The following is a 288,358-nucleotide window of genomic DNA, read 5'->3' as shown; positions in this document are numbered from 1 at the left end:
GAAATTCCCCAGCACATCTCCTCCTGCTTGGGCACAGGCTCTGGTCTACAGCCTCACTCCTGGGCGCGTGGGCTGGCATGGAAGTGTGAGCAGAAAGACCGTGCAGCTTTGTTAGTGCTGCACAGCCCAAATGGTTTTTCTCTTGGTCTTTGAGATCGGTGGTGGCATGGAGAATACAACAGACTGAGCGAAAAAGCTCTGACAGACAAAGGAGGCAAAGGGATAAAAACTCAGCCACTGTCTTCGTCTTGATGGCTTTTTGCCATTGTACCAAATTAAATGTACAGGCTGTCTCCACAAGTGTGATTAGCATAACAGCGCAGCAATAGGCACTGGAGGAAGAAGGAAGAAATGCTGATGTCCCTGAGATGTCTAACTGCAGTGGGAGGGTTTTTCTCTCTCTTCCATGAAACCTCAGTCTTTGAGCACCACACTGGGTATTTCTGCCCTTTGAAAGACTGCTTTGAAGAGCTGTACCTGAATAAAGATGCAAGGTATGTACCACAGATAACTTGCTACAAATACATGTTCTAAAGAGTCCAGTGTACACTTCCAATTAAATAAATGTATTTTTTCCACAAATGCATTTCCAGAGATGCACATCAGGAGTATTCAGACACATGAAATCCCAAGCACAGAAAATCAGCAAGTAAGTAGGGAGTTCTGACACTGAGCAACAAGCCCTATACTCTGCTCCCCAGCAGTGGCACCAAGGGAGCTCTGTATACTTTAGGGAAAAGAGGAGAAAAGGGTGAGCAAAACTCTGCTTGTTGTCATGGAGGCAAAACAGTGACAGACAAATTCATCCATCTCACAGGATTGCTGTCACCATCTTCTCTACAGCTTTTATCTTTTTCCCCTTTCCAGTACGTGTGTATAGAGAACGGCAGAATGATGAAAGATGAAATAACAATGAGTTGAATGACAAATTCAGTAGATATTATATAATGAACACACTCTTCAGAATTGTTTAGGAACAAGATTTTTCTTGTATAAATAAGACAGAGGATTTCAGCATGGCATGGGACCATTTCTGTCCATCTGGCTTTGCAAAGGAATTATGCGGGGAAAGTAGAATTACACTACAAGCAGCAAAAAAAGAACTGAAATTATATCGGTAAAACAAACAAACAGAAAAGAATCCTGCCTAATGCTGGTTAAAAATGTGGAGCTGTTCTAGAAAATTTAAGAAGAAGTGGGAACTGATGGAAATGAAAGAACTAAGCTTTGAATTTAGTAAACGATGCTTACTTGATTACACCCATATGCAGTCACTGATGAGCTCTTGAGCAGAACTGATGAAAAATTGGATTGTTTACATGTATTAAACCAAGCAAATGGGAATCTGAGCTCAATGTGCCAAAAAAACCTTGAGAATAAAATGCTAGCAATAATTGCTACATTTTATGTGTCAATGGCATGCCAGCAAGGATTCTGCATCAAATTCTGACCAATGGAAAAAGATTGGGTATGTGAAACTGTAATATCACTTATCTACCAGGCAGGACACCTGATGACTGACAACTTTAATTTTAGCGTGAAATTGGCTGACTAGCTGTTGAAACATCTATCCCTTTTGACAGGGATAGTAGACTCCGGATGTTTACCACTAGAAACTTCCAAAGTCAGCCTCATGCTCTACTCATCTTCATTTCAAGCAGCAAAGAGAGCAGCTTTAACTGAAATTACAGCTCTCCATCAATGAGCTAGGCAGTGATTTTCTCATGATCTCGTTGGCACATACCATGCTTGCCTCTACGGAAAGGTCCATATGCTCATGAGAATACTGTGGCCTTGCGCACCCAGAGGACAAAGTGTGATCTTTGAGGCAAGGGTGTGAGTTAAAATCAGAGAGACTTTATTTTATATGGAATAACATGGGAATCAGAAAGGCAGATTTTTAATCAGAGCCCTTTTTGTGTTCTTCACAGTCAAAAGTAGTCTCACCAAAAGAGCATGAATTTATTCTTGGGTTGTATGTATGTGATGTGGCATGAGAAAACTATGAATATGATCTAGTAATGGGACTATAGCACACATTACCTTTTGGCAATTGCACAGAAAGCTATGATCTGGCTTTTCACAATAAATACTAATTGGGAGAGAGAATAGTCAAAATAAACATAACTATTGTACATTTGTTATGTTACTAAATACCCTGAATATTACAGCTCTCTCTTGCCTGGACAGAAGAGATATTTTAGTCTGAAAACAGCTGTGCTTTGGTAAGCTAGGAGAAAAGCATCTCTTATTTTTAAGCTGAAATCTCATAGATGTAAAGACCTGACATGGTTCTAAGGCCTATTGCATTAGAATATCTTTGGTTATTTAGGAACTTCATTAGTACTTACAATCATTTAATTATTCTGAATTTGATAATTGCCATCCACTCTGGGTTGAGGGAGTGTTTACAGCTAAACAACAATTAAATCAGGAGCCAAACAGCAAATTCCCAAACCCTTCCAAATCATCCTTGAATTGTGAACTGCCTTCCTCCAGGGCTGTTTTCTACCAGAGAAATCACCATCAATTCCAAGACTTTGCCACAGCACCATGTGAAGATTTTGCGTTCCCTCTGATTTGTCATTTAACCACAGTAAGAGTTCTCCAGATCAGTCCAGGCACTTCTAAAATATTTAGTTTCACAGTGAAAAAGGTCCACAGAGGACATTCTTTTATTCACAACAATAAGGGACCGTCCATCAGCCTATGACTGAGAGACCAGGACAGCCACTCCATAGGGGAAGAGATGACATTAAAAAAACACCCAAACCAAAAAAAGTATCTGCCAAAGAAAACATTTCCCTAGGAATTTGTGGCTATTAGGATCCTATTTGCCATTGCCTTCTGCTGTTTCGGCTGCCTGGTGTCCCAAAGTAGTTGTAAACCTTTCCCATAGCAGCTCTGGAGTGACTTTGCCATGCCAAAGCAAAACAGGATACTAATGGTGTTTAACTTTCCTAAAACTGCCATCTAAACAATGGCCTAAGGGAATGGTAGAGTACATATGAAGCCTGAATGCTGCACTGACTTTTGGATTGCAACAGAAGGCTTCCACAGAACTGAAGGATTACTGCTAATTTTTATTCAAAAAGGAAAACTAGAACTGAGCATAACTTGTACACACAGAGTATGTTGAATGCTGCATCAGCCCAGAGACTATTAGCACATAATTAATTAAAATGGCTTGGCACTTAGGCTTATGCTACTGACACTATGAGAGCTGATGCTGGCCTGCTTTCTGTTCTCATTACAATCCATGTCAGTAGAATGGACACATTTGATACCATTTCCTGCTCTTTGTTACAGTATTTGCCAATAGCAGGAGAAATTGATTCTGTGAAAGTGAGAAAGCATTGCCAGCATTGGAATGGAGGAATAAATTATTCTCTGGTGCAGATTATAATTGTAATGTAGTTTGGTGAGAAAAAATTAACTCCTTCTTCTGATATGGTCAAGGGAATTGTTCTGTGGTGCTATGAAATAATGCTTCGATTTGTGGCATTAAGTAATGAAGGATTCACATGAACAGCCTTAGCTATAATGAAGACACGCTTGGGAAAGTGCGAGGTGCTCTCTCACCCCAAGCTTACGAGTTTACTAGCTTACCTGTCCTAGGGCATGCACTCAGTGAAGTCACCTCTCAGCAAGAAATGTTTTTTATTATCTAGAATCAAACCTTCAGAGCAGAACTTGCATTAGTCTTCTTAAGGATCCATTCCTGAAAAGAACAAAAAGAAGAAGAAAAGGTGTGCAGTCTGCCCTCGGTGCCTCTTTGATAGCAAAGGGTAACGCAGTCTTGCAGGTGAGTGCCCCAGACAACTGCCAGAACTTCTTGCCACAGCATCCCACCAAGATCAGCCCTGTACAAAGCTGAGGGTGTCCTGCTTTGGAAAACAAAGCAGGAAAAGTAGACGTGCGTAATAATGAACAGGAAATGAACAAAATATTGGATTTTATAAACTTGAAGAGAAAATGTTTCAGCTTTTATTTATTTTGGGGTGATAACTTAGCTCCTTCAAAAATCCACTGAATCAGAAGAGGTTGCTTTGCCAGAAAAATATTTTCTTCCTAACTGTTGTAGTCAAAGACTGCATGAAACCCAAAGGGCTCTTGTTTTCTCAGATTTTAAGGGTAAGGACTTGCTCTGACATTGCAAGCAAAGGCAGAATGTAAGTGCGGTTAAATCCTCGGAACTCCTTTGACCTCAGTGGGGCTATGCTGTTACCCCAGCTCAGACTCAATCTGCAGCACAACCCTCTTGCCAATACTGAGGTCTGTGTATCTGCACAGCACATTTAATGCAACTCTCGAGGATTTATTAATGTTGCAGTGTCACCAAGAGCTGATTAATTATCAAGGATTTCTGCACAGCAGCTAAAAGGAGAGAAATGCACTTTGAAGAACAGCATCATCCATGCCAGTTGTGTAGCAGAAAGCTAATTATTTCTGCCTATGTCATTGTTGTTGCCATCAGAGGGGAGAACTGGCATTTCTCCAGCTTCTAATACTTTAAGGTAATAACGAAGAGTGCCTCAGCATGCCACATGTTAGAAGGAGATTTAATGTGCTTGCTGAATATTGTATTGAGCTCCTGATTTGTGTCAGCAAGACCTGCTAATTCATAAGGAAAAGTGTCATCGGGACTTATTTTACGTACGTTTAGACACGGGTAAATTACGCTGGAGAAAGCCTGACTGTAGCTGTTAGCACTTGCCACAGATCTTGTCTGACTTGAAAGGTTGCTAAGGGATCCACCGAGGCACAGATGGACCTTGGTGCACAGCAGCCGGCACAACATACCCCTCTGGGATACCTTCAGGTCATCCTCCAGAACGGCTCATGTATTTTAGTCCTGCTGCTCTTCTCTTTGCAGAGAAACCTCCCGAGACTCTGCCCCTACCAGACTGTGCATCCCATTTCTGTGGTCTCTGCAAAGGCTCCTGCTTCTCCAGCATCCCCTGTACTCTGGAGCAGCTGATCCAATAGCGCTGCCGGGAACAGTATCAAATGGCTTTTGTGAGTTCCCTCACCTCTCCCTTTGTATATATAAAACAAGACCCACTTGTTTCATATATCACTCTCGAATCACTCTCAAAGTGTGCAGGAACTCCACTGATACAAAATAGTGTTTTTCTATTTACTACCAAAAAAGGAAACTACTGGAACGTGATGGAAGGTGGATCATCCGTTGGGATCCTTGGGCAACACAGGGCTCTCTCCTGCACTGGGGGACACAGGGACCCCTCTGCTCTCCTCTGTGGCTGCTATGGGCACTGCAGGTCAGACAGAAGGGAGCGAATGGCTCATGTGGCTCTGCACTGGAGTCTCCAAGGCTGCAACATGTATTTTGATACCATGAAATCCCAGAACCCTTCATAAAATATTCATAGCTTTTTTTTTTTTTTTTTTAATGCTACATCTTCTAATTTTAAAATTCAGCCCCTAAATAATTTAGCAGACTTATGGAAAAAAAATAAATTAAAAAAAACCAAACCAAGTTTCTAACATGCAAAACCCCCATCGAGGTTGTGGCACAGTTACCAAGTTAAACTTGTCAAAGATTCCCAACAAGTTACTTATTTCTAGTGAGAGATGCATAGCTGTGCCCAGTACCTCTAGGCATTGAGTCTTTTCACCATCCAAAAGCCATGTTAATACTGATGGCCTGATCCTGTAAAGGCAAGGTTATGCTTATGCCATCACGCTTTGAATCAGATCCCACCTTCTCAAGCTGCTACGAAGTATAGCTTTGCACCATAGAACTTAAAATACTATTCCTCCCTGGATGCCCCACATCCCTCCCATCCCACACATGTCCAGGTCACATACTAGGGGGGTTTGATCACCCAGTCTGGTGTTACAGACATGAAGACACAGAGATGGAGAATCTGGACCTTTCCTCAGCACTCGGTTGCATAATTAAAGCATCTATTTTGGTCTGAATTTGTGTGCTTTCAGCTTCCAGTTCTTGAGCCTTGTTACAGTTTTTCTATGCTAAAAAACCCTCCTACTATACCTCAAACTTTCTCTTTTTCTTTGTACAGGAAGTGCTGTCCCACAGAAACAATCCCAAGAGGGCTTCTCCTCGCTATTTATCAGTATACAAAAAGACTGAGCAGTCTTAAAGATGAAATTAAAATATGAACCTTTCCAGCCATCCACCTATTTTTTAATAACCAAATTTTGCCCCTCTGGTTTGCTGCTATTCAGGACTGACTTTGTGCAGGTTATTCTTCTGAATGCAAACTCAATTCACCTCTCACTGCAAAAATACAGTATGTCCCCTGAAATGGTAAATATGTCAGCTAACTTTCCCACTTTAATTAACTTTTCCCCAGTGTCCTTGCTTAAATAGAATTCAAAGTTCAAAAGACAAAAAACATGAAGAATTGCATTTTAATAATGCACTCAACCAAAATGAGGGAAAAAGGAGTTTTCATTATTCGGTACTGAAGTCATGGAAACTCCTGTGCCTAGAGGCTGTTTTGCCTTTTATAACATCAATAATTTAAAACTTAATTGTTGTGCATTATTTGGTTAAAGAAGATTATGACTCTAACATTTGCATTTATTTATCAGTAATGGTGAGATAGCTCGTCCTCAGTGAAAATATATTTGGAAATTCATTCACCCTGCAAACAAAAATCACAGAGTAGCTCATCTCTAATGTTACTATTTAACCACCGAGAAATTAAGCCTCTCTGTTCTGGTGGATGATGAGAAATGTCTGTTTATTACCAAGCCATTTTGGTGACTTTCTGCAGTGCACTTTCAAGCCATTTAAAAGGCATATTTTGAGGGTAATCTTTGGGAATAACAACCCCATTATATTGTGCTTAAGCTAAGTGAAATTTCCTGGTTGTATCTTCAAAGGGCAGGAGACGTTTCTTAATGCCTTTCATTTATCAGAAGAAATTAAACCTCCCTGGAGCAGTCTGGGTGCAAAGGACAGCACTGTCAACCTTCAGGACAGCAATGCACGCAGTCGCATGCTGTCAGTTGTCACATCATAAAGGACTTTACAGGCTGCAAGTCTGAGGTATCGCTTTCCCTTTGAATTAAAAGACCACACAGAAGCCACAGGCTTCATCTGAGCCTGCTGGAGAGCAGGGTAAAAAATGACTATCTCAAGACTGTCCCAGTACTAAGAGAACCGCCATCACAAACCTGCAAACCCCAGAGGAAACTGCCTCTTGCTTCTCAATTGCCCTGTTACAGGCAGTTTACTCAGGGACTTCTGCTTTCTCCTCTGCCCTTCACACAGGCGTGCTTCCTGTAAGAAAGGCAGCGTGCAGCTGATGGGCAGTCATGCAACAGGAGGGCCCACCCTGATCCTCTCCGCTTTTAAGATTAGAGCTGAAAATCCCATCCACCATTAATTATGGGGAATTTGGATGCATTCATCTCAGAAGAATGAAGGCTTGACTTAACTTTCCAAAAATACCACCTGCAGTCCTGCAAAGTCCCAGTAGTTCCCACCCAATGCTTAGATCGCCATCACAGCAGCAGGGACAACAGCAGAGAATTGGGAGGGAGAAAGGGTCTTTCAGGATTAGAAAGCAAAATGTGAACTCTGATGGGATTAAGTGGCACAGAAAATTCATCTGCTGTTTTAAACCCAGCAATCTTGTAACACAGAGCACTCTTGTGAGCCTAATCAGAGCAAATCACGTTCAACTGTTGATTTGAAAAAAAAAAAAGATAGGAGGAAAAAAGGACTGTTACAGCTTCTTTCTTTTACCAAGATTTACAAAAAAAAAAAAAACAACCCACAAAAAAAAAAAAAGAGAAGGTGGGAGGTAAAGATTTCAAAGGAACTAATTTTGGTGCTCAAATCCTATGGCCCATTTCTGTACTTACGCCCTTTTGAATGTACCCCCGATGCAGAAAGGCGAGCACTAGGGAACATGACCTTGGTGTACGGATATGTAAAACAGAAAAAAATTAATAGCTTTGAAAAGTTTACAGGTTCAAGAGGACCACCAATTCCGTGACACATTTGATGAGACTTGAATCTGCAGGCGTTTGCACACAGAGCATAGCATTTTCCGCTGCCACAGTACACGCAAATCTCTGTTTTTGCAGAACTCCCATGAATTCAGCTCTGACAGCAATTAGTCTCACAACCTTATCGTATGCCACAAAAAAGTCAAGTCACACAGAGAACAAAAGTAAAGGTTGGATTTTCTCAGGTTCCTAATGCCTCTTCAGGCATCTGTGCAGAGTTTCGAAATGTGCATTAATGAGGCGCCACGGAACACTGAAGTTACTGCAGAAAAAATGACTCCCCAAGCTGCAGGTTGTGATCCTGCTGGGAACAAGTTTGTTTGTGTGTTTTGGGTGCTAGATTCTGCCTGTTCTCCCAAAATAGGCAGCCTGAGCAAACTCTGCTAGTTACTGAGCTAGCAGAGAGCATGCAGGTTGATTACGAGCATCCATAATAAAAACTAGAAATCCTAAGAAACAATAAATGCCCATAATAAAACTTTAATTCCCTTTAGGGAAAAGAATAACCAATGACCTTCTGAACACCTCATGTTAGAAGTATGTGAAGAGTGGCAATCTATCTGCATGCAGACGGGTGAACTGTGATTAATAACAGGGACTATGTGTCAGGCTGCAAACTGCATTTTGGATGTGAATCTTTCCTGCTGTCTTTTACCTCCACAGAGTGATAATACCCGCAGAGGTGTCAGGAGACGGTCTTGCCCGTGGCACACAGCTAACAAGCATCATTAAACTCTGATGAACATCCATTTAAATTGATCTTTCTTAGTCAAAAAGTTGGCTCCTATCCAAGGCAATGGCTTATGAATGCCTGACCTCCTGCACTGGTCAGAGGAAGCTGGGCAGACAGAGTGAGACAAGCTAAAAGCAGACAGGAGGCAAAAACAAAGAAGGAACTCGTGTCTGAGAGGTACTCCAGGTAAAAGGCAGCGCCAAGGTCATTGCAAGCAAAACGGGCACACTGGTCCCCAGACATGGCATGGCAGAACCAAACCACAACCATCTGCATGCTCCTCTCCATGAAAAAGGCTGCTGCTCTGAAACACTCGGAAGGAGTGAACTGGTAAGTAGAGAGATACAGACTATTAGCAGAAGCTGTTGCATTAGAAACAGAGGAATTGGCAGACATCCATAGCCTTGACCTCAGACTAATGCAGAAGCACAGAAAGTGTGATTCCATCTGTAAAAGTCCATAGAAGGTGCTGCTGAGGGCCTTGTGGAGTGCAAAACCACATTTTGCTCAACCCTTGCTATGCTTTTCATGTGCCTGCTTGGTAGCAACGCTGTGGTCCATGAACGTTAGCATTCAACAGAGCTCAAGAAAGTGCAACAAAGCAGCTCTGTTCACACACTTCAGCTCAGAAAACAGGAAATACTAAATAAAAATCCAGTCAGTTGGCATTTCCCTGAATATTTAGTGTCTATAAAAGTACTTGCATGTGTTTAGCAAAGCATTTAATTAAGTGGAGCTGGGTGGTGATATGTACTCAGCTAATACCTCTTTATTGGCAATTGCTTTCACTTGTGCAACATGTCTGTCTTTTGTGTTTAAAGGCCTGTGTTTTTATCACCACACCTTGCTCCTAGGAAGGATCCAAAGTCATCTGAAAGTGACTGGTATTCCAAAACCTATGGAAAAATTATCCACTTCCTGGATAAACAGAGCTATTTTCCTTGTTGCAAAGAATACAGACTGCCCTAGAATCATACCCAGTCTATAATCTGCGGTATTTTATTTTATATTTAAATGCCATATTTTCACTTCAGCAGATACTATTATCAGCCTCACCTGGTCATTCACAGAAGAGCACTTCTCCATTCATTATCTGCCAGCACAAATTACAAGTGGAGTATTATCTAATTATTGTTTTAGGGAGAGTCAACCAGTAGAAAACCCCTTGAAATCCCAAAAGGTAATTTGAAGGCAGACCTAAAGGGAGAGAATGCTTCAAGGCCATCTATTATTCATGCTCAGCTATGCTGACCTTTGAAAAATAATCTTAAATTACACACAAAGAGCACAGAAAGACCTGACCCAAATGTCACTGAAAAGGCTTACACTGGGTTTTAGTGGGATCTAGATCAGGCTCAACACTAAATTAATTTCAGGGTTGTTATAATCTTTATCCTTGACTATCTTTCATGTTGCACCATATGGTTATCAAAACATATTGTATTTCCATCTGGGTGCATGCATGAGCTGTACATTAACTCTCAAAATTGAACCTTCACTATGAGGAGAAAGAGGCTGTTTTTAACGGCTAAGAAGGCCTAAAGGTACATATCCACCATGCAGCTGTGTTACAAGCATGTGTTTACCCTGGTATGTGTTGTAAATGGGTATGTTCCTTGATTTTTATTCTTGTTCTATTTCTTGTCTAATACTACTGGATAATATTTACTCTGTGCCTCTTCATAGCCTGTGAAATGGGAGGATAGTTTAGCTGACAGAGAAAATACCCCAAATCACGAAAACATGCCCATCAACCCAAACCACCTTCATGTCCGTATCACACACACTTTGTAAGTTTGGCTGGAGGCTGCAGAGCTAATGGAGAGGATTAGCATTTCTTCCTCCACAGGTACTAATTTGGGAGACCTCATTTTCTTTTTGCTGAGTTTCCTGCACAAACAACATGCTCTTTTGAGAGGGAGGATCTAAGCTACAAGAAAGATCTTGTTATGCTCTGGCTTCATAAACGGGAGCTTCAAAAGTCAACAGAGCCTTATTATACATGGAATAAACAGAAATGCCATGAAGGAACTCACTGTCTGTTGCAGATTCATGAAGTGAGAATGGACATGATTTTCCAGCAGATAGGAAGTCATTCACTGCCTTCAAAGTTTCTGTCTCCACAAAGACCAGAGATCCAGATGCCCAGTACTATTGCCTGCAAATACAAATTGGGAATTGTGGAAACGCAAGAAATCTTTTCACACAGGAGTCAAGATTCCTCCTCTATCAAACCCTGGAGCACACAGTCCTCAGTGTTCTAGAATTTTTTGACTAAGGGTTGGAAGGGAAGAGAGAAAGCGGAAGATGTGCAATAAATTACATTTATTTATACTTCTGTTTTAGTTTAGAACCCACTCAATTTATACCAAAAGCCTTTGGCTCAGAAACACTGTGTATTTTGCGTAATACACAAGTACTCAGAGAAGAACGTAGTATAAAAAAAGTAGCCAAGATTTTTTAAAGTGACTAATGATTTTTGAGTGTTTAAAGAGCTTTAAATGGAACATAACTTTCATAACCCTTGAATAAACCTTTTCAGCTGTTCTTAAGGTAGATATTACACTGCAGTGTGGAGGTACTGTAAGAAATCTGGGCCAGCATCTCATTTTTGAATTCCATATTTTAAGATGAAGAGGTTTTTTCTCCTCCATAAGGACTGTCCTATACAATGTAAGTCCCTTTGAGATTTCTCCAAATACCCTTACAAGGGCATGGTATTTTCTTAACATAAAGTTTCTTCTTTCATCCATATTCTATCCTTTTTTTTTTTCTCACAAATACTCCTCTTCTGTTTGTCTGCCTGTGCTGCTTCCATATCTCTGATACCTTCCTCTTATTCCACCTCCTTCCAACTCTTACTTTGACTGCTTGGTGGATTCTGACATTTAGCATCTTCCACCCCAATTCCTCCTCTTTTACAACCCCCTCTAAACAATTATCTTCCCACAGTCTGTCATCTTCCCTCACAATTTCCCAAAATAATGCATTGACTGACAAATATTTCCATGATCTAACCATCTTGTGTTTGTGACAACTCCAAAATGAACTGCCTTGTCCAGCCATGAATCCAGTCTTTCAGTGGTCTTCTGTTATGAATTCTCCCCATGCCATCCTCTTTGCTGTCAATCAGCTTTTCTGGGTATGAACAGCCTGAATTTCCTCTTTGGTTTTCTTTGCACCACCATCTGCACTCCCAGTTACTTCTCATCATGCTGCTTCTCACAGTTCCCCCCCCCCATTCCCCCAACCAAGTTCCTAACCCTCTTTCACCCCTTTCAAGATTCCCAACATATATTCCAGCTCACACTGTTATCACTGAGTTTCAATATTCATATCAGGGATATGAAGCAACCAGCCCAGGATTAAAAAAATAGAGCAGAAATTCAGGGGATGGCTTGTGAAGCATGCAGCTTTTAGCAATCATGGGCAATGACATTTTGAGGCTGCTCTGCTCAACCAAAAGGCTGGAGGCATCTCCCTTGGGACGGTAATTGAGGAACCAATGCTCTCTTGCCAACAGACTCTCTTTCCTAGTCTCTGCCAAAGAGACATGACTTGGATGTTATCCTTCCTCAATGCCTTGAAATCCAGGCATACTGAGGATTCATTTTCCCTCTTGTTCAGGTTTTAATTCAACCTCTCTGACCACAACAGGTGGTGATTTTGGAATCGTGTACTGAAGAGGTGCTCATTGCTGTTCTCACAGGACGTTGTATTTGTAGTCCAGCAGCAGATGTTTAGTACTATATATATTTTCCCCATTCATTTTAAGTGCATATTTAGCACAAGGCATTGTTCTCCTTTCAGTGTCTTCTACATTTGCTCATTTTTTAATTTGCTTAATACTGCACTGCTGAATTGACCATTCCCCTGTGTCCTACCAAACTCATACCTAAATTTGCACATGCTTGTGCCTGATTCCTCCTCTAAACACTGTCACTTGCATAGAACAATGCTGCCATGAAAGGAGCATATAGAGAGTATAGGGACAAGGAAAATGATGAGAAAGTTTCTGTCTCATTTATTTTTTCCTTCTAAGCATGCAAATAATGATGGGTCATGGGTCAGTTGCATTGCTGAAGTTGCTGGCTAGGTTCACAGAGTGTCAAAGGGCAGAAGAATAGAAGAAATGAGAATGGCAGCTGATGACAAATCTGTGTAATGGGAAATCTTTCCAAACCAATTTCTATAGGCACATTTGAGTACTTACACATTCCAGGAATAATCAGTTTATCTCTCTGTGGAAAGGTTGGAGTCCTCCCCTCCATGTCCGTCTCCAAAGCAGCTTCTTCAGGCTGTAGCCCTGCTGAGAAACCAAAACATTTTTCCTGAGCACTGGAAGAGCTCCCCATGCAAATCCCCTGCATTGTAGGAATCATATGAAGAGCTGGATTCGGATTTGAATGCCTGCACAGGCCAGAAGAGCTGATACAGCCAATAGTGTGAACATTCAAACCTGTCCTGTGGTTGTGCTTAAGCGGGATATCCATGTCACAATCCCAGTTGTAAGAGAAAGGCATCCTTTAAAGAACACAGCAAAGGGAATAGCAACAGCCTTTCCTAAAGCATGATTAAAGCCAGGAAAAGTGTAACAGCGGCCCTCACTTACTCTGTAAACCTGTTCCTTGAGTATCTTTTAGATGTTGGCTTATCTATTCAAACATTGAGAACTGAGCTATTTTGTTTGTTGTTTTTCTTGTATTTTTCTTATGTATTTATATACAATTAATTTCCCAGACTGGTTTTGCAGGGAGCAGAGAAACAACATGAGTCAAGTCAATAAATTGTTCCAGAGTAAGTAACCTGCTATGCCATGGAAAGCTGGATCTGTTCTTTCTTTACTGATGTGGAAGTCTGAAGTCTTGAGTATATATACATAGGCTGTGCACTTCCAGAGTGCAAAACTGGAACAGAATTATCTGATATTCCTGGCAGGAGGAAGATTTTATGCTTTTTACCTCTACCAAGCCAACCCAGGAGAAAGAGAGGGATTTTGCAGTGCCTTTCTCGAGCCATGAGAACCAATGTCAGGTCCATTAGCCTGATTTTCATATTCCCCAATTTGATTAGAAGTGCTAGCAGTTGGGAAAAAATGTCCTTGGGCTAATAACCACAGCAAATTTGATAAGGGAGCAACAGAAAGGCACTTGCTGCACAGCCTCACAAGTACCACTCTCAGAGACAATGATATTGCTTGTTTCAGTCTTCATAATAGTACATGGAATATGATTAATATTTAGTTCTTCGTGATGATGCTACTAACCTGGACTGCAGTTTGGAATAGCTGAGTCTCTGAAGTGAGCACATGAGGGGTTTTTTCAGGTTGTTCAGTTTTGATGATTTTTTTTGGGGGGGGGGACACACTGGGGTTTGGTTTGCCTTTTTTCTTTCTTTTTTTTTTTTTAAGAAAAAAAAAAAAAACAAATAAAAAAGATTGATGTGATGTGAACACAGCCTTAGGGACAGCAATATAGATTGTGCATCTTGGCTCAATAACTCCTGTGCCAGGAGAGAGACAGTGAAATCAGTTGGAGACCTGAGCATGGTATGAGGGCATTATATAGCCCATGGATATTTTTTTCTTGACCTCTTCTTTACTTCTTCTCTGCCTGCATGAGTGTGCTTGAAATGAGAAGTGAAACTGGCCCAAAGTACAAACCTTACATTTCCATTCTTTGAAAAAGTTCTAGCTCTCGGTTCCATCTGTGCAAGTCAAAACCCATGGCTGGATAATACTCAAGACCTTATTAAAAAAAAATAAGCTGAATTATATGCAAATTAGGGTTTCATTGTCTTTCATCTCATAAAGCCTAATAACATTACAGATGACAACCTTCTTACCAAAAATAGTTTCTAATACAAATTGCCTTTGACTATATTTACAATGTCACTTTTAATCAAGTAAATTGTCAGGCTATTGCACTTCTGTGATCTACATTACACAAAAAGTATAATGAAGGGGGAAGTGGGTGCAAGTGCTTTCAGCTTTAACTGGCTGCCCATTTCATGCCAATTACTGCCTATTCAGTAAGCTTACCCTTCTGTTCTTTGAAAACTCCTAGATATAAATATATGGATTCCTCTGAAGGAGACACAGTGCAGAAAAAGCTTATTCCATTTACCAAGAACATTTGTCTTCATAATTACAATTGCTTTTTGTACTCCTATGCAATTAGTAAATACAAGCTAAAAATAGTTACTTGAATGCAATGTGGTCCCTGACTGTTTCTTTATTATGTCATTTTTAGGATAGTTCACTGTTCCATTTATTTGTAAGTTAACAGCTTTATTCAGATGGTTTTATCCCTGCAGCTGCATTTTGACTCAGTGCACTCACTCTCATCTACTACATCTACATGTGCATCTCCTACAGGACACAGGTAATACCTGCCATGCTGCGCCCTGTTCTCAGGATTCAGATAACACACTACAGCTCAGGCACACACACTGGCATGCTTGCTATGGTTTCTCCCTGGGCATGTTGAGACAGAGGTTTTCAAGGAAAGGTCCAAGTGTTTCCACAGTCTGTGCTTTTTTTTGTTGGTGGTACTGTTTTTTCTTTTGTGCTCTATACAGAAGCAGCAAGCATTTGAAAGCATAATACTAGCCCTGAGACTGAGGCTATCAAAAGCAGATGATTCCCATCATCTTGCACAGCTGCCTGCTCTTGCTTACAATGCTTTTAGGAGCTTGCACTATCCAAACTCTCTGTCTGCAGGTACTGCTGTTGCAGGTTTGCACAGTGCCTCAAGTACATAAGCTCTCTGCAAAGCCAAAACTGAAAGAGTTACACTACCATTCAAAAGGAGAAAGCACCAATGCAAAAGCTGCTGGGAAATCTGCATCACTATATAGCCTATCACTATATCACTATAGGCCCCAAATGGGGAGAGAGTCCCAATGTTTTCCCTCAATGCTGGCTGGGTGGAAGCAGAAGGGAAACTATATTTGCTGACCACCACAATAGTAGGGCTGGATCCTCAGCTGGTGGACATCATTGTAGTTTTACTAGAAGCAAAGGACATGGCTGATTTACACAAGCTGTGGAAGATCAAAATCAGGAATAATGAGTCCAGGCATCCAGTCTCATTCACTATATGAAGTAGTTCTGAGAGCAATGAAGCTAAAGTCCTCCAGTTTCAATGTGTGGGTCCTCTGATAGCTGGAAAAAGTGAATTTATTAACCATTTCCTCTCTTGGTTATTAATCAAATTTCTTCCCTAAAGCCAGCTGCCTATTTCCACAAAAGCTGTAGGAACTTCTCATAGTTCTATTGCCAAACGCAGCTGAAATCAGCTATTGGGTTTAAATTACTGAAGGACTGACACATAGATACAGAGACATGTGTACATCTTAGAAGGTGGTCTAAAAAACGGTATAAGCACTAAATGTTTCAGGTCATAAAAAAGCATTATTCTTTCATCTTTGTTGATTCTTCTTTACTCAAAAGAGTAAAGAAGACTCAAAAGGAACTCAAAGGAACTCAAAAGAGTTCCTGCCACCAGAACAGAATTATTTCAGCTAGAGAATGTATATGTTCAATTTTAAGCTTGTGCTTGAAATGACTCAAAGCCTGGTGAAATACTGGCCTGTGGAAAAGAACACAACATAAATGCAAAGAACAAGAGCCTTAATCTGAGGAAATCAGGGATAAATCCCAGCTGGTTCAAATGGATCAGAGATCTTCTTCCCAGGTTTTGAATCTTGAGCTTGGTTTTCAGATATCTATAAAAGGCCTAGTCCCTTCTGACTTCTCAAATCCAAGTATGGTGGAGCAGTTGGCCTTGACCTGGAATTTTGCCTTTGAGATTTGGACAGCTTCAGGTAACGCTGTGCTTCTTGACTTCCATGGTTTTTTGCTAATGGAAGTGAGCAGAAGGCAAGCGGCCAAAGGTTACAAACAGCCCTCGGAGCATGAAGAAAAGACCTAGCATTTATATGCAAGTGTCATGAAGGCTCTTGCAAAATGCCTATTTATGGTCCTTTGAAGCAAGCCTGAATGTCTGTTTGAAATAGCTATCTTTAGGTATTTTTTGCACGTGAACAAGTGGACTTGACAGTAACTAGTAGAGGGATTTCTACTTCATGTTGATGTCGTTAGCTGGTTTCTTAATGCAGTGGCTAGATCAAGACAATGGGGGAGGATCACTGTAGATTTTGGGCTGACCTGAAGCAAATCGTACCTTTTCACAAGATCTTAAAAATACTTTCACATTGAACCCAAAATGAAACCTCTATTTCTAATGTGATTTTTTATTTGATCTCATTTTACTTTACTGTCAGTATTTCCTCAAAAGGAAAGTTCAAAGTGCTTCAGTTTGAAATGAGCCATCATGCTTTCATTCACATTTTCTTCTAGCTGTTGCTTTCCACTTATTTCAGCACAAATCTGAGTATAATTTCTGCCCACTCAGAACTTGTGTTTTGGGGGAAATAACTGAGCTTTGAAGTAAGTTTAGCTTTGAATCATGTGTGGCTTTACCTCAACAGAAAGAAGCAACTCAAATCTGCAGGAAACTAAACCCCTGCAAGTATAGTAGGCAGTTATCAGAGGACCTGCAACAGTCCTGCTCTTGTTGACCAAGGGGTGCCAGCCCCACTCTTTGGTCCCTCTCCTGCCCAGCCACTTCTGCTGCCCTGTGGTAAGACAGGCCAGAGAACCAAATTGCTGAATACTAATATCACACTAAGGAAAGGAGCTCCTTGATGAAGCAGCATCAATCAGAGAGTTCCAAGGAGTAAAAAAAGGGAATTTCTTCTGTACCCTCTGAAGGCAAACTTTCAAAGCCAGGTTTGAAAAGGTTACTTCATGTGCAGAGCTTCTGTCATCCTCCTGGCAGTTCTGATCATAAATTGAGAGCTCCAAAATGAGGAAATAAAAGGTTTGATTATATGCACTAAATTTCTATGATACTTTTCATCTCTTTCCAACCACTGGACTCTGCTTCCTGAAAACTGCCTCGTAAAAATGTCTTGCGCATTATCTCCAAGATGTGTTAATTTGGCACATACCTTCCTGTGATAGGACCTGCAGCAGCACCCAGCTCAATGTCCTGACCCCATTCTGCCTCAAACCACCATGTTGCCATATCAAAGAGCCAAGTTCTTCTCCAGCAGGTCATGTCCTTTTTATTTAGTGCCCAGTTCTCCTCCAGTAATGTCCCCTCTGTTGCTGGGGGTACTAGCAGCCACTATCATCTCCTTCAGCAGTCATAATGTAGAGGTCACCCACAAAAAGTTGTTAGAGGCTGGCTACGGGACCACTAAGACAGACATTTCACCATCTTTGTGTTCTTTCTATTGTTTTATTAAGGTCGTTAATTCTCCCAGCCCCCTTAACATCTCTACCAATGGCTGATGCAACTGCTGAACTGCCCTTCCTCACTCCTCACCTTCCAAAAATCCCAGCATAAAAAATACAAAGCACATTTGAGTATCTGGGGAGGAAGGTCTCTCCTTCCCCAGGTCCAGTTCACTGAGGAAGTAAATACCAAGAATTATTCACACATCACACTAGTCCCTAAGAGTCACCGACAGTCCCTGTGGCAGACACATCAGTTCTGGCCTCAGGAAAACTGACTTCTAGCTTCAGTTTTCCTACAGATTTCTTTTAGGCAAGCCATTAAATTTGTCAGTGTCTCAGTTTGCTGATAGCTGAGTAGGGATAACAGTTGCTTTTCCCACCCCCTTGTACATGCAGTTTTGGCTTCTTAGGATCATTGCACACAGAGGTGCCTGAGCCAGGGGCAGCAGCAGCCCTGATGCCTCAGGAGCACTAGCATCGCACTCTTGCAAAGCCAAATGTTGCATTCCCATATTGTCTGTATAACAAACAATAAAAGTTGTCTGAATTAATGAGTTAGGAAACATACAAGGGAGAGGAATAACAAATTTAAAACCCCACAGTTCTAAAATTTTCTTGTGTGCTTAACCGCCGAACACTCAGAAATCTCAATTTTCACACTTTTTAGGGATTCATTTGCAATTTTTATCAGCCAACAACATTTGAAAAACGTTTGCAGCTACAACCATTAAGCACTGGCTTAACTAGAATGTTAAAATGTAGCTCATGGATGAAAACATACACACATGCATTCGCCCCCTTGTCACTCACGTGAAGTTTTTTCACACAGGTTAGTTGTGTGTTACTTCTGTTGCTTTTTATAGAACAACTATTTTTATTTATAATAGTCCTGCTTTTCTTATTGAGAATAATATTCTGCAGAGCAAATGAAATATGCATTAAAATACTATAAAAGCTACAGAATAAGAAATACAGTATCAGATTAATAGTTGGATAGCACCTATTTTTTCCTACATGCAAAGAATTTAGAACATTAAAGAGGAAAGAACAAAAGAATGAAGTTACGATATCTAATATTCCTTTTCTTCAGGAAAAAATAATGCAGGACTAATTTTCTCAAATCCCAAAAGAGTGAAAAAAGCGTCCTCTCTGCTCTTTCTCAATGTAATTTTTATTCTTTCGATAAATTAAAAAGAATTTCATATCCTTTTTCATTATAGTTTGAATAATAAACACAGGCAGAAGCTTCTGGGGATTACATGCTAAACAGAAAGGCACACAAATGATATGTGGCAATTCCCAACTTGTGAATGCACAAAGACTGGGGACAGTGCCGCTGGAGCAGAGATCAGCCAGCAGCCCCAAAACAGCCAGTCACTTCCTCTCCTGCTCCTCAGCTCACTGGACTCTGCAAATCCTTCAGTTACCATTTCTCCAACTGGAAAACAAGTGACTTTGTCTCCTTTCAGATAACGCTGCTGCTGCCATTCCTCTGTGGAGTTCTGCCTTTGTGAGCTATCTGATGTTTATCCAGTGCCTCAAACCCTGAAAGCTGGAAACCTGCCCATGCAACTCTCTGGTTTCTGTCATTGCACTGAGTTCACGGTCCTGGTGCTTGTGCAGCGGAAAAGTTCCTCCTTCTTGAGGAGATTAAATTAGACCTTTTCACCCCCAAATGTTTCTAAGGGCTTGAAACTGGGCCCTGAACTACTGCACTATAGGGCTTTCTTTTTGCCAAATTATAGCTGCTGGCTATAATGCTGAGCCTGACCTGCATCATGTCAAAGCTCTCATTATTTTACCATGAGAAAACATTAGGAGTAACAGTAGAAATGCACTGGCTTCTTCAGGGGCAAAGCCACTAGCTTTCTAATGAGCTAGGTTTTTGTCTTAAGGCCAAATCCTCAGTATTGAGTTGTGGGTCATTTCAGCAAAGGAGAGATCTCAAGGGACTCAGCAGTACAATATGAACCCTTATCAAAGAGCACAGAGATGATCTTGAAGAACTGATAGTTTGGGAAAAAAGGAACAGCAACAGAGACTCCCCAGCATGACGAGTTCTGCCTGCCATCAAGAGGAAACTGGGCTGGCTTGCATGAGAGTGGAGGAGAGCTTCTCAAGCATCTTCATTGACACACAACACTGGCCAAACGTGCACTAAGAGATCCTAGACTCCTTTTCACTCACATCACGTATTTGCAAATAGGGCTAAGCAAGAAACCACTCTTTTCAGTCCCAGAACATGGCAAGCTTTCCAATATGCTTTCCATATTTGCAAGCAAATAGATCAATTTGTTTCACAAGCCTTCTCCTGTCTCCATTCAGCTGCCAGAAGGATGATCTCAAGATAAAGTGTGCCAGACAACAGAGAATATTTTTTCAGGGAAAAAGCAATGCAGTTATAGAAACAGCTTATAACAGTCAAGAGGTGCCATCGTCCCCTTAAGCCTTTTAATTTACAAAAGTCTAATTAGGAAGACTTAATGTATAGCATGCATAAGAAAGCTGAAACTTCTAACAAAACACTCTCAGTACCATTTTCTTCATGCTTCATTAATAAAGAACAAGATGTCTCTAGACTTTCTGTAACATATGCACAGAGCTATTTCAAACCAGACTGAGATTCTTTTGAAATGAGGGTTATAATATACTCAAGCAATAACAATGCATTTTTTTTTATTGCTTTGCTTGTAAAGTTGTTTCCATGTTGTGCTAGGACAAAGTTATTTGTCATTTTTGCAAAGTATAGCTTGTTACTTTAATGGTTTTTAGGACCTTTCTATTTCAGCTATCGATTCAAGGTTGAGTGTAGCCTACAGCAGAGCTGAGCTTGGGGAATCAGAGTGCAAGATGAAGACTTGTATTTTTCTATAGAAATTATAAGTTTTCATAAAAATTAGAGACACAGAAAAACAAAGTTTTGATTTATCTTCTAAATCATATATAACAAACAGGGATCTGTGCCATCAGGTCACAGAATACCAAATGGGATTTCAAGCTCTTCCAAATTTGCTTGTCTTGTTCAGACTACAAACAAAATAGTTAATTCATTGGATAGGTCTGAAACAAAGAATCTCCATGGAAAATGCAACCTTTATAATTTCTACCACAGACTCGATCAGCAAACTAATGATGTGTCCTGTTTCGTCTTCAGATGCAAAAATGCCGTTCTTACCACTGCATTGAAGAGTAGGGCTGTAGCAGTCTGGGAAAAAGAAATGTCTGCCCTGATACTGCTACATGAGGGAAGAGTATCTGCAGAACTGAAGAATTTCATTTTTCATATCCATTTCCAGAAGGAATCAGACAGAGGCAATTCCCTAGGTGATCTTTTCACTGAACAGAGTGCTTCTTTGTGTGGGCAAAGGGGAATCAAAATGATCTCATGAGTATGAAATATTTGATAATGAGGCAATCTGGGGGGACAACATACGCCCAGGAGATTAAAAAAAAATAAATCTACTAGCTTTCAAAATGCATGCATGCTTCTACTGTGGGGTGTTAAATCGCATTACAACTATTGAGACATCAATGTTCACCAATGTTTGCAATTCAAATATAAGCATAGAGTGGAAAATGGTGAAACTATTTAAAGGTGTCAGTGTATGGATCTGTAAGCAGAGGTTTGTGTATAATTTGATAGCTATTTCTTTCTTGTTAATGCTTATGATGGCCTGTGATGTTCCATGTGATACGAGTCGTATCTGATGGGTAAATGGAACCAAATCAGTGTTTTGCAAATACAGGATATTTTCATATTTGGCCAGTGGAACAAAAAGACTTCCTAGAGTGAGCATGCTATTAAAATGCTAATAGACTGTATTTGAGAAAGCTTACTCAAGTCTCAGCAGGAAACATATGTGCCATTTATATATGAAAGATCTAGATATGGTTTTTAACATAAAAGGGTTTCCCTTTCCATGGAATTGCAAGAACCTTTAGAAAAGACCCAGAATAATGGGATAAGCCCCATGCAAATGAAGAAAAATATGTGGAGGGCTAATGAACTTCATTATGTTGAAATACAGATATAATTGTGAGCATGAAGTATGTGCATATAATGTGCTAGCAACCTTTTACGTTTCACGTTCTAAGAGGAAATCAGCCTAGTGAACTACTGGTGAAAAACACTATAAATACTGTCACAATATGCTTCATCCCATCAGAGATTTTAACCTAAAGACGTCAGAGTTTGATTTGTGTGTGTTTGTTTCATTTGCTTCTGGATAGTTCTGCAGCTCAGTCCTCCAAATTACTCAATACTGAAGGACTGATCAGGTGGTGGTAGGGATTTTGCCCATGACAGGAGAGGCAAACAGCAAGAAAAGAAATGGGAGCACAGCTATGATTGAAATGGAGAGGATCTGTATATGGATACCTGCCACCACTGTACAGGGGAGCAGGCAGGGCACTGAGCAGAGCTGACATCAGATAAGGTCACAAGCGAGGCACTTACTGTATATTGCATGGCATTCAGTGATGAGCACCACCTTCCGGACATCAGGATGTGTGTCTGAGAACTGCTGTGAGCTGTAACGCAAAGTTCAGAATGAGAAAATAAAGATCTTGATGTACCACTCAGTCCCTGGTGAATTCATGAGCAAAGTGGCACTGGCTTCAGCGGGATTTGTTCTATATCCAATAATTGAACTGAACTGAAGATGGCAGGGTCAAAGAAAGCAGAGAATTCAAGAAGCCTATAAAAACAAGGTCCACATTTGCTGGAGTGCTGCAACCTTCCAGAAATGTAATTAAACAAACAGGCAAGGAGTGTTTGGGATTGAAATCTCTGTTTAAACATCCGTTGTTACTTTATTTGAATATCAGAGTGGAAAATAGAGTTCACATGTTGAAAAAGGCCAGAAAACTCCTTTTGTCTTCTTTTTTGTCCTTTCTTTGTTTGTTTTGTTCACTCATTCTGAACACTGAATAAACATAACATGAATTGGATTGGTCAGTAGGGTGACAGGATTTGAACTCTTCCATTTGGAAACAAATTCTTTGCCGAAACCAAATTCTTTTACTCTGGCTTATACATTCCCAGCTCAATAGAAATAAAATACACAAGCTCAACTCACTGACAAATGGCTTGGATATTCAAAAGTATCTGTGTCTCAGAAACATTTAATAAGCAGTTTGGATTATTCTATGTTTTGGCTCCTTTTACCCTGAAGTGTATGTACATCAATTATTTTATGCAAATGTCAGTACAATCCATTGCCATCAGCTTAACACATTTCCTCCAAATGGTTGGACCCCCACTGTAGGGAGAGCAGAAGGCTTAAGACTTCTCCCAGTGACTGAAAAAATAGCAAAACAAAAAAATGGAGGAGAAGATGAGAAATTATTTAGCTCATGGATTTGTTTTGCTTTCCTGAAACAAAATAATTCTAGATTCTGCTTACTGGAAATCTACTTGGTTAAGAAACATTTAAATGAAAACTGCATAAGGCTGTTTTGCTTTGTTGGCTTTTTGTTGCTTAGGCTTTTTGGAAAGGTTTACAGTGGAATTACAAAATCAAAATAAGCAATAGTTTAGCATTTTGCAGAATCACATGGAAAAACAAGACATTCTGATTAAGAAGGCTAAATCCCACAGAGTTTATTGGGAACTTTTGGATGAACATTTTTTTGCTAGAAAATGACATAAAAATCTCTTTCTCTAGATACATATTGGTAGTGAGCAATTTTTATGTGAAATGTCCCCCCATATACCCATCCTAACCACTGCCTCCATGGCTTCTGGGTCCAAAGGACTTCCAAGACTGATGGTTGCAGACCTGTGATACCAGCTCAGTGCTACGCAATCACAGATGAATGGCCCAATTTACTTCTTGACCTGGCAGCATTCCTCGTAAGACCTTGTCAAACCTCAACACACCCTCACTGAAACTGCAGCTATTGGAGCTAACAGGGTCTTTCTGGGAGCCCACAAAGACAGGGCTCAGCTATTGTATTTGCAAAAGGGAAACAGCAACTGTGTGAATCTTAAGTGGAGTTAAGGATGTGGGAAAGTCTCAATCTGCTAACAGTACTGGCTCAGAGGAGAGCTCCAGATTATCTTCCCTGGTGCAGAGCAGAGGATCTGGCAGGAGCTGCTAACCAAGCCCAGTTTGGCCATGTTCAGAAGCTTCCCTGCTCTTACTGTTGTGACAGCTTTGGTGTGCTGGTGGCCAAGAGTATCCGTCCCATGACCTTCATTCCTGATCCTGCTACTGTCCCCATAGGAAGGGTTTCCCTTGTCTATATATCGTTTTTCCCTCCTGCCATTCTGGTGTGATATTTACCTTGGGAGTGTGTGTGTGTATAACATATTAAAACTATGCCTGTTTCTCTTGTGTGGGTACCTGCAGAGACAAGCACTATGGAGCCCTGACCTCATCTGAGGCCTGAAGACATACACTCCTTTAATGTAACTGTCTCTTAGAAAATACACAACAAACAGACCAGAGGAAACTAATTTTCTGCTTTCTATTTAAATACACTGCCATTCAAAAGGCAGGATCCTTTCATCATCTGTCTTTCCCATGTACAATGTTCAAGCAATTACAAGTAGAAAAAAAGCTGAAGTTGTGCAGTAGTTTCAGCAACTTAAGTTCATGTTCCCAGAGCCAGTGTCCCTGGCAGCTGGCTGAAGTCAAAGCCAATGGCTAGAAAATCTTCCCAGAGAATCACTGGAAATCACCATTTCCAGGATGAGGTGTACGTGCTGCCAGTCATGAGGTTAAGCTCTTACACGAGCCATGGAAGTTTGAATGACAATGAAAGTACAGAAGTATTTCCCCAACTTGTGCTATAGGTTTATGTATTAAATTAATGCACATGTGTACCCTAGAAGCCTTGACTGGGAAAAGCCACACAGTGGCATATTGATCTGAATTACTATTTTGCAATAGGTTTGTATTTTTTTTGCCAGTAGGCTTTAATTATACTGATATAACAGCACTGTCAAGGTGCCCATTTCACTTGTATCAGCATCCTATCATCTTGAACATATTTTTTCAGTAACAGCAATACTGAACACAGAAAACATTAAGTACATCTTACTAACCAGAAGGCATTCCTCTAATCCAGATATTCCTTCTATAATGAAAACCACTTAAGAAATAGCTTTAATTTTGTTGCTAAGTCAGTACAATCTGCCGCGTACACAGAGCAAACATGAGTCAGTCTCAGTTTACACTTTCTAGGCTTTTTTGGAATGTGTAGAAGTACAGCACTTAATTGCTGCTGTTTAAAGAAAATGTGAAAATCTATTTTGACATATATGCTGGGTAGCTGTGAGTTAAACACAGAGAATATAATATGTAGTGGGTGGGAGTTTCAGATGACTAGTAAATAACAGAAGTGTAGTGATTTGCCCTTTTAAAAAACAGAGGATATGTTATTAAATTGCATGAGAGATGACAAGAGAAAAAGAGAAAATGCAATTAGCTTTTATTAGAATCCAGATGGTGCCTAGATGATGTCGTGGCCACAAGTAGCACACATACAACCTTGCACTTGGTGCCGCTGAGGGTGTAAAAACCGAATGGTCTGTTATTCTCATGTTCCTCATTAAAAGTCTAAGGTAACCTGGCTCTTACCCCTGCACAGAAATGAGGGAAAAAACAGTGCATAATCTGAGTGCTCTCAGTGTAATAGTACCTCACCAACAACTTTAAAATCACTATTTTGAAAACAACTTGGGTTTGGTTTTTGGCTTAGGTGCTATTTTTGGGTTTTGTTTGTTTTTTTTAGTTTTCAGTAGACATTATCCTTTAGAAGAGAATTTGCTTTTTACAGTTTGTTTTACACTTTCCTCATTCAAGAAACTACATAGTTTAAGAAAGCACGTGGTTTTGTCTCACTCGGTTATAACTGACCCCAGTATACCTGAAACAGCATTTTAAGTATCACTGTTAAGTATTGTATAGGTCACAGAAGAAGCCATTTTCTAACACAGTTCAAGCTTTAATCCTCATTTTATAAAGGGGGGCAGAGAAGAGTTTCAGAGACTACTTAAAATAGCACTAGACAAATACTCGAGACAAGAGCTGTGTGATTTCTCTCTCATGTTAAAAGCAGTCCTTGTCTGGCCTGTTCCTTTCCAGTAGGGTCCAGATGTCTTCAGCCCCTTTCAAAACAGGAATAAAACAAAACCACTGATCCCAGCAAATTAATTTTCCAGGCAGTAACTGGTGACCTGCTCGGTTGTCTCACAGAGTGGCCTGGCAGCATCTCTCTGCCAGGCTCAGCCATGGTAACATGCCCTAGATGACCCAACCAGCTGAGGATTGTACACACATATTCCTATGCATGCACATACACACCTTTATGTGGGTATATAGAGGACAGTTTCAGAGTTGCAGAAGAGCTGTGCTACCTTTAAGAAATTAGTTTTGTTAACATACCTTACCTTATATGATTTTAATACCTTTTTTTTAACTGCAGTTAGTGTCTTTAAACAAAATCATAACAACCGCTAATCACTGGCAACCAGGTTATGTACACAAAGGAAAATAAAAGCCTCAGAATACATATTAGCTTCTGGACTACAATGTTTACAGAACCTCCAGTATTTTGATCTGTGCACATCCCTAATATACCAAATGCTAAAATTCCAAAACAACTGCCAAAGCTTACATTTGGCTTGATTATTTCCTTGTTTATCATGGTTAGCATTCCCAAGATAAGAGATAATGTTGCAAGCTCAATAACCACAGAGAGTTTTGAAGACACACTTAAAGAGAAACACAGCTATTTTCCTAAAACATGGTTCAAAAGGAAACTGGCGTGAAACTTGGTAGATTTTAATGGAGTAACGCACAGCAATGCTCTGGTCTCACTCACAAAAAATTCTACCTGATTTATATCCCAAGTAGATAGATGAAAAACTGAAATGGTTCCTTCACATTGGCATTTGTCTTTTACCTACTAAAACTGTATTTCAGCTGTCTTTTTATATATCATTGTAAAATCATTCCTGAAATTCCACCAGTAACTAATTTTTTGCATGCAGTCACAAAGATCTCAACAGAATTGGAAACATCTTGTCCATTTTCTCATAAATCTGGATTAGTGACATAGAAATAGCGATTATTGTATTGCTGTTACAAGCTACCCATAAAGGTATCAATGAGTTGATAGGACTTACTGCCACAAGCCCCGGCTAGACTGAAAAGCTTAGCAGTATTCAAACAGGTTAGTGCTTTGTTCACTGAACAAGAATTTGCAGATATAAACACATACCAAAAGGTTTTTGCTGGAGACAAAAAAGGCCACACTTCACATCAAGACAGCACCACATGGTTGGGACTTAGAAAGAAACAACAGAGTCAAAAGGGTCCATTGCAAGCTTTTTCCTCTTTCAAAGCATTCCCCTCAAGCTTTTGCTAGCTCTGGGATGGATTAGATGGTTGATTGCTCTTCATGAACATAGCAATCTCCAGATTCGTAGAGAGCCTTATTGTTCACCATCACTCTTGGCACAGTGCATCTGGCATGTCTGCAGTTGGATAGCACTCTATAAACAGGTGAACCAGACATGTGAAAAGTTAATATTCTGCTGTTGTGACAGCATAATTATCTCTAATAATAAAGGAAAACAGCTGGTTCAAATAGTCTTTCACTTAGAAAGTGTTTGCATCATTATATTTTGACTTTTATCATCTGTTTTCTGGATAAACTCCCAATGTGGTTTATGGTTCTGCAAAATGGTAACATCTTATTTTATGAATGACAGACAGATGGGCTTTGCTGCAAGGCTTATTGATAGTAAAGCACGTAAGACTGTTCAAGATGCTTAACTGCAAGAAATACTGGAGATAACAAAATATTGCCTTCTCCCACTTTCCAAGACTCCTGTTACTTATTGTCACTAGTTTCAAGTTTTCTCTTTTTAAGTATTCAGTATTATCACCTGAAAACCCTAAAACTTTCTGATTTTTGTTCCAGCGCACAGAGAGGAAGGGACAGCTGTTTTACAATCAATTGAAAGCCAGTGGAGATGTAGTCCAGATTTCAGAGTAAGGTCTGTTTGTAGGAGATTTGTATGTCATTCATCTCTTTCTCTCCCTGCCTCCCTCCCACCCCCAGCAATCATCTAATTGGATTTTCATGTCCAAATCCTGTTCTCTTAATCAAAAGGCAAACAAAATCAATCTTATGGGTTCCCAGAATCCAAGGGAAGCTTTTAGTCCTAAAGCACTGAGAGACTTACTCTGCAAAGCTCCTCTGTCAGACCCAGCTTACTAAATTAGTTAACCCTTGTCTCTAAAAGCCAAAGTAATCATTCATGAGATCTGCTGCAGTAATGTTACTTTTTATGGTATTAGGAAAGGTTTTATTTTCTCAAACATTTACAAAATCCATGCATTTGACTCAGGGCAAATGGTTGGGGAATTCTTCAGTTGTTTTTTTTAACTGTTATCAAAACTTAAGCATTTGGAAGCAGATACTTCAAATACATGGTGATAGCATGTAACATTCAACCAGGAAAGCATCAAAAATGCATTTTTGTAATTGCCAGATATTTAGTCTGACAGACCAGATCCTTGAAACTGGAAATTCAGCTCTGCTTCTGTCTTCCTTTAAAACCATCTATGTCTTAGGACATAAAGCAAGGGCTGGGTGCTTCCCCACATTGCTTTCACTTGGTTGCACTCTTCCAGCAGTGCAGAGCTGCTTCACCTCTAAAACCCTCCAGAGTGATGCAGCAGAGGTGGAGCATAGCTGTGCTCCATGATTTCCAGATAGAAAAGTGTGCAACAATAACTGAAACCCCAACTCCCAGCTGCTACACCAGCTTTCCAAGGTGCTAGGGAGCTGGGAGTCAGTCTGCATGGTCCCCAGATCCATCAGCCACAAAGAAAAGACACAGAAAGTGAATTAATCTTGCTCAGATTTTGTACTGACAAGTCTATATGGAGTCTTGTGAGAGACACAACTGCAGTACTCCGTGAGCAAAGGTGATTTTAAAGGCTGCACAGTTTCCCACAGAACACAACAATTTGAAATCATCTGTATATGGACTGCAGTAAACGGCTGGAAACCATTTCTCATGTAGGAAATTGAGACTTCTGGTAGTTAATAAAGTGGTGAATGTTTGCACAAAGCTATGTGGTAAAGGTATTAAATGATGATTCATTGGGAAAATTTACAGCTTCCAGTTGTGTCCAGTTGTTCAGTGTTCTCTATGCGCAGTGCTGCTCCCCAGGACAGCCTGCACATTCACCTGCAGCATCAACAACGGTGAGTTGCAGAACAGTGTGGGCATCTGTTTGTTTCTTCCCTTTTCTGTATCTTCACTGAAAAAAGAAAACATTTTTAGCAACAAAATTAATTCCTTGTAAAAGTCCCTGGGAGTTTCTGGCATCCCAAGTGAAGTGCCAACACTAGATGTGAGGGAGCACAAACACTAGCAGCAGCCTGGATGGACGTAGCCCATGGTGTTCTCTGCCTCCAACTTATAGTCAGCATCCCTTAGCATTTGGAAATGGCCTAAACCACAAGTTTTTGACTGGGATGTACCATACACGCATGGTTCATACTGGGGAGGACAGCAAACAGCATTTTGCTCTCCTTCAGCCCTCTCCTCAGCAAGTGATAAACACAGTTGAGCAGATCTCATTTTCGATCCTTCACAAATTACAGTTAGGAAGCTCACAGAAGGAAACAGACCAGGTAGAATGCAAGAGCACAGTCAGACAGTGCTGCACATCACCTGCTGCAGCAGCCCAGGGACTACTCTGGATTGTGCAGGTGGATCCAGACCAACTGCTGCAGGGGCTACAGGCCCCTCTGTATTGGGTAGTGCATACGATGCTTCATGCCCTTGTATTGCTACGTAGTGCATATGATGCATAGTGTTTGTGCACCTTAGCTGAGGTGGCTTTAAAGATGAAACTGGCAAAGCAAAGCCTTAGGCTGGTGGACACGTTTTTTCATGGGAATGCTTCTCTAGGTCTTGTGTTTGACATAAGAAATATGAGCTGGCACAGTTCAGGCCTTTAAAAAAATAGTGAGAAAAAGTGGCTATGAGATATAATTCATTGGGGCTGCTGAATTCTGTGATAGCTGAAAAACAGCTCAATTATACAATCCCACTGCTGCAATAAAAATCTGAATATCCATACTATGAGCTACGTCTATGCTGAAAAGGGAATAATGAGAGACTGTGCTATCCCAAGTGATGCTTAGTCAAAACCATATATTAAATTCTAGTATCAAGAATTCAGTGAAAATTATTCCATGGGAAAGTAATCAGGCATATATACCATTGATGTGTTACTGACATGTATACTAGCAGTGTGGAAAGTATGTTTTAGCTACCCCTTTCATTTGCCTGTGAAAAGAAGCAAGTTTCTTTTTTGTTCATCCAAATCCTTGAATATTCAAGTTGCTTAACTGAAAATGCTTCGAAGGAACAGACAGCAAAGAAAATGACAATGCATAACAGAAGGAGCTTCAAAGAATGCAAAGTTAAATTTTCAACATACTGCCAGTACCTCTTATAGAGAGAAGTCTTTGTCTGCAATAATATCAGTGCTTCTATTCTCCTCAAAAAGGACCTTACAAACACTGGCAGGAGCACAACCAATGAAAGCTACAATCTCACTTGTTTACTGCCACCAATGCGCAGCACTAACCCTGTCCCACACTATCCCTGTTATTATGCAGGGAAGAACTTGAAAACTGCACACTTCAAAGAATATAGCTGAAGTGGACACAGAAACAATACAACACAGGCACTGACATTAACCTCAGGTAACAAACCTTTATTTAAAACCAGATATTTACTTAAAACCTTTATAGTGACTGTTTTCTTACCATGCTCCAACATAGACCCCCAGTAACAAAGATGTAAAAAAATAAAAAGATGAAATTATACCTTTGTATGATTATGTTACTACAGGATCACCTTGCAACTGAGATTCGCCTGTGTCACAGATCCTAGAATCTCACTAGTTAGGGTGTGAGGAGCTCTGCTTTCCTTTGAATGTCTCTGACTCATCCTGGGGCTCTACTGCCATCTGAGCAATGAAGAAAATAATCTTTTTGCACATATTTTTGGTTGCTTTTCAACAGTGGTTGCCAACATGCTGTCTTTCTCAGCTTTCTCACTGAGAATCACCAGAAAGGAAGGCCCCTCTGTTATTCACTCCATCTCGATGAAGTGGCCCCCTGATGCTCAGCTTCTCTCAGACCAATGCTCAAATGAGAGCTCCGCTACCCTTTACTAGGCTGAAGTTACCCTTTCATATCTACAGGTTAGATTCAGCTCCAGACACCCTAACCAGGAATCTCAGAGTCATATTCATCTTTAGCTGTCTCATGAGAGAGCTCTTAAAGCATCACAATGATCACTGCATGGGGATCCAGTTGGGGTTAATCCCTGCTCACAACAACGACACACAGGAGACCTCTGGTCTTGGAGAGAAGACTCTAACCAGGACCCACCCAAGTAATTTAGGCCATCCTGTCCCAAATTTTTCAGTGGGTTGGAGGAAGTCTGCTTGAGCAAAAGCAAAGAAAATGACCTTTAAAAAGGAACAAAAGGAATTGTACAGATTGCTTATGGCTCGCGACAGACTCAAAGTGGCTGTATTGAGTGTCAGTATTGACTGCTGGCTGCAGTTCAACATTACAAGACAGACTGCCAGCTGAAAAAACACAACTTGATCCCAACAAAAATTCTTAACAATAATCTTTGCTGGAAAGTCACTGCGTAACTTTGGGAACCCTATAAAATTCCTCTAGGGAAGAATTTTGCTCATGCTGCAGCAAAGCCAGTGTTTCTTCTAGTACTGAGCACATACTTAGCAGCTTTATAACTTTTTGAAATGTGTTATATCAGGGCTTGTGACAAACTTCCTGATCTCTCTTTTACAGGATACATCTAATGTTTCAAGTCCATTACACAGATTCAGACTGCAAAATAGTTTCTCCAGGAATTGCCTGAATAAATCCAGCGAGACAAGTTCAGAAGCACTTAAAGCCAACAGACTGGGTCAGTAAGGACTGGGGTAGCCTAATCTGTGAGACTGCCTTTGTGATTCAAGGCAAACATGTAATTAAAGACATAAGTAGAAGATTTACGCACCCATTTATATAGTTACGTTATGAATTCCTCAGTGGGGTATGCGGAGTTGTACCTGAAAAAGCAGAAATCATCAGAGGCACAAAATGTTTGGTGTGTTTTATTGCATCTCATAGACTATTTCTATTGAAGGATAGCAGACAGGTTTGCAGCTTGTCTCTTCTGTTTGCCACCTGCATGCAGCAAGCATACGATTGCATGGGGCGGCTCCTGCTCTCCTGGGCAGGGGTACTGCTAGTGCAGGCTAGCAAGGGCAGAGCTAACACACATGGGAGCATAGGTGGAGCAGCTACTGAAAATGTTTTAGTTGAGAAGCAAAGGAGGCAGAACATGCAATAACATGTAGTACTGGAAAACACAGAGGCTTACTATAAAAAGCAACAGAAATTGAAAAGCCACACCTGAACAGGAGCCAGTAGCTCATGGATCTTCCTCTTTGGCAACTCCTTTGCATACATTAGAGTGGGAAAGCATTAATTATACTACAACAATCCATGCCTTCAAAAAAAAAAAAAACAAAGTCTATGCTATTTTCCCATGCTGTTGTCAGCCTTCATCCTAGTTCTGCAGTCATTATTATATTCAAAAACACACCCAGCATTTCAGCTGTAGCTGATGGAAACACCAACCTCACACTGAACACAGCCCACCTAAGTAAAAGAAACAGCTCCAGGCCTCTATCTTATTCCCACCAGGTCCTCTGCACTTCTAACCTCTCACCCCAGATGAAATAAGCAGATACCATATCCCAGGTTTGCAACAGACTCTGTATGAGCCTTATGGCTCATGCAATACGAATTGAGCATTTAATAGTCTGAAGAAGTGAAACCAAGTCCTATTCCAAATATTATTCACAGTACAGTAATCCATATCGTCCTAAGAGGAGCCATCAGCTCCATCATTCTGGTCATGCCATCATGTGCCCTGATAATGTCGCAATACAAAAAAATCCAAGTAAAATAGGAATATTAAAATCCACCATGTAAACTGCTGATGAACTTTATGACCTAAACTAGAGACAGTGCATAAGAGTAGGACAGGAAGAGGTAAGTTCAAAAGGGCATAGATAGAAGAAGATTTTAGCAAACTTATAATAGTTAGTTATTCAGATCCTAACTGAAACACATTTATGGGACTCCTGGAGACTATGTATTTTTAAAACGCAATATGCAACAGAAAATATAAAGTGCTGGGAACTTGAAAGCATATGTGGAGTGTGAAAGATGAAAGACTCAAGGGCATCCGTTCAACTGTTCAACGATTTCAGGGGCTGCTGTCTACAGAATGAGCCCTGATATAAGCCAGACACAAATGAGATTCGAAAATCAACAACTACGCATAAGTCTTCTATTAAAATAAAAATTTGCAGGTTACCCTGTGTTCAAAACTCAGCATCTCTTGTTGGCTCTGCCCTCAAAACACATCCGGTTATATTTATGTTTAGTGTGAATATTTGTGCCCATTTTTCATTTTAAATAAACAATATCTGCCTGATGATAAGGTGCACTGGAACACGTGTTCTTGAATGTTTATGTCCACTAACTTCTATATGAACTTAATATATCAGTCTTTGTTTTCATCAGTCTTGACCTGGTTTACAGGGATATAAATCAGAACAAATCAGGTTTAGGTGGCAGTAAAACCAGAACAATTTCAGTGGACATTAACTTTTAAAGCCTTTGCAGCTGACAACAGAGAAGAGTGCATATGAACAATTCTAGCTCCTGGACACCTGATACAACACTGTGAAAACATTAGTGGATCTTTAAACTGCGACACAAGCACAAAAAGAATAAATGAAATGAGAGGGATATTTCCATTCCACATGAGCTCACATTCTGTTTCAAATGCAGCTTAAATACCTCTGTGTACAAACAGGCCAATATCAAGCCATTCCTCAGATGAAGACATGTATTTGCAGCTTTCAGCAAGAAGTTCTGAGATTCTTTGTTCTCAGTCACACATTTGAGTGGTTTTAAAAGGTTGGCTTATTATCATGGTTGAGCATACTCCTGTGTTATAAATACAGCATTTGCTCCAGTAAAAAATTTTCAATTTACAAAAAATCAGATGAATTCAAAAGAGGGAGAACAAAAATTTGATTAACAGAGTTGATGAAAGCTATAAAAGCAATTATTCGTGTTAGTTACTCCTGAGGAAAGAAGTACTGAAATTTTATTCTAATACTCATTTATAGGAGTCAAAGATCCTTCTAATAAATTGTACCAACTGTCAAACAATGGATTGATAGTTCTGCCTCAGCATTCCCAACCTTAAGCATTTGCTGATGCCTTCCCACCCAGTCCTTGAGTACATTCACAGTATTATCTTTGGGGTACATTGTACAACAGTTCCTAAACCTGCACTGCTGCTGAAATCCCCATAATAAGCAAGCATGACATCACAATATTTGATGAAGTCAGTGATGATCTAAAATATTCTTCTCATGGTATCATGGTGGAAACAGGTAACAGACACGAAAATTAATGATTGAAAAAATTTAAGTGGTGTTCCCAAGGTCACACATTAAATTGTTTGCTACAGAGCTAGTCCAGCACCTTAGGAAATCCCAAGATGAGAAGAAATCAGCCAGTGTCTACATGTCCCAAAGATGTGATGAAGTGATGACTCCCCACAAAATACTATTTTCCTTGATTTCACTTTTCATTACAAAGACATGTAGCAGGGCTGAGATCTGGTTTGATTTACTTCAATCAAATCAAAGCAGTGCCCTGTACACCCAGCTGCAAGGGCAATAAATAAACAGAAATCACCTGTGGACTGGAAAACAGAGAGCAAAATGGGCAGAAATAGGGTGAAAGAATCTATTTTTAGAGCTTTGTGTGTACCTTCGGAGCAAGTTTTAAAAGCTGCAGAGGCTGAATGAAGAGACCAATACGATAGAGGCCTTTCAAAATGTCAGAATGTAGGATTAGAGACTTAGAGGAACACATCACAGTTTCGTGATAGTAAAATCACTTACGACATGAGGGAGGAGTAATGTTGAAACATAGAGCAATATTTCCTACAGTTTATTTATTAAAAGTACTTTGTTTTAGAAATAATCATCTGCGTTCACAGAAACTGCTCTTCTCCAGAGAACAAATGTAGTCTATTAGCTTCCCTGTATATATCCTGCATTGTTATATTGAGCAATACTTGAATCTAATTCTTCTGACACACAGTTATGAAAAAAGTAATTTTAAAACCTTAAAATATTTACAGAGCTAGTGAAACTTACACAATTAAAGTCTGAATCAAATTGTCATTTATATGTGGTATACAACAACAGATTGGTTAAATTCAAACAGTTAAAATAAAAGCAACAATAAAGTATCACCAGACAAGAGGAACCCGTTTTGTCTGCATCCAGCTGCTTATTTATGTATTCATCTGCTTAATAAATTTCTACCAGCTTTGCAGATGTGCACATTTTAACAATGATTTTGGACAAGCAACACATGGGATTGAGGCAGAGCAGACACAAGCTGTCTTCTCAGCCAGGAGCATGGTGTACTAAAGTTTCCAGCTACGGTAAATTCATTTATTTCTATTATAGCCTTAGTTATAGTAATATTTGGCTGCTACAGTACCCTTTTTGGACTTGTACACCCAGGTTAGAGTCTTGAAACCCACTACAAGAAGCACTATATCACCACACAAACTGGCTCAATGAAAGCCGGTTGCATCAACATTCACTACAGAAACAGTGACTGTGAAGCTTGTATATGTGCTCAGGATGTTAAACTTTTTTCTTGCCTAACAGGTTAGAACCTGTTAGGTCCAGTAACTGCGTTTATACAATGACTTAAGTGATCAAATTCTGTCCCAGGAATGAAGCTCATAGAAAGTATGGGATCAATAATATTAAGAATAATACTACTTATTAGCAGTAATAGTTTGCCAAACTGATTAGCTTTTCTCACTTTTATTTATCTTTTCTGCCTGCATGAACCCTTATTACACACGAAACACGGAAATAGACTTGAGTGCCTACTGGCACCTAATCTTTTTCAGCAATTTTGTTCATTAGTGGGATAAAAGCACCCTGCTGCATTCAGTGCTCCACTATATGTTCTTTGAGCCTTTAGCTTAAACCTTTCAATATTAAGCCAAACAAAGATCAATGTGTCCAGCATTCCTTAGAATGACAGAGACAAGTCTGCTTACTATTGAAACCTCACAAAGGAAAAAAAAAAAAAGAAAAGGTAAAGCTTTTTTCCTTTTTTTTTCTTTTTTAAACTTAGGAGGGGAAAAAAAGTCTTAATTGATTGTGATTAGTAAAGCAAATACTTCGAGATGTTGTCTAGGTTACAAGATTTATTGTCCCTTTCCAGCAGTCTTGGCTATTACTTAGCTATTGGATTAATTGTATGCAGAGTAAATCATCTGCTATTTTATTTTATGACTCATTAAGCAAGTACAGCAGATAACCATTACTGCTTTTTGGCATAAGAAGATTTCAAAATTTAGGCACTGCTAATGATGCTAGAATTAGGAAAAGCAAATACCTTGGCTGTGTGCAAAGGTCAGAGTAAGCACTAATGGAATACTTATCTGCCCCAAAAGTAAATTAAATCAATTTCCTGAGCTTTGTAAGAGGTATAAAGCTGAGACAGGAAGCTGCAAATGAAGAAATTGCAGTGACACTCTGATGTAGAGCACTGCTAACTGTACAACCCAGCAAGATTTGCCAAGAGACTTCACCACTGTAAGGAGGGATGTGCTTTAGACACTTAGCGCCAGCTAGGAACATGTCTGGATTTTGGGGAAACTTACGTTTAATGAAAGAAAAAAGGTTTTACTGAGACACACATGGCACACTTTGGAAGGACAAAAAGGAGAGAAAGAGGTTTCTTTTGCCAGGATGGGAAGAGTACCTGTCTATGCTATTATGTTTTTTCTGGAGTTGTCTCATGATCTCTCACCCTCAGCCTGTGCTCTCCCTCAATCCCCATTGCTCTCTGTAAGATATAACTGCTCCTCTGGCACATGAGAGCTTTGCCATTTGCCTGTGAAGCATCACATACACTTCTGATCTTAATACTGTAATGCCTCATGCAGATATGAAGAGAAAAAAGAGGAAAAAAGCAGAGCACGGAGTGAAAAAGGTAGAAAATAATTGTTTATGAATAAAACTTGTTTCTTTGGAAGTAGGGTGTGCATTTGTGCATGTCTGGATGCAGAGCAGAAGACCAATTAAATTACACTGCAGATGTGCCTTCTCTCTTTTCTGGATCTCTTGATCTTATTCTCTTTCCATTTCTCTTCAATGTTTTAATAACTGTTCTCAATATTGATCACATCTAGGCATATTTTACACTTATTCTATTAAAAATAGAAATTTTCTTTCATTCTTAAAATATTAAAAACATGGGAACTTAAAGGGGACTATCCTAGTGAAAACTTAGGTCAGGATAAAATGCTTTTAGGAGATGGGAAGAGGCAGGTAAAACATTTAAAATGTCAGCACAGAGCTCTCTAAGTCTCACTAGGTTAGGAAAAGCCTATGTATGTGGGGTTATTTCCTCCAGGTTTAAAACTGGAAAAGGGCATTCACTAAGAAAAAACCAAAGTGCCCCTATGGAGCCTGTAAATGGTGGCCTATATCAAGGAAACCCACATTACAAAGGCATGACAAATTTTTGGGAGCACGGGAGGAACTCTTTGGGATTAGGTGTTAGAAGAAGTAAGGAAGGAACTTGCACGCAATTCCTTTGTGACTGTGTTTCCACCACAGCGATCCACAGCATCAGAGCAAGAGGAAAGTTAAAACACTGCAATACCCTTCTTTTAAATTAATTTCATTTCTTATCTTCTCCTTCATTTGCGTTGTCATTTCTGATGTAAAACTTCAGTGATTAAACAGCAGGGAGGCATCCGGCTTGTGTGGCATCAGGTAACCCTAGGACTAGATGAAGTCTTTGAAATGACTTACTGTTGGTCGTTGCAGCATGTTCTAAGGACTTGCATAATGTTTGTGACCTGTTTGGCTTAATCCTCTCTGATAAATGAGTTTTCATAGATCCAGGACAACTTCCTCATTTTTCTTTTCCTTTTCATAGAACTCCACAGCACAGCTCCTCTGGAGCTGGCACCTTGTAGGGCTGTTTTATTGTTACCCAAGTTGCTGTAACGCTCTCCTTTGAGTGAATGCTAACGCTGGTTTCCCCCTGCCCCCCTCAATTTACTTTTCTCCCATCATTCTGTGCAACTGCATTAGGTAAGAAAGATGTCTCAGCTGTTTACCAAGAGAAAGGATTGCTTTATTGTGCTTGGAAATACGAACGTTTCCTTGTTCCGCCAGCTTTCCTCACCTAAAACTAGGAAAACACATAACCTGAAAGTGGCCTATGTTTTGGAGATTGAACATATTTTGGGGCTATCAAATACAGGTCAGGTAAACAGATCATTGTTGCTTTCTTATTTCTATTGCTGGAGGAGAGAGATAAAAAAAGCCCTATAGACTGCCTGAAGGTCTCAGAGGAAGTCTTCCTCACTGCACAGCAGTCCTTTATGGCCTCATTGGTTACTGTTTACAAAATGTTCTATACTGAAAAAATCTCTAAAATTATTATCAGTAGTATTATTAATATTATAGGTATATTTGTTCATAAAGTACACTTCTTTGCCTTAATGCCACAGAAAAAAAAAGCTCATACATCATATCACAGCTTCTCACCCTTCCTTTGTTTAATACTACCCAAAGGGTACCATGGAAGGTACTGTTATTTCCTCAGGTATCTTCCCCCCATCTTCTTTTCTATTTCACCTCATTTAACATACCAAGTACATGCTAGGATTGCAAAAAGAATTGCCGTACATTACCATCTGAATGCAATAGGAACCCATTTTATACTGCCTTAACTTTGGATTTCTAGTGCTTTGAATGCAACTGGAGTAAGCATTTTGTTTAACAATGGCGTGCTATTATTAAGAAAATAGCAGTCAGTGGCCATATCTTCTTGCTCTGAGAACTCTCAACTGCACTGAAACAAGGCAAATCCAGTATTTTGCTGCTCCCAATGAAAGCACCACTGTAGGTGAGATGTTTTGATTGTGCTGCCAAGAACTGTCCTTTATTCAGGATTTAACCTGCTCAAGTAATTTAGCTGATACATAACATTATTTTAGACATTTTTATTATTACTATTTGCAGGCAATTGCAGTTTATTATCTTACGTGTCTGCTAAACCTTCTATTTAACTCCCCTAGTGTTGCAGGTCATTCTAATTGGCCTCAGGAACATCTCGGGTTCCCAGTGACATGTTTTCTGGAATTACAGCCTCACAGAGCCTAACTAGAGGCTGGCAATCAAATGAAGCAGCTTCAAGTGGAATGGTCTGGCTGTAACAGGCAATGCTGACTGGCAAGGGCTCTGTCTGCAGGTGAGTGAGCGCAAGGTGCCAATCACTGCATGCTGATAACAAGCGGCAGGGGAGCAGCACGCTGTCATAACCCCAGCTTTGGATTTCTACCATTATAATGAACCTGTGACAACTGCAAAATCTCTCAGGTGGCCAGAGGCTTACAATAGCACATGAGCATTCATAAATATGTGAGAGCTTGTGCCTTGCTTGCTGAATTCATCGACCCTGGCATTTCCACAAGACAGGGATATATACACTGAGTTAGTAATCGGTGAAGCAGGGCAAAGTGCTCCCAGTGCTCACCCTAAAAAGATCTGGCATTAAGCAGGCCAAATGAGGCTTCTCAGCAGGAAATGAACATGGATTGTCTATCAATCTGTCATGGTAAAATCAAGCTCCAAGCAAAGGTATTATTGCTGTTATGGACAAGGATACACTGAGGTGCATGAAAAGTGGGCTGCCAGAAATGTGTTGAATAAAATGACCTGGAAGCAGAAAGAGAAAGCAGAGATGGAAATGAGAGCAGAGATGTTATTAAGGCGGACAACTGAGATAGCCTTGGAGCTACCAGCATATGTGTCAAATAGCTGGTTGGTCAGAGTTTTAGTCAGTGTTCTCAGTTCCTCATCAGCAGACCCTGACTAGAGTCACTGAATTAATTCCTTTCAATATCCTCATGAGTTACTTTTAGAAATGCAATTTTGGTACCTTTTCTTGTACCCACTTTACCAGCAAAGTTTAGAACACTCCACAGAAGTTTCCAAGGGGTTAAAATATATGGCCCTTGTGTTTTAATTGTAAACACGAGGGATAAAATCTTATATTCCTAAGATAAAGTGAAAATAAGTATTATGTATTTTGTATTACTTCCAATGCCATCTGCAGCATTTTAACACTAGATGACTTGCTAGCAACCACTATAAAAACCAAAGTGTTTATAAGAAAGATACATGGTACGAGTTGGCCTATTAGTCTTCAATGGTTTATTTTATAACTTTTAAAGATACCAGGCTCTGATCTGCACTCAACTCCAATTAATGTTAATGGAAATTATGCGAACATTCAGAGTAGTTATATGGCCCTTAAACTCTTGGTACAACAACTCTCATTGTCTACTAGTCTAAATTTACATAACCAATTAATGTCTCATTAATGTCTCATTAGGAACTCATATGGTGTGAGGGAGGAAAGAGCATTAGTGCCTCTATGGAAACTGAATTAAACCATACATGAAAATTACTTTACTGGTTTCATCTTGTTTTGCATTTGTACATGCAGGATAAAAGAGACAGAATTGCAGACACACACAGTTCGGCGGAGATCAGCACAACTGCTCTGGAGTAAGGCAGACCTGCAACTGCAGAAAATGTTTCCAGTTAGATACAAGACATTTTGGCAGGGACCAAAGAAAGCCCACTGAGCTCCTCTGACAGCAGAGCAAGCTCAAACCATGTGCGTTAAGGTCTGCAGTTAGGAAATCCCATACTGAACTTCAAACAATTGAGTAGTCCCATTGAAGTCAGTTAAAGACTTATCCTTTGCTGGGCTGCAGCCATATTCCCTTCACACTTGCAGAAATCAAAACCACTTAGATTTGAGTTTGTTCTGTTATAATCACTGAACCGACAGGCTAAAACAATAAGTTTTAGAATCATAGAATAGTTAGGGTTGGAAAGGACCTTAAGATCATCCAGTTCCAACCCCCCTGCCATGGGCAGGGACACCTCACACTAAACCATGTCACCCAAGGCTCTGTCCAACCTGGCCTTGAACACTGCCAGGGATGGAGCATTCACAACTTCCCTGGGCAACCCATTCCAGTGCCTCACCACCCTCACAGTAAAGAACTTCTTCCTTATATCCAATCTAAACTTCCCCTGGGATTGCTCCGACCCAGGTGTAGGACCTTGCACTTGGCATGATTAAACTTCATGAGGTTGGCATCAGCCCACCTCACAAGCGTGTCAAGGTCCCTCTGGATGGCATTCCTTCCCTCCAGGGCATCAACCGAACCACACAGCTTGGTGTCATCGGCAAACTTGCTGAGGGTGCACTCAATCCCACTGTCCATGTCAGCGATGAAGATGATGAACAAGACCGGTCCCAACACCCATCCCTGAGGAACACCACTCGTTACTGGTCTTCATCCCATAGCCCAAAAGGTTGTTCAGGTTACTCTGCAAGGCTGGAAGCATCTTCAGCCTCTGTAACTCCTAGTTCACTGTTGAGGTGTTCATCCACTAAAGACCTCGCTGAAAAAGAGGTGGCAGCATAGGGAGCAGTATTTTGATACTGTATATTTCTAGATGTATGCCCTGGATTTACAACAAATTCTGAGACAAAGTAATTATATTTGCAGGTACAGCAGAGTACCAAAGCTGATATCAGACCTGTCTCAAACATCTGATTTTTAAAATCTCTGTACAAGCTACACCTTCCTGGTAGGAAGTCTGGTCATTGCTGGAAGAGCTGGGGTTTTCACTGTGCTCTGTATTTAGATGAGACCAAAAAATTTGGGTCAGAACAATCTGAACCAGAGCACTGGCATATAAACACTGGCATCTGAAGATCAGATTCTTCGTTCTGTCCTAATAAAGCTTCCTGTGAAAAGCCCAAAATTTCTGCAGTACTTCATGATGCTGAGAAGCCTTGATGCAGTTGCTATGTGGAGTGTTTTAAGGACCAGCAGGTGAAGGAGCATGTGAATGACTGATATATTCAAGTGGACCCTCTTGAAACAACAGTCAGGAGCTGGATGGAGCCTCCTTAACTAAACTGAAAAAGCTTTATGCTGCCTGAGAGAACCCATTTCTTTCTCAAGGAAATCTAATGGGGATTCATTCTCTGAAGTCAAAGAACTATTAACTGAAAATATAACTAAATGTTCTTGGTGTGTTCATAAACCCTAAGAGAGCTCATCCAGCACTCTCAGCCCCTGTTAGCTGTTACTCATACCTTCAGCATCCTTTTGGGCTGCTTCAGCAAGAACAGCTGTAAAGACCAGCACGTTTATTCTGAAAAGTCCCAAAGGGATTCAGTGGCTCTAACCAGGCTGTGCTTTCATACGTGCAGTGCTGTTTCTTACATTACTGAAATTCCTCCTGCTTCAGCTGGAATATTGTGGTATCTTCAGTTCAGTGGGGTTAGACAGCCCCTCTGAGTGTCAGCTCGTCAGCCACAGTGCCCTGGGCCAAAGCTTACAGCTGGTGTGCCAAAGAAAAATAGCACAAAGTGCTCTAATTTTCAGTGGAAAAAGGAGATGAAAGAATTAAACCAAGCACAGTGCAGTCCAAAATGGAGAGACAAGAGCAGTTAATCAGAAGAGCAGGCACAATGCTTAAATGTACCCATGGTAATTTATAGAGAGAGTAATTTTTCTGGATAAGCTGTTTGCTATGCAAGTACATGGAATTAATCCAACACTGATTTGTCAGGCTATGGACCACAGCACCTGAAGAATACTCCTGGCAAATATTTCAGATCCAGCTACTCTGAACTGTACCTCTGATACCTCTGAAAGCTGCTGGAACTGGTGTTAGCTGGATTGAATGAACACATGGGAGAGACCTTTGCCTGGGAAATGGTGAAGATTGCAAAAAACAGAAGACTGTTCCAGAGCAACAAATGGGAATGCTGTAGGACAGTGGGGATGAGACACATGCAAGTGGGAAAAGTGCAAGTTTTCTGATGCATTCTTTGAAAGAGTAATTTCTACGTTTCTGTGCAACTTAGAAATCCTAAAAGGCATGAAGGTTTCTAAGAGAAATTTATGCATTCAGTCCTGAGAGCAGATGCAGTAATGCTGCCCACAAACCAAACAAGAGTCCAAAGGAAGAAAAATGCTGCTCCTTCTTTTATCACCTTATCCCTGTCCCTGGAAGGCAGCTTACACATCACCTTTAAAAGAAAAATCACTAAGACAGAAGGTAATAGCTGGTAATGAGCGACACAACCACATGTTCTGTCTGCGGTCTCACAGGCATGTGGTTTTTCTTTGGTTCTGCAATTCGTTTATTGCTGATTTCTGCATTTTAGGGTCATTCAGATAACTGCAAAGAATTAGTAACCACAGTGATGCAAAATGTCCCCCGTTTCTCTAAAATACTTTTATTTAATATTCTTTCTGGTTTCTGTAAGTAAAATCTGTATCTCTGAGATGAGAATGGATTGTTACCCAGTGGAAAAATTAATACTTCTAGATCTTGCTTTGAAACCATTTGAATTAGAGGCTTCTGAGTTTGACCCATTTGCACCTGCTAAAAGTAGGGGTAGCTACTCAAATAGCTGGAGGTTGAAGCTGGTGGCAATATATTTTTTCCTCTTCAGATAATCACCAATGCAGAGGGCACCAGAAGTGAATTAAAATACTGCAAATAGAATAAAGTCCCCTCCTTAACTGTGCTGAAGACTGAATTATGACAATCTCTAAATTAATAGAGATCTTACTATGCCACACACTATCTCCTGTCCAACAAAGGTCCCTCTGTAGAGCTGGTTTAGTAACTAGAATTTCAAGACTTGTATGTAGAGAAAACTGAAAACCAGGGTAAGCTGGGCAACCCCTGAAATTCATGCAGTTATACTAGCATGAAGGGACTGACCTCATTGTGTAGCATGATGCAGGTCAGACAGTCAGTTCTGTGTTTTGAAGACAAAATGGCCCAAGCTCACTGGTAACCATCAGCACACAGAGGGTTTGAGTTTCACTTAGCATGTGTAGGGTGATTCAGTGAATTTAAGGAACTGACCCAGCAATAGCCAGCCTCAGAGAAAGACAAGAGAGCTTTTATTATTTAATATTAAAAGGCAGTATGCAATTAGTTGAGAACTGTGGCTATTTGCAAGTCTCTACCTACCTCCTTGATACCACAGATGTTTTGCTGTTTTGCTGAGTGCATCTGTATTGCTCATTGAATCTGAACAAACCCAGCCATTCTGATTGAAATAGAACTTAACTCATGCACATTGGAGATAGCTGTCAAAGGAGAGTTCTCCTGCGTATTTGCACATTATTGTAAAATAACCAGTGTTTTCTGGACAGTGTTTTGCAGTGTTCCATAAGCCTTTTGGTAAATGTGTGAAGGACAGCTTTTCTAGTAAATCAGAACAGATCCGATGTATTTTCTCTCCATATCAGAATAACAGTATACTCAGTCTTAATTGTCTTTAAGGGACAGGGAAAGAAAGAGCAACAACACAGATGTTACTGAAATAGTCACCTCCTATGATTAAATGCACTGGCTTCAGTAGGGCTAAGCCTCTCTTGCGTGAGCAATGTCAGCATTCACACCAGTCTGCTAACCACCAGCCTCATGTTTTGCGTGTATCTGTGGATAAAGGAGATGAAACGTTAACTGTGTTTATCTCTACTTTTCCATTCTGCCCTTTTGTAAGAATTGATTTACTAATCAATATTTCCAGAAATGAACGGTGCTTAAAAAAATACTTTTCCTTAAACAGTTGTACTGCTAGTGGGTTTTAAACCACACGTTTAAATGTTAGAGACAGTCTGTTAAATTTTCGTAGCAAGTATGCTTTATTATGCTATAGGACTTACTTTGGACTTTGCAAGTAAAGTTTTCTGTCAGCTTTTAATTAAGAGTCTTTCTGTAAAAGTATAATTTATTTCCAGTGGAGTCAACAGACTATGTGAATAAAGCATGCCTCCGTCTCAATCGAGCAGCCCAAAGTTCCAGATGTCTTCTCTGAGGAAGAAAAGCATTTTGGGTTGGATTTTTTTCAGTTCTTAGTTGCAGTCCCCAGGCCAACATAAACCACCATGTTGGCATCCAATAGGACAGTCAAATGGATGGTTAATGATAATGATTTCATTGGGTTTTGGTTTAATCAAGTGAATGATGAGAAAAACATTTGCAAAATGGGTGCTAACAAGTATATTCTCCAGTGTGGTTCTAAAAAGGAAACTAAAGTTAAGACAAACAGGCACAGCACTGAGATACTGATGAACAGGGTTGTATACAGCCCTAATCATAAGAAAAACTGGTTGGTCTACATGCTCTGCAAACAGAGCACAAGCCAGCTCCAAAGTTGACACCGTTGGCTCCTTGCTGGGCTTGGGTTTCTAATTCCAGGCTCTCAGCAAGGCTCGGTCACAACAACTGCATCAAGACAACATGATTATGTGGCTCCTGGGCCAGACCTGCATTGTGGCAGGCAACCCCAGGTCCAGTGGCTGTAGCACCATCTTTGCCTGCCCTTCTGAAGTACCTATGTTGTGACACCCATCACTAACTCTCACAGCTAGAGAGCTGGCTCCCAGCCCTCCTGGAGGCAGCAGTGGTGGCTGCATGGGGCATCAGCTCTGAAGATAACTGCTTTCTTTACAGGAGCAGGAAAAACGGCACCACATCTGCTTTCCAGGCTCGGCACTTCCATTGCCAACATGACTCAAAAGCAGTGATAGTTTAATTCAACGGTGACACCCAGCACAGAGGCATCAAATGAAAGAGGGAGCACAAGTCAGAGCCCTCAGTCTTCTTGCATCCCTAATTGTTTTCAGACTAAAATCTCAGTCCAAAATCTCAGTCCAGTAACTATCTCACCCTCTGCGTTTTCTAAAGTGGCACAACCATAAAACAAGCACACATGCTGCTTGTGCTGACAAGCTTGGCTCTGGTGGTTCAACAGTTCACCTTAAAATATGAAAACTTCTTCTGCCAAGAGGGAAAAGACTGTCTGCATAAGCAAGCTTATTGGCAAGAGTTTTCTCCCACATTCTTTCTCCCTCTTCTGCTTTAAATATTATTACCAGTAGCCCCTAATACAGCTTCAGCCTACAGATCCTTGAGTACTAAAATGCCATAAGAAAGCATGCCGCTGTGTCCTGAGATATGCTGAGGTTCATAGAAATTGTACAAATTTGTAACATCCTGTTTGTTTTCCTCGCATTATGGAAAGTGTGTGTGTAACCCAGCTTTCGGTGTTTCACTTCTTGATGCCTTGTTAGCAACAATTGCAGCTCCCAGGAGGACGTAACCGTGTAGAGTCTCATACTAACTCTATACAGAATGATTCTTTGGGGAATTTCATACTTCACAGTACAAGCTATCAATACAAAAAATCATAATTGCTGCTGGCCACACAAATCTTAATGCAGTTACTGTACAGGCAGGAATGTTAACTCTTTAAAGCCTCTTTATCTGATGTTCTCATTTCAAACCACACTTATCTCCCAGTATCTCTGAGGTTCAGCAAGTCTTGTCTGAAATGGCATATTGTAATTACCTTCCTTCCGCCCTCCTCCCTCCCCAAAACAAATACAGGCTTTTATATCTTACCTCCCAAGCTACTATGAAATGCCTTTGTTTTTGAACACAGTAGAACAAAAATAATATTGCATTATTCAGTAGCCGTGGGAAATAGTTCTTTATTTGGATGCAATTAAACTTAAATGGTTAGTTCTGCTTTTTATCAAAAGCCTCTATGAAATATGTATAAACACAGCAATCTTTGCCTGCTCATTTATTCACTTTGAATAAACTATGCAGAATTAAATTGAGCTTTATTTCATTCTTGCTGTTAATAAGGTGGATAACTAGCTAGTAAGTTCTCAGGACATGTTACATGCTGTATTGATCTTGTTTCTTTAATCTACTTCCAGAAAAAAAGGGACAGGATTCTTCAGCTGCCAGTATATTCCCCTACTAAAAGTGTAGCACTGTGGACCAGCTGAAACTGGTGGATTTTGGCCCATCTAGTTCTCATGAAATCAAAGGGCATTTTCTCATTGATGGCAACATCTGAGAGCCTGTGGCTAATTCTCATGGCATAAATCCACAGTGCTTTGGAAATCACAGTTTAATCTGCAATGTTCCTTAAGCTTGCTTTCTGCCCAAGTTTTTGGAGTGGGAGCAGATCTACCTGAGGTTTTCCGAGAAGTACTACTGCAAGGAAGCTTTAGAGGAAGCAGAGGAGGCTCCTGTAAGAGACAGCGTGAGAAATCACCACCAGTTTGCTAGTGAAATCAGCATCCCTGGTGCAAACCCCTCAGGCTGCTCCAAGGTAGAGGCAGAACTTGCACAGTCCAGCTTCATGACTACAAATGCTTTAGGGCTCCCCTGTGCACTGAATGAAACTCCAATCCCCCCATCCAGTTAAAGATCACTTCCATTTTGTTTTAGAAAGAACCAGCAACATTTGAATTTTGTCATTCCCACCAAAAACAAAAGTTACTATTTTTTCCTTAAAGGAAAATCAGGTTCATTTTCATCATATTTCTGAATGAAAACTCGTTCACAATGAGGGGAGTTCCTGTAGGATGGAAATGTTGAAGATTTTACAGTTTTACCTATTGGAACCATCAGACGGCTGAAGCCACAAAATTATGAAAAAGATCAGGTTGCCCGGGCAACAATTTTTTCGCAGTCAGCAGATCAGTCTCACAACTTATTTTTAGCTTTTCTCAAGAAGAGAAATACCATTGCAGAGGGATGCTGGCAACAAACAGAAAAATGTACTGTTCCTGGAAGTAGTAAAAACACTAGTTTCATTACACTGCTATAAAAGAAAATACCATCTATGCTCCTGAAAAAAAGGCAAAACCCCAGGCTTTTAGAGTGAGAATTCACAAAACAGATCTGAAACACTCTGATTTTGAACCTGATTTGCATGAGCACAAAGTCAGCTACTTACACATATAAATGGCTAGTTAAACATCTAAGAGATAAACATGTTTTCCCTGTGCAGAACCCAAAATCTGCTGCTAAATCCTACAAAGCAGCCATAATCTTTTATTTAGCAAGACCCTGAAATTTATATTTATGTTATATGCATTTCAACATTTGTGTAAATATATTTGAGAATTTGCCACACTTCTCAGCTGTCATGTATTTTATTTTAGTGCTTGTTTATGTGGAGTGACATTAGAAATGAAATTAAATAGGAAAGAAATGTATACAATTAGTTATGATGTTCGAAGATAGCTTTTATTACCATTTATCCTTGTGGGCAGGAAAATGTGCTCAGCAACTCAAGACTCAAATAAATTGGCTCTAACAATGCATTTTACGCACTGACATAACATTATCTCTAAGGAAACAGTTCAAATATTTCAAGGGGGAGCAATAGGCAAAAAGCATGCTCTGAAGACCCTGGATTGCCATCCCTTGTTGAAGAGGTGTTATTTCTATCTCCGTTGTAGTGAAACTCCCCAGTGATCAATAAGCCTGGTCTACAGACACTCTGGAAACAGTACTTGTCCCAGTTTTATGAATTATGCCTTATTTCGAAGTATACCTGAAACTCTTTTTTAAGAAGAGATTCTGAGAACCACTTTCCAATTAGATGTAACTGTTGTCTCTCTAACCAGCAGAAGTTTTATTTTTCAGCTCGGCACAAACTTCTACTTGGAGTTTAAATGTGGAGAGGATACTCTGGTAGATGTTTTATTCCCTGTTAAGCTACTAAGGCTTAAAAAGTTTTAGAAAGATTTCTTGTAAATGCAGTTCCAGGTGCACTCTGAAACAAGCATGAGTGCTTTACACAGTTAAACAGCCTTGCTCTTTCTAGGCAGCTGCCAAAGCCCTCTGTCTTTCTGGACCTGTTTTGACTTGCTTATACTCAGGTTCCGCAGAGGAGGGATGCAGGAGGACAACTGAAATTGCTTTTCAATTGCAATTCCCTGGGTGAAGAATTTTCTGTCTTTGGAGGCGTCGAGCCAGGATGCTCTGGATTGTGTGGGTACCAGCGACACTACAGCTCTGGACCATGTATGCTGGCCTCTGCCTATCAGAAAGGTCTTAAGAGGCTACAGAAAGCCCATGAGAGAAAGTGCTGCCTGGAGGGAAAGGAAAAGTTATCATCAGGAGCTGGGTCCCTTCGTTTTTCAGCTGTGTGCAAAATGAGGGTAACACATGGCCCACCATGTACCTCCTATTCCTGTACAATACATGCATCTAAGATAAGCGGATAGATGAGAGGAGAAGGAAAGAAAGATCAAGTATCAAATGGCCAGCCCTCGGCCAAAACACATTATGTCACTAGTAGCATCTGTGCATACTGCCCCACTTTGTGAACCTTTCTCAGTTCTGTTGCATAACTCTACTGCATCATTAATTAATAACATGCACTAATCTGCACTTACACTTCCTTTGTACCCAGATGTTGATATGACCCCTAGCTAGTAACTCATGACTAGGTCGATATATCATCTGATAAACTCAGGCAGCTTTCCTCCTCTCAAACTGAAAATCTCAGGAGCATAAAGCATCTAGTATCTCAAATAATGAATCTCTGGGTATTTTTTACATCCAGCTCCTATCTGTTATTTCTCCATAACTGGGACACGCTATGACTTATACCCCCTTACCTGTCACCCTTAATTCTGGTCTGAATGTATGAGATTCAGCTGTGTATTTCAGATGCTACCAGCATTTCAAAACCTAGTGCAATATGAAGGTTTCCTTAGCAACAGTCACTGTAGGAAGCTCTTTAAAGATGACTTTCCTGACTCGTCTAATTCTGCTTTTCAGGGATTTATACAGGTAAATCAGATATAAAGTTTTGATGTAAACTTACAAAACAGCAGCAGAAAAATAAGTGTATTGAGTTTGAATGCAAATAACTTATTTGTGAATATGCTCTCAAAACATATCTCTCGTATAAGCTCATAGTAGTATATATCCGTCCAGCAATTTGCACAAAAGAAAGCAGAGGGGATAACTTTTATAAAAAGAATAGCCAAAAAAACTCCTCTCTTCCAAGAAAGCCCATTTGTGTGATCACATTTGATAGGAATGAGCCACACTATGTATTTATTATCTGCCATGTTAAGATAATTAAACAGCTGGTTTATGAACCATTGAACTAGCGTGTTGGTTGATTATGCTGTAGGCTTAGTTGCAGTTCATACTCAAGTCCATCTTTCATAATAATTTAACAATGAGGTATCAATTATCATCTTTGAAAGTGTGGAAAATGCCGGTGCTTCAGTAATGTGTTCAGTAATGTTTTATTTTCTCTTTAATTATATCCCAAAAGCAAATCCAGCCAATATAGCTGCAGCAAAGTCACCAGTTGTTTATGGCACAGTAGCAGACCATTAATCAATAGGCTCTGTGTAAGGAGATACCTCTTCTATGCCGATCAAAACAGGAGTTTGATTTTACAGGAGGCATAAGCAATAAAATACCTACCAGTAATATCTAATGTGATGATTCCCTTTTACTTGTGTATCTGCCACTGTGAAATATTACTGAAATAAGCCGTTTTCAAGCATGATGCTTTCAGTAAATCAGCGTTTCACTGGCAAGTCAAAAAACCATCTTATTTATGCAAGACCCCTTGCAGAAACGTACTGTTTCTGGAAAAGGCAGCCATCATAAAATGTTTCTCTCAGGAAACACAGCTGTCATCCATGACAAAGAATTATCTAGATCTCAAAGCAAGACAGAAGCATGGAGAGTGAAGTGAAGAAGATGAAGCTTTGTTAATGGAAGGACGTCATTTTAATTCTGCTCTCTTTGCTCGGGAGGCTGTCAAGCCTTTCCTGCTACTGCTAAGGTTTCTTCTCCCTAGCAGCCTATGGACAGTGCCCTCTGCCAGCCCTTCTCTTAGCACACATTTGCATACAAACCATTTAACAAACAAGAAGTTTCTAGTTGATGAAACTCTAAAAAAAGTAGTAAAAAAATCTGTCCCCTCTTACAGATCCTGATGTCTGCTCTGCCTTTCCAAGACCTCCACTTCTGGAGAAAGGGATTGCATCCAGCCAAGGCTGCCACTGGGACTATGTGCCCTGAAGCAGGTCAGCCTAGGCATGTATTCCACTCTCTACAGACTCTGTGAGGCACCAATTGCCTGGATAAAAGAAAATGCTTAATACCCCCTAACACCATGAAGAAGTCTTCAGGTATAATCAAACCAGAATATTCCAGGAACAGTCAGAAATCTGTTCAAAACCACATAGCAAAGTTAGATTTCAAAATAAAGCATTGTTTGGGACAGGAGCAGGGTTTTGACACGCTTTCATCATCTGTGCTAATGGACATCAGCTTCTGCATAGGACAAGCATGTTACTCTGAAACAAAACCTGCCCATTTGATACAAGGGGGTCTGCCAAAGGGCCAGGTCTCTGCTGCTGTTCATATACTCTTTTTAAAGCCTACTTACCAAGAAACACAAGTAGATTATATAGATTCACTTTTTCAAAGTGGCTGGAGTAAAGGCTTGTGAGTTTTGAAAGGTCAGTCATGGTTATTGACTGCTTCATAACAGTACTAAAAGCCTTTTCATAGCAAAAGCACTTGATCACTGACAAAATATCGATTCAGGCACCAGAAAATACCACTATGTAGGACATGAAGCATATTGCAGAGCAGGAGAACTTAAACATACAAAGAACAATTCATAAAAGCTTTTCACAGTTAGCTTTAAAGAAAAAACATTAGCTATTTATTATTTTTAATTGCTACCTGAACAAACCACTGCTGCATTATGTTGATTTTAAGGAGCAATATAAACACATATGCTTTTTTTTTTGCCCTCTATGTGGTTTGCCCTCTTTGACTTTCCCTTCTTAGAGAATCTGTTGCCTGGCTTGTGGCAACTGTGGTATTCACGCCCAAGGGGTTGACTTCTCTCCATTCCTAAACAAAATCTCATTTCTTCACCTTTTGCATCATATCCAAGGCATTTGGGTATACAATGGGATTAACTTGGAAAAATGGGACAGCACCTTTCAGCTGAACATTTTCTGTTGTTCCAGGTCATTGTTGCAATAGGTATTTTATTAAAAAGAGTACAAGTGCCTATACTTGGGAATAAGTGGATAAACGCCAATCCCACAGTCTACACCGTGAATGCACAAAACTTTGCAAGCCACAGATGTCAGGAGATTTTTTGAGTCTGCCAACACATATGCAAGGTTGCTTCCAGAAGGGACATTTGAATGCAGTTTTAGACAACTGCATGAATAGACAAAAGTGCCAAGCTGTCCCTCGGGAGTAAGTTCATGGCTGCAATGTTAACATGGAATGTCATTCTAGAGATACAGAAGTTGCTTAATCCAGGATTAAGATGTTACGGTTCCTTCTCTTAGGTTTCTAAAGCTCAGGTGGCAAACAAGGACAATTGAAGTCATGCATCCTCTGAGTCTATGCCATAAGAGGAACATACTATAAATAACTTGCCCAATATCCTGTGGCATTTTCTGGGGTTAAATCCTAGAAGAGGGGGTTAGTTGGCCTCAAATAACATCACAGTCAAAACCAGGGAATTTCCTGAAAACAGGAAAACAGAAATGAGCTATGGTGACCTGGAGTCAGCTTCTTCTACAGCTTCAGTGGTAGAAAAACCATAAGAAACATAATTATGACTTTGAAAAACTTAACTTGTGACACTGAATAAAGCATTAACTTATCTGGCATTTGCTTTGAAGCTTCAATAGCACCTTCTGTTTTAGTATTTGCTATAGAAGATATACCTTGATCAATATCAAAATAAGATGTATTCCCCAACATAGTACCATCCCCACATGTGACGCTGACGTCCATCAACATATATTGTTCCAAAGCTTCCTAAATAATCAAACAACATGAATTTGGGAATGGCTTTTGCATCAGAGTTCAGAATTCAAATATACTTGCTGGAATAGAATCTTGGTTTTCTTCCCTAAGCAAAGCAACTTCAGTGGCAGTGGAATAGTTGTTTGCTACCCATTGAAAATTCACAAAGTTTTTCTAAAAAATAATCTCCAGTAATGCAGCTCAGTTGATTACTATCACACATTCTCTTCCTTACATTGCTGCAAGAGACCATTCAGGTTTCAGTCATAGGAGCCATGATTCACCAAGAGGCTACCCTCACTTCCATTAACATATTCTGGAGCAACTCTGTTTTCCAAGCCACAATTATATCTATAAGGTCTGGATGGTTTTGCAAATACACACACATACTTTATCAGTGCATCACTACAAGAGAGACAGATGTGTTACTGATGGTAATAGGAGCAAAAGAATCTCATGTTATCATCAGTCCATCCTGGAACAAAAAAAATCCGTTAAATCAATACCTAAATCCCAATGCATTTGGTCTATACTAGAGTATACATTAGCACAGTCTTTAAGACATGACAATCTAGGTTGTTTTTTTTTTCTTTATGTATTCTGTCTGCTATTCTACTTCTTCCATTACTGCATTTTCCTTTTTGCCTTTTCTCTACTCAGCTTCACAAACGCGGATAATAAAACCAAAGAAAAATGTTTTTTCTGCTGTGAGAGTCTCATTTTTTTAAGCAAATATCTTGCATTTAATACACTTAGGGAAAGTTCAATTTCTCTTCTTCACCACTGAAGAAGGAGAAAGATGCATCTGAAATTATTTACCTCTGGATAAAATGCTCTTGCTATGCAAGCAGGAACTGAAAACTGCTTTTTCCCTTCTGTAGGTAGGTCACCTACCTAGCACATGTGCTTCCAGATGCTATTTAGTCATAAGCACATAATGTAGATGTTTTACCCCAAGCCTGTAAGTAAAGAGGTACTCAAAGAGAACCACTTTAGAGGGATTTTGGAGAAGAATGAAATCTTCCACAGACATCCTTAACAATTATCCCCATGCATGTAAGAAGAGATAAAGATTTAAACCACAGCAAAGAGGCTTTTCACTATAAAAACAGGACAACTTTTCATTTGCTGACTTGTGCACAGAGATCATTTTTGAACTGCTTATGTATGGAGAATGCATTTTTCACACCAGATAGCAAATATGTTCTTCTGAAAGCTAAAACCATACTCTGTGGCAGTGTTTGCTATATGTTCATTAGAGAAAGATTAATCATATAGGGCTAGTTTTTGAAGATGAGCTGCGTAGCACTTTGTTTGCATACTATTGTACTGAGCATATGTTTTCTGCTACAGTTGACAGGTGGTACTTTTTTATTGAAAACAATTAACATCAGGGTCAAAATGGTTGGATATTTCATTTTCCTGTTCCAGGTCTGGTAAAACCTAATTAAAAATAATAGACAGGTGCTTATATTAATCTTTAACCATGCTCATGCCCACTTGGCTGCATAAACAGCAGTTAAACCATAAACATGTTACACTGTTCATACCTCAAAAGGCAAATGAACATGTTAGACTTGAAAAGCTTATTTCCCTCTGAAGTGACACAAACCAACATACACGGAAATTTAGTAGTATCTTTTAGTAGCAGGGAAGTGAGGGGCTCAGTTGGCTTATAGGCAGATAAACCTCATTTATGAGGTCTAGCAAAAGCTTCCCCTTTGATAGATCCTGCATTTACACAGCTGGTGTTCACTTGGTCAGTTACAGGGTAATAAGGAAAATTGTAATTCCAACTCCTAATTTGGAGGTTTTATTCCTTCCCCAGCAAATATTTAAAGTAAGCGCAGAATTGCATATTTATTTTTTCCTATTTTAAAGACTTCCCAAATTTTCAGTAGCTTTGAAAATCCTAGGAAATATTTCCTTTGAAAATCTTGCCCTGATTTTCCCCAAATGACTAGTAAGCTCTGCCGACAGTGCACGGATCACCTGCCCTTTAGCTCTGTCTTCCGCTGCCCTCAACCGCCTGTTGCTTGTATAAATGAATAAATGCATATAACCTGCTTTTAAAATTTCAAATTGTAGGAGATTTAAGAAGTTGTAAGGTCCGTTCTTTAAAAAAAACCAACATTGGTCTACTTTTTGCTTAAAGTCTGGATTTTTTGTGATTTATTTTTTATTTCTGCTGAAATAAAAAGAAAAAAGCTCAAAGCAAGCAGTTGTGAGAACAAGATTAATACAGGAAGAATATTACAACTGGATTTTTATTTACAAGGATCCTTACATCTTTTGGTTTACCAAAATTAAGACTTTAAATTAATGACTAAGTAGAAAGTTAGTAAAATGCTCCTTTAATTACAGATTGTCCTCTAGTCTGAAGCAATTGTAGACAAAATACAGACTAAACTGAACCAGTATTTTAAGTGAACTTGTATCATTTAGTGCAGACAGAAATGAGATTACAAACCCCATCAAACTAAAAAACCACCCAGTTTGTTCAAGCTTATTCACATCATTGTGGGGGGAAAAATGTACTAAACTATACTCAAATCAATAAATGAAATTTAGAATTTCAGAATAAATCTCTGAATAAAGCTGATCACCGACCTGCCATATTATAATCATTCCAACTAAGATGAATTTTAGAAGTTGTTCCAACTTATGTATTGGACCACTTAAGAATAAAGGATTGTACCTTGATAAAGTACATTGCCAGAGATGTGAGAAAATAAACACGTGTAATGTTTAGCATGAAGCCAGTATTAATGTAGCTGTTAAAACTATTAATTCTGTCCACAGCTCTGTGATTTCTTAACCAGTTTCAATACAGTATTACTGTTACCATTGTTAAGATTTATTTCCTGGCTTAATGTCCTATTTGAACTTTTAATTTCAAGCCATTTTAAACTCAGCATATAAACTGTCAGTTCAGAAAGCATGTTCATTAAATTATAGAAACAGGCAGAAATTTTGTAATTATCTCTGAGCTAGAATCCAGCTTCTAAACCACACATCCCGATTTTCCCATTATTTAAGAAAAACACTTACATGGGGGAAAAAGCTTCTGAAGTTTATTTAAAGGGAATTTTTATCATAGGGATTATGCCTTATCTAAGTTGATGTTATTTAATTTGGCCATCACAAGCACTAAGGTGTCCTCTGTAGATGAATACCAAGTCTCTGCAGCAGTTCTGGGATCAGTGTACATGTATCTGGCTGGCTGAGTTGCTAACTGCTGCGTATGACTCGGCTGAGGACTCAAAGAAAAGCAGGCAGTATGTCTAATACTCATAGATAGCATCCCCTATTCATACCTCAAACTCCAGTAGTGTTACTTACTGCTGTACCCAAATTAAAATTACTCCCTGATTGGTATGTGAGGTAGCAGTCTTCAGGACCTGTCACCTCAAGTACAAATTCACAACTTAGCCTAACATCTAACATGAATTTCTATCATGTGGAGCACCTCTCTGGCTATAAGAAGCTAACGTGGCAATGAGGAGAAACACTATCCCAGTGTGACCTATTCCTTCTGCTTTCAGCGGCCAGGACCACCCTTCGCATCACCATGCACAGTGCTCGGTCTCTGCCAGTTTACAGTACCTAAAACACCTTGATCTTTTTCCAATTTCCAGTGCATGTTGTGGCAGATTATTTTTAAGAATCCATAAAATAAAGCCAAACATTTTACATCAAGTAAAACACAGTACTTATTTTGCAGCCAAAATAAAGTCTTTCTCTTTTGTGGGAACTCAATTCAGCATCATCACATCAGCATACTAAAGTGGAAATGACACTGTGGGAACACAAATCTCAACATAAATCACTGTGAGCTGTCCCCTACCAGCACCTACCCCTCTCCTAGCAAGCAATAACATAGCTGACATTTCTTTTTTTCCCCCCAGGATATCCTGAAGCCAATTAATCTGTTGCATGGATTAATGAGATGAAAGAACACCCTGACAGGTAAAAAACCTGGAAGAACCATTTTGCCATATCTTTGTATTTTAAATGTTAAGAAGTGAGCATAAAATAGAGAAAACTTTTATTGGTAGAAACAAAGTTGTAGATCATGATGAATGGATCCGGAAGATCTGGTGCGACAGCGCATTGCTTTTAAACATGTATAGTTAAAATGCACTCCTACTAATAAGACTCTCAGAAGTCAAGTTTTTATCACTCAACTCCCATTTGCAAAACTGGTGCACTGTTTTGCACTACCACCTCTGCTGGCAGGACCCAAGGAGTTTATGATGCTAAATACATCATATTTTATAAAGGGAAGTGGCAGATGACTACCATAATCAATTATTCTTATGCTGTAACACCCACCCACAGCAGGAACTCTGCCTCAGACATAACAATCTCAATGACTTGATGCATTTTATCTGTTTGAATTTACAGATCATATAGTAGTATCCGAGATGCTCTTACAGACTCTGCTGGTGCTCACTGAAACTGAGTGCTAGTTTCAGTGCTTGTCTTTGGGGATTCAGAAAGACAAATTGGAGTCATTTTCTTTTAAACAGACAGTTGAAAACTTCATTTGCCACCCCTTATATAACAAAAGAACACAATCTAGCCAAAAAGAGATAAGAAACCTCAAAAAATAATAATTCCTCCATCCAACAACTCAGAAAAGCCTTTTATATTTATATCAATTTATAAATGTACACATTTGTATAATTTATAAATGCACTTTATATTTCATTTTGTGGCCTTTTATTTACAGGATGAGCCTTCTCCATGAAGTCATCAAGCTCGCTGTAGGGACAGCAAGTTTCACTTCCAGAACTCGTCACCCACCAAACTGATGATTCATGGAAATAAATGGCTTAACCATGCTTTAAAAAAATTACTCTCTTGAATAATACTTTCATTTTAATGCAGAAGCATCTCCATTATTGTTCCTGTGTTTAAAACCTGATTTGTCTCTTGCCAAGTACTTCAGAGATCCTTATTGAAAAATACTGGGAATTGCAGAAAAGATTTCATAGAAACTTACACTGCCTATCCAAAACAGCTCAAGTAATTGAAATATTTCCTCCCTAGAATCTGACAAGTCAAGTAGTGTGTATATAAGGTAATGATCCACATCTCCAACTAGAACAAAACAGAGATAAGAGCAAAAAGAGAGAAAATGGATGTACTCCAACTACTGTAGCTCTAAAGCAGGGGAACAGATAACCATAATATTATGTTCACATCGTTAAATATGCTTTAATGTAGACAATCATGTTTTAAGAGGATCCTCCGGTCAGACCTATGTGACATGGCCCAGACTACACTTTGAATTCCTATTCATGAGCCTAGTGAAGTGCTCTGGCTTAAGGGCACAACCTATGCTAGGATAAAATCTTTTTGGCTGTGTCTTGACTAGAAGCCACAGAAGCCTATTGTTTCACCTGAAAAGCTCTTCACCAGGGATATTATGTCTCACATTAAAAGTGTGCTTTACTTCTTAGCGTTTGCCTGACTCCATCTTTTAGCTACTGCCTCCTGCAAGACCGCACTGCTTAGATCTAGCATGGAATAAAATGCACAAAGAAAATCCTCAGTTTATGAACCCTCTTGCAGGAAATGTGAATCCAGTCAACTGCAGAAGCAGCCCTCACTCAGGACATGTCTTCCAACCTGAAAACCTGAAAACCACTGCTCCAACCTTCAATGCTCTCAACAGCTAAATATCAGCCATTTAACTCTCCAGCAGACAAGACAGGCTTGTTACTCCTGCATAGTTGTCAGCCCCTGCAAAGCAGCACCATGACGATGCTCATTTTCTCCACACAGAAGTGCATAGTACAGCCCTTGGTTAAGTGCATCATTATTTAAGTAGTAGAGTAAGTGCCCTGAAGAAAACATACACCTCTCTGAGCAGAGGACTACTGGAAATTCAGCCATGCTAATGGGGTTGCCTGAAGGGTGGTCTGGGCTCAAAACACAGTTTTCTGTACAACCTGAAGCTCAAAGACTCACAGCCACAGACCCAGCATTGGGGCAGGGTTCAAAGCTTTCTGCAGCTGATGCACCACTTCACCTCAGGCCAGCAGGAATGCAAGCACAGCTCCCCAAAAGCTCCAGGCTTTGAGAGGAGAATTCAGCTTCTTTGCTGCCCTTCCTCACAGAAGAAAGCAAAACACTTGGGCTTTCTGCAAGCAGACACCGTATCTCTTGCTCCTTGCCAACTTTAATTCTGTTTAAACATAGGCACTGTAGGCTTCCTCCCTGTGCTGCCCTGCACTGCCTGTCTCCTTTGACCATCCTGACCAGAGCACAAAGACTGCCAACATCATTGTGAAAGTGGCCTGTTTCACTCAAGCACAAACAAGCCTTCTTTTGCCCTCCCTCCTGTTTTCCCCAATAATCTTCCCTCTTCTTGCCACACACTGCAAGTGTTGTTGTAAATAAAAATTCAAACAAAATCACCCCCCAAAACACCAGCTTCCTTAAATCCTCATTCTAACATCTTACACAAAAGATGCTGTTTAGTCCAAAGCGGTCTCAAATCAATATGCAGTTCTTGAGCTGAGTATCTGTAGTGTTCTGTGTAGGCTATAACAACTTGAAACTGTAAAGAATGAGCTAGGGCTGTTTTGTCACCATTTATTATGTTGATTGTGTATTTATTCCTTGAAGCGGGATTCTGCTTAATGTTCTGTGCTCTGAAAAAGCCTGGCAGCTGGTGTAAATGAGTTATAGACCCATTTGCCACCAAATCAAAGCCCAGAGCCAGATCAAAGCCAGATCAAAAAAATCATTTTTCTGTCACAGACTCGATGGCTTCTTCTTTGCCCTGTAAATAAAATTGATATTATTTCATCCAACTTCTATTTTCTCCTGATCAAAATATGATTATGTCTAATACTATCCTGTCCAGGGCACTGAAGTTATACGAGATGTGAAAGCTTATTGATGTATTCAATTACTGGATGCAGCTCCATTGTCTGCTGAGCAGAGATGCTCAGTTATCAGTCCTTTAGAGCTGTACATTTCTGCCTAACAAAGTCATAACTCCCACAATTACCTGCCTGATGGATGGAAAACAGAAATATCTCACGAGTCCAATGCCATTATCAGCTCTTCTCCATCTCTAAAATTGTTTTATATTAATGAGATTAGGACTGTGAAAAAGGTATCACAAAATTTAATTATTTATATTTTTCCTCCTGTGGTAGCAACACTCATGTTTCTTGATCTGCATAATGATTTTTCTAAAGTACAGCATTTCCACAGTAAGAACTGGATGAAATATGAAAAGCAATGAAATGTAACCTTTCTAAAGGCTTAGGAGATTAGGACTTGCATATCTATTTTCCCACCATTTAGACGTGTAACCCATACACCACAGTAGTTGTCACAAGAGTCTTTAGCAGAACCTGCACTGAAAACATAAGAAACAACCTTGTGTTTAATTAGGCTGAACACACAGTGTAAGCCCTCAGTAGCTAAGTGAATCTACTGCAGGCATCCTTACTATTTATAAATGTACTGAATATCAGTGACATTTTTCTCCCTATAGCTTTCCAGCAACAACTGTCCATGCGCTATAACTGTACCAAGTAATGAGCTGGCAAATGCAGAATCCTGCTTGCCAAATGCCAATATATTTTCACCTATACTGTTTTCCTAGCAAATTTAGTTGGAGGTTATATGACCGCTGCTGGTGTATTTTACCCCTGCCTTAGGCTTGTACAAGTTTGGGGGCTTTTTTCATCAAATTGAAACACCTTCTCCTACTACAATTTACTCTGACGAGGCAGACAAAGAGAGATATTTTCCACACAGTTGTTGTGGGATAGCCTTGCAGTAAATGTTGAGATTTTAATATAAACAATATAGCTGTGATACAACACAACTGCCCTAAAGGCTGTTGAGGCTAGTTCTATGTTTATTAGTGTTTGTGTTACACAAAAAGGCATTTCAGCTTTGTCATCATTAAACAGAGCAAGTTTCAATCCCACAAGGAAGAAGTTATTGTGGGAGTGAAGCACATGGAGATGACCCTGTAAGTATAGCAAATGGAAAAAAATCCTGGTCCAAACTAGGCTTTTTTAAAATGCTGCTGCTCCCTGAAGTGTGCAAGTAAAATATTTAACCAACTAAGAGATTAAATTCGCTTTCCTTAACACTTGGTAATAGATGATTTTGGTTCGTTCCAGCACAGGGTGTAGTTTAATGCTGAGGCTCCCTTGACCTCCTGGGAGTGATTAGATCATTTAGCAGCACTTTCTGGCACTCCTGACTGCGTATTGCATGCAGTTGGTGACATTTAATTCATCATCCTCAGCTCCCAGGAGGTGGAATTATGGAGCTCTTGAGAAGTGACCGTACAGCCCCACATCCTGCTACTCCTCCCACCTACTTGTCTCTGCTTCTGACTGACGGTCTTTCAAACAAAAAGGGTTAAAGTGTCACTGCCACACAGATGATTTTAAGCGGTATTTCTCTTGCGCAGCTCATCATTCTGCAGCAGCCTGAGTGCTGCCACCCTCCTTTACTATATACAGCAGATGACAGGAGTAATCTTTAGTTCAGGGATGACTGTTTTATCAAAACCTTAGCATGGTGTACACAGTATTACTTGGTATCACTGGCACATAGCTTGAGGTACTCACACCAGTGACAGAAATAACATCTTTCCTTTAGGCCCCAAATTCACTTTGGATGCAGTAACATAGCATTTTTGCCAGAGTTCATCTGTTGTAATATTTAAGGAGGGAGACATTACACTTAAGGTCGATACTGCATTTCATTCAGAAAAGCAAAATAGGCATTTTTCGGACCAGAGTAATTAAAGCAGTATAGATAAAATCCTGGGACAGCAGCTTTGAAGGCTAAACATCTGCATTTATTTAATGATCTCTTTGGACTTGCACTTTTCACCATTTATCATGGTTTTCCTTCTTCACTCAAGAGCCTGTAGCTCTACTATAAGAAACTGCGAATCAAGATAGTTCATTGGTATTTGTTTAGAAAGCATATGTTATCATGTGAAGTGGAACTACTCATGACATTTTCAGAAAGCTATGAATAATCACACATCATTAAAACTGTTGATTGAAACAGTGCTTTGCCATGACATTTTTAATCCATGGCGTAAGAAATGTAAAATCTCCCTTGCAAAAGGAAAAACCCACCCAAAACTCAGAATATTATGCCCCAAAGCATTCCATCTACTGTATTCTAGATGTAAAATAAAGAAAAGGAATGAGTTACTGGCAAAGACAATAGTAAAACTTCCATTGATTTCAGTGGGATCAGGTTTACTCCAGTTGTGGTATTTCGTAGGGAATAAAGAGTATATGTTGCCTTTGGAAAGAAGCTCAAGGCTCTGTTCCCTCACACACTGAATCTTTCAATAGCTCTACATTCTTCACATTAAAAAGCTGCTTTATTTCACTGAATTCAGAATAACAGCCTACTCTGTTAAAACCCAAACCAGTAGTTTCTTGTAATGTACATGCTGGGAATAAATCCTCTTGTTTATAGAAATTGTTAAGACCCAGGAGAGTGAGAAATTGAAAGTATAAAATTTAGCCAGCACAGAGCATAGGAGAACTGGTTTACCAGAATATGGAGCAAGTTCTCCTCGTACCCCATGTGGTGGGAGTTGATAGATTTATCACCTACTGCATATGAACTCAGTACGTCTGAAACAGGCTGCCATTTCAAACCGCCCAGGAAACAGTCCTCACGAACATCAAGATACTACTTTTTGCCAAACATGTCTATTCTAAACAAGAAACAACCACCTAGGAAGAGACATTCGTTTCAAACCTGGTTTCTTAGTGGCCAACGGGAAGAAAACAAAGTACGTGATGCAGAACAGTCTTTCCTATCCTCCGTGGCAGACAATAGTATTTTAAGAATATTTCATTCCTGTAAAGCTAAACTGGAATTTTATATATATATATATTAAAAACTACTAACAAGGATGCTGTGTGTGGCTGACATTTCAGAAAAAAAAAAGAAGTCATTAAAAAGAAAATTAATCAGTAAAGAACATGATCCAATTTCCAGCAGAAAAATATCTTCATATAGAAGCTATGCACAGGAGAGCATTCCCCACCTTGTCTGCAAAGTCTCTACCCTCTGCTATGAACATTTTCAGGCAGCATCCAACTCTGCAATCTAAAGAGAACACCACCAGCCAGGTAGGTTTTCCCTTGTGTCCTAAACCTATTTCTTTAGTAGAACTAGGGGCACTTTCCCATGTGGCTCCACTTCCATTCAAGATTAGTAAGGAACAGGAGGTTGTGAGAGTGCAGCAGACAGCTTGTCTGACTGAAAATCTGAACCTTGCAGCAAGTGCAAGCATCATCCTGGACCTACCCACCTCCCTGTACCCCAGCTCCTTGTTTTATTTTCAGCCTCAATAGCTCTTTCCATATCTCTTAGTTCTACTAATCTCTCTGCAATACCATGAGTTGGGCACAGCTTTAGACAGAGGTGACTGTCAGCACATGCACATACCCGATGTGAGCTTGCCAAAGACAGAATTTAAGTTCCTAAACCTCTGTCCGAAAAAACCAAACCCAAGTATTTCTTTAAACAGAAAAACAAAGACAAACCCTGTTCAACCCTGAACTAAAGCATACTCAGCCAGATCACAATCAAGTTGGACTATTTTAGGCTGGATGGTATTGCTGAAGCTCATTTGCTCTACCACCATGGTCAGGCATTGTCAGAAAGGCCTGTCCTATCCTCTTAAGCCTGTGAATATTTATAGTATTTATCAATAACACACCTATTCTCTGCGAGATGAGTACATCACTGGAATGCGGACACAATATCTGCAAAACTCCAAAGGGCTACACTAGACCTTCACAGAAGCATTCCATTTTGAGCTTAACTAAAAACCATCAGTTCTCACTAGACTTTCTGGCTAGTTTTCCACAGGAAACCGTGGTCCAAGACAGATAACTAATTAACTTCCTCTCAAACTGGTGAAAGTTTGCCAAAATTACAAGCAACTGAAAATGGGTGCATATTACTCCTTAAGGGTAACTAATGTTTCCCAATGTCACTGCTTTCATCTTGCATAAGAGACTAATATACAGATTTTAAGAACCCCGCTCTAAATATTTCTCAATATTATGCATTTACCCACCTTAGAGAATTGCCCCAAACCAGGCACTGCTATTAAGCAGCAGGCTTTTCAGTTGAATCATATTCTACATCATTGAGACTCATTCCATTTCTCAGTTGTTTCTAAAATCCAGAATCCAGTAGCAAAGTTACAGTTGTGTCTGGTCCCTGTATCTAAGCAGGTGTAAGATATGACAATATCTTGAAAAAAGAAGAAAAAAAAGAAAAAAGAAAAAAAAAAAGAAATGCACACACTGAAATAAATCCTCACTGCTGTTTTCCATATGCTTTTTATTTCGGACCTAATCCAAAATCCACTGAATTCAGAAGAATGATATTCACTATATTTCGATAAAGCCATTTATGAAAAATACTGCTTCCAAGCATGCTCCGATTAAACATAATAATGTACCCACATCTCTCAAGCAGCAGATAGTCAAAGCAAACAATTTACAGGCTTTATTTACAAGATCTATGCAGCAAATACCTAGGAATAAATAATGTGTTTGCTGAAATCAGGGTCAACTCACACATCAGAGGGACAGAAAACCAAGACTAAATGAGGAATGAATTCATTTTCATTGCATGGGTTAGCCAGCTCTCACTATATGCAAACTGGACAGAGTTGAGCTGGCTTTGAGTTAATTTGATTGGGATTATTTTACTGCACTGCAGGAAAACTGTAGGTTTGGGACAAGGGAATCTGAGCTTTTTTAAAAACATACCACTCCACTCCCCCCACCAGAACATCACTAAAAAGCACACATGGCAAAGCTTCCACTTTGACACTTGGAAGCAGACAGTCAATAGGAAGAAACATAAACCCCAAATAAACAGCCACGTTATACAAAACATCATCCATCAGGAATGGCTGCACTGCCCTCCACAAAAACTCAGCCTGGCTTCATGCCTGCCAACGCGAGGATGGCAGGCAGCAAGCCATCAGCACTAAGCACTGGCAGCAAAACACCACACTGGCTTGCCCAAAATGACTGATAATTGCCTTGCACAAAAGCATATGAATTCCACAGAAATGTTGTCCAAGATGCCATAGAGATGTAGGGTGTGCGGCTGCTGGGGACCATCAGCTGAAATCCCACACACTGATGCTCTCCTTCCTTTATGCACTTTATGGTGTCATTCTGTGCTGGCAGTTGCTTTTCAGAGCTTCTGGCTCCAGTGAATTTTTAGCATATTCATTAAAAAACTTGGACTAAAGTTACTGCCTTTCTGCCAAGCAGATCTGTTTGTGAAGGTAATGTCACTGGTGGAGATATTTATCTTGAAACATCAACCTTTCAAGCTTATATTGTCCAGTGAATGGTTCAAACAACCTCAGATATCAAATAGTTCAACAGAATATACGTGAAACTTTATTCCCATTTACATTAGTATTACTCCTCTTACAGTTTAAACCAGAGGTGAAGTCTGAGACATATGGATCTGTTTACTGGCTGGAAGGAAAGTTTAGCTGCTCATTTTGTCCCTAGAAAATAGTCTGATAAAATAGTCAAATACACATCTCACTTATAAGTACAGCTTCCAGAAAGCAGTGTGAATACTTGCCTTATTCAGATTAATTTTTCAAGTGTGCAATTTTATTTCTGCACTAGCATGCAATGTAATATTGTTTAATGCTGTAAAATAGGATCCCTGGGATACCAAATTACCATCAACTACACCTTTTGCAAATGTAACCTAACTTGCTCTAGAAATGTTAGTGAGAGGCAAAACTTACTAGGAATTAAATATTGTCCCAAAAGTAATTAAAAATATTAATGATACTAAACAAAAATACAATTATGCCCTCTGGATGCCCAGTCTGAAGCAGTAAAAATAAGCTGTAGAAACAGAATATGGCAAATAGCTGGATTTCAGAAAGGGCCAAAGAGATTTTCTTGACACAATAACATTTATATCAACTTCTTCAATATCAAATGAAAGCTGTAGCGCTTTCTGAAAACACAGTGCTCAACAGCAGCACCTGCTTGTGCACTTCATTCCGCATGCCAAATGCATAGGCAGGAAATCTTTAAACTCATTTAACTTCACAATTTTAACAAAATAAGAGCTGAACACATGCCAGATCTGAAAAACCTCTAAATATGGTTCAAGTTCAATGAAATAATCACATTTGATTTGTTTGCATTGAAATACTGCCTTTGACTCTTTTGTGGTAGAGATGGTCATAAATTTCAAGCCTCAAGAGGTTTTTATAGTGTCATCTTTTTTAAACTCTGATATTTTGCTCCCCAGAATCTTACAAGCCATAATACTCTTAACCGCACAGTCAGTTCAAGGGGATGCAGTTCTCAAAATGAGCCGCTATTAAAATTCCTTGCAACTGGATCACATTTTTTGGCAGTATTAGCAATAATTATTACATCCAAGCAAAAAACTTTTGACAGAAATCTGGGGGTTTGACCAAAGAGAATATTTATGAAAAGTATGTGGTTTTATTTTAAAGGAACTTTCCTTGGAGAAAGAACTTATTCTGATTGCTTTTGGTTTACAAAAACATGAAGTTGACATTTTCTGCAGGAAGTACAGCATTTTCTGATTAGCTCTAATAGCCACTTTTGGAAGATGCTGCAATTTATCCCAGCATTTGAAGTAGTTGAGTGTCATTAATTGCTATTCACTAGGGTATTGAAGGCACTTAGTACCTGGTAAAGATGGGAGCTAGAAATCAGACTGCAGGCCAGGACTGAACAAAACACTTCAACACACGAATGACGACTGAGCTTAACACAAAACTCATGCACTTTGCTGACCTGGAATTGCGCTTTATAAACCCCTGCAGATGTGTCAGATCAAGTGCTAGGTTAAGTATCCGATAGCAAAATGTGTGTCCCTTATTTGTTTTTCTAGTTTCAAAACCTAAGCATCTTTTTTCATATATAAAGTGCTGCTAGAAAGTTTTCCAGATTTTCTCCCCCTACATCACTCTCTCCTCATTCTTCATGTTTCTCAAAAACACTCCCTGCAAACTAAATATCCTTCAGCTCAATATTAGAAACACAACTTTGTCACCCTGATAAACCACATCTTGATAATGACGAAGCTACAGTAATACGTAATTCTTGTCAAAAGAGTCACTTACTTCATTTCCCGTCCTCGGAGATTGGTTTCTGATGGAAACAAATGAAGGCAATGGTTTGTCTTGAATAATAAAGCACCTGCAGCTGTTTGCAGCATTTAGAATGATGGCTTATCATTAGCAGAAATGCTTATATATTCCAAACACCCTACATGCCTTGCAGGTAGGATGCCAGGGTCTGTGTCATTTACCTTAGTTTCTCATAATTTTCCAATAACAAGATCATCAAGGATGCAGCATATACATCACCTGCCTACGAGCCTGGATTCACTCTCGACAGCAACCTTTGAATAAGTTCCCTCTGCCCCTCACCAAATGTCAATAGGAAAGATTTCCTTAGACTTGAATCTATAGAGCAGAACTTCCTTCAGGAAGGGTTCAGGAGTCAGTGAGCATAATGGGAGCCTGGCCTGTGGCTGGGCAGTGATAAATGCTAAAAAACTTCAGAAAGGATTTTAAGGGCAGTTGTACATGCAGGTATTCCCCAAGCTGGCAAAGCTTTGAAGACCAACTGCCAAGTTTGTCTGTCTTTGTTCTTAACAATCCCAATGAGGTAGGACCCATGCACACAATCCTGTGCAGACTTGAGCATGAAGCAGCAATACTGCTGGGGAACTGGAAGCAGGGCTGTGCCAGCCAGCTGATTTGGGGAACTGGAAGCAGCTTTTACAGTGAGTAACTCAACTTCATTCAAAATAGATTAACTTATTACAGAAAACAGGAGAATAAATTGCACAGAAATAACTGAAGGATTTTCAAGGGAGTTAATGCACTCTAAACCACCATGAAGATCCTGTATGACTAGAAAGGATGAATTTGTAGCAGCGTAATTTACAATTTAGAAAGTTCAAATAATTACACATGAATTGCTAAAATATTAATTAAGAGAACATGTCAGATCCCTTTACTCAATAGAATAGCTTTAGTTTTTTAACAATTCCATAAACACAGCCAGGTGAATCAGTTACTTGTCACTATCATTCAAATCTTTGGCGACCTATTAAGAAATAACAACTCCATGCAGCTACTGTTTCACGATTACATCTTTGAGTCAGCATTATCTCTAGCTGCAAACTGACAAGTTACAGCTCCAGTGCAGAGTTAATACTAGATCAATTACTATAATTAACAAGATCAATAATAGGTTAACAATAATGTATTTTTCCTCTTAGGATAAACTGTACTGCCTTCACTAAGCTAAAACAGATCCACAGCTGAACACAGAAGCATTAACATCAAGCACAGAACCTTCCTGCCAGTACTTGCATGAATCCCTTCCCAAACTCAGTCTGACATCTGGTTTTGCTTACAACAGACCATAATCAAAGCACAAAAATTAACTGGGCCAATTTTCACTGCCTTCCATGTAGTCTCATGCAGCCACACCATGGTCTTTGAAACACCACTGACCCAACCCAGCAACACATGTCCAGAAGGAGCTGTACCTGCTGTTTTCAGCATGATGGTAACCACATTTGGTTGCTGTGTCTCTGAGCATCCTGTACAGCTTTTGCTTGTCCTATTTTCAGTTTATTTCAGTTTAGACACTGCTGCCTTCAATTTCCTCCTACCCGTGAAAGGATATTCCCAATTCCTCTGCTCCCACTCTCTGCCTTCCCAAGTATGCTCCTTCCAAGAAGCAATACTCTCACAGACATTAGAGAAGACATCTTACAGCTCTACCAGTCCAACAGACCCATCTCCACCCATCTGAAGGCATACTGCAGCATGCTCCACAAGCCAATTTTTATATTTGCTGCATGCCATACACTATGCATCATCAACCTAGCCCACAACTGCTCTGTCCCAGAAGGAGAAATGAAGGAGGGCAGCTGCCTAACCTCCTCTTTGGCAGTATGAGGCTCAGTGCTACAGAGGAGTGGAGTAGTTTTGGACAAACACAACCAGTTTTCCCAGACAGCTCAGGGAGATTGTGGAAGTGGCACCAGACAAAAAAGAGCAGCAATCCGCAGCCAGCAAGATACAGTTCTCCTTTTGCTGAAAGGTTGATTTTAGCAGCCAGGAGACTGCTTAGTTGTATTTGCACTTTCAGTCAGGGCATGGGAGAGAAGCTGGGAGCTAATGTTGAATAGTCTGGCAGTGCTTCTAGATCAATTCCTGGCCTCCTACTGGCTTTCTGGCCAAAGCACCCTGTCCCACTTGATACAAGCCATGGTGTCTGATCTTCTTTCTGTCCCCACAGAGACTATGTGACCACTGGCTCCATCACCCCACACAAATGGGCACAGAGCAGGCAGGAGAGTGGAGGACAGGCTTGTGCCACACATAGAAGATGAGGGGATGGCTCCTTTCCCATGCATGATGCTTGTGAACAGCTGCACTCACACATGGAGTTAAGAGAAACCTATTTACAACACTGCCAACAAATGAAACTCTCCTTCCTTTGCTCCCCTCAGAAGAAACACGAAATCTTAGAAAAGTAGCACTTGAAAAGTCACATAATGTATGCCCTCAAACCCAAATCACCATCAAATGTATTCCTAGCAGACTTTGTCTAATCTAGCCTTTAAAAAGCTCTGGAGATGGAGGGGTTTTTTACTGTGCTTGGTTAGGCTATGCATAAATGTTAAGAGATTTAGGTAATAGCATGCAAGCTACTACAGCAAATTTTGCAAGCTTGTGCACAAGGCTATTATCATATTCCAATATTATTGGCCTTTACTTTTGCTGTGGGTTGCTGAACTAATATGAAATTCTGATTGAATTTGCACTGCCAGTGGAAAAGCTGGAAATCAGTAAACACACCAAGAGCAGACAGTGTCTGCAAGAGCACCCAGCAAAAGATTGTCATGGGAAGGAGGTAAAAGCCTTGAAGAAATGCTTCAGAGTGAACAAGCCCTGCTAAGCCCTCCAGAATTGCTGTGGGAAGTCCGCCCTTTGTTGCGGGGATGCCTGCAGTGGTTTGAAGCCAGTGGGTAACACATTATCTAATGGCAGTTGAAACAAGAGCAGAAAGAAGAAAAGCAGAGAGGAAGAGATTATTTCAGAAGCTTTGCTCACACCACAAAGAGGTTTCTGCTTTACAGAAAACATCATGTTACCTCGGATTTCTTATACAGCTGGATCTTATGCAATCTGTCAGAGATTACAGTTTGGGTTTATTTCCATGCATTTTCACATCTCTTTGGCGTGACCTTGAGAGCTGCCATTCTGCAGCAGCTGAGTTTCAGGGAATCAGCTTAGCTGAAGCATATCATCTGCAAGGCATTTCCCCTTTTCCTTCCACAAGCTTGTGCATTGATGTTAGTTACCAAACACTTGCAAGTCTGATAGAGCTCACATAGTCGCTTTGGCCCCCAAAAAGCCTTTTCTCTTGCATTAAGGCTCTGCCAGGCATGTTTTCCACAGTTCAAGATGAACAAGCATCACTTCCTTCTGAAAAAAGAAAAGGTGAACTCATGGGTAATGCCCAGAGGCCATGCTACTCCATCCCTGGACAGGCACATAAACTCACTGTGCCAAGTGAATCAACACTAAATATTACAGAGCTCCACTCTGGCTCTCAACCACCGCAAGGGACTTTAATATGTATTAATTTTATCCTGAACAAGTGCGTGCTTCAAAGTGGTGTTGCAGGCAGACATGGTTGCATACATCTCTTTTCAGTCCTTAATAAACATCTTCAAATGGATGTTTCATCTAAGCATAGACATATCCTATAGGACTGCTGTTAAAAAACCTAATTTTTCTGAACCAATGTAACAACGCTAATCATCACCCTCACTATTCTTTTTAGCTGTTCCCAAGTGATGACTGCACATGAGCAACACAGAAGTAAAATTCAGAATTATTCATGGTACCCAAAACACATTGACAACAATGCTACTCCTTCTTGTGTTCACTCTGGCTCTTGGTTTAGGAACAGAGAGCATAAATTAGGATTAGGAACAGAGTGGAAAGAGCCAGGACAAAGATTAGGATCCAATTGTTTATGTAGCAACCCGTTTTGCCTTGAATCATGGTTTATTTTTCATGTCAAGCCACACACAAAAGGTTTCAGGAGATCTACACTTCATTCCCAACACTTGTACAGATCTAATACACCTGTGACCAGGCCATTTTATTTCTCTATGACTCAGTTTCCCACACATGAAAAAGCAGCTAATTTTCAAAATAGGTCATTAAGATAAAATGAATAATGTTTGAATGGCTTAGCTATTATTGTGGTGGTCTATGTGACCCAAAATATAGCTGAAAGCAGTGCTCATTTAAAAGAACGTCTAGGGCAAACCAGCTTTCTAGATCAAAATGAGAAAATCTAATTTCAAATCAGAAAGGTAGTTACGCATTTATTTAATTATCTTGCAATTAATGCTTTTACTTCCCCCCCCCCCCCCTTCCAACAGAGGATGTTCGGTTTCCTGAAGTGATTCTACAGACGCCTCTTTCAAACCTTAATTTCTCTGAATGAACCAGCCAGATTCAGGACTAACTAATGATTGAAACTGCCATTCATTCAGAAAAGCAATTTAATTTTGATCAGGACCTACCTCTCAGCTTTGAATTCAAATTAGGATAGACCACAATGTTTGAATGTAGTTACTTTTAAAATGGAAGAGATTTTGCTGCCTGCAAGAGACAGACTCCTACCATACCAAAAATTTGTGTTAGACAGTTGGTACTTGAAACACAATTCTCATTAGACTGGTTTGTAACATTCATGTCCTGAAAACATGAAGAATAGAGACTAATGGATTAATCCATGGAGAGTGCTACAATAATCTTTACCTTCTCCTTGCTAGAATAGCCCTCCTACAATCCCCTTTCCTTTATTCAACTTCTAACAAACAAGGAAGCCAAGCTGAAAACAATTCATTGAAATTAAAGTGGCCAAGAATCTTAAGCATGCCTCTAGTCGTATGGTGCGACATAGGTAATGGCACATCTGACTGCTCCATTAAGTCCAAAACTACCTTATAATATCTGCATGTAAGAGAATGTACATCCGAAAAACGTTTCCAATATTTACATTAGATACATTTTAATGAAAATGCACTATAAAAATAAAACAGCCTGTACCCACAAACCCCTCACTTGCATAATACCAAACAGCTGAGATTGGGTGGAATCAAATTTCATCCTTTCCAGCTGCAGTGATTTTTTAAAAATTAATTTCAAGTGATAGCATTTATCATCATGTACTTTTCTAAAAGGAGAATACATTGACTAGTTCACTGTATTTTAAAGCTCCTGTGATAAAGCCAGGAATTAGACATTTGCATGTGAAAAGTTCTGCAGAGGACTGCTCTTAGGCCAGTAATTCTGCCAGCTTCAGCATAGTGACCAGTGAATAGAAGACTTGACATTATACACATTTCATTTCTACTACTTCACCAATAATCTGACTGAAATATATCCATTGTAGATGCTAACTGTATTTAGAGATTAACTCTATAAAGATCACAGAAGTGATTAAATAACTCAGTAGGTGACTAGACTCATTGATGTAGGGGATCACTTTTGGTCCAGTGTTCCCAATTTCATTGCCTATGACCTTGGAGGAGAAAGTCAATATCTGTGCTGCTCTAAAACTGGCATTTCATTACACTTCTGCTTTGCTGCTAAAACAGTCAGTACAGCCTGCACAAGCCACCATCCTTTCAGCTGTCCAGCTACACCGTTTGTAACTCATAATGAAAAGCTGCATACACTGATCTATGAACACATATATCAGCATATCCATCTAAAACAGCTCTGCTCAAACATCATGCAGGTTTATAAATTAGTGGGAAGGGGCAAGATGTGTCAGGCACAATTCTGATACAAGATCTGCCCAGTAGTTCAAAGCTTCTTAAACTTTGCAGTGTAGGGTGCTTTCACACTGGTGAACAACCTCATTTTAGAGAGTCTGTAGCATAGGCCCAGCATGATTATTTATGAGACTTGGATAAAAAAAGCTGCCCAAGACCAGGAAGTGAACTGCAATGGTATGAATTTTTCTTGGGTACAGGTGAGCTAGCTCAGCTGTAGTGGGTGTTTGAGCCTTACCTGTGCATGAGAGCTACAGAGGTTTCTATCAATCAAGAACATCTGGAAGGTATTAAGCAAGTGAGCAAGTGCTTAAAATCACCTTCCTCCATTAACATCCATAACAGCCCTGGAATATTACATATAATTGTATGAATAATGTCAAAATGGCCATTCTTTCAATCCTGACTGGACTGCAATGTCACATAGAGGAAACACAACTATGACTATTCAGTGTCTGACAATGGGGTTATCCAGAGAATGCCTTCCTTCCTGTACCAGTTGAGTGGCATGATGTGTTGTTGGTCTCCAAATCATACTAAGCAAGCTGTATTAACAGACAGAATTAACCAAGTGCACATCAAAAGAGATTAGTTAAAACTTGACTTAAAATTTGGTATCCAGCAGGTAGGATTTCAATTAGAGAGCCACTGCATAAAGAAGATGCACCTCTAAAAGTGAATATTCGAGTGTGAGCTTAGTTCAACTGAGAACTTAATTTTAACAGATTTTTGCCCTGCAGCAAAAGGTTTGCTGGGCTGAAAAAAAAAAAAAAAAAAAATCAGATATATAGTTAAAGTAGTCTGTTTTCAAAGTATTAAGAGCAGTGAATTGGTGTTTAAAGACTGCAACACTACAAAGCAATGGAGCCTTCCAGTGCCTTGCCTGGCAGGAAGAGTACAGAATTGAACTGAGCATACACAGCTTCAAAAGTAAGTCTGCAAAGTCCCCTTGACTTTTCTATAGAGGTGGAATTAATATAATTGCATCAAAAGAAGCCAGAGTTCCCACCCCACTTTCCTTACCAGCAGTGACTTTTCAGAAGGAGCAGAAAGGAGGAGAGGAATTGTAGAATGTGTATAGAAACAGAGTCCTGTAACGCCAGAAAGGGCAGGTGACAGGAGTGGCAGATTCAATCTGGTTTGCTTTTATAGTTCCTCTGTTGCAGCAGCGTTGGCATCAGGGTGGTTTCATCTCTACACATCAGCAGCTCTTCTCCTCCAGTTTCACTTCTTGCTCTCCCCAAGGGGAACGCTGGTCTCACCCTCACCAACATAAGTCCACATTTGGTATTTTTAAAGCTAGTAATACAAGCGAGTTTGAAACCATAAAGCCAAGAGACTGGGAGTGGTTGGTGGAACACTACTCCACACAAATGGCAGCGCATGAGTACAGGGCACTGCTCCCACCTTACTAAAAAGGCGCAATCTAGTGGAGGCCTGGGTACAGCCAGGCGTGAGTAGGGTCAGCCAGGTGTAATACTACACAAATCCTTCCAACCTTTTCATCATTTCTGCTGACACCAGAAACTAGTATAATCCTGGAATACACTAATGCTTAGAATTAAGGGCATAGATGTGGGGAAGTGAGAATCTTATTTCTTAGCATTAAGCTTGAAGATCCATCCAAACTACCCAAGAAGAATTTTCCAGTAGACTTTTATTACTCTGTTCATAACTTTCTATATAGATGATAATTAAGCTGTTACCATGTGAGGCAGTTAACTTTACATCACTGCTCAAAAGCAAACACTGCTTTTAAAGGAAATATTCTGGTCCATCATCTTTTATTTATTTTTGAGAGAGTGAATTTTAGTTGAAGACACTTCTGTCTGCAGCACAAGACAAAGAATCAAAGTCCAAAATAGGGATTTTATAATTCAGAGTAGTTCCACATGGCTGCCTATTCAACACATATAATTCATAACCAATCCCAACCCTGCTTACTCATTGTCATGTACCACTTATGGATTGGATTTTATCTGAAATGGTATTTAAATGGTCGCTAGCAGCATTTTAATATGAATCTACAGAAGTTTGATCACACAAAGTCCAATTAATAGCCCACATGTCTATGTAATCGAAAGACCTAACTCCAACACCTGTTTTGTATTTAACAGCAGGTCACAGCAACAAAGGTTGATAGAATACCAGAATAAACCAAAACTCTGTGTGAATATTCTCCCTCCATTGAACTACTAGCAGATGAACTATTAACCCCATGATGAAATTAACAGGGCACTTGAATTACTTTAAGAAAAAAAGATGGCCTTTACTTTACGTTCATTACTTGCTTTCTTTTACATTTAATTTACAGTGCAGATTTAGTGTGTACCTTGGCTAGATCTGATACTATTCAATCCCCAAAACAACTCTTTAATGTCTGGATCAAATAGACTCCCAAAAGTGTATTTTTCTGAAACAAGTTTCCAGTAGAGTTTTACAGATCTCATAGAAAGTGCTTTATAAACTTGGAGAGCTAGCACCAGAAAAAAGTGAAAATGGTTAAAACCATTTAGGTTTCTGGTTATTTTAGACAATAATTAACTCAAAGACAGGAGAATGATTTAGCCTTGACTGCACTAACCCTCCACAGAGGGTGCTCCTCATGTGCAATGCTGAGACATGATGACAAGAGGAGCAGACATGGCCCTCCTGAATGATGCTGCCATTGCCAATGGGAAATCTATGTCTTTGTCCTGGGTTCAGCAGTAGCAGTCATTTTTATCCTTCTTAGTAGCTGGCGCAGAGCTGTGGTTTTTGACTTTCAGCCTGAGAACAAAGCTGATGACACCGATGTTTTTAGTTGTTGCTAAGTAATGTTTATTCTGACCAAGGACTTTGAGTCTCATGCTTTACCAGGAAGGAGTGGAAGCCTGAAGGAAGCAGAGACAGGACACCTGACACAAACTAACCAAAGGCGTATTCCATACCACAGCACGTCATGCCCACTATATGAACTGAGTGGAGTTACCCAGAAGGCCCAGACTGCTGCTTAGGTCAGGCTTAGTTTCAGTCAGCAGGTGGTGCGCAGTTGTATTCTCTTTCCTTGTTGTTCCTCTTATCATTATTATTCTTGGTGGTAGCAGCAGTGGTTTGTGTTATACCTTAGTTACTGGACTGTTCTTATCTCAAACAGTGGGAATTAAATTCTTTTGGTTCTCCTCCCCATCCCTCCGGGAGTGGTGGGAGGAAGAAGGGAGGGAGGGAGTGAGCAGCTTCATGGCTCTGAGGTACTGCCTGGGCTTAAACCATGACAATCTTTGACATCAGTTCCTCATCTGGAGCAATTGTTCTGCCTGACACAATGCTCCTGATCCCCAAGCTGGGGAAAAAGGCCCAAAAGTGAAAAGCAGATGCTGTGTCCATTGCTCTTGGCTACATCTCACTATTATGGGACCTGCTGTTAAACTAAAGATGTGTGCAGGATAGTCGAGCGGTGAAAAGCCACACATTTCAAGCTAAAGAGTTATGTGAGCACACAGACACATATACTTGACACACATCAAGTCAGGGAAAGCTCCAAATACTAAGATGGTGATGGTGATATTGCCAGCCTGCTCCAGAGCAACATGCACCACTACATACCAGTTGATCTGGTAAAAAGAATTAATTTCCTTAGTACGGCTAGGCACAGTCAATGCCTAGAGACTAACATGACCTTAGATAGCTTGCATTTCTCGAAGTATGTTGTTACTTTTCCATCTGAGCCTACTTCATTAGAAAGGAAAACTGAAATACAATGCATGTCTTCTCCTTCCTCCATCTTCCAATGGAGGAATCATACCACAATTTGGTGTCCTAGGATGAACTGGAGCCTAAAGAATCAGTCTAACCTTGAGACTTCAATATAAGTCGCAGCCTTCGCTCACATGATAGTCTGAGAAACGCTGAATGCAGGTGATTGAAAACAAACATGTTCTCAAATTATAAAACCATAATGAACATTATGTGTTTATAAATGTTTAATGTATTTGTATGTAAGCATACACATGAAATGATAACCCTCTAGAAGAACATCTAGATTGAAAACCTAGTGTCATTCTTCCTGAACTTCTCTCCCTCTTAGTTACCGTTACGTACACTGAGGCCGAGACAATGTTCGTCCACACTTACACATACACCACAATTGTTATCTTAATCAACACAGCAAGAAGTAGATAGATGCTTTGTTGAGAATAAGTTTTAATCAAAATAGTGTATTTTGATCTAAACTGAAATAGTCATTCCACCTAAAATAAATACCAAGTGTGAAGTACCATGCAAATACAGTACCTGTAAAGACTGTAAATAGCTATATGTAAGGCAAAGTCAGAAATAGTAAAACCAGGATTCTGCTGAAACGAGAATTTGGAAAATTGGTGTAAATCGGGGGCAAGTTCTTGCCTATTTCTGTTCATCTGTGGAATTCATTACAGGCAAAAATGTGTGAGTTATTCCATGAGCGATTGTGTCATAATATGAGAAAGATATTCTTGTACCAACAGCTCCTTAACATGCCTGCATCACTGAGCAATATTGTGAAGGCAGTTTAGATTTAAGACCTCTTATTTTTGGAAAATATACCTGGAAACACAAATCACCAGACAAAACCCCCACATATTTCCACCTATTGAAATAAAGTTTCAGCATCACATATCTAAAAGAGCAGAGCAGGAGGCAGTGTTGTCGTCAGAGATGTAACGCATCAGAGTAACAGAAACTCGGGCTGACAACTGGCTGGATTTGTTCAGTGTTTGGAACAATCTAGTGGAAACAAAAGGAATTTAGAGCTTAGAATTGTTTTCGATTGTTATTTTCCAACTAGAGCATGAAAAATTAAAAAAAAAAAACAACACAAAAGAGAAGAATCTATTGGAAAAGATGCAACACTATCGGCTTTGGATCAAAACCATTGTCTTGTTAAAACTGAAGATATTTCAAAATCACGGTCGATGAAAAGAGTTCAGACACCCTATTTATTGTAGGTGCTCCACCCAGTTTTTTATTCAGTAATATTTTACTCCTTCAGTGAAGGTTTTCAAATGATCTTATTGAGGATTTTTGCAAAAGTTACGTCAAAGTGGTAACCTGACATCTAAATAAGACTGAAATATGGAGAAATGAAAGCTTTTTCTACAGCTTCTGTGCATTCTGACAGACAAAACCAAGTCAAAATACCACATATCACTCATGCCCTGCAATCTGCAGTTGAAGGCTTAAACTTCAGCCCTCATCCTGCGATGCTCATACAGTCAGATGCATAGAAGTAATTCCCTTTGAGTTCAGCAAGGCTCAGCCTCATGGTTTGGGGTTTACTGTACATCCTGGCTCATTCTAGCACAGCAGATGCCAGTATATCATGGCAGTCAGAACCAGAGTTTTTACAGCAGGTTTTTAACTATTCTTTTTAATTCTACTGCAGCTGGGAAACTGTTTGCACTTTCCATTAGACATCTTGGACTAGCAACAGCCTTGTTGCTAAGCCCTCATCCCTCCCATCCTGCCATACACTCAAGCCCAACATTCACAGTGGCTGTTGGCCAGTGAAACTCAAGTGTTCATGGTCTTCCTCTCCCTACCACCCACCATGATGACACCGTAACGCACCTAGACTGGGGGAAAAACTATTTGGAAAGCAAGAGCTCCAAGGTTGTTTAGACATTGATCATGCTCTTCTTACTTTAGACATTGTTCATTTAACTTCTCTAAGTGGAGAGCTTGGAGGGCACCTGCAATGCAAATCCTGAATCATCAAAACCAAAAAGTGTTAGTCCCTGACTGTTTTGGAGAGCAGACGGACACTGTTACTGAGGCCCCAGGGCAGATTGCAAGTATATAAAGGCACTTTTCATGGTCTGGCACACACTTCACTAACTCATTTTTGCAAAATGGTGTTCATGCCTTCAAATGTTATCACACACTTCCATCATCCTAATTTTTCTCAAGCCTGGTTACAAGGGACACATCTGTTCTGGAGGATCTAGAATCCCCCAAATCCTACTTTCATACTAACTCCCTGCTGCAGAATCTGTGGTGCCATGAGAAGAGATTAACCTAAAATGTCAACATATTCCTCATAGGACATAACTGAGGCCTAACACAACTGCTGACTCAAAACCACTACCTAGCTCTTCATAGAATCATACAGTAGTCTGGGTTAGAAAGACCTCAAAGCTCATCTAGTTCCAAACCTCCTGCCACGGGCAGGGATACCTAGTGACAAGGAGACAGGGTCTCTCATAGGAACACAGAAGATAAGCTTCTAGTTACAGCCTGGCTTGGCAAAGAGAAATCATCTCTAGAGGAAAATGAAAGAAGCAAACACAAGATTTCTCTCAAGTACACAAGTTGCCTTATAAAAGGCAACTGACCTTTCTATTCCTTCATAAATAGTATCAACAAATATTTAATCTTAAAAAATTGGCTGGTACCTAGCAGGAAAACAAAAAAGCAATATCATAACTGATGATTTAGAGCTGATATAGCTGCCCGTCTTCATTATCTGTTGCTGTCTATTTACTGCAAACTTCTCAGACCACATTGGTCATCATCACACATGCATGGGGTGGCAGGGTAAGTTCCTTAGTCCACTTAGCTAAACTTAGATTTCAGATATTAATACACAAGGCAGTGAAAGCATTTCCAAAGATCAGGAAAACATCGTTTGTTTTTAAAGTGGTAAAACTATATGACAGCCAATCTGAACCTTCACAGATTTGTAAGTAGGTAGCTATAAATCGCAGTATATTCTGACATTCTTTACCAACTATAACATTAAGCTGACAAATTATACTAATACAGTATGATTTCAAGGTGTATCCACATTTGCAGCATGTGTAAATTTCTCAAATAGAATCCGATGTTTGCTAATATGGTATGATCTAAGTTAATAAGATCAAATTATGTCTGATCATACTACATTAGTAAATGTCACATCAAATTAGTCATTTTCAGAATTATAATGAAGCACAGAAAGCAACCAAAAATAACTTTTCCAACACAAGTAAGCAGTGCTGAAACTGAAAACTGAGCTAAATACCAAGCCCCTAGAGAATGCTTTTTGAATTCAAGGTTAGCTGAATTTTCAGTCTTATTTCAGAGAGCTGTCACACATTACTTAAATAATGGTTCAAGTCACAGTAGAGTCTTGTCCAAAGGTCACTAATAGGGGCTGAAGATAAGGTCAAGAACTAGGAGAAGCTGATAAAATCTCTACTGAAAGGCTGTTAGCTCAGGGGTAGTCATCCGTCTGCATGGTTGTGCTCATTGTAAGGGCTCCAAGTAGGAAAATTCATTAAAATCCACTGAAAGGGAATTTTGAAAGAGAAAGCACTTTAAATAGGAAGTTGCATAAACACTTATTAAACTTTCCTCCTTTCAAGTGTTTTACCTGGAAGGTTGTAATTAGGCTTTGTAAGATTTATTTTTCTTTTGTGTTACTGAAACCAAATACCTGTCAGGTGTGCATTTAATATCATCTCATTTATTTGAAAACAGAGTGGGTTTGGTTTCTTTGAACACAGTAGGAAAACACTAACAGCTTCTTAGCTCAGGAAGTCCAGAGTCTGCCCTCACCAAGCTCCTCAGCCTGACATCCCTGGCCATATGCTGGATCTCTGACCCACAGGCTATTTTTTCCCATGTTCTCCTGCCAACGTGGGAAGCTTCCTACACATTTCCTCCATGTTCCAGTATGTAAAGGTAGAAAATATGTCTCAAATACCCACATTTAAACTGACCTGTCATGCAGCAGAGGCTTCCCAAATAGGGTGCCCACAATCTTAAAGCCTACCCTAAAAATAGAAGGCTGAAGTCAGTCCTGTCAGGCCTCAAGGATGTCTCACGCATAACCTTTCCCAGAACCTTTAACAAGGATAAAAACCCCTGGCATACGGCAGAAGCATAATGAGCAGAAATCTGAAGAAACATTTAGCTGCCCCACGTTCACTGGGAACATGAGGAATGTCAACCTCTCCAAAGCTCCCCTTCGTCTACTTCATTGAGAGACTGCAACAAGAGGAAGAAAAATCAACCCAAGACAGCCCAGTAAAGGCAGTATAGGACAAGAGAGATTTCTTCTGCAAAGCTGAGCAGCCTCCCTGTTGGAGAAGGAATTTTGCCCCTATGCCACCAGGTAAACCAGTGTCTAGGATTTCCCCAAGCCATTGCATCAACTCCAAGAGACACAGTTTTTGTCCCTTTTGATGAGCTAAGAGACACTGGAAGGCAACAGATACTTGAGTGATTTCATTTCTATGCCGAGTTAAAATATACCTATACAGCTACAGCTTTCTAAGTCTTCTGGATAAATCACCTTTATTCCCAGCTGAATAAATTAGTACCAGTGAAAACACTGCAAGCTCCAAGCTAAAAGCACTTTTCTGTAAAGTGTTTAAGAAAGTGAAGGCCAAGGTGGTGTTGGATACCTAAGTGAGCAGTTCAGTGGGTTTTTAAAAAGGCAGATTAAAAAACACACTAAAGATGTCCACTGTTAAAAGGAGAATTTCTAGCTATTTTCTCAGAAGGTGGAACATATGTTTATTATTGTGACCTATAGCGTTTAATATTAATTTTCTTGATTTAGTAGACACTGGCGTATGCTTCAGAGTATATTTTCCCCCACAATGGCTTTACCAGTTCCTATTGCTCATGAGCTTTGTTTATTTGCTTGATATTTGTTTCTTTTTAATCCAAGCTGTCTGCATGAATTTTAACTGAATTATGGGTGTTTATATAAGGCTGTCTGTTCAGGGACAAAGTTGTTGATCCCTAGAGAAAGCATTGTTCCTATCCTGCCTGTATTTCAGCAGATTAGGTTTAAACCAGACCTATCATCAAAATACACTCACTAGCACACAAGCTTTACATGTGTTTTAGTTTTAATGGAGTTGTTGTAATAGTCCAGCCTTTTGTTATTAGCAATTATGAATACTTCTGTTGATTCTGGTATGCCAGTGGACTAGGAACCCTTTGTAGTCTTTAAGCTAATGTCTACATTATTCTGCATTTTTTGCTGCTTCTAATCCTTCCCCTATCCTGAAGGATTTTAGCAACATCTTACTGACATTCTGTTATGAAACTTATTTTCCCTTGAGCATGTGGCAATTTCATTAGGTACCTGAGGATCGCATAAAAATCAAATGACAACATAAGCTCAGCAAAAAAAAAAAAAAAAAAAACAAACCAAAAAAAACATTTCTACTTAGCTCAAGACAAAAATAAAAGCACATGGGAGGAGGAGGGGAAAGAAAGAGAAAAATAAGTGAAGCATTATTAGCTGCATTTTGTTTAACTCTTTACTGGCTCTGTTTTGTGGTGGATCTCAAATGGTGGCTGTGCAGGAAAGCCTGTAGGCAGATCACTCGTGACTCCTGTGGTTGTCCACAAGCCTTTCTCCAGCCTGTGGCCTAGGACAGGGCACTGTGAGGCCAGGAGTATCCCCTCTCCACCAACTCTGCTGTGGAACTGGCAGCAATAAGTGTAACTTGAAGGTGGCAGCATTCGCTATTTTTGTATGGGTGCCTTTCCCTCTTTCATAAGGAAACACAAACTATATGCTGTAGTGATGTCCTTCCTCCACCTTGCTCTCCCCATGCCTCCCACCTACTCCTTTTGGCTGAACACATCTTGAAATTAAAGTGTTGGAGGAAGTCAAGTGAAATTACACAGGATTGGACCTGATGACCCAGAAGACACTTCTGGTCTTTTCCCAGGGAAATTGTTTCAGCTAATCCCAGAAAAACACAGTCACATGTCACAGACTGCTCTACAAACTTCTACGATTCTGTCTCTGGCCAGATTAGACTGCTTTGGACTGCCTAGCTATTTTAATGGGACAAGGAAGAATTTCCACCATTTTAGCAGGGCAAAACCCTATCCTTCTCATTACATCAAGTTAGACAAGAGGTTCCTTCTCCTTGGGACTATTAATTATATGCTTGAGCATTTTCTGAAACATTATTTGGCTATACATAGACACAACTGATGAGGGTTGTCCTATTGACCTCTGCTTGTAGAATCCAAGAGCCGCTCTTCTTACAACCTCATTCACATTCATTTGAAGTAGCCAGTCAGAAACTCAAGAGCTTGGACATGTAGTGTTTGCATTTACCAGATAAGGAATCTGGATATAGCTAACATCATCTAAAAATGGGTATAAATCAGGAGTAAACCACTCAAGCCAGTTTTCTGTGTAGCATCACTGTACAAAAGTTTGAATATACGTACATGTTCCAGCTAATTAAGCACAGTTCAACGACACCAATACAGTAAGCAGCATCGAAAAGCTGGCAACAAAGAAAACTACTTGGCAGAGAAGGCACTGTGTGCTGCTAATGCTGTATGAATAACATTTTAATTAAAGCCAGGTTTCCACAAGTCACAAGCCCCAATCTCTTGGCTTTGGCTTAAATCCTGGGTAATATTTCTGTTACACCCAAGCCCCCCTCTTAGGATATAGTATTGCTATGTTTTTACATACACATACACCCTGGAGAAAAGTAACATCAGTAAACAGCAACATCAATAAAATAAGCTTTTCATACATTAATTTATGGCCACAATGCATGGATGGTACCACACAGGCCTTTGCCAGGCACAGAAAAATGGAACGTAAGCTGGCCTTGTAGTGTGTCAGTACAGCAGCTGTGATGGATCACATTTTTCCAAAAAGGAGATTTTTAAATTTGAAAGTGGCTTATATAAAATTGGCTTAAAATGAATTGGTGCCAAACTAAACTGAATGCTTTCTAAATTCTTTCTTAGAATAGGGCTAAAAGACAGCAGAAACAGCTTTTGCTTGTGTTTCAGTATCTTGAACGGGATTTTCAAAGCAAAGCATTTAACTGGCCAATGCTCATTAGGCTGAGGTGAGAACTGGGCAAACCTGAATTGGCTTTGATAAATGCAGTTTAATATTAGGAGTAGAAATAAAAATTCTCCTTTTGTTTTTAAAAGCAAGTCATGTTTACGAGCAAGAAAATTAGAACAGGTCTTTGTTCATCGCAGGAGAATTAAGATGTATTTGAAACATGCAAAACCTTTGCTTTTAATTTGTCCAGAGTTACCCACCCTGAGTGCTTGCCCTGCCTGACCTTTCCAAGAAGCAGTCCTTCCCTCTAAAACTGTTACACCCTTTGGACACAAGAGGTGCCTACATCAAGACAGCCATCTAGGAACAGACCAGCATCCAGGCAACAGGAAGACTTAACCAAAGAGAGGTTTTAGTGAACAGAAGAGTTTCTTTCACTGCAAGCACAGCAAAGCTCTGTGTGTCCTGGCTAGCCCAGGCAGATGCTACAATATCTCAGTTTTATTATCTTCAGCATTACTAAACAATCGATTCCGGCCTCATCTAGTGCCCTTGAATTAAGCAGTGTAACAGCATTTTCATCTTTGCTTCCTAATGAGCAGCTCTCAATGACCTTTATGAACCGAGGTTGGCCAAGTCTATTATTCTTTGTTCAAGCACATTACGCAGCCCAACAGGACAGAGAAGACTAGTTCTACTGCTCCACTTACTCTAGCAGCAACCTAGTGCTTATTCTGTGACAGGCTGCTCATTTTAAAACTTTTCAGCCACTTGCAGCATTAGATGAAATGCAGACCTGTGTTTAAGGCAGTGGAAGACAAGGGTGGCCTAGGATTTAAGAGACCATCCAAACCGTAATTTTTCTTCTGTTTCTTTGCCAAAGCTAATCCACAGCTGGCCTGTGCCTACAGCACAACAGACAGACAGACACAAGGTTCAGCCCATTCTTTGGGCATTCACCCCAGGGTGGGATTAGACAGACACATTCAGCATCTATTTTCTTCTGTAGAGCTGTTTGAAAAGAGACAAAGAATCTCCCTATTTCCCTCTTACACGTGTGCATTGATAATTAATGAGCCCTATACAGTCAAAGTTCCAAGAGACAAAAACCCCATGATTACTCACTCTTTTCTCATACTGTACAGACTGTTTCCCATACCCAGACCACATCTAGCTAGAAGAATTAAAATAAAGCCCTTCTCCCAGTCTCTCAGCAATTCTGAGGATTTATCCATATCTTATAAAGCTCCATGTTACCAGAATACTCCTGAAAGTCTGCTTGCTACTTGCAGAAATGAGTAGTAAGGTGGACACCAGCCTCTTCCCATGCAGGATGCATGAAGCACAGAAGGGTTGCAGTGAGGTGTTGTTACCAGGACTGAGTCCTGCTCTGGAGAAGCTACCTCTTTGCTTGAAGACCTAGACATCAACAAAGACCACCTATTAAAAAACAGAAGTCTGAGGTCTGCAGACTTTTGTGTATAAAGCTTTCTACTAAGATACCTTATGTTATCTCAGACCTATTGGTCTGTTTCATCAGTATTTGTTTCTTTTCCTCCCATTCCCTTCTCTGGTTTAATCTCCTGAGAGGTCTTCTGCCCATTTAATTTTTTCTTTTGTGGGAAAAAAAAAAAGCACAGAAGCAGGAAGCAAACAGAGCTTCCTAGAACCAGCATCCAAATAGTCCCCGCAAAACCCACAGCAACCAGGCTTAGAGCACAGCAAAAAAGGCAATTCTGCTACTTTACCTAACTACACTCATAAGAGAAAGAAAAGGAAAACAAGTTAAAAAGCACAATTTTCTCCTTACCTCAAACCCTCACCAAGTCCTCCACCCACCTCAGCTTCAGTCAAACAAGCTTGCTGGAGCAAAGGGAATGTACAAGGGAATCCCCTAATTCAGGACAGCTGTCCCTGCCCTGACACCCCACCATGTACTTAGGGCATGCAGCTGGGGTCCCTCTTCTGCTAGGAAGAAAGACTTAATCCCTTTCCTGCTAATCCCAAATGAAGGCTACAGACACGAGAGCAGACAAAGTGAATGAGGCCAATGACTTTTTATGAAACCTTGTGCATGTGATTGCTATCAACTTTACAGCTGAAACAGATTCGATGTCCAAACAGAAACAATTGCCAGACATTGCTCTTCACCTGTGGAGTGACCACACCACATGCTATTCCAGTTCCCCCTTTTTATTCCAGTTTTCTTCTTTTCTGGGATTTCAGCACCTGGCAATGAAACATGGTCTCCAGAGGTTCCTGAATGATGCTGAGTTCAGTAGATCCACAGCATACAGAATAGAGATAACAGACGGTGAGTTTGCATTAGTGTGATAGTTCAAGACAGATAGACACTTCAAAGACAATTTCCCAAAGGCCCCCAAATTCAGTTCATCCTGCAGAGAGGTGCAGAACATGTGAAGTGGATTGCTTAGGTAACTTCAGAAGTATTACTCCATGTGCCAGAGGAAAATATCTCCCTGATAGCAAAGGTACCACCAGTAATTGCAAAAACCAGGTGGCAGAGAAAGATGAGGTAGGTGTTGCTATGGAATAGACCGTGTCCTTCATTCGGGTTAATGTGCTAGCTGAAGACGGAAGGGAGATTGTGCAAATCTCCCATCTTCTGTGAAGGCATTTTGCTCCCTCAGCCTCAATATTTCCCACACATATGCCCAATTCTAAGCCTTTGGACTTCGATCTTCTGTAAGGACCAGATCTCATTCTCCACTACACTACTGTACATGGGGGAAATTTAGTGGTTTACAGTGGTTTTACTGGAAGGACAAAAAGTCCCATGTGGAATTATAGAAAAAGGATTCTGTAAAGAAAAAAAAAAAAAACACAAACAACAATTTACAAAAACACAGGGCCCAGCCTGAAGCTTACTGTAGCCTATGTGAATCAGGAGTAACACGGAAAGCTGATGAATTTAAACGGACAGAAGTCAGAGCAGAAGAAGAAAACGGATCTTTTAGCCTTGTAAAAACCAGTATGTGTATTTATCCAAAGGCATTAAGAAGGGGGTTTAGTTCCCACTAGTGCCACCAGCTGCCCCACACTCTCACTTTTCACATGATACCAATCATACGGCCTCAAGACACCTTCATTTTCCCATCAAGAGAGAGCTACATCTGCTGTTAGCACATTTCAGATCTTATTTTGGATTCTGATTTGCCCTGTAAGCTGCTGCATGCCATTTGGCAAGGGTTTACGTCATTACACGCAATTAATCTGTGGCCTTTTCTCTTTGGATTGGGAAGAACAAGCTACAACTGTACTCAGCACACACCCTCAGTGGGCTGCAGCTTTTTATCCTGCATCTGGATCTGCTCACTGAGGAAACCAAGCGCTGTAAATATATTTTAAAAACACCAAGACTTGTAAACACTGCAAGAAATATTACTGTCTCTAAGGGATTGAGGAGAAATATGCCCTTTCACAAATGTGAACCGTCTGACCCCAGCAAAGATAAAAAATAAAGAACAAATGAGGGCAAGAAACTGCTATTGCTTGCAGTTGGCTTAATCCTAACTGCAGTACATCGACCTGACGCCGTTACTATTACATCTAATGTCACTGCGTGTTGACCCCTCTTATAGATGTCAGAGGTAGATAATCCCTTCATATTTCCCAGTAGCTGGAACTTGTGTGGCCTTCAATACTGTAATCAGATGGACAACAATACTAGAGGCTTTCTGGTACATGGCTACATGGGAATGATCAGTTTAATTAATTTCTGGGTCATTATAGGAATCAATGCTGGTGTTGTGGCCCATTAAACTACTTTGGTTTGCCCCAGAGCACTTGGTCATTATTAGGTCAGAGTCAATAAGCCACATTGCACCACCGTTATTAATAGATGAAAGAGATTTTGTAGGAAAAGGAGAAAAAAAAAAAGGATGGATTTTGATCTCACTTAGATCAATAATTTCCCAGAAATTGGTGGAATTCCCTGATGCAAAATCAATGTGAGCAAGCTCAAAATTGAGTTGTTTTGCTTTGTCAAGAAGATAAAACTGAGAACTCAGGCTGTGCCTTTAAAGAGAGATGTTTATAGATTAAATATTATTTGCAATATCGGCTCCCCAGAGATTTTCTCCCCATTTATAACATTGAAATATCCGTGTTCAAGGGAGGAGAGGATAGAGGGATTTTGCACATCTGCCTGAACAGAAACTTTGATAGTGCTTTAGGTCAATCATTATTCACAAAAATATTTATTTTATCCTCTATCCTTACTTAAGATAGAGTAACTGTTGCTCCATTTAAAACCAGTATTTTCATTTAGGGCACAGCATTGGAGACATCTGATGTTTATTCCCCATGGTTTTAGCATTAGCCTAACATCCCTACCATGTAGTCTGGTCCAAATGTCACCCATGGGGATGTATCTTTAAGTGAGCAGCCCCATTACCCCATCCATTTTGTGTAAATGCATTATGATTGCAGGTGCACTTTTGAGTGCTGTTAGCATCAGACTATCTCACCCTGGGCTATAACATTCTATGGGATAAATCCCAGTGTGACAGAGATGGTGGCAGCCTTTAGGGACCCCTGGAGAGAAAAGCTGCTGAAGGATATATAGATGGGCCAATTCCATACAGTAGGTGTTTCCAAATCTTAGACTGAAATATGTACATAGGTAAAATAAGCTTTTTTTTTTTTGCTAGTGATCTTCTTAAAAAGTTCCAAAATGCTTTTAGATTCCTAACCGGCAAATACCAAAGCATATTTCACACAGGACTAGAAGATGTGTGTAAAACCACACATAGTAGGCAAGTGCATGCTCTTCTAAGTTCAGACAGAATTTGTATGGCACCACTCAGTAAAATAGCAGGTTGTAAAATCATAGTTTTATGCATTAACTTGCTATGCACAAGCAAAAGAGGATCCCCTTATGCCTGCAAATTAACAAGTTATAGAAAGCTCTTCCTTCAAGTCCAAGCAGGACAAGGGATTAGTGAAACTGGTTTTCACCTCCGAAGTTTGAACTTGTGTTTGGCCACTCATCCGAGGAAGGTGTGAGTCAGTCGCATAGTCTTACACTTGTGAACATAATAAAAACCATGAATGCTACAAGACAGTGAAGCACACCTTCATGTAACAATCTGCCACTGCTTAAAATTTCAAAGGAAGCTTTTGGTGAAAGAATAAGGTGGTGTGCTGACTACAGTCCCTGAGAGCTCAGCATACCTCCAAGTCCGTGGTATCTGTGCAGCAAGTCAGAGGCTGTGATCTTCAAAGGGTACAGGCAGGGACTGCTGCAGCATTACCCTCAGTACGAACCTGTGGGCACTTGGTTATTTTATAGTAATTGCCTGTTTCTTGCTGCTGTAGCATTTTCTGCATATAAGAAAGTTCCCTTCTTAACTGAGGTACTGCTCATCTACTGGGTAGCTGATAGCAGTTCTTAGGGGTAGTCAAAAAGCTGCAACTTCAACACCTCTTTTTCACTGTAGTGATTTGTTAAGCTCCTTGTTCTGTAAGAAAGTTACAGCCCCAACAGCACTTTATAATCACTGATAACTGGTAATGGTGCTCCCCCGAGCTTCTTTGAAAACCCTAGCCAAAACTGTCATCTCCTTTAGTTATCAACTATCTCACTGACTTACAATGTAAGCCTATAAGATGGAAACACTAAGAAAAGTCATTCTACTACAGTTTTCAGGTTTGGGTTGTTTTTTTTTTTTTCCTTTCTCTTGCTTTTGGGGATCTTTTTTCTTTCTGCAAAATAGTACATCTGTGCCTGCTGTAGTTCATTTTAGAGTTTTGACATTTGGCAAGCCCCCAGAAGCCCCAAGTGTTCACTAACAGTATGAGCCAATATGCAGCAAGGGGTCTGACAGCGTGACACTGAACCCACCTCTTTAGGCTGAATCTTTGCAAAGAGGGAAAAAATGCAAATAGCTGAGAAAAGATGCAGATAGAAACTTCACACCCATTCTGCCCACCCAACTGAACATCAGCTCCTGTCCCTATTTCAACTCTTCTGCGGTTAATGGTTGCTTTGTAATGAATGTTGACTGTTAGGATGAGAAGCACTGTCAGCATGGAGTAAAAGTTGTGATTCAGAACACAGATTAGTTTCCAAATTATCTGTAAAAAATACTGGAGCATCATTATAAACCTGAAAGGGCTTTTGGCAATTCAATCTCCAACACCATTTATAAACTGTTTTGCTACAGCTACCTAAATGATGGTAGTGACAGCAAGATGTGATGACAAATTTTGCTCTGTGGACTCAGAGTGGAATTCTTTGCCTCTACCTTTCACCATCTAAGGAAAGTAAAATTATCACTGCTGTGAATTTTATGTGAGGGTGCACCAGAGGGTTGAATGAGTCCAGCTTTGAAGGTTAAGACAGTTCAGGCCTGAGCACAGTAAGTACTGTTTATCAGACTTTTCAGAGTGCCAATCAGTGCATGAAGCTAAACTCCATGAGACAGAGCAGCAGCTCTGCTGCCTTACAGGTGTATCTGTTTCTGATGTAACACATATCTGTGTTTCCAAAAAGCCACATGAATTGGTATTGTGTGCATTTTAATGTTTTGTTTGTTCTCCTTCCTTCTAGAAGAGTAATTATGGTCTTAACTCCTCTCATTCATTAAATCAAACCTTGCTCCCAGCACAATGATGAGCATTCACCACTAGATATACTTGCTCCTGCGCTGAGACTTTGTCGGCTCAGTTTCAGCCCAAAGCAAATTTTTCTGGCTGGGTTTATAAGCTCTTCAATATAAAGGTATTACAATGGAAATTGTAATTTTGCTTCAACTCTGAGAGCCTGCCTGCCCTGCAGTGTGACATTCAGAACCCTGCTAGACTACTGCACATGCCCTTGTGCAGTGTGAAATGACCACTTTCTTGTGCGACAGCCAAACCTCATGACTCAATACAACTGTGTGGTTCATTGCTCCACTGATTTGCTTTTGTAGGAGAATAATTAATTCGCAGTGACTGACATCGCTTTATTTCCACCCCATCACTGACATCTTGTCTGAGTTACATCATATCCCACAAGTTGCCTACCTTTTCTGGCTGCTGATGCTCTTTATTCCCTCTATTCCTTAGTATGATACTCATCATAATCTGCTCTCTTATACTAAGGCCAAGACTCCTGCTGTGTTTCCAGGTAAAGTATTATTTTACTGAGTGATTCACTGGGGAGGAGAGAGGGAAGAGAGAAGGAAAAGCCTTAAGAGGAAAAATATCCAAGTTCCATGATTTCAGAAACTCTGAAACAGCTCCAAAATTCCTTGGTGTTCTGGAGGTCTTTCCCTGCATGATGAAAGCATAGGTCTTTTGTGCTGTTTGCTTTCTTCTGCAGTATTTTATGGTTCTCATATATTCTGAGTTGTGTTGATTTGTGGCTAGTTTTTCATTATTAACCCAGGAGGAATTTTCCTTGGAAACGTAGGAAAGAAACAACGCCCTGAAGTAAGACACTGCAAATGAGCAACTGCCATCAGACGACGGATTCTGTTATTTACCCAGTTCTTGTAGAATACTGCAGTATTTGATCACCTCCTAAAATGATAAAGTGGAAATAAAAGCATCTTTCTTCTCCCCCCCCCCCCCCCCCCCCCCCCTTCCCATTTGCTTGCTGCATCAGCTCTGTAGGCTATTACATAGTGAAGAAGAAACATAGTCTTCCCCAGCCAGGGAAGTAGGCTCTGTGATTAAAGAGGTAAAAGTGGATACAAAACATGTCAGCTCAATTCCATCCTCCAACACATTTTCTGGAGCAAGCTACCTATTACAGAGCATTGAAGTCCCTTGATTTGTAATGAAACCAATAGAAATTATAGATCTAAATCTTGTTAGGAAGCAAGACTCCAGTCTCTGTCTCAGATGCAGTCTGTGAAATGAGGATATTAGCATCTCCCAGCTCACAGGCAATAATTAATCCACATAGAGACAGAAAGCACTCACATTCTGATGCGATGGGAGCTGTTGAAGTATCTACAAATGATGACTCCATCTCCCCTGCTCTTGGGTTATTCCTGATTTACAGAAATATGAATGAGACCAATTTCTCACCATTCCTATGTGAAAACACCTCCACAAAAACAGTGATTCCTTGAACACTAGAATTCAGGATCCTAATTTCCTGTGGATTTGCATCTCTATGCTAGGAGTCCCTCTGGATCCTCTAATAAGCACTGAATTCATGACACAGCCATTCTTTTAACTGGGCACCAATAGGATTTCTCCTCTTCAGGCAGCCACCTACATTCATGAAATGTGTTGAGATTATTCTCCCTACCTGTCTAACTGGCCACCAAGGCTTGTTTCCACTAAGAATCTGCCTTCACTAATTTAAAACATTCATACCTCAGCTGCTGTAGCAGAAAAGATATAAAGCCTAATACAATTAGTATCAAGCCAGCTTTACTTACATTGGAAAAAAACTATGCTTTCAGTGCTGATCTCCCAGGAGACTTCCAGCATTTCAAATTCTGTTGGTATATCCCTGGAACTACACTGACATCAAATCAGCATAAGTTAAGTGAGAATCAGTTAATGGAAATTTAATCTATATCACTTAAAATTTTGTTTATCAAGATCTTGGTGTCATTATACAGTGTAAGAGGTAGATAGAGTGTATTCTCACTATAGCTTGTAGAACTACTCCCAGTGTGCTACTATAACTAAAAGCAAATCTGCAAATATATCTGTATCTAGGGAAAGCAGGTAAAATCACAGAATAGAATGCTAGAATCAACTAGGTTGGAAAAGACCTTTAAGATCATCAAGTCCAACCATTACCCTAGGACTGCCAAGACCACCACTAAACAATATCACTGAGGGCCTCATCTATACGGGTTTTGAAAACTTGCAGGGACAGTGACTCCACCACTGCTCTCATGACCCTGTCTGTGAAGAAAGTGTTCCCAGTATCCAATCTAAACCTCCCCTGGCACAGCTTGAGGCTGTTACCTCTTGTCCTATCAATTGTTACTTGGGGAAGAGACTGACCCCCACCTCACTACAACCTCTTTTCAGACAGTTGTAGAGAGCGATAATCATAGAATTATAGAATCACAGAATAGCTAGGGTTGGAAAGGACCTTAAGATCATCCAGTTCCAACCACCCTGCCATGGGCAGGGACACCTCACACTAAACCATGTCACCCAAGGCTCTGTCCAACCTGGCCTTGAACACCACCAGGGATGGAGCATTCACAACCTCCCTGGGCAACCCATTCCAGTGCCTCACCACCCTAACAGGAAAGAATTTCCTCCTTATATCCAATCTAAACTTCCCATTTAAGTTAACCCCTTACCCCTTGTCCTATCACTACATTCCCTAATGAAGAGTCCCTCCCCAGCATCCCTATAGGTCCCCTTCAGATACTGGAAGGCTGCTGTGAGGTCTCCATGCAGCCTTCTCTTCTCCAGGCTGAACAGCCCCAACTTCCTCAGCCTGTCTTCATATGGGAGGTGCTCCAGTCCCCTGATCATCCTCGTGGCCCTCCTCTGGACTTGTTCCAACAGTTCCATGTCCTTTTTATGTTGAGGACACCAGAACTGCACGCAATACTCCAAGTGGGGTCACATGAGAGCAGAGTAGAGGGGCAGGATCACCTCCTTCGACCTGCTGGTCACGCTCCTTTTGATGCAGCCCAGGATACGGTTGGCTTTCTGGGCTGCGAGCGCACACTGAAGCTGGCTCATGTTCATTTTCTCATCAGCCAGCACCCCCAAGTCCTTCTTGGCAGGGCTGCTCTGAACCTGTTCTCTGCCTGACCTGTAGCTGTGCCTGGGATTGCCCCAACCCAAGTGTAGGACTCTGCACTTGGCTTGGTTAAGCTTCATAAGGTTGGCATCAGCCCATGTCAACAAGCATATCAAGGTCCCTCTGAATGGCATAAGGATGGATAATGTCCCGTTTGATCCTTCTCCACAGTAAAGCCCCCCAGTTCCCTCAGCTGCTCCCCATCACACTTTTGCTCCAGACCCTTCACCAGCTTCATTGCCAATTTCTTGACTCCCTCCAGCACCTCAATGTCTCTCTTGTAGTGAAGGGCCTAGAACTGAGCACAGGATTCAAGGTGCAGCCTCACCAGTGCTGAATACAGGGGATGATCATTGCCCTGGTCCTGTTGGGCCACACTATTACTGATATAGGCCAGGATGCCACTGGCCTTGGCCACCTGGGCACAAGCTAGCTCATGTTCAGCCACTGTTGACCAACATCCACAGGTCCTTTCCCACCAGGCACCTTTCCAGCCGCTCTTCTTCCAGCCTGTAGTGTTGCAGGCTGTTGTTGTGGCCCAAATGCAGGACCCAGCCCTCTGCCTTGTTGAACCTCATCCCCCTGAACACAACCCATCAATCCAGCATGTCCGGATCCCTCTGCAGAGCCTTCCTATTCTTCAGCAGATCAACATTCCCAGCCAACTTGGTGCTGTCTGCAAATTTACTGAAGGTGCACTCAATCCCCTCATCCAGATCATCAGTTAAGGTATTAAACAACAGTGGCTCTAACAATGGTCCATATTGAGTTCCTCCTGTTTGCTGCCCATGCTGCAGGCATTGTCATAAATGCATGTAAGTTGCCTGTGGATCCAGACTCCAACAGCAGCATGCTACCCCATGGCTCATTTCTAGTGAGCCTGATGTTATCCACTTTCCGCTTCAAAATCCTGCTTTCAGCTTTGTAGTTGAATGTATAGGGTAGCAATTTCAACCTGAGTTTTCTTGGGAGCAAGGAGGAGTGATTTCAGCAGCTTAGAAGGGTGTTTTCATGTCCCACATTGTTCCATAAAGGAAAATTAAAGCAGCAAAAGCTAATTTTCTTTGGAACTGGCTCTTGACTGAGTTTATAAAGACTTGTAATAAAGAAGCACCATCTTTGAAGCATGTATACATGCCCAGTTTTGAATGACAAGCTTCTGATGCAGTCCATATTTTTTACCCATAATTTTGCTTCAAAAGCAAATGGGTCTTTTTTTGGATAACATATAGAACAATGTCTTTTGGATAGCTTTCACATTACGTGTCATTTTATGAAGCTGAGTTTCTTATTCTTGGCTACTCACACTAAAGCTGCAGCTCTTATGAGCACATTTTAATGTATCAATTTATATTCAGAACAAAGAACCTAGGGTTATCCCACCATCAGAAATCCTTATGAGCTTGATTTTTTACTGTTTCCATTATGTAGGGTTATGGTTTCCATAGAAAAAATAAAACAAGGTTTTCCTTTATTTTCCTTTTTTTTTTCCCCTCCTTTAGTTCCACAGTTTATTTTCAGAGTAGCAAATCTTGTGGGGGTTTTTGTTTTGCTTTGATTTTTCCCTGTGCTGTTTTTGGTTTTGTTTTGGTTTTTAACCAACAAGCATTTGTTGTGCATTATAAATCGGAATGGAATTTGCTTTTTCCCACAAACGCATTAACCTGCTAGCCAGATGTGTAGCTTGGCACACTGACTTAATGTTGTTTCTGTCATGTAAAGACCCACAAGACAGTTTTGGGCATGACCCATGTTATCTAGTAGGGCAAAATTCTTACAGTATCAACCAGTATCAAAGAGGGGTTCCTTTCCTCCACGTTTTTTCAAAGCATTGAGGAAGCCTTATAAACTCAAACAATTCATGTGAAAGCATTTAAGTGCCTATTAAAGACGCTCAAGTAGGGAAATTTTCACTAGCATAAAGAAGCCAAAAAAAGAATAATCTGTTTCTTGCTGATACTCAGAGATCTGCTACTTATTCACAAGACAATGAGATGACATGTCAGTGTTGTACCATTTGCCAGAACGTATGTGTGTGTTTATCAAGGCAGCATGAGTCTACAATTCTCAAGGCAATCTTTTTTTCCAATTCAAAACTGCAAAAAGGCATCAATTCCTCCACCTTCAGAAATTGTATTTTCTTTTGAAAAGCATTTTGATTGAAAATTCCTACTCAGCTCTTCTTTGCATAAATTCTTATAGGTGTAGAAAGAGTAGTGTGAATTCTCCCATGCTCCTCAGTGGGCAACAACGTCCCTTGAGGGCAGAATCTCTTTGCAACTCTTCTTGTACAGAGCACCATCAGCCTCCAAGGACTGTGCACAGACATGTGTCAGACATGTGTCCTTGCAGGACCAAGCTCTTGCCTGGTATTTTTGAATGTTCATTTGCATAATCATCTGTGAAGAAACATGCTCTAAGTATTTTGCTCTTTTTAGGCCCATAATCTCAACTGAGGAAAGGGGAACAGAGACAGAATTAACACCAAGACAGAAAGGAGCTATGCTTCAGAAAAGTCTCTGTCCATCAGCTTAAATTTGTCTTTTTGTTGCCTTCTATACTATAAGCACTTCACACAGCAAACTCCTTAGGCAATACCTTCAGGCTTTACACTATTTGGGTGTAGTGAACAATCTGCATTTTTACAGGGTGCTCCACCCCTTTCCTGGAGTCTTGACATGGCTTTGGAAGTCAAAAGAGCTGAGAATGAACCTGGGAATCAATCCAGCTGCGTATTTAAATCAGATAGTGCTGGAAAGATTTCTTCCTGAGACTGTACTCCTCAATCGCTATGCTCACAGAAAAGAATATATGCTGCATCCATGGAGAGAAAATGTGTTATAAAGAAAGCTGGAGTGCAGGAAAAGATCCCTAAACCTCACCCATAACACATCTTAAGAGAAATAGCACCCCACTAAACTACTGAAAGGTATCAAAGATCCTCAGGTTCATTTTGCAGAAGACTTTTGCTTTGGTTGCTTTCAAATCCTAGGGCTTGCTTTCTTTCCTATCTCTCACTCTGTTATTCCTTTAGTTACTTGAACTGAGATAGAGTTTGAAGGAGCTTCTTGAATGATACCACCTAGAAAAGTCCATGGACTGGAATTTATCCATCACTGATAGTAGAAATAGATACTTAGCATTCAATCCAAACATGTGACACTGCAGGAGAGAGCAATGGATGTCAAGAATATGTATTTATAAGGAAAAGATAATGGAGAAGAGCTGGGCTTTGGGTTTCTGTCCACTACTTTTCTCCACTTTAAATGTTTGCCCAGGCTTTGCTATATCTCTGCATAGTGTATTAGCCCTAGAGTTACATAGCTCTGCTTTCATTATTAACCTACAGAGGAATTACTGGATGTAATTTTGGTTAAATCACATAAACCCTCATAGGGCTGCTATGGCAGCATTCCCTTTTTAATTCCCTGGGGAATGGACTGATACTTCAGAGAAGCAAAATAAGTTGCCCAAACGTAAGTTACTTAGAGCTCAATATTATTACATTTTTCCCTGGAGAGGTGGTAACAAGAGACTAAACTGTATTTGGGGCTTCACTTTCTGTAACATCCACTTTTCTGCAAAAAACAAAGTCAACTTCATTGTTTATCCTCACTTAGGATTGCAAGAGATGTTCGGGATCCTGTGCAAGATGATTAATGTCTTCAGCTGCCAGTGAGGCAAATGGGAGTTAAAGATGCTCAGGTTCTCACTTTAGTTAAATAGATTTCTGCTTGGACCCAGCAACTGGACTGCAATGTCTGCTCCTATGGGAATGCCAGTGTCTATGGTTGCTTTGCAGTTAAGGAAGAGCTCCTGAAAACAGCCAGGCTGCACCAGAACAACACGCCAGGACTAACTGTTTCCAGGTGTGCTCATCAGAAGATGCTCGGGAAAAGTGGCTAAAAATGAGGATCTGTGTAAACCCACCTTTACCAGGTACAGCCAGTTGTCACCCGGAGCTTTATTTCTGCTTTGTGAAGGTGATGCTATTCTTCAATGTTTCCAGATTGTTCCCTGTTCATGGGACAATGGCATCTCTCTGCAAACAAAGGGCAACATTCTCCATTTTGACTTGTCTCTCTAACCTGCACTGCACATTTGAACCTTGTCCCTACCACCAGCAGCACAGATAAATAATTCTTCCAGCCCACCAAGAAGAGAAAGGGAATGAAGGACAAAAATGTCCTTTTATTTGTCTTTACATCCTGGGTTTTACTGCAGATTTATTAATGTCTGGGCAAAATCATTAGTATTCTTGAAAAAGTCTAACTCTCCAGCCAAAACTAAAATTAATTTGATAGATTGTCCTTGACTCCCAATTATTAGGTGAGTGCAGAAAATGTTCATAAACATGAGGGACCTTGACACTGCAATCTGAAAATTGCCCTCATAATAAATTAAAGATTTTTAATATCAATTCTCATTGTACTTTTTGCCCTGCTCCTTCTTCCAAAGAAGGCTTTTGTATGTATTTCAAGCTCCCTCACTTTCTCACAGTTGCAAGAACTTTTATGGGACTGAGCTGTGTATTTTGAAATATTACCTTTGACAAATGGTTCTAACAGCAAACACGAAATGAAAATGTAAGCTGTACTCAGCATCACTTCAAGATTTCAGAGTGTTAGTTTGGTTCAGATGTTCACAAAGACATTCTAATTAAAATCCCAGTGGATTTGCTTTCTAAGAAAACTATCATTTACATGATAATGTTTTATGTCTCAGAGAGAATCTGCAAATAGGCACTGAAAAGAGAAAGAAAGGAAAAAAATGCCTGTGCTGCAAGGACATTTTTATATGAAAACTGGGTCAGAAATCACTTAAAGATTACAGCTATGAGAAATACTGCGTTTTCAGCTTGAAATTTGGTTTATCAAGCCGCTATATAACCTTGATGATCTGATTTGAAATCTGACATTGTAACCTGTGTACGATATCCTTCAGTCCTCCCACTTCCATGTAAAGGAGAACTTACCTAATGAGTTTGATGGCAGTCCACTTTAATAAGCAATGAGAGTTTGGGTCCAATATGAGACACAGATCTGAGGGGGGAGAAGCAGCATTGTGCTAGGCACAGGTATGACATTTTGTCACTGATATAATCCTGAAACATATTTTCCTGAATTTAAAACTCCAGAACCAAAGTACTGTGTAGCCACATATATTTTATTACATTATTCCTAAATCCCTATAAGCAAAATTTATTTCTTTTTCCCCTCTCTCTCTTTATATTATTCTTGGTGATAGTATCCGTGTCTCAAATGTTAGATAATTTTACAGACTCTATTTTGTCTTTTTTATAAATATTTACATTTTCTCATAGCACTGTTTCTTTCATCTAAGTCACACTGTCTCTGTCTCACCGCTGGTCACACACTTCCATTGCTTGTAAAACTGTACAACATTTTCATGCATGGTGAAAGTGACAAAATTCCCCTTTTGCTGGTGTCAGGAGCACTTCAAATTAATTTACTTCAAGATTCTCCTTGTTTTTTTTTCATATTTTAACAGCTAATAAATTGCTACTTTCTTTGGAGAAACTAAACATTTTACTTTCTCTGACAGTGTCAGAGGCTCGGTGCCAACCCTAATCACCACAAACCGCTGGAGACCTATTGATTTAGACAGAGCTAGATCACTCTAACTACTGAAGATCTGGTCGCTAATGTGCTGTGAAAATGAAGTTTTCCTGGAAATGCAGTGCAATGAACTTACAAGCTGAATAAAGAAAATGTGATCCTTCACTGCCTTTTTTACTGCTGGCCATTCATAAGGCACCCAGCATTATGGCCATCCTCAACCTCTATGTAGCTGGTTTGGAAGATGAAAAGGACACTCCAAGCAGTAGGCTTTAACTTTCAGCTTGGTCATATCCCAACCAGTTTCTCTACATTTTCAGGTGTTTTTTTTCCACAGTGAGGACTCAGACTACAGTGCTTTTGTCTCATGGCATTTTAGCACAACCGCTCTAAAATAAAATTGAAAAACCTATATAGAGAGGAGTTCAATGCACACACACACAGAGATATATATATGTATGTACGGGAAAGTTATTCTTTCTCCAGTCTTTGCATTCTTCAAAGCAGCTGAACTAGTTTAGTTCAGGCTGCCAGAAATAGCCTTTTCAGGCACACAGACAGCTTGTAAAATGATAGGTGAAGTTTTGAGTGACGGCAGCAGGGGACAGGGACAAAAGCTGCTAAGCCACCTTGGGTGTTTTCTGTGCTTGTGCTCCCACTGTGATTAACCAGTCAGCTGTATTGAGCTGGGATCCTAAACCCCACATCACCTCCTTTGCTCCAATGGTTCTTTTAAATCTGCAGAAGAACTTGGAAACAAATAGAAAAATGAGTCTGGTGACTTACTGTCGGTGGATGATTAATTGTTCTGAGATTGCAGTCATGATTACAGAGCTTTCATCTCAGATGACACTAATTAGGTTTTTCATTCTTCTGCACACATATGTTGCATCAGAGCAAATTCACTGTGATAGCGCTGGGGAGGATGTATGCAAACCTCTCTGTTTATCGTCCCCAATCAAACAGCCTTAAAAACTACCAGTCAAATAGACGGTTTATTGAAATAACGAACTGTCCAGTTTATGCAGTGCCTAAATCCCAAGGCCTCTGCTCAGGACAGTTTGCCAGTTGGGTTTAGGAATATAGTTTTACCACTCATGGTGAAGCTGTGCCAACGTATACCAGTCCACCCTGCAGCTACACTTCCTGCTGCAGAGCAGACAGACAGGAGATAAATCTGGTGTCTACGCAGCCAAGACAAAGTAAAACACAAGCACTTTTCTCATCAGTGTGTGGGTGAAGTTCAGGGAAACCCAGAAGCCATAGGAGACATCCACTTCTCCCTGGTCCCACTGAAGTGAAAGAGGACATGGGGATCCAGAAGAGCAGGAAATTAGCTTGCCATGCAGGCTGAGATCCACCAGCCTCAAAATGCCTGACAGTGGGTGAGAGCGCAGTCCCTGCTTCAGCTTGCAAATTCAAGTACAGTCAGAGGGAGCTGCAGAGAAGCCACACGCCCTAATGGGGACTGGGATGGGGCTGCTCACCTCCTGCACACCCAGAGGTCTGGAGAGCACAGGGAACTAAGCTGGTTACGCCAGCGACGCTGCTAACGCAGGAAAACGAGGAGGAGAGAGGAGGTCAAAGCAAAGCATGGGAAAGCACATGGGAAATTTGAGAGTTAAAAAAAAAAATAAAACAGACTATAACTGCTTAGTAAACATAATTTTTTCTCACTCTGGGACAACCCTGCTTTTCTGAATGTATCCTACATCATAATGGCACATGGAACATATTAACTTGCAGCCATGACCTACATTAGGATCAGAAAAGGACTGTTTTAGCTAAAACAAAGTTGTGAGCTGATGTTGTCAAAATACTGAGCTGTTGTTTTTCTTACAGACTTTAGGATGATCCCCTGCAGCAAAAGGCTTCAATGGATTCAACAGCAAAGCCTGTCTGCTAATAGCTTTCAAGCATTTAAATCCTCAAATCCCTGGGAAGCAAGGCTATTCCTCAGTCATCAGGCTCATTTGATCTAATAGCACAAACATAAACAAGAGCAAAACCAGGGGACTGAGGGAGTAGAAACAACATTTCCCAGAAACATCCAGTAGGTGTGAAGTTATCTGGAGTCCCCAGCATAACCACATCAAACTAGTGAGATATATATGTACTTGGCACATCCGTGCTGCTTTAGCCCTTTTGGAGTATAACCAAAGTAGGAAAAAGCCAGGACAATCTCCTTTTCTGCAGAAGAGGCAAAGCAATATTTGTTTGTTCAAGAGGCTGATGCACACAAATGAGCAATGCACCCAGAGCTTACTGACAGAATGGCTGGATCCTATTTTTGAAGCCGTATTTTTCACAACCTAAAGACGCAAACCTAAGAAGGCAGAGATGGGCCTTGAGTTCCCTCTGGTTTTACTTTTGGTGCATTTCCAGCAGCCTGGCTCCTGTGTTCACTCACATTACCCATGTTGCAAATTCATCCTATACCCTGTGTGTGGAAACCAGCCTCTTGTGAAAGGATTTGCAGCACTCTCCCATAACAAAAAGCTCCGCTGTGCTCTCCTTGTCACTCTATTCTCTGAGGCTCTTGAAGTGGATATACTAACCCATGAGCAAACAAGCTTTGCCAATGAACTTAGATACCCAGTTGCAATTAGGAGGCTGTGGCTGATGATGCATAACACAGAAAAGACTGACAAGACTGAAGGAGTGCCACAAAATGTCATCAGGCATTATCAACTGCCATTGGGCCTGGAGCTTTCCTGGGGAAGCCTGCCAAGGAGGCAAGTGAGTACAATGACTGCGACTCAATGGCAAGTAGTCTCAGACAGTGTAAGAGGCCCAGAGTTGTCACATATAAATCTCCAAAGACTGGTGAAAACAGCTAGTGAAAGCAAGTGAAGCAGCAGGAAGAGAACTCAGGAGGCAAATGTTAGAGCATCACCGAACCATATGCAACCCTACAAAGATAATGGCCCTAAATTACCTCTCACTTGCATTGGTTCATTAAGAATTTGATAGAGCTGTACTGGTGCCACTGAAAGCCTATTCAGAGAGCTAAGTGGACTCTGGATCAGGCCCTAGGACTGGAAAATATATTAGCTCATGAAGTACACTATTACATATTTTATAAGGGAACAGCTATCAATGTCTGCTCCACCCAGAGAACATACAAAAAACAGCTGGAAATAAGAACAGCTGTGTATATCCCAGCCACTCTTTAGCTGCAGTTTCTTCCAGCTACTCCTGTGCTAATGTTAGACATTTCTATGGCTCCCTATTTGTAGAAGGAATCTTTAAACACTGAGTAAACAATTAGGTTCAGTGACATATGAGTAAAATAATTATAGCGTAAATAAGATATGCTTGACACTATTGTTAATTATTTGAGCTAACCTCTGGGTATGCAAATGTGGATGATGAGAGATGTGTTTGCAGGCATCTCTGGTAAGTGCTTCTTACACCACAACTTTTCAACCAAGATTTTGGTCTTTGCTAGCCAGATTTAAAACTAGTCTATGAATACACTGCAAAGGAGAGCATCCGTTGCTGATACAGAAGGTTTTTCTATAAAGGTCTTCCGAGAACAATGGTCAGCGGAGATACATAGTGGCTGGAGGTGTTGCTAGTGAGACTACTACTTATTCCTAAAACAGAAACTTTCAGACCTGTACCAAATGACTTGCCTCTTGGGCAAAATATTTCACTCTTACTCAACAGAGCTAATTTTGATCACACGGTGTGCGCAAGACCCATTCGCAAGTCTAACATAATGTCATCTACACTTACAAGAGGGAAAAAGAGATGTATTAATCTGCAGATAGATGGATTCTGTATCTGGAAGTTGGACACCAATGGTGTTCTTTCACCATGATTTTCCTTCTCCTTTAGCCATATAAACTACAGTATGTGTTGCATTATGGCTGCTTGAGCATTGAATCTGAATATCCAACAATTGAGAAAGACATTTTATGGCATATAACCCTGGCTCCCTGGGAATAACAGACAGGTATTTAATTAATAGGAACTTGCATTTTTTTTCTCCTAAAGATAAATGATAAAAAATACAAAATGCTGTATTTTGCAGAGTGCCCTTGTGAAAGAAAATGTATCTGAGTGGAAAACTTGGCCAGAGTTTTCCATAACACACCAAATTAAACATGAGCTCCATTTGGAAAAGACTTCGAGTGTGCCTAAGGCTGTTTTTAGTACTGCTTATATGGAAACGTCACACCGTGCATGTCTCCATTGTAACCCACACAAAACTGATATTGCTCCCCAGGAATGCAGTCTCATGGCCTGTGCTGGTGAAGTAATGTGTGTCAGTCTTCATGGATAATTGGGAGATTCCTGAGGTTTTAGCTCTCTCGATCAATGCTAGCCTGAAGTTGCATATAGGACAGATTCTAGTAATTCACTGTCTCTTTCACTACAGCAGAGCTACAGAAGTCTATTCACAAGAGATGACTTTTGGAGTCTAGTGTTTCTAATGCATACATATATCACATATCTGTCCTGAAGTCTTATGTGAAATCCTTCTACCATCTGATATTATCTATATGATAAGAAATAGAATTTGTTCAATCATAACAGAAAAGCCCAAAGCTTATAATATCTGCCAATTTAATGTGAAAGTTGTCATGACAGAGGAATTCCTGGGTGTCACAATGCTGTAATGGCAGCTCCCCTTCCCAACACTTAATAAGAAAGCTATTGCCAATGAAGAGGAAGGGCACAGAGAATACCAGTGATGTTAAGTGTCCGGGCCACAAAGACCTAGCCTGTTGAAATTAGTTTTTAATAAATATGCTAAAACAAAAGAAATTCCTGAACACTGGACAACAGCAAGTGTGGTGCCAAAAGTCAAAAATGGAGCTGAAGTGTGAGCCAGCTGGCCAGCAACAATGGGAGGTGAGGCAAGGCAATGAAAAACTGATAAAAAAGAAAATTAATTGAAATAATAAAGCATAAAAATATAATTTAAACCGGCAATCCTGGTTTTACGGAAAACAGGCCTCATCATATATATCTGATGTTATTCTTCGATGAGATTACAAGTTTGGTTGATAAAGATAACTGCGTAGATGCAACACAGAGTTTGGTGAGTCAGAGAACTCCGCAGAACACAACATGCTGGCTATAAAAACATTACGAAACTTCTGTAGAAGAGAGGTTGTTTGTAGCAAGTTATGGTTGCAGGCCAACCACAGTCAATGGTTGGAAAGCTTCAGCAATCTGACATGCAGGAATTAACACCAGAAAATAAGAGGTTAATCATGGAGATCAATGTGCATTATTTAGCAATTCTGGGCACTTAAAATCATTTTAATCCAGCCAAATGCAAATTTTCACAGCTGTCAATGAAGAATGTAGGCTGTACTTGCAGCAAGGAAGACTACTTGGAAATCAGTGAGAAGGGAAAGAGTTAATCAGCTGAATACAAGGCCTTGTTCTAGGAAAAGAAAAGAAAAAAGAAGAGGAGAGGAGAGGAGAGGAGAGGAGAGGAGAGGAGAGGAGAGGAGAGGAGAGGAGAGGAGAGGAGAGGAGAGGAGAGGAGAGGAGAGGAGAGGAGAGGAGAGGAGAGGAGAGGAGAGGAGAGGAGAGGAGAGGAGAGTAGAGGAGAAAAGAAAAGAAAAGAAAGAAAAGAAAAGAAAAGAGAAAAGAAAAGAAAAGAAAAGAAAAGAAAAGAAAAGAAAAGAAAAGAAAAGAAAAGAAAAGAAAAGAAAAGAAAAGAAAAGAAAAGAAAAGAAAAGAAAAGAGAGAACAGAAAAGAGAGAAGAGAAAAGAAAAGAAAAGAAAAGAAAAGAAAAGAAAAGAAAAGAAAAGAAAAGAAAAGAAAAGAAAAGAAAAGAAAAGAAAAGAAAAGAAAAGAAAAGAAAAGAAAAGAAAAGAAAAGAAAAGAAAAGAAAAGAAAAGAAAAGAAAAGAAAAGAAAAGAAAAGAAAAGAAAAACAAATTTGACCTTTGATTACACTAAAAGAAGAAGAGAATTGGAGAATGGATTTTTACCTCTGCATGCAGCACCAGCAAAACTATCCTGGTTTAGCACTTAATTTTTAAGGCTGCTAAATTTTGGAGTAGAAAAGTCTAAAATACTTTAGCAAAATGTTTTACATATTATGTATGGAATTCAATCAGTTTAATTAACCAGCAAGACAATGGAAAGGTGGCTTGATTGCAGTGTGTTTATACATACAAAAGAAGAAAATAGTGGGTATCAAAGGACCCTTTCATCTAAAGGAGCATAGCATAACAAGAAGCAAGGTCTGAGATGTGAAGCCATACTACTTGAAGTAAACAATTAAGAACACACTTTAATAGGGAAAGTAGAAAATTGTAGAAATTACTGAGGAAATGACAGTTTACAAATGAAAACTAAATGCTAGTTGCTTTTCTGGAAAAAAAATCAACTAAGTATAAGTTTTCAGGATAAATGCAGGGGTGACTGGCCTTCATTAAATAAAATGTCAAACTAAATGATCTAATGGTCCTTCCTGGTCATAAAGAAAATGAATCTCTGAAGGAACAGACACTGCTTTTTCTTTAAAAAATTGCATGATGACTTTTGGTTTTCAGCCAGTTGAAAACATGCTTTAAATTTTCCAGAGTTTTGACTGTTTTTTCCATTCTGCCTTGGGTATTTCAAGTATATCAGTATAAATGTTGATAAATGTATTTCCCACCAAAAAGGAGATTGTTCAGTCAATAGTTTCTACTGCCATCCATATATTTTTGTATGTTTATGACTAGCTTTACAAAGAGCTGGACTCCTCTGCATTTCCTGGTGAGAACCAGAACGCTTTGTCATTGAAATGTCCATAAAACTTTGTTTTGTGTTTTTTTCTTACCTGAATTTAATATTTTGTGAGTAATCAATGAAGTGAATGAACTTGACATACAAAGTCATCGTTTATTCCTATCTTTGAAGCCAAAAAGAGCTACATCAGTGCCATCTGCTAAAGTTTTTCATTTCTGTAGCACATGATGGGATCACATGAATGTGGAGCAGTTTCTCACTGCAGCACCATATGTGGTGTCACATTTTCTGCATACCTTCATTGCTACATGATACATCAGCTTAAAAGACAACTACGTGGATTTGTGCAAATTTTGGATCCCAAGCATATTAAAAAAAAAAAAAGATAAATGGAGAAATCTAATGGGACGGGACCTCCAGGACCAGTTTTTCCCAGCATTGCTTACAGCACGTCCTAGTTCTTCCCATCATTTTCCCCTCATGATGGGAAGGCGTTGTGCAGCTGGACCACGCGGCACTGATTCACGTGGTCTGCGCTGCTTGACACGGTTCACACCCACGTAGTGAAAACTGAAAGAAACAACATCCTTTTGTTTCACCAGCAAGATCAAGGCTGGTTTTTTTTTTTTCTTTCTTAGTGATATAGCCAAATACGGGTTGGTTTATCACACTGGGGAATTCCACTTTGGGAAAACAAAGGATGAAGTGGTGTTTCCTAATGAAAAGCATACACTGCTGCAACCTACAGGCCACAGCCGGTATGAGCCTGCCAAGAAATGCTTTTTTTTTTTCCCCCCCCTTGTATAAGAGATTTTTTACTCTGTTTTCCTCTCAGTGCTCTACTGATTGTAATGGAATTATTTCTGAATTGTTCGCTATCAATGAAAGGAGAATTAGCTGCACTCTGTTTCCAAACTCTTCCTTAACAAGTACCAACATGTTGTCCTCCATCTATCTTCCTCCCACTCTGGGCATTTAGTTTCTTCTAGCAGTACATTCAGAATTTAAAAAGGAAAAATCCTGCCACACACATTTGCTTAAGGTATATTTAAACAAGTACAAGGCAGAGTTGCAGTCGGAGCTGCACACTTCATAGCAAACCTTCCTCCAAATGAAGCGAAGGTCTCAGGGTAGGCAAATTACATAGAGGTATCAGTCTGGAGTAACCTTAGGCACCTTCACTAGGTTTTCCCCCATCTACCAAGTTTGAGAAGACAATTTGTCAAATAGCCTAGCTTGTATTTCAACTCCTTTACTACAGACATGCTTATAATGCTTGGAAACACTACCTCCTCCTTGAACAGGGTGCTCACAGCCCCTTAGTTTTTCTGATGACAGTCAAAACTCATTTCACATTTCTGCTCAAAGCATCAGTTGTAATTATGAGAAAGATCAACCTGGGACCCCATGGAGCAAGCCATAGGTTTTGCCCAGCAGGCAATGGTCTGACTTGCCATCTGTTCTTCCCTTTGCATTATTTTCCTGTTGGAGGACGGCTGCAACCATCAAATTACAAACTAAAAAAATAACGTGGCTGGTTACACTCCACAAATAATAAATAACCAGATCACCTAGAAGGCAGTACACACAGGACATGGAAACTGCTTTTCTGGTCTTTCAACGCTCATTTGCCACTCACATATCCTTTGTGCTTTTGAATACCTCCCTTTGTACATGAACACTTCATGTGCCGTCAATGATTTGCTTGAATCATACACATTTCCAAATAACTACATGGTCCAGCACCTAACAGTAAGCTCTGAAACCAGAAGCAGTTTGTAAATCATTCACAGAATCAAACAGAGAACAGAGCCTAGGAAAAGTACTATTTGAACAGCTATAATATACTTAAAATATTGCAATAAAACATTGATAGTTGGAAATCAATAGGGTCTGACAGACTAAGTATAACTCAGAGGTCACAAATATGAGTTTAACTAACTTCAGAAATATTACCTAGGCTGGATGAAGATGAAAATTGGCCTTTTCCTTTACTGAGTGAAGAAAGTGATTTCCTGCACTGTGATCATGTAGAGGTTTCACCTCTGCGCTGCTGTGCTGCTCTCCTGATAAGAAACTCTTTAATCTCCCTGACCCAGGGAACACTGATTTTCCTGATTTTCCAAAGGAAGTCATAACATGCAACATGCCTTCATCTCAGACATGTCCAGAGCCCTGAACAAAGCAGCATGACGGGACGTGCAACAGAGCTGCAGTGAGGCATGAGTCAGCCTCCTTTGGCCATAAATCTAAGTCATTGCAAAACTCCCTTCCATTTGTTCCATCTGATCCTCTCCTCTGATTAATTTTGCAATGGTGTAATTTTCACAGCACAGTTATACTCTCTGAAGGAGGTGCGGGATCTCTCGGGGAGTTTTGGAACAGTGTTGCCAACTCACATGATTTTTATCTCGAATCTTATGATTTTTCAGCTTTCTTCTGCTTTGGCTGCCAGAAGCATGCAATGACATGAGAAACCCAGCTACCTTCCCTCTTAATTTTTATTAATAGCAATTTTCTAGTCGTTATGGCTGTACCCTAAAGACCCAGAAATCAAAACGCAAAAGAAAAAGAAGCCAATTTCATCATTTTAACTGTGATTTTTAAGATTACTTGGTAATTCATGAAACCCTGACTCAAGATATTTTTCTATTGAAGTTGGCAGCACTGTTTGTTTTTCATTCTCACTAAACTGCCCCTTAATATATTCCGTCTCGGTTATTAATGAAATGGGGAGTACAAACTCTGTAACTGGAGGCAGAACAGCAACCCAAGTCATTTTTTTGAGGTGCCTGCAAAGGGCTTGTTGGTACTGGATGAGGAACAGGGCCATCAGGACTCTGGGAAGGTGAAGGGATGGAGCTGTCCTAACTGGAAAGACAAAGAAGAGAAAGAGAATATAAACTTGGTCTCCTTAAGGAAATTCCCCTCCATAGAGATTCCTGGAGGAAGGATAGCCTCTTTGAGCTTTTTCCTCCACGAAGAGAAGAGATGGGCTGGCAAAAATCAAAGGCACCCACCATCTGCAAAGCAGGTCCCCATACACATGGCTGAGTCTGCTTTTCCTTCGGTTTTCACAGGGCTGCAACTAGAACCAGAACCAAGGAAATACTGTTCTTGGGGCAAAGAGGAGTCTGTATTTAGCCTCCTTTGAACCCAGAAAGGAAAACGATACATATTCGGCAGTTACCCAGCTTGCAAGCTGGGATTCTCCTTAGCCTTTCCAGGTGCCAGGGGCTGTGCACACAATACCCACAGTGTCACTGCTCTTCAAAAACATAAGGGCTTGCAAATAAACCGCAGGGGTTTAATTCTCTTCTCAGGCATTCAGTAAGGGTTTTGCTGAAGTCTAGTGTGACCAAGCCATGCTACTCACAGGCCAAAATCCCTATGTTGCTAATATAGCAGACAAGCACTTATAAAGGGCAGCTTTGCTATGGACAACCAGTTTTGACCCTGAAGAGACATATGACCATCAAAGCTGCTGTTCCTCAAAGGTTGGCAGGAGGTTGTGCACAAGATGCTTTTTCCTCTCTAAGAAGACCTGCTTTAACATCAGTTAGGCAATAAAGGAAGTGCTTCTGCCCAAGAAAACTGTGGCAAAATATTCTCTGGGTGTATGTTCCCTTGCTGAGCTGTAGCACGGTCATGAGCTGGTGGCCACAACATGAGTACTGTCATGCTTGGCATCTTTCTGACAGTGTTACCTACTGAAAGCATTTAATTAACTGATAATTTAAAACCTTCAGAACAAACAAAACACAACACAACACATTTAGCTCTGATGACTTTGGAGAAAACCTCAAAACCATAACCTGGGCATCCCTTGTAGGCAATAAAAGCAAGTGGTTTTGCCAGGTTTTGTGTTTTGCTTTCAGATACTGTGGTTATAAAGTCAAGCTCATGCTTTTAGAGGACCTGACATGATTTTTGCACGGCAGGAGGCATTAACAACTTATCTGGGCAGTATATTTGAGAGAAAAATCATTTAGTAGATATTAGCTATCTCTGGATAGTAATGGGCCAGTGAAGAAAAATGTGTTTTGCTGAAGAGTTCATTACCATTGCAAGTTTCACTTGCTTTAAAACAACTTGCATATTAAGTAGCAATAATGTAAGCCTCATTAGGAGCTGCTCATATGTCTGGCAGGGAAGGGATATATAGTTCTGTGACGTGTAAGCTCTTCCCAACCTTTTCTGCTGGCAATCTCACCCTACCAAGCTCCTCATCCAGGTGAAGGCTCCCACTTCAGCTACTGACCTGCAGTCATTCCTCTTCTCCTTTATGAATAGCTACTCACATATCTTTCCATCTGTCAAGTGGTGTATTACTCTGTAAGTGCAAAATGGATTACTGGTATGTCCATTACTAGATTGGAGTCACAGTGAAACAAAGTGATATTCAAGGAGGATGAGTAAATGTATCAAAATGCAGTACCCGGGAAGGATTCAGCCCACTACAAATGGAGAATTATGCTCAGCTGTACTGAGCTTTGCCCCAGAGAGGAGAAAAGAGACCTGGAGAGCTAAGTCCTATAGCCTGATATTATATACAATATTATTGGAAGAAGGTTTTTTGACAAATGGAACATGTAAATGTGCAGATTTGCATTTGTAAATTTGCAAACGTAAACTTGCACACAGAGATAGAGATTTCTAAGTGTACTGAATATTCTGGGAATATGGAATGCACCCCTTTGAGTGAAAAAAAAAAAAATCAAGATTTGGTGTATTAATAGCCAGACACAACTAATAATGAAAGAATTTCACCCAAAACTGTAAGATATGTTGTATTTTTCATGCCTCTAAGCAATGAATAATGGCATTTCCTGTAATCTATAATAAAAAACCCTTTAATTTCTGCCAAGTATGAAGTTCTTATGAAGTTAAAGGAATAAAAATTCTGACCTTCAAACGCAGTCATACCAATAGTAATAAACTACAAAATATGGACAATCTGGTTTACCATTATCCCTCAGTTAGATGAGATTAGCTAATCATGCAGTTTAGTTTCCAAACATCTATATAGTGCTATTATGTTTGCTTGTTTGTAGTTCTGGCAGACAAGCCTCAAAAGGATGAAAAACATGATTAAGGATTTATTTACATTTTCTTTAAATACCAGCAGCATTATATTACGAATGATGCTTTTAATCACCTACCCAATTCTGTGCTTATAATGCTGCCTATAAATTCTGAGCACTGATTTATTTTTTGACAAAGCATTGCTGGTTTTATGTGCAAACCTACAGAGCCTGATCTAACCCTCATTAGAGTCAAGAATCAATGGCTTTTACAGACATCTGAGCATTCAACCAGGTCCCACTGGTATCTTTTTAAATCAGTAGCAATCACACAAGAGCAACAGAGAACTTGCAGCTTCATTTCAAAATTTCAAGTCATGTTAAATCTACTGTTTTAAAGCCAGACCTTGAGAGGCAGAGGTGAATGCTCCCTTTTACAAGGAGCAGACCCTCTCCTGTGGGTGGCTTTTAGCAGTAGTTCTAAAATCAATGTACAGAAGAAGCATCTTGATCCCTAAATTTCAGATGAAACATGAAGTTACATGGCACACCTGAGCAGACCCATCGGTTTAACACTGCTAAATGTGGGAATTCCACTCCCTTTGCCAGGGCTGCTCCTTTCCCTTCCTTCCCTCACCCCTTGCTCCTGCCAGCACAGCTCCAGCCCCCACTTTGCACAGCCTGTCCCTTGTGAGACACTGAGTCAGCTCAGACCACTAATCTGGCAGAAAACTATCCACTTTTTCCACCTGGTTAGCCAGCTTACAGCACTTCCCTTAAACCCACTTTTGCAGTTGCAAAGCCAATTTACCCGAGAACTGCCATATTATCACAACATTATGTAAAATTAGCAGCATCAAAAGCCTTGACCCTGACTTTACCCCCACTCACACAAACCAAGAGGAACTACACTAGCACATAAAAGAGCTGTAAGTGAGGGGAAACTCAAGGTTTCAAGATCTCTGAGTGTCCCAAACTACTCCTGCCTTTGTGGGCTGCACTCTGGCTGCCCACTCATCACCTTGGATGCTGCCTCTGAAAGGAAGGGGAAAAAAAATCAAAGGCTGAGAACAAAGAAGGTCATTCAGCAGCTGTTTCAATCCTATCTTTATTTAACCATAGGCCCCAAGAGCTGGAAAGACTTACTAGGTCATCCTAAGTCAACTGCATGCTAAAGCAGGAATGCACTGTGTAGTATTTTCTTTAGAGTTTTTATCAGTTTATATTTAAATGATTCAAGTAATGGGGATTCCACCATCAGCCAAACTTTGCTGTTTGGAAAAACACACAGACAGCTTACATTTCCTTCCGCTCCTTTTCATGCCATTCCTACTCACTGTGTCTCTTTCTACCAACACAACTTTCCCCGTGCTTCTAAAGCAGCTTCCCCATCCCTGCCATGGGGTCATGTTCCACTGGGACAGGGTGGAGTAAGAGGAAAGGTTTACTCATGTGAAATACAGCTTTAAGCACAAATTCATTTTCAAGCCCTTGGGAATATTTGCACCTTGGTCACTGACATAAAACACAGCAATCTTGGGAATGTCCTGAGAGGTTTTAAAGTGCAAGCTGGTGATCCTGACAAACTAGACCCTGCCCTGTTGGGTGACTCCAATGTCACTATGACAGCTGAATTACTCTGCTTCTTTCAGCTTTTATTTAAGCCATTCAGGCTTCTTTTAAACATCCCTCCATTTACAGCCCTCCCGCCCTAACTGACATCCTTCCAATCTGTGCAAAGGAGCCTTTGTTTCCCCGACCCACTCTAGAGAAACAAGGCCCTTTGCAAATTGCAGACCATCCTTTCAATTATACTTCTATAGTAATGCTGGCACATTAGTTCCACTTATCCTTGGTTAATAGTTCAGCTTATATTCAAACAGCCATTAACATAAAATCAACACAGCAATTTTGTATGAGTTCTCATATCATTAATCCATTTAAAGTGGATACACAGTTCACACTCCAAATTCACTTAATTATTAACTTCATAACATTTAAAGAGGCCATGGTCTTTGGATCCATTGGAATGCTTTGTTTTGTTATTATTTTTTCCCTTCTCCCTACTTCTATAGGTTTTCTGAAGAAGTTAATTTTGCAAGGTTTGGGTAATGCTTGGAGATAGGTCACCTCTGTGGGAAACCCCCACCTAATTACGGGTTCAGCCTCATGAGGAATAGCCTTAAAGAGCCCATTGGCTGGCTGGTTGGCTCAATTGAAGGAGAGAGGGGAAATGTCCATGATGGGCTGCATAAAATGAACCCCATTTTTCCAAGCCCCTCTGCAGAAGGCAGCCCTGAGCATCCCAACCTGAAGCATCCCCCTGCAGGCTCCTTTTGGCCTCCTCCACTGCCATGAGATTCAGGAAGCCCTCATGTTGTCCTGCTCTGGTGGCAGCCACAAGCCCTGCTGAGGAAGGGGAGATAATTACATCTTCCTCTGTATCCAATATAATTAGCTCTCTAGCTCTGGCACAGACAGTGGATATATCATGATAATTTCTAAGTACTACACACAAAATTAATAGATTCATCAAAATTGTCTATGGAGAAGCTTGTTTGCCTCCATAATTTAATTCAATACTTCATTTTTCTCACTCCTTCCCCATCCCTCTCCTTTCTCTCCTTGTCGTCATCCATGGCAAATGATGTTCGCGCTTCAGCTGCTGTTACAGGGCAAAAGCAATCAGCAAGCAGCGGGTCTTGCATTTCACTTTGAAAAATGGCAGGTTAGGGCTTGTCTGAATCCTTGCACAATTTGTGCCGCTGTTGGAGGCCTTTCCCAGAGACTGGTCTTCCTCCAGTGGCTCCAGTGGGGTTTGGGAGCATGAACGAAGATCTGGGAAGGATCAGAAAGACATTCAGGTGCCATGGAGAAACGTGTGCATGGCTGATGGGTCTGGGCACTACCCCGAGGGTCCCAGTGACAGCAGAGAAGGGTGCCCAGCACCACGCAGTGACCCAGCCTGGATTCTACCTTGCTGTCATGCAAGGCAAGGCTATCAGACTCAAGCAATAGGTAGGTCCATGCTGGACATGCTGTTTGCCAAAGTCCTTGAAAAGTACTTTGTGCCACCCCTGTGATTATCATGGTTCATTTCATTACCTTAAAGCCATTTCTGCTTGCCCTGACTACATAGCAAGCTGCATCTTGCAGTACAGACATATCCTGAACACCCTTTCTCTTCTCCAAGACATCAGGACATGTCCATTTGTAGTACGATATTGGCAGGAAAATGTACTATAATAGACACAAGTAGATACTAATTACATTAGGCTTTCTGCTGGAGAAGGTTCATTTTAGCCTATGAGGTTACCCTGCTTTTCCCTGTCTTTCAGAGAGAAGTGAATGCTTGGAAGATGATATCAGTGGAGAGGAGCCAAAGTTTATTAATGCAGTCCTACCACAGACATCAGCAAAAGCACAATCATATATGCACAGTGCTGCAGGTTATAAGCAAAGGTTTTAATTTGGATACTGTAGTAAAGAAAAGAGCAGAACATCCCAGGACAGATAACTGCAGTGTGTGGTTTATTCTTCTCAACTGGGCCTTAGGATGTTTCCCACGTCTTCACCACACTTAACACTGTTACCTCTTAATTCAGGCACATGGGAATTCCCAGTTAGTGTTTCCTTCAGACTGCTTTTAAAAGAATGGGTAAGTACTTGATAAAACTAGGTGCAACTTTGCGCCTGTTTTATTGCTTGCTTGGTTATTGCTCTGAGAATAAATGTTGTTTCCTATTTGAGATTTGAGTGTTATCCATGCCTCTTACTGGTCCTTTTCTGTTTGTTGTATGCATCTACTTATAAGGTAATCCTGCTTTTACTATAAAACACAATAAAAACATTGAAAGGAGTTGTAAAACTGCCCTAGAACATTGTGACATTTCACAAATATTGGCAAACATCTCCATGTTCTTCCTAAATTTGCCAAAGGTTTTCTAAATATTGTGTTCAGAAAACACAGTCCTCATGAAGAACAGCTTCTCTAAACAAGATCCAGAGGCTGGTTTCAGGCATCATGCAGATGAGCGCTCTCACTGCAGGCACTTATGTGTTCCTTGGGACTATGGTCCCTCTAGCAGTTGCTGGGGAGTTGAAGTAATTGAGAACTTGTCTGTCCCTACCTGAGCATGAAGCAGTGATTGTGGCTCTTGGCAATTTGAAGAGTATCACAGGACAGGAGAAAGCCTACTGAAAAACACAGACTGCTCCTAAACAGCCAGATTCACATCAGGAGATTCATTATATCATCCAGGTAGTGCATGGTGCTCAGCACTCTGGAGAGTGTGACTACAGTAAGGACTGGACCTTGTGGTGGCATTACAGCACAGCCCAGCAGCTGAGCTTACTGCCCTATGGCACAGCCACCACATCGGAGGCTCGAGAGCACGAGAGGCTTTGTAACTGGAACAGCTATATTTCTACCTAGCATTTTTAAGAGGAAAAAAACGTTAAAACCAAACTCAAGCCGTGGAGGTACAGCACATGAACAGGCCAAGGTGCAGAGCACACCCACAGTCTGCCCAAGCAATTTGCATCAGACAAATCCCCATGCAGTGACTCAGACAGCGCATCCCCCAAGCCACGGGTTGGTGCATGCACTGCTGCCACAGGCAAGCTTTGCAGGCAGGCAGCCCTGCCAGCACTAATGGTCTCACTGTGCTGCTGCTCATCCTCAAACACCCAATCGAGGACGTGTCCAGACAAACAAGGCTACTGAGCTCTAGCCTCGAGCCAGAACGGACTCAGCAGCAGTAGTGGAAAAATACCTCTTTCCCATGTGTATCCATTCACTCCTATGGGCAGCTGCTCTTACCTCCCCATTCCTCTCCATACTACACATGAGTTAATATAAACTAACTTGGAGGGCTGCCCTGCTTTCGGGATTCACGTCATGTTGGGCCCCTCGCCATCCTCGTAAATATGTACTAAAGTTATGGTCTGTGTTCCCAGAATAGATCATGTTGTAATCAAATCTGGAATAATGTGGTTAAATATTTTCTCCATTTTACTGGGTCCAGCTATTTGCTGTGAAGAAACATCACTGGAGGAAACGATTTAAGGTTGAATGATCCCAAATTTACACCTTCCTTTTGATGAAGATACTTAAAAGGAAGAAAGGAATTGAGACAACGATGGGCTCTTTTGCAGTAACTGTCAGTGATACTCCGTTGGGGGGGATATAATGGATGCCCCAGATGTAACCAACTCCTGTACATATCTTCCCCTTTCCAAGGTGCTGCCTGAAAGGAGCACTGAGACGCTCAGAAATGCAATCTCAGAGATAAAGGTAATTTCCAGCAAGCCAGCAGTCTACATTCTCATTGACTTCAGTAGGATAAAGTTTCAGAGTGTAGCTGTAGGCCTGGAGACCATAAGAAGGTCCAGTAATGCCCAGTTGTAAATCAGAACAAACTCTGAGAACTGTCTGTCTCTGGAAGATGGAAGTTCCACAGATCCATTCATACACACCCCACGGCGTTGGCACATAGCAGGTATTACAAAAAGGATACTACAGCAGAGTCTGCTTTTCCTTTCTTGCAGAAACAGAAAAAGAAGAGAAACATTTAATTCCCATGTTTGTATGAAAACATAATCCTGATTATTGTATATGCTTCTTGAATGGTAGAAGGACACATCTATGCTTACATCATTTTATTAATGGAAATGAAAGAGGAAAATGAGAACACATGTTCATACCAATGAACAAGACAGGCTTTTCTGGTGTATGTTTTAGACAGATAGGCCTTTCTTAATGCCTTGGATTTTCGCTCTCCCCACTTTCTGCAGTGAAGATGCCCAGCCAACTGTTGAGTCTTTTTTCCTCTCTGTGCTGAAACAAGCCTACCCACAGAAAAAAAAAAACACCCAAACCCCTGTGTCCAGCCTTGTTTCACAGAACTGAGAATTCACCCTATTTTTTATAGAACGCTATCTCTGAATATAGAATTGAGCTCTACCTAAACTCCTTAGATCCTCTCATGATTTTCATTTAGAGCTCTATGATCTTACATAGGCCTGATCATTTCCACATAGATAAATGAGGTGCAGAAAGACTGAACTACTTGAATATAACATAAGAAAGTCTGTGTTAAGGAAAGGACTTAAAGCCAAATCCACCAAAGCCTTGCTGCTGCCCAGACCACTGGAGCTTTATCTGTAAGAGCATCTTATTGGAGCCCTGGGTCACAACTGGACATCTTGTTCCACGAAGTGTATGTTCAGATGCAGTTCTCCTCCACATCAGAAAACACCAATGTCCTGGGTTCAGCAGTAGCAGTCATTTTTCTCCTTCTTGGTAGCTGGTGCAGTGCAGTGTTTTGACTTTCAGCCTGGGAACAGTGCTGATAACACCGATGTTTACACTGACCAAGGACTTTGTGAGGCTCATGCTCTGACAGGAAGGAGGGGAGGCTGGGAGGAAGCAGAGACAGGACACCTGACCCAAACTAGCCAAAGAGGTATTCCATACCACAGCACATCATGCCCAGGATGTAACTGGGAGTTACCCAGAAGGGCACACTCTTCTTGATCGGGCTCATTTCAGCAGGTCGTATCGTATTCTCTTCCCTTGTTATTTCTCTTCTCATTATTATTACTGGTGGTAGCAACAGTGGTTTGTGTTATACCTTAGTTACTGGACTGTTCTTATCTCAACCCATGGGAGTTACATTCTTTTGATTCTCCTCCCCATCCACCCGGGAGCAGGGAAGGGGGAGTGAGGGGGGAAGGAAAGAAAGAGGAGAGTAGAAACTGTGTGGCTGTCTGGGTTTAAACCACACCGACCAACATTCAAAAATTCCTTGGAATAGAAATTCTGAAGTAAATAGCTGCTTTTGATGTAAAGACATTTGGGTTCTGCATGAATTATTTTCAATTTTTGACAGTTTGACAGTTGTAGAAATATAATTTGAAATTCCCCAAAGGGGAAGTGAAGTTTTCTGTTTTTCTACTGCAGATAGAGACCATCCCAATACTGTGTAATTTTCTGGTCTGTCTTTTTCTCTTTTCCCTTAACAACACCACCAACAAAAGACTAAACAGCATGATTTTACAATTTTGATTCTTGTGGAATTCAGTCCTTGACAGAAGGATACTCAATGAATATCCCTGCAAGCAGTCCTATCCTGTTGTCAGGGGTATGATCAACTGAACATCTGTAGCTGAACAAGCAGATTTTGCTCTTTTTTGTTTTCAGATGTGCATGTACTGCCCAAGCACAGGGTTGCTGTAGTACCACTGCCTCTGCCCTGCTTTATTTTCCTCCTTCCTTTCCTTTCTCAATGCAAGTCTTCTGCAGCAGACCGGGGCGTAAGGCTTGCGTTGGTCAAGCTGTAGCTCGCAGCATGATCCTATAAGTGCTAGGGTTCTCATTGTGAACAAGGATACTAAGAAGTATCTGCTGTAACATGAAGCAGATAGCTTACATTGACTTTTAGAGACGAGTAGGAATCTCAGATGCTCTTTAGGAAGAAAGGCCCATCTACAATTGTTACATCAGTTCTGCACTGGAGTTTCACAGTACTCCTGAACTACCTTGGGGGTTTGGGTAGATGTTTTTCACTGTGCCTCAAGTATGCACTGCTGTCCATGTGGGATTTTGCTGTAGGCTGCCACATATTTTGCTATTGTCTTTTCCTTCCCCCAAAGCCATTGAAAATGCCTCAGGCTTATGTTTTATTTACAAGTTTTTGTGGGATTGTGTTTTATCAGTGTGGCTGGGTGGGGGAAACTCAGTTTTATGGATTTTTTGCAGAAAATTGAAGAATAGCTTCTCTCAATCTCAGTCATGGTCTGCAATTTGTCAGGGACTAGGCTGCTCTGTATAACACAGAACATACATTTCTCTAATTTGGGTCCTGAACTGAAATAAGCTTTCCTCTGAGCAGGCTGCAGTACCAAGTGCTCAAGTCTTAACACTAGACCGAAACAAAACCAGTGTTGAAGTTCTGGTCACAAAGTAATCTGTGGCTGACAGCTTGTTTTCACTGTACTCACTGGATCAGGATAAAGCTCCTCCTACGTTACTCAGGAGTCAAAGATGGAAAACAGATTTCTGCCTTCAGAGTATCAGAATTCAAGGAAAAATGGAAGAAAGACAACATGCAAGTAAAAAAAAAACCTGTATATAAAGAGCTTAGAAAAAATGTTTGTGTGCAGCACTGTGTCCTTCTTGGGTAAAGATCATACAACTATTATTTCCTTTGCTGTCCAATCTATCTAGCAGAGCCTATAGCTCCACCTCAGCATGTGGCACATCAGGCAGCAGGTTGTACCAATCCATCCGAGTGATTCTTCCGGGAATCCATGCGCTGAACAGTCTTCCCCAGCCAACACACAGGAAAGAAACAGCTGTTTGACCCCTTGGGAACTGGGAACAAATGGGACTGAGGACCAGAAACATTTGTCTCTTGGAGCTAGCAAGAGGAAGAGATCTGCATGAAGTGTTCTGTTTGTGCAGAAGAAGAAAAGCCTCACTCTACCCGAGAAGCCACCCACATTTTTTCAGCTGCATTCAGTACAATTTTATATTTGCATTTAAATCAGTACCCTTGGAACAGGGTGGAGTCCAGGTTTGAAAGCCAAGAGTCATTTGAAAACATCTTTCTGACTGAGCCAAACTTTTCTTATTTGATATGGCTAGAAAGATGGGAAATGCTTTAATGGGACCTTTGAGAGATGCTCGCTGTGAGGCATCCTTTGAGCCTCCATCCACACAATAGCTACACATTGCTCACAACACTCACTGCCTGGTATGGGTGCCCTTAAACTAGCAGAAGAATGTCTGTCCCAGTGTAGCGCATTCCTCCAAGCCTAGGACTGGCTTGCATTAGGAAGGATGTGCTGGTACAACTTGACCCCACAACACCCCTGAGGGAAATACAGCTCACACCCATAAAAATTCATTTGTCAGGATAGCTTCAGCTAGTTCTCTGAGCAACCAAGCTATTACAGCAAAAGGAGTTTGTTGCTGTATAAGTCTATCTCCATTACGACTTTTCTCAAGCTATGAACAAAACACATGTAGAAACATCATACTTCTGTGAAGCATGAAAGTGAAGATCAGCATTTGAGAAAAGATTATATTTTTAGAAGGAAATATTTATAATCCTGATCATTTTCCACTTCACTGAAAGAAATCATGGGTAGATACTGTTATGAAACAGTTTTGAAGGGAATTCACAAAGTGGTGGTGGAAATTGGCTATTTAGAATTAGAGAGAAAAGCTCCTGTTCATGTACGGTACAATTTTACTCAAGTAACTAAGATGGGTGATAAATAACTCATCATACTGTTATTGTATTATTTATAATGCTTACTGCAAATGCAGGACAGATTTGAAATAGGAAGTCAAGCCAGGTTTTTAATTGCTAATGATAAAATGCTTTAAACTCTGCATTAGCTGCAACCAATACAGTGCCTTTGACTCCTCTAATTGACCTTAATTGATTAAATGAATGCACTTCATCTTTGGATTTTACTGCCAGCATATTCTGACACGTTCTATTACAATCCATTTTGGAAGATACCTGGTGATCATATCTGAATACCCTTCTATTTCCTTCTCACTTTCATCCTCTGATTAATTACCTGGTTTCAGCAAACCCAGAGCATGTGTGTCCCATTTCTCATGAAGAGATGGCCCCATTGGCTGCTAGCCAGCTGCTGACAACCCAGCTTTCTTACAGCAAGGGATTCCAGAAGAAACATCTAAAGCATGGCACATCCAACCTGACTAAGAGCAAAAACCTATTCTGCTCGAGGCTCCACCTCAGTCAAACGTTGCACTGCATAAAAGACCCTTTCGGCTCCTTTCCATTAAAGAATCTTTGGGCATTTTTTAATATCTCAACATTTGTTTCAATATTCAGCTCAAACCTAGTTAACATTAAGATTTGACATTTACTCTGGGTTTCAGGGTGCAATTCTTGTTCACCAGAGAACCTGCAGAGTGCCTATACAAAGGGGAGGGTAGTGGAGAAAACATTACGTTTGGATAATGTAAAAACTGCAACTGCATTATTCAAGCTAGAGACAAAAGAATATATTCACCTAGAAAGGAAATACTCCCTGAGACAGCAACCAGTAGCACATCTAAATTATATTTTGCATAACGTTTAACATGAAAGTGTAGGTGCTCAAGTACTCACATAATGAGCAGTGTATTACAGAGTTACTAGAGGAATACAGGCCTGTATTTGGGTTATTTGTCCCTAGGGACTTCAGTCAGAGCTCATCATGCAAACTCAGAATACAGTCTGACCCATATATGCTATCAGAGAATTGCATAGAACACTGACTGGATTTCTAAATGCAAGGGGAAAAAAATGTGTTGGCACAATCCCTATAATCTATATTCATGAGAGCAAGTAATAGCTAGTGGGAAAGACAAACACCATCATTCCAAACATCCCCTTCTTCCTTCTTTCTCCAGCTTTATATGCTGAGCATGACATCATAGGGTAAGGAATATCCCTAGGATCAGTTGAGAGCAGCTGTCCTGGCTATTTTCCCTCCCAGCTTCTTGTGCATCCCCAGCCTCCTCGCTGGTGAGATGAGGAGCAGAAAAGGCCTTGACTCTGTGTAAGCACTGCTCTAGAATGACAAAAACATCTGTGTTATCAACAGTGTTTCAGCACAAATCCAAAATGTAGCCCCACACCAGCTAGTGTGAAGAAAATTAACTATCCCAGCCAAAACCAGCACATACAAAGATAAGACGAAACAGCAAATAAGTTCTGCAAGAGAAAAATGGACAATTTCTCTTGCTCTGTCATTGCTTCGAAGAGGTAGTGTTCCAAGGAAAGAGAACCCTCCTGCTTCATTTTGAGATATCCTAATGACTGGGGATGCTGTCATTACAGCGATTAGGTAAGGCTGATGAATGATAAACTTGTAAAAGGTCTGTGACTTCACCACAAAACAGAAATTCAAGAAATACTCATCTACATAAGCCTTGCAGCCTGCTAAGGTCAGCAATTTCTGCAAATGATTGCCATGTACGCTAACATGGCATGAAGGATACCTCAGAGCAAACAACTGAACTTCCCCAGCCTCCAAAAGCTCCAGAGGGGAGAATTACAACCTGCAGATGATGCCTTTGTTACAATCCAGTCTTCAACAGGAAGTACATCTGGAGCCAACAACTGGGATTTGCTTTTACTACCAGAACCGTAATTCCCCTATAACACGGGATAAATCAATGTCTATTTTCTTTTACAAACTGACGCCTGCTAAGTTTTGTCTCCTAGAAGATGCCTCTTCCAAGTTCCTGCTGCACTTAAAATTTATCTTATGCATAGATCTCTATCTTATCTACTGTATGAGTCAAGTAGGGGAAGAGGCTTTATCTTTCTTAGCCAACAGGGAAGAGCTTAATGAAAAAAATCCTATTGTTCTTCTGTAACAACTGCTTGCAGCTCCCAGTGAGGCTCTGATATCCAACGGAGATACACTGATATCCATCACACCACTACAAACATTTCTGTAGATCCAAATCACATGAGAGTTATTCCACAAGAGCCCAGGCAGTACTTTAGTTTTTAACTCCATGTTCTGGCCTTCTGAGCACGCAGATATTGCAATCCTTACTATTAATGAAGAAACTTCCCAGCTAAAGATCATTAAGTGTGATAAAGTTAATTATGTTTGCACACAAAAGGTGTTTCAGAGTAAGACAGCAGACTTTATCCTGTCACGGCTCTTTCTCAATAACTCCTTGTGCAGACAGCTGTAATTCCATAACATCCTCTCCAGAGCAGACCTTTATTTAGGGCATTCCTTGAATTCAGAAGTTAATACCTTTGCTGCCACAGTTTCAGGAAAGCTGGAAGACAATTTAGTCTTTCTAAAGAAATGCATTAACAAGTTTAACACCTAAAGGAGAGGCACCAAAAGACTATTCCTGCTGAAGTGCTAGGAAGTATTTTGACTTTGCTAATTTATTCCTGCAAGGAAAGGCAAATAAGATACCCCAGCATATGTTAGCTTTTATGTTTTTAAAAGATTCACACAGGAATTCATGCAGATGTAGTTTTTTCTTAGCCTTTCTGAATCACGGACACTAGAGACTCAATTCATCAGGTGTACCAAGGGCCACAGCCCTGACTGACTTTGTTTTCCTTTATCAAAAGGCAATTAATATACAAATTCCATCTTCTTGCATCAAATTTGTGAAAAGGAGCAATTTTCTTGCAATAAATTCATAAAGATTTCATGACTTGAGCAGCAGAGCATAGAAGTGCATAATAAATCAGTCCAAATTCTAGCTGTGTCTAAAGGGTTTATGGAAAGCTCTCTATCCATTTTTTCACACTCCAAAATCTGAATTATAATTAATTTCAGGAATCAGCCAACCTACCCTTACTTTAAAAATGTCAAGCTGAGGAGTGCATTATGTGAGATTACAATTAATCAGAAGTGCAGGCGCGCACACACACACACACACACACACACACATCTTCCCACTTAAATTCTTCGGCCCAAAAAAGTATTACAGCAGCCTTGACAGGTACTAAATGATCTTTTCAAATAATACTCACTGGTAATAGATGTTACAGTTTTGCAGCCTCGTGCTAATACAGAGCTTTTCGGCAGCAAACAGGAAACATTTGACAACTCCTGCGTTAACTCTAATGACATGCTGATGGCCATGATAGCTTTCCTTCTCCCTCTCCCATCTGGAAAGAGCTCCAAGGATGGAAGAACACAGCATGCTAAATTATACAGAAAGAATTATCAACATTCACAAAACAGTAATGAAACATTAAAGATAACTGTTTCTTAGGACAATGCTGTTGCTTACTCATTTTCCTGCAGATTATAAGTTGCTATCTTCAGCCCCAGTGGTGCTTTCTAGTCTTATACTGCTCTGATGAAAGGCAATGGGGCTTTCTCTGCCTCTTTAACCTATATGACTGCAACCCAGGCTACTCAAATATCCTCACAAAAAGCAGTTTCATATTTAAGGAAGAGCATGATATGTGTTTACCTATATGGCAGGAGTGAAGGGTCAGGGCTCTGTGGGCACCCAGCAGGCACTGCCTTCTCTGGACAGTGTCTTTTCCATGCTCTGTTTGCTCCGCATCTCTGCCTGTTCTTCAGTGGCCCACCAGCCCTACAGATAGGAAGGGAGATCCAAATCACGGACACCTCCCATGGTTAAAGCAAACCAAAATATGAGTGATGAGCTTTCCCTCCCCTCCTCTGCAGCAATAGCAGACCTTCCCTCTCCTCCCACCCAGGCACTTTTCCCAGATCTTTCTGCCTGGTAATCGCACCAAGGACAGGATTTTACTCGGCCTCAGTTCCTGAGGCGATAATGGAAAAATCGGACAGTCTGTATAAAACAATGGCCCTAGAAATATCATTTTGCTTCACTGTCACCTGCAAGGAGTGAGCAACAAAAATAACTGCTCCCTAATTTAATATGGACTTCAAACACAAACACTTCCTCTCCCGTTTATCTACCCATGGAGCTATTTTTGTCCAGTTCACTGGGAGAATTGTTACATTCCCTTGTGCCTAAAATATTCTGCTTCTTTAATCACTGCACAGGGCTTCTACCTGGAGTAAATGAACTGAGCTGACAAGAGAAATTTATTACAGCCACCAGCCAGAGATCAAATTCTTCTCCCATCAATTATTTGGGCCACTATTGTTTCTAGCAGCTTCTACTCTTAATAAAACTGATCACAGCTGGGTATTTGGCTGCTTCTGTAGGAAGTGCCAAGACCTGTTATTTCATTATACATGTGTTCTCTTTCCTTGCATATTTTCTGGAAGGGTTTTACACATAAGTGATGAGCATTGTCTGGCTGACTAAAGTACAAGCCAAAGAGCTGGAAGATAAATTAATCCTCTCTGCTGCCACTGATTTTCTATGCAACAGTTAATAAAAAGCACTTTCCTTTTACCCCTCTATCAGAGGCAGAGCTGGAAGTTTCCTTTTAAGGGGAGAGGAAAAAGAATAAAGGAGGGAGTCTGAGAAAAGTCCATCCATCCAGTCCAGCATTGAGAAGAGGACACAGCTTCTGTACAACTGTCCATGGAAGGTTTAATAGAGCACTGGATGGTATTTTCCAAAAGAAAGCTCTTCCATACACTGGGAAACAAATGCAGTGATCAAGGGATATGGACCTAGAACATACATTACTTTACCTCATGAAGAGTCACATCTCTGCAGTGACATGACTCCTGTGAGCTGAGGATCAGGAAGCTGGAAACAAATGCATCCCAGGCCCCTGTATAGGGGGCTCTGGCACAGGACATGATGCAGAAAAGGACTTTGTCATCTCAGGAGCTAGCCAGCTTATTTCTAAGACCTGCCAGTTGCTGGAAGGTGAAGCTGGATCACAGGGTTTATCACTGGAAGCACAGATGATTTGCTGGAGGAGCTATCCTGACAACTTCACAGAAACAAGTGATCACAGCGGCATGCAGGGAGACAAGCAAGGTTTGCCTGCCACCGTGAGCTTGGCACTGGTGGAAAGGCAGCAGTGAGGGAGCTGCTAGGATCAGGCCTATTTCCATATGTTTGTTTTTGAGCATGGCATTGCCTTGGGAGGGATTAATGTGATCAGGGCTCTTCCGTAGGCTAACAGGAACTCAACATTCCAGAAAAGATAAACTGGCAGCTTTGGGGACCCTATGTACACAGGTCTGAAGCAACATGCTACAGGAAAAGCACTTCCTTACTCTTGAATGAAGGGCTTTAGCATATTGCATACTGCTGTGTACACACACAGGGTGCTCCTGTTGGAGGACTAAGAACCATGCTCTCGCCTCCACAGAATGAAAAGAGAAACCAAAGAGAAGGAGCTAAGAGCCCATAAAAAGCACTGAAACACAGAGCATGTTCCTATGGTTATAAGCCTTCACTTTGGCAAAGGTGCCATGAGTAATTCTTGCCAGGGATGGGCACTAAGCAAGCTAAAGCAGCACAGACACAGAGAGGCCTGATTGTATCTCAAGGACTTTCCTCATTCATCCTAAAAGCAGCTATTACAGCAGCTTTCCTAATGGCATTAAGGCAAACATCTTACAGCTACTCTAGTTCAAACTTGCTTCATGGATTTTCCCTGAACTCTAGTTCAACAGCCTTAACCAAAGATCACTTAAAAAGTCTTTAAAAGAACATGTTTCCAGAATTCTTTTTTTTTTCCAGCTCTTTCTACTGTCTCTACAACATTTACTCAAAGGCAACTGAGAAATAACAGCAAAAAAAAAAAGCAGGTGCTATAAAACTTTTTACCCTGTGCTTGCAAGCCTCATCACCCAAGCAGCCAGGAGTAAAGACTTCTGCTGTGAGAGACAAAGCAGACAAGGTGCTGAAGGCAATTACTCCAGCATCAACAGGAAGATCCAGGGCTAACCCATTAGGGCACCTCTGAGCTACATTGCTCTGTCAGGGCATGTAAGCTCTCAGAAACACAGGATTCAAAAGCTGGGAGGTTTAACATCTCTCCCACTTAATGAACTGAAATTTTATTCCCTTAAGATGACTTCTGGGTGCCGTTCATGTTTCTGAAGATATTTCCTGGCTGGAAGTGAAGCTCCCTTAACAGTGTAGATGCAACTATGATAGTAAACGCCATTGACTTAATCTGCCAGCAAATCCATCCACTACCTAGTGGTACAGCACAAAATACTCTTAATTTTTGTTTCACGGATTGTAGGGCTTCACGCAACAGAGAAAATATCTTCGTTTAGGCTTTTTGTAGAACTGGATTGCACATTTTCCTTGTGACATGAAGTGGAAAGAAATTACAGTCAGTGCATGTCTTATTCCTGACCGACCATTTCTATATGTTTTTTGAAAATACATCATTCTGCAGCCCCAATCTGGGATTTCACTGAAGTCAGTGAAGACTCTGCTTTGAAGACTTTTGAATCACTTGACCACTTGAATTTTCCTCCCATGTTTCTCAAAACTTGCCCTCTTATTTTCAGCTATGGTTCATTGAATGAGAAGTTTCAGAGGTCAAAACCCAAAACACCTCAAAGCTCCAGGTTTATTTTCATTCTTCTAGTTCTAACCAACTAGGAAAGTAAGAAAGTAAAGGTAAGACTCAGACCGCATTCACCCAGAACATAGAGGTTGGGTCACCCCTTTAAGAAAGCTCACCTAGCCTGGCTGAGCACCTACATGCACATAAGCAGTGTGAAGAGCAAAATTAAACGAGAGAGAAAGGTTTGTATGCATCCTCTGCTGGCTCTGAAGATATCTGCACCGAGTCTCATTTGCCCCAATTCAGAAGACGAGCACCAAAACCACTGCAATGAATGGGGTCTTGCCATTCACAATGAGGACTTCCGGATTACCTCTTTGATCATGCACATTTCACCTCTCTTTTGTACACTTTATCACTTTGGAAAGTGAGAATAAAAGTATTCTTCTACGTGACTGAATTACCTTTGAAATCTCCCAGTTTACCTTTGAGGTCTCCCAGTGGAAATTGCCAGTCTGTATTATTACAGTTAGATCAGTTTAAGACCAGCACTGGCAAAGCACATCAGGAGACCTCAACCTTGGAGGGCTAATCAGAGCTCCAGATTCTAGTGGGAACAGAGTGCTTAATCTAGAATATGAAGAAATTGTCTTGAATCTACTCTATAAATTGATTTAAGAGATAGATGAAAAATTAAATGGTATAATTACAAAGGTTAACAAACTCAAGGGAGTCATTAGACAAACTGTGAAAAGATCATCAGTTTTTAAAAAAGAGCAGAATTAAAGATAATGGAATTCAACCCTTTAAACTCAGCCTTCCTCGTTTTCCTCAGTTGAGAAAACATTGTAAGCCCATGTCAAACAAAAGTGTTAAATGGTAATTTCTACATCGTTTATCTTTGACTATTAGGTTTAAGAGAGGCTTTATATGGTAAATGCTGGTGACTATTTAACCTGCATCAGTGGAAAAGTATTTAAGATATTAAACATGACCTAAAACTATTGCTCTAGCCCATCATTTCCTAATCCCTTAAATCTTAGGGAGGATTTAAATTATATAAACTTTAGTAAACAAATAAATATACCATATAGGAAACTAAAACCAAAACAGACTACCTGAGAAGGAAACATGCATATTTCAAGTAAGGTTTAAGGGAGAATTTTATGAAGTACCTCAATGAATGAAGAACCTAATTCTCATTTACAGAAACACTTAAGAGCTATGATAAGGAAAGATTTTCTCTAGGAAAATTTTTAACTAGAATTATGTGACAGAAGTACTTATTTTATGATTTTTATGACAACAAAAATACACAGTGCAAAAAGGCTCCTGATCACTTTCATTTCATTTCTCACCACAAAAGTGAAACATGAGAATGAAGGGAAGATTATATTGCCAGGTTTCTCATTATTAATGGTGAAGGAAATAGCTGCCTTGATGCATTTGATTATATCTTAATAATCACAGCCACTCAGTTCCTTTTTAAACATGCCAAATTCTGTAACAGAAAAATATCTTTACACCGACCACAAACTTTTTAGCCCTGACCACTGACAAGTTGTGACAACTGCACCAAGCCTTCTGGGAGAGTGTAAATATAACTGGCTTTGCACCCGCGTGAGTATCATCTGTCAGGATGAGAGCATTATCAAAGCTGCAAGGCAGGGCTGTGCACTGCAGAAGTTTCCTGAGGTGCTTCGGGAATAATAAAGAGAGCAGTGCACGTGTATATATAGGAAAAGGTTGCTCAGTAGAAGCGTGCAATGTAAGAGCTGCTCTCTGAACTCCTGATGTTCCCAGGGTATTCCTGGGGAAAATAAAAAAATAGGGTTTTTTTTATACTGTAGAGCCAGTTGAGGAAAGTTCTCCATCTAAAGTACACCCAAATGCTCAGATAGGACTACCAAGTGTGCCAAGCTGTCAAAAACTCCTGATCTTTAATAGAAAGATAAATCACTGGAATGTAACTGAAACGTCACAACCTAGAAATGGGCTTTCTTGGATTTGAGCTAAAGCAGTGCAGAGGACTTTTAGGAGCTGCTTCCCTTCTCTTTTTTTGGTTTTATATCTATCTCAAGCTTTTAGGTATCTCCTGAAAGGCCGACCAAGCAAGGCTTGTAGAAATTGCAGCATGGCTTGTAAACTGCACCAGACTTAGCCTTTTGTTTGCTGCCCAACAGAACCAAAATTCAGCATCAGAACTGAGACTCCTTTGTGAGGAGCGAGTCAGCGGTCACACGGAAAGAACAAGAATGCCAATCTACCACCCAGCTTCCTGGGAAAACAGAGACCTTTGAGCAGCAGCTGTGTTTGACCACTGCTTTGCCTTCTTTCTCACTGTTAAGTAAAAGAAATTAGAAGCTTGAGAATTAAATGTTAAAAAGCACCACTATCTCAAAGTCAAACGCAGAGGCTTGCATACTGGCACTTGGCATTCTGATACTCTCTGATGAGATAAATCAAGGCAGAGATGAAGAATTTCTTCTACATACTAGACTATCTTGTTGCCTAAAACCCTAGGAACATAGTCTCAGCTCCCTTCTTGGTCCCTTACAGGTGGTTGTCCTGAGCAAGATCCTAGAGAGATGGAAATGAGAGGTGTGAAAATTTGCAGTAAGGGACACACACACGTGGAGTAACAGTAGCTCAGCACTGCCCTGAGACTGCTGTAAAACGATGCTGCAGATGGGAAGGGAATAATCTATTCTTCATGTGCGTGGTAGGTTAGATGAGAAACAGAGAGATAAAATTACAGCTAGGGAAATTCAATTCAGACATCAGGAAATACTTTCTAATAGTAAAGACTGTTATGCCCTGGAACAGATAGCTTGGGGAGCCTGGGGAATATATGGTGCTGGTGGTTTAAAGAGACAGATGAACTAAATGATCTCCTGAGGCCCCTTCTAAGACCACTTTCTTTAATTTAGGGTAAATAATTTCAAGTTTCTCCATAGACCCTTGTACCTGAATGACCTCTAACTTTCCAGACTTGGTGGATGTGCTTACTTGGGAATTAACAGTGCCTTTGGGTTATCTGAGAACAGTATATAAAACAAGTAATAATTACAGTATTTTATGATAATTTTACCACAATTATACACAGACTGTAGCTCCACTTAATCCAAGAATGGCTTTAGGCATCTGGCTATGCAGCCTTCATTCAGTCGAGAACATCAGTCGTTTCAGATCATATTCTTCAGCTGCTCCCAAACAACATTCACAGGTTACAAGGCATCAGACTGTATTTAACTGCCTCAGACACTTCAGTGTTGTTAACCGGCATGGCTCAGTTTGTCATTACTGAACAGCCTGATATTGTGCATTGTAAAAATTCTGTGAGAGAAGAACTTTTGGGGGGTGATTTATTTAGTGTTGCCACTTAATTTTATCAAAATCTCAACTTGAAGAGCAGACCTTAGGAGTCAATAAATGAATCCATACAGATCTCCTGCATGCAAAAACCAAAGCAAGACTCTGGTGATCACTACAAATCCAATCTTGCCACCCATTGCACACACACTGGCATCAACCCAGCAAAGCACTTCAGTGCATGCTTCGTTTTAAGCATACAGGTAGTGCCATTTAAGCTAATGGAATCACGTAAGTGCTTTGTTGGATGAGGGCCAGTCTCCTCAGCATCTTGCAGTGTCAAGTACATGAAGCAAGGGCTTCATTTAAGTGCATCAGACTTTAATTGACAAAAATCAAACTAATGCAGCATTCAGACTGAGCCCATCTCTCTAAGGCAGCTATTACAATCACAGGTAGCAGGACGTGGTTTGTTTGTGCTGCCCCAGTGCCTGAAGTGTCCTGTTGGACTTGATCCACCATGCCTCATCTCTGGTATAAGTCCTTTCTCAGCAAGTCTTGTCTAAGTCTTCCATCCAGTATGCTCTTATCGAAACAACTGACTTGTCCACCCACCAGAGATGATTACATTAACTTCTCCTGTAACATCTTTCATACCAAGTATGTTCTACCGTTTGCTGTTATCTGCTCTTGATGTATGCTCAATGCTTAGGCTGTGGACCCTTTTCCAAAAGAGTTTTCACTTGTGCTTTGAAACTTTTCATGCATCTGTGGAACTACAAAAAAAAAAAAAAGATAAATCAGGAGAAATGCTATTGATGCTGCAGCAACTGAAGACAGCTCATCACATAGTGGACTAACATGTAGTTACAGAGATGTTAGGCACACAGGCCTAACATCCCCATAACCTGAAGAACAAAACTCTCTAGATATCTCATTATTCAACTTCCAAGCAAAGGAATAGTGCGCATGTGACCCGTTAGCTTAGATAGGCTCACCTCTACATAATGCTCTAGAACAGCAACACTGCAGTTCTGAAACAGTTGATTTCAGTAAAAACACCCCAAACCTAAGGCAACCAATAGAGCACAGATGTAGAATTAACTTCTCACCACAGTGCATTCTTGTAAACAATTATGAAAAAGGAATAACACGTCTGGGAATTTGTCAGGCTATCAAATTTAATGTAATTACTGAAAAAAGGAGGGTTGAGAGCTTTGTTAGTAGTGTGGCTAGAGCACGGTGACAGCAAAGTGCAAGTGCTCCTGCACCTGCACAACCCTGCCCACATAAGCAAGCCCCGTGCTTTAATTGCTTTTACCTAAGCATGCATGATGCAAGTGTAAGGCTAAGCCACAGGAAACATTCAAGATACAGCAACTGAAAGAGTAACTGGGAATGGAGGGCTTCCAGAAACACAATGGGTATTTGTAGCATGTTTTGTCACTGCATTTTTCCATGATCATACTTAGAAAATAATCATCTTTCATCTACAGCTGCTGAATAGACCTCTGACTGAAAGGCACATTTCCCTATCAAACAGGGAAATACCAAGAAGGAGATGGGGAGGATCATGTAGTTGGACCTTGCAATAGCAGTGTTTCTGTAGTAGCTCTCTGAAATGTAACCATGCCTTCAGAAACACAACCACATTTTCCTGTGCCTTCTGCAGGAAGTGGATTTATGCAGTTACGAGCTCAGGAAGCAGCTTTTCACAACACCTAGAAACAACATGCCATTGAACATTGCCCATCTTTGCAGCAGCTGAAGGAAGTGAAGTCCCTTAGATCTACAGCATCTCTACTCTTTGTGCTCTGGTAGAACCTGTGCTGCAAACATGTCGTGACACAGGGATGGAGGCAAGAATAATTCAAATATAGAGGTAACGTTTAACATGAACACATTTAAGTTAGCATGTTCGCAAACAGGATTTATCTTTCTGCACACTCCTCTGTATTGAAGAAGTTGTGTTGAATTTTAAAGTTCTTTGCCATTCCAGACTTCTGTCTGTCGAAAGTAAGTCATGTGCAGCAGCTTGGAATACATGAAATTTCAAAGGCAACTTTAAACAGGTTTTTTTCGGGGAAAAAAGACCTCGCTTGTTAGCAACCTCATAAAGAACGTCTTTTGTAATAACCTTTTAGAGTTTGAGCCCTTGTATGCACTTATAAACCAGGTAAAAATTAGTGATCCTCAATGAACACAGTTATATGCATGTGAATTTGGATACAGTGGCAATTTTGAAACGCTAAGTGTACCTTCACATTTCACTGGTAATACAGTGAGTCATTGGGACTCTTCTAAGATTACATTATTCCAGACCCTGGACGAATGCATGAACTCTCCAATTGCCCTTTGCAGCTACCTCATGTGTAAGAATAACTTTCTAAAACACATGTGCAAGACAAATTTACAGTATAAAGATCAATTCGAGGAAAAACTATTTTTAAAATGTCAACAAGGCTCTCTCAGCATTTACTAAGATCTCATATCAAGCCTTACAACTCTAAAGTGGCTGCTTCTACCAGAGCTTTTTCTCCTAAAAACCACATGCTAGCTGCAAAAATAATCTGAACATGTTTTTCTCTTTTGTGCCTGTCCCCCAGAAAATGACTTTCAGTTATTAACTGAAAATTTAGCTTTTAATCATATCTGCTCAGAACAGAGCTGAAGCTGTGATGCAATTGCACAGCCTTCCTGCAAAGCATATGGTACTTGAAAAGCAAGTAGAAGGGAAAAACAGCAGACAGGAAAAGGTTCAGACTCCTATAGCCTGGGTTTTGCACTGCGGGGTAATTACACTGAAGAATTCATGACTCACTTTGGTGCACTACTGTGCACTGCTAAATTAGAAGTCTGGCAAGGACACCAGACAAATAATGAAATATATAATATTGGTTTCCCCAGCATAACTCATCACTATAGTCTCATGGTGTTTCAAAGGTCTTTTTTTAGTGCTCTAAGAAAACAAGTTCTTTTTTAAATGAGAGCAACATATTGAATCAAAAATGTACTGTACAAAAGTTGACAGAAATAGGTAAAATCCTCTTCAAAAATCAGCCTTGCAGGTAGCTTTGTTAACTGTTCCCTAAAGCCTTCTGAGTCTACACGGAGTATCTTACATGGAGACTATTTAACACTGTTGTGTATTAAAGCATAAATGTGATGTGGAGATGAAGCTCTTCCACTATATAACATTCATAAAGGAAGAAAATGTTTTCTTTACAACAGCTTACAAATGTGTATAGGCAAAACGACTTAGATAAAAGCTCCCTAGTCATTTGACAGCTACAATGAGGCCAAGCACACTGAAAGACGTACACATTGGGACAGCACTTAAATTAACTCTTAAAGACAAATCCTTTTTCTCACAAGGACTGCAGTAAGTCTGGAGTTATGCAGCACACTGAATTAATACAGTTTTTCCAGATGCAACCAATCCTCTATGTAATGCTGAACTAGTTATTCTGATTTGTGATGAGAAAGAATTGATACCAGTCATAAGAGGCACCAGCGTTAAAAGCTTGCTGTGTGAGCCAGAATTAACTTATCCGGCTAAAAACCAAAACAAAACGCCCAACTCTCCAGTAGGTTGGGGATGAGAACTTCTAGTAAGCATTTGCACATCTTTTCACAAAAGTTACTGTAACATGCAAGGGGTCATAAAGATTTTCGCAGCTCATAGCAGTCAGAGGGTTTGAACATAGAGATAGTGCTTAAAATGTTAGCAGAAATCCTGCCTATGAAATTTGTCATTAACTTCAAGCCCCCCCTGCATAAGCCTGGCAAACTTTCAGAAATAGTGGAGGCAATTAATGTTAAAGCCTCCATATGCTAAACAACCACTGCTCTGCATATTACGTATTTTGTTTAAAGCACAGAGATTGAAAACAGTTATTTTTAACTCTTTTCAGTATACAGTACATCTGTTGTGGTTTTGATTTCCATTAAAAATCAGAGTCATTTACCGATCTGGATGTCATCCAGATTTCTACACAAAACACATGAACTAAGCCCAAATAATGTTGTTTTATGCGCATGGGTGCATGTATTGTATTTATTATCTGCTTCAATAATTAGAAACACAGCTAAAAATGATGGGGAGGCTTTGAAGGAACAGACTATCATACTTAAATTCTCATTTCCTCAAAGTCCCTGGGCTTAAAAACATTAAGAACAAGACCATGAAAACTTTATGTTTACATGCTGCTGCTGGGACATACAATCCCATTGACTCTACTTACTTGAGAAGGGGATGCTGAGGCTGGCTCTAAAAGGGACACAGATCAGGGTGTGCCAGATACCTTGAACATAGCTTTAAAGAACAGGCATCAAGAAAAAATCTCCAACAGTAACGAGCTACCAAATTATCTGCCAACATGGACCTCAGCCAGTAAGTCAAGCAAATTAAAAGCTGCAATCACTTCTCTGACAATTCTCCAGCAAAACTTGTCCCGAGATTTTGTTCCCTGGTGAAAACCAGAAGATAATCAGCATGCACCAGAGGTCAGTAGGTTCAGACTATCAAAGACCAGCAAAAGGAGGTTCTGCAAGGGCACTGCGGAGTGCCTTGCCAGCAGCCTTTTACAAGCTTGCTCCAAAGCCTGTTGAAGTCAGCTTGACTCTTTCTATAGATGCCACCAGCTTCAGGTCACATCCTAGCTTGTTGCAGGGCTCCAGCACCATCCTCTCTGCTGATTATAGAGGTGGCAATGCAGCATTAGAGAAAAGGACTCTTTCAAATAAGAGCTGAATTAGGGCTAGAGAGGTCAACACACCACAACACTGCTCTTAACAGCAACTCTGAGCTGAGGAGAGAAAATATAAAGACCCTTAAATTTGAAAATGAATTCCAAGGTCATTGTCTTGGCAACCTTTCAGCATTTGCTTCCTATGCCTGCATGCAGAGACCCATTTCTAAACACGACCCTTATGAAATCAGCAGGCCTAAAACATGAACAGCCAGATGTTCAGAAAAAGGTGAAATCCAAATTGTGTATTTGATTTCTGATGTGATTGCATAACTGTCCTGGAGAAGATGAGCCTATACCCTGTGGCTTATGCAAGCAACCCAGATGGAGCTTTGCTCATAAGGCAATTCCTGTTATTATTAGCAAAGGCACATCTGGCTGGCCAGGCCAATCACAGCCACAACCAATCCCTAGAACATGTAGGTCCCAGCCCATTACCATTACAAGACAGTCCTCAGCAGGGTGAGTTGCAAAGCTTGTCTACCTTCTATGGAAGATCATAACGCAGAGATGCTACTGGGTTCCTTCACCCCAAGCAGAACAAGCACTCACCATGTGCCCACTCATCCCCTGGACAAATGAGAAAGTACAGTTGTTCCAGATGTGCACAGTTTCAAATATTCCCCCCCTCTGTAAAGGACAAAGTGATCTTCTCTCCTTATGATTTATCTCCCTGGCCTTTATAAGCCTGCTGCATATGGTACTAATTTCACACCCTTTTTCAGATGATGCAATGAAATTAAATGACACGGCCGCAGTCACACAGGGATGGCAGCACTAACACTGACTCTGGGAAGAGCTCCTTGTTCTTTTGCTCTAAGTATGGGTGTACCATTTCTTTCATATTGTGTTACCACTCTACAGCTGTCAAGCTGACAATACCATCTTATGTTACAAAACCTGCAGTTCAATTTAACTTCCCTTCAGAAGTTAAACTTCCATGGGAAATTATTGTTGGAGAAATGTGGCTTGCATCTGTTTGTGCCAGAAAGCCATTTCTGCCGCTTTTCTCCACAACTGTGATTCCTGCATTTTTATTTTTATTTTAATCATGACTCAGAAAGACTAAATAAAAGTTAGCTTGAGTTTCAAGAATGCAAATGTGCATATTCAGCACTCAGGATAAGCTTTCCCACCACTGGCATTAGCCTGCCCAATGAAAAGGGTAGCACTTCCAGAGGATGGGGCTGGCAGTGATTGGAGTCTCTGCCTGCCCTTTGGACACTGGGGTCTGGAGAGCAACGAGAAGAAAATTCTCTACAGACCTTCCACTAGAAGGCTTCAGAACCAATTGCCACTGCTATCTCTCTCCCCTCTTTGAGACTCCTTGTGTGCTGTTTCTCAGCCCTTCTGGCTGTCAGGTACTAATATGCAAAGAACTAAATTACTTTAGATGGCACTTACTGTGGGGTACAAACAAGAATGCATTTGCAGTCTTTGCCCGTTTCTTGCTGCCACTGCAATGGAGAAGCAGGTGAATTGCTGCATGAGAACACAGCCTCTATAAATTTAACAGCAGGAAGAGGCTACAGGGGCATACAAACTGCCAATATTTTCCTCTGGGGTAAGGCTATGTGTTGGGTTTGCAAGGCAAGGTTTTGGTAGCAGGGAGCTACAGGAGTGACTTCTGCAAGAAGCTGCTAGAAGCTTCCCCCATGTCCAACAAAGCCAATGCCAGCTGGCTCCAACACAGACCCACTGCTGGCCAAGGCCATCAGCAATAGCAGCAGTCCCTCTGGGATAATGTATTTAAGAAGTGGGGGCAGGGAAGTGCACAATCACAGTCAGAGAAAGAACTCAAAATAGACGAGAATCTGCTCTGCATACATCAAGGAGAGTGAAGGAGGATGGAGGAGGTGTCCCCGGTGCTGGAGCAGAGATGCCCCCTCAGCCCGAGGTGCATACGATGCTGTGGCCGGCTGTGCCTCACAGCCAGTGAAGGACCACAGTGGAGCAGATACCTATCTGCAGCCCAGGGAGGACCCCATGCCAGGCCAGGGGGATGCCCAAAGGAAGTGGTGACCCCATGGAAAGCCCATGCTGGAGCAGGCTCCTAGCAGGACCTGGGGCCCCATGGAGAGAGGGGCCCATGCTGGAGAAGGTGTGATGCAGGACTTGAACTACAGCCCATGGGAAGGACTCACATTGGAGAAGTTCATGGAGGACTGCCTCCTGTGGGATGGACCCCATGTTAGAACAGGGAACTGTGTGAGAAGTCCTCCCATGAAGAGGAAGGAGCAGCAGACACAACATTTGATGAACTGACTGCAAACCCCATTCATCATCTCCCATGCCACTGGGAAGGGAGGAGATAGAAAAGAAATGGGAGTGAAGTTGAGCCTGGGAAAAGGAGAGGGGTGGGGGGAAGGTGTTCCTAAGATTTGGGTTTATTTCTCATTATACTAGTCTGATTTGGCGATAGGTTAAACTAATTTTCCCAAGTCAAATCTGTTTTGCCCATGACGGTAACTGGTGAGTCATCTCCGCATCCTTACCTCAACCCATGAGCCTTTTGTTCCATTTTCTCTCCCCTATCCAGCTGAGGAAAGAAGTGATAAAGCAGCTTTGGTGGGCACCCAGCATCCAGCCACAGTCAACTCATCACAGGTTATTCATACTTCTGTGTCTTCCAGCATCCTTACCTCTCCTGACCTGTTTTACAGCAATGCCGATGTCACGCTTCCGAGAATAAACCAAAACACCAAACAAAGTATGGAGGGGGAGGTTCAACTATTTTCTACGCAGTCGTTTACAAGGAAAACAGTTTGGGTCTGGATGGAGTCATGAGATCCATTGGCCATTTCAGTCCCATTTTGCCACAGGTTTATAACACTGAAACAGGTGGAAAATACAGTGATTAAGCTCCGCGGCTTTTGTGCTGCCTCTGTAACAGGTTCACCCTGGAGTGTGCTTGGGCATCTGTTACACACTGTGCATCCACAGCAAGCCTTGTCCTTACGCCAGTGCTGCTGTCACCGTGCTCTCAGCATCAGGGCAGGGGGAGCACATTTGGAGCAGCTGCACAGCAGAACCTTTTGGCCCCAATTTATATGCTGATCTCCATGAGCTTTCAAGTAACAGCTACATGGTAAGAATCTAGGAAATAGCATCTTCCTTAGTGCATAAAGTAGCCCTGTGGACTTTATTGGCAGTGGTACTTCCTATGTTCTTCTGCACCTCTCTGCATCTGGCAGATGGGACAAGTCACACATTGTCAGACCTTCATCAAAGACTTCCTAGGGAAAGCAACCTCCTTCCTATCCCCACACAACCTTCACCCTGCCATTAAGCACGCTCCCAAATCCTGCCCAAACTTAAATACATACTAGTCCTGTGCCCTTTGCCATCTCTAAGCTCCCTGACCACATCTGCCACTATTAGTGGTACAAAGCAAAGCACCCAAACAGCTCTTGACTACTCACAGTGCTATTTGTGTTATCCCTAGGGACTAGAGGTAGAAGTCACAGCTTACCTGTATTTATTAATAGAAGGTACCTATAATTATCTTCTCTGGGTTAAGGAACAATAAGATATATGAAAGCAAAAACAGGAAAAATAAAGCAAGTTTTCACATAGGAATGCAATCACCTACAAATATAGCTCAAACCACCCTCATAACCCAAACTGCCCCCATAGCCCTTGATATTCCCTTGTTTCATTATTCCTCATGTACTTCATTTTCAGTCCTTCTGAACAAGACATTTTGTTCTCTTACTCCATAATTTTGTTCTTTAATTTATTTGTCCCTATTTCCTTTTGTTCTTCTTTTGATGTTTATCCTTTTAATGTTTCTTTCCAAAAGCTGCTTTTTTTTTTCCTCAAACCCTCCCAGTTTCAGTGTGCTGCCTTTGAAGCAATTTTTTTGGATTTGCTGCTACTTTGCTCTTCATGCAATTTTTACTTTTCTTGCTGGCTTATTTGTTATCTGTGGCACAGAAGCAATCAGATACCACGAACCTTACTGCATCACTCCACATCTTAAAGCAAAAGTTAAACTTAGTATTTGCATTTAGTTGTTACCTCTCGCACTTGACTAACCTATCGCATTTCCATTTGTAGACTGGAATTCCAAAGTGGACCTTAGTAATAATAAGCAAAAAATCTGTGGCTTTAAATTCCATGAAGGTCTCCACTATTATGAACGTGCATCTTGCAAAACTTAGTCCAGCAAACTGTTGACCATTTGAGAGTTGACTGGGACCTCTACTCACATCAATGGTGTTACGCAATGAGGTCTCCACCATGAGCTGAGCTGGACCTCTACTCCTGGTGAGTGCATTATGTGCAAAGGCTTCAATAGCCTTTCAACTCAACCTGTTCAGTCATCGAACATCAAACTGCTGAGATGAAGATCCATGATCAGAGCTTCTGTTGACTTCAGTGAGGAAACAAAGAGGCCAGCCAGGTCTTGCTGCCATCTCAAGCTGAGGGAAACCGACTCAACTGCAACAGCCTCTTCCCCGCCGCATCAAGGCAAGGAGCTACAGGGATCCATGGCACTACCCCTTTGGGGACCTCAAGCATAAGTCCTTTTTCAGAGTTTTCTGGCTACAACAGTGCTGAAAGGAGTAACACCTAAGAGGCACAGAGATGCCCTGTTCCTGTGCACTGACTAAGGCATGATCTATATTTGAAGACAGCTGGAGAGGAAAGAGGGAGCTGTATACCTTCACGCAGCAAAATGAGAGCATAGCAGAGCTTTGCATTCACTGTTACTACAAAACCCTTGTGCTCTTGAAACTATTAGCTCCATTAGAAACAGCAGATACACCATTTGAAGGGTTCATATTTCTATGCATCACCATATCAGCATTTGTATGTATGGCAGTCATGTTTAAAGGGTCCCAGCTGAGATCTGGGCCGCATGAGCCCTGCTCTAGTTAGCTTTGAGTCTCTGAAATATTTTGAGACAACAGCTACTATACTGGCTTGTACCTACTCTGCATGTTTTTCCATGAGAAAGGGCAGAAATCAGAGCAGACAGCCATGTACAGAATGCTAATCTAAAAGATAATAGGAAAAGCCTTGCAAGGAGAGAACTCAATTCACTTTATAACAAGAAAATGTTCATTTTCCACAGTGACACCCAGAATGGTCAAAGCTTGATTCCTGCAGGCTCAAGTCTGTATACAAAGGTCATGATATTTTGTCAGCAAAGAAAACAAAGGCGCTGAGGTGGACTAGTCAATAATTGACTGAGCCTTGTTACTCTCTGCAATCTCTATCTTGTCACGATGTTCCTGTCTCAAGGTTTCAGCTACAACTAGTGAATCGCTTCACTGAAAGAGACTTCTTACCTTGAAGAAAAGAAATCACCACCATTGACAACAACAACAAAGACTTCCTATCTGGTTTTGTCAAAGGTCACTCAGCAGTTAGGTCTATTTACACTGTGACTTCTATCAGATGTGAAGAACACAGAACAAAGCACCCACTAATATTCACTCCTTTGGCTTCAAAAATTTCCATGGAAACCTTCTTTTTAAGTTACCTCCATCTTCAAAGAGCCAGAGAAGGAAAAAGGCTGCACTCAAAACCACTTCCACTTTGCAGGTCTGACATTCCTGTTTGCAGCCCACCTGAGAGGTATAACCTTGACATATTTCTTGGCAACTGCCCAAAGTTTTATCTTCCAGCAGAGAAGGTAAGTGAGCAACTGCTTTCACTACTGGATTACAGGCATATTATCCCCATCCTTCTTCTAACCTGTATTCCACCTGAGGACACTGCTCTCCTCCTGTAGGCACTGTATAAACAGAAAAAAAGGATGGGCCCCATCTCAAAGCATTTCCATTCTGAAGAAATAGAGCAGATAAATCAAGTCTTATTACTCCAGCCTATATATGGAACACTGTTGGTGTCACCCAACTAAATGACAACCCTAAAGGCAATTAGGTCTGACTTACAAGGGAGTATGTAGCAATCATGCTTCTAGCTCAGGCACCTGAGCTGTCTCAAGTATTTGAACACATCCCTTGGAGAAGCCCAAGACCTGACAGAAAGTAAGAGAGCCAGAAAACAAACCTGCTCCTAGCACCCTGACACATTCCCATACTCGTAGATCATCCCTCTCTCGTAACAGCACAGCTGTTTTACCATGAGGTCTACACACATCCTCCCACCTTCAACAGCAAATGCAAAATAACCATATTTCATGACTAGAGTTTACTATTGCAGCATATCAATAGGACAAGGCAAGGAAGTGAGACAGCATGAAAAAGCCCTTAGGGAAGCAGACAAACTTAGGACTCAAGAAGTGCAAATCACTGACAACAAAATTCTTCCAGGAAACCCCATCCTGCTGATGGAAGGTGAGGGAGAGAAACACCAGAGATGCTCATCACCTCCCTTGGCAAGCCAACAGCAGACTCCCCACTTCATTAAGGGAACAGAAAGCCAGCTCTGGCCCACCTAACTCAGGCTAGAGCAGTTTAATTCAGATCAAGGGTGTATAGCAGGAATTGTCACCATTAGAATTGCTGCCTTGGCAGGGTAGCAGCAGCATCAGGATGCCCCGGCAGAATTGGGGAATTGAACAAGGAGAAGCCTGAGACACAGGGTAAGGGGCAATTCATTAGAAAGGAATATAGCACCTAGCTAATAAATTAAGAAAAAATTATTAGGGACTAGGAATACAGAAAGTAGATTTTTTTTAATATTTACAAAACTATGCTTCCACTACAAAACCTACTAAGTAACAATTCATAAGGTGGGAAAGAAAAAGGGCTGCTGTAAACTCAAGTACCCCTTGCAAGCACCTGCCTTTTGCATGTGTTTCTCTAACCTTACAGCGGATTGTGTAGCAAGGTTTGATCAGACAAATATCATCAACTGGTGGGAAAAGAGGAACCATTCCTTAATTTTTTAATTTTTAACTATTACACAGGAATCTTCCATGGTCAAAGTTTTCAGTGTCTTTAATATAAAAATCACCAAAAGCAGATTTGTGATTGTGTTTGAACAGTGCTCAGGAAAACACTGTAAGGACAGGATGCAAACAAAACATGAGGTAGCAGAAAACCAGAAGGGACTGGGGGAAAGAGGAGGTGCAAGGGGGCTCTCATGAGGCCCTGTATCACTGGAGAGACTCGCTGTGCTCTGCACTTCCAGTCATGTCACACTGTTCTTCAGGATACATGATTGGTTATATATACATAAGGTCACTACTAAGTTTAAGGGGTTTCATGACTCAAGGACTCACCAGAAGTCCCAGTGTTTCAGGCCTTCCTATGTAGAATATTCTTAAGAGTTTCAGTTCCTTCTGGGTTAAAGTCAGGAGTATGAATCATTTTCCAAATAAGTGAGACTTCAAATATCATCATTTTCTCTCTTATAGTGGCTTTTATTAATAGATCTCAAAATGCTCCATGGTATCCTTCCTATCACATGAGGAAACAGAACTGAAGCATCTTTTCAGCATCACATATAGCCAAGGAGCATCCAAGCTAGATAACAGTCCTGGTGTCTCCTGGGGGCAGAGGAATTCACAGCCTGTTAGGTTACACTGCCTAGTTGTAAGACTCTCCCATGAGGGTATTTTATTAGTATTTTAATTTCTATTTCAGGCTGTGGCATGCTTAAAATTTTTTTGTGGTTTGCTCTCTTACTTCAAGTTTTAAAGATATCTGGTTGAAAATTTATCCAACAAAGAGGGGGGAAAAAAAGCTCAATTTAAGAAGTCAAAACATCCATACAAATAAAAATTAGACAGCAACAAAAAAAATGAATCCCCAGAACAGCTTCCTAAATATACTATTAAACTGTTCATGTGTGCATGCATTTATATATTCACATGCACTCAAATGGGGCTGTGTGTGACTGCACACTGCAGCATGCAGAAGCTCCCTCTGTTCATGTGCAACTACATCTTGTTTTACCATCAGGACACATTTTCTCCGGGCATAAATCATGCAGCTCCATCAATTTCTATGAATTTGCAAAATAATTGTGTAATTTAGCAAGCCATGTTTTATACACTTTGAGAAGATTCATCCACTATTACTTGAACTCAGAAAGTCCACAAGGAATACAGTTATTGAAAACAGCAAACAGTTGTTATAGAAAGATGAAGTTATGGTAACTCAAGTAGAGCATGCTCTTATGTCATGCACATCAAGATAATTTGTTTTGACTTAATTTAAATAGTAATGTAGATAAGAACACAACAGCTGATTTTCTTTACAACATCTTAGCACTTCAGAATGAGATTTATCAGCCCCTCCATAATGTAGCTATATGCTAGCTTACTACTCCACTTAATGACTAGAGCAAATGTGATCCCTCCAAAGGCCAATCACATTGCTTTAGCAACAACAATAACAGGTTTTGTTCTTGCATTGCCAGGCAGCTTTTTGTTCCAGCCAATAGAATAATTAAGCATTGTGGACCAGATCCTCAGCTGATATAATTAGATGGCATTTCATTGAAATCAAGGCCAGCTGACACCAGCTGAGGAGCTAACCCTTGATCTACAGCAGCAACAGCTGAGGCCTTGCAAAACAGGCAGGGGAAAGCCTTCTGTTTCACTGCCTTAATGTAATAATGAGTCCTCTGCTTTCAACAGATTTATCAAGCAACCAGTGGGGTTTTGGATCATTTAGAATACCGGATCCCAAATTAAAGAACTGGAACACTCAAAGCAAAAGGTTGAATCTGGAAGCTTTGGCTTTCTGAAATCAGTTGGGAGTGGTGATGCATTTCCAGGATGAGCTACCCAGCTCTGATGATCTGACAGCACCAGCCAGCTCTGCTGGCAACATGGGAAGCCAATCACATGTCCCTCCTTTCATCACTATTTAGCTCAAGCCTGCAGCTTAATGCCCCTCCAGTCAACCTTAGCAAACCATTGCAGGAAGGAATGCTGGCCATACCACCTGGTTGATCTGGGGGAAGTGATTTGGTCAAGACTTATTAAAAAACATCATATAGCTAACAAAATCCTGGTGCTGGAAGGCAACCAAGGCAACATTAGTTTGACTTCTTTTTTTTTTCCCCTCCTCATAATACATTAACACACCACTTCAAAGAGGTCTCACTGATCCTTCATGCACCAACAAGAAGTTTACTATGAAATAATCAAGCTTATGGAATTTCCTTCTGTTCAGTACCAAGCATATTCCTTAGCAATAAAGGTGATTTCACAGTGTGGGAGCTTAATATGCAGTACCCACTAGATTGCCAGAGTGATTTGTGTTTACAAGGCAAAGCACCAATAAATTGGATCAGCACATGAATCTTCAGAGGGAGGAAAGAGAGTGAGAGCAGGAAGAGCACCCTAGGCAGCATCACCACAGGGGCCAAGAAAAGCACATGATGCCCTTGGGACTTCCAGAATCATGGATAGATGTTTTCAGAAAGGAAAATCCATTTTTCCATTAGGACTAACAATAGAAATATTACCTTGATTGAAAATGTGCAATCAGGCCTGACTTACAGTTAGCCCTGCTGCATTCAGGCTTTACATCAGAAGGCTGTAAACCATTGTAACAGAAAATAGCTGGTATGTTTACTCACCCAAAACCATGCTTCATTTATTTACCTGTGTACATTATCACATACACTCACCATTGTTGCTGCTCAGCGAGGCAAGCAGACAAAAATGGGGAAAATAAACATCTACACAGATTTCATCAGCAGATAAGCTATTAATTCTTGCACAAAAACAATGAAGAAATGGCAGGATATACTACAGTAACCACTCCTGAATTCTTGATTAAATAAAAGCAATGGTACAACATGCAAAAAAAAAGCGCTTAGTGTTAATTTGTAATATCAAATTAAAAAGTGTGTTGAGATCCAAAGCAATCTTGGCTTGTGATTGTAGTAATGCAGTGTGAAATTTCCACTAACATTCAAATACTTCCAAGAAAATAGAGGAAAGACATTTTAATTCAATGGCCAAAACAAGAAAATGAGGAGTTGATGTAAAGGACTTGATTTCATTGAAGCTATTGAGATGTATGTAATAACTTATTAATGTCAAAATATTCCATTAAGAACTTATTATGTCCTTGTTTACATCATGCTAGCAATTAAAGGGGTAATGTTGGTCCAACACACAGCACAGCAGAAATGAAAAGCTGTTTGCCATGTACTGGAATTCAATATGAAAGCACAGTTTAGATAAGGAGAAATATTTACATTTTTCTTACTGAGCCCAAGACCTCAGAAAGTAAAATAATAAACAACTAACTTCTGAAACTACCCAAATCAGGCTTTATTACATAGACCCCATGGCTCTACATACACAAGCTCTGTGGTTAAAAGCTTGTTTGAAGAAAAGGCTGAACAACAGTCAGCAGTTACCAAGAATTTTTGTTTTCCCATCAACTCCAAGTCTTGAAGGCAAATGTCTGAAGCAGGAGGAGGTAACCTGCCTGTGAACACTGCACTTGCACTGAAAGGGGATGGGCCAGAGCATCAAGGTACATAAGCAGTGAGGTAGAGCTGAAATTCAACCAGCTGGACACAAATCCCCATTTCTTCCCTTGCAGCGGAAAAATGGCACCATTCTTTATTAGGAGCAGCTCACACATAACCCAGACAACAGCAAAGCACAAAAGCTCTCCTGCACCAAACTCACATAAGCCCACAGTCGGCAATAAGGTTGTCCTGGGAAGGACAGCCTTGGTAGCCCTTGGACTTGGTCCCTGAGCCTTCCTGCCCTGCCTGCTCCTTATCTTGTACCTGCTGCCCAATTTCCAGGCTATCCTGACCTTCAACCCAGCTCCTGACTTGTCTCAGTAGCTTCCTGACCACAAGTCATCTCAGCCCTCCCAACCCAGTAGATATTCAGGTTCTCATCTCCAGCCTGACCCTAACATCAGGCTCCCTGACAGCCCCATGGAGCTACCAACAGGAACGCAAACACGAGATTGTCACTTACTCTGTGTACCCAGACAGATTATTAGAGAGGCAGGGGGATCCCCTTTACTTACACGGCTCCAAATCAAGATCAGGATTGCATTCTTGAACTTCTTAATGGGAAAGAACAACGGGAAAGTATGGAGGCTGGTATCCTCCTCATGTTAAGATGTGCTGGAGATGTTTTCCCCATTCCAGTATGCGCTGCTAGGTATCTCTTGGCTTCACGCCCTTGCTTTACCAATCAGCAGATCTTAGAGGTACAGTGGGCTATAATACACTAGTGGTGCTGATCATTAGCAGACTGACTCCAGAATGGAGGAAGAAAGGCTTGGGACTCACATGTTGCCCCACAGTCCCAAGCAAAGCCACAAACTTGCTCTCTGATAGTGTTGGTCAACTAGCCAGTACCTCTCATTTAGCAGATGACCACATCAGTGGATAAAGGCATTAAGAAGCAAAGAATTACCTGGTGTTATTTTACTTTAAAGCTTGCTTTATTGCACTAAATGAAGAGAAAAAAAGAAAGAAAAATCTGATTAAGGTAACAGCACCTGCTAATGCCAGCTGGGAAAGACTGAAGCCTGAAAGATAGCAGGCAATTTAAGGAAAAATATGCCTGCAGACCATCAACAGGAACACAAAGCTTCACACTGACGGCAGCCTCAGTTAGCCACTTTGTGAGATAATTCCCAAGACCACTCACCCATCCTGAAGCACTGGCTTTAACTGCTCCCTCCATCACTCCACTCACCAAGGCACAGACACTTGCTTCCACCTGCCTCCTTTTGTCTCCTTGGGCTTGATTGGTAATCCAGCTCAGCTGAGTTCCCTAAAAGACAGCACCAGAAGCTCAGCAGGAGATAGGCTGCAGCCGCAGGCAGGCAAAAAGAAAACAAACAACAAAACAAAACACAAAACCAGATGTTTTTCTACATGCTATTCATGCTGGGCCCTCATCAGATATCATATCCCCTTCCAGCAGCGGTGCGCTCCCCAGTTGAACCAAAGCTGACAGACTCTGCCTGATGCACCTAAAATGTCAATTTGCTAAACTAGATTAAAATAAGCTGAACTTTAGCATACTACATAGAGAGGTAGTTAGCTTATGAACAGACCTTGATTTCCCAGGAAGAACCATACAGACTTGCTTTTGAGCAGTGGTGGGAGGCAATGACGCACAAGGAACCAGTGTTACTGTCCTCTTGGTCAATTGATCAGATGCCCTTTGACTGAACTGATCTTGGTGGAAAAGCTGATGAAAGATGGGAAGCCTTGCCTTTGGCTTCATAGCAGAATGGTTTGCTATGATTAATATACCAGTTCTTGAAGGATCCAGGGTGAAAGAATGGCTTCTAAGAGAATCAAAGTGCTGTACCTACACTGAGCTGTACCTCTGAACTAAAGTATTACGAGGTCCCCGTAGGAGAGCAAATCTTGTCCCTCCATAAAGGTACAGCGCAGTCCATGGGACCATGGCCCTGTCAGCTCTTTTTGTTCATAAATTTTCTTTTTCTGTGGGAAAAGCATTACTTCCATTGTGCAAAACATGATGACACTGTAACAGTGCATGGATGTGCTTCAGGGGAGTGCATAGCACAAGGCTCTACATAAGCACCCAGTGCAGGAACAGTGCTTGATGGAGTCTGGCAGGGGAGGGATACTTTTTTGGGGGAAAGAAATACTTTAATATTGTTTAATCCAGGGAAAAATGGGCCAGCATGATCAGTGTTGAGACGACTCTGTGGATAGGTGGTGGTGGGTATGCAGAAGCGCTTTGCCACTCTCATTCCTACTGAAGCCATTCTGTTTGAGCCCTGCTAAGGACCATAAAATCCGGGGGACCCCCTGCCCAAAGTCAGAATCAGCAGCACAGAGCATCCCTGCCTCATCACCTGAAGACCATTGGAGTGGCTTGTCCCTTCCTCCAGATTTAGACAACCACCAAGAGCACCCCTTGGGGTCCAGAGGCTGCCCTGGTCCCAGGACCACCAGCTCTACTAGCCATTAGGCCACCCAGCCACAGAGCCAACTGCACAGCTAACAGCAGCAGGAAAGAGGGCAGATTACCCTGCAGTGTGCTCACGGATTATGACAGCCCACAGGATCTCAGATTAAAACTAAGGGCTGCTCCTCCAGAGGAAGCAAAGCACACGGCTTTCCTTGATGACCTTGCTCCGGCGAGGGGCTGGGAGGGAGGGGGAGCTGGACAATGACAGAGCAGAATCGCAGCTCCCAGCCTGGGCACAGACCACGCTGACACTTTGCAATGCCATCCGTGCAGATTCCTCTCTCTGCTACCACTTTTTTCCCTTCCTTTTTTATTTTTTTGCAAACCTTTGTGGAACAGACGCCCTCTCCTTGCCCCAGTTGGAGCTGCAGTAGAATGAAAAGGGGGGTGGGAAGGAGGGAGGAGAGAAAAAAAAACGCTTTTGGTTGAGGTTTTCCTGTTACTATCACTGTAGCGTTTATTTAGCCAATCTCCTAACTATGACGTGAGGAAGGCAGGAATCATGGCTCGCTCATAATATTTAACACACCCACTGAAAGCTGGAGCTGCAGAGCTACTAGTCCAACCAGTCTCCAGAATTCAGTGTAGCTGAAAGAGGTTTTCACTCTGCACCTGCCAAAGATCTCTCCCCCCTCTTCCCTTCTCTCTCCCCCTTCTCTCTTCCTTTCTCTCTCTCTCTCTAAAAGGCAGATCTGTAAGACCCAGCAGAGATCAAAGACGGGAACTCTTTGCTTAAAAGAACCTCTACTGATTTATATTAGTTTCTTTCCTCTAGTCCTTCCTCTCTCCCCCCCCCCTTTTTTTTTCTGTGCCATATTTAACCTTTATGTTGCTGTTGTGCCACCAGACAGTTTTGCTGCCAAAAAAACCCAACCCAAGCCAAAGCAAAAGCCCAGCTTGGATACAGCAGCCACCCAGACTTGATCTCAGTTGAACATACTAATCTCTCCCAAGCACTGGACGCGATGGATGAAGAAACTGGAACCGCTCAAAGAAAATGATTTTCCAGCCAATGTTCTTAAACAGTCTCAGAGAAGAGAGGGAGCGAGCGGGAGAGCGCTTCTGCTGCATCACTGGGCACATTCAAAGGAAGGGAGTCAGCGTTTCCAGCACAGCCAAATATTATGGATGATTTTTTATCTTCTGTCGCCTTTCCGTACAGGTTTTCTTAATATTATTCTCCTCCCCTCCTCCACCCCGTCTTTTTTTTTCTTTTTCTCCTTAGTTTTTTACATTTTATTTAATTAGAGCTAGTGTCTGATGCCGGTTTCTCTTCAAGAATCAGTTTTCCCTATTTGTTGTGATCCCTGTAATAAAAAGAGAGAGAAATCGTGAGCAGATGGCTTTATACATTGCAATGCCGCTGGCATTGTTTTCCTCTTCATTTTAAAAGCCCGGTCCGGTGCTCCTTTATTTTTTATTTTTCCTTTTATTTTTTTTTTTTTCTTTCTTCCCCCTCCTAAGTTCTTGATGATACTGAGACATGAGGACCTATTGTTTTTAGCCTGTTTATTTCTCGGCGCCTATGGAGGTAACTTTATTGACTTGATCGCTCGCTTCCCGATCCGAAGGGAGACAGCCAAAGTCCCGGGGGGGGAGCTGGAAGACCCACTCCTGCCCGGGCTTTCTCCGCCAAAGCGCTCCCGACCGACCCGGCCGCCTCCCCTCCCTTCCCCGGTAATTTATTAGCCGCCCCGGCCATGAAAATGCTCCTGGTCCGCAAGTTCCGGGTGCTGATCCTCATGGTGTTCCTCGTTGCCTGCACCATGCACATCATGATCGACCTGCTGCCGCGGCTGGAGCGGCGGGGGACCGAGGGCCGCCCCGGCTGCTCCTGCCCGCCGCCCGCCGCCGCGCCGCCCCGCGCCGCCCCGCGCTGGCCCAGCAAGCACACGCTGCGGATCCTGCAGGACTTCAGCGCCGAGCCGGGCTCCAACCTCTCCTCGCAGTCGCGGGAAGCGGCAGAGCGGGCAGCGGGCGGCGGCGGCGGTGGCGGCGCGGGAGGCGGGGGGGGCACGGCGGCGGCGCGGACACGGAGACTGATCGGCCCCGGGGCGCCGCGCCCGCCGCCCCCCGCCGCCGCCGCCGCCGCCGCCCCGCTGGCCGCCCTCTTCCAGCACCCGCTGTACCGCGCCGCCCTGCCCCCGCTCGCCGACGGCGACCTCCTCTTCAATGTCAACAGCGACATCAGGTTCAACCCGCGGGCGGCCGAGCACACCGAGTGGTGAGTACGGCGGGGCACGGGGCTCAGGGACCGGTTTGCCGGGGTAGGGGTATCCCCCGGGTTTGGGGTGGGGGGGTGAAGTGAAGAGGAAGGCAAAGGGTCTCTGGGTGGACGGTGTGGAAACGTGGCGCGGCGCTTCCCCGGGTCGCTGCCTTCCCGCTTATAACGTAGGGTTTCACCGGGCGGTCAGGAGAATGGATGTAATAGCTGGTTTGGAGCGAGCAGAGGGTTGAACTGGACGATTCGGTGTCACCGGCTAAAAAGGGGGCTTGTACACAGGCGTGACCAGTTGTGCTTCTCGGAAAAAGAAATAAAACAAAGCCCAAAAGCCATGAAATACAGAATAATCACAGGAACAGGCTGGGGTGACGAGGCTGAAGGGTCTGTGTGCCCCAGCTGTAGCCAGAGGCAGATGTTAGCAGTAAAAAGTAGAAGGAGGAGTGAGCCTCCTCTCCAGCACCTTCCTGGTCTCCCAGCAGTGGGACCAGGCAGTAACACATGAACTTCCTTCAAAATCAAGGTCTGGTATCACAAAGGCATTTATCCTGGCAGGTATTTCTGCCTTCGGGGTCTGATCCGTGCTCCATTTTTCATTCTCAATTAATTCCCAGTCCTAGCACCTCTTCTGCTTTCCAGCCTTCAAAGCAGTTGGTTGCCTCTGTGAATACTATGCCCTGTTGGCTAGTAAGAAATGCTGAGAAATTTCAGTGACTGAAAAATCAAAAGGGTTGTCTAATACAACAGCACCCTCTTCCAAACACACTGACACTGTGATGTTTAAACAGCTGCATTGTACCGTGCAAAAGCTCTGTCAAGCCGCAGAGCAGCCAATGTGAGAGGAGAAGTATTTCTGATTTCTGCCCCATGAGCATGTGAATTGTCCAGGCCCCTTCCATCTAATAAAAAAAAAAACAACTTGGCTGTGAAGTGGAATAGCCTGAAAAGTTCTGGTTTATCTGAGAGGGAAAATAAAAAGTCGTAATTATATGAACATATGGAGATGACTAAAACCATGCAGGACTTACGGATTGAAGATATGTGATGGTTTATGCGGTAGGTGGAGAGTGAAACTATCACTGATGTCCACAATGCAGCTGCCTCTTGTACATATTTTCCTTGGTGGCTGCAGCCAAAGTTCACAGAACTAACATGAAGTTTAGGAGTTAAAAGCCACTTTAACAGTCATTTTCTGTAACAGTATCCTACTGCTAGGGAAGGGGCAAAACCATCCAGAGTTATTCTTTAGTAAGCAGTTTGGAATGATCCAGTTTCTTCTCATTCTTTCTATTTAGAAAAAGAGGAGAGAGTGGGAGCATTTGGTACAACAGGTCAGCTTACTGCTGCGCTCTCCGTTTCGACCCAGGTCCCTGTTAAACAAAGGTTCAGGGTGATGCTGTCCTTTGAGTCAAAGTTGTAAAAGATACGTGCAATGTAATAAAACCTAAAGATGATACAAATCTTGCAGCTCTGTGTTTCTGCTATATAAGGGCCTCTGCTAACGCTCAGTGATGTCACTCTGAGTTTAGCTCGTGACTTTCATGGGCTTTAAATCAGGCATGATGAGTGGAAGTGAAAACCCATCTCCCATTTAGCCCCAGGTGGGAACAGGCTCCTGGTGTGCTGCCGGCACAGGGACAACCTGGGGGCTTCTCGCCTCACTGTAGTGCTTTGCCTTTCCAGGTTGTCACATTTTGAAGCCCTGTTTCTTGATGCCTGTTACAAACTGTAACATTATTTCTTTCTCCTCATTTTTATTGTGTTGTTCTTTATGATTTTTTTATTTATTTTTTTTGGTGGTAGGCAAAATGAAGATCATGAAGAATTTTTGCCAACTGGAGAAACCTCCATAGACTCCTACCCAAACTGGTTAAAATTCCACATTGGCATTAATCGGTACGAGTTGTATTCCAGACATAATCCTGCAATTGAGGCTTTACTGCAAGACCTGGTCTCCCAAAAGATAACCAGTGTTGGTATGTTCATATATACATATATATATATAATTTTTTTTTACCATTATTTGCTCATTGTTCAGGATCTCATTGCTGTTTGAATATTAATATTTTGCATGGCTTCTCTCCGGCATGCCTACAGCATTGCTTCCCGACTTCCGTGCTCATTTTCCCTGTTGAACATAAAGAGATATTGCCATCTCTATATTACCTGAATAATTGCAAAGTCTGCCAGCGAGGCAAACCCCATTCATTTTGGAGATATTTTAGACACGATCACACTGAAAGTGCCCAATTTGGTTATTTAAAATAAATAGGGTCATAAAAAAAAGATGGCAAAAAGCAGGTAGCATCGTGCAGGAGCTAGGCCGGTATTATTGGCTGATTTTTATTTAAAAGGCTGTGTCTGGCAGCACTCCTCTTCCCAAGGAAGGAGCAAGGCAGCTGACCTGCAGCCCTGCAGCGATGGCTGCAGGAGCATCCAGGACCGCGGGGCTCTGCGGCTCAGCAGAGCTGCAGCTTCCCCAGGCATCGTGCAGGGAGCTCCAGCCTCCCGCTGAGCAGAGTTCAGCTCTGTTTATTCTGCTTGTAGATCCACAACAGGGAAGTGCCCATGTCAACCTTTGGCTCTGGTTAAACAAGGTGACACAGTTCGGGGCTTTTCTCCAGGGCTGGTTAATGACAATGTGTCTTTCCTTGAATTTAGCTGCGTAGATGCGCAGGGAAAAAATAAACTCAACCCCAAATGAAAGCTCTGGGACACTAAACAAATGCACAGCCAGTGGTTTCCAGAGGTGGAGAGCTGTAGCACATGCAGTGGTTTCCGTTGACCGTGCAGAAAATGAAGTTACTTGTGCTGACCACAAAGTCTGTTTCGGAGGGATGAAATAGCATGAGCTCTGGAAAAGTGCTGGTGGTGTGTTGGCACCAGGGGATGAGGTCAGCAGGTCTTTAACCCTGCAAGGCAAAAATTCCCCTGGCTTCAGCAGGAAATGGCTTGGGCAAGAATAGGACGAGCAGCCCTAAGGTTTACATTTTTCTTTGTGTGAATCACAGCAGCTGCTGAGCAGGGAGCTCCTGGGTCATCAAGAGTGGGCTTATTTAGCTGATGTGGATGGAGTAGGTATGAAACACAGGATGCCACAGGAGAGCTTTGCCTCCGTGAATTGAGCTGCCCGGTGGCTGTACTCAGCACACAGCTCTGCTCTGAGCTCTGCTGGGACAGGATTTGGAGTAGAGCAGTTTGTGGTACACAGGTGCTATCTCTCATGTTGGATTCAAGGGACACCTAGTTTATGAAAGATGACAAACACAGGCTCAATTATTAACCTGTGATGGGTTTTCTGTCCCCAAAACTCTGGATTGGAGTGATTCATTAAGGAGCTCAGGTTTGACAAGCCAGGTATTTCCCCTCTTGTAGCTCAGATCTGACACTGTAGGTAGCAGCAGACTTTGCCCATGCTTCTCTGGCCTGTGCTGGAGGGTAACAAGGGCACTGGTGATTTTCTCCTTGACATGAGCCCTTTCTTGACCTCTTCCCTCAATACAACTGATTTCTGGAATATTAGTGACATGTGAGAATGGAGATTGAGCCAGTGCTTGGTAATACATGAGTTAACATTGATCTTCAAGCGCATCCATGGAGGAAGAAAAGATGCAGGCTGTACCCTTACCCATCCCCTGAAGGCAGCAGCAGTGTCCCAGGCAGTGACCAGCCTGTCCCCAGCTCTGGGCAGAGGTGATGCTCAGCCAAACCATCTCCTGTCTAATCTATTGAGGTTTACACAAAATGCATTAACCACAGTAATGTTTTGTACTGCATGGGTGCTAAGAGTATAGATCTCTATTTACCTCTTCAACACTTCAGTGTTCAGCCGTGTTGTCTATGCAGGAGGAGAGCAGTGTTTGCAGCACACTTGGCAGCGTTTGAGCCATGAAGTCTGTCACTTCTGCAGAGCAGTGGGATGCTAAGGTTATGTAGGGACATAGGAGGTGGTGGCAGAAAAAGGGAGGTAGGAATGAAAAATAATAGTTTAGTACTCACTCTTCACTTGATCTTCACTTATGCTTTCGGGCATGTTGCTTAACCTCTGTATGCTTCAGTTAACCTAGCAGAAAATGGTTATCAAAAAAATAGGAGTGAAGTCGTGACCCTGGTGACGTAAGTGGAAGCTTTGCCATTTGCTTCCCTGGGGCCATGACTTCACTAATGTGTCGTATAGATGTGTCATGAGGTTTCCATTAATTATGATTTTGATAGAGCTTTCAGATCAGCGGGGAGAAAGGGCTATGGGACCACAGAGGAAGATTTATGGTTGGCTTTTAGTGATTTCCTGTGGGATTGTCTCTCTGTTAATGTTTGAAGAAGGCTCTTCAGAACATGATAGGGCCTCTTATGCTCATAAGAAAAGCACAGAGAAATGGTTTCTATCAATGATTCAGTATAATTTCCATAAACTAAAACATGAGGCACATTTGTTATTGGTATTGGTCATTGTGGGAACTGACAGGGAATTATTTCTACACATCAATCCCAGTCTAAAATCAAGTATATGGAAATGAAAGGGGACTTTTGCCAATGTAGAATACCAGTATCTGAATTTTGCTGGTAGGTAGCATCTGCTTCTTGCCCCTGTGGGGATTTAGGAGCTTTGTCAGGTTTCAAAGCAAGAAAGAGCATTTTGTGAATACACTATCCTTTTTTTTTGTTTGTTTTTATTACACAGTGCAGCATCTTTTATGTGGCAAATTCTTTGGGTGTTTAAAAGTACATGTTTTAAAATAATACTTGCCAGTTTTCAGCTTTACTGCAGAGCAGCAGCAGGGATTCAAAAGTGTGTAAGCTGATTAATGGAGAGTAATATATCTGACCAAAGGACATTTATAGAGTTGTTCCATTCTTTTGCATATTCCTGCATATCTTTTAATTTTTTTCCTTTTTTTTTTGTTATAGTCAATTTTTATTGTTTTGCAGTTTTTATTTTTTTAAGGCAGCTGTGAAGATGCCAGGTTAGAAGTATAAAATAAATGGAAACCTTCATAAATGCCCAATCTTCAGGCTTCTTTTTTCAAGCAGGGCAATTAAATATAGAGGCTTACATGTATTAGATGAGGTAGGATATTGCTATATCCAGTTTCTTTCCAGTGTCCAGATTTGCCTTGGCTCTAATAAAATTAGGTGATTTGCTGTGTGAGTTCTTGATACCTATAGTAATTAGATCCAATCTGCCGCTAAACAGCTTTCTTAGCCATGTTGTCATTTCTCTGGTCAGCTTACATTATTTATGGAGGAGAGTGGTGACCAGATTGATCCCCTGCCATCTATTAGAACTGCTCACATAACTCTGTAACATGCAGTGTTATTTTAAAATGAAAACGGTGACAGAAGCAATTCCCAAGAGCAGGGAGCGCCAAGGTGACATTTTCTTGATGTTAAAGTTTAAATGGAACAAATCCGTGGATGGGAAGGAGCATCACATTCAGCTCCCACAGTGACACCTACAGCTGGCCTTGAAAAGGACAGGGTTACCCAGAGCTTTGAAGCTGAGGATGTGTTCTGTGCCCTGCATCGATATATATATTTCGTATTCATTTTATTCAGCATAAAAGGGATAGCTCTTAATTTGATTTAATTCACTGAAAATTTCCTCTTGCCAGAAATAGGAGCCTAGAGAGAATTGGTTTTTCGTTGAGCACTGAAACACAGTTTTCAGAAGAAGCACACGGACAGGCAATTACATACTTCCTTTGCCTTTCATAACTGTTTATTGCATGCATAAATAACCACAGTTAGCTATTTTCTTGCATATTTACAAGACGTCCATGCATAATTGTGGTAGCACTGTCAGCAGTTTAACAACAAATATGGCATGGTGCATTGTAGAGACAGTGTGGTCTTGATCTTGATTGTACTGATGTCCAGAGGAGCTGTGTTGTGGGATTGCCTGTGAGCAGAATAGATTTTTGTAATTCCTGTGTTTAGTTGGGTTTGGGTTTTTTTTGATTCTTTAAATTCCCTGGTTGGTAGGGTTTGGAAACATTACCTGACTGAGTTAATTTCTGAACCTGCAATGCCTTCAGTTTGTACAAGCAGTGATTAGAAAGCAAGCATGCAAAATTACTCACACAGTGAATAAATGCTGCAATTAACTGAGGTGGACTCTGCTTCAAGTCAGGGGAAAAAAAAAAAGACAAGATGCTTAACATTGAATGTAAATTCTGGTGCTAAACGAAATTATTAAAATCTCAGCCAAAGGAAGAGAAAAAATGCTGTTGAGAACATGTGAAAAACATAATTAAATGTAGCGCCATTGATTTACTTTATAAGAAAACAACGAATCTGCCAAGAGTCAACAGATTGATTTAATGTACAATTCCAGATGAAAGGAGGGACTTAACATGTACATCAAAGCCTCTGAATGATTTCACAGATCTCTTCCCCTCTACAAGTCTTTTACTGTCTTGACTAAACCAAGAAAGGCCTTTAAAAACAAGTTAGCAGAATTGGCTCAGCAAGAACAAATTAAGAGATGATGAGGGATTGAATTTGTTCTGAGATCTGTTTTTTACGGTGTGTACAGGGCCATGTCTCTAGCCTGGGGCAGAATATTACTTTTTAAAGCCAACCAGCACATTTACATTAAATTTAAGCTTGGGCTATAAATAGGAATCCAAAATGGATCTGTATGTCCTCTGTTTCAGATGTTAACTGCATCCCAGGCTTCAACTGGATCTCCCTTCTCAGGCATTAGTGTTGGATAATTAAATACATTTTAAGAAGTCTGTGGATCCTGACTAGGGTCAGAAGTCCTGTTGGGACTCTTGCTCTCCATCAGAAGACCATAAGGTCTGGACAAGCCAGTATCATGAAGCAAAGGAGGAGCTCGAAAGCCAGATCAGTTTAAATTACAGATCCTTTTGGGTCAAATCCATTTGGGCAACATTGTGCCTCTGCTAGGAGTTAGTATCAGATGCTAGCTAGAACCACTAGCATACAGTTATAAGAAGATGATTTGGAAATGATATACTGTGCATGTTTTATACTGGATGGTATCTGTGGATCAGGAAGGGAATTTGGGTTTTGTATGGGTGGGGAGACAAGGTGGGGAAGCAGCAGACATGGCATGTGGCTGTGAGAACTGCCACATGATTTACAGATGTAAATGGAGTGGGGATTTTTGGAGGCTTGATTCAAAGTCCGTCAGAGAAAGCAGAAGTAATATCACCAGTTTCACTAGTCTTGTACAAGACTCTAATCCCACAGATACTCAAGCTAAAAAGCTATCTTGGAATATTTTGCAAAGCCTCCTAAAATTAGGAAGATTTCTCATCATATCTGGAAGCTCTTGCCCTGGGTTAACAGGAAGGGTTAATGCTGCTTTCCATTTCCTTCTACCTTGGGAGGCAAAAGAGAGACTTGAGATAACCTGAAGATAAAAAGCAATGATGGTATTGGGATTTGTTTTTAACACTGTGCCAGTATGTCCAGCAGCGGTATGAGACTTGATTTGAGGTACCTGCTGTGAGCTACTAGGTTTATAAAGTCTTTTACAGAGCTATTCATGACCTGTGATGTTAAAGTGTATTCAGAAACCTTAAAGTGAATTCAGAGTGTGACTAGCAGTTCCCTTGGAGTCAGTACAGCTTCACATTGCAAGGCCTCCTTAAAAATACCTCAGCCTGCCAATCATAGTTGTGGCATTTCTTGGATGATTGTATATGCTGCTTCTGGGTTTTATGAATTCTTCAGAAGTGTTCCTGTGGGCAGTAGGGGAAGGCACAAGAGCATCTCCACGTGAGCAAACAGTGTTTGGGAATAAGCTCCTGGAGGACAACGGGGCTTCCGCTGTTCAGCCATAATGGTTTAACTGAGGTCTGAGAAGGAAAGGGAGTTACTGAAGGAATAATACAGCTTAGAAAATGAGAGGGAAGCCAACATGCAGATGTAACACTAAATTAGGACAAGGGAAATAATCTGACCTAGAGGTCTGAGCAAATCATCTTCAATGAGATCTGCTCTTTTCTGACACTGCCACCCCCAAGATTTAGGCAACTCCCAAAGTCAGTTTAGTTTAGAGGTGCATGAAGGGTTGTGTTGAGCTCAGAAGGACTGTCTTAGATGAGGAGATTGCAGGGATTACAATGTTAGGCTTTAACTGGTCTGGACTTGGAGGGTGGCTTTGAATCATCTGCAGCCTGGCCAGCAGTTCTGCGACACTGAGTGAGCAGCCAGAGTGGGAATATCTGTGTGCGAATCCAGATGATGTGGGGAGAAGCCAACATGGACCTCTGGCACGGGTTGTTGCTCACGATGCCTGCCGTAAGGTGTGATGGAACACCATTCCCACCAATGTCATCCTCTGTTTCGGGGAGGTCCAAAGTTTACCCCTAGCAGCAGCAGAGGGACAACTTGCCAGCAAAACTTGTGTTTGGTCAAGGCTACTATTGCAACCAATTAAGGCAATAATACAGTAAGATGAATCTAAAAAGACCATGCTTTTTAGATGCTTTTGTCTTACTTCAGCATAATTCCTTCTGTCAGGAAACCAGGCTTTTGTGAAGAACTATTCTGAATTGTTAATCTTCACACATTTCCCTGCTTGGTGATGACACACTGGTGGTTGAGTTCATCTGCTAATGAAATCCTCTGTTGAATGGCTTCAGTTTTCTGAGAAACAAGTCTCTTAGTGTATCTGAAACTTTGTGCTTACAAAAGGGCATGCTGGAACATCCTTTCTTCTTGGCATTGCTGTGATTTCCCAAAAGCTTGGCTTCACAGGCATGCCCCAAAATAGGCTCTATCTTTGCATTTTCTCTCACGGGTTTACAGGATCTTTGGTGTATTTTGGACATACATGTCTCTCAGAGGAGATGGGGCCAGTCTCCAAGCCCCAAGCTCCTCAAAATTGAGTGAAAAAGGATAAATTGCATCATTTTTAGAGAAAAAACAGTCTTCAGTTGGTGTGAGCAATTGTCCTGGGTTCAGCAGCTGTGTTGAGGTCGATGGGATGGAGAGAGTTGTATCTGACAGACAGGAGGCAATTCTGCCCTTTGATTCTGAGGCTGATATTACTGACCTATTTGGAGATAGCCCATGCAAACAGCAGTGCATGGTTGTGCCTTAAAAGAGTTGGGCAAGTTGTACCTTCAGCAGAGGCTGGGCCAGGAAGGTGGTGGGGGATCTCCTAGGCAGGACCATGTGTCCCTGCAGGCATGAGGCAAGGGCAGCTCCAGCTCCTTGGTTGCTGTCCAGACTAACCAGGAGTGTTTCCAGGGTGCATAGCTGGGCTGTGATGGTCCACATGTACATTTGTGGGGGGAGGATTGCTGCTTCTCAAAGCCTGGGCTGAAGGCCTATGCTCCTTCTTCCCTCAGGTGCATATCAACTGACCTGCTCTGCACAAGAGAGGGAGTTTAATATGTGAAAGCCATGTTCTGCTTTACCTGTTCAGTGCAAACTATTTAATGCCCTTTAATTTCTAATTATTTATTTGTTCCTTTGGGATAAAGTGGAAATGCAAGAGAAGGCTGGGATCAGCAAAACAGCAAGGCAGGAGGGATTTTATTCTAGGAAAAGTATAATTACACTCACCAGATTTACATAGCATTTTCTTGCAGAAATATAGATTACAAGTGCTGAAAGGGAGATGATGACCTATCAGTAATAAGGCACAGAGATGAGTAATTAAAAAGATGTGCAGCTAATAGCATTGGTTAGAGACAAAAATGTACAAGCTATATAGGTACAACAAGGGCAGCTTTAACATAAAACTTGCAGAGCAAGGTAACTTGACATTTATGTTATTCTCCAGTTGACATGGGTTTTGTCAGAACTGTAGAGAAAGGGCTTAATTATCTGATAATTCTTAGGAAGCATTTTTAAAGGACTAACTCATCCACACAGACACAACTGCCGTGGCCTGCCTATCTGAACACAGAAGTGAATAAAGGAGACAGGGTATAGGTCATTTCATTTATTCAGAGCAGTTTTGATTGAGTAGAAAAGCAGCTAGTTTGCCAAAGTATATATTTATCTTTTTAAAGTAGCCTTAGAATTAAGTAAAATGCATTTTTATGAGTTCTTACATTAAAAAAAAACCCTCTCTCCGACTTTAGAAACACCATGATCTGTCTGTTAACATGATACTGTCCAAATAGTTCAAACTGATTTGAATAAATGTCAGTCTTAAATTCCCATTAGCTGTCAGCTGGGAAGTGAGCGTATTTAATGTTTGAGCAAAGATGGCCCTTGGTGTGCAGTGTGGACCTCAGTCCTTGCTACCTCCACATGTCCTGTCCTACCCTCCCAGCAGAGCCAGCAACCTGCTCTGCACAGCTCTGCTTTCAAGTATGAACTACCCTGGGATCCCATGAAGCTACCGGATGGGCTTGGATACATACCCATTGTGCATAGAGGAGATGAATTTACACACCTCTACTACTCAGCAGCAGTTATTAAAATCGCAGCAGAGATCAGAGATTGTTGTAGTATCTGCTCGTACTGTTAAGGAAGGAGGTGTCTGCTGAGCATTGGACTGTACATCCCAGCTGCAGTTGTCTTCAGTAGCATCCTATCGCCTTTCCCAATGTGGGTCCCTTGTTGAAAGGAATTCCAAAAGCGATTGAACATGGAGAAAACAAGACTCCCATGGCTGTTCCTATACGTGCTGTTCAGTTAAGGTGCTTACAGAGCCCAGAGTGGCCAACTGAAGAAGACAAAGACATGTCGGGAAGTACAATCCATTTTTAGTCCTGGTTGGCAGCTCAAAGCCCTCCCCTGTACTCTGCCCCTGCTGAATAATCTGTTGCCCAGTTAGGATTACTCTGTTTGGTGCTCAGATACTGCAGTGCTGAATCTAATACAGAGAAAAAGAGACATGGTTTTATTTCAAGGAAGCTGAATGTAAGTAGATCCACATGTAGCATTTTAAAGGGGTTTTGTTTTTTTCCCACAGCAATGAAATCAGGAGGCACCCAGCTGAAGCTGATCATGACGTTCCAGAACTATGGACAAGCATTGTTCAAACCAATGAAGTAAGTAAAAAAAGTCTGTGTTGTAAAGTGAAATGGTGTTGGAATAGTCTGTTGCTGTTTTCTAAGTCATTGAAAGTTTGTTGTAGTATCTCTCGAGGTTAATGTGTTGAGTTCCCTAGGCTTGCTGCTAAGTGCAGAGCTTCAGGGTCTATTGAAACCTTGCCCTGCTAGACTGGTCTTTGGAAGAGATACTGAGAAAGCTTCAGATACATTACAGTCTTCTCAGGAATGTTATTCACTCTGATCTCTGTCAAATCTTCCATCATAAATACAGGATGTTTTCAGCATTTCTATTTTATATAAACTTACTCTGCAGATCTGAGCTTTATCTAGTGTCAGTGCTCCTCTGGAATATGGCCAGATGAGAGAGATGGCTCAGAGCAGCTTTGAGAGAGCTAAATAGTATTTGTCTGATAAATTATAGTTTAATCCGTTGATTTATTGTTGTTTGTATTAAAGGATTGTATTAGTCATTTGGCTGTGGCTCTGCTGACTCTGCGAAAATGAGTTTATCTGAGAGTGGTACTGCAAGGTAATGAATCTAGAAAGAAAGGGAAGGACTAGGATGATACAGCCTTGATTTGTGCCTGCCCAGATCCCATTGAGATGAGAGAAGTTATTGAGATACAAAGCAGATGTAAATGAGTTCTGAATCCTGACCTGTGTGTTTGTGTTGTAATAAGGAAAATGACTCTCTGCTTATTGTAGAGGGTTTAGTAAAGACACTTGGGGCTGCAAGATGTTTAATGAAGCTACTCAGTATCTGTGTCGAGGGTAGCACTGGAGTAATAAATTAATTTCCTTCCTTTGTTCCCACTGTAGGGAAGTTCAGTTAATTTCCTCTAAGGTGGTCCATGAAAGACTAAAGTAACTGAGAACGAGTGATTTGGAATATGTGTTGGCACTGTGTTGTAGCTATTGAGGGGATACAGCTGCTGGTTGGAGACTGAGAAATTCCGTGTTTCACTATAGATTTTGCTATAGACTGACCTCAGACAAATACAGACTTGACTTGATCTTATTTGACTGCCAGAACAGTCAAAGAATTGGTCTCACTTTCCTTCAACCCAAGTTTGAGTAGGACCCCTCCCTATGTGCATTCATCCTGGGAATAGCAAGGAAATCCCATGAACTTCCAGGCATTGCAAGACGTTGTTGCAAAGGCCAAATGCCTTTGTGCTATTTCCCAAATTGCACACAAATTTCTCCATGTTTCCAGTGGATCGGTGATTGCCTGGGAGAGGTCAGAGGAAGCACAGATAATACTGATGAGTCAGGAAGGAGGTATCAGAGCACCTACTCCAACATCTCTCTCTGCCCTCTCCTCAAATGTTGAGATCATCAGATCACCAATGAATGGGTCCATCCCCTATGTCTGCAAATTTGATGTGTATAGGCACAATTCTTAATTGTGTCTTATCCCACGTGCAGAATAAAGAACCATGTGGGTTAAAACAGCCTTTAAGTATTCAGCAGAATTGTGGTTGTGCTGTTGGCTTTTTACGTAGTGTGTGATTTGTTTTTTGCTCAGATGCAGATAACCTCAGTCTTTGTCACTGGTATGACACTGTAATTCTGCAAATGCTAATGAGGTCAAATAAAAAGTTTACCGTTTCTACTGTGCTATACACAGCCTCAGCAAGATGATGGATGATTATAGAGGTACAGCCACGTTCCTGAGTAGAAGCAGTTACTACCATCCACTAGAACAATAACAGAAATTGATGATGTCTTAATCATTCCCTTTAGTTGATTTGAAGGGCAGCAACACCCTGTTTTCTCACTGCTCTTTGCATTAGATATACCACTGGAAAAAGCAGCGTTAGAGCACTCAGCAGCTGTGTTGCCAGTCACCACACCTTACAGTATCAATGGTGCTGCATTTGTGTGGAGCATCCCTGAACACATTAGTGATTTTGAATAAGGATGTTTGCAAGCACTTGTCTTCGTTCTGATTAACAGTGAAAAAGGAGCCAGATGCTTGGCTAGCATAAATCTTTCTAGGTCCTTTGGCATATGCTCCCATTGGCTTCATTCTCCAGCTTATGGACTGTTGTTGATGAAGTTCTTCGAGAGGTTTGCAGCATCATTTCTTTGTACAGAAATAAGCAGCCTAGAAATAAAATAAAAAAATAAAATCAGGTTTTAAAGCTATGAGACTTCTTATTACAGGACCTTCTTCAGGCCTAGATACCTTTCAGGCTGTTTCTGGTGATCCCTCTTTACTGCAGGGTATCCTTCTGATCCAAGCTTAAAGCTGGGTGTGTCTTCCCAGGACAGGGGGCTATTGGGAGCTCACAGAGCAGGGACAGCCATTTCTGGTAGTGTGAAGGGCATTTCTACATAGCTTAGCTTGAGGACCATAAAATACAATGCTGGCAGCTTGCTTCAGGTAAGCTCATTGAAGGAAGCTCTTGGTGGATAGTCAGGATGTTTCCATTTGATGTATCCTATGTATTCCATATGTGTTACTGTGTTATCAGATCTGTGGCTTTTCAAAGCAGCAGAAATAATGCTTTTTTTTTCTCCCGAGATGATAAATCTCATCATACAAGCACCCTTCTTCATGAACCCCAGATAATGCAACCATTAAATAGTACTGGGTGTCCATCTGCAAATAAAAAGTGGGGCCTCAGTTTACCTTGTAGTGCTGGAGGGAGCAATATGAGTTGCATCTATGTTAAACTGAGCCACTGTTGCTTTTAGAAAGTATTGTTAGCATCAGTAGGATTTCAGGCCTGATCCCAAGGAAAATTGGTAATCGGGAGATTCCCTCCCACCTGGGATGTGAAATTCTGAAAGCTGAATGGTGTGAGGTGCATGTAGAATAGTGCGTAGACATGAGGCCAGTCTCTGCTTGGTTGTGATTCATTTGCACTACCTGGAAAGCTGGTTTTGTTATAGATAACTGTACTCAGCATTTTCCAAACTGAATTAATACCAGTTCGAACAGGATTGTGGCAAATAGGGGAGACAATGAAAACCCTTCCCTGATACAGCTGGGCATCTGCTAGTGGAAGGGCAGGTTTCCATACCTTTGGCAGTGACTTCTGCAGGGCAGTCACAGCAAAATGTACTCTCTGGCAAATAGCTTGAAACCCTGCAGAACTCATCTTACTTGCTCTGCCCTTTCCCAGCCTCCCAATTCCACACTGAATTTATCCAGGAAGTAAGCCAGCTCCACAAAGGCCCAGGCAGGATTTGGAAATGGGGAAACCAGAATCTGCCTTTGGCACATTTTGTGCTCAGTGTTTGACATTAACTGACAACTCTTCATCTGGTCATTGATTCAGGCTGGTGGAGTAACGGGAGGAGGGATACTTAACAGTCAGGGAAATGCGATAGTGGTAAATAAAGCCTGATCAGCTGCAATTATTTTATTTATTCGTGGCTCTGCATCTTCATTCCTGAAATAATTGCCCAGAAAGTATTGCAGAGGAAGCCAAATCTATTTATAAAGCCTATGGCCCAGCGTAGATTCCTTTGCTAATTCTAAATGCATCATAGAAAAAGCGTGTATTTGCTAAAACTCCAGGGAAGATTTAATGTACTTGCAATGTATCTTACAGTTAATGTGTAGTTTTATTTAGCTCATAACAGTTCAATCATACAAAATTATTACCATATGGGACAGGAAAAAAATAGCAACCTCCCCTTCTCCCATGATTAGTGTGTCTAACTGTACTAATATTATACAGCATAATAAAATTTATTTACATGATCACTGATATCTGCAGCTGCAGCTTTGTATATGATTTATCAGGTAGGGATAGTGTAGAGCCATAAATTCCAAAGGGTTTTGGCTTATTTGTCTAAAAGGAACATGTGCTTTATATTTTTATTTGGTTTCCCTTTGTTTCTGCTAGCTGGTGGAGTTAAACAGCTGGCTCAGCAACAAAACCAACACACTGTTTTTTAACTCCCAAGGCTTTATTCTTGAAGGGACAAACTCTGCTCCAGCAGAGTCAGTGTTAGGATTCCTATTGTATATGCTGGTGCCAGGATTTTGAGAGAGGTTTTTTACAGTTCCTTATGGAAAAGCCAAATAGGATCAAATAGAAAATGATACCTTGCTATTGGGGTTGTGAGAAAAGTGTCCTGTGGTCTGTGTTTAAGAATGACATCTCTCATTCCCAGTTTCATAGACTGCCTTGTAGAAATGTGTAGGAAGGATATTGAGGTTTATTTGTTCAATTCAAAGAAATAATACTGTATCCAGTGAACTCACTTTGGACTGAAACAGGTAAAAGCCAGTTCTGTTCCAGCTTTAGATTTTGCTTGGTATTTTTAACATCACTTTTCTTTTCTTCTGCTTCTACAAGTCACACTGCAGGATTGCTAAAAGCCACATGGCTGTTTCTTTCAGTAGCTGAAGTTTGTGGTCTTAATTAGCAGCAGAGTGGTATCAGGACAGAAGAGGCTTTTGGGGTCATGGAATCTAGCCTCCTTGAATCACAGCCAATCATCCCATGAAACCCCAGTGCCAGCCACAAAATAAGCTGGAAGTCATGGTCTAGTGGAAAGCTAGTGCTCTACAGAAGTGAACCAAGCACACTCACTGTTCAGCTTCTGTAACATTCCTATAGCATATCTGTTGGCTGAAGGCAAAGGTGCTCTTAGCTGGGCTGAAATCTAGCAGTCAAGGTCATGGGGAAGATAATATTTTTGTTTGCATTGGCAAAGCACAGCTCTTTATTGGCTTTTAAATGTCATAGCGACAAAGGATTAGCAACGTTCTTTGAGTTTCTCTTTGATTTCCTTTTAGGATTGCTCAACAAATAATGCATTTTTTGATTGGGACATTAAAAGGCCAAACAATCCCTGTAATACAAACAGCTGTTAATCGCTTTCATTTCCTACAGTTATATTCCCTTTCCAAAGCTGCAGTGTGACTGTTGTACCTGTGAAATGCAGCCTCCAGGCCTGATTATCATATCAATTAGGTTGATGTAATTCTTCCGAATCGGTACCAAAGCTTCCAAATCAGAGGGCTTGGAATGAACTTCAGAATCAGGGCCACTGGAAGATTGCTTTCCTTATTACATTGCATATCATGCTGTTTTGAGGAAATACATTTTTTCAAACCTGTTGCATTTCAGCTGGCAGGCATCCAGTATAAACACACTGTTATAAGTCAACATAGCAATTAAATCAAATTGCAATGTTTTCTCTGAGCAGCTAGAGAACTGATATGCATCCAGTAGCTGCTATGCTAGAAGCCTTCCAGGATTAACACTTCAGCATGCTGGAATGTGCCATGCAAGACCTTACTGAGTAGTGGCTGGTCAAAGTACAAACCCAGCCGCTACGTTTTGTCACTTGGCTTAAGCCATGTTACTGTACCAGTCACTGGAGAACGCTGGTTATGTGCAAGGTGTGTTACTGGAGACCTAATGTTGAGACCTCATAGCAGCATTCCAGTATCTGAAGGGGGCCTACAAGGATGCTGGAGAGGGACTCTTCATTAGGGACTGTAGTGATAGGGGAGAGGATAGCAGGTTCCAATTTATACAGAGGAAGTTCAGATTAGATATAAGGAAGAAGTTCTTTACTGTGAGGGCGGTGAGGCACTGGAATGGATCGCCCAAAGAAGTAGTAAATGCTCCATTCCTGGCAGTGTTCAAGACCAGGTTGGATAGAGTCTTGGGTGACATGGTCTAGGGTGAGGCATCCCTGCCCATGGCAGGGGATTGGAACTAGATGATCTTAAGGTCCTTTCCAACCCCAACTATTCTATGATTCTCTGATTCTATGAATAAACTGGTAGGAAAGGTTAAAGCTGCTAATCCCAGCATTCAGTTTATATAGATGTATTTTAAAATTACAAGGAGTGCTGTCTCATTACATCATGAAGAAGAGATCATGTTTTTTTGCTGCTGGAAGTAATAATCAGTAATCAGATATTCTGTGGACCTCAACCCTGAGAATTCGGGCTTTTTAAGGGCATTCAAATCCTTACCTACCAAATCCCTGCTGAAATGTTTACCTGAGTGAGACTGACAGGCAGATTTGATTGTACTTACATCAGGAATAAGTCTGGAGTAAACTGGACGAATTATATCACTTGATATTTAAAGTACATGAGACCTGAATGTGCTCCTAAATAAGGACAGTAGAGGTTGCCATGTAGTATTTTAGCTCTTTAATTTTTGGTATATTATGCATGAACTGTGTTTCTCTTGCAACTAATCCTGTTCATCACATCAGTCTTCTTCAGTATTTCAATGCCAATTGTGTTTTAAGAGTCAGCAGTGCCTCTGGTCCAAATCTCATTTATGCAGATTGGAAAATTTGCAGTGACTTCAAGGAGAGCTGGATCAGGATTGAGGCTGACTGATGGCTCTGGACAGCAATGAAATCCAGTCTGTCTGTCACTGTGCACTGTGTTTTCCTTTGCCACAGCTCAGCAACTGCTGCCTAAAATAAATGATCAATCCCATCCAGCCCAGGAGCAATTTGTTCTCAAATTCTGAGAGCATGTTTATGAAATGTCCTGAGAGTCAAAGTCTGCAAAGTCCAGGTAGCTCAAAGGTTGTCCATTCCGATTAGGATTTGTAGGGATCTGTGGTAGCAGTGTTTCATCATGCTAGCAGCCAGGACAGGCAAAACAAACCTCTGTCCCTCTCTTTTAGTACCAGCTCAGTTGTGCAGTCTCAGGCCTGGGTTATCCCTGGAGCTGCAAAGAAACTGCTTGGAGCCAGGATGGAACAAAATGAGTCCCAGAGGTGAGGGGGAGCAGACCTTCTTTCGGCAAACCTGGGCTGTTTTGCTGGATATCACCATGTCCATGGGGTTCAGCCCGATCCCCCTTCCTGTCACTGGGAAGCTGCTATCCACCACTGCTGGTGGATTCTCCCCAAAGTCCTTCTCCCATGGCATCTTCAGCTCCTGACAGGGGAAGACTTCACTCTGCAGCTTACAGAAATGTCAGCCCCATGGTCTCTGTGAATAAGCCTTTTGCAAAAATAATTCAAGCCTTGCATTTGTTTTCAACTGATTTGGGGTTTCTCCAGCAGATGGTAATGCAATGCTCAACATGTGCTTTTGTTCTTGTCTTACACAGACACAAGTGGCCACAGATACTGACTGTACCTGCCCCTTATCACCATTTTAAGGGAGAGCTGAGTGGACAGTCGTATTTTACAGTAGTGAAGTGTCTCTGCTTGATTAGCTGCCTTTTATCTAAGTGCTTATATACTCTTGCTAATTAGTCTTTAGGAATAAAGACATGCTGCTGCTTATTCTTTTTTCTTTAAACTAGTTATTGCAGCAGCTAACAGGTTTTTTTACATGTTACCACAATGTGATAGGAAAGAAGCATCTTCAGTGTCTGATTTTAATGAAGCTACTTCTTCATTTTAATTGTCTGTGTACCAAGAAATGCAGTCCTGTGGCTTCATCTTTTACTCAGAGACCCAATTTCAGTTCCTCAGTTTCTTATTTAAAACATTTTACCCTGCATTGGCAGTGCAGAAAAGCAGCAAACGTTATCAAGGGAAGAGCTGGCCTGAAATGCATAACCTGTAATTTACTGCTAAGTAACAGGGCTTGGTACATGGGGGACTCGGTGTAGCAGTGAGGTTAGATGTCCTTAGTAAATCTAACCAAAAAAATATGCCCAAAATGTTTTCAGTGGGATATGCAGGCAACACTACCCTGAAATATTTCATGGCAATTTGCCTCCATTTCTCTACAATTTATAATCCTTAAACTAGGCTCAAGAGACTGAAATTCAGGGAGGGAAAACAATTTGTGCAAGACTCGTGGCGTAAACCAGAGGCTGAAGCTGTTTTCTCTCTGGAGCAGCACGTATGGCTTTATCCTGGAGATGAGTTGGGCTGTGCTCATATTCCCCCTTGGAAGCAGTTATTTTTAGATGTTTTATGGAGCTAAATTGCTCCCTCTCTGCTCCTGGTCTTATCTGACACAGGGATAGCTCTGGGGATCCCCACCGCTTTGGAGGAGGCAGACGGGGATTTGGCCACTTGCGCTGAGATTTGTTTGAAGTTTGTGCTCTTGTTACAAGAGCTCTCAACATTTCTGCAGGTTTCTTGAGTTAGGGCAGCTGGCAGTGGGAAAGGGCAGGAGCTAAGCAGCAGTCAGATGGATCTGATGAAATAAATAGCTAGGACCCACGTCCAGCTCTGCTGGAGGTCACTGGTTCAGGCGATGCAGCCCCATGGTCAGTGATGACGTGAAAGCAGGGTGGCTTTGGGAGAAACTCACAACTGGAGTAAGAGCATCTTGCAGGTTGAGACTGGAAGGTTTTGACAAAGCTGAGAGGCTTAAGAGTGCACACAGCGCACGTCCAAATTATGCTCTTGGCACAGTGCTGTTGGTGACTCACTCCTGTAAACAAACAAAACTGTGTGTTTGAAATAGGCGTAATACCTGTTAATAATATGGCTGTAGGACACACTGGGTATCTCTGGCTTTTTGTTTCTTCATTTACAGTGTCTGGCTCAATAGTGTTAGTACCTTTCTTGTTAACATTTTTCCACCCTCCTGCATGTGGGTAAATACAAGTGAGAAAGCCTGGAAGACTCATTTGCATGTGAAGAAGTAGCAGAAACCCAGAGTAAATAGCATCTGCAAATGTGTGGGAGCTGGAGAGTAGGGGGGGGACAGCAAAACTGTTGTAAATAGAAGCAGTTGAAAGTGCTGGATTATGTGCTGTGGATAATAAAACACCCCAAGGCAGCACGTAAGCCAGATACTGTTCTCAGCAGCAGAATCCAACTGATCCTGTTAGCACTTCAAGCTCCTTTTGCTAATTGGGGGTCCAAATTCTTCATGTAGGGGTGGTCAACCAGCCAGAGAGTAAGTAATGCCATGGCTGTACATGGAGACCTGTAACAGCAGAAATACTGCATGCAGACTTCAGATACACACAGTCTGTATATGGATTTTAAATTACTTTGATTAGCTGGCATGAAGCAGCAAAATAAATGAAGATATTACATTAATCTGTAGATTTAGGCAGAAATCTAGCAATGACTGGTGTATTTCCTTTGCTTTTCAGTACGACTGGCTTGTATTTTGATTCTACCTCTTGAAACAGAAGATTTTGACCCAGCATATTTGCGTTTCCTTCTCTTTTGTGCCTGTTTGAATCACCACAGTATGATAAACCATCCAGAATTTTCAAGCCAACCTCTTTTGCATCTGATTCTTTAGGGGTTTATTAAGCAGAAAATCTGATTCCTGGGGCATAAACCCCAGAGGTTTTTCAGCCTTTCATGTTGCAAGTCCAGGTTTTGTGTCAGGGCCCTGAGTGAGCCTCAGCCAGGAGGAGGGGAGAGCGATGCTGTGATTCGATCACCAGCTCTGCCTCCTGGGGCTGAAGATGGCAGAGGCAACTTAAAGCATAATCCTGCTTTTCTCCATCAGATTGAAATGTGGGGCTGGGGATGGCTGCCAGCAGAAGGACAGGGTGCAGTAAGGAGGGTTTGTGCCAGCCCTGTGCAAAGCAGGGACAGCATCTGTCCCCTTCAGCGTGGACCCAGTGCCACCACAAGCCTCCAGGTCTCCCCCCATTCACAGTAGCAGCCAACATGACATCTCAGGGCTCTGACACCAGCGAAACAGGGTACACAAAGAGGGGGACAGCCTGGGGTCACCGTTGCCTGCTTGATCTTCCTATTCCCAGAGCCAGCTTCAAGTTGAAATCATCTTTTTCTGCAGCCTCCTGACCCTGGGTACAAGAGCTGGGTAACTGGGAGTTTAGCCCAAAACATGCCCTTTTTTGCTTTGCCTGACCTACTTGTCACTGCCCACAGGGAGCCATGGGGTTTGTGATCCTCTCATGCCTTTGCTTTGGAGTCAAGCTTTTGTGCTGCTGATTATATCACTGTACCTTGAAGTTATCTTGGTGTGCACTGGGTATTTCGGTACAGAAGCTGCTTTTTATGAGCTTCTGTAGCACTCAGGGGCACTGAAGCATCAACGAAGCCTCCTCTTTGGTGCTGCGGTACCACGGGGCAGTGCCAGTTGAAGCAAGTCCATGGCTCCAGGAGGCATGAGGTATAGCTAGGTCCTGCTCTGTTAGCAGTCGGCAAGGCCATGTAGAAGAGATGGGTTTTGCAGCATATCCAGGCCACCTATTCAAGTCCAGGCTCTTCTGAAACCCGTGAAATTGTCTGACAACTTGTGAGCAGGCACCGTGCCATGCCAGCAGATGGGCATGAATGTCCTGGCTGCCAAGAGCCTGGGATGTTCATCTGACAGAGGAGCGAGAGCAGAGCTCCTCAGTGCTCGTGTCCAAATGCCTGTCCCTCCTGAAGTTACCATGGAAAGACTGGGCACAGCAATGGGGTGTCTGGTTTGGGCATGGGGTGTTTCACAGCAGAGATGGTACCCCCACATTTTCCCTCTGGTTGCTGCTACTCCATCGCTGAGGACAAGCTAGTTTCTGAGCTGCTGTCAGCCCAAGCTCCTCAGTCCATTGGGGACAGCCAGTTCCTGGCACTTTCCTGTGTCCTCCAGAGACTCACCTTGAAGACAGCAGCACAGCAATTCTTTTTTTACTACCTCTGCTAGGTGGCTTTTCAATGAGAGCCTGGCTCTTGCCAAAAGTGAATCCTGAGATAAAAGGATTAAAAAAGGCTTCACAGAAATTGTCACAAGAGCTTTCTTTAAAACAGAACTCCAGAGAAGGCCTTAATGCTTCTTGGCCTGAGGGGCAGCTTTTCTCACACAGGCATACTTCTCATGATGATTGACACATCATTAATTAACTGTTATTAATTAACCCCATAATCTGAAGGGATGGGGGTGGAATTCCTTGCAGGCCTGGATCCCGTCATTTCTTTGAACGCAAGTCCTCTGTTCTGCTGCACTTCCAAACCCATCTGTCTTTGGGACCGAAGAAGCTCATAAAGAAGACAGAATTAATGAACAACCTTTTATAGCCCCCCTTCAACCGCCTTCATTTCCTGACAGCCGCAGTTTGAACATGATTTGTAGGAGCGAGACTATTTTATCTGTTACTCTGAGTTTAGAGGAAGGGAAACGTGGAAACAAAATCAGTTGTTGCCTTTCAGCCTCCCCTTGTTCCCTGCTGTGTGGGATATGATGCTGTGAAGGATATGGGATCCATCTGTAACATAACGCTGGGTCCGTGTGTGGATGGTCACACGCCTCCTTGTAGGCTTGTGGTGCTATGAAAGCTCAAAATTAAAGCAGAAAAGCACTCTTGCCTCTCTGTTTTAGCCATGCTAAAGTGCTGAGCTGCACCCCCAACAGCAGCAGAAGGGACAAATTCTTCCTGTGCTGACTTCAGTTGGCTTTGCCAGTGTCCTTGAAGACTTTATTTTGCTCGAATCGTTTTGAGCCAGCCCATATCTTCTGCCAGTTCTGCCTGGTGGCCTCTAATAATCTCATATGTCAGGCAGCAGAGTGATTATAGCTTTATTTAACTTACTTTGTCTGCATTTGCCTTTCAAGGAGCAACAATGCAGCAATTCTGTAAGCTAAATGTGGCCTTAGAAAAGAAATTTCCTGTTTATCCACAAATACCAGATTCTTGGGAGGATGCCAATCTTGATAAGACATCAGTGGTGCTGATAAGCCAATAGTCATAATCATTGATAAGCGTTTTGCTGATGTTTTGGCAAGGTTTTGTGTCCAATATTGTTGACCCTATGCTTTTCCTATTATGTACTGTATCCTTTGGCAAGAGAATGACCTTCTCAGGGATCATAATGGTACCTATATTGCAGGAGGTGCCTAAACCCCATTATGTTTGGCATGGCTTGTTCTTTTTATTCAGAGTTGCGTATCAGGGTTCATCTCTCCCGTGCAATCTCAGCCACAGCAATACTAATCCTGCCATTTCGCATCGCTGCAATTGGGAGCAGCCTTGCATTGCTGACATCTGAATTACATTTTTAACAACAATTTCCTTTGTTATATAAAATGAAGCCAAAACAAACACTGGAGTTGGAGGCTCACTTTCTGGTTTAAACAACACGGACCTTTAAATGGATGAGGGTTATGAATCATTTTTGTGTAGGTTTTGGGTTGTTTACTTGCTTGTTTGTGAAGGAGTTTGTTGCCTTTTTGTTGTTTCATTGTTTTCCCCTGGCAATGTAAGTCTGTCACTCTTGGAGCAGTAGACAGTTTGGAAAAGCTCCCTGGTCCCTCTTATCTAATGGTACTGTTATTAGATTATTGGATACTCGCTTCTCTCTCTTCCCCTAAAAATTCCCTCACTAAAAGAGTGAAATTGCAGTGTACTGAATTGCCTGATATTGCACTGATTCTTTATTGCAGCATCTTCTAGATTTTAATAGCTACAGGCTTTGAAACTATTTTGGTGTTACCAGACACATTTAATATCTGTGAACTTACAGCAGGTATTTTCTGACAGTCAGCAATGACTCCAAAGCCCCAAAGAATTTCACTGAACAACCCTGAATTTCAAAGCCTGACATCACTTCAAGCAAGGAATACAAATCCATCAACAGGAGCGGGATTTTAATTGTTTTGTGAATGATTCTATAGAAATCTAAAATTGCTTTGTGGAATGGAAAAAAAAATCCCCACTTTTATCTGTGAAGAGGTTTTAATTCTGGTGAATAAAATAAGTGACTGCTGTAATAATACAAGATTTTTTTCCCTCTGACTGTGTAGCTGTTCCTTCAGCCCCTGCCTGCTGGGATTTTATCCTTAAGCAGTGAGACATCGGAGTTCATCAGATATTATACATGGCAACTGCCAAACCAGGAGATGCTCTTCAGTGGCTAGAAGATTTGTGTTTCTATTATGTTAGCTGTTAAAAAATGAGACCACCTGCATTCTTCCGCAATGTGACCTTCTCTAGCTGGTCATATGCTACGTTTTCTCTGTGATCTGGTCTGATTTTAAGGGTAATCAAAAGGCCAACATTGCTTTAAAACCCAGTAATACATTGACTGTTGCTTTACAGTTTTCTTTTCCTTTCCCCCCCCCCCTTTTTTTTATGAAAGAAACTGAAACCTCTGCAAACATTTCTACATCTGGCTTAGCTTCTGCTTAAACACATCCTCAGGGAATGCTGGAAAATATTACTTCTGTTTAGAAGAGAAGTAAATGAGTCATATTTTCCAAAATAGTTTTCAAGGAAAAGGATATCAGATCTTGTTTGTATTTTCCTGTTTAATGGCTCTGGTGAATACTTAAAAATGATCTGCATCACAGGAGAAACACCACCAGAGTGTGACTATTTCTATTGCCTTGGCAAATGGCAAATGCCTTTACAGCTGGCATGGATCAAGAAAGTGTATATCCTTATATCCCAGGGACAGTGCAGGTTGTAATGGTCCCTTCCCTGTCTCACCTATCTGTCCTGTGTGCAGTCAAATAATGTGGCTGCACCTTGGACTGATATGGGGACAGAGTCATATCAGTGAAGGGTGGAGGAGGGCAGCATGTCTCCTACCCTAGGCAGGTTTGCAGGTGTAGCAGAAGCCCTTTTCCTGCTCCTTCACCCCTTTGGTGGACTCCAAGGGGGGTCATGTCGATCTTCAGGGGTTTGGGGCTCTCATGTCTCTGCAGGTGCAGTGGAAGGACTCTCCTGAGTTTCTTGTCTTACCTCAGCATTTCTGTTTGTGAATCAGCTGGAGGAATCCCCTTTCCCTCACCTAAAATATTCAGGATGCCTGAGGGGGGAATCACAGAAGGGGAGATATTCAGGGACCCCAAACTGGAGACCATAGTGGAGGTGGGGGCTCATATCCCACCTCCCCACTTGGCTTCTTTGCTAGAGAAACCATTTCTGAAACCCTGAACAAGCCTCATCCCAGGCCAGAGCATGAAAAAGGCATCGTATCCCCCATCTCCACTCCAACCAGCATCACCAATATAGCTAAACCTTTGCAAAGGCTCTCAAGGACGTGAGCAAGCAGCTCTCAAGTGGAGCCATAATAGCATCTAATACTGCTCAGCAATAACATTTTCTTATCCAGGCATTAAAATTATTATTGAGCTGGCTTTAGAGAAAAAATAAAAGATGAACTAGTATTTTGTATTTTAATTAGAATTAAACCTACAAAAACATGATTGGTTGCAGAATCTGAAATTCTGCACTGATATTTTCCCTGTCATTTGAAGCATGTTGATATTGACATGGATTAAAGTACGTAAAACCTTCCTATTGAGGGCTTTAAAAGATCTTTAGTTGTTTTCAGAAATAAACCTAGCCATTACTGTATCTTTGAAGGGCAATTATTTTGTCCTTTCTTGCATAACTACACATTTAAAAATACATTTTAAAATAATTATTTTTAATTTTTGTTTTTTTCTTCAAATTGACCATAACAAACCAGAGCTATCTCTTCAGGATTAATTTTCCACCTAGCTGAAGAAATTAGCTACTGCATTCTCCCTCCCACCTTGAAGCCTTGCTACAATGGTTACCTGGATACCCTGCCTGTAAAGGATGTATGTGCTGAAGCAATTTAAATAGCCTGATTTGTCATCTAACTGCAGACATCATTAGCAAAGCATTATTTGGCTGGAACATTGTAGGCTGAACATGGATAACTCCTCTCTGTTGAGGAGAGATTCAATTTAACCACCTTGTGACCACGTATTGCCTCCTGAGTGTGGAGTTGCAGTAAGTCTAGTGTGAAGAATATGAGCAGTATCTGGGTGGGAAATCGTTTTCCTGTGGTGTATAGCTATTGGAAATGTATTCTGCAGCAGAATGAAAAGAGGGTCTTTTAAATATGTTGTTTCAGAATCTACTGATTTATTTGGGGGTAAGGAGGTAATTTCATATGATGGAGAAGAGGGAAGGGAAGCCTGGCTTTTGCTTTTTTCCCTATGGCTTTTCTCGTCGTCACATTCCCACTTTCAGTTTATTCCTCTGGTTATCATCTCTCGTTTCAAAATGGCACATCTGTCGGGATGGAAGGACCCCTACAAGCAGGATTTTAAAAACAAGACAGTGAAATTACAATGATGACTTAAAATTAATTTTACCATATATGAGAGTGTGTAAAGTAGAAAACAGTGGCCTCCGCTGATAAATCAGAAGGCAAAAATAGTAATTTCCCTGGCATTTGACTATTGGGCATGGTCAAGGAGGCAGTCAGTGCATAACAATAAAGGAACATGTAAAAACAAAACTAAGCTTTAAAAAGAGCATTTTGTTAGTTACCAGATCACTTTTTAGGTCTGGAATGACCCAAACATACTATTTTAAGGCTTTAAGTCAGATCAGGTTATTTATTAATGATTCCAATATGATTTGGATAACTCAGCTGGAGTCTGGAGATTTGTCAGTTAGGTTCAATAGACCTGCATCCTCCCATCTAAACTAAATCTGCAGCTATAGCTGAATTGTAGGAGCACCACAATTGCATTGCTGCCAGTTACATATTCCTGAACATCCTTCTTGGCAAATCAACTCGCAAATCATGTTCAGGAGTCATAGTCTTAAATGAAGCACGGCTGCAAAATATTCTTGCTGATCTGTGGTGCAAGTCCTTTTCCTTTAGTCATAATTGATGTTGCAAAATATTTTATGGCTTCTGTCATTAGTATTCCCAATTGGCTCAATCTGCAATTTATTTCATGCTGTAAAAATGCTAAGAATTTTCTACTGATGAGCAGCAACAGCAGGGCATGTTTCTAGATTTATAGGCATGGGATATTTTTGGGTGGGTGAGGAGTCTTTTGTCTTTGAATTAAAATGTGTCTAGACGCTCTTTTTTGTTACAAATCTAGCAAAACGAAGACACTTTTGAAGCAGGAATTAAATTCCTTCAGTGACATTCAGTATACTGTGCACAAGGCTTCAGTATAATTTCCAGGAAATCTACAGTATTTTCCTTGCCATTTGTAGGACTCAGCATATAAATAATGCAGTCCATGCTGTGCTGCTTTTCAGTTCATCCCAGGAAATTATGCCATTAAAAATGCCACGCTTCTTTCAGGCACACACAGACACAGCAGGTAAAGAGAATATTCATGAGATGAACAGTGGCAGAAGCAGCATCAGCTAAAACCTAACCCTGCAAAGCACACCTCAGACCATGAAATTGTTTGCGGTAATTATAGTGTAGAGCGAGACTGTTGATTAACTTAACATTGTGGCAGTCAAACTATGATCCATCAAAGTGGGCTCTGGATTTGGGACCCAGGGTTAGGACTTGGTGCAAAATAAGGTGAAGAGAAATGATGAGCACTGGAGCCTCTCCTGCCACCCCAAACACGCAAGGCCAATAACTGTAGTGAAAATGAAACTTCATTTGAGCAGTTTTTGAAATAAAAGGTCCCCATAAATTCCTGATAGACTTGCTTTTGTACGTGAGCACATGTTGCTATTTGAAATCTTCAATTCAGACATTAAAAAATCCCCTCTGCAAAAATAGTGGTCGCTCCTGCAGTGTTTAGATAGCAAAGATCACCCAGTGTGTAAAACCAAAGATGTGCCCCTTTGCTCAGGAAAGTAAGAATGTTCTGTATGTTTAAGATGGAGAATTTGCAATCTATCATTTCATATGCATTACTTATGCATAAGCAGAGCTTTAGTACATGTTGCAAATGGAAATGAAGTACATGATGTGCCTGGAAGGAGTTTATCTAACTATTTATGGGCTGATCACATTTTGAGGTAGAACTGACTTGGTTATTTTTAGTTAAATAACGTTACAGTTGTAGTTGCTTTTATAAAGAACCAAGAAAATTCTCCTGCAGTTCACAGACCTTTCTTGCTGGGTCTCATTTCAAACCTTAATGGCCCCATGCTCAGCTGCTCCCTGGAGGAGAAGCTGAAAATCTAATAGCAAGGGGCTGCCAGTCTAATTGCAGATCAAGGAGTTGCAGCTCAGAGACAGACTTTAAACAACCACGAAGCAGCTTTATATGTCTTTGTGCCTTTCTTTCTTCCCTCCAAGATGCACACAGAGCACTCAAATGGGTTTTGCCAACTTGGAGCCACCTGCTCTGGTTTGGAAGTGGACCATGTCTGCTCTCTGGCAATCCACGTTAGGCTCTCCCAGCCTTCAAAGGTGGTACCCACGTGGAGTGCATGTTTGCCTGGTGCTTTTGGCAGAGATTAGTTTTCAGAGTTGGAGTTAGGTGTAACTGGTACAAAGGGACTTTGTACAGGAGTGGATTCAGCTGAGCATGAGGCTCATGTGTGAGAAGTTTTTGCTGGATCTCTCAGAACAGTTCAAAAAGCCCCAAATTCTCACTGTCTCCAAAAAAAAAAGCCTCAGTCTGCTCTCTCATCTTTATTTTCATGATAAAAATCAACAATTTCAGGCAGTTGCTCTTTGATAAGCCTTTAGAAAGGCATTCCAGTAACTTTAAAGTTGAAGATGTAAAACATAGCTACAGCACATCATTAGCATGAGTGACTATTCCTTTTCTCTAATAAAAAAGGAACAGAAAACCATTAAAACTCACAAAATAATAAGGCAGAAGCATCTAATTTAATATGGTCATCTATTTAAAAATGTGCATTGTGCATAAATAATCAGATGCATCAGCAGGGGATCCATAGCCGTCTAACAAGTAAGTTGTTTTGCAATTGCCATCTGACCTGTGGATAAGTGGAAACAATGTCTTCATTAAACTTGCAGAACTGAATATTAATCATTAGCAAAACCAGCACTGCAATATGCAAGGGAAGTCTTGCTATGTCCCCAGGAGCTGTGTGCGTGTACCTAATGGCGGGATTTAACTATTAAGGTCATATCAAAAATAGATCTGCTGTTTGTCTACAGTGCTTACTGGCCTCCTACAAAGGCAATCAATCGGATTTAGGAGGTAGTTTAAAGACTTACTGTATGCTGGGGGAGGAAAAGTTGTATCTAGAAGTATGTCCTAGAAGGCTTGACTTCACAGGTGGTGTCCAATGAAGAGTCTTTACTGGGGATGAACTGGGTTTTTAGTGGGGATGAATGTTGTACTGAATGTTCTTTCTTAGGGACAGAGTCGCTCCACTGCTCCAGCAAGCTACGAAGCAACCTGTACTAGTGCAGAGCTTTTGGAAAGCACGTTCTGCAACCCTGCCTCAGACTGCTTTAGCCTGGTCTAGTCTGTGTAGGTTTCTCCAGTGACATCCAATAGCACTGAGCTGGGAGACTAATATTTTTGAGGTGTGGTTTGTTCTCTTTTCCTCTTATTTTCTCCTCTGGGTGTAAAAGATTAAGAACAATTGAGTGGTTAATTTTCATAGGACTTTACAGAAGGTGTAGTTTTGTTTTCATTGTTTGCACTGCACTGTCTTCTGCTCCCTGTTGGCAGAGGTGGCCCAGAGGAGGGTGGTGGGAGCAGGAGGTGGCAATGCCTGAGATTTCAGGGGCAGTCCATATCTCACTTTCAGACTGCATAGTGGTTATGTAGGTGATATCCCTAGTTTAAAGAATATGATTGATGTGATAGTGTGGCACCAGTATAGGCAGTGCTGGAAAATCAGAGGATGAAGCTAATATTTTTAAAGATCTATGCATGTGTAGAAAATGGAATGGCAAATTTAATCCTGCTTTACACTTTCGTGTCATTTTGCAGGTATTTCTGTAGGTGAGAAATGAACCCCCTTTAATTTGTTTCCTTTGTCTTCCTCTTCTACCTGTTTCAACCAATAAACCAATTCAGTCAGAACGTAGACTGTCTGTAAGTAATCCCATAATACTTCCTTGACATTCATATTGCTGTGGAGCATTTATGTCAAAACAGTCGTTGCCTGTGAGCTGCATGGAAAACAGTGCACAAGGAAAAAAATAATGCAGGTTTCATTCTTACCAATATTTGTGATAAAATGAAGATCTCCACTCAACTTTACTGGAATTTACTCAGGCATTTAGTAATAGCAGCCGAATGGAGACTGCTAAGGAGGGAACTCAAGAGACCTGATAAAACACAAGAAGGTGGCTTGCGTATTCTTTTTATCCAAGATCTCAGCCCTGAAAGTATCAGACACGCGGTGTGCTTTGGGCAGAGCTGAAACTCCAAGATTAATTTAAGACTCTTCCACTCCTGCACTTGCTTAATCCTGCAATATCCGCCTTGATATTAGCAGGAGCTGTGAAATGTGTCTTGGGTGTGCTTAAACTAAACACTAAAAACAGAGGTTGTATCTTCTGTCCTTCACATACAGGCATGGACAAGAACAGGGTGTTTGCTGTCACAGACAGCATGTTTAGTTATTCACTTTAATCTGCATCTGTTCCACCCTGCACTGAAGTCAACAGGAGGCTTTTCCCATGGCTTGGCTGGCCTTTAAATTTGAGTACAGGCAAGTTGGGTCCCAGTTTATGAACTGGCGTTGTCCTTCTTTATCCGGTTCACCTTGAAAGCAGTGGGAGACCTTGCACTGAGTAGAAGGAAAGTTGGATTAGACTCAGAGAAAAACAGTAAGTGCTGAAGGAATGAGATGGTGAAGTCCAGTGATTAAATCATGCAATCGCTTTGCTCCTCCATACACTTATCCTCACAGTTAATATTAAAAGGTAGGATATATATATATATAATACAATCATCGTTGGCTTTAAGAAAAACATAGTCCTCTCATTGAAACCAGTCTCCTACAAAACTCCCGTGGGCTATGCACGCACATATTTATTGCATTGTACAGTAGATAAGCTTCATATTTTATAGACATTTAAATGCAGCTAAAAATTCAAGGAGAGGTAACCAGACATGCACTGTTAAATAAAAGCAGCTGCATGTCATAAATCAGCTCCATCTAAAAAAAAATTTGGCAACAATGTCATTTCACTAAAGGTTTTACTGCACATCTTTGGCAGATTTTTCTTCCCTTCTCCTGTCCTCTATTCTTGACTCTTTCTCCTTGTGCTGTTTCTTCTAAGCTCTGCTTTTACTGTCAACCCTTACGTACTATATTGTAATCTCCCGTTATCTTACCAAGCGACTTCAGCATAGGTAGGCTTTTAAGTTTAAACTGATTTCTAACTATTGTGAATGGGAGCACACCAGATTCGCACTGAACAACAACTCAGCTGGGTCTGGCCAACAAAAAGTGTTTCCCTCTGCCTGTATGCACACACATACACATGCGTGTATCCTTCTTTATCTTCACTCCAGGTTTGAGTGGATGTGTTTTTGTGATCCACCAAGCGTGAACATTTCTCTGCACCTTAAGCGCGGGAGTTCACTGAACGCATTGCACTTGATGGGAGATGTTTATATACAACAGCAATTGCCCTGAGCAGCCGAGCCAGTGAGAGTGTTTCTTCCCTTGTAGTGCCATGGAGCAGTTCCCCTAACATCCTTCTGGTGTTAATTTTTTCATATGGGATATTTTTCAGAGATTTCAGTAGGTCTTTATTTTCACTTAAAAGGAGCAGTTTCGGCCAATATTGAGCCCTTTTGAAGTCCTGTCTCTACTGACTTTTTAAGTGATGCTCCTCAAAACCTCCTCCTGTATTATTTTTTCCTGAAATGCTGTGACTATAACTAGGATTAAAGGAGGAGAGAGATAATGCTCTATGGAGAGTGGGGACTGCACTTGCAGCTCCCAGCAGTGGGGCCCATGTGGAGGCCGGGAGGTGAAAATCCTCCTTCTCCGTGGAGATGCAGAATTGGGAAGAGATGCTAATACGGCTTGATTTTCCCCTGGAGTAACACAGTGACTCCCTGTGGGCTGTGGAGCGTTAACCCACCCTTTATCCAGACGTTTGCAAGCTAAAAGGACCCTGATGTGTAATTTCCAATGTAATTTGTGACTGTGTGGTGTCCTTAAAATAAAGCACGGATTAGCACTGGGGGTTTCCAGCCTGGAAGAGGAGAAGTTTAGAGGGAAAGTAAAATTTTTTATAGTTTTGTAAAGCAGCACGATTAATCTGTGAAACGGCTACAAAAAAGGGCTCCCAACCCAGTATATTCTTATGTATTCTGAAATGAGCATGCAAGGTTGACAAAGATGCAGTTAGTTATTTCAAATGTAGCCAGGGATTAGAACGTTTGGATTGATACTAGAGTGGTCCTTGGATTCTTTCTTCTTGAAAAGTTATGGTGTCCTCTGAGGCTGAGAAACACTATTCTCAAGTGATGGAGAGGTTTAAGAGCACCCTGGAGTATTTGCACTTGTAAATCACATTGGCAGCCCCTGGACAGAAAGTAGCTACCTGAGAAATGCTCAAAATGGCAAAGTGGTGATGCCAGCACATTCCCAATGATGCAGATGGACATAACCCAGATGGGATATGTTGGTCAGGGGAAATTGGCTTCAGAGGTGTGTTGCCAGCCACTGGTGTTGGCAGCAGGATGGGGCCAGTGCCCATGCCAGTGCCAGCTGGGAAATGGTGAGCAACAAATGTTCTGTATTCCCTGTTCAGGCAGAATTCTGGTTGGGAAGAAAACACATGAAAAAAGGGAGGTTTGCCTGTGGACTACAGAACCAGCTTCAGGCAAAGAATAAGCTAGACAACCTTCATGGAGGTTGTGTTTGCTGACAGGAGTAGTAATGACACGTGAGTAAAAATAAAAGAAGAGGGAGGTTACACGGTTTGCTTTATTAGAGCAATGAAATACCACACCATATCAAAGCAATTCCTGTTTCTTTTGTAACCACAAAGTAGTCTGAAACAGGCAATTACACCTCCTTTCCAGCTCAGAGAGGCACATCACCCTTTGCTACACATTAAGGAATGTTAATAGCAGCGGTAAGGCGAGTTCAGGGGTGGGTGTGCTTTATTGGGAAATCACACCTCCGAGGAACTAGAAACACTCAGCCCTGGGGAGTGATTATCATGCAGTAACCAAATGACTGCTGTCCTCACTGGAATAATTATGGAAGATTCTCAGGATTTGGGATTAAAGCAAGCTTGAAAAGCAGAACTTCCCCTCTGGCCAGCCGAAGGGCTGGGCACCAGCACATCCTTGTGTGGCACCCATAGTGGAGAACTGATGTGTAGTGGCTTTGGCTGAACTGCCTGCTGGCACTCAGAAGACCTGGGGTTTGCAGGAGGAAATTGCGCAAGAAGCTTTGTTGTTCTGATCCCCTGTTTCTCATTTTGCACTGGATGTGAGAACAGTATCCAGGCTTCGCGATCCATAGCTGCTAAAAGCAGCTCACTGTACAAATGAGGATTTCATGTTTTTTTATGTATTGGTCTGCTCACACACCCCATGTAGGCTCTGTCCTAGTAATGATTTTGACGGTAATTATTTATCTGCAAAATCTTGGGCACTTGGTTAACTCCAGTGCAATTCATTATCCAGCAGCTCTCGCATGGTGAATTATAAACAAAATTCCAAAGTGTTTGACTTCCACATAGGTAGGCAGGAAGGGAGGAGGGAGCATGCTGTAAGTTAGCATGGTTACTCCTTTGGGGTCCTTGGGAAAGTGGAGCTCCTCTCTACAAGTGCAGACATACAGGTCACCCGTGACAGAAAACAGTGAAATTTTAACGGAGTTTTCATTTTCATAGCTGGAACCTCAGCATCTTTTTATTTATTCTTCCAAGCTACAATAAAATGACAGCCTCATTGTATGGGTGATAGAGAGGTGTGATTATATTAGATTTTATCCTTATTATATGATCTTAAGGACTGCAAACATTTCATCTGAGGGAGAGAGAGAAGAAAACTACAAACTGGAAGAGGTAGCGGTACCAAATGGGCTGAATACAGAGTGCAGACACTGTGGTGCTTGGAACTGTCAGTATTCAATCCAAGCAACTTCTTCCCCTTGGGCTGGAGAGGAAAGTGTGTTGCTCATATATTCTGCCTGTGGCCCTTCAACCCATTCCTGTACCTGGTACAGCTCACATGGTGTTTCTGGAACACAAGAAGCCATAAGATTTGCCTGAGCTTTACTGGATCTATTTTTATTTCCCTGTGTGTTGGGCAGAAGACACGTTGAAAGCCAGGATTTGAGTCTTATTTCTGGTTAATCTGACAATAGAAGTAAGAAAAGTTATTTTTTGTTCAGAGGTGGTGCAGTGCTTTTTGTGGTGCAGATATTCAGGTACAAGGAGTCTTGAGCACACCTAGGACCTGCAGACCTCAGAGTCAACCTGAAACATGACATCTGGGATCTAATGAAGCCCATAGCCAAACCAACAGTTACTGTTGGCAGAGTGACACTTTTCTTCCCTGAAGTAGTTGCTGTCGTGGAAGAAGAAGAAGAAATAAAAAACAAGTGTTGAGTCTGGAAGTGGATGGGGTGAGCAGCTAGAGCTGCTGCAGGGATCTGGTACTTATCACTGGCTTGTTCTTGCAAAGTGCTGAGCACAAAAGAGCTCCAAGGAAGTATTAAGTCTATGCTTCACTGTCAAGGACACACATAGTTCACTGGCTATATGTGTGCCCAAAGTTAAGCATGTGCTTAATGAGGCTAGAGCGCTTCGCTTAGGGCAGAGCTGAATCCTTAATAGCTCTTTTGCTGAAAAAAAGGGGCTAATATTTTCCTGCTTCTTGGGAGATTCTGAGGACAAGCTTACTTGCGTTCATGGTTCTCATAATGATGGCAAGGAAACTTATGAATAAAAAGGAAGAAGTAATGTATCAGATTCACAGTAATTACTTTTTCCAACCTATTTTGAACTGGACCGTATTGTGAACTCTGGAATTTCAGTGGCACATATATCACGTTCAGCGGGAAGAAAAAATCCAGCAAGCTGAAAGAAATTTGAGCTCCGCTATGCTTCTAATATGTTTAATGTTATTGTTCCGTTAAATCCCTGCCCTTAATGACCCCAGACATATTAAATAACATTCTCAGGGCTGAAGAAATGCTTCAGACTTCTAATTTTACACATATTTTTCCACTTGCACTCTCCAAGCTCTACAAGTATTGTATCTTGAAAAACCTCTGTAGAAAGTATTAATGCAGTCTTTTTCCTGAGGAAAGGCTGAAGGTACCTGGGAACTCTGTCTGCCCTGCCTGTTTTTCAAAAATAGGCTTTTCAGTTGTATCATTTTTCATGCTTGCAATATATGGCTAGCAGACGATGTACAACAGAGCCTCAAAGGGATACATCAAGGGGAAAGATGACAGATATCATGGGCTTGGCATGGCGAAAATACTCATGCCACTTGTTTAAGAGCACAAAAGGAATGCTAGCCGTACAGGGGCAGAAAATACTGATAGCGCTACAGTTTCTTAATATAACTTACAGAAAGATATAAAATATCATCGTAATACCTCATTAATGAGGCCTCCTGCTTATTTAATTGCTGTGAGGCTTTTTTCTCTTTGCTGTGGCAACATCATTAACTGTGTTAACATCGGCACTGGGAACTCTTTTGCTGTGATGTTAAATACCTCTTAAATTTTTCAATTCCTGTATGCCAAGCCGGGTTTCTATCTCAAAGATGAGCCAAACCTTATTTCTGGGTTAAGAATTCTTTTGTCTGCAAACTGAATTTGTGACAGGAGCTTCCCAGAGCTTGCCTTTCTCTTCGTACCGTGACTCATTTGTCTTTCTGTACAAGCCTGCTTTTTTGGATCATAGAAAAACATTTCTAGCCAACAGGTACTGCCACTTAGCCAACCATGGCATCAATGTTTATCTGTTCTTCGTGCCACATCCCCTCTTCCCACCAGCATCCCAAAAAAGAGAGACAATGAATTTGTAGCAAGACCCACACCTTTGCGCACCTGCAGTTTCTGCATGCGTGTGCTGCCTCTTGCTCAATCAGCATACACAAGTACGGATAATATACCTCCCACCAAGCTCCCTGTGCAGAGCGTAGGCTTCTTTAAATCAAGGTATGAAGACCTGAGCTTCTAATTTTGGAAATACATACTTCAATCCCCACTGCTGGCCAAAAAGCAGCCGTGCGTGCCATTACTTACAACAGAAGCACCCCGTACATGGCTTACGAAAGCAGCTATGAAAAGCATCCTTATTGCACTTACCCCAACATTTTGGTAATAACCAAGATCAGCCCCTATTCTGTAGTATTGGAAAACCTCATCTTAACTGAAATATGTTAAACTTGCATGCTTTCTAACAGTGTGCCTGCCTCTTAAATTTGAGATGTCTGTGGGGTGCGGGAGAAATACAGGCAAATGTTATAAAGAACGATCCTACTTGTCTGCTCACATCATGTCCAGTACCACAGCAGCAGTATGAGATATTGTTGTAAGTGTTGGATGATACGTTAGGTGCACCTGCATACATCAGTCTAGAGTTTGGTAGCACTGGAGCTTATCTCTCTGGTTTTGTTTGGCTTACCTGCTTTGTAAGAGCATTTCATTGTGCTTTCTTTTCAGCCAGCTTGTAAATAATAATAATAATCCCCATAAACAACTGTGAATCTGAGATGTGACCAGGCTGAGAGTGCAGTCCCTAGCACAGGGACCCTCTCTCTTTAGCTGTGTTCCCTGGGAGCAGGAAGGGGACCTCTGGCTGTCACGCTGAAAAGCAGGGCTGAGGAAGACATCCTGACAAATGTGCTTACACTGGTATTTTTTTTCCCATTTGTTTTTCCTGTGGTGACAGGCAGCTACTTACTGGGCAGGGCTGGAAGTAATATTCTGAACTGCTGAAGGAAATTTTCCCAGTTGATCAAATTCGTTATGTGGTTTGTGCTGATCAGAGATTCTCTTCATGTCTTCTGTATCTGAAAGCACCAAAGAGTGAACGGAAAAAAGAGCTATTCTGTGCTGATAGACAATGAAATGATGATTGGTGAGATTACGCCTTGACTTTACTGTCAGCACAATGTCAGGGAAGGCAACGGTATAGAGAGGGTACATTTTACAATATTAATACCAAATTCAGATCACTAGAAGGAACAGAAAAGCCCCAGAGAGGAGGAAAACATCTGGTTTTATTATTATTTTTATAGTTTAGTGCAGAATAAAATAAATATTTCATATTCTTGGGGCATATTAGTTACCCCGGATATTCATCCCTTCATATTGTATCTGCTTGCGTAGTCAGGAGTGGCAACTCATGTTTTGCTCAGGTGAAAATCTGGTTTTAAATATGTATATATACGCATACATATACACACACATGCACACGCACGTACCTCTGTGTGAGATGTCAGGAACCTTTCTCTGGTGCTCCTCCGAACAAGGGACTGGTTTTGCACAGCCTTTTCACAAATGCCATAATCTACATACAGAAATCAGAGGTTCCTTCCTTGTCTTCTCAAAACAGTGCTGGTTTTAAGGGGAAAGCCTAAAGCAGGCTTTCAAAGTTTTAATTGCTTGGGGTTTTAATAAATTAAAAATAAATGAATTGTCCATAGTAAGGAAAGGGCCTCTGAGCTGAAGAATATGCAGTCTAAAGGTATTAAGGCTTAATCCCCAGGTCTTGGCTAGGAGATGTTTGTTTCAGGAATGGGAGTCAGTTGTTCTGGCATGTCTATTGCATATATTCCTCCCTCAGAAAGGCACTCACATCAACTGCAGCAAGTCTTATGGTCGTGGTTTTGCCTTGATCATGGAGTGAGGAGGTAAACTGAGGCTGGAAATTAACAGAAGAGTAAAGCCAGCCCATGGGGACAAAGAGGAGAAGTCTGTAGCTACGGGATTGTGAAGGGCATTTTGAAGATCGTGTTGTAACAACATCTGTCAAGAATGGTTTAGGTCTAGCTGATCTTGCCCTGGGACCAGGGATTGGTTTAGGTGACCTCCTGTGTGATTTTTGTCTCCTAAATGGAAAGAAAACCACCTTAATAAACTGCTTCCCTGTAGATTTTCTTTCCCTCTTCCCCTCACTGTCCTCCTGTGCCAGGTAACAAGATACTTATATATAAAAATGCTTTTTTTGGAAGCTTATTGTCGTTCTCTTCATCAGAAGTTTATGATTTATATTAAGCTAACTGGTCCTTGAGCATGTGCTGTTGTCAAGCTCTCTTCGTCTGATCAGCAGAAGAGCACTCCGGGGCTGGCATGCAACAGCATGATCTTGGTATTTATCCTTTTGGCGGTTTGCTAATTATTCCTATTGCTATCACATCCCCGTGCGAATTTCTGTCTTTGTGCCACTGTAAATATTTTCTCTTTTTTTTTCTAGCTGCAGAACTGCTGCTTTAATGGGAGAAGCCGGAATATCCTGCAGAGGCACATATTGTCATTTCAGTGATAGCGATTAAATGGGCCAAACATCCTTTCTGTACCACTTCAATTGCATGTCTTTGCATTCATGGATTGGCCGCTCATTTGCTGGCCTGTATTCTGCTCTTGTAAACAGCTCGTATGGGAGTGCTCTTTGTAGCAGAATGCTTTGATAAAGCCAAAACCATCAGCTGCCAAGACTCCTTATGGAGTCAGAAATAGGCACCAGATATCCTTGCTACTGTAGTTGTAGCTGCATTAGCAATATCATTTATCTTCCTAAGGACTTACTAAGCCACTGAAACATACTGTAAAATTAAATGGCATTTTTTTCCACCTGCTCCAACTGGTGGCAAACTCATAGAAAGCCTTCCTGGATGATACAACTCTGCATGCAAAATCTAAGCACCCTCCTAAGGTCTGCAGCTGCCTCAGAGACATTGTTTTATTTTCCACGGGCTGCCTCTTTCACTTAGAATAATAAGCTTTAGATTATCTCAGGGCACTCTAGATCCCTCTGCCGCACAATCCAACTTGACATAAGTGTTGGGGCAGGGGGAGCAGAAAATCTTGCAAGCAGACGCTGGACTTTCAGTCTGAGCTTTTGACTAGTACGAAGAACAAGTTCACAGGCGAGGGCTGGGGTGGTTTCATGCCTGTCTGTGTTGGAAGAAAAGCTCTCCAGACTTGATAGAACATCTGTGCTTCAGTTGTTTGCCAGAGCAAGGGGCTGCCTACAAAGCTCTACCATGGTGCTTCCAAATGCGAGAAATCCCCAGGTTCCCACAAAGTAATTGAAACAGCAGCCCACTGCCTTTTAGTCTTGTTTTAACTATACTTTAGCATTTAGGTAACACTGTATATAAACTGTTGAGCCTGCAATTCAGCTCCAGGACAGATATTTAAACACCTTAAATACTCCATGGAAAGAGAGGAAAGCTGCTTTCCAAAGAAGAATAGCAACCTACAGCTGTGGGTAGACTCAGGTAATCCCCAGTTACCTGTTCGGATAGGCACATTACTCTGTTAACCAACGTCGGTCCTGTCCCTGCCAGTGCGATTACCATTCCTTATTGGCCTGTTATGTCTCTGAGTGGTTTTTCTGCTGCCAAATTTCCCTGGCCAGAGGGGTCACGGTCGCCGCCTGCGAAATTATCCAACCCAAGCAAACCTGCTTCCTGCTGCAGAAAAAGCTTGTTGTTGTGATCCATAATCATCCCTAATCCCTGTGGCTGATTCCCCTGATTACGTGTCGGAACAGGAGCACAACCTATTTAAAAGGAGCTGTTTTCAAATCAGCAGCACGTCTATTCATTAGTTAAGATACCCGCATTTGACACAAAACGTGTCTCTGAACTATCTCTGGACTGCGGCATAGGAAGACAGCATGTGTCTGTCAGGATAACACTTAACTCAGATTGGGCTGTTTGCCCTGTTTTCTAGCTTTTTGGCTGCTGTACAGATAAGAGGACCCCTCTGGAGCAGAGGAAGTCTGGCAGTGAGGCAGGATTCTTTCAAGTCATACATGGCCCTGGTGGGTATTAATCCTGGTAATTTAGGCAGGTGTAAGCAAGTGATCCTGGAAACTAAATATGTTAAAGGTTTAGTTTCTATAACAGTGTTTTCTGATATGCCAGAGAGCTTGCAGAGCTCATCCTGGTGATAAGGTTTATAAATGGCAGAACAAAAAACCCAAACCAAACTAAACCCCAGTAAATTATTAACGTTGCCTTTGGCAGAATCAAGTAATTGGCAAAAAAAAATGTTTACAGAAGCATTTAAGAAAAGCTTGAGGCTTTGCAATTATTTCTGCACGCAAATCACCACGTTGGTTTATCCGAATACTACTGAATACCAAAACATGTCCCGACCATAGCTAGAATGGAGCTGACTCACCAGATTTATTCATGACTGTTCATTTATCAGAGGAGCTTTATTTCTTCTACCTGTAAGCATGAGTTGCTTTTGTAGCCACAACATGAGATCACAGTTGCACCTCGTCTTGTGTCAATGCAAGCGTGTCTATGTCCTGCTTAAAGTCATTCCTTACTTCCTGTGTTTTCTCTGAGTTGTGCCATGGTGGGGAATTTTTTTAAGGGTTTGATTTCCCCATAGCTCTTATTTCTCCTCTACTAGTGTTACCATGCTGATTTGTCTTTTCCTCGTGCTGTAATTGGTCTGGTGCCACTGTGTAATTTTTAACTGTGTGCAGTATCAACAGACCTCCATCTGTCTCTCCTCCAGAGCTTCCCAGCCTGCCATTGTATCTGCCAAATCCTTCTCCAGAGAAAGGATCACCAGATTCCAACTGTTTGCAAAATAAGAGCCACTGCCAGCCTCTCCCACCGTTTGCAACCTGTGCAGAACCCGTGTCCTGCATGTTGTGAGATGTTACTGCTGGCACTGGGGACCTCTGACCCTTGCTTTCATTTATTGTCCTTCAGGAGCATACACTTCTGCAGAGGGTTCAGTATATTGGTCTCTTTGTTCAAATACCTCGTTATTCATGGCTTTTTATTATTAACCTTCAATAGCCATCAGGTAGTAAAACCAAAGTAACTTGAGGGCTGGGGGGGGCAGGTGGTTCCCCTGTAAAATGCAATGCTGATTGAAAACATGCTGGGTGGGTGTTTTATAAGATACTTTACTTGATCTGGAAGGGACACAGAGTGCATGAGAGAGACTAAGGGCCAGTTACCATGATCAGAGTAACTGACAGGATTTGCTGATTGTACATCGACGTTGCTGAAAGTAGAATTTGGTCTTCCACCTGTCTATACATATGCATCAGAATAAATCACTGGAAGAATTAGCACCAAACCAGGCAATGCATTGATTAGATTGCACACATGAAGAAATAGCAACTATTTAACATGGATGAAATAACATTATGTATAAACATATTTGGATAAAGTGAAAAATATAGATGATGATGTAGGTGCTCTTTTAACACTGTTAAAGGCATTTTCATAACAGTCCATGAATTCCATTGAGTCAAAGCTGTGTTAGGCTCATGTGGCTTTTTAAATTCAGTGTGCACCTTAGGCTGTAAGTGTTTGCTGGTGGTATAGCAGCTTACTGTGGCTGAGGTGCTGTTGCAGACATCAATTAACAATAAATGTATGTTTAGATAAAACTTATCAGCTAAAGTCAGATGCAAGCAACAAGGTTCCTGTTCCATGCATGTGGAATAAGTCATCAGAAAGGGTTTTTCAAGATTATTTTGGAGAAGGTTTCATGTTTGGATCTGCTACGTCTCAGAACTTTGCAGAGGAACATAAAATGTAAAGCAGTTTGGGAGTTTGATAAATCTTCTTTCCTAACTACATGCAGAATAAACCAATATTTCCAAGACACAAAAAAGTGGGTACCATATTGGTTTGCCGTGGGTATTGACCAAGCACCTGAAGCACCAAAGAATCTCAGGAATCTGTTTCATGATGTATAGTCAGCTTCAAAAAATACTGCTATTTCCATTGTCTGGATAGCACTGTGTATCTGGTGTTCATTTCTGAAGGTTTTAGGACAATCAAGTTCATGATTTTCTAGGAGGGTGTGCTATGACTTAATAATACATTATGACAGGAGAGAAATAAGTACAAACAAGTCTAAGCCTGCAGGACAGCTGTACTTGCTCACAAATGAATAAAATATTCGGCCATTGCCGGGGGTGGCAGGGACCAAATAGAAAAGTGAAATTAGAGAGACCGGACTATCCCGGAGGTGATGTACTGACTGCCCAGCCTGTCAAGTTTGCAGCTCAGAGGAGCTGGGCTGGGGGTATAGCTGTGCTTGCAAGACTGAGATCTAGCCCTTATTTAAGTCTGATTTTCTGGAGCAAGACTTTCTTGTAAAGGAACAGCATGATTTGTTTAAAGTCTTTGGGAAATAAAAAGCGGATGGCATTGATTAACTAATTGTTAATATTTTCTGCAACTTACTGGCTGTGCTGGTATGCGTAAAGTTTGCAAAAGCTTCGGATGAATCTTTCTCTCTTTGACTTGTTCAAGTAATTGAATATTTTAAAATCTGGAGGGGAGGGAAAGTTACATACAAATGTGTAATTTTCTGCCCAACAGAAATATGTTAATATCTTCCTTTGAATTTATATTTAGGGCTTGTTTCTTCATTTTTGAAGGGTATATTCATAACAAGGTTGCAGCTCTCCTAGCTCTTGTCTTGGTTGCATGGTGTGTTGTGTAACGTGCCATAGGTTTCTGGCTCTGCCCTGTTTCTTTTTATAGGTGAGCTCCTTCCATTTTTGCATTTATTAGGAAGACAAAGCAGAATATTTTTTATTTTATGCCAGGCTCACTTTTAGCTTGTCTCCTTGTGAACCCTTTGCAGCCGCAGCAGAATCCTAGTGGGGCTTCTGCCAACTGTTGGCCACCTCTGTGAACACTTCTATGACAGTGATCAGTGCTACTTTGGCTAGAGCATCACTGGGGTGTTGGAGGCTCCCCTGACCTTGAATTACATTGGGTGCAAGTCAAGTACCTTGATGTTTTTTCTGTGATGGCACTTGTTCATCATTTAGGGTGAGACAGAATACCTTGTCAAGATACTAATATAAAGAAGAATGTCTGAGAAAGGATGTCAGCCTTTCAAACCCTGGTGGTTGCATAGCAAAGTCTTCATATAGCCAAAACACACAAGACTTATCCAGTTACTTCAGCAAGGTGGATACAGGGGTCTCCTGGGCGGATACCAGTCCTGGTAGTCATGGTGGTGGGTGATCACAGCTTTGGGTTCCCAACAACCCCCATAATTAGGACTTACTGCAAATTCTTTGAAGGTTTGGGCTCTGAACCAGCAAATTCTGAACAAGCCCAAAGCCTTCCAGGCAACAAGGTTCTAGTGCAGAAGCTCTTTTAATTGGTGTATTTTAAGTGTATAGCACGGGTGACGCACAAGCTGTCAGCTGGCCACCTGTGACAGTGGGGAATGAGAAAGAGCTTCGTTTTCCTCTTCTGCGGAACTGTCCTCCCTTGCAGATGCTCTGCAGAATAGCTTTGCAGTGCTTGTCTCCCATTTAAGATTTCCAAATAGGGCACGATGCAGGTTGAGGTGGGGCACAGACATTGTACTGGTCAACTTCATGAGTTGTGCTCCGTTCAAAAGCCATCAGAACTGAAAATTGCCTAAAGTGAGACAGGTTTGCTCGTCTGTTATGCAGAGCTTTCTGTTTTCCATGGCATTCAGTACTGTATCCTTAGCCTTCCTATTTCCATCAGAATGACATATTTTATTGGTTCTCAAACTGAAGAAACAACAAATTCTTCACCGTCTCTGGAGCATGGTCTTGTTAATGTTCTTTGAAACATGACATGTGTCGTGGCCGTCAAACTGCAATGATCCCATTTCTTCTGAAATAAGAAAAACATGTCACTTTTGGCTCTCCTAATACAAAGGGAGAGTCATATTTTAGATAAGAGCTGCATGGCTGCCAAAGATGAAAGAAAAAATGTTATTACTTTTGGAAATTTCATAATTACAGTTAATGATAATTTAATGAAATGACATTGTCTTCACCACTATCACTAATGAAATGTTTGAGAGTGATAAAGCAGATCTTGTTAAATAGAGCGAAGAGTCTTGAGTGGAATAGCTTTGTGACAGCGGCCTGCGTGTACAAGTCTTGAATTCCTATTTTTTGTTGCAGTAGTTTAAAAAAAGTAGATAAAACGAAGGCTACGTGGCAAATAATGCACATATGGTGTATTTAAAGGCCTTCCACTAAGCAAACAATACTGAACTCCTGAATAACATGCTAATGACTGAGTACTGCTCCTTAGAAATGCTAACCCTTCATTAAACACTTTCCTTGTTTTTCTTTGCAGACAAACCAGAGAACAAGAAACCCCACCAGACTTTTTTTATTTCTCAGACTATGAAAGACATAATGCAGAAATAGCAGCATTTCATTTGGACAGGCAAGTAAAACGGGTTTGCATTAAAAGAAAAGTGGAAATATTGTGATATGTTTCTGCACTTGGCCAGCCCTGTGACTGAATTACTTTTAAAAGAGGGGAAAATGAAACAAATGTGGGCAAATGCCATGAATAAATGAAATGGCAGTTGATGAAAGGGTAGATTAATTATTAGGAAGTGTGACTTGCTTTGGGAATGAGAAACCTGGCAATAAGTACTTCTCAAAAAGAACGAGAAATTATATTGAAGGGAAGATGAGAAATGAATTTCCCCTGGCATCTTGAAGTGCATATGGAGGGGACCCATCTCCCAGGGAATATGTCACGTAAGTGTAACAGGAGTCTGGCTCACCCCAATTAGCTCCAGGGCATCCAAATCCAAGCAAGACATGGGGAATGGTGTAAGTATTCAAAGAGGAATAATTGAGATAGGGAGGGAGGTCTGGTTTCACAGCAAAAAGCTGGGGCTCTCCCATATCAGGAGCAGGCCACAAGACAGTGGGAAGGAGAGGGCAATGGTAGTCATCCTGTACTCCTGTTAGCTGAAAATGTCCCCTTGGGCAGAGGTAGTGCAGGGTATAGTGAATACCCCAAGACTGGCGAGAGACTGCAGTCCCCTCAGCCTGCCTGGATTAGGAGTGGGAATTAATGATGAAGTATGAACACTATGGGTAGAAACCATGCCATTTCACAGGCTGTTAGAACTGAAGCATCTTTCACACCCTGGAGTACCAAGAAATATCCTTCCAAAAGCTTGAAGCTTCAGGGCCACAGATTATTTGGGGGGTAGTATTGCTGCCTTCTGGGTTGATGGTTAGGATGAGGAAAACTATCAGCAGCTGACTCAGGGTAGGTTTGCCATTAAGAGCCATGCTGGTCTGATTCTTCAAGGATCTTCCATATTTTACTGTTGTTGACCTTGGTGTTGATCCCTTCTGCTTTACATTTTATATTGCCATTTTAAGCAGATGGTGCTGTAGGAAAAAAAAACATTCATGGAGTTCCTACAGGAAGAAATGTTAAATATCCACACACTAAGCAGAAAAAGCAGTTGCTACCCAACGTATAAAATCTTACCAGCAGACAGCGGACATAGAAACACCACCTGTGGCGAGGCTTTGTATGGGGACTTTGCTCATTTACTGTATCTAATAGCAATGCTTTGTAGGGAATTTTTAATCTACTAAGGCAGGGAAGTTTGGAGTAGAAAAAGGCTCTTCGCTCAGCCTTTGACAGCAGGAAAATCTTTGGTCTCAGGAAGATTGTTTAGGTTGGTATAAGGGTATTAAAAGAGAGAGGAGCAGAAGCAAATAAATCAAACAATTACTAAGACTGTCAGAAAAGAAAAAAAATAGATGGAGTTTATGGAAGAAAGAGGCTGAAATCCCATTCCTCAAGTCACTTGTGGTGAGCAAAGTGCATATTATAACAATCCTGAAGTAGCACAAAGTCAAAAATAAGTTTCTACTATCTGGAATTTTACGTACCTTCACCTTTTTCATGGAACAGTGTGTCCTCATGCTCTTCTGTATTTTGCATCTTCTCCATACTATGTAGGCAAGGCAGAGCTAATCATATTCAGGACATAATTTGTAATATATTATACAAAGGATTATCTAGTTTAAAGCTGATGGGCTTTTTACTCCATGAAGACCACAGATAAATGTCCCTTCAGAGTGTAATGAGCCTTCCTAAAAACTATCACTATTATAGTTTAATCCTTTACATAAACTCTCTCTTTTCCTTCTCTTCCAGGATCCTGGATTTCCGTCGTGTGCCACCAGTTGCAGGTAGACTGGTTAACATGACGAGGGAAATACGAGATGTTACTCGTGACAAGAAGCTGTGGAGAACATTTTTCATCTCACCAGGTAGTCTTCAAAATAACACTATATTCTTTCTATCCTGCTGAACACGTACTTAAGGGAACGATGTGTAGACTGCTTAATTGCTCAGATATTTCTAATAGAACTGTCTTCTAGACCTTTGAATAAAAATAAATGTGGAGACACAGCCTACAAAGAAGACTTTATTGTTTTGAATTGAATGCCTTTTCCCCTTGACAAATTATCCACAGAGACAGGCTTTTATGTTCACAAAAGCAATGTATTCAACAAATGTTTTATGTAGAGCAATTTCTAAAGCAATTTCTTCTGTTACTCTCAGTTTACCCCAAATCTTATTACTTACCCCATTAGTTATTTGAACTTTTTTCTACTGCAATGTGATCTGTCACTTCTGTTGGCCAGATGCATTTATTTCTTGGTTTTGACTGGAGGACCAAAACCTAATTTTCTCAGAGTCATGTACTTAAGGTTTTTTTACAACAGGAGTTTGAAAAAAAAAACCCCAAGCAAATAGATGTGTAAGATATCCTGCTTCCAGCTCAAATTCTCCACTGAGTAGAGGTCAGGGTAGGAATGACCTGAATTGTTCCCAGTCCTTGTTCTTGTTTTTCAGGCTGACCCCAGGAACCAACACCACTCTCTATTATTCTTCATTCTTTCACAACATCTCGTGGCCCTAGCCAAGGCTGTAGCTCCACATGGCGGGGATTTTACAAACACAGGGTAAAACCCTGCCCAGCTCACCAGAATATACAACTGGAATAGATAAAGATGGGCAAAGGGTGGGAGAAAGTGGTGTCATCTCTGTTGAGCAGCTGGGATGCAGAGGTGGAGAAATTAAGGGTCTGAGTTAAGGCACAAAAATACATGCTTAAGTATCTTCTTAGAGAAAGCATATATAGGGAAACGTTCAATTTAAAGCATGCAGCTATGTTCCAGTGGGTTCAAATGATATTATTTCAGCTGTGTGCCCATGTGCTTTGCTGAACTCAGGCTGTGACTTGTGTAACTGGCAATCTGGAGCAGAAATCTCAGGAGATCTCTCCCTCGCACTGTGTGTGATTGGCCAGAAGCTATTTATCCCTAAGTCAAGGTCCAAAGACTTAATTACAGTTTCTCCTGATGTAACTGTAATTTGTTGCTGTTAGCCAGAAACCAGAGCCCTGTCATTGCAGAGCTTTCACTTTTAAAATGTTTATCACACTTGTGTGATCACCAATAAAGTCATTATTATGGCTGTTACTTGTAGCTTCATATTGATGTTCAGCTGTGCAGGACACAGTTGAGCAGGCAGTTATTTATTCCAGTAACTTCACTTGTAAAATACATTACATAATTGCAAAAGGCTTCATCTTACCCTGCGTTATGAGTGCTCCAATTTTACATGTACACTCGTGGTGACAGTACATGATGAAGGCGTTCTCTTGGGGTTTTGTAGTCAAACAATCACACACAAAACAAGGGAAAAAAACCTCTTGTAACTTTATGCACCCAAGGTACTTTGGCTCATTTGAAATATAAGCCATTTTACTCCTGTTTTAGCTAGTAAGACATGGATTAGTAGGTTTGCTTGCTTTTTAGCCTTCCCAGCTTATATATCAAGACTTGGGGTGAAGTTGAATGATATCTGAGAAGTACAAAACTGTGCTCAAGTATTGAGCAGCTTACAGCAGCCAGAGCAATGCAGAGTTAAGGCTGTTGGTTTGGATGAAGATCTTTATCTTGTAATTATGAAATTCCAGACATCCAGGGGATGATCCAAGCGTAATCCTTTATTCAGATTTATTTAGAGGCCTCAGATAAATTTAATTAAAATATTTGATTAGCTAATCAGGCTTTTTTGGAGAACAAAACACTTAAGCAATTAATTTTTCTTTCAATTTTACATTTCCTAAATCAATATACTTTGTTTAAATCATGTTGGTTACTTGTCAGAGTTCTTCTTTACAAGTCCCTAATATAATTAGTCGGATTCTCATTAATATATGCCAAACCTCTGTCTTGTATTTCGTACTGACCTTAAAAGGCAGGCATTAATTAATGCTTAATGAAGAAGTAATAAAGTTCCTAAATTAAGCATTTAGAAACAAATGCTAGCAGGCAGCCCAAGCAGCAGATTGAGGGTAGAAAAGGAAGAGGAGGGTGCTAGGGTGAGCCGCATGGCCTGGGAAGATAAAGATGGAGCAAGGGGAAGACTGGAACAGGCTGACTTGGTCCCTTTGGTAGATGAGGGACAGCAAATTCAGTTGGTTTTGGGGGAGAACTGGTTACAAAGCTGAGAAATCAAGGTATGACATAGAGATACTTGCAAGTCTGTGCACCTGCATTAAGCTGTTGAGGCCACTCTGGGACTCCCTTTCAGTTGGCTGTGTCTGTGTATCTGCATCCTCAGAGGCGCTCAGTGACAATGGTCATGGGGGCACATGGGGCCTGCTGGCAATGTATGCATGCCTCCCTGCACCCAAGGAGCACCAAAGGTAATGGATTTTACAGAAAGCTTCTCCCATTGGGCTGGGAGACCACTGCTTGCAGTGGAAACCCTCAAAAGGTAAATATTGATGATGCTCATCAGTATACTGTGTTACTCCCTGGACCAGCATGGACCTGCATTTCGACGCCTGGGCCGTCTCACTTGTCCCATCTGGAATGGAAATCAGGGCCAGGAAGCTGCAGGCAGTTGTAGCTTCAAAGCATGCTGTAGAGGAGCATCCTTTCTTCCGCTGGAAAGTGGAAATGGCTGTGAAGGGGCAGGTCAGTTGATGCATTAGGCTGCAATCAGAGAGAAAGCAGATTGCAGAAAAGTGCACTTCCAGGCAGTTTGGACTAAACATGAGAAATGGAATTAGGTCAGTAATTATTTAAATTAATTTTACATCCTTTGCAGCAGGGCAGACTGCAGTAGCCCTGCTACTCCTACAAATGAATGGTAATTTGCTGGGAAAAAAAGAGACGTATTAATCATGTCAGCCTTCGTTTTGGAAGTAATTGAGGCAGCAGCTTAAAGAAATCAATGTTACACAGCTAGTAAGCACTATGTTTTTGTTCATATTAACCAGTTCCAAGGGATTATGGATTTTTTTCTCTCAGCAAACAATAGCAATTCTGCATTACCTATTATTTTGAGCAGGTAAGAGAAAGATCTTTTCATGCATTGCTTTAGTAAATATTCAGGATTCTTTCCAGTACTCCAATTGCACAAGCTTGCTGAATGTCCTCTGTTAACAGTCATGCAAATCTCAATAGAAGAATTGCTCTGCCAAGCGGTTTGCTTTAAGGTTATCTCCACTTGTTCCTTTTCTTCCTGAGAAGAATTATTGTTCAGCTATCAGGATGGCACACAGAAAATGTGCAGATGAGTACACAGACACTCTGTTTTTTAATTGTTGCGATTAGCTGGAGTTTCAATCACCAGACCATGATTTTTGCATGGATTTCATTACGAATTGCATCCATTCATCTTCAAATAATGAAAATCAGACATTTAAAACACTGCTTGGGATTCTCTGGCCTCTCTAGCGCTTAGGAGAAACGGTTTCATTTTGTAATGAAGCAGGAGTTTGCATGCTGCAGATTTGCACATTTCAGCATGCATGAGCATCCCTCCTTTCTGGTTTGCCAGCACTGCTGCTGTTGCTGTTTCTACCCACTCTGCAGGAACATAGATTTCTGGCGGTTGCTTCTTTTGCAGGTGTTCTTAGGGAGAGGGATATGTATGGAAACACCTCCACTGGATGAAAGAAGACCATAGGGGCTGGGCAATTTTAATGGGAGGAGAAAGACCACACTCCAATAGAACTCATTTCCCCTTTCCCTCTTATTTTTGCCTTCAAAAGGCCAAGCCCTGCTCTCAGCGTGGATTTGCTGGTGCAGCACTGGGTTTGTGTCTGTAGCTGTAATTTCACCCTCAGCCTGCTGTGCAGAATGTGGGTCACCTACTTAGGGTTTCGAAGAGTCTTGCTACTGCACCTTGAAGTCTTAAATGAGAACTGTGCTTTTCTATATTTGGTACTTTTTTTTTCTTCCTTTTTTTTTTTTTGAGAAACCTTAAAAATGAATGTTTCCCCAGAGAATTCAGGCTACTTCATCTCACTGCCTGTAGAGAAGAACTAGGATAGACATATCAAGATGCCTGTTCCGTATCAATCAAAGCAATTAATTTCTTTAATAGAAATTTGAGATGCATCATCCTTTCACCTCCACTACCCCAAGAAATCGGATGGGAGCAGTGGAGAGTAAGTACCACGGGTCTGGGACCACAGGAAGAGTAACAGCTGGCAGAAAAAGCTTTGCCATTGAAAGTAACTTCTTGCTAAGAAATGCATTTGTGTGTTTACAGCAAGTTTGCTGTCTTAATGACAAGACACATTTTACCGTAGCTTGGAGGACTGGGCTCCCGTTGCAGGCAATGGGGGGCTCTGTGGGAAAATCAATAGCTAGAGGAGCCCAGCAGGAGTAGGGATGAACGGCCCGGCATGGTACAGGCAGCACACATGCTGGCTGTGTCGCTGCAGCAGCGAATGCCATCGCTGCCATAGCCCCAGAGCCTTCCTGGAGATTCATCTGGGTACAAATGTGTGATTACTGTCAAATGATTAGTCCCAGTTGCTTTTGTTGACAGTATGGAGCAGGGCTTCATTCTTCCTAATGCTAAAGTCAGAAGCAAACTATTAAACACAGTATTTATCTTCCCACTGTGCAAAATGCTGTTTAATATAATTCCTTTTTTGAAAGGTCAGATTTACATAGTGAGCAGCAGAGGCTGTGATAGCGTGCAAGGGGCATTGCTGGTTACGGTGGCAGATAACCCAGCATTGGCTTCCAGCTGCCAGGTGGAAGCCAGGTCATAGAAACCTGGGAAGAGAAATTGTCTCAGGTGATCAAGATAAATCTGCGTGGGTTCCCTCCCTGCACAGCTGAGCGGGTGATGCTGACACAGCTGAGCTGAAGCACAAGCAGCTTCAATTCAGTGAAAGCATAAACCCTCACTGAAGCGCAAGGGAGGGCCCTTCCCACCACCTGAGAAATAAGGGAGCTCTATATTTCCTAACTCTTCTGTGCTAACCTGCAGCAGGCATCATTTGTATGTGTTTTCTTATAAATCATCCCTTATGGGAGCCTGGCACCCCTTGAAATACTTTGACTGCAATCATTTCTTCTAAGAGTATAAATCACAGATGGTTTTCCCCAGTTTTTACTGGCTGAGAATATCCCAACCTTCTTGAAGGTCCAGTATGATCCTCCCATTTGCAGGCCACCTGTAGCTGGCAGTGCTGTCCACAGTGCTTGGACAACTCTTTGCTTTCATCCTGAATTATGGAAGAGGTTCAGAGGAGTCTTGAAGCCCTCCTGGTTTTTGCCAGGATGATCAAAGGCAGAGTTGAGGCACCTGTGTTAGCCTTGCAAAAGCTATGCCAAGTCCATGCTGTGATAGCATTTTTGAAAAGGAAACCCATGAGAGGTTATAAAGTGCAGGGCAGAGTGCCCAGAGCTTGCGTTAGGTTGGGTTTGCCTAGATGTTGACTTTACACTTGATTTTAAAATGAGCAAGTCTGAAGGAGAGCCACTGAGATGGTCCTGGAGCTCGTGCATCTAATGAACAAGTTAAAACTGAGGGCTTCAGGTGGTTTTTAGCCTGGAAAAGTTGTCCTGAAGCTGTAGCTTGGAGCAGAGGCCTCCAGAGTCTCTTCCAGCCCAAGTTTCCCTAACTGTGATTGTTTTTTTTCCGCATGCAATTCGTAAAAAGTTCTCAAAACTTCACTTTCAGAGATATGTATCACTGAGTTACTTAAAATGAAAAATGAGTGGGGTTTCTGTTCAGACATTATTAGGTGTATTAGCAGCAACAAGACTTGTGTTGGGGTTCATAGGAAATAGCCAAGTGGCTTATTGACCAAGGACATGGTCACTTCTTAGCTCATGGGAAGTCTCAAACTACTGTTCTTTTAATTAAAATGTTAAGGGACTAAGTATGCCTTGTATGTAATGAAAAGCTTTTGAAAGAATTTTTAAGGGTATTCTGCATGCTAAAACACTTTTAATTACAAAATTAGAAGTACAGTCATGCTGAGTGCTCCCTTCCTTCCTTTTGTAATTTCTGTTCCTCATTTTCTTTCCTGAAACGCTTTTCTTTTAGTAATTGTCAACAAGGTTTTTGACCACAGGGTAAGTATTTCTGGACTGAGTCAGGATATATTTAGCTGGTATGAGCCAACCCTGTGAATGTAAATATACAGTTTGGGTTGGAGTTGTTCCTGAGCACAGATAGATGGGTGGTCCTTATGAGTCAGTCACAGCAAAGGGATTTGAAAAGGCTGTCTCCACAGTAAAGTAATCACAGTTTAATGGACAAATCCAATAGCCATCAATAGAGGCCTGGAAATGAAAAGCTGAGACAAACTGTCTAGAAGTAACACATCAGTCTTATAGTCCAATTATAGTAATTCTATGCTCAGCAGTCAGTCCCAGATAATGCACCTAATTAATATAATCAAAAACATCAAAAGACCTTATAGTTTTTCCATGTTCTCCTGCTCCTCCTTCCCCGATTGCAGCTCTTTGCTGTGCTTCTCCTTCCCTTCTGTGATCTCCAGAGCACTGGGGTCCAGGCTTGCTCCCTGTCCTCTTGACTCATTGTCTCCCTTGCGTTGCCCACCAGCAATGTACCATCTCCACCAGGCACTTTACTGGCCACAGGTCAGGTCTGGGCAGGAGAGGGACATCACAGTGATGTACAGGGTGATGTGATGCGGGGCATCACTGCGATGAAACCCCACCAGCTTACGTCTCCAAGCCATGGATGGCAGGCAGAAAATTCACCAGCCCTTCCTGCCTCATTTATGCTGAGCCTGCCCAAAGGGAGGCCAGCTCAGAAGCAGTATTTGAATTTAGAGGCCTTGTGGGGAATTAGGAAGCAATGTGACTTCTCAGCTTCATGCATAACCATAAAGAAAGGGCACAGTCTTCCTCTAATGACATTTTATGTGCATAAAGCAATGCCAAAAGAGTTGTAGCACACTGAAAAGAAGATCAGTGGTGTGCTCCTATTCTTGTTCTTATCCCAGTGTTGGGACTGGGGGATGAGCTGATCTCTCCCACCACCAGTGAATTCACATGGGAAGTGTGTTCTTGTAAAGAAGTGGCTGTTCCTGTTGGTACAGAAATATGTGGTGGCAACTTTGGGGAGGTTTTAAAGTAACGCATGCTCCAGAACCTGCTGCAAGTTCTTTTTGTGTGGTTGTTGGAGTAACATGATGTGTGGAGGAAGAAATTTGTGTTTGGGATGCATGCTGACAGAATTACATCTGTGCTGTTTCCACCTTCCACACATACCCCCACATGAGCCTTCATGGTAAATAATTCTCCTTAGTAAAACTGCCAGTTCTTCTCATACCAGCAAGTAAATGAATGAAACATTGTTGTCTGTCCTAAACGAGCCAAGATTTTGAAAGGTGACTTAATTTTGGGCACGTGCCACTTGTTCAGCTGTGGGATTTGGGGTTCCAGCCTGGCATAAGAAATATTCCCGAAGGATGTATCAGTCTGGGAAAATGAAGGGAGAAGGGAAAGGATAAAAATAACCTCAAACCCTTACATTTGTTTTTTTGGAATATAAATAGACTGGAAATAGTCAGAGAGAGCTCAGCATACGGTATGATCCCAGCCACTGAAATGAATGTCTTTCTAGTGGTTTCAGTGGAAGAAAACTATGTGTGGTAGCAGGGTTTTGGGTCTGAGATTTATTTCTGCTCATGCAAACACCAGTGCTTTTATGAATTCTTGAACACTAATTTAAGCACAGGTTTTAAAACTCTTCTCTTTTATTTTCCAGCCAACAACATCTGCTTCTATGGGGAATGCTCCTACTACTGCTCAACAGAGCATGCCCTGTGTGGAAAACCAGATCAGATCGAAGGGTCCCTGGCTGCTTTCCTACCCGACTTGTCTTTAGCTAAAAGGAAAACCTGGAGAAACCCTTGGAGACGTTCCTACCACAAGCGCAAGAAAGCAGAGTGAGTAGTGGTGAGCAAAGGGTTTGCCAGCTGCGAAGGGCAATAGGGAAATACAACAGTGCAGCAGTTCCTGACCTTGCCTGATCTAAAGCATTGAGGCTTAGGAGAGTATCTGCATTTCTTCACCTGGTCCAGCTTCTGGGAAGTAACAGAGTACTTACACTTGCAAGGAGCTCCAGCTTATGGTCCTGAACCTGAAAGGACCTTCAGTGGCATAATCTCCAGTGGCTTTGACAGGATGCAACGGGACCTGCCTAAGAAGTCCTATAAGAGGGAGAAAGATTCACTGCTATCAGCAGCCCTAAACAAAAGTCTCAGATGTTTTCATCATATGACTGATGGTGCAGCTGGTTTCCTAAATCTTGAAGCTATTAGCCAGATAGTTTTGAGTCTTGTGATTTTCTTCCTTTTTCATCAGTCAGGCTTTGTCAGTTGCCTGCATTACTGGAAGCAGCCTTCAAAATTTGCTGCTGCTACTTGACCCTGTCCTCAATCGAACATGATACAACTAGATGTTTGCAAAATAACTTTTTTTTTAATACTCAGTAAGCTTTGTATGTCACATAAAATATCAAAACATTGGCTTTTCCAGATGGGAAGTTGATCCAGATTACTGTGAAGAGGTTAAACAAACACCCCCGTATGACAGTGGGACCAGAATTCTGGATATAATGGATATGACAGTTTTTGATTTCCTAATGGGTATGTTTCATCTCTTTCAAAAATTAAATGCAATACTTGATTAGGATAAGAACTATTTCTTTCTACAGCACTCTGCATAGTTCAGCATTTTGCTAAAGCATGGTTGAAGCTGAATTTACTGTATGTGCTGTTCTAGGTGATTATGAGAAAATGCAGATTTACATGGTTATGTATTCCCATCAGTGCAGATTAAAGGAACAGAGATGTTCAGAAATGCAGAGTGATGACGAGGCCAGGTCAGGCTAGTCTCCTTCACAACAATTAAGGGCTTCATAGTTGGCTTTAGTGAGTGCTTTACCATTGTAGTGTATAGCTGCTGGATGTATATGGAAAGTCTACTCATTATTGGCATATTGTTTTCAGCCTGCAGTAGTATTCACTGCTGTTTGCTCTATAAACTGTCAGAGGGGGAAAAAAATACAAGAGGTGTTGCCTTGTCACAAAAGCAACTCCGATATGTATCAGGAAGGGTTTTTTCTGTTTATTAACCTGATTGGAATAAAATACATTATTAACAAGCAGGTGATAGTGACCTATTCCAAACCTACTCAGTGGTTAACATCAAGACATTCTAACACATGACCTGTTCTGTTGCAATTATAAGCTGTAAGAAGCCAACATACATACTTGATCCTTGGACACATGTCAGCATGGACATATCCTTGGCCATGGCCAATACTGAGATTTCTGCAATAGGCAGCAGCAGAAGAGGCCAAATCACAGCTCAGGAACCATATGTGGCATCTCTAAGTGGCTCAAGACCCCCACCATTCATAGCTTGGCACCAGTGCTCTGCACATCGACCTTAAAAAGCAGATCACATGTCTGCCTGTCATGGGTGCCCAAAGAGAGCTGTCCAGGTCTACTGCTGCAGTAGCATCCTGATCCATGTTAGAGCCATAACATTGTTTTGGCTTTGCAGGCAGACAGAACTTTGTCCAAAGTTCTTATTAGAGGGAAATCAGGATGTTTAGTCATGCTTCAAAAAGTTTAATACAATATTGGCAAGCAATAATATTAATACAATATTATGGATTAACATCCCTGCTTGAAGGATGCATTTTCCTCTCCCTAAGCTAATCCTCACATCCATTATGCGTACCATGGCTGCTTTCCATACCATACTGACCCATGGCTGGAGCAGCAGGGCTCGTTTTCACCAGTGAAGCTCTGCTGGCTTAGGACATAGCTACCTTATGGATGACCAGGCTCCCCAAACAGTTGAGATGCCATCGTACTTGAGAGGGATTTCCTTGGCATACCCTAGGAGGGGTTGCTGAAAGGTGGGAAGGTTGGCTTTGTCTTCTGGTAAGTCCTCTAGAGCTTAAGTTTAAAAGCTACAGAGAGCTTGAAAAGCTTCCAGAGGCATAACAGCCCATCTTCCACTATCAAACGCTTTGGGATTTCCACAGTAGAAGCATATGAGCTCGGTAGATCCATTGCTTTCTCTGCCCTGCAGAGCTTTGAGGAGTGCTGGGCTTCCTCCTGAACCATGGCTTTTGTATTGCCCTGACCTGCAGGCTCAGCAGCAAGCCAGAGTGAGAAAGGTCTTTTTTTAACTCTCTTTATTCCATAGGTAACATGGATCGACATCACTATGAAACCTTTGAGAAGTTTGGAAATGACACATTTATTATCCACTTAGATAATGGAAGAGGGTAAATACCCTTAATAATCTTTTTTTTTTTTTTTTTGGGGGGGTGGCTGGAAATTAGTCTTTAAAACAGCCTTTTTCATGTTCTTGCTCTTATCTTTGAACAGGTTTGGAAAATATTCCCATGACGAACTTTCCATATTGGTGCCTTTAAACCAGTGCTGCAGGTACGCCTCACCTCTGGAGCTGTTTCCTGTTTTATACAGTTGTTCCCACTAACAGGACTGAAACGTTCAAATTAATGTTTCATTGCACACCGTGGAGAGGCAGAGATGTTATGAGCCCACCCAGGGACCCTGACCCAAGCTGACCCTTAGTGTTGGCACTAGCAGATTAAGTGCTTTTTTGAGATCAGGACCTTGCAGGAGCATGGCTGTGAGAGAGGCTTAAAGACAAAATACATGTCCCATGGATCCCAAGTGGCAAAGCTTAGTCCAGCTTGTTCAGATGCTTCACAGCAGCTTTCCTCAGTGCCCATGGCCAGGATTTTCAGGTAACATTAGAGTTTCAGCTTAGCACGAGTGGAACACAGGGTGAGCTCTGTGTCTGTGAGGGCTCTAGGTGTCTCTGCAAGGTGAGCTAGCAGGATCCCCCACTGCTGTCTCCCGTGCCCCAGCTCAATGCCACGTGTGTCATGTGTGTCATTGCCAAGATGGACATGTTCATCTGAATGCTGCTCCGGATGCAGTTGATGCTGTACCCAGCCAAGGAACAAGAAGGCTGTCTGCACTTGGCTGTAGAGCTGTACTCCAAAACCTCTCCACCTCCAAGGGCTCCTAAAGGTCACTGACCAGATGACAGTGCCAGCTGCTCATTAGGACTGTGTCAGTGCCTGGTTCTCATCATTTCAGATCACATAATAAGGTTTTTACACTATTACTGCTACGCTAACTATAAGCCTTTTAGCCCTGTCAAGATCAATAGTGAGGAAAGCACTAATTTGCATTTTTTCTTCTCTTTTTTTCTCTTAGAATAAGGAAGTCTACCTATCTGCGATTACAGTTGTTAGCCAAGGAGGAATACAAACTCAGTCTCTTGATGAAGGAATCTTTACTAAAAGATAAAATAGCTCCCATTCTCTACCAGCCTCACTTGGAGGCAATGGACAGGCGGCTGCGGATTGTCCTCAAGGCTGTTAGTGACTGTATAGAAAAGGATGGTTATGACAATGTGGTTGAAAATGACTTTAACACTGATGTTAACACTGTTACGACTGAGAGGTAGTGAAATCGCAAGACTACTTTTTTACCAGCCAAGTAAAGAAGATTCAAAGAGGAAAAAGAAAAATAGAGTCTTGCAAAAGACTGTGTATGCCATTTTGTGAATTCAGTGAATTCAGAAATGAGATATAATTGTTCCCAAAGTAGGTAAAGTGTAGACTCTGCAAAGGATTAGTCCATTAAGAAAAATAAGTCTAATGTGATGCTTTTCATTAGTTCCTAAAGAGAGATTATGGAAAGATTCAGAAAATACTCAGATCATTGACAGGCAACAGTCTGATAGCAAAACACCTCCTGTCCTTTTTTGTATAGAAAGGAGGCCTTTACTTAATATTTTGTATTTATATATGGTATATCTATGAAACCCCAGACCTACCTACCAAATTTAACTGAGAGGGACGGCATAGTTTTGTGACTCACACTTTATTTGTGGTGACAGTCCACTTAGTATTTTGTGTTAACCCTTTAAGTGCTCTAATCCACTGTATCTTATTTGAATTGAATGCTTTTTATTTTCTCCAGCTACTCAGCATTTAAAGGGTTAAGGCACTATGAACTTTTAAAGGAAAATAATAATAATAATTATAATAAAGATAAATACAGTGGTTACCAGAAGGGAATTTCACTAATTGTGCATTGACAGGAATACTTGAATGTTGGTTTTACAAAGTGATGTAAAATGACAAGTTGTACTATTTGTCCATAAGGAGGTGGCAGCTTTTATCTTTCTAGACTATCATAGCTAAGCTGCTACTTTTCAACTTTGCTTTTGATAGTTTTGTGTAAATATATACATATATGGGTAAAAAGCTGCTTTCAGCAGCTCTAGGCTTACTTTTGCAGCATTTTTGTGGAATTGTTTGCAACGTGGTAAAAGTGCAATAAAGATACGGCAAAATGTGTAGCCATTGTGTCTAAATGGATTAATTTTTCACTGGAAGTCTTGTTCAGAGCAAAGCTGTGCACACCAGCCACGTATTCCAGAAGCAGTTGTTTAAATTGTCATCCCCTTTTGTAGCAATAGCAAATGGAGCTAAAGTGATATTGGTGATCAATGTACATTACAACTCCAATAAGGACTAATGTGTTGAAAATGGCTGATCTTCCTTCCGAAAGCGTTGTTTTGACTATCATTTCAGCATCCCTTCCTCTTGCAGTTATAGCTGTAGAAACAAGCAACACCTTGAAAAGATTATGGCTTGACATGCTGCCCAAAGGATTTAGATACCTCAGTGCCTCTGACTTGGGTAGAAAATCCCTTGTGCTATCCAGAAAATCTCAGCCTAAATTATGTAGAAACATGGTGTTTTTAACCAGATAGTTTTGAATCGTGTTCACCAGAGTTCATGTAATATGTGTGGAGACTTTCAGCCCGAAAGCAAGCTATAAATTGAACAAGTGGCTGCATGTGACTTGTGAAAACATGGTGTGGTACAGAAGGAATCCCTCATCGATCTTTTGGGCGAGGAGAGAATTTATTATGACAATATTCATTACAACTATAATTCAAAACTGTAATTTGTTTCACCTTATGTCTTCTCAGGGATTTATAAACATACACTTTAAAAGCTTGTAGCCAGATAGACTAAAATGTAGGCATTTCAGCATATTAAAACTACGAATGAGAGAACAAGCTGCTATATCAGCTCATTTACTTCTTAGGTTGATATCACTAAAATAATACATCTTTTAGTATTTTACTGCCCATTTCAAATTCCCATGACTCACATACGTAGCATACACAGACAACAGAACGGCTCAGGTTATACAACTGTCCATGAACTTGGAAAATTTCTGTTATCCCGTGGCTTTTTTTCACTTTCCAAGGCCTACCTGTTGTAGTAATGATGTTCTCTGTAATGCAGCACTTGTACTGCAGCTCTCTCTTTCCATTAGCAAAAAACAACCCCAAAGCGCAGGGCTGTAAAAAGGTGACATGGGTGACATTATCCATGCTTTATCCTCAATGCCTGGCAGAGGTTTTCCTGCAGGTGCAGCTTTTTCTGTCTTTGAAATTGTGCCAGGACAGCAGACAAGGGCTATAAAATCACCTTCCCAGTGCAGCTCTGCTTTCTCCTTCTGAGGTCAGGTCAGACACAGGCTCTGGGTCTGCAAACCAGGTTTTCCTATGGAAAGCAGCACTTGGCAGCCCCTTAGCTCAGAGAGGAGCAGATACAGACAATGGCAGCAGGTACAATTTGAGGGTGCCTTTGATAGGAGCAGCTTGTTCTTGGGGGTCTTTGTAGGGAAGGCACAGCAGGTTTAGCATGCAGAGGTCATGCACTTCGGCATGCACGTGTGACAGCAGATTACCGCAGTGCAAGACGACGGCTCTGAAAGGGCTGTCACTGTGCATTAGGGCAGTAATCCATGAGGTAAGGAGGATTAGCATGATGTGGTGTAACATCTCTTTAGGAGTCCTACATATTTACCAGGCAAAAAGATTTGCTCTAAGAATATAAATAAATGTCAGAATCCAATTGGTTTGTCTCCAGATCTTGAAAAATGGGTGTACCAACAGCACCTAGACAATAATGTACCAAGAAATCTGCTGTAGTCTATCAGGGCATAATACGTTCAGCACAATAAATATAGTATGCACAATAAATAACAGATAAAAATAGATAATATACTTCTAAAAGCACCTAATTCCAACCGTATCTGACAGCCTAGAGTAGCTTACTGTATTCTCCTGAGTAATTCAGATGAAAGCCTCATTTTGTTTTGCTGTTTTTCTGTTCTTTAAGCATCAAAGGAAATTCATACAAATTAAAGGAAAAAAGCTCTCATTGCTTTAATCAGATATCCTTGTTGTGATCAGCAGTACTGGGCAGAGCCTGTAATGTATATACAAACTAGAAGCCTGAAGGAGATTACAATGCAAGAAGCATTGTGTAGGAGGAAGGAACCTGGGATTTCAGCCTGACTGTTGCCTTTGGGTGCTGAACTGAAAATGAACTTACGTGGCTGTTAAAGGGGGGAGTATCCAAAGGCCTTTCTGGTTCCTGCTAGTGGATCTGTACATGGTACCTGTAGGTCTGAGGGGGAACGTCCTATTCCCTTCCATTGCAATGGCATTGTCCCCTTAACACACCCAAACTCCACCTGAAGACTGTCCTTATGTTCAAGGCTTTTGTGGCCCCAGCCTTAGGGTGATGAGTTTTGAGCTGGATGTACAATAGAGCCTTGATAATTTGCATCCTGATGGAGCAAACTTTGTCCTACTAGTGAATGTATGGCCACAAAATTAGTTTCCCAGATATTATTCCAAATAACAGTTCTTTCTGTGGACTTCCTTGCAGTGTTTATTTACTAAAATATTCAGGGCTCAATACGCACAAATGAACATGCACAAGAGAGATTCTTTTTAAACTGTACATTGAGTGTTTAAGGGAAATGGTGAATTGCCTGGGACAAGTTTTCACATGGAATTTCAAGTTATTACCAGTTAGAAGCTGCTGGATTTCTTGAGACTATTTTTTTTATGTTTAAAGTGATTGATAGGTAGCCTCCAGCCATAACTCAGGCTCTGACCAGATCAAACTGAATTACCTGCTTGCTTCTACATTTGCATCAGTAACGTACCAATCCAATGCTTTGGGGGGCTATCTGGAGAAAAAATGAAAAGCAATTCAATTTGGTGGGTCAAGAGACCTAAGAATTCAGGTCAGACCAGCTCCGGTCATGGATAAAAGTGAAGCATAAGCAAAAAGGAAGCTATTGATTTGGCAATAGCAGTACCTCTTCTTCTAATGCAAAGTCAGAGCAGAAGATTGTGTCTAGAGGTGTCTTCAAGATACTGCCCCATCTTTTTAGAGTTACAGAACACTTTCCAAAGTTTTACATTTATGCAATTTTGATGTAGTTAACTTGAAGAAGAGATTTGGGGCAGGATTTTGGGAATTCCCACATTTGTATCCAGTCCAGTATATGAAGACTGATGTGGTGGGGGACCAGCTCCTCTCTTGCAAATGACCTTCATATGCAGTCAGCCCCTGTCCCATCAGAATGTGTTATGCCTTGAATCGTGCTCAGATATGGGCCCAAATCCAGCAGTTTGCAGATGGAATTGGCAGCTGGAACTGAAGCAGAATATCTCAAAATTGGAGGTTTTAGATCAGAGCACTCACAATTTCTATAAATGTGGGAATCTGGGTCACATTGTACTTTGGCCTAATGAGTGGCATTAAGATCCCTACATAAATTCCGCTGCCATTCTTCTTGAAGGTGCTCACTGATTGACAGAAAGATGTACAAAACCACCTACATGCTTTAGTTGACCCTGACATAACTCCAGAATACATCCCAGGGTGGCTCAAGATAGATCCTACCCAAAAGACAGGCAGTTTAAAATCTCATCCCTCCAAGTGCTGGTTCTGTACTAATGCTAGCCAAGTGTCACTCCAGAGGTGGCTGCTGGAGTCTGCTGAAATATAGTGATCTCTGTACATCCCTGTCCCTCGCTGGAGCACCTGGATGCCTGCAGAAGGTGCCATAAATCAAGCAAGGACTACAGTCTGCATGCATCTGTATCCTCTTGCACAGCTAAATGACAAATGAAAGTTAAAGCTGTCAGCATACAGTAAGCAATTCAGCTGAGGAAGCCCAAGACAAACCCAAAACAACAAAGGCAAGTTGGTGGTCAAATCCTTTCTTGCAGACGCTGATACTTAAGCCAGGAGCAGCACTTATTGCTCTGATCTCAGGCTGAGCTTTGGAAATAGGGGCAAATCCTCTTCTGATTTGTAAACTAAGCAAATCAGGCTATCCAGAATTGCAAGCAGATTTCCTTCTAGTGTATCCTATTTAGTCTTTCACCATAACGATTTGTGCAACTTCTTAGAGTAGCACCAGGAGTCTTTGCCACAGGCAGCACATTATAAATAGTGATGATAAAAGGCTTTTCTGGTTAGCCCATTGAGTGAAGTTTGCATTGTTTTCCAGATCAAATCGGAACCCTTTCTGCTCATTTTTAAGCAACTCCTTCCTAATCAGTGAAGTCAGCAAGAGATTTACAGAAGCAGAATTCAGACTCATTATCTTCTTTCACTGCCCTATTTACAGATGAATAGTCTCTCTGACTTTCTCATGGCTTTCTTAGCTATAAGCTTAAATAATTTATTATTATTGTTTATCTTTCCTCTATATTTCTAGCTGTTTGCTTCACTGATTTGCACTGGATTTCCATTTTTAATGGATGCAGGTTTTGCCTGAATAAACTCCAACAGTCATTATTTATAAATTGAGGCATCTATAGCCAAGTCTTTGCATTGTAATTGGAGCTTTGTTTAAATTCTGGAAGTGGCCTTTACACTCAACTGTTTGTAGCAAGATTTCTTACATTGACCATGCCTACAGAACCCTCACTTTTTGACGCATCTAGTAGACTTTTATAGGAGTTTGTGTGATAATTCCTGTGAAATCACTTACTCCTCCAAAGTCCATTTGTGAGAGCCTGACCAAGTGCTTTACCCTCATTGTCCATCTGAGGGCTATATTTGAGAACATCATCTGTGCTATTTGTCCCTGCACAGATGAAGACCCTGCCTCTGTATGTGTAGAAAAGCCTTGCTGAATTTTGCTCCTTAAATTCGGTATAGCAAACCCCTTCTTTTCTTCATCGGAAGGGACTGCAAGTGTTGAAGGCACAAGCCACCCACTTGTCTGGTGTAAGAAATAAAACAGTTGTTAGTGAATCAGTACCTACACATCCTTCTGGCTCCACTTGTTATCCTGATAGCTGTACCGAAAGTGGTATTTTGGTCCTTCAGCACTGCTCTAAATACAGAGAGTTTGGAGGGGGTTGTTCTGCCATGGGAGCTGTTCTGCCGTTGTGTGTTGGCAACAGGTAAAGTAAAAATAGTAACTAGAAGTTTAGGTGAATCTCCCTGGTTCCTCGCTCTTGACAGCTGTTAAGAGCAGGGTAAGCATGAGGAGTCTGTTGGCTATCTTCAGATTTGATGCAGGAACTGGAAGGAAGTTCTTTTCTCTGAAGAAGCCAAGGCAAGGTTAGTAAACCTGTGTTGTGACTCAGGTTTGAATGACAGATCGAGTGAATAAATAGGGTTTTTAGTGCTCAGGATGTACGATCCCCGCAGTGGACTTTTTCACCTCTTAAATAGGCAATGGCAGAGCCATCCCACAAAGCCTGAGATGATGAGTGTTTTCCTGTTAGAATACCTAACCTACTGAGATTAATGGAAACCTTCCCACTGGTTTCGAGTTCTTTGGATCCAGCCCAGAGCAGCTGCAGAGGACCAGTGGTACAGAGCTGCTCTCCTGAGCTTCTGAGAAACACCCTGAAAATAAGGATGTTGAAAATTAAGAGAGATTAATGGTTGTACCAGTGCTTGATTTGACCTCTTGGCTCCAGGTTAAAGAGTAACCCTTAGCTGTTTACACAGGCTCAGTTTTGCAACAGGTGAAAATAAATATTGGGTACCAAGGAGGGAGACTAACGAATCAGAAGAAAAATATATGGACTCTACAGTCCTGTGTAGTCTGCAAAGAGGATACAAAGCAGCTGGCAGACTGCTGCATATTTATGAGAGCATCTCACACATCCTCACTCTTATTAGAGCATCCTACCTCAAGCCTGTCATGCTTGATTAACACTTTAACAGGTTCAGGCACTTACTTAACCAGGTCTCCACACTTTGCACCCCAGACTGAATGATTCAGATGTTGAGTGCTGGTGACTCGCAGGTGTGTTGCCTGTCTAATAGCATCCACAGCAGCCTGAGAGCCCTTTCCTTATGCATTCCTGTGTTACTAGAAACTGGTTAGCTGACTGGTTAGGCATCACTTCAGCCAGGCAACAAGCTTGTTGCTTCATCAGCCTTCAAACCCCTTTGTAGCAATTCACCTAAACCTGCGCAACAGAGAGTTGCGGATTGTCCATGCTACTTGGCCATCTAAGGCCCATTCAGATGTTCAGTTTTCAGCCTTCAGTGCAAAGCTGCAGAGGTACCAGGAATAGTGGTCTCCCACTGCAGCAAAGACTGCTGTAGTTGTCCAGATTGAGTCAGAACCCAAATAAGATTTAAAAGTTGTATAATATAAGTAAACATGATTAAATAGGACCACTATTTAAATAAAGCAAAGAGGTCAACATGCACCAGTATCAGTTTTAAAGAGCAGCTCCTACTTCCACAGCTTCTGTGCTGTATATGCACAATCTGCATGCCCAGTCTGCATGTCCTGTTTCCCTGTTGCCATGCATAAGTGAGTGTCTAGCTTTTGCTGTAAATGTAGTCATTAGAGGACTGCAACAGTCATGCTGGTTGTGAACCACATCATCTGAAGGAAAATATCAGCTATAGCAATCTGTTAGCAAGTGGGGAGTTTGGTGGTACTAAGCGTTTCAAAGCCTATGAGCTGGTGATATTTTCCCGGAAAACTGTCCTCATTTCAGTGTTCAGAGGTGCTGGTGCACATCATGCAGTTGTGGAGCAGGTTTTGGCAGACTGTGGAAGTGATAAACGTCGTGCTACAGATATACACCCTATAGGTGCTCTCCTGACGGCTTTCTAGCGTCTGAATTACTTTGGAAAAGAATACATTTTTAGAATTATCCTCTGCGTCATTGAAGGGGAAAATAAAAGCTCATCATTTAGTTCACTTGAGTAAGAAAAGTTGCTTTCCTTTCAAGAAAGGATCATGTCCGAGTTCCAGATTCTTGAGTGGAGGCTGATGTCTGTTGCCTATGTTTATCACTGCTGCTTTGGACTTTGCTCAGTGTATGAAACCATGATGTGCCAAAATGCATTTGGAAGTGCAGCTAGCAGCCCCTTGTCTTCCTGCAGCATGGATGTGCGGGAGGCTACATAATCTCCCTCCCCTGCATTTCTCAAGGCAACTGTCCAAAGGCATTTTTTTCTTTCTCTCTTTCAGTGAATGTACTATGGGGAGCTGCGTTTTCTTCTTTCTCTGCAATATGTTCTAATTTATAGGATGAGATTTGTGATAATTGAGTTCAGAGATGAATGCTGAGCCTTCTCCATATCCCCTGGGGTTTTCATGGGAAGAAGATGGTTGCCCGGTATGCTTTAGGCAAAAAATAATGAATGAATAAATAAATACATGAATAACAGCAGGCCTCATTTTGCCTATCTCAGAAGCTCATTCTTTAAGTATCAGGAATGTGTTCATTATGCAAAATGGCAGAGCAGATGCACATATTCATAGTAAGTATATTAAAAATCTCATTTTAGCTCCTAGAGGACAAGTGCAAGTGCAAAATAAGGTGCAATTATATTTATCTTCCCACCTATGGTGTGCTCTCATTTGAATGTGTGTTTGTTTGAGCTGGTTGCATCTAGAAGCATGGAGTTCGCTGTGATAGAAAAAAAGAAGATTATTGACTACCAGCCTGTGATACTTCTCATCAAAGGCTGGATCTAAGGTCCCTCAATTTACTAAAAAAGCCCTTTTGAGTCCAGCTGGCTTTGCATTCATGCAAGGGCTGGTCTCTGGCACAGGCAGTGCTAAGTTTGTGCTAATAGCAACACAAAAGAGCAGAGGACACAATACAAGGGGGGGGGCTGTTCATCATAACTACCATTTAATCAAGTGAAAATGATGAACTGATAATTGGATGTCCTTGCAACTACTGCACAGAGCCAGCACTCTGGGTAGGGTCCCTTTCATACAAAGAAATAAATCAGACAAGTAGTCTGCTGTGGGCAGAGATTAATCTTTGGCATGAGCATGAACAATAGTGGAAATAAGTGTTGCTCATGAGACCATCAGTCTGTGCCTGACTGCAGTAGTATGCTTGGTACTTGCAAATGAAAGATGCTCTTTCCTACCCTTAAAGTAGCATTAAAGACTGTTGAAGCTCTACATGCTCGGTTTATTAAAAGGCTGTAATGATGAAAACCTGACTAAGCCTAAGGCATCTGCTTCAATAGATATCTTATATGCTTTCACTTCAGCAACATGAAATAAACGTGGAGATACGAGACTAAACCCAGACAAGGACAGGGACAATGGGAAGAGACCTGGAGACCTTTCCTACCCAGGCAAGGAAGACGGACAAAGTCTTCCACTGGAAACTCAGCAGCAGGAGTATCCTAAGATATATTCAACATTCTTTGTAATTAACAGTAAAAGTGGGATTTGTGTTCTCCAGAAATCCCAATCCCTGCACCATCTGGGAAAGTGTTACCATTTTTTTGAGAAATTAAACAAAGTAGCTATGAAAAATAGCACTGCAAAGGCCAAAAGTCAAATGAACAGTAGAGGAGAATTTTTCTTTCACACAATTAACAATTTCACACAAGAACAAGAAGAAAATGCTGGAAATGTTCATAAACAAAACCGCTTCTTAAAAAGTGGCTTTACAACATATTAACTGGAAACTCTTATTCTCTGTTCTTTCTTATTCCCGCCCAGCCAGCTTGGCTGTAAGGCTGCAGTGATGACACTCTTAGAGTACTTGTGCAGTTTCTAGTACTGCCCCGTGTGATGGGCATTTGTCACAGATGGTTTTTCTCAGCCACTGAAGTATGCACTAGCAAAGTATGTATTTTGTCTGGGGATTTTTTTACCCCTTTTAACAGTTCCATTACTCTGATTCCCCTGAAGAAGACAAAGCCCAAGAAGCAGCATTTCCATGTCAGGATCAAAGCAGCGAGCAACAGGGTTTCCACAGCCCCTTTCTTCTGCAGGAGCACAGCGCATAACCTTGGAGAAAGCTCTGTCTCCTACACAGATGAATTCTTCCTTTAGAGACAACTATTTTGCCAGAGGAATGGAGCCGCTGCCTGCCTATTCTAGGGTACTATGTAATATATGTCAGCCGAAAATCTGCTTTTTAAGCTTTGGCAAGCCAGGATTAATTGCAAACAGTTTGGCAGTGCAGGTTCCCACTTGGCTGCGTTTCTTCACTCACATATTACATGTGATCTGAAGCCAGCTCTTTTTCCATATTTCTGTTGCAGAAGCAACAATGATTCTTTAACTTTTTTCCCCTCTCTCTCAAGCAAACAAGTTAACAACTACATTTGCTGTTCCATTATCCCTAAAATAAGTGCAAGTCCATAATTTGAGAGTTGGGATGCCTTCAATTTCATGAGAAGTGCGGAGTTACAGGATAAAAGCAGACAAAACAAAATTTAGCATTGTGAATAGTGCAAAATTCAGCATCTGTGTCTCTAATTTTATTTCTTAAATGAGTGTTGAAACGAGGGTGATGGGCACTAATAAGACATTACAGCAAGAATGCCAGTTAATTATGTGAAGAGAAAAATCTCTGTTAAATCATTCTGGGGTTATCGTAAACATAACCAGAAATAACAAAAGGCAGTACTAGTTGCAGTTGTTAGCAGAACAACCTGTGTGTAATAGGAAGAAGAAAATACTGTCCTTCTCAGACTATTTTTATTTCTATAAAGACGACTTTTCATCCTCTTCCCCACACCAGAGGAAAGGTTATCTGCTTTCCAAGACTTAATGAGCAACACTTTTGAACACTGATCTGGACTTAGAGGCAGTTCAATGAGCATGGTGCCAGTGGAAAGTCACCGTTGTCCAAACTAAAATAAAATACAGCTCAAATAACAGAAAATCTAATGTGTAAGACTGCAACTGTGGAATATAAAAGCTGAGTCTTGTCTCAGGACTATGAGGTTGACACAGAATGGCACCGTTAAGGTATTTAATTGGGTCTAGTTCTGCCCCATAAGATGGGTAACAATTTGGGTCAAGCCCTGTGTACGGTTCCTGTTAGGTCTGCTGGGCCACATTCTGATCTCCTTTGCTTTGCACATTGGCATAAAACCAGTCAGGTTTTGTCAGAAGGGAGAGGTCAGGGTGACAGACATCTGGAACAGTGTGCTGTCCTTTACAAACGGTGAAAGGAGGAGAGTGGAGCTGAATTCAGTTTCCTAAAAGGAAAAGAAACAAGATACATTGGTTTTTTTTCACATTCTATTCTTGATTTCCTTGCTTAGATGGAAGCAAAGGCAGCAAGACAAATAGAGTGTGTGACATTTAGCTGAACAAAAAGCAAGGTGAACTAAGCTGCTAATTATACCTCCTATATAATGACAAAAGACATTTTCCAAAATAACTAAATATTGTACATTTATCCATAATTAGGAGAGGATATTGCCAGAGAGGAACATGAAGGTAAGGAGACAAAGACAGGGAAGGAGGTTTTTTTTATAGCTAGGGGTTTTTTAAGCTCATTAAAATTGTCACCAGAAATATGCTGGAAAAGACAAGTTTGTGGGCAGAAGCACCACAGAATGAGAAAGAAATGCCACAGGAAGGAAGAAGAGTAATTCTAGGAGTAAACAGCTACTTTTAGAAAATACCATCTGTCCTGAATATGAGTTTGCCATATATTGTGACTCAAAAGTCTTTTTCTATTGAATTCCCAGCTTGGGCTTTCTTAAAAGTCAAAAACCTTAACCTGCCTCAGATAAGGTCATGTCCCATGATTAATATATACCTTCATCTGGAGCCAGAAGTTACTGGCTAGGAGAACCTCCAGTTCCAGAATTCATCTCCATTTCCCCTGTGATCTCATGACATCTGCATTTTTTCACCTCAATTTCTCCATGTATGGAAACTCACAAAATCCATCTGCCTTGGGAAGTTTATGGGTTAACCTGCTCTCACTTGCTAATGCACGTGGAAGATAAAACAGTAGGTAAACACCAGGAGTCACCATTGCAGTAGATGCTAAAAATTGGATATTGTTTAAAATCACAGTTGGCAGGACATGAACAACAGGTGTAGAGGGGGTCACCTCTGTCTTTTGCATGGAAAAAGCCTGGGATGTCTAAAATGCACAGAGAAATGAACAATTTAAGGTAATGGAAGGAAAACTATATTAATAAGCAGCTTTGCAAGCCATTTATGCTCAGCTTTCTAATTATTCACAAACATTGGAGGTGGGAAGTTGTCTTCTGAAATATGTTATTCTCCATCAAAGACTGTTTTCTTCAGGGCTTTCTGTGATATCAGTAGGAAATCAGAAAATAAGAGGGAAAACAATTAATAGATATAACATCAATCAGGCTGGAATATGAGCCAAAGAATTTGATCCTTTGAGGGAATGAGGCAGGCTTTCATCACCAAGTCTTAGGCAGCTCCTAAAGGATGAAGAACTGAGCAGCAAGGGAAAAAAAGATCCAGTTCAGGATTACATGGGAACAAGCTTAGGCAAAGATTGTCCTCAAATGGCCTTCTTAGGGAGAGAGGCTTTTTTCCTTGTATTTTCCCAAGAAGGACTTCCTTTTGATTAATAAAACTGTGCTGGGAACAAAACCAAGCAGGAGATCCAACACAGAGTTATTGTGAGTCCAACCAGAGATGATTCCCCAGCCCCTTCCAGATGCAACATGGGGGACTGTCACTGTCCCATCCATCTTTGTACAAAGGAGCAAACTTCTAATGCCGCTCTTCATCCACCTGAGCTAGCAGCAAAGAGGAAGGATTAGAGTGCCTAAGAGGGGTATGTCATGTCAAATGTCTCTTGGAGTTTATTCTGACAGCACAGGTTTTAATAGCACCCTTTGCAGATGATCATGATGGGGGGGAAATACATCCATCAGCAGAAAATTAAAATGAGGATGAAATTGCTGATTTTGGCAAGAAAATGAAGCAGCAGGTATTGCTTCATTATGTTCCAGGCAGCAATGACCTTGTCTGGAGGTTGCTGAGTGTGGTGCAGCACATCTGGGACATGGAGCCTGACTGATTCCTCTTACTCTGGTTTCACTGTGCTGCAACTCCAGTGCATCCTATGAATTTTCCACCTGATTTATCCATCCATGCATAAGATTACAATTTTTTTCTCTATTTCTCTATGTAGTCTCAGCTAGTCCTGCTCTCAAGCTCTGGTAGCGAGCAACACTTTCACCCACAAGTGGCTCTCTGACTTTAAGAGGATTACAAGTGCAAAGAAAGTTTTCCTTACGTTGAAGTAAGGGATCTTGCAACATGGTCTTGCATGAAGGGAACAAGCCGAGCATGTTGAGATTTGTGGCACCACACTTTTTCTACTGGTGCTGCTTTGGTGAGCTGGTGGCCACTGATTTACACAGTCAGATGTCCAGGGGAATCCCCCAGTTATTTCCTATCTATCACCCACTCTTATCCCTTCCTGCAGAACTACAGTGGGAACACACAGGCTCCACACGATGGAGGCATGTAGGACACACACACTTTATTATTGTATAAACACTGCTTATCCCCTCCGCTAATCCCCTGCACAGTAGAAGAGTAAAACCACAACTTGCCACAACCTGCTCTCACACATCAGTGTACAGAACAAATTATATGTTTCAGCATGGGTAAAAAGAGGAAGGGGAACTTCAGGGAGTCAGGCTGCTCTCAATTAGCAGTTATCTCCAGCAGCTTGTCCGATTAATAGCTGCACCTCACACTGTGCCTATAGAATAGGTGGAGGGAAGGTGCTTTAGAAGTGCATTGCTCCTAATTACTGTGGAGACTGAAACGGTGGGTATCTCTTGTTAGAGTAAACATCTTCTCCATCCTTCCCCCAGCTCAGACCTATGGAAGTGCCAGTGCAGTGCCTGCGTGAGATACAAGGTGGGAGTGTAGCAGGTACCAGTTGGCTGGTGCCAGCAGGAGCCTAAGCATGATGGACTTGAGTAAAGTTATGTGCTTCCATCAGCACTAAGCATTCTCACTTCAGGGGACTTCACACCCTGCACCAGAGTCGTTCTGCCTTCGTGGACCAGAGTCCAGCTCTTTTGGAGCTGATTGCCAAGGTACAAAAACACTGACCCGTCACACCAAAGACAAGCCTTCCCAAAGACAGAGAGCTGCTACACGTTGGTGCTTAAGCATCAGCAGTTACAACATACACGTCAGCCCCAACTCATGGCTGAGCTGCAGTCCCATTCCCTTTTCTTCCACAGGAAATGACTTTGGACAAATTAATTCATTGTGACTTTGAAAAAAGGCTAAATTAAGTTTGCACATACTTGTGTCTCAGTGTAGCTTAGCTGACATGTGAACAGCCATATTGTACAACTGGTCCTAAACTGCTGTGACTTGATGTCTGCCTCAGCTTCTCAAGAGCTTGTCCACCCAGCTTCTGGCTTACAGGAACCTGCAATGTGCTGTAACTCTTTCCCAGTGAGTTACAGGAAAACCTGCTGAGAAAAAGCTCTGATACTCAGTGGACAATTTGTTCCATGCCAAATCTAGTTTAACAGTTACAGAGCTGTCTCTCATACCTACTTATAAACAGGTCTTTAGAGTTGTTTTAGGAAATCATTGTATTAGGAAATGCTGGTGCAACTTCCAGGCCAGACCAATCTGCTAAACTGGTTTCAGCAATGTGGGGCTCTGGCACATCAGGGAGAGATAAGGATAACATCCTCTTCACCAAGGAGCTTCTTTGTTTTGGACATAAAGGTACAGATAACAGTAGTCACCAGTCAAGAATTTAGAGATCTTTTCAGAAAAGTCACTTTACCAGCACCAAGCCCATGGCTCTACTATGAACAGGAATGCAACAACATTGCCCAATCACAGCTGAATTACATGAAAATTACAATCAATTCACAGCTATCTGGACGACCCTATTCTAAACCTTGCTTCCCTCTCTTCCTTTTCAGTATGTTCACTTAATTGCACATTCACTGCAAAGTAAAGAAAGGTTTTAAAGTACATTTACCTTGTAAAAATATCAAATCTTCTTTAGAAATGAGTACTTGTGAATTATGAATGAAGGCGTGCAGTGCTGAAAGTCCCTGCTTATACATTTTTAAATGTAGCCTTTCACTTCTGATAACACTTCTAAAAACCCACCGGACTGGAGCTCACAGACTATTGCAAAAACCAGCCATATTCTATGCCATCACATTCCCTGACCTGAAGAAGTCCCATCTGCTCCAGTCATGCTGTCTCCCTTGTAACCTGGAGAAGAGGCCAGCAGCCCTGAGCAAAGGTCACCTTAAAGGGCAGGAGAGGAAAAATTCATTGCAACTGAAAATTATACATGGAGAAGAAGATGTCAAGATTAAAGAATAACAAAATAAAAACCCCACAAAAATTCAGACAAATTTCTTACTTTGACGCTTTGCTGGGCAGGACGGTTGCTGGTGTGGACGTGCCCAACCCCACTAAAGGATATTCATGGACAAGATGTTTGTCCGGCTCCCCAGACCTGGGGACAGACTGATGCCCAGCAGTGGCACGTTGACCTGGCAGGTATTGCAGGGGACGTGTTACCTTGAAAGACACAGTGAATTGCCGAAATGCACAGGAACAAGCTTTGCAGTGCAGCTTCTGAGCACAGGTTTAAGGTTGTGCCAACACATCTGTATTGTACCCTGGTGGCAGCTGGGTCAGAGCCAGTGATGGATGTCCTCAAATCCTCACAGGTGCTGCACGTCCTTAAAAAACTATCAAAGCTCTCCTTTGCAAACTTAATTTTATTCTGCAGAGTATGAGACCTACCAAGCTTTAGTTGCAAGAAGCAACTAAATTCAAGTTACATGAACAAGGGAGAAGAAAATCCCCAGCTTATCCTTTCCTCTCACACACTGTCTCTATCAATCTTTCTTCAGAGACAATTTTCATTACTTTGGACTTAAAAGCCAGGAGGGGACCTTAGACCTCATCTAAACCTGATCTCTTCCTTATGTCAGCGTTTCAGCAGGTATCCCTGGGCTGAGCCCTGTGATTATCTGACCAAAACAGTTACCTGAAAGGCAGCTACAGTTGATTTGAAGCCACAAGGAAATGGCAAAGTGACCTGCTTCCTTTGTCAGCTTTTCCTGACACCCTCCATTTAACATGGGTGCCTTTTCTCAGCCTGAACGTGTCACATTTTTTGCTGTGTCCTTTTTCACCATGTTACGTATATTCTGCAGTCTCATTCCCTTGAACCTTTCCCTTCAGCTAAGCTCTTTCAGTTTGGCAGTGCCAGTCCCTCCTGAGCTTCCATCAGCACACTCAGACCCTTCAGCATGCAAACAGTCTGTCACTGGCATCATATGTGCTTGATCAGAAGCAAAATGACCTCCTCCTACCCACCTACTCCCCAGCCCAGCATATCAGGGCACATCTAGGCAATTATCAGCTTTGTAAACTTAGGTCTTATCTAGAAAATATGTTCTCTATTTGTTTAGCATTAACTATAGTCCATGCATTTTATCTTCCTAGGATTCACTATCTACCTCTTGGATGACTGACACAGCAGTAGCATCCTTCTTAGTCCTGGACTTTACTGCATTCAAGCTACCCAAAAATAAACTCCCACAGGTCAGAGGCTTCCCTGACCAATTCTTCTGAGGTGCTTAGTGGCAAGAATAATTAAGCCTGATTTTTTCACTAGCAGATGATGCCTAACGCTCTCCTAGCTGGATGGACCAAGAGGTACCAGCCAAGCTCACGTGAGAAGAGAGCTGCTTTCCAAATACAGAGGGTATCTGTTGGATACCTCTCCCTTTCTCATGGCTGTATCAGCTTCAGTATCTCTACCTAATATTAGGTAGGTGATGTTGCTAGGATATGTTTTTGCTTAAAAACAAATCTCTTTTTTCCTTAACCCTTTCTGCTCTGGATTTTTGGATATACACAGATCTCCCTCTCATATTAATATTCTGAACCAAACAATCTCTAGTTTGTGTTGGCTGCTGCCCATTTCTACACACACTTTCTTGTGCCATGTATGCTGCTTTTTTCACTCTAGCTTGTGCACTTATTTCGTGAGTGAATTGAAAGTAAGCTTTCACCTCAAGTTGTTGTCTACTGTCTCAAGTGGAGTTTTTGCATTTTAGGAACTGGCATTGGTCTTATTCCCATTTTCTTTCCTTCTTTTTTTTTGTTTGTTTTTTCTCCTGATCACTTCCATTTGACAGCGATAGCTTTGTAAAATATCTCCTTTGCATAACACTACTGGCTTGTTCACTAAAACTTTGCACTGTGGTTCTGAGCTATAAATACCCAAAAACTGTTAAACCAGGTCTCTTACTCAGTTCTGGGATATTTCCCTGTTGGACCTCTGAGACTCTGTGCATTTTCTGACAGAGACTCCTGGGTTAAATAAGTACACTGAATAGACTGGTTTAGGTAGAAACTTAATGTGCAAAATATCTCAAGGTACAATACAGTACAGTGCAAATCCTTATATACCATATGGATCTGGCTGTCCTCCCAACGCTAAAGGGAATTACCAGCAGTGCGGTGTTCCAGTTCCCTGCCATTGGCAATACGCCCTCTTGTAAATGCAATTAAAACATCTCTGCCCAGAAAAAGAGACCCCGATCAAAACAAATTAGTCTTTTCTGGAATTTTTTATCAGACTGCACCATCTAGAGGGCGGCAGCAGCATCACCCAGCACCAGCTCTGAACCGCTCCTGGAGGGGTACCAGCGCTGCCCTGCATAGAAAATATTCCTATATCCCTATTGCCTCCCTGCTGTAGTCGGCGCAGCTCTGCAGGAATTTATGCTACTGAAAAGGTTTTCCTGGCTGTGTGCGAACTGCTGTCAAGGTGCACAAAGGAAAGGGACTGTATTTACCACAGCGGGATAAAATACTTCCAAGGACATAAACCAGACTGTAGTAACTCTTCCTTTAACCCTTTGTTCTTCCATTAATCCTTTGCTCTTCCTTTAACCCTTTGCTACTATGGTCAACCTCCAATCAGTAAGAAACCTTAACACAATGTGATGTACACAGACCTCTTTCATTTCTTCTGCTTACATTTATTTTTTTTAATACAAATCCTCACCATCTCCTCATGAAAGTTCACTGTCATCAAGCATCTCCTGCAATAGAGCCAGCATCTGCATGTGTGCCCTTATTAAATTCACATTAAGCTTTGACGGCGATGTCTTATTTGGCAAGGGAAATATTTCCTGGTTTCCCCTGTAACAATCAAACTGTTGATCAGTTTATTATCAGATTATTAGCAGGTATAGTTAAGTGCTGGGTCCCACACTTGGGTCACAACAACCCATGAAACACTACAGGCTGGGGGGAAGAGCGGCTGAAAGCTGTTCAGCAGAAAAGGACCCATGGATGTTGGTCAACAGCAGCTGAGTATGAGCCAGCTTGTGCCCAGGTGGCCAAGAAAGCCAACAGCACCCTGGCTTGTATCAGGAGTAGTGTGATCTAGCAGGACCAGGGCAGGGATTGTCCCCTCAAATCCTGTGTTCAGTTCTGGGCCCCTCGCTACAAGAGAGACCTTGAGGTGCTGGAGTGGGTCCAGAGAAGGGCAACGGAGCTGGTGAAGGAGCTGGAGGGCAAGTGTGATGAGGAACAGCTGAGGGATCTGGGGTGATTTAGTCTGGAGAAAAGAAGGCCTGGGGGGGGGAGGATTTTATCACTCTCTACAACTACCTGAAAGGAGAATGGAGTGTGGTGGAGCCTGGTCTCTTCTTACAAGTAACAAGTGATAGGACAGGAGGAAACAGCCTCAAGCTGCACCAAGGGCGGTTTAGATTGGATATTAGGAAAAACATATTCCCCAGAACGGAACAGGCTGTCCAGGGAAGTGGTGGAGTCACCATCCCTGGAGGGATTTAAAAGACATCTAAATGTGGTACCTAGTGGCATGATTTAGTGGTGGACTTGGCAGTGCTGGGTTAACAGTTGGACTTGTTGATCTTAAAGGTCTTTTTCCAACCTAAATGATTCTATGGTTCTACTGTACTAATCCATGTGAAAGTTTTTGACAGGTTATATAGTGATCCGTTAAATCTTAGCTAGAACTGAGGTCACCTGTGAAGTTAGTTACTTCTTCTGAATATCAAGGATTTTCAGCCCCTTTGAACCATGTTAAATAACTCCTGAATGGATAATCATAGAATGGGGAAATTCAGAGGTTTCCCAGTCTATCCCTCATCTAATAACAAAATACATTGACAGACTGAGAGATGGATGAACTTCTAAGACTCAGATTGCTCAAACAGGTTTATGCTGTCCTAGGGAAAACTGGGGACATCCCTTGAAATTTGTGAAATGAACAGTTGCTCTTTGCTTCCAAATAAAGATTAAGTTCTAAATTGCCCAAATCAGATATGGATACACTGGGGCTGGAGCCAGATGACAAGCTTCAGATCCAGACTCCAGCAACCAAAAATAACCTAGGGAAACAATCTTCTAAACTCCAAGTTTTAATTGAGAACATCCATCTCCACTCCTATTCCAGGGGAATGAATCTAAATACATTTCTGGCTTTCTGCTCGATGCTGTTCAACCCCATACCAAGCAAACATAAATAGCTGCAATGCCTTTTTTTTAGGATAAGTTTTCCACGCAAAAGCTAGCAAGCGATAAATAGGCTCTTAACCACAATAAGACTGACATGAATTTTGCATGCTCCAAATTTAGAGTAAGTGGGATCCAAGATTTCTACCGAGTTCTATTTCCAAATGCAAGTAAAAGTTCATGATTCAGACAGCCCTTCCATGATCTTCTCATCCTGGTGCCTGGTTTTTACTTATTAGATAAAATGAACAAAAGGAAGTTCTCTCTCCTGAGCTTAGTTATTGCAGAACAGCTCAAAAGGACATTGTATGACCCACAAAACTCCCATGCTCCAGTTTACTCAACTGCCACGCACAGTGATGCACTGCCAGCAGATTTCTCTGTGGTACATGCCAGAATAGGATTGTCTGCTTATTTTAAGTGATCATTTGGCTGCTTTGCATCCTGCTTCCTAGAAATCCTAATTCTACCCCAATGTCTTTTGTCAATACCAATACATCTCTCCACATCTGAGCCGTTTTCAAGATTGTTTCTGTTCACAAGCTGCTTCTGCAGTGTAATTTGCCATTAGCAGCCCAGGCAAGAGGCTGCTTCAGGCTGAGAAAGTTGGGGCTGTTCAGCCTGGAGAAGAGAAGGCTGCGTGAAGACCTCACAGCAGCCTTCCAGTATCTGAAGGGGGCCTATAGGGATGCTGGGGAGGGACTCTTCATTAGGGACTTAGTGATAGGACAAGGGGTAATGGGTTAAAACTTAAACAGGGGAAGTTTAGATTGGATATAAGGAAGAAGTTCTTTACTGTTAGGGTGGTGAGGCACTGGAAAGGGTTGCGCAGGGAAGTTGTGAATGTTCCATCCCTGGAGGTGTTCAAGGCTGGGCTGGATAAAGCCTTGGGTGCCATGGTTTAGTGTGAGGTGTCCTTGCCCATGGCAGGGGGGTTGGAACTGGATGATCTTAAGGTCCTTTCCAACCCTAACTATTCTATGATTCTATGCTGAATAAATAGCACCAAGCACCACCAAGCCCAACGAAGTCAGCAAAGAACCATACTTACTCTGCTGTTGGACACTGCATTGGAAAAGGCAGCTCACATAGACAGGTTACTCCTACAACAGATCACTGCTTCTCATTTTATCATGGCCACACTGTTGTTTGATTAGGAAAAAACTAGACATGAAGCAAAATATTAAGGAGCGTCTTGCATCCTTTCAGATCAATTCTGTGTGTTGTGCAGTAGGAATAAGTGTTTTGGAGGGTCAGCACATGCCTCATTAGTCTCAGAGCATTTAAAAATCCTTTCTGTGATCATGCCTATCTTTTATTCCAAATTGACTGCTATTGAAGAAAAAAAAAGACTACCAGGCAGCTACAAAGACGGTTTAAATCATCCCTTGTGTTTCACCTCTACCCACTGATCACCCCTTCATGGACCTGTCTACAAATGTTAACACCGAAGTTCCAACTTAAAGAGTATCGTTAACAGCAGGATCTGCAATTAAATATAGACACATTTCTTGTTTCCTGGGTCATGTCACTACCTTTGTCACCACCCACATAACTTCTCCTTCTCTGCTCCCGGTCACCCCAAGCAGCTGCTGTGGTTGTCGATTGATACAAGTCCTTTGCTTGTGGCTCTACAAGTACAATGTTGGGCTCCATAGGTGCCCTTGGAGCTGTGGCTGCAGACTGTTGTGTGGGCAGCAAAGAGGGCATAAACCTAGCTCTGTTGCTTTGAAGCTTCATACTGCAAGATGCCTCATATAATACCATTTTCACCACACGGATGGGTCGCAGCTTGAAGGAGAGATGTTGTGCTTTGTTCACTTTGGGGAATATTCACCAGTATTAGAGCAGATCAGCACATAATTAGTTGGATTTAGAAATATCTTTTGCATGGTAAAAGTGCTAAGTTTGCTCCCTTGTAATTTCAGAGATCCTATTTGATAGCTTTTGAACATTGTTTGCCTGGAAATTCCCAGCACCAGTTAAATACATAAGTCAACATCTATTATTTCCCCAAGAGATCAAGAATTAGGACCAATATTTCTAAACTCTGAAATCCAGTGAATCATTTGTAGGAATTGTGGAACAACTTGGAAAATAAGGAAGATACTAAGGAAAAATAAGCTACTTTCACAAATACTTATTAACTGAGAGCAATGCTTGTAAGTAGCCACCCCTTTGCTCACACACCTGGTCTAACATATGATTGCAAAAGTAGGTTAGTCAAAAAATACAAAGGATTTAACTTTCAGATAAGGAAATCTTCAACTCTTAGTCAAGATTAGCGGTTTTCTGAGAACTTACCTATGTATACCTCAAAGCACCACACACCCCAGATGAATGAGAAGATCCATTAAAATACTCAGCTTCTTAGAGGTATAATTTTGTTAAACTCAGCTGTCTAAAGGTAGGCAGCAACACGCTGAGCGTAAGGAAAGTGAGAAACTTTGAGTGTTCCAAGTTGGCTTCAGACACTTTTAAATCCCAAAGATATTTCAAACAGATCAAGCTGAAATGATGATGAAGAAAAGTAATCCAAGGTCAAAACTTAATGAGGAGAAGCAGAAACAAAGCTGGTTTATATTTATATATATTCTTTTATCACGCTTACACAGTTAGAATACAAAATAAAACTTGACAAATAGACACACAGCAAACCTCCCATCCTTCCTAAAGACAGCAGAACCGAGGACTAGCATTATACTACAAATATTTTCACCTGAAACTACTAATGGTAAGAATGCACTTCAGGTGGCAGAGATCAAAGCTTATTTCTCTTTAGACTCTGTTGTGTGCATTGGAAAGCCTCTCATAAGATGAAAAGGATGGAAAAGCAAGAAGGGAGCTTACACCTCTTTAAGGAGCTATCAGCAGAAACCTCAAAATACAATGTTAGATGACAGTTCTCTGCTGAGAGTTGCTTTCATGTGATAGATAGCCAAATACTTGAAGGATGATAAATGATGAACTGTGAATGATTATTCTAATTCAGAGGAAGAGAAAAAGGCTTATGTCTGGCATTGAGGAAAATGTAATCGGATGTCCCTGACACATTAACCACCAAAAGTTTATCCTGGAATGAAGTCAAGTAGTTTGACTTGTATTATCAAAACATTATTTTTTTTTTTCAGAATGAATAAAAGCCTTGACAATTGAACTTACTTACAGGGAGAAAAAAGTCAAAGTCTTAGAGTTAGGAGGAGTGGGTTAGGCAGAAAAGAAATCATACTGGTAATGGGGGAATATTATTACCCCTTGGTAACTAAGAAATGGAAACATCTTACAAAGTGTGATCCTATTGTAAAATGGGTATTGTGAAAAACTTGAATATACTAGGGGCTTTATGCAGCAACAAGTTGCACTGTAGTGAGAAATTAGAAGTAATTATGCCTGAAGGAAAACAGGAAGATGGAGAATCTGGAGAGAGGTATTCCTGCAGTTCAGTGATGAACGAAGATGGAGCCCTGGTTGCCATCCCCTTCTTCAGTAACAGCACTCAGGGGCCAGTTTCCAGTTACTTTTGTCCTGCCAGTTTGATCTGTGTTGTTTTGGAATTGTTCATGCAGCTCCCAGAAAACTTCTGCGTGGGTGAGAGTTATGAGTAAGCGAACTGGAATGAATTACTACTTTCATATGAAAATAAAATCAGCAAAACATAACATTGCCTCTCCTTATCCCTTCTGTTCCCCAAGGTCCAGGATTTGTAGCGCTAAATGTACCAGCAGGGTACAGAAAGAGGCAGTAAATCACCTGCTCAGCCTGCCTGTGTCCTACAGCTATGGATCCTGGCTCGATACACACTACCAAACCTCACAGGCTTGTCCAAGGATGAAATCAAGAGTGAGAGGATTCTCGATTCAAATGGCCCTTTGATTTAGACTTGATTCAGAGAGTCCCTGGAGGGTCATGGCTTTTCACAGTGAGACACAGACAACATAGACAAGCTGTGAATGTGCTCCAGCAGCTCAGAGCCCACCTCCTCACCCATCAAGAAGCTAGTAACCTGCATCACCATAGGGTGGCTACCTTTGCATTTACAGGACCATGTGTGTTCACTCCGCTTGGGCAAAGCTAGCTTCCACCTTGTATTTGCTTAACTTGTATTTGTCCATTTTGCAATATCAGCTAATAAAACATCCCTGATTTGCTGACTCTGAGCTATGGGCAAGGCAGATGGGAGAGATAGGTTTGAGATAATTCAAATTTGCAGTGTCGTGGATCTGTCAAGTGCTTGTGTGACCCCAAAAATCCCTTAAACCAAGGAACATGTGCTAGAGAGCAGACAAAGCACCACAGACACTGGCCAGGCCCTCCAGCCCATGAGTAGTTCCCAGACTCCTAAATATTGCAATTTGTGACTGGGTAATATGAGGCTGTTCTATCATTTAGCTTTATGGCAGTAGGAGAGCCACATTGCCTGTGGGATATTTGATAGGCACCCCTGAACCCTATTGGTGCCACAACAGTAGACCTCAGCTCAATTGGGAATTAGCTTTTTTGCCTCATCATTGCTCCTCCATGCCTGGCTGACTGTTGTCCTTTCTCCTCTGGAATAATTATGATGGCTGAAAATAAATGTGCCAGTTTCCACAATGTAACAGCACATGGACATTTGTGTGAAAGTGTGAGCCAGGGTGTTTGTGTTCATTCTCTTAATTCTCTAGACAAAATGCTTTTATAAATAATCAGGCCTTAATTGTGTGATTCCAGTTAATGCAGAGGGAGTTAATTAACATCTGGAACAAGTTTCCTGGCCTGAGTTATTAGCTGTGTCTGGTGCACAATTCAAGCTATGTATGAAGTGAGGCCTATAGCAAAATGATTTTGTACATAGCTGAAATGAGAAATGGCCAAAGATGGATGAGGCATGGCAGCTGCACCAAGATAATACCCGTTTTTGGTAAACAAGTGTAGACTGAGTCAAAGCATGATTGCTGTGCTGGTCCAAGAGGTGCACTATGTGGCAAAGAGTAGGCGTCACCTCTCAATTTATCCATTCTTCAAACCCTCTAGCTCTCCCTATTTGTCTCCAAAAGCCTTAGGGATCGTTGATTCTGGAAACTTTCAGAGCTGGGGGAAGAACAAACCCACCAATATAAAGGCCAGGGCTCCTCTTCAGCCTTGCACATCCCTATTGAGCTTTATCTCATCTATCTGCAAAGTCAAAGAGAAGGATTCAATTGCATATCATACATTGGAGTGCTAATTTTTGTAATATTATTTGCAGTCAGCATGAACAGCTCCACCAGGAAACTCCGTGCTCCCAGGAGCTGGTCTCGCAGACATGCAGGCTTTCTCCACAGCTCCTGCTTCTCACCAACTTGGTGGTTGTCCCTTCACTTTTTTTGAGAGTTTCTGCTAGAAAAGGATTTGCTACTCCCTGGGAAAGGCAGGTAATGGTAGACAAAGGAACAGTCCATCGCCCTGGAGAGTGAGGGAGCCGGGTACCAGGTCTGTACAGCAAACAGATAAGAAAGTGTCATCTAAACTCCCTGGCCCAAAGGGAACCCAAACAAACAAAAAAAAAAACCCCACCAAATAAAAGTTTTTTGACCAATAGTCACAACTCAGGAGTAGGTAAGAGAAATGGCTTTTTACCCTTTTTACTCCCTTTTTACTCTTCCTATTTTTCACTATGAAAACAAACTGAATATCTTCAGAGGTGGATTTTCACATATGACTTGTGAATCTCCATATCTATCTAGGGCACAGATAATGAGTCTGAGCTAGTTTATACAGTTGCCCTCTTATTTATCACCACCTTTAATGCAATGAATTGTTATTGAAGGTTTCTTATTCATGTTCCTGTTTCAGTAGAAACAGGGGCTGTGTCTTACGCAAGTTTTACACTGCTGCAGCTCGAAGGCATGCAGATGAGGAATGCCTCTCCAAATAACCCCCTAGCTAGGGATATAAACAATTCTCACTGAGCTCCAGCAGAAAACCACAAATTGTGGTGCAGATTGTATTTCCATGAAGTTCTATGTAAGAACACAAAAGAGAAGAAGGGAAAGCAAATCAGCCAATGGACGTGGGTGAAGCAGACAACAACTTAGGATGAAATGCAGGTGGACAATGTGGCAAGACTCATTGCTTTCCTAGAAATGAGGGTCACTGAATTTAATGTCAGAAAATCCATGATATGGGGCATCTGGTACCACTGCAGCCAATTACCCAGCCAAGTCTGGGGAACATTTCTTCTCCTTATACCATATTAAAGCAACTGGAAGAGTAAGTACTACCACTTTCATTTCCATATCTTCTTTGCTTGCCAGAGCTATAGATCTTGTACTAAAAAGAAAGAAGCTTACTGGTGGCGTAGATCACCACTGGGTGATCCAAAGCCTGCTGATGGCCACTACTTGTTTCAACTGATTTATAGAATCATAGAATCATAGAATAGTTAAGGTTGGAAAGGACCTTAAGATCATCCAGTTCCAACCCCCCTGCCATGGGCAGGGACACCTCACGCTAAATCATATCACCCAAGGCCTCGTCCAACCGGTCTGCCAGGGATGGAACATTCACAACCTCCCTGAGCAACCTATTCCAGTGCCTCACCACCCTAACAGGAAAGAACTTCCTCCTTATATCCAATCTAAACTTCCCCTGTTTAAATTTTAACTCATTATCCCTTGTCCTATCACTACAGTCCCTAACAAATAGTCCCTCTCCAGCATCCCTATAGACCCCGTTCAGACACTGGAAGGTTGAGGTTTCCACGCAGCCTTCTCTTCTCCAGGCTGAAGAGCCCCAACTTTCTCAGTCTGTCTTCATACAGGAGGTGCTCCAGTCCCCTGATCATCCTCGTGGCCCTCCTCTGGACTTGTTCCAACAGTTCCATGTCCTTTTTATGTTGAGGACACCAGAACTGCACACAATACTCCAAGTGGGGTCACATGAGAGCAGAGTAGAGGGGCAGGATCACCTCCTTCGACCTGCTGGTCACGCTCCTTTTGATGCAGCCCAGGGTACAGTTGGCTTTCTGGGCTGCGAGCGCACACTGAAGCTGGCTCATGTTCATTTTCTCATCAGCCAGCACCCCCAAGTCCTTCTCCGCAGGGCTGCTCTGAATCTCTTCTCTGCCCAACCTGTAGATGTGCCTGGGATTGCTCCGACCCAGGTGTAGGACCTTGCACTTGGCATGGTTAAACTTCATGAGGTTGGCATTTAAACAACAACAACAAAAAAAAAGATTTATTTTGAATATAAGGAAGAAATTATTTACTGTGAGGGTGGTGAAACGCTGGAACAGGTTGCTCAGGTGTTGTGGATGCCCTATTCCTGGAAATATTCAAGGTTAGGTTCAATGGGGTTCAACGACCACCTAGAGGACTTAGAGGACCCTTGGGAAACCCCAACTTTGGAACTGTACATGTGCTCACTAAACTATGCCCATCATTATCATAGCAACACCTCTCTAAGCTTCATATGCAAATTAGGGATAACACCCCAAAAGAACATGAACATAAAAGTGCAGGGCTCAGGTCAGAGGGAGAGCCTCCCACTACCGACAAAACCCTGGGTGAAGAGGACCAGCAAGACATCACTGGATCCATGGGTTGTGATACTTCTCTATTTCTTTCTCTGCCTTTCATTCTCTCTCTCTTCTCCTCTCCTCTCTTTTTCACTGAATATTGACTAGATCTAGGTAAAAATGCGTGGCACGGGACTTGCTGATCCAGTTAAAGCAATCATTGTTGAGTTATTGTATCTAGCCACATGCCTTTTATTTTGCCTTAATAAATCATAAAATTGGTTGGTGGGTGTCGTTTCACCTTAATTCAGTACAAGGTTATCATGAACTTGGTTGTTGGTCCCAAGGGGAGGGAGATAATCCAAAACAACTCCTTTCAGGTTGCAACAATAAGCTGCATGGATGCTAGGAAAAAGCTATTGTACATGTTTTGCCACCCTAACACGACACCTGCTAGCTCTACCATGGTACATATGAGATCATGTTAGCACTGCTTTATGAATATTGTTTTCAAGGATTATAATTGGGTCATGAACGTGGGGATAAAATATCTGTATGCAGGCTTTAAAAATTACCTTGAGAAATACGGATCTAGTTTTGCATATATGGATTTCAGAAATAAGTTTATGAGAGATAATAGAATTTGTTTCTTATTGTGTAGGACTCAAAAGTGTTCTGCATTCTTCTAATGGTCTGCATGAATTCGCAGCAGGTGAATATAGTGATATTTACAAAGCCAGAAACTAAATCCTCCAGCCCACTGCTAGCTATCAGGAAATAATAATATTTATCCACAGAGTATATTACACAAATGGCAATGGCAGGCATTTCCTGTCCTTCTTGCCAAACTGTCCCTCCACCTACCCACGGTCCCACTCACTCCTGGGGTGCTGCCCAAGGGCACTAGCCCTGGTTGTTATGACCCACCTCCATTTGCCATATTTAGTCTCACAACCCAGCCACTGAGACAGAAGTTGTGTTATTTTCCACTGAAAAGGGTAAGGAGTACAGTGGCCATGAGCTCTTGAACAGAGTAGAGCTAATTACCAGCTGTAATGCACTTACTTATACATGTGCTAGACATGGGCGAGCTGATTACGCTCACCATAGCAAGAAAATACAAAATTGAGGTAATATAACATTACTAAATGTATATCCTTTGCTCTAATTCCTGTTACACAAAACTTTACTGATTCTATACTGTCTGTAAATATGTGAGGATTTTGGTCAAAGTGTATTGTCTGGCTTTTTTAGCAAGACAGTTTTCATAAATAGAATAGGAAGAACTGAGAGAAGGGTGCTAACAGGTTGTGTAAAATCAAAGTCAACTAACCCAGTTCTGCATTTTATAAATTATTATAAATCAGAAGCAAGGCTCTTTGAATCACTGGAATTTCAGTGAAATAAAACACCTCCAAAGTGAAGAACCACTGCTGAAAATCATGTGAACATTAACTTCTGTCTCAAGGATTTTAGTAAGGGAGAATATTCCCAACCCTGTGGTCCAGCTTCTTCTTTACTTGAAGCCCTCTATGCCTGTTGGACAGAGTATGAAGATCAGGCATATTTTGCTCTCCACCACTGAATCTGCTCTAACTTATTAAAGCCCTGTTAATGCCTTAGGCAGCAGTAGCTGACCCTTTATATTAAGACCTCCTCTGTAGCAGACGCCTCATGCATATGCCTATTGATGTATTTTAAAGTGAAGATAATTTTTTTATTTTGGGTATCTTCTCTTGATTCAGATTCCCAAGAAAACACCTCTTGGATCTATTTTTCCATGCCATATATTTCCCCCTACTCCCTGCTACAATGTTTTGCTCTATACATACAAAGCTTTTGTATGTCGATCCTTGTCAAAACTTTAGGAGCCACTTAAGCATCACTTTAAAGGGCTCTTTACCACTCAGATGAATTTTCCTCTAATTGTATCCTTTAACTCCAAAAGGGGTTTGGGGACATACTTTGTAGGAAAGATACTGTAGAAAACAAAAGTTTCATTGCTAGTGGTTCTGCTTTTATATTTCCACCCAGGTAACTCCACACACCAATTTGCTTTCTCTTTTCCAATACCCGTTTCCTCCTGGGGCTAGTTCCTGTGACAGAGCTGTCTTCAAATAATTTAATTATCCTGTGGCACACACCTTTTTAGTCCCCCCTGAAATGGCGTGTGATGCCTTTGGTTTACATCACTTGTTGAAAAACACTCCAAAGCATTGAAAAAACTATGAAATTGTTACAGTATTGGATGCCAACACACAGGACTATTAGTCTAATTCATCCTTCAGATCAAAGCCCACACAAGCAGCTCTCCTGCCTACAGCTATTTTCCTTTTACTTTCCTGCTTGACAGTAGTCCCTCATATCCCTCTGTTCTGCTTTCTTTGAACATACACATTTTCCTTTAGTCATGGAAATATAATTTATGTCTATTATACTGTATTATAGATTGCAGATCAGGACAAGCGTGCATTACTGCCTGGAACGTCTGTTTACTGTACGTCGGGTTTCTAAAAATAAATAAATAAGAAAGCCACCCTGCTTCGCTGGGGAGAGAAAAATAGGAAGGGGGAGGACTTGGGGGCTGGGGCGATCTGCACTCTGTTCTTAAAGTTTAATTTCCAAGTAAAGACCTTGAAGCATGATTTATTAACATCATGCTGTTTGCTTTTGTCACGTTGTGGATGTGGCTGGGGGGGGGGGGGGGTGTACGGGGGGAGCGCCGGCCCCTCTCTAGCCTGGACCACCCAGCGAGCTGAGCAGAGCTACTGGCAGCACACACTCCGGTTCAAAGGTTCACCCCCAATTCACCAGCTCCATCAGTCACCAGCCGCCTGGCTCAGCCACCCCATTGGAGGCAACAGCAATAATAATAATAACAACAATTCCCCCCCCCCCCCAAAAAAAAATAATATCCTAACAGACAGGCTGTCTGGGGCGCGAGAATTGCAAAAACAATCCCCACCCCATCACAGAGAGTGTGTGTGCACAGAGGAGAGGGAGTGTGAGGAGGGGGGAGAGAGGGTATGAGACAGACAGAGGGGAGGGAAGAAGGGAGGAGGGAGTCCAAGCTCTGAGAAACATCACTCCATCTCTCTCACTCCACAGGAGCTGAGCAAGGAGCAGGACAATGTTTGACAACACGCAGTACCCCTATAACTGCTTTAATTATGATGGGGATGATTATCCTACCTGTAGTTCTGATGAAGAGAAAAAATTCACCAGACCAGCATACAGGTAAGATGAAGTTTTTCCAAATCCCCTCATTTCTGGGGTGGTTTCTGAGCTCTGGGGTGGTGGGATTATAGATTTTGGGGGACTGTGGGACCTCTCCCCAGGTGTGTGCAGTGGTCTGATTTCCCCCCTTCTCTGTGTTTGAAGTGTCCATGATTTGTTTTCTCCCGTGTGGGGTCACAGCAACTCTGGCATGCTGTTGAGTCAGCAGATCTCAGATGGTGTCCTCCAACCTCCAGGAGCCCCAGGAGAAGGGGAAATAAATATGCAATGTGCCAGTGGGTGAATTGGATGCAGATAATCCCCATCACGGTGGGAAGAGGTGCAGTGTAGATGTTCACAGGGAACCTAAGGTCCTTTACACCAGCAGGCAAGGTCTCCAGTGACACTGTCTCTGAGCCTGGACTGTCTCGCTGCAGCTTTCCAGCTCAGAGAAACTTTTCTGATGGAGTTTGAGAGGTGGATGATTTTTCTGTAATCCTCCTGTATCTAAGCCCTCTGCACTGAGTGCCAGAGCAAAGAGCCTGGCTGGGAGTCAATCACCTGGAAGTAACGCCTGTGTATCACCCTGGAGGCTCGGGGCTAAGAGGCAGTGACCATGCTCGGGACTTATCCCTGGGATGTCTCATGTCAGGGTGCAGATCCACTGGGAGAACTTTTGGAAGCAGGATATAGGCACACATGTGCCCATGTGGTCCTAAAGACTGAGTACGTGAGTAAGGTGACGGTGTAACAGCAAGTTTTCCTTTTTTCAGCTACATTGCCTTAATTGCAATGGCCATCCAGCAAAGTCCTTCCAATAAAGTCACCCTCTCTGGCATTTATGACTTTATAATGAAGAAATTTCCTTACTACAGATCAAATCAAAGAGCCTGGCAGAACTCCATCCGACATAACTTGTCACTTAACAGTTGTTTTGTAAAGGTAAGATCAGTAACTGTATATTTACATACACACTGTGCATGGCTAAAAAAATATATGCAGGGATAATCTTTTCACTAGGAAAGAAGGAAAACAAACAGCTGAGCTTCAAATCACTTAAAATGTCTCTGAGTTGTCAATTGTGAAAAGTATATCTTTGTCTGGTGTGTGCTAACAGATAACAAATTGAAGAGGATGGAGTTTACATCCTATTCATACAATGAAAGAGAATAGGCTTAAAAGTCTTGTCATATGTGTTTACACCATTCTTGAATGTAAATGAATGCAGATGTGAAGCAGCAGCATCTGTAACACATACAAATACTGAACTGCCTTTAAATAAATACAGGTTCCCAGAACAGAAGGGAATGAGAAGGGGAAAGGAAACTATTGGAGCTTTGCAACAGGATGTGAATCCATGCTGGATCTCTTTGAAAATGGGAATTACAGGAGAAGACGGAGGAGGAGGAACGTGAAAAGGGAACATAAGGAGCAGAGACCAAGCAGGGGGAAAAGTCCTTCATCCTCCGATATGTCTTCTATGGACTCTGCTTTAAACAACATTTCCTCTTCTGAAAGTAAGCACGGAAGAATTGAACCAGGCCCAAGACTGCTGGAGCCTCGTGGGTTTGTTCCAAACAGCATGACCAACAGGCAAAGCCTAAGCAATTCCTCCTTGGCAAAATCGGATTCTGAAATTAAATTCAGCATTGATTACATCCTTTCAGCCCCCGACCCTTTGCCTGTCCTGCGATCTCAATATAATATGCAAGAAAATAAATATCATCTACTGGAGGCTCAACAAATTAATCTCCAGTTCTGGACAATGTGATATTATTTATTCATGGCAAAAAAGTCTGAGTTGCAGTGTATTCAGCAGCCTCATGTCACTGAAAACCAGCTGCCTGCCTCCTCGTTGTCTTCACAAGCAGTTCTCAGAAAGGGTTACTGATTCACCACTGATGCTCTGTCTGTAACCAAAGAACTTTGCTAAGATTAGAGCATAAATAACAGTTACCAATGTCAGTTTTCATTATGCTGAAATTCATGAAATTCTAGCTTTGGTTTCTAAATCGTCGTGGGCACCATTTAACACCACAAAGAATTTCCTTTCTCAAGCAGAATCTGACAGAAAAAAGACTTGCTTATCACCCATTGCTTTATTAAAGACAAAGTGAATTTGATTCCACTTTCACTAGTGGAAATTAGGATTAATTCCACTGAAGTATATAGATCAGGACTTAAGCTGATCTAAGTGTAATTCTGTCAACTTACACTGGCTGAGAATGTAAAGGGGGGTGACTTCACTTTCTTAAAAGGAGTCACAGAATATCACTCTCTCTTACCTTAGTTTTTATTTTAACATCTTGTTTTAAACTGTTTTCAGCTTTCACTCATCCTTAATGAGAAAACACAGTTATTAATAAGTGTTTAAAGTATATTTTTGTTGATATTCAGGCCAGAGTTGTTTAAATAGTTGAAGTGAAATTGTATTCAAAATAATGTCAAGAAAGCTAATTGCAAGGCTGTTGAAGTTTGGTACACTTTGATGGGTAATGTGACAGAGGCATAGGGCCTCTTAATGCCTTGGATTTAAAAAAATAAACAAACTTCTCCCTTTATACTATCAGAAAGATTCCTGAGATGCTGTAGGAAAGTCCTTGAACATATTTCATTTGGCAAGTGTGAAGGGAGACGTGGCTTTGCAAGAAGCTGTATACAGCATTGACCAAAGCTAGAATTCCACCTACCTGCTTTGAGACAAGTTGTATATTTCTATTAAACAGATTTATATTGATCCTTCTTGCAAGCAATTAGCAAAGTGGTACTTGATAGAGTTTCAGCAAAGCTAGTGAGATTTATAATTTGCAGATTGCAATATTAGGTCATGAGCTCCATTTCTAAAGAAAGCCGTTTCATTAACGTTTACATGAGGTGGGATATTTCAGAACAGAACCTGATGGACAATGATGAACTGTAATGAGCGTTGAAGAGCTTGCTTTTATACAACTTGTCCACGATGAATTGCTTTCCAGTACCTAATGGCAGTATTAGTAAAGACTCCACAAAATCTTGGTTTTGGCTTGGCTACTGCAGTCTTCACCTACTGCATATGTATTTAAAAACAAAAAAAAACAAGGATCCTGGTGGTTTTACGCCATTACATACAGAGAGATAAAATTATCTTTGCAACATGAACTAAAGGTAAATGAAGGTGTACGAGATCAGATTAAACAAAACTGTGCTAGAGGTATGCTCAGCCATGACTTGAACTTTTATGCAGGTTTGACATTTCACTAAGTTATTTTACATTGTGTCTAATATATATTGTACATTTATACTATATATTCTTATATATTGTTATTGAGAAAGAGAGCAGTATCATTGCATTTATATGTTGTAAAAATGCATGATGTATGTTGTCATGATGCTGAAAGTCCTGCCATATACTTAAAATTTACCGTCAGGGGTGTTTCACACTGGTTGGTAATAAAGGCTCATTTTTTTGGAAAATGATAAAACTTGCTCTCTTCAGGCATTTTCACAGCATGCAAAAGTCTTTGCTTCTTCTTCAGAAAAGTCTGAATGCAAAATCATGTCAGGTACATCGCTGCATGTCTTCCAAACTCTGAAGGAATGACTTCTTGTCACCAAACTCAGCCTTCAAATGGAAGATTTCAGTTCTCTGTGAATCAGTGGTTATTCTGGGCAATTACCTGAAAGCAAAATTTGACTCATTAGACCTGATTGTTCTGCTGTTTACATTGACATTAAAAAAAGAAGAAAAACTCTGGGGTCACTGGAGAGATGGGTTCTTATTTGAACAGGGACAAGAATTTTCTCCTTTAGTATTTATGCTCTGTAGTAAAGAGGTGTGGGAAGAGCATATCCTCATTTAGTACTTCAATGTATGCATGCACTCACATGTGGGTTGGTACCTCTAGGATCCTACATTTATATATTCATGCTTTACACGCAGATTTTTTCTTGATTGTTTTAAACATGGCAATGCTGCTGTAGGCTGATAGTTATATACATCTGCAGTATATTTGAAATATATATTTTTTTTGCTGTGAAATGTGCAAATATGATTCTTGCTATGTCTTCTTTGTTAATCCTGTTAGCAAAAAGGAGCTCAATGACAGCAAAAGTTCCTAATAAGCAACGCCTTACCCAGGTGAACACTGTAGGCTGCTGAGGCCAATGGACATATAGTTATGGCTACTAAGCAAGATAGGATTCATGTATTAGGAAAGGCAGAAATACACCCAGGTGGATTTATAGCAGAGATCCAAAACCATTTTCAGTACGATGAATTAATATTCACAAATAGCCATGTCCTTTGCTCACAGTAAAGTGCCTGCTAGGGAGAGACTGTCATACTTGAGTTTCCCTAACACATAATCAAAGAAATTTGTGTACAAATAGGTGTTAACATTTGTTTTGCAAAGGATATCAATCATATTTCAAAAAATGAAGGGACATATTTCAATTTACCCAGTATATTATATTCTGACGACTCCAGAAAGGTTTCCAGCACTTAAAGTGAATGGCATTTAATATAGAACAACATAACAGGGGTGAGGGCTAGATGTGACCTTATTCAAATGTCGTAGCCATTACAAAGCCATTCCCAATGTAATTATAATTAAATACTTTATGCCTTTCTTGCAAATCCTCTGATCGATCATTGATATTAACATTAATATTGTATTACCCCCGAGCAACTGTCTCCCACACAAGTGTTATGGATCACCAGGTTTCCATTAACAAAAGTTGTGAGCTATTGCCATATGCTGGTCATGGATAAATTTACGTAAATTACCTTTTCTCAGGGAAGGAGGGAAAAAAGTCCACATTCTTTTCTTTTTATCCCTGCACTCTGAGTCTAGAGCTGTTTCTTCAGCTCTGTCACAGCCTGTCAGCCACTTACATAAAGCTGAAATGAAAGGAAAAGAATCTCACAGGAGCATCCTTCTTTGCCCTATGTTGAAGCAGGCTGAATGTTCTCCACACGTAAGTGTTTTGATACACAGGTTAAAAGCTGAGCCGAAGCCAGGGATGAACAGTGCGGGGAAGGGGTCTGCATCCCACCAAGACCATCACAGGGCTGGTTAGGCTGCACACAGAAGCCAAAATGATAAAAGGTATCGGTGTTTGGCTCAATTCCCCATCTCAGGAGGTCTTCCTGACCGGGAAGAGAAGCCCAGAATGAGCCCTGGATTTCCTGACCCCAAAAGAAGAGCTTCTGCTGGGGATCTGGCACTGTCTGTCCCAAGCCAGGGGTAAGACAGGAGATGGAGGCGGGAGAGCAGCTTCTCACTGCTGAGCTGGTGGGCAAGGCTTTTGGCCTCTCCTTTTAGGATCATAAATAGCTTTGTAAAGGAAAGATGAAAGGTTTCTTTCTGGAGAGAAGCTAGGCTCAGCCTCAGTGAGGGACCCTGGGGTGTTTTGTTTATTTATCCTTTTAAAAGAAGGCATCCCATGATAAAACAAAGATTTTGATGGAGCTATGCCAGGTTATTCTGCAGTCGTTTGACTTCTGATGATTTCATTTCTTACACTTCTGTCACTGGAGTCACAAAAGCGTTTTTTGCACAGCAAGATGATCCTCTACCTCAGAATGGAGTTCAAAGTACTTGGTCAAGGTTGTAGCACTTTATTCCACCTCTCCCACTAAAGTAAGGCCAGATAACACCTAATACAGACCAATGACTGACCTCACCTATAAGAACTTCCCCCTCAGCAGAACCTCCTCTCATTATGGAAGCATTAATGCAAATTAGGATAGCTGAAAACAAACCTTTTCTTTGACAGTAAAGCCAAGTTCAAGTTCCCCTATTTTTCTGCCAGTCAGATAGATCTTATTAGTTGAGAGCCATTAACTCCCCGTATAAACAGAAGGTGTACTCAAGGAGCATTTGAAAGTCAAACCACACTGGACAGCTGGTTCTCTCCACACCTTTGCTTTGCTGTGCTCAGTTTTGTTGCTTGGGCTACCACAGCCTTCCTCAGCCACATAGCAGGCTGGTCCTCAGAGCAATCTGCATGTTCCTTCGAAGCTGAATCGAGATTTTGCACCATTTTCTGATCACAGAGGGTTTTCCTTTTGGATAGCGATTGCCTTTTAAGGTCCAAATCTGGTGTACCTTTTTAACTCTCTACCGAGATGGGACACACTGAGAGGGGAAAGGGTTTGGATGGACAAGCGTTAGGGAAAAAGCTCTACTTTACATGTTTCAGTAATACAGTCCCAGAGTTAGGACTCTGCAAATGGTGCAGGGCAAGAGCCCTTGAGCTGCGTATCAAATGTCTACTGTAAATCAAGGGCAGCATCTCCCCAGTGTCCCACCACACTCAAGCTCAGGCAAAAAAGGGAGCCTAGCCCATATGCCCCTAAGCAAACAGGGCTTTAATCTTCACCTCTGGCAGTGTAACACAAATCCCTGTCTGTGATCAGCACTTCAGATCCCAAACCCAAGACAAGAAAATCCTGCGCTTCCCATTCCAGCTGGGCTTTCCCCTCTCTGTCTCCTCTGGGGTGTGTTCTCCTCCTGCTCTGTGGGTGTAAATCCTTGCAAATCCATTAACTTTGGTACAATTACTTTTGGAACTGAAATACCAAGTGTGAAACTGAACTTCGCATATTATATACAACATCTCACACAGTCTGCCACACTGTGCCCGCAACTGGTGAGTTGTCCTAGTTAGCATTCTCAGAGCAGCAAATGGTCCTGATTCTTTATTTTGCCTTGGCATCCAGCTTCTAATTGCTTTCTCGGTAACATGGGTACCATATGCACTGCAACGCATGAAAGACCTAGTACATGTCCTCTGCCTCTGTGGTAGTAGGAATGTCCTTATTGCGCTTAGGGTCATTAAATTAAAGAACAGGGTAGGTCCACGTCCTGCAGAACTTGAACTGGATCTTTTTTACCCAGAGAGCTAACATAAAATAACAAAGTTGTGCTCCCTCCCACCCTAGTTACAGCGGTTGGAGGCAAATCCAACTGTGAGAATTTTGCCTGAGAAAGAACTGCCGGATTTCTCCCACTGTGAAATCCAGCTGTTAATTCAAACAGAAGGGATGGACCTGACCAGATAGGCCAACTGGCTTGTTTCCATCCTGAAGTCCATTGTGTTCCACAAGTTCCTAAATTTATGGTCGTGGAGGTCTTCCAAGCCCTGTAACAAAGTATGGCATGCAATGTTTTTGTTATGGAATGTGTGCTGCAAAGGAAAAACAAGGTTTGAATTTATCTTTCAAATGAAGATCCTGGAATCTCTCAGGATAAACAGGCTAAATTAGGAATCAAAATACACCATGTTTCTCACCATAATTATAAAACTGAAAATAGCACTCGCAGAGTACTGTCAGAGAAGAAAACTAGAAGTTGCAGTAAGCCCAACCAACTTTCTTTTGGTTGTGAGTGTTTTTCTCTGTGTGTTCACTGTCACTTCATAGCAGGGGTCAGCAGTGCTCAGTAACAGGAACTACCTTTCATCTTTTGGGGGTTGCTGCTCTGCTGGAGTCTTTCAGAACAAAAAAGTCCACTTTAGAATTGAGCTGCTGGTCTCCATCATTAGGAGATACATCACACACTTACCATCTTGTCTTGCTCTGAGCAGGTTGGAAATAAGATACCGAAATGACTTGTCAGCCTGTATGGTGCAGCTCAGTGCAGCTTTCTTGTTGTTACAGCTAACTGTTCTGCATGAAAGCTGCTCCCTCTTAGGTCTTTGATGAAGACATGATGAAGGCTTAATAGGCTTGGAAGTTAGTTCAATTTTCCTAGTGGTATCAGCATTTCTAATTAAAAGAATTAGGCTTCCTGAAATTTGCACAGCTATAAGAATACTACTCTTTCCCTCAGTCATTAAAACCTTTTGTCAGTACTAGCACTTGGCCTTGCAGCCCCATATATGTGGATATAACTGTCTCCCTGAAGCTGCAGTTTCCATAGCTGCTAATGGTGAAACACTGTTATGTTCTCCTTTATCTGGGAAAAAAAATAGGACAGAATCAACTTCCCTCTTGAGCCCAAAGGATCTGCTGACCATTAGCCATCTGTCCCAAGCAAGATCTGCCCTGGCTGAAAATCCTTTTTGAGGTTTCATGCCATAGATATTTATTCCTACAACAAAATTGTTCCCTGTCTTCCCCTCTTTGCCTTGAGGCATTACACTATGCTAGTATTGACTGCAACCAGCATCCTGTGCTGCCATCCTGTCCTTCCAGCATGGCTTCTCTGAGACTGGGAAAAAAGAAGCAGTACTTTCCATAAAAGTCAATGTGGAAAATAAAAGGTGCAATGAGCTGTTTAGTGATTAATCTGTCTCAAGTTTTTCCAAGGCTGAGGGCTATATGAGTAATTATCAAGCCCTGAGAGGCATTTCAGTACTAATCAACCCATAACATTGTTCTGCATTGGAGCATCTGGGACTGGCTCCATGGGTTGAATCCTGAACCTCATGAAATGAATGCGAGTTTTGCCATCAGGTTCAAGGGACCAGAACTTCATCTCCTGTTGCCAGGACCAGAGATTAATCAGATTAAAGGCCATGTGGACTGCAGAGAAAATGAAATACCTTCTAGCACTTAACTTGGTGTTTTCTTGAGACAAAATAGCAGCTTCTTTTCCACAGGTTTCTTTGGCTCCGTCTTTCAGCTAGACAAAATACTTCCTGAATTCAATGGGAAATGTGTCCAAATAGGGAAGAAGTTCCCCAAAGCCCAAGGGCTGAACACAGCAGAACCAGATGTTGGCATTTGGGTGAGATTCCTGTTGTAGAGATGTTTGTATGTTCTTTGAGAGCACCTCTGTTCTGGGGCTGGTGTATACACTCAAATAAAGTTACACTAAGCCAATACCCAGGCTTGAGATCTCAAATTTTCTTTCAGCAGGAAACTGTCCCAACATCTGCTACAGTTTGGCAAACAGATGACGTTGTATTACTTTCTATTTTGTTTTGCTGTTGTTGGAATTACAGGAAAATAAATATTTTCAAGATGATACATCGAGTATCCCTAATAAATACCAGGGTCATTTAATATAAACTATGGACACATGGTTTGCTTTGTTGTTCTAAGTAACCATTTCCTTTTAACCGAATGAAAAGCTGGTTGTGCTGTGATGCTGCAGATTATAAATTAGCAGTTCTCATATGGTTTTGTGCAATTGTTTCTTGAAGAGCTTTAGGCAACTTCAGACAAAAATTTCAAATAAAATGTGAATTCATTGAACTGTAACTTGTGGTATTAGATTTATAATAAACAAAGGTAGGTCACATAATCATGTCATGGAAAACAACGTTTTAAAATTCAAACAGCAACATTTTAATCTGGTTTAGGTTCTGATCCTGGAGTAGAGAGGAAGCTTGGCTCTTTCTGCTTCCCAGTGCATGAAACCAAGACAAGCTTACACCAGGTGGAAAGCACGCAGCTAGGCATGCACTTTCAAACAAGGGCGGGAGGTGAGAAGACTGATTTCTTGTCAACCAAGAAATAAATGACCCAGAGACAGTGGCAGCTTTTTGCCATGCCAGACCAATATGCGTGCGTTAGGTGAAAAGAGGAAGGGGTCCTGATCCGGTCCTTCTTCCAGTGCTTCCTCACTGCTGGTCCTCAGCCATGCTTGGAGGAGCAGCTGGGAAAGAGCTGAAATCAGGGCTGGCCACAGCAGAAAGGTGAGCAGCTCCCCAGGGAAGCAGACTGCTCAGGGAACCTGCCTGATTTCCAACCTCATATACACAAAGGACTAAAATGAAAGGATCTCTATCCTGTGCCAATGCACACTTATCTTGACATGGCAGAGGTGGAGCTGTTTTCTAGAAAAGATCCCCATTGCCTTTATGGGGATGGGAAACGTGATTTCCACAGACGGTGGTCTCCTGTGTTGTTTTATAAAGACACTTGGGACAATCTGCCACTCAAAGTCCATCCTTTATCCCAGTTTCACCTGACTTCTCTCCCAGGAGTGAATGGAAGGGACAAGTCATGTGAATTGCTCCTAGGAAATCCCTGCTCCCAGCAGCCTGCTCTCTCCCATGTCCCTTCCCCTCAAGTGACAGCAGAAGGGCCACAGGGCAACTGTGGAAGATGAGCAAGGACAAGACTACCTCATCTCTGGAGATCTGCCTAATTCATGCCTGGGTCTTAGTTCCTTGGGGAAAAATAGTAGCACATTTTGCATGGTTGAAAACAGTGTAGGATCTTCTCCCCATGAGATACTCACTTCATACATGCTGTGCAGTCCAAGCATCATCCCCACCGGTGATGGGGACAGGCAGCAGAGCAAGGTGTGGGTACCACTAGTGTGTCCACCAACACTCACTGGCAGAGGACTTCTGTAATAAAGTGCTCTCACCTGAAACACTCCTTGTTTGACAGATGTTTATTTGAAAGGAGACTCGCTTCTTTCTGTGGGTGTTTGTAAGACAAAATGAATAACCATGGCAGCTCTGTGCTACAGCATCACAGATTGTGGCTTGCCACTTAACACCAGCCATTCATTTCAAAGAAGAAATTAATATACATTAATGTATAGGAAGTTTTTTCTTTTCTGCTAAGCTTAGCTGAATCTGAATCATTTATACTATGTCAACAGCATAAGCTGAATTTGGAGAGCAAAGACCATACCTGAGCTGCAAACCCAACTGCAATTTATTCCTGTAAGGAACATTCCTATTAGCAAGTGGGTTTTCTGTGTACTGGGCACATGTGTGTAGAGCACATGAAACTGATATCTCTGTCTTAATTCTTGGTTGCAATTACTAGAGCTGAAGTTTAAAATATTCCCCATTGCTGAACTCACAAGCTAAATGACTGTATAGCTACTGAAATTGATTATCAGGCTTCCTGTTTCCTCACTTGTGATCCAGCAATGACATACGGTACAAGGAAATTGCAGTCTGAACTACTAGTAGCAATAGCTGGAGGCAATTACAAAAGGAGTATTGCTGGTGGTAGCACATGGACTCCTATATTAGATTTAACTATACTCTGATTATAATGCACTCGTTCAAAATAGGAGGCAATTCTGTATTTCTTTTTAAACTGTTGCCAAGAAAACCTTTTTGTTTGCTTCTGTGTTTCAGCCTTTTCTCTGGAATAATCTAAGAAGAAAACCTTCTGGCTCCAGAGATTCATGTTATTTTGTCTCCAACATGGGCAATGCCTTGGGGAAAGGCATTTTTCATCTCTGTGTCTCCACATCCCCATTTGCAAGGCAGTACAGAGAGTTCACCTTTGTAAAACATTTTGTTAGAAACATACTATATCAGCACGGTTATATCATTGACTTTCTACATTCTCTTCATTTGCTGTCACCTTTCCTGCTTGTGCTTTAATCTTCTCTAGCGGATTTCATCCATACTGCCACTGAGCAGTTGCGACAGAGCTTTGTAGAGAACTGAGTTGTACATGACTGTACAAAAACTACGGGCTCCTCCACTTTCACACGACTCCAGGAACAGGAATTCTAAGAAACACGAAAAAATACCACTAAAAAAGAAAAGATTACTGGGATCAGCTTACAAGGCTTGGAAACATTCATACTTTTTGAAACTAATCTTCTTGTTCCTCATTTTCAAAATGATGTAAAGCATACCCATGTCTCCAGCTAAATGAAAGAAACTTTCCAAGTTGCATCACATAATAACTCACACTGCTGCCTGTATTAGCAAACATTGTGCCATTATAGTAAGGAGAAGCATTTTACAGCCAGTTCTTTCCAAAAATGCCCTCAAAACAAACCTTCTACTGGCAGTAAAAATGAGAAGAGAACCCTTGCAATTTTAAGAGGAGTCTCTAGCATTAGCAGTGATGGTATTGCAATGAATTATTGAACCACTGTCTTCAAAGGGTCTCTATAATTCCAGGGTATTTGTTCAAATCCAAGGAATCCACGCAGGAGCTTGAAATTATTTTGCCATAGTGTTTGCTCCCCGGATGCGAAATCTCAAGGAGAATACAGCTTGGTGTTTCTTGGGGTATTCCCAACCCTGTTCTGAGGGGGCTAGTATACAATGTCCCAATTATAAAGGCTTGACAAGAAGAGAGCTTTGATTTTGCCTTCAGAGAAATTTCCCAGGCCAAAACAAGCTCAGCACTTAGCATTTGCTACTAACTTAGTTGTGGTGCCATCCTGAAGTAATGATCCATGGCCATCCATCACACAGAGGCTGAGAAAAAGTGGATTGTCATGGATTGTGGCTTCTCGACAGGCCAACCTTTACAGGTGAAAAGTTCAGCAGAAGTGGGAAAGTTCTTTGGGTTTGTTTTGTTTCCTTGTGTTTTGTTTTACTTGCCTGTGTGACTGGTGAGAAAAGAGCTTTTACTGATGAGCTCTGCCCTCCTCTGTCCTTCAGAAGTCCTGCGGCTTTGCACGTATGACAAAGCCATAGCAAAAACTAGCTGTGAGTGTGAGTAAAACAGATAAAACTGCACTGTAATTACAGAGATCCTCCACCTGCAATCACTGCTGAAGGTGTAAGGTAGCGTCTGTTGGAGCCACTGTAAGCTATATAAGGATGCTAGATAGGACTTTCCTGTCTCCTTGTAATTCAAAGAAAAACTTAACTATAATGAACCCTGACTTTTAAGGCTTGAAAACCTTCAATGAACCTTGAGAAAAATGAATATTTAAGAGTGAGGAAGCAGATGTGCCAAAATACAATGACAGTAACTTTCCTTAGAGAACTTTTCTTTTCTCCACATGGGACAGAGTGGAAATTTCACTGCTATCATGGACAAAAATAAGAGGAATTCAGAACAGTTGTACAAATATAACCAAATCTGTCAGTTTTTTTCAAAGCTTAAGTCTCAGTCTATCCTTGATCATGATGAAATGGGAGATGAGTGTACTTGGCAATTGGGCAAGCCTGTCACATCTTCTACATGACTTATATGGAGCCCAACTGTGTTATACACAACAAGGTGCTAATCCCTTTTGCTTGCAATACAAAAGTTAATGGGAATTTCATGTTGATTAAATGTGTGCAAAATGATGCTTGAAATGAAAAGTATAAATGACTTTTCAACACTAAATTCAGTTTAAGTTGAATAATGTTTTTCTTGTTAAAATAATTAGTCCTCAATCAGGGTAATTTGGAGGTTATTTAAAGTGTTATTCATTATTCAAGAAAGTTCTTTTGTATTTGAATTATTTCCACGAAATGATGCAGATAATTGTTTAACACTTTATCGTTCTACTATATAATCCCTCTGCATCTGAACAGTACTAATGGGAGCAGAACTTGGCAAAACTACTTGTATTTTTTCCCCAATCTTTTCCATGCCAAAGAGAGAATGTCTCAGACAATGAGGTGTATAAACTGTCTATTTTCTCCTGCAAATTAATCCTGAAATAAAATGTATTCCTCTGGGCTGCCACCTCAGGACTGCTTTCACGTCACTTTGGTTTTAATACGTTACATTTTAGCCAGGTTTAACCACAGTCAATAGGTGCACCTTGGTTTCCCAAGATAAATAACTTCACTAAGCAGAATCAGAACCCAAGACTCATTTGTCCTTCATAAAGGTTTGTTTTGTTTGTTTAAATATTAGTACCCACCAGCTGTGCAAAATAGACCTTTTTCATTAGTTATTTGATCATGGTGGGAAAAGCTATTAATTTAGTCAGGTCCCTGCAATGAGCTCTGGGGTTGCTACCAAACCACAAACTGATGAAAACAATAAATGCTAGACTGTATTAAATGTAAAGGTTAATCCATAAATCAAAGGGAAATGTCAGATGCCTTTTAACATTGATTGAGATGTAATTTGGTGTTGGTAGTGATATGTTTGTTACATAAATTCACAAATGCACTCAATTCCTATTAGGATTCCAGGTCTTTGTAACGTAAAACAAATTAAGTAGTTTGTTTTATTTATATAACCATATAAAGATTGATTACCTCATTCTGTTTAAGTTACAATATATAACCAATATTAAAAAAAGTGAATATAAGTATCCAGATCTTCTTCCAGGGTACTTTTGATTTCGTATGAAAATGAATAAGCTGTTGTTTTTCCTGAAAATATGCCATTACCTTAAATATGTTTAAGGCACTTGTTCTTTTAATTTTTGGGTTTGATTCATGTTTTTCAAATTACAGCATAAGAATTAGCCTTTGTATAAATGTGCTCAGAAGTATAGAACATATTTCCTACATTAGGGATACATCATATTTAAATATATAATATAAAGCAACAAATATGAGGAGGAAATGCCACAAATTAAATCAGAATGGAATACAGTAACTGACGCCAAAACAGCAAGGAAAAGATCATTACGGTCACTCATGGAAACGTTTCTTTCCACTACTCCGCATGAAAGAAATGTGGGGCCAGGGAATTCTTCACTCTTTGCAAATGAGAATCAGGTCACCAGGAAATAAAACCAGCCTTTCTAGCTTTATCTACGCAAGGAAAGTGCAAAAGAAAGTCTTCAAGAGTGGGAGCATCACTCCCAGGTCACCATCGGTGAAGAATTGAAGCTACCAAGCTTTTTTGCTAGCTGTCACTTGGGCGGGCAGGGTGCTGAAGGCTGCCAAAGCTGGGAGTACTCTGCGATTCCAAACACTTCAGAGTCTCTGGCTCAATCTTTTTCCCTCATATTTCTTTCTTAGAGAGAATCACGAATGACACGGCTTAACAGGGTAATTGTTGCAAGAAGTCCGTAGGAGTAGTATTTTAAAGGCAGTCAGGTAGAAGATCACCATCATTTTCTTCGGTTTAATTTAGCAAAGCAAACAATGGTGATGTTTTCCCCCACATTCCTGAAGGGCATCGATCCAAACAGTTATCCAGAATGCTTCTAGTGATATAAAGATGTGTAAGGACACAGGACTCAGTCAACTTAAAAACGAACTTCCTGCACAAAGTTCTTCATTGTGCAGTAACAGGTGTATTTGAAGCCCAGCAACGGCAGCCCAGTATTTCAGCAATGGAGGTGGGCTCGGGAGCACCTTCCCATGTGGATATAGCAGTTAACTGTAGCTTGAAGCTCTGAGCCACTGCCTGATCAACACTAAAAAGCAATTTTATTGTCTGTTTCTCTCTGTCTGTGCACATAGATTGCAGTGAGATAAAACATATTCCTTACTTATCTAGTTTTCGTATTTGCTTGCAAATGCCTCGTGAACGTAATTAGACATTTCAGTGATGTTTTCCTTCCTCCAACAGATCTTGGCCTATGTATGAAATTTTAGGAGGGAAATTCCAGGACACGTGAATCCTTCTCTGCAACCCTGCTGTCCTTTGCAGCCCAATACATAGGCCATGATAGGCACAGGTTATACACCTAGAGAAGAGGGTATCAGATAAAGGCAATATCCTCAAGCTCACTTGGCTTCATCTTCTGCTTCTGCTGTCCCACAGCAGCTCAAATGAGCTTGTAGAGGCTGAAAGGGCTGGATAAAAGGCAGAGAGCATGGAGTCTGAGGGTGATGTGCTCCAACATGGTGCTGCGGTTCTGCAAGCGGGATGGGAGATCTGCATGGTGCTGGCACTCACTAAGCCCTGGGGACAGTCTGCTGTGGCTATCTAAATTAGGTCCTCAGAAGAGGGCAGAGAGAGAAAGATGCAGAAGGAGGTTAAGACCACCCTGACCTCCAACCAGCTCCCACGGCTCTGTGTTTTGTCCTCAGAAGGAAGTGGAAAAATGTCTTTGTAATCTGAGGCAATGCAGTCAAACATGAACCACAGATCTACACGCAAAGAAGGCATTCTGATAAACATTACGACATATTTTGCTGGGAAGAGCAAATCTCTATGCTAACAGAATCCTGCCTTTCTGTCCATGCTCTTTCTGGGGTTTTCTTTTATTATTGGCTTTTTCTCATCATATCAGAGATTCAAATTCACACATTTTTCAGCTACATTTGCCTTCTTTCTATACAGTGCTTCAATAAAACGTTTAATACTCCTCACCTTCCAGGACAGAATTGTAATGAGTTTATAATGAGCTACTCCACAACCACCAGTTCCCATGCCTTTTAAACTAGCTTCAACAACTCTGACATCTTCAGCATAGATTAGTGGAGCCCTGCTGATCCACATGGCTATTGTCCCTGGAAATAAATGAAAATCATATTAATATTCACACTGTCAGATGAGTGTATGCTAATTGGAAGGACTGCAAAATAAACTACAAAGAGAAACACAAAAAGACGTGTGACTAGGGCAAATCTCAAGGACATGAATAATAAAGAGTTGGCTGAAGGACCTCTGAAACCACCAACTACTGGGAATTCCTCCTACGATCCAACTGTCACACAAATGAAATACGGAAGCCAGCCTTCTGAATAGTTATCATAGCCATGTTCTTATCCTGTGGACCAGTACAATTGGTAAGCATGACACAAACAGGGTAAGAAAGTCGGCAGAGGTTGAGGTCCCCTTGTAGGTGGAAGAAGGAAACCCCACTGGGAACTCAGCTGCATCTCTGCCCATGGTGATGAGTTTTATCAGCTGCAGGTGGGTGTTATCAGGCTTTCATAGCAGGCAGATGATGAGAAATTCCTTCTTGCTCCATCTTCATGTCTGGATCATCTCAGATGAAACATTTTGATCATTGCAATGCTTTACTGATATTTTCCAATTTAAATGACACTTGACTTTTCATCTTCTTTGCTTTCTTTTATTTCAATTTTTTTTTTAAATTGTTTTCTTGATTTCTCTGGCACTATTTCAAACCCTTGAATTTGCCAGGTCAGGACTAGGAAATGTGGATTCACCCGTAAGGAACTATACTGTATATATTGCTTACATCTGGCCAACTCTAAAGGGGAAGGAACTACATATCAATCTATACAGTCGTCCATGATCCAGTCCTCCTAGCAATCTCACACTAAACATCAGGAGTGATGCTGCACATTTAGCTGAGCCTACTCTGGTGTGAGCCCATTTAATTATGTGCAGAGCTCCCCATCTGAAGTCTCATATGGCATGGCAATACCAGCATCAGCAGCATGTGAATATAAGAGCAGTGCTGGATTTTGTCCTGCTGCTGTTGTCTTGGGACGCTTGAACAGAAATATGCAGAACTTTTTCCCTTTCAAACAAACCATGCATTCCTCTGTCTAGCTGAATTATTTTCTATATTAAATAAATCAATAAGAAAAGAAAAAAACAAACAAAAAAAAACACAAGGAGAACAGAACACACAGACACAGAAGCTAAGAGCAGAAGAACCACTAATTCCCCATTTCTTTTTTATGCCCTAATCACAGAAGAGTTGAACTGGATCTAAATTATTCATTAGGAATTAAAAACAACTTGGATTTTTTTCCTCCTTTCTATTTGCTAACTCTTTTCTCTGAGCTATTGTTTCCCCTCCACTCCTGGTGACATCTACAGCACCAAAGGCCAAAGCCAGACCATGTGTGAGAGGGCACCACAATGCTGAGGTCCAGCCCCTTTCTCCATGCTCTAATTTAGTGCAGGGAGCAGGGTCCCTTGCCCAGTTTTGTATGTCAGAGCTACTGCATGAAAACTAAGGAACACACAATAAATACATGGAACAAATTAAAGGGAGGGGGCAGGGCAGGTATGCAGATTTTTAGCCTTATAAAAGTTTCTATATTAAACTATGTCCCATACTCTAAAAGGGTCACATCCTGGCAGAGGAGACTGCTTTTACTGTGAGCAGAGTTTACCAGAGCCTTCTCACACCTCAGTCTCTTTCTTTTCCTACATGCCAGCTTAAAGCACTGAAGACCTTTCTTTCCTTGCCAGCCAAGAATTCCTCATAGAAGCCTCTCAGCAACTCCTTGGGTGAAAAACAGTTTTCCAACTAAGAGAAGCTATCTGAACTGACATATTTAAGCTGCAATTTAATTAGATGAGTTTTAAAAGCTTTTGAGTTCTTCTGTACCTTAATGGGTCCAAGGTCATGTCCCTTAACCCCTGGCTACCCTCATAGAGAATTTCCAAAATCTGCAATTTAGTCGGGAAAATATTCTGACTCAATCTGGTTTTGGTCCTCTCCTTGGCAGGAGACACATCCAGTCTCATCTACTGTAATGTGCTCATCACTTGCCAGCACTGCAGCCTGGTTAAGGCAGCAACGCTGAAGTCCTGGAGCAGAGCTGACAAGTATAAATAAGGGACAGTTGTCACATTTGGTTAAGGGAGGGCAGCAGAGAGGAAGGTTGCCTGCAGCAAAAACAGCCAGGCTGAGGCAAACTCTCCCATTGTTTGGGGTCATCTGGTCTACAAACTGTTTCACATGAGAAAATTAGATTATGCCAAACCAACTTCTTTGGAGTACTTTTTTTTTTCTAATCCAGCATTAAAAGGATGGAAGTAATCGTAAATCTGGAAGCAATCACACACACATCACTTGGAAATGCTCTGCCTCAGTGCAAGAGAAACAGAATACATCAGCGCTGATTGGCCTGGGGTATCTCTCCCCCCACCAAGCCCATGTCCCAGACAAGTTAAATGTTTCATTAATTAGGCGCTAACTATGGTTAAAATTAGGAGAGCTGCAAGGATCTCTCCTCCTCCTTCAGACTAATCCTCTGATTAAAAGCAGGGCCCCAGTTTGGGCTCTCAGGGTCACTCCACATTGCTGGTTTGCATTTGCTGAGTCTGGGTTTTGAGTCAGCCTAGTGGGGTCTGTGGGGCAGAAAGGGATTTGGGTTTGGTGCCAGAGCAGGGGGCAAATGGTAGGAGCAAGCTGGAGGAAGAGAACATCGCTAACACATCAATGTTAGCATTCTGTATGTGATGGATGTGCAGACACCCAATTGTTCCCATGAGCCTGTGGTAAACCCCAGCCATATATGAACAGAAACTGAGCAAATCCCACCATGGTGTTCAAAGGAAATTACCTCCAGAGAGGGTCACTTAGGACATCCACCATGTCCTTTACTCGCACATGGAGAAGCTGCAGAGGCCACAGCCCCCATGTCTTGCAGACACCCATCCCCTCCATGATCCTCCCAGATCTGGGACACCATCTCTAGCTCTTACACAGCTCTGCAAGGCAAAATGCAAATACAACACTCCAGACAGGAAAAATCTGGGTTTGAGTGTGCTATCTTTTTCGCTTGAAGAGGCTGAAAGCTCCTTTCTTCTCCCAGGCTCTTGGTTTTGATTTTGACTGTATGCAAAGCCGTACGTTTTGCAGCACTGTTTGCCCAAAAGGGATCAGCATGGGGATTTCAGGACTGTTGTCTTTTTGAGAAGCAGAGAGAAGATCTCCTCCATCTACTCATCCAAAGCTCTGTCAGACTGTGATATTAATCAGAAAACAATGGTTTTGGCAAGCCATTCCTCCAACAAACAAACCCAAACCTGGCTATTGAAGGCAAGCAGTGAGGAAAGCACACCAGAAAAGAAAACAATGGGGACATTCTGTAGTAACCACAAAACCCCAAGCTTTCTGCCATATTCTGTTTTCCATAAATGTTGGCCTCACTTTAATGTAGAGCAGCCAAGAGATGCTTGTATGAATTCAGCCTCTGCAACCAAGAGCTTTAATCAACTATAAATAAAGTTGCCATGGCAGAAAATAACAAATATGAATTAACAATGCACAGGTACATTCTAGCACCTTTCAACAAGCTAGAAAACCAGGAAAAGCTGCTAAAAGGCAGATGCTTCCAGACAAGCAACCAATACGTCATTAGGTGTAGTAACAGTCAAGGAACAGCCAAGGGGGAAAGGATGAAGCACTTCCTGCCTTACAGCATCCAACACTTCAAGAATCAAACCCAAATACTGGTTAAAATACCTTCAGGTTTGCTCAGATCTTTCACCCCAGGTCAATACCTTCTCTGCATTTTCAGTTTCCTCTATTTGCCATCAAGCTTTTGAGAATGAGGGTTGATTTAGCACATATTAAGCACGTTTTGCTCCCCACCAATCCAGAGGGTTGAAGATGACGTTCTCATAATGAAAAGCTAAAATTGCCAGATGATGGACTCAGCTCCAGGAGCTGAGGCATTTTTATACAACAAAATCAATGAGATTGGCATTGACATCCAAAGAGCTGGAAGGTCTGAGGATGCCACAACCAAGCAGGATAGAGGAGACAGGTCATGAAGCCCACATGCCCTGGTCTTTGGTTAGCATATGTGCTTTCTCAAGAAGTACCAGGGAAGGAATGTCTACAAGCAAAAAGCACCTGATTTTTAGCTTTGAACACCATGTATCAGGAAGTCACTTCCCAAAGCAGTAAATCAACACCATCTAAGGGAAAGCACCCACTCCCCAGACCTCCAGGATTACTCCATCTGGGCAGCAATGCCTCACCAGCTTTGACCCTGTTTACCTCATGAGAGCTGATTCCTTCCTAGTCTGAAGCAGGGATGGCTGGAGGCAGGAGAGATACCAAATAAACAGTGTTTGTAATATTACCCCACAGCAAAAAGAACCACGATACATTATTTTAACTCTCCTACTGTGCCAGGGAACTTCATCAAAGTGTGTGACCTTGGTAATCGTACATTTTGGAACCTTGCCAGAAACAAACAGTGAGTTTGAAGTCAAGTAATCATTTCAATGCCTTTTTTTTTGGCTTCTACTGGCATTGAACTCTTAACTTTAGTTGAACATACTTTTGTCTCTAATATTAGTATGTACAGATATTTACAGAAAAAACAGGGTGAATTACACTGGAGGGGAAGATGCTGAAGTCACGCTGCTGAAGTTCAGCTCGTAAAGAGGAAAAAGAAAGTCCTGATGTTATTTCAGCTGGGATAGCTGCTAAATTCACTACTAGCAGCTTTCATTGCTGAGAGCAGCACCTTTAGCCTAGTTGATGCTTCTGAGAACTTGAGATAAAATTGTCATTAATTGCAAGGAACTTTTTTCTAACTGAGAATCTGGATCTGAGTTTGCATCATGAGCCTCGACAACTGTCATTATAACCTACCTAAAATCTAGCCTTAAGAAAGCTAAAGCCTGGAGAAAACACCAGCTCTCTTCTTACCATGTATAGAAAGGGTGTATGTATTTTCATTGACTGCTTAATAAGATCATGCACAATTTGGTATCTGGCAACTAGAGATTCCTTCTCTCCCAACAATGGAGCAACAAAAAAAAACTTGTAGTAAAAATCCCATCAGATTGACAGAGTGAGAGCTCAGCCTCGCGCTCGGCAGGCCAAGCCATGGAGCACTCTGAAGTTTTTCCATGTAGATGTGCCAAAGACTGTGTTTGCCTCATGTACTTTTTTGCTCAAGAGTGCAGTTCAAAAGGGTGAGTCTTGCTGTGATTAAAGCCCTGTTATCTTTTGATGAGACTTGTGGCAGGCTTTCTCAGTAAATTGATGGGGATTTGTGGTTGTTGTAAGTACTCGAAGGGTTCCATGGATACATTTGATCAAATAAAAGGAAAAACATTCAACCCACACCTCAAGCTTTGGGGGTGGGGAGCTGATTTGGGCAGAAGCACAACTTCTGGCTGGCAGAAGCAGTAACACAACATGAGTCGTTAAAAAAGGCACCACTGGGGTCATCAGACAAGGCAAAGGTGGGAGAAGCAAAGCAGCTTTGTGGCCAAATGGCCATGTGCTAGGACGTGGGTGAGCCACCTGCTATGGCTGAGAAATGCTCAGCAGCTCTAAAATAGAGGAACGAGCCAGCAGAGAAAAAGATTGTTACACTAGGAATGGTGAATGGATGATACCACACATCAGTGGGCAGGGAAATGCAGGATAGGAGGTTTTATTTTCCCCTCAGCCTATCCTTTTGCTCTTTTTCTCCTATAGCCGGCTATAACACAGACGTCTGCCTGTTCAGGGGATGGGAGGGTTTGCATAAACCCAATCTGGCAATTTTTCAAATAAGTCAATTACTACTAGTTCAATGAGTAAAAAATAAAATACAGGACAAAAATAGTTCTGAAATCTTTTCAGTGATAAAAAAAAAAAGAAGGAATAAAGGCAACGGAATAATTTTGATGAATTTCAAAATAGATTTTTTCAATGTTTACTATGTGAAATGTTTTATTCTGAAAACTTTCGCAGTTCATATTTTGATACTTTTCAAAGTTAAACTCTTTGACTTCCTGTTTTGCAAAAAATCACTTCACGAGCCTTACAATAGGATAAATAGCCTGAAAATTGAAGACAACACTGCATTCTCAGTCAAATGAAAACACCCTGATTAATCAAAGTGAAAACTTGGGATGGGGTATGTTACTTCATTCCATTCAATAATTTCCACAAACGTCTTTCACTTAAACTAACTTCTCCCCCAGCTTTGCTTTTTTTCCCAGTTTGGCTTCAGAACCACCACAAGTCCTTCATGCCCGATGTCTGTCAATCTGGGACTCCTCTCCCACAGACTAAACTTTTGAAGAGGGAGAAGGGCAGCCACTGGAGCTGTCTGGCTGCTAGAGGGACAGGCTGTTCCCATGGTGGGCAGGAACACGGCAGCCCAGGAGCCATTCTTGGCTGATGCCTAGAGGAGCTCTTTGTTCAGGAGAGGGACATGCAGCTTCAGCATGGTCTGGTCTGGTCTGAGTTAAACCAAAGTTGAAGCAGCCAAGATTTCCTGTGACATCCCTCATACAGGAGAGGAGGAGAAGGCTGAAGATGGGGCTCATTGCAGTGGGCTGCATACCCCAGGCCCTTCACCAGCTCCGTTGCCCTTCACTGGACCCTCTCCACCAGCTCAATATCTCTCTTGTAGTGAGGAGCCCAGAACTGAACACAGGATTTGATCAAAGTGCAGCCTCTCCAGTGCCAAGTACAGGGGGACAGTCACTTCCCTAGCCCTGCTGGCCACACTATTTCTGATACAGACCAGGATGCCATTGGCTGCCTTGGCTGCCTGGGCACAAGCCAAGATATTCATTGCTGTCTAAACATGACTTGTGCCTTTTCATGCAGCCTTCTCAAACAGGTCAGCTGTATGGTGCCATAAATGTCCATTTCTGTAAGTGGACTGTGGCAGGGGGAATAGGGTGACTAATTGTAGACACTGAACTGGGATGAACTCATTTTCTAACCCAAAAAACCTAAGGAACCCTTAAACAAAGCCTGAATTGGTAACGGGCCTCAGTAAATCTGCCCTGTAAATGAGGCAAACAGTAGAATCCTTAGACAACCTGTAGGGATAGGGGCATCAGACATGTTAGATGATAGCAGTATTTTTAGACCTAATGCATAGCATACGGAAATACTGACACTGGCCACAATCCCTGCTCTTAACCCTTGCTCTCTGGACAGGCCCTTGGCCACACAAAGGGAGAAAGGCAGAACAACAGAGGAAAAAAGGGGAGAGCAGAAGCCAGGATTAAATGAAAGTAAAATATGGGGATAGGTATGGATCAAATGCTTGGTAACTTTTATTTGCTGAAATGTGCAGTCAAGGAACAAGACCTGAGGGGAAATGGATATGGTAGTCCAACTGGGACATACATTGTAGGAGGATTCCCTAACCTACTAGTTAAAATATTAGGCAAACTGCTGAAATAACCAAAATACAGGCTTTTTGACCTAAAAACAAAACAAAACAAAACAAAAAAACACGAAGAAAAAAGAAAATAAAATCATATAGGTTTGCATTAGTAGCAAGGCATCTGGTTGCTCTTCTCCCTCTGAAAAATCCTAATTAGATGTATTTCTAGGGGAAGCAAAGAGCAAAGTAGAGCTCCGCAGACAGCTACGCAGCTACCAGAATTGCCCTGCATTTTCAGTCCCATCAGGTTACCTTTCATCCAAGATATTTTCACCCAAACAGCACAACACGGCGCTGCTTGTGATGGGGGTTATTGCATCAACTGGAACTCTCCAGCCTGGTTATAAGTCCCCACGATGGGTGCTAGGGGGTTAGCACAGGAATTAGCTTGCTGTGTCTATCTGCGTCTTCAGGGAAAGTAGGTTAGGGGATTTCTACCCATGCAGTACCCATGACATCACTAGTTAGGGGGGATCATCGATAGCCAGAGACACTGAGGAAGAGGTTGGGAAAGTTGCAGGAAAGCTGGAGGATGCCTTGGCCCCAGAGCTTGGGTTCAGCTGAAAATGCCAGCTCCTTTGGGGTAACTTTACTACAGATGCCATGACTTAAAACATTCAGGAGTTTGCTGCATCCAATGCAAAGATTTCTCTGAGAAGGCAAAATAAAGATTCTTATTACTGTCATTATTAAAAATATGGGAGTCTCTAAATCCCTCTGAATACATTTGTTACGAGAGAAATCCATAATGAACAAATTTCGTTGCAGCTAACGGAACCTTTTATTGGGTTTCACCACATGGTGGCAATAGTAGTAAAGGTTTGACACAAAAGATTTTTCTGGAAGCTCCCAAGCCATTAAAACTATAAACCGGGCTGCTGTTCAGTCTACCTTGTGGCATAATACAGCTCTGTTTTTCTGTGTGGAGAAATCAACTGTCACAGCTCCCTTATTAGAAATTGTGTACACTTCCCATTCTCATGCGTCTGGTGAGGACTATAAGCAATTCCAAGATTTCTTTGAATATCTTCTTCACTTCTTTTTTTCCCTCCCACCTTTTCCTCCTCCAAAACACATAATTGCAGCTTCTGTGAAATATTAATTCACAGAAGGTTGTATTCTCAGAATAGGGAAAATTGCAACATTCAAGTTTTCTTCAGCAAATGAGCGAGACTTCAAACACAAAAGTTGCCTAAGTCTTCCAGTAAGGTCAGATATTTGTCTACCAGTTCGGTTGCCAGCAGAAGAAAAAAAAAAACAAGACACCAAAACAACAACAACAACAAAAAAAAAACAACAAACCAACAAACCAAAACCCAACCACCAAGCAGTATGAAAAACCCAATACTTCATAGATGAAGTATGACTTCATTATACAACTTCAGTTGCTAGTGGTGACTGACCAATGTTGCAACATCATTTAGAATCATAGAATGGTTTGGATTAGAAGGGATCATAAAGATCATCTATTTCCAACCCCCCTGCCACAGTAATAATAAACTCCTATCATCTTTCATTCTGCAGAAAGACAAATTCAGTGCTGACATTCACCCACCCATAGGGTGGAGCAGGGTAACCAGTTTGCACCAGACACAGCATGCACCTTTTCAAGGGAGGGGAAATCAGCCATAAGGAAAAACAGGGTGCAGATCATATTTTAGGTACTCAAATAATTATGTATATTGTGGTTCATCTGAGAGACTTGTGCCCCTTAAAACAACCATGAGGAAGGACTCTAACAGTGCTTATGGTAGTCACACTGGTTTGTCAGTTGTATCATGAGAAGAAGCCCAGAGCAGGAGATTGCTCTCATGCAGGAATTACAACAGGACAGCATACACATAAGAGTTAACACCCCATTCCCATGAGAAGTGCCAGGGATTTATGGCTCTCCCAGGGGATTTGCTGCCGTTGCAGCCGTGCTCCAGAAGCCCCATGTAGCATTGTCTGCAGTTCTGGATCAGCAGTGGCATTTCCTGGAGCACCTGTGTTTTTCTTGGAGGTCTCTCATCTCTGTACTGACCAGACCTGATGTTACTTATCTTCAGTGATTAGATCAGCTCATATCTCCAGGACTGGAAGGAATGATATAAAAACATACCATCCTACACCATCTCGAATGACCTGCCAGGGAGCAGTTTATTTATACGTCCCAGGCACTCAATCTACTGTGTAGATATGTGCAAGTAGGCAGGTGCAGATTTAGCAGGAAAGTGCCCCAGTGAAGTTCTTTAACCCTGCTGTCATCTATTTGCATTAGGAGGAAGAGCTACACACTCTGCTGCATCACTCGGGACCACCTGGGAGCTGCTCAGTCTTTGTGGCCACTGTTTCTGTGGTGGCCATGTACATCCTGGCTAGTGGAATATGCTTGTCCCACCTCTCGCTGCCATCACCTTCTGGGGCTAACCAAGGTGCTTAGGAGAAATAAGACGTCACTGAAGTCAGGCTTTTAAAAATGGCCCTTGAATAGAAACCAGGACCGGCTATCAGATGGTGCTGAACTGTCTATCAGTGCTAACAAATACTGCTGCCTTTGCTTGGAATCAAACACATGAAACACCAGCCCAGGCTGCACCACGTGGGGCAGCTCCCAGCACATCACTCCACCATGACCACCCACCACTTCTCTCCCAGACTCCATGCTCTGCCCTTCCTTCCCCTGGCAGCCCCAAAGAAGCTGAGCAACCACTGAAAACTGCACTAACATTACTGACGTGAGTAGGACTATGCCAATTTACCTCAACTGAGCATTCAGTCCAGACATCTGCAGCCACATCATGCACAACAGAGAGCTTTCCCTGCAGTAGCTGTGCCTGTGTGTGCTGTTTAGGCTATCCAGTGGCTCTGTTTCAGAAACAAAGCTGTTTGCAGCTCAAATGTTTGATGCAACATGATTCCAAGAAAGGAGCCATCAGTAAAATTGATCTCTATGTCTGAGGAGGAATCTTGGCTGAAATCTTTCCCTGCGAGTCCAACAACAACAGCACATCAGTTACTCCAGTGGATTTCATTTCTCAACCCTTTAACATGTAATTCCTGGACAGATGCCCTAAACTGAAAAAGTAAAATACTTTGCTCCTGGCCACTTGAATTGCATAAGAGTGCATGCCCACTGCTAAGCCATATACAACTAGTTATTTGTACTATACTTGAGACTGCCACAAACCCTGCAGTCTCAAGGGACCAGTATTTTTATATTGGTTTTCCTGAATAATTAATATAAATCACTCAGGAAGGGCCAGAAAGAAATAATGCTGGAATCTCTTACTGAAACTGCCTCAATTTATCAGGTTAACAATTATCATACATGAACATTGTATGTAAGAGCTGAAACTCTGGGTATGCCTTTGGGAATTTATAGTTGCTTTTTGAAAAAGGAGAGGCAAGATACTACTGGGGTTGGACATCCCTGGAGACATCCTTTGGTTCAGAGCTTTGGAGTCTTTCGTCCTTGCTCAGGACAGAACAAATCCCTCAGGCACATCTTTTCTGTGTGCCCTAGGTCTAGTACTTGAGCTTTTAAATGAAGCCTTTTTTTCTCCAAGGGCTGTGAATATCCTGGGAAGTCTACATGGAAAGTGTTCAAATAGCAGAAGGAAACGGTAAGCCAGTTTAGTGGGCTATTGCCTTACATCACACTTTAACAGGTGTCTGATAGGTTTTTTTGTCGTTTAGCTAACTGAACAATGTTCAAGGAAGATGTACCTTATCCTCATTTCTTCCTTAGACACCTTAATCATTGCTGTAGGAGCCCCTATGAATCCATCAAGGAGAAAACTAGAGGAGAGTTGCAACTGAAATCATATACAGGGTAGCTTACCAGGCAGACATAGTAGGAGTTGCCTCATCTTTTCCCACAGAGGGTTGGATGCCATTCATCCCCCAAAACTGGGTAACAAGGAGAAAGTGAGGGTTTGGCTGCTATGCCTATTTTGTTTTAATGCATTGAAGTATATTATGGATTGAACAGATGCTTGTATGAGCAACAGTGCCTTTACATGCCTGGAGTATTTGCCTTACAGTCCCCACAGCACCTGCAAGTACTATGAGTCAGCAATGTGCACCCAGCTGGGTCTCTCCTGTCTCTCCTGACAGAAAGACGAGGAGGGTCACACAGCCTCACACTACCCACATCTGGGGCTGTCCTAAGCAGCACCATTTAGTCAAGTGTCATTTAAATCAGGCCCATTATATGATTTGTGGGTGTGCATATATATATATCATTAGCTGTGCTGTTAGTCTGCTCTACAAATGTTACTACTGGTTTTTCTATAGACAGAAGTGACCTTTTTCCAAAAGATTTCCCTTTTCATATATCAAACAGTATTAATCAGCATCCAGTCTTCAGTGTTATATCTCTTCCCAGTATGCAAGACCTTAATAAACACCTCTTCTGACTGGCCATCACATAGGGTATTAGAAATTCTTAATTTCTTTGGAAATTTCCCTTTGTTTCTCTTATCTTACCTGTATCGGACAGAAAATATTTCAGGCAGCAAGAAATGTTTAGATGTAGTAGAACTTCCTTACAGTAAATATGTTGAGTTAACAAAGTGATAAAACAGTAAAGGAGGGTCAGGCTGACACCAGGAGTGCATGGTGCCCAGTTACTCCTGTTGTTAGTAGCTGGTGTCTCAGCCAGTTCCTGCAGGGACAAGGGACATAGCTGTGAAACCTAAACAGGGACAGTGTGGAGATAAACCTGATTACCATGTTTCCCCTGAACAACATCCGCTTGTTAACACAGTTGTAACTGAGTGCATGCCAGCGCATGCTATTCTCTCTGACGCTCTGATTTCTTTTACCCCATGCCTTGCTCGGCTACAGAACATGGATTCTCCAGCCATACCTCCTTGCTCTGAAGAAGGAAGGTAGAAGCTGCTGAACAGAGCCAAGCACACCCCATAGTTCTGCTTTTTATCTTGCTTTTTGAAGACTTGCTGCCTAATCTCTTTCTGAACAGGAGCCAGTTCCAAGAAAGCAAGACAGCAAGGTCCTTAGGACAAGATGATGGATGGAGACATGGAGTTCAGAGCACTTTGTTCAGCCACTCAAGTTCTTTCTTTAGATAATGATAAAGTTAACTGGATCAATTTTAGAGCTTTATAACAGCAGAATGACTATGGATTGAAGAGTCATGAAGTGCATAACCCACTTAGGTGTCATCAGGCTGACAGAACACAGACTGTACCTGGAATATCCAGTTCTAGTATATTTTTAATAAACTAATTATCTTGCAGATTACATGTCTTGAATAATGGGAAAATCATGACTTACCTGTTCAATATTATCCTGGTTTACTTTTTAATATCACCACATACTAACTGGGATAATACTCAGGCTTTCCTAAGTCCATGCCAAAGCGCCCATTAACTACTGTGTGCTGACAGTTCTGAGAAGAGGAGCAAATCCCCATGGAAGTGAATCAGTGTAACTCCATTAACTTGAATGGAGCTTTATTTTCTCACAGCAAGCAAGTAGCTCTTTCTCTTAGTGTCTGAATTAGTCCCACAGGTAAAGCTGCACCTTTCAATGATTTAAATCAACTCATTTTGTTTCGATGCAAAATTGACCATAAGGAAATGGTAAAGCTATGTCAACTTACATTGGGCTATGGACTGCAAAGACACAGAAGTCAGAGCGGAAATCCTCGGTTTTGAACAAAAAGCACTGTAAATTGTGCTTAAACTGTGTTGTTGGTACAAGTTTGTACAACTTTTCATCTTTAAGTTGTCAGTTCACTGCTTCCGGAAGAAGAAGCAATGGAGTGAAACTTTGATATTGTTTAACAAAGCAACCTGTGTGTGTGAGTAAGGGTGAGGTCTTGGCTTTCAAGTTGGTTCCTGGCATGCAAGTATATCCAGCAGCCTTTCCCAAGTCAGGGGATTGCTGCTGAATTTCCAGCCCTAATTTTGGAAGAGACATGACTGCCCCAGGGTTATTCTGTATATCTACCCTGATTATAGCAGTCATGTTTTAAGCTGGTAAAAGTGAGATGAGACCAAGGCTTGCTGAAACACTGTTAGCAACACAATTCTGCTTTTTGCTTATGCTGAAAAGAGATGACACAGCAGATTAGGTGCAACCTTCTCAAACTGAGCAGGTATAAAATCAATATATTGAAATAGCACAGGAGAATTTGGATCCCTGGCACAACTGGAGACTTCTGAAAGCTGAAGCAGCATTGTAAAGGGAGCATATTGCTTTAAACCAGAAGTTCTCATCTTCACATCTCACTTGCACGCTGAGTTTTCAGTGGTGTAAGTCAACACCTGAACTCAGTTCATTCATTTCTGCTCTTTCCAGCCTTCCATGTAGAGCCTGATGAGATCACTCTTTGTTTGCTTGTTATTATTTCTTGGTTTCTGCCTTTGACAATTTCATAAAACAATATTGAAATTAATGGATCAACCCAGAAGACAAAAATTTACGTATTTTAACAAGCTGAAAAAGCAAATAAATTTTATAGCTTGCTGTGACACCCACAGAATGGCTATTCTGGGACAAATGCTATGTTTCGCTTCAAGTTTGAGAATTTTTATGAAAATTTGGGTTGTGGGGTTTTTTTAATTGGCATTAAGGATGGTGGCAAGTGTGAAGATATTTGTTCTGGCTGGAAAATCAAAACATTCTGTTCTGAAGGGTGCTTTTTCTGACTGTTTGTTTACCTCAGCAGGAACAATTCAGCAGAAACGGGGCAAATTCACAAAACGTTTTCATGTTGCTGAATTCACGTTAATGCCAAAACAACAACAACACAAAAAAAGCATCTAGACTTTTCCCAGAGCTAATTCCAGACTATTACAGAAATTAGAGTGAAATGGTACTGATTAAGATGAGGGGAGGGGGGGTCACCCTAGCAGTAACTCTATCCAAGGCAATGGATTTACGTGAGAGCTGATTCTTGTCCCTTGGTCCTTATAAAGCCCATAGTCTACAGTGGCTCATTTTCAGAACATTCTTCTTCAGTGACATGAGGGTGGAATATTGCAGATAATAGCCCTCATGTTTATAAAGGATAAAAGAAGCAAGATTTACTCAGACAACAACATGCATCCTGGGCGATAGTGAGGCATGGACACAGGTGGGCAGTACGTTCACTGCACTCTGTAGCCACCTGTCAGGAGAGCAATGTCAGCATATGGCTGGTAGGGACATGTCTTTTGCTTCCTCTTCTTCCTCTCACTTCTTTTGTTCTTTTTGTGCATCTGGTACATCAAGTTCATCAATTATTATTTTCAACGTGCTGTTAACCCATGTCTTACGTGTTTCACCCTTCCATTTTGCCAACCTGTGGCAGCTCCGCTTCCCGTGCAAGCCATTTATGTTATCCAGGAGCCAAACTTCATACATGGGAGTGAGTGAGAGTACACCACTGTGAAAAGCCCATGGGTCTTTCAGATGGGGGCATATGCCCTTCCAAAGAGTGCACATGGTTCCAAGGGGGATGCAGAGGAATTAGCATTAAAATAATGTGTTGGTTATGGGAGCTAAAAACATACGCATAGCTGGAAAACACTCTCCCCCATAAACTGGAAAAATATCAGCTATTGTGGGCTATTTGCCAAGGATTCAAATTCTCATGAGCAAGCTCCTCTGAGCTCATTTGAAAATCCTCATGAACTCTGCTGCCATTCACCCATTAGATTCAGGATGAAAAGAAAACCTGGAAGCTGCTGAGAAACCAGAGGGCTGCCAGCCTTCCAGTTTCTGAGCGTGGGACTCAGCCGAGCTCTTCCCACCCCATGGAAAGTGGATGACATAACACTTGGGCCCATTCTGTCCACCCCTCCCGTGGTAAAAGCAGAGACAGGAATCAGTTTGCTTTTGTTTGCAAGCTTTCACAAGATCAAAGGGTTTAGGAGAAAAATAGATGTCTGCATCCATATTTGCATGTAAGCCCAGGTCCAAGGCTGCTCTCCAGTTCCAACGTGACAGTTTTCCACATTGTGGTCACAAAAACACACAGCCCATCTGGATGGTCTGATCATAGAATCATAGAATAGTTAGGGTTGGAAAGGACCTTAAGATCATCCAGTTCCAGCCCTCCTACCATGGGCAGGGACACCTCACACTAAACCATGCCATCCAAGGCTCTGTCCAACCTGGCCTTGAACACCGCCAAGGATGGAGCATTCACAACTTCCCTGGGCAACCCATTCCAGTGCCTCACCACCCTTACAGTAAAGAACTTCCTCCTTATATCCAATCTAAACTTCCCCTGTTTAAATTTTAACTCATTACCCCTTGTCCTATCACAACAGTCCCTAATGAAGAGGTCCTCCCCGGCACCCTTATAGGCCCCCTTCAGATACCATGTGGTGGGTTCAGTCCATTTCAAGGTCATTTGGCCCTTTTCTTCCTGTGTCTGGCTTTTGACAGAAGCTGGGGTGGGTAATGTACTAAAGAAGCTCATGAGTCATGAGGGTGAATGAAGTCAAACCCTTTTCCCAGCCCTCACTTCACAGTCAGAGTTGTGAGAGCTGGACTTGCTGTTCTGTAGAGATTGCTTCTGTCTGAATCACAGGGATGGGATCCTCCTTGTGTCCTGCAGTGTTATCACACAGCGGTCATTAAAAGGATTCTTTTGGGTTTTATGTATTTCACTTTGCTTGGGTGTCTTGCCATGAGCTTAATGCACCCACAGCCATCCTTATCTGTACCTGGAGATTGGGAAGCCTATAAGCCAATGAACATGAATATTACCAACTGTGTGCTCATGTGGGACTACCTGTAGGTAGACATGTTCATGTGTCAACTTTGGTGAACTGATTCAAGCATGCAGCAGTGGAGCAAAGGCTGTGCATTGCACAAGCTCCCTTAGGTGGGAGCTAGCGAAGGACCCCCCTGTCACAAAGTGCTTATTTGATTTCATTTTAGATAAGAACATTCCAAAGTTAAACCCCAAACCTTGATAGTAGTGATGGAAAAAATGAGACTGGTGTTTAATGCTCACTGCCATTCCTTTTATTAATTACCTTTTTTCCCACAAAGACATGGGCAAGATGTTTCTAAATTATTAATAAAATACCTTATCTGGGAAAGAGGGAGAACTCGGAAGCAAGGCTCAGCCTTGTGGCTTCCTTGCTGTGCAGCTGAGTAGCCAGCACCAGGACATGATTCAGAGACAGTCTGTGGGCATATTCATAGCTGTGCACAGCTGACAAAATAAAAGACCCTCAGCTATGGCAATAACCCATATAAAGCATCACCTTCCCCTCCCAGCAGCCAGGGGTGTCACTGATTTCCCCGAAGCCACAGACTGGAGTCCAGTGTCAACCCCATTTGTGGCAGCGGGACATGCAGGTGGCAGTAGCACATGACTGAGATGTGTTCATGAAGTCAGTCACCTCTAGTTTTCTCTTGTGCAGATTTGCACAACTCCAGCCACAAAAGTCAAATACACTGTGTGTTATCCCACGGTGCAGGATGAGACTGGGGACCTGGAGGCATGACTGGGGCTGTCTGGGTGACCCTGGCTGGGCCATCACTGTTGCTAGGAGAAAGCTGCTGAGGAAGGATCTGTAACATCTAGCATTCATTTTTTGGATGTCAGTTCCAAAAAATTGGGAAATTTGTCTTGTTTTGTTTAAAAGAAGCGTTCTTTTAAGTGATTGTTTTTGAAAGGCTGCTGATAAACCCCAACACTGACATCCAGGTTAATGGAGGAGGAGAGGTTTGCATGGGAGAGCCTGAGTTTTGGAAGAAACCCAGTAAAGATCAACCTGCTATAGCCACAAATCTCACACAGGCTTAGAGAACTATTTCAGGCTGCTATCTGCACAAAGGAGGTTTGATCTTTCAAAACTTGTTTTGTCAAAATCCTTTTGCAGTTTGCAAGGGGAAAAGCAGTGATTATTTCTGATGCAGATTGCTAGGGAGGCCACAAACATCTGCCACTGCTTTCCTTCCAGCATCCCAAAGCACTTGGAAAGGTAACTCAGGGAGAGGGATATTAGTGTTTTCTTTGCTGCTATTTCAGTGTATGGTTTGCAAATCTTAATTCTAGTGATGACATGATGATATTCAGATGGTCCAGTGATGTACAACCAGAACTGTGTGATCGGCAGCAGGGGTAGAAGAGCTGTTTGTGGGGCAGCTCTTGAGATGCCCTGCATTAGAAGTGCACCGAGTCACAGTGCCTTTCTGAACATGAGAAAGTTTAAAAAAGTGATTTAAAGCTAAGGGGCAGACTGGCTCATTCAGGGGGAACCCTGAATCTGCCCCCTCCCTGAGCCTGCTTTTAATATCTAATTATCAAGACTAATGACTGATTATGTGTCTCCAGTCTTTTCGACCTTTAATAATTTCTGTACCAACATGCTTTACTGCTTTCCGGGGGAAATGTTATCTGAAGTGTGAAATTAACCATTCTTTTGTTATGAACTCACCACTTGGCCATAGCTGCTAAATAGTTTCAAACCTGAAACATATTTGAACTGTTTCCAAGTTCATCTAGAGCGTGACCTTGTGTGTTTTAATAATTATAATTTTCTCAGTAAAGTACAACTCTAGAACCAGAGAAAAAGACGTTCAGACAGCTGCAGGGGTAGGGATGGCTGACTGTAATGATGAGCTTTACAAATATAGCAGGGGGAAAGCAATAAATCTCCAAAACCAAAGTGCCTTCTCATTTTAACCCTTAGTATACAAGTGTGCCCTGATGGTACAGATGAGCAGACCTTCCTGCAAGCTGCCCCATTACAGAGTAGATGGGAATGTGGAAGGATAATATGGGGGAGGAGGAGGAATAGGTATCAGGTTGAACTTTGTTTTCCCAGCAATCTTCTCCCGTTTCAGATTTTTATCTCCAGCATACTGGTGTAAATCAGCTGAAAGCAGCAGGATTTATCCCTGCTTTGCAGAGAAGTGAGCTGCCATCAGGCACACAGTCGCGGTATGCATGCACATGTGAGTAATCCCATTGGAATCAAGGACTTGAAAGAGAAGCGCGCACATGAGTAATGTTTTGTAGATACAAGGGCTGGAATCTGGGCCACATGGCTCAGGACAAAGAGACATGTCAGTTCTGCATAAATAACACAGTCATTCAGCTTCAAAACTTCAACCTACTTAGCAGGGGCAAAAGTCACTCTTTCCATCTCACATCTAGGAAAGCAAGGACCAAAGCAGCAGGGTGACCTTTGCTGCTGCATGGTGAGAGCTGGGATGATCCCACGTGTTGGGTGTGCCTGGTGCCCAGGGAGAGGTGGGTGCACAGCAGGCCTTTTGCCCAACACCTGCATGCTCTGATGGGGCAGGGAATGGGATCCTCACTATGCAAGCAAGTGCTGTGTTTTGTGCTGTGATCTTGCTTGGAAGAAAAGCCTGCTGTAAGTAACAGCCTTGCTGCAGGGGAATTTGGACTAGTGAGAGGAAATAGCCTGTTTCTCCTCCAAGCACTTTCCTCCTGTATAGCAACCACCTCCTAAAGCCTCAATGAAACAGGGTTAAAAAACAATAAAAGGAGAGAGCCAGTTCGACAGACCACCCAGGTCAGGGTGCACTTCAGGCACACATCACTCCATGCAATGTAAGGCTTCTTTTAGCCACTTCTGGGAGATTTTACCAGGAATACAACTAACACAACACTTGGCAAAGCAAAGAGTAATAGTGTGATTGTTCTGTCGGCTTCTCCCCTTCTTGACTAATATCGTGCTGAGCAGTGTTCGAGTTAGCGATCTGAAAGGCCTTTTCATTATTGTATCGAAAAGTCCTCTGACTGCAGATCTCTTAATCAAAGGACTTTTATGTAAAGTCACATTTTTTCCAAAACCAGAAAAGTTCAGGCTCAGAGCATAAACATTAGACTCATTATTTAGAAATAGCAAGGAAGTCCTTTGGGTTCTGGTATCAGATCAAAGCTAAAAAATTAAATTGCTTCAGAAAAAAATAAAAAATTAGTTCGTTTTGGGAATCAGCATATTTCTTGTTTGCTTTTTTATTATGCAGCTAAAAAAAGGCATAGTGAGATTCTGTCGGTGGTTTTCAAGTGTTTTCCAAAACTGGATGGATGCTGCATGCTAAGTACTTCCACAGTCTGTGGAGGCAGAAAATATTTTGTTGACATGACAATAAAAACATTCTGCAGACTTATCGAATTATTTTCTCCTTCACCATCCACAGCCACAAGAAAGCAGCATGATCACCACACTCATGTGGAATAGAAACCTGCACTCAGCTGACACTGCTTTTGAACTGAAGTGCTGGAGCCTGACCTGACACGTGGAGGAAGAGATTTTCACCCAAGCTGTGGGTGAGACTTGGGGAGTGGCCTCAGTTCAGCAATGTCCCCAGCCAAAACATGGCCTGACCACGCTGTCCCAAAGGAATCTCTCCTTTTGGGGCTGTTCAGTAGTAACTGGTTTACTAATGGGCAAAGATAATTAGCTTACTACTGCTAAGGGGTTAGTCCCACTACTCTGGTCACCAGTGCTATCCTATCTTCCACCAGTACTACTTATCCTCCTATCTTCTCCCTGCTTGTGGCCTGCACACACTTTTTTAGGCTATGCACACACAAGCGATGGAATTGGCTTTTGGTACAGGACTAGCATGGAGATGTGGGGAAGGGGGAGAGCCATGTCACACAGATAAGCCACTACCAAGACAGGTGCTTTCTCCATCCAAGAAAAATCCCACCCTGGAAACCACTGCTCCTGACAGTGGTTCTCACCCTTATGATGGTGTTGAATCCATGGCCCTGTGGCACCTCAGAAGATGGGGAAAGAAGTGTAGAGACAAGACTGATAAATTGAGATGCTTTTTTCTTACCATTTCCTTCCTGATTATTTTTTTCCTCTAACATCAATTACCTGTGTTCTCACAAGGCAAACATGACCAACCTTCATTCCTGCTGATTTCTGTGGACTTCGCAAGTGCCTCAGAGAGGTGGGACTCTCAAGAAGTACCGAAGGGAGCAGGCTGCCAAGGGCTGAGGAATGGCAGAAATGCCCACATGTTTTGTGTTTGTGACACCGCCACTGATGGGAATCATTTAATCACACAGCGAGACTGGTTCATAATACCTTTACACCAGTCCTTAAGATGTTTCCCTTATCTCTGACTTTCTGTGGTCTGCTAGGTTTTCCCTGCCCAGTTCCTCTGTCATCTAGAAATGGCTTTAAACGCTTATTCCTTAGGAAATGTGAGTTGTCTCCGTGACTCAGCCACACTTTTCCTGCTTGGCTGTCATATGGCATTTCATCTTTTCACTTCTCAGGTCCCCATCTGTACAAAGAGGTTAATAGCCAGACGAAAACAAGCGTAGCAGGGCCAGCTACACACAGATCCCCAAGTGTTGAGGGGCCATATAATTTCTTAAACGAATCAGTCACATGATACTCTTTTCTTGTTTTTTCCACCCTCCTTTACTGGGTAATTGAAACTTCATAGACATCAGGAATCTGAACCATGCATAGCAGTTATTTATATACAAATAGCCTTTTCTCTGCAAATCGAGGTTCTTGTAGGGAAGAAAGTCCTTCTGTGAACACTGGGGTGAACAAGCACCTGTTTCCACAAGTGTTACAATTCCCACAACTGGCATGAACAGTTGATATTCAGGGTATAAAAGCAAATTTTCCATCTCTGCGTTGCAACATAAGCTATGTTGTCCCCAACCAAACCTCAACCAGAAAATACATAGAGCTTTCCAAATGACCGTCCCCTGCTCCCTCTAATAAGGTCTGCTTTCACCTAGCCTAACTTCTGCCCAAGTTTTTGCAGTGAGCATTTCCTATGGGCTTGCCACTTGAAGACCTGCAACTAGTCCCCTAGACTCGAAGGTCTCCAACTAGGAGGAGATAGGAGGCCCAAGAAAGCAGGTGGATGAGCTTGGTCCTCCAGATCTTATCAAACATGAGACACATAGCTTTCAGACTCAGCACCATGCCAATGGAAAGGCAAGAGGATTTAATTCCTCTGCTAAGGCAAGAGGATGTAATTTGACCTTGTAAGTTCAGTAACATGGGAACCAATTACATGGAGATTCAAGCTTCAGCAAGTAAGACTGCATTCTGGTGTTATCTGTTCTCGGCTGCTCAACACTTAGCAAAGTTTAGGATTGAGCTGATGCTGAATTGTCAGCAGTACCGAATCCTCTGGAATTCATGCTTTGTCTTCAGTGAGGAACAGCAATATATATAAATGTCTTCTGGCAGCCACTTCCATGCTCCCATTAAGCCCCTGACCCACTATTTGAGAAACAGCTACTTGAGAAAGCAAACGATAAATCAGTGTACAATAAAAAGATGACTCAAAGCTCTTTCTCAAGGCAAGGAATCAGAGGACAACGGAGTCCAAGCTTTCATGTTAGTTTAGTAAAATTGTGTGATTTTGTATATGAAGCACAGCAAAAGAGAAAGGCAAGCTCTCCTGAAGGCATTGCTGGGCAAGGTTAAGGGAGAGGCTGGGGGAAAGAACGTTGCTCAAGGAGGTAGCAGTGGTTCTTTCTCAGATGTCTCCCCGACTACACGCAACACAGTCTGACGGAGCTCACTGATCCCACCATGAGATCACTTTCTTCCACAAGGATATTGTGTTAAAGATACTTGAACACAGCAAGCTGGTGCTGGAAGCCAAGCAAGCAGCCAGCAAAATAGCTGAGGGAGCCCCACACAGGCACCGCCACCCTACCACGTGGATCTGGCTGTGGAGCCCTGATCTCCAACTACCCCTGTACCCCACTCAAGTGATAACACAGCATCTCCCCCATGCTGCTGCCTTCATATCATCCCAGAAAAGCCATTTTCAAGGAAATGGGAATAACACCAACACAAATTGCTCGTGTCTGAATTGCTCATGGACCTTCAGATATCATTAGTGTCGGAAGAACAGTTTGTTTGTGGCCAAAATCACTGACCCTTCACTGGGAAAGGGAAGGGTCAGCAGTAAAGAGATATTATTATGTGTTTAAAGGAAACATTCATCCAGACACCTATTTTTCTTTCTGTAATGGAGTAAATTGTCCATAGCTGCAAAATGAAATGCGGTGATTTGCTTCAGAGCAGAACACAGAATTAATGTTAGTTCATTGTAGTTAGAAATTTCAGAGTTCAAGGGGTAGAAATATTGTTTTAAAAAAATAAATACTGTAAAATTTTATAACCTTATACTTAACTGTTTTAGTCTGTAAAGATGGGGAAAAAAGGACATTATGAGCCTTTGAGGAGCACATGGGAGTCTAAGACCCAGGGAGACACCTGGTTATCTGAAACTGTTAAGTGGTCACCTTTATCTTTTAAACTCTTCCCTGCCTGTGTTTTGCTGGGTGGCAGAGATGCTCCACTTGCTTTTCAAGCCCAGGCTTTACTCTTCAGTCCTCCACTTGTTCCCTGCACACCTTGAGTCCTGGCCATCATTTTTTCCCCTCTGTCTAGAGCCCCTTTGAGCAGTTTTCATATGTCTCTGGGCTACAGTCTCTCTCTGTTTCATATCTGAACATATCCCTTCCCTTCCATATCTACACTTCTAGAGTATCTCTTCTGGTATTACTTACTCCTAATAACTTTATAATTATATTGTGGAGCCCTGTCAGGCTCCTGGGAACAAAGCTTGTATGAAGGATGCTATACAAAATGGACCTCTGTCAGAGGGGAATTTGCTCTGTGACAGAGACAAGGAAATTGTTTGCTCATTACTCTTATCTAGAACAAATTGCACATAATAACCTTTAATATTTTCTATTAGATCTTGTTCCTCAGACAGACATGATTTTTCAGAAAATTAATCTGCATTTAACTGAATCATCTCAGTATATCTGAGTCCCCAAAATGAGACACTTAAATGTGCATTAAAAAAGAAACAAACGACTACTTCACTGAATGTGGCCCTTGTTTCACCGCCCTTGACACAGGCTTAAAAACTCAAAACTGTTGTATTGACTTAAGATAAATGCTGCAAGACCATAAGCAATCCATTGTTCTTATGGTACCCAATAATCTAGTCTTTTTATTTAAATATGATAGTAAGTAATCCCAGAGCCAATGAAAGCATGGAACCAGCTAGGTGCTACGTTCCACAAATACTATATTGCATGGAAGAGTTTAACTCCTTATCTGAAAAACAGTTGGCTGTGACCGCATTAACAATTATATTATCAGTTTTACTTGGCAACATTTATGTGTCAAAATGTATCATGAGTTTCACAGCTTAGTTCCAGAAATAGGCTGTGATCTGGATGACATCACAGCTCTCCGTAATACCCTTTTTTTGCTTTTCTTCCTTCCACAAACACTTGTACTCCCAGTCCTCTACTGAACCCGCTCAGGCTGTTAAGACAAAATGAGCTCTTCCCACCTTCAGCTCTATGGCAAGTCAGAGAGGAGGGTTGAAAAGTTTACCAAAACAGCACGTTTTGCTCCTGAAGGACAGAAGTCTTTGTGGCTCTTCTATGGTAGAGCAGGAAAAACACAGAGACTGTATTAAAACCATAAGCATTGTGCAATGAAGAGACACCAAAGGCTGACGATGACTGAATGAGGCTGTCAGTTTGCTGCATGATGTAAAAGGGTAAGAATGTGTTATGATTGGGAGGCATAACTCCCTTACTCAAACAACATCCCTGGATGAGCTGTGCAGATAGCTTAGCCTGGAGCATGGAGGAGAGGTAGTACAGTGAAAGATTACGAAAAGCCAGGAGTGGGCAGAACTGAAAGTCTCCTCTCAGAAGCCTAACTGGGATGCAATAAATAGTAAGCAGCTGGGTTCAAATGAAGCAGTAGAAAGTGGCATTGTGAAACTGCATTGCAAAATTCAATTAAGTGAAGTGGCAAATAGCTACGTAACTGTCTGTTGTGTTCAATTAAGTGAAGTGGCAAATAGCTACGTAACTGTCTGTTGTGTTGGGGCAGGGAGTCTGGGTGCCATTTTGATGATTCATGACCAAGTATTACAGTCTTTTCAATTTTTTCACAAATGTATACCAGGAAAAAAATAAATAATTCTGTAATTTTGTTTATAGCATTCAAAGAAGAGGAGATAAGGCATTCTGCTTTCTGTATGTTAATCTTTTCCCTCAAAAAAAGCAATGAAGGATGGAGTATAATTAAAAATATGTAATAAATTGCCATGGCCAACTCAGCATCTCCATCATCTAAGTCACAGACTATAACATTTTCCTTTATTTTGAAGGTCCAGTTTCCTGGATCTCTGCATAACTGAGTGTTATGTTCAAAATCTAGAAAAACATCCTGGAAGTTATAAACTGAGGCAAACAAGCAAACAAAAAATAATCCATCACTGAATTGAAAAGCTGTCTCGGGAACCATTCAGGAAAACTTAAACAACTAACCTACATTTTGAAATGGAGCATTTGGACCACATTAAACTCTGGGGCAGTGTTAGCCATTCCAGCTTTGATGTAATTTACTTTGGAAAAGAGTTAAGCAACAGTGAAGTTAAAGTAGTTCGGTCAGAAGCTGAAGGGAAGCTTTATAATGTACTTTAAGGTCTTCAGGGTTTTTTGGAAACTCCTGTGAGCTTCATGCAAACAGCTCTTCTGAGTATTGGGGGTGTTGTTATCAATTCCTACAGAGGTTTGGAAATGGCACAAAGCCCAAAATAAAGGTATAATTAAGACTTTCTTGCTGGTTTTCTGTTTTATTTTTCATTTCCATTTCCTTCTTTTTTTCCCCCCAAACCCAGAGGCAAAATCAAAAATAAATAAATAAAGGGGAAAGAAAAAAAAAAAGGGAAATTGCAGAACAAACAAGATGGCAAAATAACAAAACTATTTTTCAATAAGCTGGGAATTTGCTTCAGTATGCAGCTCTTGGAGGAGAGGCAGTTTCTGTGAGCTGGCCAGATTCCCTGTTGCAGACATATGGACACCTGGAAAAAAAGACAAAAGAAAGTTTTATTCTTGCATAATCCTGATTTTTGTAAGAAGCAGAAGTACTCCTTATTAAGGAAAGATTGAAAGATTACAGAACCCATAAACTGAAGCTTTTATTGGTTAAATGATAAAGAGGTATAAACCTGGGAGCTTTACTCGCCCTACAAATGTAGGATAACTCCATTAAGACTGATGGTGCTACAGAGTTAGTAAGCTGGTTTTGAGAGGATAGTCCAGCTGGTGAAAATAAAATACACTGAAAATAACGCAGTGGAGATAGGGAGGGAAAAGAGGGGGAAATGTTATAAAGAATATCTTTATTTGAATTAAATTCTTGTTGATCTTTAATGAATTGTTTCCTGCGGGAAGAGAGGAGTAGAAACTGTTAATGGGAAGAAAAATACTTGTTGAAGATTTAGAAGATATTTTCCATAGTCCCAGCCTTGAGGCTGAATGGGAACAGAGCTGGACTCACCCAACGGAAAATACAAGATTTGTGAGGAACCCTACAAAATCTAAAAAAGAAGAGAGAAGCAAAGGTCTGTTTCACTGAGACTAAGCAAGGAATAGAGGAGGATTGGAAGCTGAATGCTGTTCGTGTCTTCAATTTTTTTCAAACCTAAGCTATGTAAAGCTTCTTAGCCCTGTGACAATTTTGCTGGTCTTTCTAAACCTCAATTGGTTAGTTATGTATTCTCTATCATGATTATTTATTTTAATCTAGTAAATGGAGGCTCGGACTAGCTGTGAAGGTGATGGGAGGGAGCTCTGGAACACTACAGCATCTTGTGGAGAGGTGATACAGAGCATATTCAGTGGCATGATGTTGTGGGGGTCCAAGAGAGGCTGGGCAAGGGGAAAAGGTAGCACTTGATGCAGTTTATCCTGAGCTCTTTTTTAGTAGGAGATGACCTGAATTACGCCTAAATATTGGCAATTGTCCTCAGCTGCTTTACAGGGTTCTCTGGTAGCTCTGGGCACTCTTCCTGGGGACATCTGTGGTGAAAAAGCGAAAGCAAAATAGCCAGCCTGCTTCATCAAATGTTCTCTGAGCTATGTGTGCTATTAAATGCATTTATTTTCTTAGTAATCTTTTGTTGCTGGTTTCCAATGAGGCACCTCACAGAAATCTCCCATTATTCAGGAGGTCTGGAAACAGACATTCAGTCCTGCCTGTGACTTTAACAGCAGTTGGATTTCTAGAAAGAAGTGGGAGAGTGGGGAAATCTCAAGTCTTCTTAATGCACCAAAAAGGAAAGAGGGTATTTCCTTCCCTTGCCTTGCAGATTTTCTGTAAAATAGGGTAGCTCTCTTTTGGGCAAAGTATGTGCTAATGTGTATGGAATTGCATCACTCAACTAGATTTCATCCACCACTTGTGACATTCATTTTTTAAGGGAAATGTGTTTTGCCAACAGGACTTACAGCAGTAATATTACCAATACTAATTTTCGTACTCCATAAGCTGCAACCACATCAACTTAAACAGCAAAGTAGCTATTACAAGGAGGTATGTGATTATCTAAAGGCAATATACATGTTGCAGGTGTTTTATTGGAGTACTTCAGAGGCACTTTCTCATTAAGGGCTGACACAGATGTGGTTGTAAGTTTTAGAATTCATATTGGGTTACCAAACCTCTTAACATGTGCTTGCCAGGAGGCGTTAAAAATACTACCATCCCCCTCATAAAGCACTTGGATAGGCTGTGTGTATATGTCAGTGTAAGTACAGTTCCTGGGGTGCTGTCTGTGTGCTCCTGCATCAGGATTTAGACTGCTTGTACCCTTTTATAAAGACTTGTAGAGCATGTTTCTTAAGTCACCACCAGCCTGTGTCACAAGTTCATCAGAGTACTCCTTAGCCTCTGGGATGACCAAGTCTCTGGCGCTGGTTAGGATGGGGAATGCAACTACCTAAATGGCATCTTTGAGCACTGGGCCTTGTTTCCCATATATGGCCTAAGAATAAAAACAGAATCTACTAGAAAAATGTATTTCTCTTTGCAGTTAGAAACAAATATTTTTATGATATCTCCCACAAAGGAAGGTGAAGGCAAAAATACTGAATGATCTACACCACCAAATAATGGGACTTCTTAGGTATCTTCTTCCCACTGGCACACTGGTAACAGGTGTTGTGGGAACGGGTAGGACTTTCAGTCCCTAGGTCTAGAATTCATTTGGCCACAAGATAAAGATAGAGCTGAACCTATTCATAATCTGACTATAGTGAAAAAGAAGGAAGCGGAGCAGAGTGAGATCTGTCCCCTCTCAGGAGGACCTGTCACACTCGGCTAAACTTGATGGAAGACCTGGTCTTACTAAATCACTAATTTGAATAGAAACATGGTGGTGGACATTAATGCAGAAGAGCAAAAAGGATGTTTCTGGCCACCTAGTCACCAAGGTTTGCTTCCCTCCATGTCACTAGTGTAGTAGGGCGCCTCTGGCCCATGGATCCCTCCCATACTGGATGGCGTCTTCATACCAGAAGCAGAGCTGTAGGGGACAAGTAGCAGCACTCACAATCTGTCATGAACATCGCATTTATGCAGTCACATACATCCTGTCCTTGGATGTCGCAAGTCAATATGTGTCAAGAAAATGCATTTGTCAAACGTACCTGCTGACTTTTCTGAACAAGTTGCACAGATGCTCACCTCTCCTTTCTAAAAAAAAGGATTGTGTTGCAGCCAGGATTGCTATAGGAGCTCAGGAACAAATAAATGTGTGGCTCAACTCCAAGGGGTTTTCCTGCTTGTTTCCTCACAATTGACAAAGAAGCCAATGTTGTTTAAGAGTAAGGCAGGATGACAAATCCATGCATGTGCTCTACTTTGTAGCTGTCTGAGCCTGCTGCTGCAGAGTTTTCTTAAGAATGACAGCATTATTATATATTTCCTGGCAGAGACAGTCTAAACTGATGCCCATTTTCTTCGTTCTGTCCTGGGAACTGCAACCCAGGATGTATTAAAACAGGAAATACCATCTAAAATGTTGAAAAAGCTAGTTGACAAGAAAAAAAAAAAAATTCAAATCTTACCAGTAGACAGATTTCTGTTGTAGTTTCATAAATGGATGTAAAACTGAAATAATCTTAGCAGAGCAATTGTGTACTGTTACACCATGTTGTATCCCAAATTATTTCATTCAGTGACATTCCTTGGCACTTCTACCAGCATGAAATAGTTGAGTGCAGATTGATCTTACAGCAGTTTGAAATACATGTCCATCAGTGGAAACCTTAGCCAATTGGAAAAAACACAGGCAGGTGCCCATCAAACATTCACAGCATGGACTTGATCTTTGTCAGGATTTTCCTAACACCTAATGACAAATTAACCTAGTCCATTAACCTGCAGGGCTTTTATGCAAAGGAAACCAAGCTCCATCAGAGAGGGATCCCATGCAGTTTGTCAGAACCAGAACTTCTCTGCTTCATTTGCTGCTCTTGTGTGTCTGAAATTTCCCATGTCTAGGGAGTCAGGCTTGAAAGTTAATCTGGAAAGGCTACAAGGATTTTGCTGTGGAAGCTGCTACTGTGAAGTTATGATCTGATAAGAGGGAGAGACAAACCAGAGTTGGTTAACAGCTGTCTTACTCCTCCTGCTTCTGCCACTTACCTTTGGCTGCCCTTCTCCCAGACCCTGTGTTAGGATGGAGAATATGGATTTGCAATTGCACAGAAACTCCTTGTAACCTCTGACATGATTACCATCTTCTCATATCTTAGAAGCCTACTTAAATTACAATAAAACACTCCAAAAGTACCCCTTCTTCCTCCTGTTTCCTGTCAATAGAACTACACTCTCGTAGCAACTGCGGGATTATTAACTACCCGCATGTCAAACAATTCCTGCTGGAAAATCCATGGGTGAATGAGAAACAGCAGTGCTGAAAAAGCTAGAGAAGAGTTTGCACCTAGAAATGCAAACCTAGAAGGTGTGACGGCATCATCCTTGAATTTTGATGGTGAAGAGTGGAGTATGTCCTTGGAAGTTTATGTGGAACGGATCCATCGAGATATAGTCATGGGCAACCTGCTTTAGGTGATCCTGCTTGAGCAGGTGGGTTGGGCAAGATGACCTCCAGAGGTCTCTTCCAACCTTAAACATTCTGTGATGTTGTGAACCTACTGATGAACTTTGTTTCATCCAATCTATGTAATATCTCACTCCCTTAGATACCCATTTTATATGTTAGAAGTAAAAAGAACTCACACACCTTCTGCTGAGACTTGCCTCACATACATCTTGTGGTGAGACAGACCAGTAAATCTGATGTCACTCATTTGGCCCGTATCGTTGGTTTGAGGGAGAGGGTTTGAGGGGAGATGAGGGACTGGGGACTGGAATACCTTTTCTATTTTGCTTCCTGGGGTTAAATATCTTATATAGTTTTCTCTAATTTTAAACTGGCAATTTTCCCATCGACACACTGGGTGGTAACATGGCCCCACTGAATTCCTACTCCCTCTTGGGCTCAGTGGTGCCAGAATTTCAGCCAGCGACTTCTGTCACATTGCCCTAGGTCAGCTCTAATATTTAGGTCCTTTAAAAATGACATGTTGGTCCCCTGAAGCTCCTCTTCCCACTGAAATAACTGATTAGGAATATCTAGTCTTTGGCTCTTGGAAAACTTCTATCTGTATTCAGAGGGATGTGTATTCTAACGACTGAAGATTTTGTTAGATGATCTGAGTTATGACTCACTCGATGTCATTTCAACTATGGAGTTCTCTAACTCCTTGATTAAAAATGTCTTATCTGTAGGCATCTAGTCACCATCTGAAGACTTTAGGAGACAGACAGATAAAAAACACTCCTTCATCCCTTTACTGTAATTTTTTTCTTAGACTCCATTCTGTTATGTCCTCTTTACAACCTGTCAGTGCATACAGTAATGGGAGAATATAAAATATATGGAGAGTTTATTAATCTAGAACCAAAATTAATTATATCCCTCAAAATTAGAGGCATATGAAATTTCTCAGTACAAATTAGAATGTTTTTTAATTTGGGAAGAGAAAGTCAGTAGGGTCTATTTGGAAAATAAACAAATGTGTTTGTTTTCACATTGCTGAGATTTTGACTTTGTTTTGCAGTTATCGAAACATGTCAATCAGCTCAGAGCCTAATGAGAATTCCACCCACCAAAACCAAATTATGTTTATAATGAGTAGAAATGGTTGAAAACTCTGAATTTTGAGTGCTTGATTAAAGCATGTTGATTACTTACTTTTTCAAAAAGAAAAGAACAGATTCTGATGTAAATATTGTCAAAGGCTCTTTTCCATATAAATTTTCTGTGTAATTAACAAAATATTCGTTGGTATTATTCATTTTTTAAATAAAGAGGTCTTCACAAAACCTGTGGCTCATCCTAAGGTATAGTTTATGCACATATAACACTCAGGGAATGAAATCAGACAGTCTAGCTTATGAGTATAAAAAAAGAGTTTACCTTTGCAATAATGCTTTGTCTTCATTAGAGGAAAAATTGAAGCTAATTTATAAATCAAACTAGTCATCGAAATAAGAAATCCTTGGAGACAACAAAAAACTTTTACTTCGAGATGAGTTAGTTGTAACTAGTACACCTATTCAGTCTTCACTAGCAGTTGAATATTTTGGAGTAAAAAGTTTTTTCCTCCTGTTAAAATACATGCTAAGATCAAGAGGAAGATACAGAGAGAGGTCAGCAAGGATCAATCTTTAAGAGCAACAGCTTGCTCATTAGTGAATGCAGTAGACTTATTACCACAGAAAGAGTAAAATCTAGCGATTGTATCTAAGAAGTATGAATGTTTTCCTTGTCAAATGTCATTCTCTTTAGAATTTGGCAAAAGTAACTTAATGTAACATTTTTTCATGTGAAATTCAGCTGGGCTGTGACTTTGTAATCTTTTTCTCATGACGGTAGTATAATTTGACATATCAACTGTATATTTATAATGGAAATAAACTTCATTATGACTCCCCAAAGGGATCTGATCTAAATCTCACCGAAAGAAAAATGGAAAGACTCCCATTGACTTCTCTGATCTTCGGTCAAACTATTGTAGCTATAGAGTTCTCTTGCTTTCCCACTTTATGCTTTGCACCCTGAAACCACATATATTATAAATCTGTTTGCTCAAGTCATCTCTTGTTTTGTTCCCATTGTTTTACAGCATGTTATAGGTGCACTTGCAATGTAAAGCTGAACAATTACCATATTTTTTCAGTGTTATTATCTTGGCAGCAGAGAGTACAAGTATGACAGTGTTATAATCTCAAGCTTACATTAGGTCGCATAGAGCAAATTTTGCAGGAAGGTAACTCTGCTGACTCCTATATCATTACAATCAGTTACAGGGGAGCAGAATTTGGCCCCATTTCTGCAAAATAACTGTGGCTTTCCTTAGCAGTCTGATCATGTCATAATTCACTTTAATGCTCATGTATACTAGCCCAAGGGCTTATATAATTATTAAACCTGTCTCATCATGAAAGATGGATAAATCACACCTGAATACAAGAGTAGGAACTTGTTGTTTTGTTTAGATTTTAAACATTTTAAAATCATTATTAAATGAGCAAATTACGTATGCCCTGCAGTAGAGGATACTTCTTACTGTTACTGAAATAGATTTTGAAGAGTACAATTTTATTAGAAGGAAACATTGATTAACAGGGTTGTAATGAGTTTATCTGAACATAAGTCAAGGAGTAAAAAACAAAGATAAACTCATTGGGCATAAACTACCGTCCAGTTGGATATTAGAATATTTCACAAATCAATTAATACTTTAACCTAAGCCACAATATATCATATTCATGAGGGACTCTAATTATGCAAGCATCTGTCAGGAGTGTTATTTACAGAAGGGTTTCTGAATAACCCAGACAATCATTTCTAGTTAAGATAAAGTCCCAGAAGGTGGGCCTCCCCTGACTCGAGAAGCAGAGATTTCCACTTAGCTGTGTCTGCAATACACAAGGAAGTAACAAAAAAATCAAATATTCTATGAAAGCAAATGTCAGGGAGACAAAACTATCTACAGTCTGATTTAAACACTAAGGAAGTGAGCAAAAAGGATCACTTTAACTTCCATAGCCTTATATCAAGGTCTTCTGATGTATGCAAATGGAAGTATTAAAACCATGGATTGTGGTAGAACAAAGAGAAGCTCTTGCAGACATGGGATGATACAATATATCTTATTAAGAAAATATGCCATGTTGAAGGAAAAGCATTCAGATGTATTGAGCAGCTGTTTTCAATCACTCCATAGTCAGAGTTAATTGCACAGCTCCTTCCCTACATCAGTTACGGATACATTAAGATCCTTGCTGTTAGCAGGTATATATTTAACTTTTTGATCCTTTTCCGATTCATTTAATACTTGTGCAGATAACTCTTACAAACACCATGACTATTTTATGTTGTAGGAACAGTAAGGAGTAGGAACATGGGGCTGTAAAAGGCAATTTCTTTCTTTTCCTTATATTTTATTTTAATGATGTTAGTTTTCTTTCTTCTACAGCCAAATCAGCAGCATTTGTAATAAGATAGATACTAAATTCCTGCATTTTTCAGGGCCAGTTCCACTTCTCTGGTCACTGTTATAGCCAACCACCTGTATAGTTACAGCATTCTCCCTCCTCATAATGAACACATGATAATTAGATCTGTTTAACCTGCTGAGAGAAAAAGGACAAGACAAGGGCTGAATGTTAACAGCCTGCCTTCTCTGTCTCAGGAAAAAACAAGTTTTGAGCTGCCATGTCCACTCACGCAAATTCTGCTACTCACTTGCTTTGACACCAGCTGCCACTGGCACTCTTTCAGATAGAACCGAGATCTACAGCTTTTCTTTTCCACTCACCATGATGGTAGATGCCATACGCAAAAGACTTTGGGATTTATGGTTATTGTAAAAGTCCTCCTCTGTTGTAAGACTTGTGCAAGCAAAAGTGCATAAAAGCTGAGGAGGCCACAAACTTTCCACTACTTACTGTGCTGATTCAGTTATTTGTGTAAGTCATGCTCTTCTATTTATCTTTTCTGATTCTAGGGAAGACCTATCCTTGTGACAATGGAAATATGAGGAGCTGGTACCTCCATTCTGAGATCCCTACTACTCTAGTGACATGTATCTGGTGACATGACATCTATCATTTTCTCTGAATGCCACCCTGAATCATACTCCAGGGGGAACAAAACACGGCTCAGTCCTGTCATCTGATAAATCTTTTTCTGTCATTATAGTCACTTGCCATGGTTGGTCAACCTTAATCCTTACCTTTTGTCAGAAGTTAGACCTTTTGGAGTAAAACCTTCAAGTGTATCTTATGAAGTAAGCCCAAGATCATTAGGATTTGTAGGAAAGCAATGGGAAATTTCAGTCTGAAGATCAGCAAAGCTTCTGCCATAAACTTTGAGGTTGGTAGCGAGTTATTTGTCCCACTGAAGTATTTAAATCAAGTTTGCAAAATCATGGTTGCAACTGTGGATCATGCAAGTATCAAAGGAAAGTATGGATTAAAGAGAGAAAACTAGTAAGATAATGTATCCTTTGTGCAGTGAGGTTATATATTTAACAGATCTCTAATGAGTCACTTAATAACATACCAGATGCCAGAGACTTTACAGAAAAACAGAATTACTTAGATGTTAGCAGGCATTCCTCCTGGCTGACCATACATAGCTAGCATATGAGATGTTACTTCTGCCACAATAGTTCAAGATTTGTGTTCTCTCTTTTCAGTGTTTTTATTGTGGATCTGTGTAATTGTTCTGTCTCTGTTTGCCATGCAATAAAGAGACATTCATGTTCCATGAAATCACAAGCCAAGGACAAAGCCATGCCATTTCACTCCAGCTATAAATAGGGGAGCTTTTAGTGAACCTCCCTTTCCCGATCATCAGGTTTTGTGCTCTACAGGGATTGTGACTGAAGCTGAGGAGGACAAAAATTGTTTCCTCAGAACTAATCACATTAAGAATTTCCAGCCTGGATGCCAGGAGGGTGATGAGTAAGAGCTAAACCACCTTGATGGATCTTGAAGTTCGCTGGAATTTCCCTTGCCTTGAAAATGGAGCCCAGCCATGATAAGAAGTGGCACAGCTTGCTTCACTGATGGACCTTCAAAGAGATTCCTCCTTCAAGGTATATCAGACGTGAGAGTCAAAGGAGTAGGGAGGTATTGGGGCTTTATTGAGGCAGAAATCAAAATTTTCTATTTTATCTGTCATCATTGAGCCAACAAAGCTGTAAGAGCTGCACTGCTAACACAGCTCTGTCAGGCTATTTGCAAGAAAGACTGGGGCTGAAGCCACCCACTCCATCTCCTACTACCCTCCCTCTAAAAGTCTCTGGATCAAAATGGTTTGTGAAGCAGCTGCCCCAAAATCTCCATCAACACCTGGCCTTTTTTTTTCCTTAGCCCAGCACTTTTAGGAGCCTATACAAATCTTAGTGCATGGCTAAACATTTGCTATGACCTTACTGAGAAACTGAACTTCCAGGAAAGCTGTGATTTGTTTGCAATTTTTTGAACATCTTTTTTTAAATTTTTGTATATCTTCATGAACCACAGAGCATTAAAAATTAATTAATTTGGTGTTGTTTTTGATGAGCTTAAGTGGCTCACAGAAATGGTCGGGGAAAAGAAGCAAACTTTTTGTCCTTCTGAGGTCCACTTTGTCAGTAATTTGGCTTTTCTTCAGTAACTGATGTTAATTTTCCAGCACATTTATAAGGCACTTCCAGCAGACATTTCAGTGCTTGCAAACATTTTGCAAACAGACCAGCACCCCACGTGTGCAGTGACTGCTGGACTATAGGATGGCTTCATAGTTAAATCCACTGGAAGTTCAAAACCTGCAGGGATTTAATGTATGAGCCTGCATAAAATACTTAATCCCTTTTCACCTCAGGCTGCAACTATGCTGAACCCCCAACACGCTAAAGCTTTTCTCTGACCAGTCTGTAAGATCCT

General features: G+C 41.4%; 2 protein-coding genes and 1 long non-coding RNA gene across 5 annotated transcripts; 2 read left to right on the top strand and 1 right to left on the bottom strand.

Moving 5' to 3' along the window:
• Positions 1-52,468: 52,468 nt before the first annotated feature.
• Positions 52,469-146,488, bottom strand: LOC130603278 (uncharacterized). Its single transcript, XR_008973114.1, has 4 exons — positions 146,416-146,488; positions 113,138-113,236; positions 106,250-106,373; positions 52,469-52,738 (listed from the first exon to the last, which is right to left on the bottom strand). It is a non-coding gene; the product is annotated as an uncharacterized LOC130603278 (long non-coding RNA).
• A 1,704-nt stretch (positions 146,489-148,192) lies between these two features.
• On the top strand, positions 148,193-207,335 carry FAM20C (FAM20C golgi associated secretory pathway kinase). Of its 2 annotated transcripts, XM_057416804.1 has the most exons (11): positions 148,193-149,944; positions 151,745-151,917; positions 160,851-160,929; positions 167,562-167,654; positions 193,747-193,839; positions 195,592-195,707; positions 203,512-203,692; positions 204,285-204,394; positions 205,971-206,052; positions 206,156-206,215; positions 207,020-207,335. In XM_057416804.1, exons 1-11 carry the CDS (start codon positions 149,421-149,423, stop codon positions 207,270-207,272), a joined length of 1,764 nt encoding a protein of 587 aa, XP_057272787.1. In that variant the 5' UTR covers positions 148,193-149,420; the 3' UTR covers positions 207,273-207,335. The 2 variants fall into 2 exon arrangements, with proteins under 2 accessions (XP_057272787.1, XP_057272788.1); XM_057416805.1 differs by lacking the exon at positions 167,562-167,654 and having other exon boundaries at positions 148,199-149,944.
• A 29,673-nt stretch (positions 207,336-237,008) lies between these two features.
• Positions 237,009-239,423, top strand: FOXL3 (forkhead box L3). 2 transcript variants are annotated; one of them, XM_057416906.1, is made up of 3 exons: positions 237,009-237,191; positions 238,046-238,112; positions 238,459-239,423. In XM_057416906.1, the coding sequence occupies exons 1-3, from the start codon at positions 237,085-237,087 to the stop codon at positions 238,939-238,941; spliced, it is 657 nt and encodes a 218-aa protein (XP_057272889.1). In that variant the 5' UTR covers positions 237,009-237,084; the 3' UTR covers positions 238,942-239,423. The 2 variants fall into 2 exon arrangements, with proteins under 2 accessions (XP_057272889.1, XP_057272888.1); XM_057416905.1 differs by having other exon boundaries at positions 237,944-238,112.
• Positions 239,424-288,358: the final 48,935 nt, after the last annotated feature.

Source organism: Pezoporus wallicus, unplaced genomic scaffold (assembly GCF_028554395.1).
Source record: "Pezoporus wallicus isolate ANWC-B61680 ecotype Strahan unplaced genomic scaffold, APGP_CSIRO_Pwel_v1 scaffold_7392, whole genome shotgun sequence".
In the NCBI taxonomy this organism is placed as follows: domain Eukaryota; kingdom Metazoa; phylum Chordata; class Aves; order Psittaciformes; family Psittacidae; genus Pezoporus; species Pezoporus wallicus.
This window is presented reverse-complemented; position numbering and strand designations above follow the sequence as displayed.

What these genes read in the sequence shown, in the direction of transcription:
- FOXL3 (XM_057416905.1), top strand. Translation starts at nt 237,085, where the DNA reads ATGTTTGACAACACGCAGTACCCCTATAACTGCTTTAATTATGATGGG. An exon ending in TTCACCAGACCAGCATACAG is followed by an intron (nt 237,192 to 237,943) that starts GTAAGATGAAGT and finishes TCCTTTTTTCAG; the next exon opens with CTACATTGCCTTAATTGCAA. An exon ending in TTAACAGTTGTTTTGTAAAG is followed by an intron (nt 238,113 to 238,458) that starts GTAAGATCAGTA and finishes AAATAAATACAG; the next exon opens with GTTCCCAGAACAGAAGGGAA.
- FAM20C (XM_057416804.1), top strand. Translation starts at nt 149,421, where the DNA reads ATGAAAATGCTCCTGGTCCGCAAGTTCCGGGTGCTGATCCTCATGGTG. An exon ending in GCGGCCGAGCACACCGAGTG is followed by an intron (nt 149,945 to 151,744) that starts GTGAGTACGGCG and finishes TTTTGGTGGTAG; the next exon opens with GCAAAATGAAGATCATGAAG. An exon ending in GCATTGTTCAAACCAATGAA is followed by an intron (nt 160,930 to 167,561) that starts GTAAGTAAAAAA and finishes CCTCTCTTTTAG; the next exon opens with TACCAGCTCAGTTGTGCAGT.